Source organism: Marmota flaviventris, chromosome 10 (assembly GCF_047511675.1).
Source record: "Marmota flaviventris isolate mMarFla1 chromosome 10, mMarFla1.hap1, whole genome shotgun sequence".
Classification (NCBI taxonomy): Eukaryota; Metazoa; Chordata; class Mammalia; order Rodentia; family Sciuridae; genus Marmota; species Marmota flaviventris.
Window position 1 is genome coordinate 55,529,610 of NC_092507.1, and position 288,358 is coordinate 55,817,967.

Below are 288,358 nucleotides of genomic sequence, written 5' to 3' on the forward strand. Positions count from 1 at the left end.
GAAGAGACCAGCCGTTTCCTCTGGGGCAGGCAGGCTGGGAGCACGTGTGCACCACGCAGCCCAGCTCTGACTGCCAGTGGGAAGGGGGTGTATGTGTGCTCTGGGTCCTCCTGTTGGGAACACAAGTGTTCATTGGACCCCAGGAGAGAAGTTTTCCATGAGGCTGTCTCAGGATCTCTCCCAACTGCCCTGGGCCAGTACCATTTATTCATTATTTATTCACCCAAACAAGCTGGGATAATGCTTTTTAAATATTAACTTATTTTCCCCCCTTTCCTGGTATCTTTTCCTGAGGCGACAGACTGGTCTGGTCCCAGGCCTCAGGGGAAGAAGAGGTCAGGAAAAGGTGCGGAGAGCCTGCAGCTGCCTTCTGGGCTTTGCTTTCCAAAACCAAAACGACTGAATCCACAAGGGAACTGAGAGGATTGGGGTATCCCCCAAATGTCTAGGGAAATACAGTAAAGACAGAGAAACATCCCTGCAATCCAGCTGGGTTTGAGGTAGCAGGGAAAGTTAATAAAAGCAGGGGCAAGATGGTCTTAGAACAAGAGCCCAAGGGCTGCAGCTCCTCAGAAAGACTTTGGGGAGTCCAGGGGCAGGGGTGCTGTACCTCCTTCCCACACAGACTTTGAAGGAAGCAGGAGACTGCAGGAGGAGGTGACTGCAGGCATAAAGCTGAGAGAGAGAGCGAGGTGGAGAGGGAGAGAGGCGCCCATGTTCCAGCCTGGTACAGAGTGTGCAGAGGATCTTGTGTCCTGGTGAGACAGGGAGGTGGTAGAGAGTCCTCTGGGCCTCAGGGGCATTGGGGCTGGAATGAAGCCTGTGGAGGTCTTACTAGAAGCCTGGGCAGATCCATGAAATAAGAACCCCCCCACCTCCTCCCCAAAAGAACTAGCTCCCATGCTCTTGAGTCTGGTCCAGCATGGTTCTCTGAAATTTACCACAATCCTAGGAAAAGGAAGAAAGAAACCCCAAATTGACAGTCCTTAGTTTCTGTCACCCTGGGAGTATAGTGGCCCAAAGTAAATATTAAGTCCAGTTATAGAGTCATAAACTGCAGAAAATATTTAATGAGCCCAGAAGATTCTATGCATCATGCTAGGTACTGGGGTAGGCCTGGTAGTAAAAAAAAAAAAATTAGTAAAATTTCTGCCTATTTCTGAATTAGCAGTGAAGGCAGCCTCGACTTCTATCCTCTGTGCACACAGTGGTAAGCACTGGTGTTTATTAGGCACTTACTTTGTGCTAATCCTTGCATCAAGAGGATCCTTTGTCCCATTTTAGGCAGGTTACTGGGGTTAGGAGACATTAAGCAGTTTGTGCAAGACCACACAGCCAGTAATTTCCCCAGGACCACACAGCCAGTAAATGGCAGAGTTGGGACTCAAACCTACAAGGCTGTTATAGGCTGAATTGTGTCTCCCTCACCACCACCTCCCAAATATACTCAAGTCCTAACCCTGATATCTTCTGAATGTGACCTTATTTGGAAAAAGGATCTCTGCAGACAATAAAGTAAGATGAGGTCATTAGGGTGGGCCCTAATGCAATATAACTGTGTCCTTATGAAAAGGGGAAATTTGAACGTGGAGACAGACATGCACGCAGGGAGAACACCACATGAAGATGAAAGCAGAGATCCGGGTGATGCACCTACAAGCCAAGGAATGCCAAAGATGCCAACAAACCACAGAAGCTGGGAGAGCGGCAGGCAACAGATTCTCCCTCCCAGACTTCAGAGGGGGCCAAATCCTGCCAACACTTTGATTTCTGACTTCAAGCCTCCGGAACTGTGAGACAATGAATTTCTGATGTTTGAGCCACCCAATTTGTGGTACTTTGTTAGGGCCCTCTAGGACACCAACACTGTGGCTGGCTCAAGAGCTTGTGACTTTAGCCACCAAGTTACACAGCCCTTCTGCTAAAACCTGATTCCACAGAACAGAAGCTGTCTCTCTTCTTTGCTATATTAACTCTTCTTATTCCCTCCCCATTCCTTTGCAGTATTTTCTCCATATTATCAGTTGAAGCCATATCTACTCTTTCTTATCAAATACCTAACTCAAGTGTCCTGTGATTCTTCCTCCCCAGGGCACTGGGAATTCCAGCAACATCACTTAACGCTCAGATCTCCAGAGTGGGACTCCTGTCATTCCCTGACTGAAACAATCTCTCCTGTTCACCAATGAACAGCTGGTAAATCTCAACAATTCTTCAGGTCAGCTTTTCTGTGTCTCTCCCCTAGCATCTGCTGCATTAAAATATTATAGTTTTTTCAGAGTGGGAATCATTGTTGGAAACAGACACACCTGTACTCTTTAGTACCAAACACTTTGTGGATGCACAGACACAGGTGCTTCAAAATGTCCCCACCTTCCAAGATAACTGCACCTGTAGACTTCAACCTGGAGTTCCTCACCACTTCTTTCCCTTTGGTTTTTATTTTGAACTTGCTTTCCCTTAGGGGGTAAAAAAATCTTCAAACAACTCTACACTTGGCATAGATCTATCATCTTAGCAGTTTTTTCAATCCAGGCAAGAAAACCTTATCCCACTTCCTTCCTTTCCCCTTCCTGTATTTAAACAAGGCTTGGTCATCTCCCCAAGCCAGCTCAGCAGAGACGAGTGGGCTGGGTGAGCATTTTATTTTGGCATTGGAGGATGGTGTTGGTTGGAGCCTTCTTCTATCCCTATGCTGTAAAAGAACACGAATGGAATAAAAACATCCAGCTTTAGGCCATGGATCCCTTCCAGTTCCAGATTAAGGCAAAAGGCCAGAATCAGAGCACTGGCCGGCTCCCTGAGAGCAGAGAGCCGGGAACAAGGACGTTGATGTCTGCTGTGGCCCAGTGGGACACCGGCCCTTGATGGTCACAGGGATTTAGAGGAGCTGCTGGCCTATTCCTGTGTAAGAGCTATGCTGAGAACTCTTCATTTGGGGGAAAAATAAAAATGCATGTGCAGGCTGGCGATATAGCTCAGTTGGTAGAGTGCTTGCCTCACATGCACAAGGCCCTGAGTTCGATCCCCAGCGCTGGGGGTGGGGGGGGAAAACGCATGAGAAAACCTCAATCTGGACAGATTTCCTTCAACAGTCCACTGACATACGCCTCTCCTTAATGACTTTCTGCCTCCAACTTAGAAAGTGAAGGCCTCTCTGTGCTGCTGTGGGCTGCTTCCCTAGGGAGCCTCAGAGACTCTGGATTTTACAGGAGTTGACTGTCCAAGGAGAAAGGTGACTTAAATTATCCCTTCTCATCCACCAACAAAGTCCAAGGGGCCCACAGGCACAATTGAATCTAGCAAATATTTTTGTAGCTCCTATAGCATGTTTAAAGCATGGGTTAGCTCTGGGCTAGTGGGAGGAGGGGTAGAGACTGTCTTTCATGTTTGTTTTATAATTCTTTATCAAACAGGAAACACTCGATGCTGATGTAACAATAAGACTCTAAAGCACAGGGCTTTTCATAAGACAGAAATTTAGCTGGCTTCATGCACTAGTACAAAGGCAGGTAGTCTGATGGGGTGGTCTTGCCACATGCATATACCTTCCTATGCAGGGTCTTCACCAACCTCTGCATTCCAGTCCAGGGTAAAGGAGAAAACAAATGTTTGCCCAAAATTCCACTTGCATCCCATTACCAAAAAAATGGTAATATGGCTGCCTCTAATTGCAAGAGATTGGAAAGTGTCATCTCTAGTGAAGTGTCTGTGCCCAGCTAGAAATAAACAATTCTATTATTGAAGAAGAAATATTTTTAAGACTTTTTCTATTGGCGCATTATAATTATACATAATAGTGAGATTCTGTTTTTTAATATCTTTATTTTTATTTTTATGTGGTGCTGAGAATCGAACCCAGTGCCTCACACATGCTAGGCGAGAGCGCTACCACTTGAGCACATCCCCAGCCCATAAACATTCTTTGAACCCAGGGCTGAGATTCTTTTTTTACATAGGCATACATGCACAAAATATAGCAATATAATTTCATTCCCTACTATCTCTTATTTCCCTCTCCTTCCCCATCCTCTTGACCCCCATCCTCTACTGTATGGGTCTCCCTTCTATTTTCATGAGATTCACCCCATATTTTTCCCCTTTTTCTGTCTAGCTTTCACATATAAGAGAAAACATACAAAATCAACGGATGTGTAACCGATGTGATTCTGCAATCTGTGTATGGGGTGAAGGTGGGAGTTCATAACCCACTTGAATCAAAGTGTGGAATATGATATGTCAAGAAATTTGTAATGTTTTGAACAACCAACAATAAAAAATTAAAAAAAAAAAGAAAACACACAACCTTTAACTTTCTGAGTTTGACTTATTTTGTTTAATATAATGTTCTCAAGTTCCATTCATTTTCCTGCAAATGACATAATCTCTTTCTTTTAACAACAGAATAAAATTCCATTGTGTATATATGCCACATTTTCTTCATCTGCTCATCCATCGATGGTCACCTAGGGTGGGTATGTATGTACCACTATATTATGCTGGCTTTAATTTTTTAGGATAAATACCAAGGAGTGGTATAACTGGATTTGTTTGATGCTTCCATTCCTAGTCTTTCAAGGAAACTCCATACTGATTTGCATAGTGGTTGTATGATTTACAGTCCTATCACAGTGTCAAAGTGTTCCTTTCCCCCTACATCCTCTCCAGCATTTACTATTCTTTGTATTCTCCATGACTGCCATTCTAATTAGAGAAAAATGATATCTTGTGTATTTTTATTTTCATTTTCCTAGTTGCTAAAGATGTTGGTGTTTTCATATATTTGTTGGTCATTTGTCATATATATTGGGTTATTTGGTAGGAAGTTTTTTGAGTTCTTCATAATTCCGGATATTAACCTTCTGTTGGAAGAATAGTTAGCAAAGATTTTCTCCCATTATAGGTTCTCCCTTCATGTTCTTATTTCCTTTGCTGCGTAGAAGTTTTTCAGTTTGATGCCCACCCCATTTGTTAATCCTTGACATTATTTCCTGAGCTTTAGGAATCCTACTGAGGAAGGCATTGCCTGTGCCTAGATGTCTCAGTGTTGACCCTACATCGCTGAAGAAGAGATATTAATGGACATGTGCTGCTCTCTGACACCTTTTCTTTCACCCATTTACTATTATTTACTATGTGCCAGTTATTTACTGGCACAGTTATTTACTGTGTGCCAGCCGTGTGTGCCAGCCATGTGTTTGGCACTGGATTTTACTCGATTGCTTAAAGTCATCCTATTTTTGTTCACATACACCTAGTTAAAGCCACATTGTGCTGTATTCTTCAACAGCAGCTTAGATATTATAGCATTTGGGGAAGGAAAGACTCATCCTGATTAGAAGGATCCATCCATTTGTTCACACATTTAATGGGCACTGTGGTAGGCAGCCTCTGAGATGCCCCTAGTGATCCCACCTCATGGTAGTCACAGCTTGGAGCAACCCTCATCCCTTGTGTGTGTGCTGGATCTGGTGACTCACCTTTAATAACAGAATACAACAAAAGTGTTGGAATGTCACTTCTGAGGTTAGGTTACAAAATGACTGTGACTTCTACCCCTCTCTCTCCCTCTCCCTCCCACTCCTCTCCCTTCCTCCCCATCACTCTGGGGGAAATCCAGCTGCCATGTTTTGAGTACCAGTATGGAGAAGCTCATGTCACATGTAAATAATGTCTTCATTCAACAGCCAGCAGGGGCCTAAGGCCTGCCCGCACCCATGTGATTGAGACTGGAAGTAGATTTTCTGAGGCCAGCCCACAGCCACAGGAGCTCCTCCCACAGTTGACTCTTGAGATGACTGCAGCCTGACAGACACTTTGGTCAGCAGCCTTATGAGAGACCCTGAGTCATGATCACCCACCCAAGCTGCACTTGTACCTGCTTTTGGACCCACAGAAACTATGAGATTACAGCTAGTGCTGTCATGAGCTCTAGGGGGTTTTTGTTTTGTTTTTTCCCTTAGTTGTAGGTGGACACAATACCTTTATTTTATTTATTTATATTTATATGTGGTGCTGAGGATGGAACCCAGTGCCTCACACATGCCAGGCGAGAGCTCTACCGCTGAGCCACAACCCCAGCCCTGAGCCCTAGGTTTTGATGTAATCTGTTATACAGCAATAGATGTTTGGTACAAGTACCTGATGTTTTAGGTAGTAGGTGAGGCCATAAGAATGTGGAAGATGAGTGATGTGTCAGTGAGGGGAGATGGGAAGAAAGATGCATAGGCAAAGACTGTACTTCCAAGGGAAGGTGGTAAGAGTAGAGGTGGGTGTACAGAATGGGAAAAAGGAAGGGCTCTGTGTCCAGACAAGGACCAGAGATGAAGAGACCACACTGGAGACCACACTCCCAAGGAAAATTGAGGGAAAAGTCATTCCATGGAGAGGGGACAGCATGAGGAATGCCTGGCTTGGGTATGGGGGTGTGTGCTTGGGAACAGAGCTCTGTATTTTGTGTGTAAAGCAAGAGGTGAAGGAAGAGGCTGAGAAGTGACCAGAAACCAGTCTCATGCCAGTAATATTTTTAAAAAATAATATTATGACATCCTGCTTTGAGTGAAAGGAGGTACAAACAAAAGAGCTAGTAAAGGAACCAGCATGTTCTCAACAGTCCACTGCCTGAATTTGAAGAAGCCAAATTCAATTACCTGTACAAGTGTAATTTGCTTCATTGTTTTTGCTCATAAAATTTGAACTGGGAAGAGTTGACACATTTCCATGAATAATTGTGGTTCCAACTGAGAAACCACTCAGGTGATGTTTGATGCATTTACAAGTGGGAAATTGGCTCTTCTTGCTTTAGGATTTTACAAATCTGTATTTTGAACCTCTAAGGAGAGGTTTAAACAGAATTCTTTCTTTCTTTTCTTCCTCTCTCCTCCTCCCTCCTCCCTTCCTGTTTTTCAGAATGTCCCATAATATTTCTAGGTGCTAAGCTTTATCTTTGCCAGGGATGGAAAGAAAACAAAAGCCCCCCTCCTCACCCCCCAGGAGGATTAGCCCTCAAGATTTGTAAACTGGTTCGGGAAGGATCTCTGGGCCATTACTGCTCACGAGCAAGTCTAGTGACTCAGCCGACTGCAATATTATTTGAAACAAGATGACTATGAAACTATGCTTGTGGATAGGGTTGGTCCAGAAAAGGAAGAAACAAAAACAATGAAATTAACTTTTAAAATTAAAATGTTTTATGATACCACTTCAAAATTATTTTCTGCATCTGGAACCCATAATTATTAACATGAAGTAACCACCAGGTGCCCCTCGTCTCTGGACCACACAATTACTTGATCTGGGGTGTATGCATGTGTTCATGGTGGAGGGGGCAGGGGCTGTGAGGAGACTGTGTCGACCCTACTGGGGGCTTCCCACTCCCCTTTCAAATTTAACCATGCACCTTCTCAGATCCTGAAGAAGCTATTCCCTCCTCTGTCCCCCATACAAGAATGGCTGTGCCTCCATCACTACCTGCACAAATGATACTAAGACATTATCAGCTGAAAAGGCAAAAGCATTGACCAATCAGAATGGGCATAATGCTGGAGGAGTATTCTGGAACCTCTCTTCCATGCCAGCTGTTATCCCTTGAGGAGGGAGATATGGGGGTTCCAAGGGAGGGACTGATTGGTAAGAAGTTCCTTAGGAGCTCAGGGACTCTCTGGGGGCTCCGATTTATACAGGCAGAGCAGTGTTTTAACCTCTGTCTTCCCCACCAGACAGTGGGCAGTTTGAGGGTAGGACGCTGTCTGCCTCTCCTTCTTTACTAACCTATCAATCCATGGTAGCTTACTGAATATTTGCTGTGCAAAACTGAAATATACCAGTGTATTTAGACATTCAGTATTCTTGTCTCCACCTCGACTTAGACACTGTGCTAAACAATTTAAAGCAAGTTAAGAGTTGGCTTTTACCCTGGATGAGTTTTCAGACAGTTACTAAACCTTGGTGGAAACTGTCTTCTTCCTCTTGGTATCCCAGCGTCTGGTACAGGGCTTGGCTCCGAGCAGACAGTAAACTCTTGTTGATTAACTGTAACTTCACGTGTCTGGGCTAGAGGAGTTGCTTCAGACTGGTCACTCATCGTCTTGCCCTCCAAATCTGCCAGCCCAGCAAACCCAGTCCTGCAGAATCACTCCCTGAGATCCAACACACTGTTACGGTTAGCCAAGGAACAAAAGCCACTGGGAAAATAACGCATCACTTTTCATTTGGCTGTTTCAAAAGGAACTGGAGTATATTAAAATAAGGTCACCGTTGTCCCAATCAGATCATCTTTTCAAAGGAATTACAGGGTTGTGAGCCAACAGCGACCACATACACCTTTGCAGTCATCAGAACCAGTGTTCTCGACACTGAAAGCAAAATCAAGTAAACAAGGTCGTGCTGTGGACTTCCTTGACCCAGACTTTCAGGAAGGAGCTGACACAGTGCCCAGACCAGCGCTCACCCACATTGCTCTGAAGCCAAACAGACTCCTGTTTTCCCAGCTGTGTGATGCACAACTGCACAAGCCACTTGCCAGAAAACAAGGGCGAGAAAGAAAATAGCCTGTGCAGACCAGGCAAGGAAAGAATTGCTTCAGCTGGCCTTTGTTTTCTTTTCTTTCTTTCTTTTTTTTTTGTATTTTCATCATGTATCAAGATGTATGAAAATGGAGAAAGTTAGATCTGTGACTCTTAGTTGATGAAAAGGAAACAAAAGTTTTTGTTTTTGTTTTCTTTTAGAAATCTGGACATGTTATTCCTCCTTCTGTGACTTCCTACTACATAATCTTCAAAACCCTTGGTGTCATTTCCAGGTCCTTTAAAACCTGTATGTGAGGTTTGGCCACGTCCGTTCCATCTCCTCTTACTTGAAGCTGTTCTTGCCGGGCTGCTGTACTTCATGTGCTTTCTTGGCTACATACTTTTGTTCATGCTGTTCTTTCAGCATGGAATGCCCTTTCTTGCCTTGATCTCTAGTGGGATTCCAACCCACTTTTTTTTTTTTTAGGGCTGGGGATCAAACCCAGGGCCTTGCACATACATGCTAAGCCCTTGGTCTACCACCTGCAGCCCTCCAACTCTGCTTTCAAGAACAGTTCAAAAGGAATTTTCTCACTGTCACTCACCTCGTAGCAGAATCTGCTGCTCCTTCGTCTGGCTCCACAGCACAGGTGTGTTTGCACTGGTTCCCCGTATCATTCATTCATTTATCAGCAGCAAGCACTGTCTTTGCACTTTGCACCAGATACTCTGTTAGTCCTGGGGATCTGGGTGTAAAATCTGAGTGGGGGATCCAGACAAGTAAATCAGTTGCTACAGGGAAAAGTTGGAAGTTTTCTGATCAAGTTAGGCAGAGGGTGCTTTAGAAGGTTGCGTGCCCCAGCCTGGTTGGTGGGAGAGGATCTGAAAGGCTTCTTGGAGGAGACAGCACCTGAACAATCTAAAGGATAAGGAGATTTTCTGTCTATCTCCTTTCTTGGCAGAGCACTCTTTGGAGAAAAAGGTCGACCACAGACCATACCAAATCAGGTTATTTATTCTACACGTGTTTATTGAGCTCTTGACTAGGAGACAAACACTGGTATGCCTAAAGACAGTTTGGGAACTGAGGAGTAGCCATCGGGAGGGAGAGTAATGGATAAAGGAAATATTAGAGGAAATCAAGGATGAGTTCCAGGTTTCCGGCTGTGGATAGTGGATCAAAGCCCCATGTGCAGATGTTCAGGTTGTGGACTCCACAAGGCAAGGCCACTCAGGGGGAAGGGCAAATAAAACAGGGATGCATCTTCCTCCTGACACTACGTATGACACTTTGTTTATGCTGCTGGGATACACTAGAGTGGAGAGAATTGTTTGGTTGTTTTGTCTTTTTTAAAAGCAGTTCTTCTGTTCTGTCTTGATTGATTCAAGAAGTCCACTTTCCTGCTATCTACATCCGGTTCCTTGTTTTCAGACATCAAAAAACCACTGTGAATCATTCATGTCTTCCCCATGTCTCTTCTAGGTTTGGGCCATTTGGACACTTCTACCAGAGATTCTAGGATTTCTGGCTTAAGTGAAGCTTGAACATGAGTCGGGAAACTGAATAATTTATTCAGTCATTAATATCGATTATTAATCAACAATGGGGCTACTGATAAAATGGCATTAATAAAATTAAGAGTGTATCAGTATTAAGTTAATAACCAAAGGTTGTTTTTGTTAGTAGGGATTATTTCAAGTTATAATTTAATCATCTCATAATCGTGGTAATGCCATTTTAACCTGGAATTTTATCTTCCCTACTTTTATCACAGCTTTCCTTTTATATAGTGAACGATTTCACGTAAGCAGAAATTTTGATCACCAAATATTCTTTGTTAAAACAAATAATCCTTTCAAAATCTTTACTATATCCTTAATATACCCTAAATAATTCCCTCCTTAAAATTTAGCTCTCTCCAAAACATTCTGTAGGTTACCATTTGACTTTCTGGTTCATTAGAAAGATACATAAATTTTAAAAATAAATGAACTCCTTTAAACTGTTTCTGAGTTTTTAAAATAAAATCAGCTTTTTTTTTAAATTTTTTATTGTTGGCTGTTCAAAACATTACATAGTTCTTGATATATCATATTTCACACTTTGATTCAAGTGGGTTATGAGCTCCCATTTTTACCCCATATACAGATTGCAGAATCACATCAGTTACACATCCATTGATTTATATATTGCCATACTAGTGTCTGTTGTGTTCTGCTGCCTTTCCTATCCTCTACTATCCCCCCTCCCCTCCCCTCCCCTCCCCTCTTCTCTCTCTGCCCCCTCTACTGACATTCATTTGTCCCCCTTGTATTATTTTTCCCTTTCCCCTCACTTCCTCTTGTATGTACTTTTGTATAACTCTGAGGGTCTCCTTCCATTTCCATGCAATTTCCCTTCTCTCTCCCTTTCCCTCCCACTAAAATCAGCTTTTCAAGGGGGCTGGGGTTGTGGCTCTGTGGTAGAGCACTTGCCTAGCGTGCATGAGGCACTGGGTTTGATTCTCAGCACTACATATAAACAACAAAAAAGTAAAGATCCATCAATAACTAATAAAACATATTTTTAAAAATCAGTTTTCATTATTCTTGACTTCTATCCTTTGAGTTTCCCATTTCTTTCTGGAACGGCTGGGCCCCAGTGGTTATATCTCACAATGGTAGAACTTAGAGTCTGTAAAAGTCAGCTGAGACCAAAAGCTAACCTGTCACCCCTTCCACTGCAAGATTTAATTTGCTTTTAGTGGTGAGTTGTCTGTTTGTTCTCCCCACCCCACCCCCTCTCTTATTTTGTCCTCCAAATATATCTCTTTGAAGCTATTTGATTGTGGAGTGTAGTATCATCTTATTGACATAGTTTGATGAAATCTTCTTAACAGATCAACAACTTGGGATTATTCTAAACCTCCATCTTGTGACTAGAGAGACATGAGGTAAAGCTTACTTTTGCGTTATCTGTGGGTAAAGTTATGTATGTACATGTAGAATATGCAACGGTCCGTAGTGAGGGTATCTGGCTGTTTAAAAAAGAACAGCGATTATTGATAAAAGCACCATTTCCATAACATCATTTTTAATTACTTATCATTTTTATCTATTCATGGAAACAAATTGTCTTAAGGCAGTCATGTCCAATTTTTTGCTATACTCCTCAAAAAAAATCTGAAAACTATATACCCCTCATCTTTTTTTATTCTAATTTGTTATATATGACAGCAGAATGCATTGCAATTCATATTACACAGATAAAGCACAATTTTTCATATCTCTGGTTGTATACAAAGTGTCTTCATACACGTACTTAGGGTAACGATGTCCATATTATCCACCCTCATTTCTATCCCCACACCCCCTCCCTTCCCCTCCCAACCATTTGCCCTATCTAGAGTTCATCTAATCCTCATGTATTTTTAAAGTAAACATCTAAAAAGTTTCATGGTAAGTTTAAATAGTTGCAAAGGATATAATTTCTGACTTAATTGACATTAAAGCTTTTCTTTTCTCAGAACACCTATTAATACCTGAAACAGAATCACTATTCTTGGAATACTTCCTGGGAAAGCTACCTAAGAGGTTCATTTAATAAGTTTTAATTAGCCCCCCTCCCCAATTAGATAATAAAATGTAAAGCTGTGAGCTGGAGGTTGTGGGAGAATGGATATGATTGTGGGGGTGCAGGGGTGGGGGTGGGGTGGGGATATGGTAGCTATTGCTATTGATGGTTCTTGTTCACACAGCAGAGATCCCAACAAATACTGCTACAGTAAAGAGATGCTGCCTGTCTCTCACAGCAAAAAAATACTGGGCAGATAGTCCCAGACCAAACAGTAGCTCAACCACATCAACAGGTGCCCAGCTCTTTCTGTGCTGCCGTATCATCATCCTGAGTCCCTGATGCCAGGTGGCTACTCGGCCTTCGGTTCCAGGCAGGAAGAGAAAGAGGCAGGGAGAGAGCAGAAGCTCTGGCTATTTGGAAAAATCAGGCTTCTAGTTACATCTCACTGGCCAGCCCTGGGTTTTGTGAGCACCCCCAGCTGCAGAGGATCTGGGAGTTTGAATATTTCCTTTTTCACCCCTCTAGTCAAGGAAAACAAAGCAAAAGATGTTTGGAAATAGATTTTGGATGAACCCATTTACAGAATCTGTCACATCCTCCTGCCCTGAGCCAGGCATCTTATCTATTATAACAGTCCCGTGGGATTGGTTTATTATCCCTATTTTCAGACAAAGAAACGAAAGCTCACTGAGCTTTAAGGCGACGGATGAGACACGATCACTACCTTGTGATGAGAGTGGGACTGGAACCAGTTCTTCTGACACTGAAGCCTGTCCTTCATCTCTAACCACAACAGAGATGGGGACTTTTTGCTTTACTTCCTGGTTCATTCCTCCCTTCCTGGAGCCAGACAGACCTAAGCACTTCTGCTGGGTGTGAGACTCCCAAATGTGCACCAAGATTAGAGGAGTGGGCTGGGGGGTGAGGGACTGAACAGGAGGGACTCCCTTGGCCCATCCTATCGCCAAGCTCTCTGGATGTGGCAAGAATAGGCCACAGGATGGAAGGCAAGGAAGGACGCAGCAACCTTGGGCTGGAAGGTGGGAGGGACACTGGGCTCAACCTCTGACTCTGAGCCTGGGTTTTTGGTCATCTTAACTCCACAGGCTTTAGTTTCCCCACCCCGTTCTTCCATGTGCTGTTGCGTGATAGGAGATGGTGCTGAGACCTGAGACAGCAGGACTGTGACCTGGTGGGAAGGGGGTGTGGTCACTTCTCTGGCAGCTTCCCAGTGCTCTGGAGGCTGTCTGTCAGCCGTCTCTGTGTGCAGAACCCAGCTTGGACTCTCACCCCTGGCACTGGACACTTTTCCTGCCCCTTCCCTCCACCTACCACTGACTTAAATACACCTTTACTCCCCAGGGACTCTGAGCTGATGTGGCCTGCTCAGTCAGGAACCAAGGAGCAAGGGCAGCCCAAACACTCCACCCATGGCACAGACTTCTAGAAACTTCCAGAATTCAACTGCTTCTCACCCCTGTAACCATCCTGGTCCAAACCACCATCATTTCCCACTTAGATGGCTGTAGCAGCCTTCTGACTGTTCTGCCTGTGCCCCTACACTCTTCCCCATAGAGCATCCAGCGTGATCACATTAATGCCTCAAACAGGACTGATCCTCTGGAGCTCCCTTTTCCCCTCAGAGTTTTACAAAGGGCTTTTAAGACCCTACACAAATCTTCCTTTCCTTTCCCTGCCCCTCTTCCACTACCTGTCTATCTTTATTTTCTTTATTTCTGCCTCCTCAAAACATCTTTCTGCCTCAGGGTCTTTGCATGAATTGTTTACTCTGCTGAGACCACTCTTTAAAATATCCAAATGGCTCCCACCTCTCCTTTAAGACTTTGGCCTACTATGATTGCCTTGTTTAAAAACGCCACCTTCTCTGTTCCCTCCCAACATTGCCAGCAGATCTTACCTAGATCTGCTTTTTTCCATGGCATTGATCACATTTGAAGAGTGTATATAACTTCTTTATTTGTCATTTATTATGCCTATAAACTGACTCCTACCATCTGGCAGATACAATAATACTTAACATATAGTCCATATGCCCCCTCAGATTTCTTAGTCCCTTTGTCATGAGGTGAGGCCCTAATGTGATGAGTTCTGGGAGAAAGTGTTGTGGGTCATTTCCTAGCTGGGGCACTGACAACTTTATGGGAAGTTCTTCAGTGTCTCTTTCCATTCACCCACCAGTGGAGGAGCAGAAACCAAGGAACTTCAGATTGAGATGGCGAAGCCTCCTGGGCCTTTGAGTTACCAGATGGGGGACCATTGCCCCAAGAAACTTAATGGACTTTGTGCAAAGAATTAACGGACTTTGTGCAATCAACCAATAAATAAAGCATTGTTTTGATAAGCCACTGATATTTTGCAGTCATTTATTAACACAACATAAATTAGTCTCTCTTGACTAATATGCCCCATGCAGACATAAAGTCTAAAACAGGAGGGTCTTCATCCATTTTGTTCTTTGATATTTTCTGAGCAGCTGGATCAGTGCCTGGCACATAATAGTCCCTCAGTAAATCTGTTGAAAAAAATGCATAGACATCTGGGCACAGGTCAGCATCCTGACCCAGTCTGGGTTTTCACTTCCTCTGCAGTGTAACCATCCCTGTATCATTCTCAGTTACTTGCATAAGACCTTGCACATTGTTGATGCTCAGTAAATACCAAAGAGCAACAACCAAGTGCTAGACCAAATGCTGTCTTGTAGGTAGTGCCTGGTTTGCAAGCTCCAAGAAGAGGGAAATTCCAATTCAGGCCCTCCTATGACCACAGCATGTTTCATCAAGCAAATTAAATCCCTTTTGCCTGATTTTCCTCAGCTCTTGACTCTCTGACCTAAAACCTGACCCATTCCATACCTCTCTCTCCTTCTGACTACCCATGTCCTGCCCAAAGCAATCCTCATGTCTACACAGCTGCATTATTTCCAATTTCCTACCTGCTGTCCACACCACAGGCTAATATTTACTGGTCCCCATCACCACAGTTCTACTGATCATCATCTTGCTGATGGTACCCAAGACTTCCTGATTGCCAAACCCAGAGGGATTTCTCATGGAATGTAATGTATTTGTAAGCACTCTCCTTGTCACTTGCTACCACTGATCCCACGGTCCCACACTTTCCAGGATCTTCCCCCATCTCCCTGGCCATTCCTGTGCTTCATTGGGCCCCTCTTCCTCTGCCTACTCCTTATACATCCCCCAGGGTACTGTCAGCCCACTGCTCTGTGTACCCAACACATTTCCCTACAGTTTTTCAACCACCTCCTGGATACTGAGGTTTCCCAGAACCTTTCCAAGCCCCAACCTCTCTCCAGAACTCTAGGTGACTTACACATCTACCGATGAGGCAGGCTCACCTGGATGTCCTAGGGCTAAGATGCTTCTCGTGTGCCATCCCACATACTCGTGGCCTTGCCTCTGAGTCCCATAGCAGCTCTAACAAGCAGCTCTTCTCTGGCTTTGACTCAGTTTGCACCAATAGCAATCTTCTTCAGCAAGTGGCTTATGCTTCACCCTGAGCTTTGATGTCCCTGGACATCTAGTCATTTCTTCTAGATACCCCAGAAAGTACCCAGCACCTGTGCATAAGCAACCTATGTATAAGGCAGGAAGTTGGGGGACTGCTACTCCATGGTGTGTAAGAACCAGTAGACAGTCATTTATCCCTCTATCTCTTCAGTGGACAGTCCCAAGTGCAATAGAAATACCCCTCAGGATGCCCCAGGGGATCCAGTGCCAGTGTCCATTGGCAGAGGTCAACTCCATACTCATCTTTTATTAGCTTTCCATCCTTCCTTATTTACCTCCTTGATCCCTCTCTTCTGTTTCTTGGGGTCACCTTCCACATAAAGGACCCATAGGTAAACCTCTGCCCGGGTCTTGTTAATGTTTGGGAGAAATGCGGTTAAAACATTTTCTATTTCAACATGTCTAAAACACAACTCATGGTCTTTCCTCCAGGTCAACACTTCTTCCTCGCTCTTAGCCTACTCAGTCATCAAAGCTAGAAACCGGAGACTCTTCCTTGACTCCTCTCTCTTCCTCCTCTTGACCTTATCAATCCTGAATCTGCCCCTCCACACCCTCCTGGAACTGTAGTTTAAACCCTTATCATCTCGCCTAAGCCTCTGCCTTCTCTCAGCATTGGCCTCTCCTCCAACCCTCTCAAATCCATCCTATATCCAACCACCAGCATGAAATACCTGAAGCACAAATCTTGCCATAGCATGTCTTTACTTAATCCCCACCAAAGGCTCCATAGGAAAGATAAAACCAAGCGCTTCATTAAACCCCAGGGCCTTACCAGAAAAGAAATGCTTATCTTGAAGGAATTTTTTATTTGTTCCCCTAAAGAGCATCCCAAACAGCTGCTATGCAGACCAAGTTGGCAGGGCTGCTCTCCAAGGTCTTCCAATCAGTCTTTCTGGGCTGATAGCTTCATAATACACAGATTACAGGATAGACAGCACAAGGACTGGAAAGATCTCTGGAGGCAGAGTCAGAATCCTGGGTACCAGGCCTGCTCCAACATGTTAGCTGTGAGTGCCTGGCTAAATTCCCTAGTTTCTGCATTCAAAAGTGGGAAATACCATCTAACTGCCACAGGGTGTGTGAAGTGCATATAATGGTAAGAGTGAGGATGGAAAAGATAGCTAACATTAATTGAGCACTTACCACTGGAGACATGGACGTAGAGGAAGGTACTTTGTAAGCAGGTCATGGGTCAGCTACTACCTGGGTAATGCTCTCTGAGAAAGTCATTTCCCGTGCCTTGACCTCAGTCTCACCCTGAAAGCAATGGGGTTGAACTAGTTCAGAGCTTTTGGACTGGATGGTCAATGATATCCTTCCCTGCAATAAAACTCTGGGTTTATGGAGCTAGCACACCAGGGCAATTGCACATCCCAAAGTGGGCTGAGCCTCCATCTCTTTCCGCTCTGACATGTTCATTAGGATTAACAGGGCATCTTGAAGATGACCTCACTGGTCCTTGCACCAGCCTACTTCCCCTGTGTACTGGAGAGAAAAGAACTGATTGTGTCCTGAGCCAGAAAGTAAGAAATGCTCTGTCTCTTGCACTTTATTATTATTATTATTATTATTATTATTATTATTATTATTATTATTTTGGTCTGCCACACAGTAACAACAGGGCAATTCTGTCCAAAAAAGCAATCAAGCTTTTTGGCAAGAGCTGAGCTTTTCAAATCCATGGAATCTATTGTCACATCATTGCCAAATTGGACAGATTCTTATCAGAACCAGGTCAAATCTAGGTCAAGCCCAAGGCCCATTGTCTCCCTGCAGGATGTCTGACCCTCTAGCATGGCTCTTCACACCTACCTGGGCACCTGGTCACAGGGATGTGGGCACTGGTACTCAGATTCCTCACTTCCTGCCTCTAACTTGGCACCTGTGCTGAAATTGAAGGATTGTGTTTTATTTGTTAATTTGCTTCTTCCCATCCTTCAATACCTTATTATTATTCCCAGTTTGAGTGAAAATGTGATGGAATAAATATATTCTGGATATCTTCTCCTGTCACTACTGAAACTTGCACTTTCCATTGGTTACTAGTCTCTTTTCCTAGCTGATCCTGTTTACATGATTTTTAATACCCTCCTACTTTCCATATAATGGAGGTAGTCAAAATAAAAAGTCCCAAAGTGGATCTGAACTGAAAGACAACTTATTTGATCATAGTGACAGTAGTCGAAATGCATTCATGCCAAAAAATCCATGAATCTGGACAGTGATTGTCCCTGTATTTCTTCCTGTTGTGGTTTGAATATATCAAACCATAAGTTTGACATATTGGAAACAATCCTGGGTGTTGGGAAGTGAAGCCTAATAAGAGGTGACTGGTAAAGACGGCTCTGCATCATGAGTGGACTGGTGTTGGGATCAAGGGATTAGGTTAGTTACTGTGAGTGGGCTTGTTCCCCAGGTGAGTTCAGCCCTTTCTTGCCCCCTTGCTTGCCTTTGCACCCTCTTGCCCTGCTTCTTACCATGGAATATGCACCACCAAGGCCCTCACCAGACACCTGCACCTTGATATTGAACTTCCCAGCTTCCAGAACTGTGAGAATTAAATTAATTTTTAAGATAAATTACCCAGTCTGCAACATTCTGTTACAGTGACATGAAACAGACTAAGACTCTTGTAAGGCTGGGGGCTTGTGAAGGGGGTACCCAGGTAGGTTTTCTGAGAGGGGAGAGCTAAGGGCAGAGAATCCAGGGCACTTGGCCTTCATCCATTCCTTGGCATCTTATACCTCTTGCTGCCCTTTGGTAGGGTGGGAGAACGATGGGACAGAAGAAAAGATTTGCCGCCTCCAATTTTTTTTTTTTAATCACTCCCATGGCCTGTGTGCACTAACAGATTACATTTCAAAGTATTATATATTCCACAGACAATTGCTGAGTGCACACTAAGTATGTGTCAGATTCTGTGCTAGACACCGGAGATATATAATTCTAGGCAGGCCTAGTCCTTGCCGTTCAGGATATTCATAACCAAGTACATTTGCTGTATCAATCAGATGTGGAACATGTCAAATGAGTTCTGTAGAATATGGTCCACTTGGATCTCATTTATAGCATCATTCCTGGTATGATTAAACAATTGTTTGGACAATTAGTGTTAGTCTTCCCTCTTAGACTAAAAGTCTCATAAGGACAAGGATGTCATTAAGGCTCCAACCCCTAGCACAATACCTAGCCTGTGAGTAGGGGCTCCTTAAACAGTCCTGAAGATGGAAAGAAGGGATGAGAAAGGGAGGAAGAGGGAAGGAGAAGATAGCATAAAATAGAAAGGAGAGAGAGGGTTGGGGTTGTGGCTCAGCGGTAGAGCGCTCGCCTAGCACATGTGAGGCACTGGGTTCGATCCTCAGCACCACATAAATAAATAAATAAATAAAGGTATTGTGACCATCTACAACTAAAAAAAAAAAAAAAGGAAAGAAAAAGAGAGAATGAGAGGGAGGGGAGGGGAGGGGAGGGGAGGGGGAGGCAGGGGAGGGGAGGAGAAAGGTAGATTAGCACCCTGGAAGAAGGGTGAAGGGATGCTGTGAATGAGCTCAGGGCTTGTGGAGGGAAGTGGTTAAAAGTAAGAGGAGGCCCACCTCTGGCCCTGGGCTGTACCGGAAGGGAGCTGTTTCATCTGGGAATTTCTGTGGCAGAATGTCTGGAAGCTGCCCTGCAGCCTGGTGTCCTGTGTCCTCTGACCCAGGCTGGGAGGCATCCTGACTCCTCAGAAAGCCACACCTCTGGCTGGAACCGGCTGCGACTGGGGAAGCCTAGACCTGTGACTGGAACTGAGCCAAGTCGAGCTGAGGACTAGAGTGAAACTTCTAGTGTGTTACTCTAAAGAGCTGCAGGGAGAGGCCTGGTGCCAAGGACAAGCCCCACCAATGCCTGTTTAGGAGGCAGCCCTGGAGCCCTCACAAAGATGTGTTTTACCTTGGCTAACTGACCTCCGTGAACTGTCACTCTCCTTCACGTTTTCTTGTCCTTAGCAATAATAGCAGCAAAATTCCACCTTTCTCACTGTTTCTTAGATCTCTTCTATTTCAAATTGAACTTTGATCTTACTTATTAAAACCACCTTTTTTCAAACAAAGATTGCGATGGATCATCTGAAAATCACAAGTGCATTTATAGGGGAAATTCTGGATAAAATAGCACCTATGGAGGGGATGCTGCGTCCCTGGCCTCACGCTATGTGCGATATTTCATCCGGTCTTTGCAACACCCCTGTGAGGCAGGTTCTGTAATCCCCCATTGACAGGGAAGGAAAGGAGACACCTCTCTATAGTCTCTAGCCACACTTGGTGGAAACAGGACCCAGGGGCTGACACTGGGTCAGGCCCAACTCTCCAGCCCCCACCAGGCCAGAGTGAGGCAGGCAGGCCCAATGGCAGTGAGCTTTGGATTCAGATGAAACATGGACAAATGATTTCCACCACAATAGTGAAATCTAGTGTTAAAGCTACCTTCTTTATTTTTGACAAGTGATTCTCATTTTTCCACCTCCTATAAAATTTCATTTACATTAAAAGTGAATTTTTTAAAGAAAACTGTTCAGTAAGTAACAATGCAGTGGATAGAAAAGAAAGAAGAGTGAAGACAGACACAGGTGACCATCTGTGAACCCTGTGGCCAACCCCAAGGCCGTCTTTGATCTCTGTGGTTGGACTCAGTGATGCTGTCACAGAGTGCCAATCCTCATGGGACATGCAAATGGAGGGGGCTCATTGCATTCCACTGGGCCTCTCACCAATGTGCGCGTCTGCCTGGTCTCTAGGTCACAGCTGTGCTTGTCTTGATAGGATAAACACCAAGAATTAGGTTCAAGGTGATTTGGCAAAGGTCAGGAAAGAAATGCCTTCAGCTGCATCTAGCATAGGACACCCCAGGGCTTCTTGGGAAGGGATCCCAAAGATAAGGACCCCTCTGTCCTCAGCACAGGACCAGGGACGTGCCAGGAGCCATAATAGGATCTGTGCACACGCAGCAAGAGACAGGTCTCGGGGAGGGAAGGTTTTGTTGTGCCGAACAGGAGGCTGCAGGCTGGGAGATTTTCTGCTGTGTCACTGTGAAGGTCACCTCCTTCAGGCCCATGTGCCTCTAATTCTGACCTTTATTCCTTCTGTGGGCACGAGGCCTCACACCTGCCAGGCACTCATTGAACCTGTTTTGCATTCATTCCCCTGTCTTGCACCTGGCAGAGGACATGGTATACAGAGGACCGTGGTCAGGGTTGATCAGGCGCCCAGCTCTGCTCCACCACTACCCAACACTGGATTGGCAGCAATCTACTTCCCAGTGATTGCTGGAACTTTCTTTTACATCACCCACTTTTCCCAGGGCCATTCCCTGAGTGAATGAATAATCAGGTTCCAGGTCAGTAAGGCTCTAACCAGTTCTTGGAGGAGAAATTATAAATCCACCTTTTGAGGTATCCCTGCTGTCTCTCTGCCTCTCCCCATCAATAGCTGACTAGGTGGGAACACTTTGCATGCAGTCTACTCACAGGCAACCATCCTCTGATGTTAAATATTGTTAGGTAACAATATTTAACAACAGGTCAATAATGCTGAGTTATCAGGTTTACTAATTTGAAAGTTGTAGGCTCCTTGCGTTTGTGTTCTAAGCAAGGAAAAGTTAAAGGTCAGAACAAAAGTTTAAATAAATCTTTCCTGCTACTGTAATAAAGAGCATTATGCTTGAGGATGGGGTTTTGAAGACTCAATTTCTACTCCACCAATTAGCCAGTGACAATCTGTGCAAATTGCCTCTCTGAGTCCCCTTCATTTGCAGCTGTGAGTGCCAGGTCTCTTAACTCTCATAGAACAGAGATTTTTCACAGCTCATGCTGATAATGGGGTTCTAATAAGGCCTGGGAGGGAGGAAGGCATCTCACGCAAAACTGACAGGAGGAGCCATTCTGAGCGAAACTTCAGAAGCTGGAACCAGATCCCAGGGCTGCACATTTAGATCTTTTCTCTAGTGCCCACTCCCCATGGACTCACCTGCTCTTCAAGTGCTGACCTGCTCTTGGTTTGTCTGTCTCCTTGTGAAATAGTTGGTCTCCCTCATCCAGGAACTTTTTTCTACCTCTGTTACTACTTTCTTGTGCCTTGGTCTTGCTCACGCTTTCAACACTCAGACCAAACAGTCCTCTCTGGCTTCTCGATTTTTCAGCTTCAGTTTCTATAATAAACTGATTTCCTTTATAGATTCCAACTTGAAATTTCTAAAACTAAGAATCTATTTGGACCAAACTTTTTGTCTTATGATACCATGCAAACCGCTGACTGGTCTGTGGATAAGTTGCTGTTAGGCCCAAAGCCAGAGAGGGGTGTGTATGTGTGTGTGTGTGTGTGTGTGTGTGTGTTTGTGTGTGTACAACCACAATGGGAAAATCAAAGTCACAGGGGCCAACTACATTCCATTGAGTGGTGGCAATCCTTCTCTTAGAAGGGATGTCAGCGATGGCAATTGATACATGTGAATTAACAAACATTTTATAAGCTTCTTGTGAAAACTAAATGAGATAAAACTTGCAAAAGACTTAACAGAGAACTGGAACACATAGTAAGCATTCAAAAAACACGATAGCTATCCCTTGTCTTCTTATTAAGTGATTGTTATTGTTGTCATTATTTCAATCTACCACCAGAGCAGATGTGTTTCCATAGGTACAGAGCGATGTGTAGACCACTATAGAAGATTCACTGGGAGATTATTTTCTTAACATTTAGCATTTACAGTTCGCTAAAGGGAGGGAGCAGGAGTGGGAGGCAGAGCTCTGCATGTACAACATCAAGGAATAAAAAACTCCCAGAAGAAAATTCTAAGAGTTCCTCTAAAAGTTATCTTTTAAAACCACAAACAGGATCCTGTAAGCCTATCTAAACCCTTAATGACTTCCCATTTTTCTTAAATAAAACCAAAAATTCTTCATAAGGCCTTTGTGGTTTGCTCCCCAGTTTTGGGTGATAGAGCTACATGGGATGGCTTCCAGGACCCCAGAGCACTTGTTTGCCCTTTACAGAGGGGCCCACAACAAGCTATTCTGCTGGACACCCTTCACTCTTTTCTTAGTGAACTTCTACTCATCCTTAGGCTCCCCTAGCACAGAATCAAATGTGTGTTCTTCAGCCCATTGTTCCACTAGTGGGACTGACTGATTCATGTCCCCATCTCTGAATTCACACGGACGGTACCATGTCTATTGTTGCTCACCTTTGTGTCCCTGAAGCCTATAGTTCCTAAAAGGTGAAGGTACTTGAAAAAATACCTGTTGAATAAATAAACCCGTGATAATTTGGCTATCAAATGCCAGTAAGTTATTGCCTCAGAGGCTGTGACAATGGAAGGTAAAAATATTGCTTTATACTTTTTTTAAATTAAAAAAGGCACATGCAAAGTTCACCCAGTTTGACTCTCTTCTATGCCCAAAGGAAATAACAACACATTTTAGAATAACTGCTATTATATAGGCCACACTCATTGACCGTAATGCAATAAATTTAGAAATTAACAAATGGGGAGCCAAGAAAAATCTATACTCCTGAAATATAAAACACACTTCTGAAGTTCTTTTGGTTTAAAGAGGAAGTAAAGTACTAGGAACTGGACCACAATAAAGCAGCACACATCAAAGCCAATGGGGCATGGCCAAAGCAATTTTCAGAAGAAAACTCTAGTCTTACATTTATCTATTAAAATATAAAAAGGATTGAGAAGGAAAACAAAATAGGGACAAGTACATAGTAAGAAATGAATTAATTACTATAGAAGCAGAAATAAATGAAATGGGGGAAACTCAGCAAAATAGACCAAAAGAACCACAAGATTTTTTTTTAATAAGGTAAAAACACTTTCAGATTAAAAAAATTAGTTTAAAAAAAGAACATGCTTCATACACAATGTGAGTGAAAACAAATATATGCAATTAAAGGATAACTTTTGCAGAGGGTGGGTACTGGGAATTGAAGCCAGGGGCACTTAACTGCTGAGCCACATCCCCAGCTCTTTTTTATATTTTATTTAGAGACAGGGTCTTGCTGATTTGCTTAGGGTCTAGCTAAGTTGCTGAGGCTGGCTTTGAACTCACGATCCTCCTGTCTTAGCCTCCCAAGCTGCTGGGATTACAGGTGTGCGCCATCATGCCCAGCTAAAGGATAACTTTTAAAAGTGACATTATATGCTAAGTGAAGTTAGCCAATCCCCACCCCCCCCCAAAAAAATGCCGAATGTTTTCTCTGATAAAAGGAGGCAGATTCATAGTGGGATAGGGAGGAGGAGCATAGGAGGATTAGATGAACTCTAGATAGGGCAGAGGGGTGGGAGGAGAAGGGACGGGGTATGGGGTTAGAAATGATGGTGGAACATGATGTTCATCATTATCCAAAGTACATGTATGAAGACATGAATTGGTGTGAATATACTTTGTATACAACCAGATATATGAAAAATTGTGCTTTATATGTGTAATATGAATTGTAATGCATTCTGCTGTCATATATAATTTTTTTAAAATTAACAAAAAAATAAAAGTGACATTATATAACTTTATACTGGTAAATTTGAGACCCAGATAAAAGGGATGATATCTTAAGAAAATAGAATAAACCAAAATTAATAAAGTAATTAATAAAGAAGCATAAAACATTAATAAAGTAATAACAACAAAAGAAATTGAACTAATTGGCTAAAAATGTACCTCCGTCCAGCCTGTGCCAAGGACAATAGGCTCAAAGGCTTATAAGCAATTTCTCCAAAATCAGAAGAATCAATAATAGGTTTATGACCTTCGTTGCAGAGAAGGCTTTCTTAAACAAGTCATAAAAACAAAAAGCCATAAAGAATAAGCGGAATAAAATTAAATTTACCTATGACAAATATATCGTTAACACAATGAAAAGCCATGTCTAGGTTAAAACATCTGCATTTGTATATATATATGCATACATGTGTACACATGCATACACACACACACACATGCAAAAGAATAGTACTCTGGTGCTGTGGACTGGATTGTGTCCTCCCCACCATGTGCATATCTTGAAGCCCAAACCTCCAGTGTTTGGAGATGAGGCTTCAAGGAGGTAATTAAGGTTAAAAGAGATCAGAAGGAAGAGATTAATCCCACAGGATTAGTAGCCTTATAAGAAGAGGTAGTTTTCATTCTCTTTGTCTTTCTCTTCTTGCACACATCAAGGAAAGGCCATGAGAGGGCACAACAAGAAGACAGCATTGGACCCCCAGGGAAGAGCCCACACCAGACGCTGAGCTACAAGAACCTTTGTCTTGGACTCCTAGCTTCGGACTGTGAGAAATTAATTCTTATAGTTTAAGCCATTCAGGTTATGATATCTTGTTATGGCAGCCCAAGCTAAGACACCTGAATATATAAATCCATAAGAAAAATGAAGAAAGAAAACCAGACCCCCTCCACCCCCCATAAAAGGGGTCAAAGATATGAACAGAATATTTACAGAATAGATATGGTCAACAAACCAAAGGAAAAAAAATATTGCCAAACAAACTAAAAGACCCTTCTAACAGCTATCAGATTGACAAACCTTAAGTTTGATGATCTTTAGAATTATCAGGGGTGAGGGGAAATGGTGTCAATTGGTAACAGTGACTTTGAGGTAAATATGGGACTCTTCAAAAATGAAGAATGTGTATAATCTAAAATTCCACAATTCCTTTCCTCTATAGCTATTCCTAGAAAACATCAGGCATATGCAACATGTTCACCGTGACATTATTTATGAAAGCAAAATCTTTGAAAAGATGATCAGAGGTGCTGGCAACAAGGTCAGTCAGAGGTCTGGGTGCTGAAGGGGCTAAGTGGCAGGCTATGGAGGATGACAAGGGGTTGCTGGATTGGGGTGAGGTAAGTTGCTCCAATGAAAGTTTCAAGTTAACTCCCTGAGAGAGGATAGCCAGGAAGCAATGTCCAGGCCACATTGTGGCCAGGTCTCCATAGGAACTAAGCTGAGGTTGAATCATGCAAGGGACTCACTAGAAATGCTGGCCAAATCCAGAGATGATCAGCCTAAGACTTCAGCTGCTAATGCCTTTAGGTTGAGTAATAAGTGGGGGAACAAGGGACATCACCCTAGAAACCAGGTGTGGGACAGGACATGGGCCCCAAGGACTCTGCCTCTTTCATTGACCCAGGAAGCAGCAATGGCTACACCATCCTCTTATACACGATACCAACCATCTCAGGAGGAAACCAAGGGCAGGAAAAGGCTGAGAGAGTGTTAGCCAAGACATATGGTCACCCTCTAAAAGGAACTGCTCGCATGACCAGATTAAATTGCTTTTCAAATCAGATTGGCTCTTGACCACATCTTTCCTCCCACTCACCAATGGACACCATTTGGTGAGGAAGACCAGATCAACATAGAAACGATATATTTGTTCAAATATCTGAATTATGAAGTAAGTACATTTCGTGATCATGCTACCTTCTGCTTTTTATTTTTCTTTCATGAAGTGCATGATGAAATCTCAACATTCAAAGAGAGAAGACATTAAGTTTTTTCAAGAAGCAAAATACTGATTTCATAAAAAATAAATTGGAGAAAACTCCTGGACTTCAAAAGTGGGCCCCAAAGATGATGATGAGCCTTTACTCGAAGAGCCACACCTCAAGAAGTGGGGCACTGGTCCACAGGCTGGAAGGCCTGCAATCCCCAGGAGGCCAGCTCTGGTGTGGACAGCAGGCCGGGGAGCACAGAAAGTCTTGCACTGATTTCAGTATTCTTTGTGGTGATGATCAGCACTGTATTGACCTCACTGACTAACGAAAGGAGAATTTCAAAATGAACATGAACAACTTCTGCTCTGAATGAAATAAAATAACAATGATAATATAATAATAAAGATACTTAAAATCATGATTAGTGCACATCTTCTATGCATTTACCGTATTTCACCTTCACTTTAATCTTATGAAGATAGGTATGATTATTTTTCCTCATTTTACAGATGGGGAAACTGAGGCTTAGGATGGTTCGTTTGCAGTTCTGGCTATGTATTTATCTCACCCCAGTATACATTTGCCCCTCCTCACACCAAGTGTTAGAGTCTACTCTCTCTCCTGTTGAGTCTTGGCTCTCCTGTGGCTGCTCTCAACAACAACAACAACAACAACAAAAAATCAACTGCAAGTGATTTGTGTCCATTTTTGCTTACTTTGAAGGACATGGGTAATTTCCATTTTCTTTCTCTTGGAAGTCAGTTGCCAAGTTAAGAAGCCTGACTAACCTGTTGAGAGAGAAAGGCCACATGGAGAGGAGGGTCCAGGTTTTATAAGATATTAGGAAGAAAGAGGGAAAGGCCCAGCTAGCCCCTAGCGATTCCAGCTACTCCCCTTGATACATGACATCTGTGTGAGGCCTTATATTCACCAGAACCCCAGCCAAGCTCACTGAAGAGTGCAGCATGGGAGTGGCCCCTGCTGACACCAGGCAGAGCACAAGAATTGACCCCGTAGATCCACAAAATTTCAGCGAATCATAACAGAGTTACTGTCTCAAGCCATTAAGTTTTGGAATGTTTTGTTATGTAGCAATAAATATCTGAAACAAGAAGTTAGAAGCTTGCCCCAGGTCATCCAACTTGTAAGTAGCAGAGCCAGGACTTGGGGCCAGGTCTTCCTTGACCACACTGACCATGCTCTGAAGAGCTACATGACCAGCCTATAAATCCTTAAACATACAGACATTATTATAAGAGATCTACTAAATCACAAAATGTGAGAACTGAGGGAGGGGTAAGGATGGACAGAAGAGGCACAGCAAGGGTGCAGACAGGCTTCTTCCAGGAACTTGAGGTGGGGGGACAACTTTTACCCATGATTTTATTGAGGATATTTGATGCAATTTTCTAGGAACTCTCAGGGACTCAGAATTGAATGCAACAGGACACTTGATCTCAGGACAACATCTTAATTAGGAGAAGAAAAGTTCATAAAAATAACACCATAATGGGCTGGGGGTGTAGCTCAGTGGTAGAGCACTTCCCTGAATGTGTGAGGCACTGGGTTCGAACCTCAGCACTACATAAAGATAAGTAAATAAAAATAACACCATAATACAAAGTGGCACAACCACTATAAAAGATGGTTGGGTGGTTCCCCAAAATGTTAAAAATAGAACTATCATGTGATCCAGCAATGCTACTTGAAGAAAACAAAATTGCTGACACAGATATTTGTAGGCCCATCTCATTGCAGCACTCTTCACAATAGAGTGACAAGCAAAATGTGTAACAGCACTCAGCCTTTAAAGGAAAGGAAGTTTCGATATTTGCTACAACTTGAGTGAACCATGAGGGCATTATGCCAAGTGGAATAAGCCAGTCACAGAAGAACAATACTGTGATGCCTCTCCTGTAACCAGGGACTGAAGAGCAGGAGGCAGAGAAGGTGATTGTGCAGAGGCACAGAGTTTGCTTGAGATGACAAAAGAGTTCTGAAAGTGGTTAGTGTTGCACATCCATGTTTGTGTGTATTTAATGCCACCAAACTAACCATAAGCTTAAAAATAGTTAAAATGGACAGGGGAGTGAAGGATCAAATGTGTAGGAGGAAACTTGCAGAGGTGATGAACATGTTATTCTGATTGTTGTGATAGTTCTGTGGGAGCATACATATGCAAAAGCATATTAAAATGTGCACTTTCAAAAAAATATTTAAAATGATAAATTTTATGGGATGCATTTTGGTGCATTATAATTATGCATAATAGTGGGATTCATTATGCCATATTCATACATACACATAACATTTGACCAATGTTATTCCCCAGCACCTTCTCTTTCCCTCTTCTCCTCCCTCTCCCTGATCCACTTACTCTACAGATCTCCCTTTTATTATTATCATTATCATTATTATTTAGTTAGTGCATTATAATTTTGTATATATTTATATATATATGCAAGATTCATTGTAGTATGTTCATACATAGACATAGCATATTTAGTAGATTTCATATGTGGTATATATGTTTTACTACAATAAAAAAGAAATGAACTAACATTAAGAAGAAAAAAAAAAACATCAAAACCAACACTACACAAAGTAGAGATATGAAGGGAATGAAGCCTGGCAGGGAGCAGTATTGAGGGTGCACTGCGGCCTAGGCTCTGATGGGGCTCCTTCTGGCCCCCACATCATGCAGTCTTCCTGACAGCCCAGGAAGGGGAGCAGTATTACCCAGGGGATACAGGGAGGTAAGTTTATGGATTTAATTGCCCACACACTAATCATATTCAATTACAAATTGCTTTAAAATTTTCAGATAAAGTCAACTGTGACAAATCCAGAATGAGTATTTAAAGAAATCTAGAGGTATTAAGGAGTGGCAGGGAGGGGGTTGGTGCTGGGTTAACAATATTTGAAAATTAACTCCATAGAGGAAAAAAATGTTCCTGAACAAAATTTCTTTTAAACCTTGGTCATTTTAGAAATGATAAACATTTTAAAACTATGAACTTAAAGAAAAAAATAAAGCTATGCATAATTTCACCCCCATTATCTCATTCTTAATATTTTAGTTCATATTTTTCTAGCCTTTCTTCTCTGTATACATAAATCCGTATTTTTCCCACTGGAAAACATATACCATGTATATTTTATATCCTTTTTTTTCGTAAATCTTAATATATAAAGAAAATATTTTCTTATATCATTAAATATCCTTTAAAACTTGATTTGTAGTGATTTGCCTTATATGGATGGGCCCAGATTTTACCAAACATTTCTTATTTAACATTTAGAGATTTCTTTTTCTCTGTCTTTTAAATAACATTGCAATGACTGCCAATGTACACAAACCTTTGACCATATCTCTGATTATTTCCTTGGAATAGATTCCTAGAATTATATGAAATGTTTTAATGCCACTGTCAGAGACATTAAAAAAAAAAAAAAGGTCTATAGAGGCCTTGATTCTGAACCAGAGTGGCAAGTATATTATTGTATGTGGACATGTACCTTTGGGTTGTGCTCTTAAAAATTATCTCTGCCTCTTGTGGCCTCCAATACTTCAGATAAAGAAACACATAACTTATTTATAGTTCAGCCAAGTAAATAATTTATGTATATTTCAGACCAATAAATCATCATGCACTGTTTTATCTCAGCACCTTGCATTGCCTGGCTCTTAGCATGGATGTCTATGCAATGAAATCCTTCATAAATAAAGTGACTTTCAACTTAGTGACCTAAGGCTGAAAATTTGAGATTCTGATGAATTCCCACCACTGGGCACTACACAAGCCCAGATGGCTGCATGCACTTCTTCTGCACAGCAGTGGCAAGCACCACTCCATAATGATTGCAAGCTGGGGAACAATCTCAGGGGTCAGAGCAAAGCTTGTTTGGTGTCTAACACAACTGCTCTGAGCCAGGGGAGTGCTGAGCCTGTTAGGCAGCAGTGTGGGTGGCTGTCCTTTCTAGGCCTTCCTCCAGTTGTGCTCACACGGCCTAATTTGCTATTGTCTGTTTTGTGTCAGTAGAGCCCTGGGGAGAGCAAGAATCTGCCCAGAAGTGTAAAACCACCCATTCTATGAAAGGAGCATCTTCAAAATGAGCACATTCAATGAGCTGACTGGAGACCTCAAAGAGAATACCCAGATAGGGCAAAATATGAAAATAAAATAAAATAAAAGGCGGGGGGCATCTGATTGGGCATCCTAAATCATTCACTTTCTTCCATCAAAAGAGCTCCTTTTCTGTAATTTGCTGCCTTCGCAGACCCTGGCCCAGGTGCTCTTCTTTCCTCAGAGTTTGCAAAGCTCACTTCTGGGGAAAAGGTCCTGTCCTTTTGAACATGAATGTGATGGGTGAATGTGATCAGGAAACAAAGTATGTCACGAGGAATGATGGAAAGAGAGGGCATGGAGATCAAGGGACCCTGAGACCCAGTCTTAAGTCTTTCTGAGTGACCTTGGTCAAGTCACTGAGCTCATGTATTCATCCAACTAACATTTGAGTGTTAAATGATATACTAGAGCAGTGCCATTCAAGAGAAGTAAAAGGCAAGCCTCACCTGCAATTTAGAATTCTCTGATAGCCAACTTTAAAAAGATGGTAAAAGAAACTGTTGTTAGGGACAGACAAGGCAAGGCACCGAAGATAGCAAGAAATAGTTTTATTTGGCTGCAGCCAGATTCAGAGGACACAACTTTTGCTGTAATCAATTAATCCCCTGAACCCTGAGTTCAGGTAGTTTCAGAACTTTATACCCAGCATGTAAGGGGGAAGGGCTCAGAAGTTCACAGTCTGCAGAAGTTCACATAAAAGCAGCTTTTTCTTTCACTGTTTTGGGCAAGTTAACCCTTCAAGAACAACACTTGAGAAGAGGAGAGCTTCTTCTCCCCTTTCTTTCCTCCCCCTGCCAGCTGTTACCATGAAGCCCAGTTGGTAACTTCTCTTATCTTAAAAATGTAGACATCTCTGTGAAGCCCAGCTCAAGGCCAGAGGACTTGTTTGCACATTTCTACAAACTACTATACTGGATACGTTTGTGAAAAACTAGTAAGGGGGTGTCTAGCACCTAGAGTGCTGATCTCTTCCCGGCCAGTGGCCAAGTAAGATAGGGCAACATGAAAATAGTCAGTTTATCTACATTGAACTCTTTTGCATAGACTCTTTTGCTGAGTCTATGCAAAATCAGCCACGTTGAAGATTTCTGGAGAAGCCCAGTTAAGACTTTTCTGTGGAGAAAGGGAGTGCCACTACAAAACAGGTAAGATTATTTTTTAATAATATATTTTATTAACCCAATATGTTCAAAATCTTACCATTTCAACAGGTATTTAATATACAAATTCCGTAGGTCATTTTTTTAACATTCTCCTTTTCATACTAAGTCTTGAGAATTCAATATATATTTTATACTTTGAACATATCTGAATTCAAGATAATACATTTTCACCAGAAATAGTGGAATTATATTTAGGCTTTGTAAAATTAATGGCTGAAAATAGATTCAAATACCTGAATTATTACAAGCATATTTAAAAGTTTTCCAATGACTGAATAAGATTTTAAAAATTCAGTTCCTCCATCTCATTAGCCACATTTCACGTGCTCAATAGCCACATGTGGCTCATGACCACTATACCAGACTGCTCCTTTCTAGAGTTCAGGACAAAAAACCCAGTTACACATTGAACCCTGTCCTTTAGTATTTTAATCCAGTAGGAAACTTGGGCAAAGAAACCAACAACTGCAACATAAGAAGTCTTCTTATTGAATGCAGCGAGGACTATAGGAGGTTTGTGAGTTAATTTTTAGCCAGTTCAGTGCATGAGAGGAGTTGTAAAAATGGTATCTACATAAACATTTTAAAATAAAGGTACATTCATTCACCAACTTATGGGGTATGACCAATGGGTTCTCTCTAAATAAGGGTGTACTGATTGGAATTTTGATTTGCCTTCCTTGCATAAGTCAGATTCACTATGCAGGAATAATAATTTTCAAGAAATAGAGAATGAACTCAGAGTTGTACCTGCAGGCCTCAATCAGGGGCAGGCTAGAGTCAGTAGAGGAGCCACACAGGAGGGGCCAATAGTGATGACAAAATGACAGATACCATTCACTGCTGCTCAGCCACCATCCCCTTCCCTTCTCTGCCAAAGAGAACTCTGGTTTTATTCAAATAGAAATAGGATCCTTGACCACAAGGAAGCCGGTTGTGGTCTACTCAAGCCAGGGAAGAATTACAGTTGACTTAAATCTCAGGAATTGGCTAGGAGTTGGCATATGACTCCGTTCTGGCCAGTGAGATATCAGGGTAAATCTGTTGGTGTGCTCTGGCAAAGACTTCCTTCCTAGAGCTAACAAGTAGAACATCTTTGACCTTTGTCCCTCTCTTTATGCGTGGAATACAATTCTGTGGGATGCTGTAGCTGCCATCTTGTGATCATGAGGAAATTAGCCCATGATACACAAATTATCCCACTGCAGATGGTGGAGTCAATTGAGTATTAGCCTGGGCTCCTGTTGACATATGTGGGCAGCTATAACGACTGTGGACTCCTTATGTGAGAAGAGTAAACATCATTAACAACTACTGCTAATAATCACAATAGCTTGGTTAAGTTACTGCTAACCAAGCACCCCATTACTGGATGCTGAATGCATCCTAATCCTATATTCTTACTCAACAGGGCACAGAATGCACCAATCAGGTCTGTACCATGGTGAGTGAAACATCTGAAACGCATCCTAATAACCCTACAACCAAAGCTAGGTGTTTACCATTGCCTTCTTTTTCTTTTTGTACTGGGAATTGAATCCAGGGAATCTTAACCACTGAGCCACACCCCCAGCCCCTTTTTAAATATTTATTTAGAAACAGAGTCTTGCTGAGTTGCTTAGGGCCTCACTAAATGGCTGAGGCTGGCTTTGAACTTATGAACCTCCTGCCTCAGCCTCCTTAGCCACTGGGATTACAGGTGTGCGCCACTGTACCCCACTGCTAATGCTTTCTTATCTGCCTATCACTGGAGGTCATGAGAGATAGCAAAGAAGCCCCTTGTTGATTTTAATTTGAGACAACTATTCTACAGTTTGTCATTATAAGAACCCAGTAAATCACTAAGTGCAAGAATTGTCTTTTCATTTACAATTTTACCTACTTATCAGGGTCCCTTTGAGGCCTTCTTCTCCAAGGACCCTCTGTGATCCAGCCAACCTGCAGAGATGCTGGCTCCCAAGGACCCACAGTACTGACTTAATTGATACTTAAACACATACTCTCTTGCAGCACCTTTTGTTTCTTTATCCCAACTTGTTACATGGGTAGCTATCTTGCACAGGCCCTATGGGCCTCTTCTCCCCTGGCATCTAGGACAGGGCAGGCACCAGGCTAATGTTAGGTCAGTGAAAGAATGGAACTGCAAATTCAGAGATTCTTACCTTTTTGATCCTTGAGTGGTATTTACCTTAAGTAGCATGTGAGCCAGTGATGCATTGATGTCTACATTGCTATTACTGTATCACACAGACTCAAGTTCTACTGCTGTATTGGAAACAAGATGTGCTCCAATTTCCTAAGACTTCTGTCAATTTTGGCGTCATGGTATTCTTAACCACTTGACTGATGCCCTAAGTCCCCCCATCACTACCATTTCTTTTTCCAATATTGCAAATAACTTATTCTAAGTCTCTCTTCACTCCTTTCTTAAAGATTCTCCCTCCTCACATTTCTGCCACCTAGAGACAAGCATACTTCAAATATTTCCTGGGAACTCTCTTCTACTTCCCCCTCCACCTCCCCATCTGGACAGCCTCGGAAGGTCTGGGCAGAGAGGGAAGGTCTGACCACAGTGCCTATGGTTGGTCAGTCCAAAACGGGACCATCACAAGCGTGGGGTGTTCCGCCCAGGGCAGCCAAGAATCAAAACAGCCTAATTCCCCGGGGGAGTGCTGACGGTACAAACACAGGAAGCCAGGGGCCCACACCAGCTTCTAGAGGCAAACAGAAGGAATGGAAGGTCAGCAGCTCTGCAGAAGCTGGAACCAAGTGGAAGAAAACTGAACTGGAGGGTCCTGGCATTTCCAAGATAATCTTTGTATGGGCTTTGTTTCCCACACCCAGTCCCCCTGGCACACACAGAAGGGAGAGCGAAAGGACACATCCTTGCACATCTTTTTTTCTCTCCACAGTCCTGCATCTTTTTCAGTTAACTTTGTCTGGTTATTCTATTTATTAAACAGGTAATTCCCTGGCCACCCTCTGAGGACTGGGCTGCCCCAGTGACACCTGGCCATTTGCCCAGCTGCCTGCACATTTGCAAGTGAAGGACACCATCAGTTTGGATGCTTCAAGGTTCCAGAAGGATGGTGGCCTCCCTAGGTGGCCTGCCTGGTGGAGTGCCTCTAATACTCCTGCAAATGAGGGGAGGTTAAAAGAGAGAGAGAGAGAGAGAGAGAGAGAGAGAGAGAGAGAGAGAGAGAGAGAGAGAAAAGCAATAAAGTGTGGACAGCAAAATGCTAGTGTAAGAGGCTGCTTAGAAAAACAAACAGATCTATATCTAGCCCTAGAGCAGCAGCAATGTGCAGAGGGTGGTCAAAAGCCCAGTGAAGCAAGTAAAAGATAACAGACAGTAAGCAGCAGGCAGCAACTGACAGATTTCTCAGAGAAGGCGGGAGGTTGCCTAAGCAATTATCCAGGGATAAAGCTGAGACCCACTAAGAAATGAAAAGAGATGGAATGGTGCCAGCAAAGACTGAGGCTCGGGAGAGGGGGCATCAGCAGGAACAAGGAACAAAGCTTCATATTTGCCACTAGACACCAGATAAAGGAAGTTCCATATCAGTAAGACAGATTGGGTCATCTAGGAGGAAGAAAGGAGGGGGAAGGGAATGGCTGTTTCAGGACAATTGCTTTTAAAACTTCTGATTTTTTTTTTTTTAAACTCAGATGAGCTCAAAATGAGATCACTGGGGATAGCTGTTTCAGCCCACAGCTGCCATAGTAAAATAGGAAGGTCAAGAATTTCTGGAAGTGCAAAGTCACCCCACTGAGTCATTAAGGGGACTCCCAGAGGTCTTAAGCATCTGTTACTAGTGACCCCAGATTGGGCTCCGAGCAATGGTGCAGGCACAAAGAGAGGATTCTGGTTCCTGAGTGCAGCATAGAAGACTTGATCTGTAAGAGAAGTTTTGAGTGGTGAGGAAGACGGTGGGTCTGGTGCTAGAGAGGGCTCTTGGCAAGGGCGGGCCCACAGGAGCATTGTGATTGACTTGATGAGTAGATATCGGAGCCTGTGGATGCCACAGCAATCCACCTTATTTTTAGCAGGGAACCTCTGCAAGCCCTGGGGTTTGTTTAGGTATGCAGTTCTCAGCACTTTTTTTTTTTGTCATTTACCTCCCTCTCCTCCCCTGACCTTCTGCCACATCCTCTGGCCCATTTCCAAACCTGGATCATTTTCATGATCCACTTTTTTTCACCTTGCCCAGAAGACCCAAGCCCATCACATGACCCAACCCACCACCTATCTATTCTTCTGGGTCCTGGCAGACATCTGTGTAGGCTTCAAATTATTATTTTTTTTCTTTTGTCCTTTCTGACACACTTGTCACAAACTTTCTGAAGTGAAAATTCCCTGCCCCCCCTTTTTTTTAATAAAAAGAAGTTCCTTCTACTTCTACCCCCTCTCCTCCAACACACACACTGACACCCAATCCTGGGTCATTTACTTTGTGTGACCTAGGACCATCGATTCTCCCATCATCTCCCATTTACCTTCTTCTTAACAGCTGCTGTGAATCTTCCCCTTCCTTGGACATCAACCTGGTTCGCTCCTCCACTGTCCTCACACCCAGCCCCGCTCTTGTCAGCGGATCATAACGCCTCGACTTAAGGAACTAGGTCATCGGACATCTTTTCCTTTTCACAGTCCTGGGCTTTTGCCTCCCTCTCCCTCACACTGGCTCCTCCTCAGCGTCATTGCACTGTGTGCAGTACATTTCCTCCAGGTGTCCCCATTCCTGACCATCCCCTTTTCTCGCTTTCCTTTGCGTGAAAAAAGTTTTTGGCACTAACTGTGGTTCAGATCACCTGAAGAGCCTTAAACAGTTCTAGGTAGAGCCAAAATAATTGAAAACAGGATCTCAAAGAGATGTTTGTGCACTGTATTCATAGTGGCATTATCCCAGTAATAACCAAAAGGTGGAAGCAACCCATGTGGGTCCATCGACAGATAAATGGATGAACTAAATATGGTATGTCCAAATGATGGAATATTATTCAGTCTTTAAAAGGAAGGAAATTGTGATACATTCTACAACATGGATAAAATGATATGAGACTGGGTAGACCTGTGGCTTTTTCTCTGCCATGTGGAATATGCCACAGTGTTTGGCGTATCTGGGGCCCTCAGGAACAGATCTTTTCATCTCCCTTCCCATTGGGTTCTGGCAAATGAAGTGCTAAGAGAAGTGATGAAAATTACTCCTAAAAAAAAGACCCTTGAAAATTCTCCTTATCCTCTCCCTTTCTCCTCCCCTCCCTTGGCATCCACAGAAGCTCCAGCTCTGGATGGATAAGCCACAGGTAGAAGGGTCTCCTGACCAGGACTGGCCTTTCTGTGAGTGAAAAATAAACTTTTATTGGTTTAAAGCACTGAGAACTGGGGGGTTTTCTGTTGCAGAGGTTGGCTTTCTCTGTCTCTGTCCACTCACTCATTCAACACTTTTTAAAATACTGATTGTGTCCTCATCACCCTTCTTTTCTCTTTAGAACCCAACTGGGGATCATCCTCCTGGAATTTGCTGTCCCTAGGTCTTGGTTACAGGGCTTCTTGCTGGCCTGTCCACTCTCTTCATCCACCTCCTGTCCTCACTTACAAAAATAAAGGCATTTCACAGTTTTGTCCTTGGTTTCTCTTCCTAACTCTTCTGTGTCCATGAAAGGAGAAGGAGCAGGGGTGGGTGGGGAGAGCCTTGCACAGCGATGCAGATCAGGCACCTGTGGAAGGAGAGGGGGAATGAAGGAAGCTTGGATAGAAGGAGCCCCAGGCTGCCATGAACCTCTGAGAAAGTGTGGGCCAGGCTGCTGAGCTCCCAGGCAGAGTACTTGCCAGAAGACTTTGGTGTTGGACAAAATGACCTGGCTCTAGTGGCTTTGCCATGCTGACATTGGCTGGGAGCAGCCCAGAGAGAGTGTCACTTTGGTGTGCCTACAGAGACCCAGACGTCAGAGGGGCAACAGCTGCTGGCTGTCAGCCACCCTGCTCTTCCCATCCAGTTCTCTCAGAAGAGACCCAGAGTGCACTCCCATGGCTGCCACTTCTGTCTACTCATCCTCTCAATTGCACTATTTCTTCTCTTGGGACGCTCATTAGTTCTAGCGTGTCCATTGACATTCGATATCCTGGGAGAGGGAAGTGTGAGACTCAGACCATCTGCAGGAGCGCACTTTGTATGCGTGGCTCAGCTCAAGCTTTGCCATCTCTGTGAAGCTCTTCTCTCCCTTGCTCCCACTTGTGTACCTACTGCCACAGTCTTTTTTTAAATATAAAATCCCCTTTCCCGAATGGTTTGTGAGCATTGTAAACATGTTTATCTTGGCATCCCTGCAGCCTGATGCAAACGAGACATACAATAGGTGCTCAGTTGTTCACTGAATGAACTATAAAACATTATTGGGCTAAGCATGTAGAGTGTGGAAAACTCAACAGGCTGAGAGCAAAGAAGATGCATGCAAGTCCTCACTCCAAACACTTACTAGCTCATGAACTTGGGCAAGATACTGAGCATTGGTGTCCCTCACTGTTTTGTCTGTAAAAAGGAAGTGGCCTTCATGATGTACCCACTGTGAAGCAGGCACTTCATACACAGTGGCTCAATTAATAGGAGTTACCTTCCCACCCCAGTAATGAGATTATTGTGAAGATCAGCAAAAACCCTGGATGTGAAAGAAGTGGAGCTTTCACAAAGCTCTGTAAGAAATGATTTTTTACCACCTCTGTACACACAGATCCCAAATCTTCATTTTTGCCCTGACTTATGTTGCAAGTCCCAGGCTGACACACCAGATGAAAGACTCCCCTTGCTCACAACAAACTTCTCAGCAAACACCATCCTCTAGTCTCTAGTTCCTCCATGAGCAGATCTAGCCTATTTTCCTGGGCCTTGTCCTATGCTGCTTTCCCATAAGGCAGGCCCTCTGCAGGGTCAAAAAGGGCAAGCCTGCATTGGCCCAAAACAAGCCTTTTTTTCACAGTTGCCCTGTGCTTCAGGAAAGCTCCATCCCCCTCTATGTCTCAAAATTTTGCCTTACTTAAAAGCCAAGTTCAGATCCCATCCACCCAAAGTGATCTCTTTTAACTACGAGGAGTGCTACCTTATATTACTAATATTGCTACAATTACTTACATCTAGTTTTAAAACTGCCAGGGTTTGTATCTATTGATTCTACCATTTACTAGTTGTCTGACTTTGAGAAAATTAACCTCTCTACATTTCAGTTTAATCATCTGTAAAATTGGCACCTCACAGTGTTCTAACAGAAATAAGAAATAATATTTCAGATGAAATAATGAGTTAACCTACTTAACACTGCGATGGCACTGTTCCCACACAAGAAGAGAGCCTGCACTACAATGGTCTCCATTTGACAGAAAACATAACTCTCTGCACACCAAATGTAGCACAAAATTAACAAGACATTTTCACATGGTGAGTTCATTTTACTGAGTTCTGACAATGCGTGGGCACTGTTAGCCACTTTACCTATATTATTTATTTCTCATGATGGTACAACACCTACCCCATTTTCAAAACAAAGAAACAAGATCCAGGAAGTAAGCAATTTGTCTTAAGTCATACATTTTATTTCACTCTATGGACTTCAAATTCAATTCCAAATTCTGTATATTGACAATTCAACTCACATCTCCTTACTGTGTGTCTTATCGATCTAATTGCAGGTGACCTGAGGGTAGTTCCCGTCTGCATTTGCTTGCCAAAGCCTGTCTCCCAAGCACTGCAATAAATACATTGTGATTGAAAGACTAGTTCATTCCTCATTTGTTGAGTGCCTACGATGTCAGATAGAAAGGTAAAACCCACATAAAATTATAAGTTAAAAATGCTACTATAGTGCTGGTACGTAGGAGCCTAGCAAATTCAGGAACCAAGGGGAAGTTCTGAGATAATATTTGCATTGTAAACCTCTCTTGACTGTTTTTACAATAAACATTTTACAACTTCTTGTTTTCTGTGTATTATGACTTGAAGATTTTTCTCCTTTGCTAAATTAATAAATGTTAATATTTTGTCTCATTAAAAAAATGCTACCATAGTAAATCACATACTATAGTGTATATGCATACACACATGTAATCTATATTATAGTACAGAATAGCACAGAGGAGATGCACAACCAAAGGAGCCCTCAGTGGATGGATTCCACACACTGCAAACAGCACTCTGTACAAATGCTCAGAACAAAAACTGTTCAAGAAAACATTCTGTGTAGCAATGGCCTAGTTAAAAACATAAGATTAGCAAGCAAAACTTGCAGAATTAGCCCTCCCTCACCCTTCACGGGTTGCAAAATGCTGTAAACAGATCTCTAGCAATGTTTTCGAGGGCAGATCCAGGACAAGGAGTCTGCCAGGAAGACAGCTGCCTCCTCCGATGACTCTTACTCATTACCTACTGACGGAGCACTTCTCCCCAGACCGCAGCCACAGGAGTCCATGACCCTCTGCCAAAGAAGGCCCAGAGTGTAGCTGCAGTGGGCACACTAGATAGAAGGAAAACTAGGCACTAAGCACATGCTCCCCCATGGAGTCCTCTCTACACTCTCTGGATGTTCATTTCAAACACTCCTTGCTGGGCACTGTGGTGCATGACTGTAATCCCAGCAATTCTGAGGCAGAGACAGGAGGAGCACAAGTTCAAGGCCAGTCTCTGAAATTTAGCAAGACCCTCAGCAATTTGGTGAGATTCCTTCTCAAGAGAAAAATTTAAAAAGGGCTAGGGGTATGTGGCTCAGTGGTAGAGGGCCCCGGGTTAAATCCCCAGTACCACAAAACAAACATACAAACAAACAAACAAGTAATAAAGCTCCTCAAACCAACCTTCCCAGTTCCACTTCCGAAGGGCTTAACCATACTGCATTGAGAAAAGAGAATTTTTCAGAGAGAAATTACTTCATCTTCCCGCCACTAAATTCCTAACCTCACTGAATCTGTTCTTATTCCCTTGTTACGAGGGAGGAAGAGTCCTGTCCACAATCAGAGACAGAGAGATACCTCTACTGCAAACAGGTATTAAACTGGACAAAATTACTAACAAACACTTTGGAGCCCTGAAAATGATTAAAATCAGGCCTTGGGGAGCTTTACTCATGAAAACTTGACCATACCAAAAGAAGAGCAAGTCTGTGGCCTTTGTTTATGGCCCCTGGACAGGGGCAACAAGTGTTCCTATAAACATGTCACAAAAGCAAAAAGCCAACAGGTTCATCTGCTGCAGATGGTCATCTTCACTTGAGCAGGGCAGTCAAACTGTTAACATGAGGGAATTTCAGAAGTGAGATCCACCGAAGGGCTGATATAATACAATTTCCACTTAGTACTGGATGTGTGCTCACCTATGTGTGCATTCTAGTGAAAACAAAAAGTTTGTAGAGACTTGTGAACTTCTGTACCCTTGAACACATTCCTCACCCCATAGGCACCTCAGTAGAGTGAAAGTCTTACTGACTGGAGGTGTCTGAGTATAGCCTCTGGCCCGTTACCAGTGCAGGGGAGACACCAGGGAGCCAAGTACTTTTCTGCCAAGATGGGAAAAAAAAAAAAAGGTGAGCACAGACATTAGTGGCTACACCCCCTAGGAAAGGCAAATTTTGCAGTTTTGAGGGCAGACAAGTTAGTTACTGACTGAGACAAAAAAAAAAAAATCATAAGAAGAATAAAACAGAATCCCAAAATAACTAAACATTATTTAGGATATTTTCTTTTTAAACTAAAAAAAAGAAAAAATTAGAAAAGAATGACCCACAACTCAGAAAATGAAAACAAGTCAATAAAAACTGATTTTAAATGACCCCAGATGTTGGATTCAAGAAAATAAGATTTCAAATCAGCTTTAAAATATAAATTTATCTAAGTAATTTTAAAATGTGTATGATCAAAAAAATTAAGGTCAAACAAATTTGGGGACTTTGCCAAGGAAACAGACCTTATTAAAAAAAAAAAAAGATACAAATGAAAATTCTAGAGCTGAAGACTAATATACTGAAATGAAAAATTTATTAGATGAGCCCAAAGACACAAATCTCATCCAATTAATTTTTCACTTTGGATCTAGTGTGTTTTCCTCCCTAGAAGTTTCATTTGGGTCTTTTACACATTTTTAAATTCTCTATCAGAAGAAAATCGGTGAGTTTATAAAAAAAATAGATTTACACAGATTACAAACCTAAAGAAGATAAAGAAAGAAAAATATGAAGAAAAATGAACAGAATTCGGAGACCCATGCAGGATTGATTACATGAAAAAGTATATCCCGCATCTAGCCTAAACCCTAGAAGAAAAGGAACCCAGAAGGAACACAAAACGCATCTGTCAGAAAACATTGAATTGGCATATTCAGGTGCTAAAAGAAAAACCTGAAAATCAAGAATTCTATATCCAGACTGTTTTTGAGAAATCATTAAAATAAAATAAATGCAATAAAAGCAAAACAACAATTCCAAATACACTAAAACTGAAGGGATTCGTTGCTAGCATATCCATACTACAAGAAAGGCCCAGAAGAGAACCCGGATCCACAAGAAGGAATGAAAAGCACTAGTATGTTTACTAATCATAAGCACAAATATGAAATATTATACTTATGTGTATATTTTCTCTTTTATTCTCTTAATTTCTTTGAAAGCATGACTCTTTAAGGCAAATTATATAACACTATATTGTGATGTTTACAACATAGATATGACCCTAATAACACAAACTTTACTGAAGTTAAGTTCCTATATTTTATCAGAAGTATATTAGAATTTACTTGAGTTGGACTGAGATAAGTTAAAGATGCATATTGTATCATTAGAGGAACTACCAAAAGATGAGGCAAAGAATATAGTTATCAGGACAAAAGAGGAATGAATATGGTCTACAAAAATCAATTTTTTAGAATAAAAATGGTTAAGGTGGAACAGAGGAACAAGAAGAAGTAAGGATGGAAGGAAGAAAACACTCAACTCTACCCAACCAGATAGATAGATCTTATGCAAATGTGAATATGAATCCCGTCGGAGATTGTCAGACTGGTTAATAAAAGCAAGACCCAATACACAGTTTCCACCAGAGATGTACTTTAAGTTCAAAGACACAAATTTCATGCAACAAATTTTTCACTTTGAATCTGGTATTTTGGTCTCTAGAAGATCCAGTTGGATCTTTTGCATATTTTCAAATTATCTCCTCATTATAGTGATAATTTCTTTGACCCTCTGAATACATGGAACATATTTATAATAGCAATTTTGATGTTCTTATCCACTAATGTCATACTTGATACCATTTCTTGTCTGTTTCTAACGTGTGGTTTTTATCTATGTTCTGGGCCATTATTGCCCTGCTTGTTTTCATGCCTTATGGTTATTTATTTGTTTTCAATCAGATACTGGGCATTGTGAATTTAAGCTGCTGGTTGCTAGATTTCCTTGTATTCTTTTAATACTGTTATACTTTTTTTCTGGCACACAGTTGAATTATTTGGATCACAGTTGGATCCTTTCAAGCTTGCTTTTAAGCTTTATTATTTTGGGGTTCATGGCAACCTTTTGTAAGGCTTTGGGCCCACTGTTTTACTTTTAAGGTGTTTTAAGATGTTTTACTTTTAAGGTTCCTACTCGATGCTCCCTATATTGTGAGATCTTCCACTCCGACCTCTGGGGACAAGAACACCTCCCAGTCCTACATGATGTCCAGGAAGTGTTCTGCTTACTCACTTCAGATGGATCTTTCCCTGACTTTAGGTAATTCCCTCACATAAAACAAGAATAAGCTCTCAGTCAAGATATTAAGGGGATCCCTGGGCAGAGAGCCAGAATTCTCCAAGCAGCTCTCTTTCCTGTAGTCTTCTGTGCATAAATTGTGGTTGCCCTGTTCTCTCCTCACTCCCATCTCTACTCCCTCCACTCAGCAAGACCCCTAGGCTCTGCTTGGGGTCTCCTTCTCTATGCCACTGCTTGGAACTCCTTACAGAGGGTAAGCTGGTGCAAATACAGAGCTCACCTGTTCACAGTTCTACTCTGCCTGCATCCAGTTTATGAGAACCACTGTTTCATTATTTTCTAGTTGTTTCAGGTAGAAGGGTAAATCTATACTGTTTCAATATCTTGACCAGAAGCCAAAGTTTCAATTTCTTTGCTTTTAAGAAATACCTAAAAATATATAGCCAGGTGCAGTGGTACACACCTGGAATCTCAGGGACTCAGAAGACTGAGGCAGGAGAATCACAAGTTTAAGGCCAACCTGGGCAACTTAATGAGAACTTATCTCAAAATAAAAATAAATATAAAAAGAACTAGGGATGTAGCTCAGTAGCAGGGCTATATCTACCACTTTACTATGTACAGTAAAGATATTATAAGTACTTTTTCAATGATTTTATTTCTCCACTCAAAGCAATATTTATAAGATTCATTTTTGTTGGTCTGGGCAACTATATTTCATGCATTTTCACTATTATCTCATCTTGCATTATGTGAGTACACCAACACTTCCTTATTCTTTCTTCTCTCAGTGTGGGGGTTGTTTTAGCTTTGTTCTATCATGAACAAAATTAATGCTCCTAGAAGCATTCTCATACACATCTCTTAGTTGGTATGTGCAAGCATTTTTCTAGGGCATATTAACAGAAGTAATAATACTGAATTTTAGGGTAGAAAATATCCACATTATAGGTTTATGCCTTCATTTTCATTTTTCAACTTACAAGACTACTTCAAGTTCCTTCTCACCGGCTGAGGGTCTTTGCACAAACCATTTCCCTTGCCTGAAACACTTCTCCTATTTGCCAATTACAAGTTGGTCCTAGGCATTCTTTAGACGTCAGCCTGATGTCACCTTCTTAAGGCAAATTATATAACACTATATTGTGATGTTTACAACATAGATATGACACTAATAACACAAAAGGGAGGAAAGTGCTACTAAAGTTAAGTTCCTATATATCTGGGTCATGAGAGGGGATACATTATTTCACCATAAAATTTCTGACTGCCTATTTGAGAGCAGATTGCCACCTGATAGAGTTTGATTCTGGTTTGTCCCCTCAAACTCATGCAAGAGTTTAATCCCCAAAGTCTTATTTTAATAGTATTAAAACGGTAGGAACTTAATCCAACTCTGGTGTTTAGAGTTGGGTTCTTTGGGAATGATATGAGGTCATTAGGGTGGAGCCCCTACTATTGAATCCTGGTGGCTTTATAAAGAGAGGAGAGAGAACACACAGACACAGAGATATACATGTACTCCTGCCAAGATGTAATGCAGCCTAAGTGGGCCCTTACGAGAACCTTCACAATGCTCTTTGGATCGTGCACCTCCAGAACTGTAAGCTAAAATAAACCTCTTTTCTCTATGGAGTAGCCTGACTCAGGTATTTCTTCATACTAATGGAAAGCTGATTAACACGCTGCCCCACCCCCTGCCTTTTTTTTTTTCATCATAGCAACAGTTCATTTGTTGAACTTTCATAAAGTTTATGAAGGTAGGAACAGTGTCTATCTTGTTGAACATTATTTATTTAAGGCCTAGTTCAATGCCTAGGATGTAGTAAGCATTTAAAAAAATATTCTCTGAATAAATAAGCAAACTAATAAATACGTTATTATAACTATTATACAAATAAGCATAGAGAGTTTCAGAATGCATTGTGTAACACAGAAATTGACACAGATAGTGGCTCAAAAAGCCAGGATTTGAATAACAGGTTTCCAGGTTTTGGATAACACAGTTAAAGTAACATTACTTTCGAATAGTTGTGAAGGTGCTCTCTCTATTTCTGGGAGCTGTTTAACCTCTAGTGTTCCAGCACTTTGGGAAACTTCTTGAGCAGAAACTGACTAGAATCCATCCATGAGCTATTGGGTACCTCTTATTCTAGCGTGTAAAACACAGATACTTTATAGATTATTGCCATACCATAGGAGGGCTTCTGTGTAGGGTGGGGAAGGGGAACAGATGGATACATTTCACCATAAAATCTGAACTATTCCACTGACTTGTGATCAACCTTATTTATGCTTTAAATAAAAAACAGAATGAGGGGCTGGAGATATAGCTCACTTGGTAGAGTGCTTGCCCTGAATGCACAAGGCCATGGGTTCAATTCCCGGCACCACAAAAATAAAAAGAGTTGTTATGAATTCCTTGAACATGAGATCTGTGTCCTTACATCCTAGTGTCTTGGATGTTTAGCAGAGGAACTTAGAATGAATATCCAAGACTTAGTCAATAAGTGAAAAGTGGCAGAATCTGGGTCATGAGCGGGGACACATTATTTCACCATATAGGCAAAAAAAAAAAAAAAAAGCCACTGAGATCATATGCTTAAGTTTTTCATATAATATACATATATCTGAATGATGTGAAATGATAGAGTGAGGCTAATAACACTTACCTCATAAAGTTATTGTTAAGGTCATGTGATCCTAAAGACTGTTTGAAACTGCCTCTGGCACATGCTCAGTGTTCAGTAAATGAGAGTTAGTTACTATTGTCATCATCGCTTTCATCATGCTCATCACCGTCATTTTGGTAATTTGAGTAATGCACTCTAAAGGTCATGTCATGGAACTGGAGAGCTAATGTTTCTGATAGTACAGAAAGTATTTTTTCCTATGCATTTGCTATAGCCTCTCTTTTCTATTCAAACAATAGGATAATTGTAAAGTAATGACAAACTTGATTGATCTGCTATGATAGTAGTTAATGCCTTTTGCATAGTTACAAAAACAACAACATTAATCCCATTCCAAGGTCATGGAGCACAGATGGTCTTCAATGATTAAAATAAAAAAAGACTCAGAGAAAGCTTCAGGAGAGGGAGGAGTACTGTCTTGTACAATAACTGGGGAGGAAGCAGGTAGATCTGTGGTTGCGTCCTAGCTCCTTCCCCTTTCGTAGGACTCTTAAGGCTAGATATATTTGTGAGCAGCAGTTTCTTCATTAACAAAGTGGAAACATACCCTATCAAGATTCCTGTACATACCCAATAATATAATCTCTGCTAAATTGCCTAAGAAAGAGCGCAGCACAAAATACTGAAAAACAAAAGAAAGGTGGTCTTATCTTTCCTTACCAAACTTCTTGAATATTCTAGAGTCTTGGGGGAAAGAAGCTAAAATAAAAATACTTTTTGAGAATAAGGGGCAGCTAGATGGGAGTGGGAGAGTCTTTTTGGGGGCCCAGGAGGTGTTCCAGTTTTTTAAGAACATGAATTAAGTAAACAATAAATAATGGATCATGAAAGGAGGAAGAATTCCTGAATTCCCGCTCTGATTTTTTTTTTTAATTTTCTATTTCTTGTCTTTCTAATGTACCTTCTTTTTATAGTACAGATGTTTTTGAAACAAAATGTTCAGGTAACATGAACTCACAAATTAAGAATATTGAGTATTGAAAGCTATAATAAAGGCATCACGTTGGCATAAATCTTTACAGGTTATGCATGTTTGTAAGATTAATAGGTTCTATGAGGCTTCATTTCTTCTTTAACTCACATTAATTAAGGACCAACTATCCATTAAGAACTGTGCTAGTGGGCTGGGGTTGTAGCTCAGTGGTAGAGCACTTGCCCAGCATGTGAGAGGCACTGGGTTTGATTCTCAGCACCACATATAAATAAATAGATAGATAGATAGACAGATAGATAGATAGATAATAAAGTTCCATTGACAACTAAATAAATATTAAAGAAAAAGAAATAACTGTGCCAGGTTTGAGTAATGCAGACAAAGTATCAACAGTTCAAGTTGTTAGTACTTTAAAACCTTTCCTATTACCCTAGCCCTACTAACGTGACTGTGCACGAATATTTACACAAAGACAAAACCCTTTCATGCTGATCTATGACCATTGTCAGCCTTTATAATGATAGGAAGTCAGAGGGGAGGAGGGATGCCAGAGACTACAAGGACAAAGCAGATAAACCCATAAGAAAGAGGGAAATGAAGTACAAATTTTAATTTTAGTGCCAAAATCTTCATTGATTCTCCTAATTGTTTCTAGGCAGAATCTGCTTTCTGACTTTTCACTTACAACAATTAAAATGTCAATGTCAATTACTTCAGTTTTCTTTTTGGTACATAAGAGAAACTCAAGTGTTGCTTGGACTGAGTGCTTAAGGTACACAAACTGTCCTACATTCTGTGTACGAATCTCATGCACAGATCACACCAGATTTTCTTACTTTCAAATTCTCTGTGTCCCATCTTCACAGTTATTATAAATTAATTTTTACTTTGCCTTGCTCCATGCTATCTTAAAACAAACTTTGGAATTAAGGGAAAAATAATATATGTCTTTGGCTATTACACTAATGTATTGAGAAAAAAAGCCTCGCTTAGTATATTCTTTTAGAAATGGGTTCTCTCAAGATTATTTGACCATTGACAGTTAAGATAGGGACTGCAATAAGAGATACCATTTTATAGGATTTTAATTGATTTTCTTAAAAAGAATAATAACTCTGGGTATTTATTTTTAGTAATAGCTCCAATTTCTGAGTCCTTTCCACCTAGTAACAAATAAAAGACCTATTAGAAATAGTTCTCAAAATACATCTCAATATATTTATATCTACAAACATTGCAATCTTTTCCTTCCCACCATTTTCTTAACTGTTCGATTTGTAAGCAGCAGGATAGTTAAAGTTCAGAGAGCCCCTGGAAGTCTTTCTTCTGGGATACATCCAAGTCAGAGTGTGAAACGATATAGCTGCATCAATTATTAACACCACTTTAGTCCTTGGTTTGAAACTGCAGCGTGGAGCAGACTGTTCCACTGTGTAAGCCACACCAGGGGAGCATGTTAACTCCCTTGGACGCTGCTCCTAATTCTTTCAGCACTTAGCACAGTGCCTCTGAACACAATTAGCTCTGTTATACATGTTTTATTTGCTGGGTTCAGGTCATTTGGATGCTATTTGATACTCTAAATCATTAATAGGTGAAGTGGGGTTCATAGTCAGCTCAATCCAACAGGCATTTATGGAGCACCTACTATGTAATATGATCATGTCTCTCCCGTGCTTAAAATCTTTTACTTATTCCCCATAGTTTTCAGGATAAAATCCAAGCTTCCTACTACAGATATGAGGCCCTACCTAATTCATCAATAATGGCAGATAAGTTGATGTGAAGTTTCCCACTCTCCCCTTCTGCTCCCACAATAAATGGAAACTAATGGATGCCATCTTTACACCTATTGAGGCTGGACATGGCTTCAGAATCCTCAATACAATGCTTCAGACCAGAGTGAGATCCATTTGCCATTTCTTCCTGCCTCTCTCTAGCCTCCAGAATGTCACTTGCTCTAGTTGCATAGAACAACATGTAGTTCCCTAGGCAAGACTTATATGTATGCACCTTTGCATATGTACCCTCTTTATAGAGTAATCTCTCTCCTCGTCCATGTTTAGCTTACTCTTAGATACCCTGCACAATTTGCATCAAAGTTCATCTCCACAGGCTGATTTGAATGTCTTTCTTCTGTGCTCTGGAAGAAACTGGCATGTTGGCCTTTTATCACACTTGGCCATGATTGTTAATTGCTCATTCTTCTCCCTCATTCCTTGAGAACAGAGGTAGTATCTTCTTCTACTTTGTATCTCAGGCAGCAAGCACAGAGTCTGGCATATAGTAGGTATTTAATAAATTTCTGGGAATAAATGTTCTAGTCACTGTAGCAGGTTCTGGGAACACAAGAAAGAACAATGTCCCAAACCAAGTAACATTTATACAACACTTCCTGTATGCCAGGCACTATTGTTCTATGTACTTTACATGGCTATAACTTATTTAAACTTTACAGAACCAACCCTTCAAGGTAGAATCTGTGATTATTCTCCTTTGGTTAAGTAAGGAGATTAAGAAACAGAGAGGTCAAGTTACTTCTCCAGGGTCACATCAGCCAGATAATCTTGTTCCAAAATTCCTAACCAATTACACTCTACCTCCTGGACTTTGCATGAACCCTGTCCCCAAGGAGTTCAAAACCTGACGGAAGGAGAAAGGCAGGTAAGAGATTAACACCACAGAGCATGGAAGGTCTATAGTAGACACACATGTGCACCATAAAGGGGTAGAGGGCATGAATGTGGTGGGAGGTGGAGGCACCATGTTCAGGGAAACTGTAGCTGAAGAAGTGGCATTCAAATTAGGTTTGAAGGAAAGGGGCTTTGGAAGTGAAGTGAAGGGAAAGATATGCCAGTCAGAGAGAAAAGGGCAAGCAACACACAGACGAGTAAGGCAACATCAAGTTTGGGCACCAGAACTGGCTATCAAATTTGCAAGGTCCAATGCAAAATGGAGATGTTGGATACTTTGTGCACAGATTATTAAAAATTTCACAATAGTGTTAGCAAAGCAGTGAATCAACAGGGAGCCCTTCTAAGCTCAGGCTCTTGTGCAACAGCACAGGTGTCACACCCATAAAGCCAGACCTGATAGGCACCATAAATGCTTCAACATCGCTGGAACAAGAAGTACCTGGGGAAGAAAGACTTTATGAGGCAGGAAATGCCACTGGTGAGATCGGCAGAGTCCAAACCAAGCTAAATAGCCTGGACTTTGTCCCATAGCTAACAAGAAGCCCGAGAAGGGTTCTCAGCAATGATGTAACCTGATGGGATTAGTTTGCAAGAAGAAACTTCTGGCAGTGCTACTGGGAGTAGACTGGAGGGTAAGAGAGAAAAACAGGGGAAGAGCATAGCAGCAGAGGCGACTGCCTGGCCCAGAGAAGCTAAGACTTGAACTTAAGACTTGAACCTTTTCATCAAGGAAGAAAGGTAGATTTGCGAAATGAGAAGGAGGTGTGACTTGCCAAGTTAACACTCAAGGTACATGAGGAGTCCATGAGGAAAGAGGCATGGACTAAAGGTTCCATCAGGCTGTGAAGTTCAAGGGAAATCATCACCATTTTATTTAAGCCTGTCAGATGAGTTTAAAGCAGTGCTTGATATAATTAATTATTTAGCATCAGTTGCATCATTTTTATCAGAGACATACCCATCCTGGAGAAGGTTAAAACACAAAATGCAAGAAATGAAACTGTTGCATAGGTTTCCATTTCTGTAACTCCCACAAGCAAAGAAGCACATGAAGAGTCTATTTATTTATTCTTGATCTCCTTCCAAAAAACCATGGCTCTTTGGGTCACTTGAGTTTTTCCCATGAAAAAGAAAGAAATGATCCCTACACCCTTCGGATGAGATTTCTCAATTACCAAGTTGTTCCCAGGAAGCTTCCAGAGTTCTTTTTGGTTTACTAGCCTTTGGAAGTTCAAGGTAAATATGGCAGTTATCCGTTTTATTTACATGGAAACAGTAAATGTCTAGATCCAGGGAGGCTGACAATGGTTCACACAGCTAACCCTCAGAAGGTGTATTCTTTTCTGTTTGGTTTTCCAAAGGTCAATCTATTTGTGGACACTCTTACTCACGCTAACTTTCCTTTCACCTCTTTGCTAATAAAATTTAAGGAACTACCCAGGTGTGGTGGCACATGCCTATAATCTCAGCTGTTATAGAGGCTGATACAGGAGGATCTCAACTTCAAACCTGAACCCTGTCTCAAAATAAAAAATAAGGGCTGGGGATGTGGTTCAAGAGGTAACGCGCTCACCTGGCATGCGCGAGGACGCTGGGTTCGATTTTCAGCACCACATAAAAATAAAATAAAAATGTTGTGCCCACTGAAAACTAAAATAATAATAATAATAAATAATAAAAAATTCTCTCTCTCTCTCTCTCTCATAAATAAATAATAAAAAAGGTTGGGGAGGTAGCTCAATGGTAGAGTGCTTGCCCAGCACGTGCAAAAAGTTCAGCATTCAATTACCAGTACAGGAGTGGGAAAAAAGAAACAGAATATCAACATGCACAAATTTAAATAGTCAAAGTATGGATCTGCACAAGACTCATCTTCATTAAATCATGTTAAAAATCACGAGCCTTCACATCAGATAGATGAGGTTCATACCGATACGATGGTACACCAATTCAGCCTCCTTCACCTTCAATTACCTTGGGTGGAAAATGGGACTTAAGTCTGCACTGTAAGATGATTAGAGGCCTGAGTGGACTCACAGTTGTGTAAAACAGTCATCCTGAACTGGGGTCCTGAGTAACCTGGGTATACTTTGGATAAGAGAATTAAATGATACGTCACACCTTTATAACTCTCCCATTTCAACTGGTTGGTGAGTGGGTTTCTTCCTTTGGGCATAACCTTGCAGAAAAATCATTAGTGGTCCCAGCTTCAGAACACCAATAAATCAGCACACCCATGGTCAGCTCCCATGACACCACCACCAGCCCTGGGAAACTCAGAATCTCCATCCTACAGACAACTGGGGAGCTCTTCTCTTTCTTTCCTCCCAAATTGCTTTTACTTTCATATTCAGTGCTTCAGTAATTTCCTCAAAAATCTCCCCAGACTTCCCCGGTTGATTGGATCCCCTACTGTAAATTCTCATAGCAGCTTGCCCAGTTTCTTTGTAGAATGTACCACAATTATAATTGAATACATAACTTTCTAATTAATTATTTTAAGTGCATCTCCAAGGTCAACTCCATGGGATCTCTTGTCTCACTTGTCACTATAAACACAGCATCTGGTATACTCCCTTGCATACAGTAGATGCTTAACAACTACATGTGACTAAATGAACAGATAGATGCTGGGCCCTACTTAATTGATTTGGATCAATAAGTATATTATTCATAGGTATAAATGCCATGGGTTACTCTACTCGATTCATAGGTGCACTCTTCAGACTGAAGATTCATCTTCATGCACAGGACATTTGTGATTGATAATCGACATACAACATAATCAAATTGCTTTTATCAAGGTGGGAATGGATTTGTACAGATCCAGCCACACCCCTTCCTTTAATTTTTGTGTTCAATGGTATTCATTTATGACTTGGTGAGATTAATGACTATCACTCAAAGATGCCATGTCTTCTTGGAATGGACAAGTAAGAAAGGGAAGAGAGTGAGATAAACACTTTCCAGATCCAATGAAGTTGGACCATTAAGTTTGCCTCTAGAATGGAGTCTGTCTGAGAGTAACATTCCTGAGTCTAAGATTTCTAACAATGGAACCAACAAGTTGGGTGGGGGCAACTTAATCAAGAAACTACAATGTGGAAGATACTGAATCCAATGACACTGATATGATCCTCCAATGATAGTTGAAGAAACTGAGGTTCAGAGATGTTAAGCAAACGTTCCAAGGTCAGAAAGCTCAGATCCATAATAAAGAGCACTGATCAACAGAGGGTATAAAGAAAATACTGGGAAATGGCAAGGAAGAAAATATAGGGTAACTAGAGAATGATAGGATGAGTCTAGCACACTTAGGCCCAAGGACAGCCTCCTTTCTCCAAGAAATTACAATTCTAACAGTTGGCTCTGTGACTCAGCCTGCCCTCCTCATACGCATTCCATTCCACTTAAAAGGCAAAGATGCCAGGTACATGAGGGTTTGAGAAGTAGAAAAAAGGAATTGCCATTTTAGAACTACAGCGATCAGTAACCACCTTAGTAGGAATGAGCTATCAGACACTGGGAAAAAATATATGAGGGCTAGTGTTAAAAAGGAAGAAAAGGCACCTAAGAGAACAGGTGGGGGCACCAAATAAAATTCCTTCCAATTTACAGTTTTGCCCAGCACCAGCCATCCCAATCACCACCTTTGTCCCTCCAGCATGCAACAGATGTCTAATCTTCACCGCACTCAACCTTGAGCTGAGTTTGTTGGGCAAAATAATCTGAAAAAGAAAAAAAAATTAAAATGATCTACCATCCACCAAGTCAGAGTCACTTCTGAGGCTTCTATTTGTTATTCATCACTGCCAATCATTCGCTGAGGCTTCGTCCCACCTCCGCCGATGCTGTCAGGCCTAGGAAGGTCCCTTTTCTTGGCTCCCTCACAGTGCTATGCTATCTGCCTCTTAACAACGGTTGATGTCAGATACTAGCTCCATGAGGTCAGAGACCAAGTCGATTATTTCACCATTATGTCTCCAGGGTTTAGCACAATCCCATGGCACATAGTAAGAGTTCAATAAATATTTGTAGGAAGAATAAATAAATATTTGTTGACTAACTGAGTAGTGTCACTTATTCAGTCTGCAAATATTTATTGAGTCAGGGCCCTGTGCTAGGTGCTGTGTAAGGCACCTGAGATACAGTAAGCAAGACAAACAATCCCTGACCTCTTAGAGCTCATAGTCTAGTATCTGCTCCCCTTTTTCTACTGCAATGCAGTAAGAAATCTAAGATTGTATAGCACCTTACACAATTGTAACTTTCTGAGTTCTCTGGAGCTGTATGACTTGACCCTTAAACACTTGTTCCTAAGCTATCTCTGTCTTATTGTTTTTATCTCCTCACCAGCAAGACAAAAATCCTTGAAGGCAGGAAATGGTTTCGACATTTTGTGTTTGTCCTCAGTCTACACAGAAGCTTCTTTTATTTTATTTATTTATTTACTTACTTAGTCACAATTCATTTTTATTAATAGAAAATAAACACTTTTTCCAGTTTCAAAGTTGATATACTTAAAGTTCCTAATTTTTTTAAAAATGAATTTAAAATTAATCACTTAATAATCCTGCTTTGACTAAGACAATGAAACTGTGGCTTAAAAAAAAAAAAAAAAAACTATTCAGACCATTTGCTTATAGGGCTTTGGGACTTTGTTCTTAGAGTGTCTGGGAACTATCCTGTCTGCTAAGTACAGGAACTGCTGAGCTGCATGAGAAAGCCTCTCTGGGACAGCCAATGGGAAGTGAAGCAACCATCACAAGAGGAGTCAGTGTACTTCAGCAAGGTAACTCCGAGTATACAACAGTGCCCTCCCTACACTTCAGCTCAGGAGGGACATGCTTCTAAGCACTGAGGTATGAGTAGTCAGACTATTATTTGCTGTTAGAATTGATCTTTCAGCTAATGATAGTAAATCTCTGGCACAGATGCAATTGGTTCTTTTTAAAAATTTTATTTATTTATTCTAATTTTCTTATTTCTATATGACAGCAGAATGCATTACAATTCTTATTACCCCATAGAGCACAATTTTTCATATCTCTGGTTGTATACAAAGTATATTCACATCAACGCGTGTCTTCATACATGTACTTTGGATAATAATGATCATCACATTCCACCATCATTTCTAACCCCATGCCCTCTCCCTTCCCCTCCGACTCCTCTGCCCTATCTAGAGTTCGTCTATTCCTCCCATGCAATTGGTTCTTAATGTCTGTGATTTTAGGAAATTCTGTAAATAATTTAGATTTAGTTTACTCAGAAATTACACATGTTTAATAAGGGTTCACTGCTTTGGCAGAGTAAAGGTCCTGCCAGTGTAGTGTCTTTATAGACTATACACAATGTGTTGGCAAATCATACTCTTACACCATACTTTAAAATACTGCATTACTTAAACAAATATTTTAACAAAATGTCTATCATTTGAAGCAGCTGATGAAACTAATCCAAAGTATGAAAAGGGATATTCACTCTCACTTAAGCTATGTTGCTTTAAAAACTTTAAAAACCATGTACCTTTTAAGCCTTTCAAGAAGAGGTAACAGGCCCCACGCCTCATTCTTTACTACGGAATTCCAATTGGGGTTGGGCCAGAAATTAGCACTGTCAGAGACTTCAGCAAAGTCTACAGAAGTGTTAAGTCTTTTAAGCAAAAGAATGTCTAATGCCTGTCTCTATGCATCCATGAGAAGTCCTATCATCAGAATTTCCTAATAAACAAAAGACAAGTCTATATACTTAATCAGACGTCAAAAGAATGAGGTGGACTATTTTGTCAGAATTTCTACTGCCTTCTTTCTATTTTCTGTTCCATCAATGTGAGTAAAGTGGACTTTTGTGAGAGAACAGTGTTTGATTGCCAGCATTTCTTCCTAAGTGGAATATACAACAGATACCGAAGTGGGGGAGATAATATAGAAAAGATACTCTTTCCAGCTCAGAAGGAGTTGATGAAGCCCATACATGCATTCAAGAAGCCCATGGGATCCTCTAGCTGTGGGTAGTCGCTAATCTGCTCATCCAGAATCCACACTGTAGACCGCAGCAGCGTTTTCCTGTATAGCTCCAAAAGCTCTGAATAGGATTTAGGGATCCAATGGCCCAAAGATAAAATGAATGGGAATAGTTACAGAGGCAAGAGCCCCCACCCAGCATCCTCTACACTTCTGATTGATGTAAGAGACTGTCAATCACCAAGTTCCTGCCATTGTTTCCAATCCCTGCCAATATATCCCACAGCTCACTCTCGGAGGATTGAGTGTATGGTCCAAAGACTGGGGTAAAACCTCGAGAAAATACAAAGAAGTCCATCAACCTCGTGAAGATGGGTGACAACACACCTCCAACTTTAAGTAGTTTTTGGAGAAGAAGAGGCCGATGAGTCTTAGAAAAGATACCTCCATTTGACAGACAGAGACTCTTTATGGTAAGCTGGCTGGATCCATTTTGTTTGAACCTATACAGCAGCTCCTGAGCAACAATGTCTCCATAGTCGTGAGACAACAGGTTGAGTCCTATTATAGCGCCTCCATGATGCTGGCCTGCTCAAATATGGAATAGTGGTGTGGTCTCGGTTTGTTACTGAAGCCAAAGCCTAAGAATTCAAGGGCAATCATTGGATGAAACCTCAGAGTCAGACCTTCCCAAATCTTATACCAGTCATAGCTGGAAGTTGGAAAGCCATGTAAAAGCACAATTATCTCAGGACTGCCAACTACAACCACAGAGTCCTAGTAGAAGATGTGCAATCCCTTGTAGGTGAAAAACTTGTCAGAAGTCTTCCATGAGTGCAGAGTAGGAGAGAGCTGAGGGGGTGGGATGTGCAGGTATGCGGCCAGCAGAGGCACAGCCAGTAGTCCCACCTGGACTCACTCCCTCAGCCTGACTCAGGTAAGACCTGGGCTCCATGTTTGGGGGACCGGGCACACATGTGCTCCAAAAATTTCTTTTAAAAAAACGTGTTGTTTATCAAAAAGTGACCCATGCTTATCCATGCTGATAGAAATCAGAATAGAGGTTGCTTGTGGGATGTGACAATTGAGTGGACAGGGGCGAGAAGGATCTTTCTGGAGTGATGGAGATGTTATATATCTTACTGGTGGTATATCATTATTGGGTTATATCTTGATTGGGCTTTTTATTATGAATGGGTTACACAAGTACATACATTTGTCAAAACGCAGATGATAGAGCTGGCCATGTGGTGCTACCTGTGATATCAGCTACTTGGGAAGCTAAAGCAGGAGGATCTCAAGTTAGAGATAGCCTGGACAGCTTAGTGAGACTCTGTCTCAAAATAAAAAAATAAATAAAAGTTGGGGATGATGAAACTCAGTGGTAGAGTACCCCTGGGTTCAATCCCCAACACTGCAAAAACAAACTAACAAAAAATTCCACTTCAGGTCATGCATTTAAGATCTGTGTGCTTCACTGAAGATAATTTTTTTTTTTTTGGCACCAGGGATTGAACTCAGGGGCACTCAACCACTGAGTCACATCCCCAGCCCCATTCTGTATTTTATTTAGAGACAGCGTCTCACTGAGTTGCTTAGAGCCTCACTCTTGCTGAGGCTGGCTTTGAACTCGTGATTCTCCTGTCTCAGCCTCCTGAGCCACTGGGACTACAGGCGTGTGCCATCACGCCTGGCCTCATGAAGATAAATTTTTACCTCAATTAAAAATATCTTTAAGGAAAACATGTTTATTAAACAAATAGAAATGTAAGTTTAAAAAAAAATCAACGTGACCTGTGATCCCATCACTCGAGGAGAAACATTGCTTACATTTCAACATGTGTCCCCACACAGGAAGGATTCATGCAGAATATAGTGCCTTTTAATTTTTTATAAACAGTATACTAAGAGCAAACATAAAAGGCTCTTTATAATTGCCTTTTAAGGGATTAATTCGATAAACTAGATAAAAATCAGGATCCTCCATTATTTGCCAACGCTCATGGAGCCTGAGATGTCCCAGTACTGTCACTGTCAACAGCACTTCTTGAAGGTGAGACACCCTCCCTAAAGAGCTTCCTGGACCGAGAGCCATCCTCAGGCTATGGTGCTAATATTGCTAAATCTTAACTACCAAATTATCACTAACAGTAATCTTCAGGCTGATACCAAATTTACGATCAGCTTCTGTTTTTGAGAACATTCTAGTGACTAAGTACTCCAAGCATCACCTCAGAATTCATTCTTCTGTCCCCTCTGATTATTAAACTGTTAGAAGATCCAATTTATAGCATGTTACTATTATATTTATTGTTTAATTTGTACAGATTCTAATGCAATACAGGGTCCTACATAATTGTATGGCTAGACTGTTGTGATCCATATCCTCATAAACTCACCACAGCCTGAGATCATACAGGCAAATCTCACATTTATATCAGAAATTCAGACCACATCAAACTTAAGACAGAATATTTGAAGTCAACAAAGCCACAGCCCATCTCCATTGCTAAATCCAGCTCCACAAGAAGTCAACATGTAGGTGAATATTTAGTGGTTTCTTTGTTTCCTGATATTGGTACATAGCCTCAGACAGGAGAGTTATTTGAAACTACCCAGAAAATCAGAAAAGCAAGGACGAGAAGCAAAGATCTGTGAGAAAGAGAAATGTCTTTAGCTTTACACTTTTGGCAAGCGATAAAAGGCAGCTTTAGTGACAGCAGCCAGATGGAGATCAAATGACAACTGTGAGTTCATAATGGTCTCCAGCACTCTGGCAAGCACAGGGGCAGTAGGGGAAGTGGGAGGGGTCAGCTTTACTGGTACTACAAGCCAATCTGGTGCACATCAGTGTTATCTGACGTCAGCTAAAACCAGTTCTGAGGCACTGCTGCCTCGGGACCAGCTGCTAAATGCTGAAAGCACCCTGGCCTGCCTCTGTGTGTGCCCTGAGCTCCTGCCTATGACATTTACAGGACGCTACCAGTTAATTTATGCTCCCCGCAGCAGGAAGGATCCAGATGTTGAGGCTGCAGTTGCTGATTTGAAAGGAGTTCACAAATACAGGAAGCTCTCAGAGGATAAAAGAAAACATAAGGGTATTCTACAGTGAATTTGAGAAACTCATTGTTCTCTATTTAAAAATGCACACATGAGAAGTGTTTGAATAACATCAAGCCTGTTCCTTAGCACACAGAAATACATCATTCCACATTATCAAAACGGCCTAAAGATCTAAAGTGCACAAATGGGGAAGTTTGGTTCATCTGAAGAGTAGGAACATGAATATTGGGTTTATCTGGGGTTGCACTACATTCAGAGGAATTTTTCACAGTAGGTGAGGATTGGGAAGTCCGGTACTTTTGTCATCAGTAACAATGGCCCAAATGTTAAAGAAAATAATAATAAATGCAATATTTTGCTTAGATGAAGGAGTTAAGAACAAATAATTGTAGAAGGGAATTGGAAAATGGGTGTCATATAACTACATTGATGGCATCCTACTATATACTGTGTACTTTAAGTGCTGTATGAATATTCATTATCTCATTTAATATTCATAATGAACTTACAGCTTTTGTCAGGAAATAGACAAAAGAAGTTAGGTTTCTTGCCCAAATCTGACTTGAGTCACGTTCTGAACACTACACTGATGTCCTGTGAACTGAAGTTGTTCTGGAGGATGTGAGATCCTGGCGCAGCCACTTAACTGTGGGTCCTTTGAGCCAGGAGTTTGCTTAACCTCACCAAAAGGCTTCAGCCTACTTAGCAATGAAATACGACAGTAGCCTCATGGATTATTGTAAGAATCTAGTGATGCCATATAAATAAAAATTTGCTCATTGTGCCAAGCATATGATAAGTATTTAACAAATTAGTTGTTGATATTAATGGATAACAAGCATAATCAGAGAGAGTTTTTAAAGAAGCTGTCAGGCTCTGAAGCTATTACAATGGTGGTAATGGCACAACTTCTTAATCTTTCAAAACATCCTGGAAACCAATTCACTATTGCACACACTTTACAAGAAAGTCTTCTCAGTGGTGCACATGGGTTGAAGTTTTGACATCTCTGATTGTTGACAACTATGCTAATATGTGTTTTAGGTTAAGAGGATAACCTTATTGATAAAAACTTACAAAAGAATGAAGGGAAACACCCATCTCATGGATGACAAGAAGTAACCTGAGAAAAAACTAAATCACAGCATTGTAAAAGCCTTGCATTAAGGGCTCCCCACAGCTAGAATCAAAGAAATGAGGATTGCCTTCAGACTGAGGGCAAGTTTAGCTTCAGGATCACAGATGGACTTGTTTTGATAGTTTACATAAAAGATGTAAATCCAAACTTATAAAGTGGAGTAGAGGGTCCAGTTGCTAAGGATAATTAGAGACATGCCAAATTAACCAAACTTAATTCAAATAGTCATTAAACAATCACCCCACCTGGTTTTCAGTCGTTTTACCATCTGTTGTAGCTGTTTCTTCTCAGATGGGAGAGTTCCCTCTCGCTCCCAGGTGTGACCTGTTTATTAGGACTCAGTGCCAAATCATACTGTAGAGCATTTGGTAACCAGACAATATATTGAGGTTAACACGGCAAGTTCTAACAACCACAGCTGACCTGTGGGGATGGACTGAAATTTTTGAAAGCTCAAATCAGTATCAGAGACTGTATCTAAGGAATTAAAAACACAGTCGTTGAAAACGACTGTGTTTTTAATTCCTTAGATACAGTCTCTGGTGATTGAATTCTTCAGGACCAAGAAAATAACTTTTGTGGTAAGGTAAGTATTACAGGTTTTCTAGTGACTACAGAAAATCACAGAATAATTACAGAATAAAAAAATTATTAAGTCAAGAGTGTTAGAGGTAGAATTGACTGAGAGGATAACCCTTTCCATTTCCAGTCATAACCAGAGTGTGTCTCAGGGTCTACAGGTGAGTTGGGGTCAGGGGGTGAGTGGAAGTCGGCACCTGCAGACTTCTGCCCTGACCCCCACTCCCAGAAGGCTGCTTCAGCCACACCTGGCCTTCTATCCATCTACATGTGAGGAGTATGCCTTCTATGTCTTTTGGGAAAAGGGAATTTTCTTTAAAAAAAAAATGCTTACAAATATTTGACAAATGAGGAAACCAAGGAATAGAGAAGGTAAACAACCTGAGTCAAGTGACATCATTCAAGCCACATTCTTGGAAAGACATCATAGTTGGCTATGTATGCAAAGTAGCTATCTACATCTTATTTTACAGCATAATTTCAAAACTTCCTTAAATACAAACCAGATATAAGATATAAACAACCAACTAGGGATGAATAGAGTTACTCTGGATTAGACAGAGGGGAATGAAGGGAGGGAAGGGGGCATGGGGGGAGGAAGGAGAGGAGAATGAATTGGACATTACTACCCTATGTGCATATGTGACTACACGGCCAGTGGGATTCTACATCATGTACAACCAGAAGAATGAGAAGTTATACTCCATTTATGTATGCTGTGTCAAAATGCATTCTACTGTCATATATAACTAATTAGAACAAATTTTAAAAAGATCTAAACGACCAAATAAGTCTATAAACAGACCTTCGGTATTTGATAGTGATGCCTTCCCAAACAGGGAGGACAGCTTGCCAAGGCTGAAGCTCCAGCTGAGAAAGCAAAATCCCTGACACTTTTCTACTTAGTGGCCAATGATACTAATAAGATTTTCCTTTCCTATATCTTAAGGGGATGAGTTGGAACATATGGCAAAAATCTGTGCAGGTCAATGACAGAACGTTAAGCACAATCCATCACTTTGCCACAAACTGATGGGGTCTATGAAGCTCAAATGTCGAGTGTCCATAATGGACAGCCAGGAAACAGACCACTCACTGTGGTCTTTGCTTACTAAAAAGGAGGCTGCTTTGGACCTTTACAGTATAAAGTCATGGGATTGCCAGAAGAGTGCTGTCAGACAAATGTGGCTGTGGCCATCTTCTGAGACCAGTCCCCCAGAAATAAGGGCTCCAAAAGACCACGTCGAAGGCCCTCTTCAAAAGATCACAGTCTCCCAGGGCTTAATCTTAAAGTATCCTGTTTTAATATTTAATACCTTCCAGACCTTGAGCCCGACATTTCATTGCCAAAGTAAAGCAGGACCAAAGAGAAAAAGACGCATGCATATTATTCGCAGGACAAAAGAAATCTTATAAGCAATTTCAAAGTATAAGCTTTACTGATGGAAATTTCCAGTTAATAAAGATTAAATGCTTACAAGCGCTAAAGCCAGAGAGAGAGAGAGCTTAAAGTTCAAATAGCAGTAAAGAATGCTCTAATTTTCCTTTACTCCTTATTTCTTTTGTTTCAATCTCCTAAGTACTTCTCGATTTGCTTGTCTTCATCTTCATTGTGCTTCTTGCAGGTTTCCACTATAATAAAGCACCCCATTTTTGTTCTATAAAATCTCCCAATCCAAAAATCAACTTCATAAAAACTTTTAAGGTTGTTTTTCCTCATCATTATCATCTCTTTATGCTACACTGAAAGAACAAGCCTTGAACCTTGGCAATTAAGCACCATTTAATCTATTGGGTTTTATGTGTGTGTACAAAAAAAAAAAAAAAATACAGACAAGTAGAGATCACAAATTCTTAGTTTACAAAATGGACTGGTTCATAGCTCCTGGAAAAATATAAGACAAAGGTTTGGGTGGGGTGGAGGGTGTATGAAAAATAAAGTGCAGATAAGGGTCAAAATCCTCTGTGATTAAAAAATATGAGCAGCAGATAAATATATATATGCAGCAGAATAGAATTCTATCAAGATATCTTCCTTTCTAATATGTGAAAAGAGATCAGAAGGTTTATGGCCCTATGTTCTTGTTTATTCATTACATCTTTAGATATGTACATTTATTCCTTCAGCAATATCTGATTAAACAAATATTTACTAAGGGTCTATTCTATGTTAGTCACTGTTCTGGTCACTTAGAGATTGATTAATCAGTGAACAAAAAAAAAAAAAAATCCTACCCCATTGAACTTATACTTGAGGGCTTAGGGTGGGCAGGAGAGGAGAGTCAGATAACAAATACATATAACTAAAAATATATATGTGAGAGGGTGATCAGTGGCATGATTTTAAAAAGAGAGAGAATGGGATTTTGGGGCTCAGTGGTGCCACAGAGTAGAGGAGTTACAACTTAAGAGTGGACAGGATAAGCCTCAAATGAAGAGAACTGGAAGGGAGTAAGCAGTATGGGCATCAGAAGAGAGAATATTCCAGGCATGCAGTCAGTACAAAGGCCCTAAGGCTAAATGCGAGCCATGCAGCCAGAGAGGAAGGAGTGAAACCCGAATTTGAGATGAAAATCTATTTGCTGCCTCTGCTACAAGGGTGGGGATGAGAGGATCTACATAAGCTACATGCCTCTGCAGATGAGAAAACCCATTTTAGTGTTAGCAGCTAATCACAGTAGGGGATGCTTCCTGGTGTCAGCTCTGAGGGTTGCAGCCAGCGAAGCCAGATTCTTCTCCACTCCCACTACTATTCAGTGATCTATTGCAGCTTTTATGGCTGGCTATGCCCTCCAGGGTTGTAGCAGACCCCACAGCAGCTCACTGACAATTTCTTTCTGGGTTCTTGTCTTGCAAATTTGAAGAATGAAAGCCATAGATAATAACCAAAGGCAAAAGTGAAATGAATAGGATTTATTTAAGTGAGAAGAAAAGAGATAGAACTCTGGCAAGGCAAGAGGGAACCATAGCAGGTTACCACTTAAATATACTAGTCCAGGAGCTTATATAACTACTGGGTAGGGGCACTGATCAATATCTATGCTAATCAGGTCTTGGAAAAGTACCAACATTATTGGTCAAAATCTATGCTAATCAAGTCTTGAAAAGTATCAATGCTATTGGTTTGGCCCATGACCTTCTAATTGGTTGTGTCCTATTAACCCTTGAGTTTAAATTTTCCTGTAAACTTCATTCGGGTGTACCCCAACTTCCATTCCCCATCTCCCTACCCCACTACCACCCCCTGCTCTGGGACAAAGGCTTGGCTGGAATGTTTGGAATGTTTCTATAGATTTCATGGAGTGGTCTTCAAATTTGAAAAAAATCTTAATTGGAGTCCATTGTCTACCTTATCTTATTTACGAGCATAGGGCAGTACAAGATAACTCATCTGGGTAGAAATCAGATTTATATATATATATATCTACTTACAAAATACATTTCACTTTAAATATACTATTTGATGGGTTTTACTGTATTCAGAGAGTTGTACAGTTATCACCACTATCAATATTAGAACAGTTTCATCACAAGAAACAGATTTTACAGGGTGTTTTACACTACAGGAAGGACTTTGGATTTTACTGAGTGAGTGAAAAGAGTTGCTGTCACTTTAGCAGCTAGAGGTGAAGGGACAAAGGACAAAAGCAGAGAAACCAGTTGTTACATTCATCCAGGTGGAACATGATGGTGGTGAGAAAAGGTTGAGCGATTTTACATTTTGAAGTAAAGCCAATAGGATTTACTGATGGGCTGGATGTGGGTTGCAAGAGAAAACAGTCAAGAAGAACACCTAGGTTTGATTGTTGGTGGAACTGCAAGGTGGTGAAACCACTCAGGAAAGCAGTGTGGAGATTTCTCAAAAAACTAGGAATGGAACCACCATATGATCCAGCTACCCCATTCCACAGTATATATCCAAAAGCTCTAAATTCAGCATCCTATAGGGATACAGTTGCATCAATGTTTATAGCAGCACAATTCACAATAACCAAGCTATGGAACCAACCAAGGTGCCCTTCAATAGATGAATGAATAAAGAAAATATTCACTTCATGGTATATATACACCATGGAGTATTCGCCAGAAGGAAGAACGAAATTATGTCATTTGCTGGTGAATAGATGGAACTGGAGACTATCATGCTAAGTGAAACAAGCTAGACTCAGAAAGGTAAAGGTTGAATGTTTTCTCTGATATTCAGAAGCTAGTCCAAAATAATGGGGACATAGAGAGGAAAAAGAGGGGTAGATTCCATTACAATAGAAGATCAGTGGACTGACTAGATAAAGAAGACTGAGGGGAAGGGAGAAGGAATGGGATAAGGTAAGAACAGTGGAAGGAATCTAACCTAACATTCCTATGTACATATATGAACACCACAATGAATCTCACCATCATGTATATATCCACAAAACACTAACAAAACAAAAACCCTAAAAGTAAATAGCAGAACGATCAGTAGAGTAGAAGGAAGGGAATAGGAGGGGAGGGAAAGGGAAAATACTGGGGACGGAATTAAAGCAAATTATATTCCATGCTTGTATAATTATGTCAAAATGAATCCTAATGTTCTGTATAACTAAAAAAAAAAAAAACCAACTTAAAAAAGAAGAAGAATACACTGTACACTGGTTTGGGGGTCAAACAAGGGGAAGAATGAAGTTACAATTGACCTACAGTAGGATCAGATTTAGGACATTAAGGAAGACATCTTTTGTCATTTTAAGTTGGAGATGCTTATTGTACACTCACACAAAGACCATGAGTAAGCTCTGAGGTTCAGAAGAGATGACTGACCTGGTTGGAAATACATTTGGGAGTCATCAGCATATGAATATTTAAGGACATGAGATCAGAAGAAGTCACCAAGAGAGTGGGTGAGGATATAGAGAAGGAGTCCAAGGACTGAGCTGTTAAGAGGTTAGGAAGAAGAAAACTTTGCAAAAGCAGGGCACAGTGGTATGTGTCTATAATCCCAGCTACTAAGCAGGCTGAGGCAGGAGGATCACAAGTTTGAGGCCAGCCTGGGCAACTTCATGAGATCCTGTCTCAAAATAAAAAGGACTGAATGTGTAGTAGTTCAGTGGTAGAGCACCCCTGGGTTCAATCCCCAGTACCACCAAAAAAAAAAAAAAAAAAAAAAGGAAAAGAAAACTTTGCAAGGAAATTGATGAGTAAGTAGAATCACCTAGAATCACCACCTCTATTTCAAAGATCGTAAACTCAGAAACCTAGTCAAGGCAAGGTGCAGGAACAAAACCAATGGCTGAATACCAACTCAGACCACCTGCTTTTCTCACCAGTAATTAATCTATGCAGCAAAGACTTTCAGAACATTCCTCCTGTGATGGAAGCCTTCTGATGCACACTTTCCAGCCGGGAGATGGTGAGACAGGATAAAGAACTCTTAAAGAAATCCTCCTCATCTAACACCACCACTGGCTGGGCCCTGTGTGGCTGGTGAAATGCAAATGCCTGGTGGCAGCACAAGATACTGACCCAAAGTTCCAAATGACACCATGAGTCCACTACCAGTGACTCTTAATAGTCAAAGAAAATTTCCTTACGGTAAGGATTTCACACACAAAAAGATGGCACTAGGGGTATTATATTAGTTTTTAACAGTAGGTGACAACTTGCCATAACGTAGTAGCTTAAAATAACATGTATTTGTTATCTCACAATTTTTGTCCTTCAGAAGTCTGGGCATGGCTTAGCTGGATTCTCTTCTAGGGATCTCAGAAGGCTAAAAACCCATATTGGCCAGGCTGCATCACCATCTGAAGGCTTGACTAGGGAAGGATCTGTTCCTAAGTTTCTTTGAGTTGTCAGAAAAATTCATTTCCTTGCACAAGCTGTATTTGCTTCTTTCAAACCAACAGTGGAGAAATGGATCCAGTCTCTTCAGAGAAGGACTAGTTCTTTTCTGAAGGCCTCACCTGTAGAAAGTCAGGCCTGTCTAGAATAATGTCCCTTTCTTTAAATGAGAGTCAACTGATTAGGGACCCTAATCACACCTACAAAGTCCTTTCACCTTTGCAATGAAATGCAATATGATCATGGGTAGCCCAGCACCATTGCCACATTCTGTTGTGAAAGCAAGAGAAGGCAGGGTGGATTATGCAGAGTGTAGTAGCAGGCACTGGAGATCATCAAGGTCATATTAGAATTTTGCCTACCACAGTGAAGGTCCAAGAACCTAAACCTTCATGTTAAATTCAAAGGGAAGTATTGACCCTAAAAAAAAGGGCACATTTTTGGGGTGGCAATAATATTGTTTGAATAATCCTCTTTGGGTAACACTGAGAGACATTCACAAGCCTGCTTTGAGAAAATCACATCACCAGATCAATACAAACAAATAGACAAAACAACAATATCAAGAAATCAGCAACCTTACGATTTATCAATGAAATATAATTCTAGAAAGGTAGTAAATCCATCTGTCAGTCAGAGATAGTGGCACACAACTGTAATCCCAACAACTCAGGAGGCTGAGGCAGGAGGATCACAAGTTTGAGGCCAGCCTGAGCAATTTAGTGAGACCCATCTCAAAATAACATAGAAAAGGGCTGGAGATGTATCTCAGTGGTAGAATACTTCAGCATAGGTGAGGTCCTGGATTCAATCCTCAGAATTGCAAAAAAATCAAAAAACTATTCTAGTGATCTTATCTTTCTCCTCCTCTCTGCCCACCCCCCCCCCCCATGGTACTAGAGATTAAATCCAGGGCCTGTCCTATGCTGAAGCATTCTACGCTGAGTTATCTCCCCAGTCCTTTTTCTATGTTGTTCTGCTACGTGATCTCACTATGTTTCCCATGCTGGCCTGGAACTTTTAATTCTCTTGCCTCAATCTCCCTAATACTAGTAGTGTTTACAGATGTGCCATCACACTCCACTTGATCTTATCCTTTAATGTGAAAAATGATCTAATACTGATATAACAAACATTTATTTTGATGTTAAAGAATTCAGTACTCTTTGAGAAAAAGAAACATTAATTCTCTATTATAGAACCAGTAGTAGAAATGTATATATGATAAAAGTGAAGAACATACAAAAATATTTTTAATATGAAAAGTAGGTAGCAGTGCTAAAATAAGTTGTTTTGGTGTGTGTGTTGGGAGGCACTGGGGATTGAACTCAGGAGCACCCTGCCACTTAGCCACATCCCAAGCCCTTTGTATTTTATTTTGAGACAGGGTCTCACTAAGTTGCTGAGGCTGGCCTTGAACTTGTGATGCTTGTGCCTCAGACTCCTGAGAGGCCTACTGCACCACACCCACAGATTTAACAATTCCCAAGTACATATTTCCATATGAGTTCCAAATATAGCCATTTGGCATTCTTATAAGGACTAAGTACAATGTCACTATAGGTCTGTGTACTTGTAGCACCTGGAGCTACCTGGAATAGTTTTTAAAATGACTAATTGGAGTTATACTGATTATAAAACTCTATTTATCTACCTATCTAGCTATTATACTGATTTAGAGAAATTTCTGATTTATCACTAAACACCAACTCCTCCCAGGACTAATAACATTTACAAAATAAATAATCTATGACCACTCTAATATATAACTGCAATTTGTGTAGCTAAATGCAGTTCCTACTTCCAGCCATGAGGCCAACTTGGGAGAATCACAGATGAAATATTCTGGGTAAACTTAGCAGTGAGGTAAAATAATATAACATATCCGAGTCACAAGTATGACAAATGAATATTTCTGAATACTGGGAGACTAAGATTATCTCACAGAGAAAACTCCACAACACTTGAACAAATAACTTTCCCATGTAGCAAAATATAGCATGCAGAGGCTAAAATTATATTTCTGCCATTTTATCACACATTTTTACTGCATATAGTGACTTTGGGGGCACTGTTAGGACTGTATTTTCATTTGAATTGGTGTAAACAATACATGAGTTCTACTGTCCCACAGCTTCCATTCAGATGACTAAAGTCATGGGACTTTCAGCATAGCTAGCTGATGACAGTGGATCCTACTTTGTCCCAAAATTCAGTTCAAGCATGGCCATACGAATTAGATTCTAACCTCTTTATAGGCAAAAAACAGGAATTGTACAGTTCTTGGTATATAATAGGTATATAATTGGTATATAATAGGTATATAATTGTATGTATCTTGGTATATAATAGGTATATAATTGTACAGTTCTTGGTATATAATTTTGAACTAATGTTTAAGGTGGAATATTAGAATTCACTCAATTCACAGGGCTGTAGGATTCTGAGATCTCTCAACTCTCAGATTCTATTCAACCCAATAAACAAATGTGTCTTTGCTAAATGCAGGAAATGTGCTAGTTGCTAAGGACACCCAACTGATAAGTCAGTCCTTGCTGTCTAGAGACTCATATGAGCCTGCTGTGGTGTTACATGCCTATAATCCCAGTGACTTTGGAGGCTGAGAGGTGGATCATAAGTTTGAGGCCAGCCTGGGCAACTTAGTGAGAAACTATCTCAAAAAATTCGGGGCTAGGGGCTAGAGATGTAGCTTAGGGGTAAAGTTCCCCTGGGTTCAATCCCAGTACCACCAAATAAATTAATCAATTAATCATAATTTTAAAAAATAAAGTGTAATAAATTAAAAGGGCTAGGGTGTAACTCTATAGTAGAGTTGCCCCTGGGTCCAACTCCCAGTACTGGGGGGGAAAAAAAAAAGCAAGAAAAGAAACTCACTCATGTCATCTTGCAGTCATACTTCCTTCTAAAGAACCTCTAAGAAATGGGTAGTGGATAGACCCTTGGAGTTCCATAGAACACATTTCAATAATCTCCAGATGTTGACTCAGGCCAGATTGTGTAATTCCGGTTTTGTCTGCAAAACTGAAAATGCTTCAATACCTACCTAAATTTCCATGTTGAAGATTTTTTGTTGTTTTGGTTTTTGTTTTGCAATGCTGACAATTGAACCCAGGAACTCAACAAATGCTAGGAAAACATTCCATCACTAAACTATGTCCCAATGTTGAGGAGCTCTTTAACAAAGACATCTCATATAAGGATTTAAGGCATGGATACAAAATACACAGCATCCATGGGTGAATTATGCACTGATGATGACCATTCCTTTACTTAAATATTGTTCCTTTTTAGAAATTGTGCAAAGTGGCAGCTAAAATAAGTGAACCAGAAAACCAATCTATTACTTTTCATTTATACTAAATAAAATCAAAGGAGCTGGAGAATATTTTGTCTAGAATGATAAAAACATAGGGTCACAAAATTCCCATGTACCTTTGCAAAATTTACTCTGTGACCTGTAGCAGTGCAGAGACCCTTATAATGTAAGCACTGTTTTGAATGCAAGCATATCGGAGGCATTTTCACCACTTGAGTGACTCCAGTAGGTTTATGAAATGTTTTTGCATGTACTGCATAAAGTCATAAAACAAAGGAAGGGAGTTTTGAACTATTCAGTGAAATCTGTACATTAAAGTTTGTTTTTAAGAAACATGTAATTCCTGCTTGCAGTTATAAAGGTCTGCTTTCCACCTACAAGTTGCCATTATCTCAAAGGTGAAATTTTAGCATATGACTAAAATGTCCTATAGCCACAGCTTCATGATTCAGCATCTGACATCAATAATTCACAGTGAGATCACAGACTCTGTGGAAGATAGTGACATACTCACTTGTCTTATGAAAAAAAGCTCAGGGCATATCTAGAGCATTTTGAATTTAGATTGTGGCTGGTTGTGTGGGTGTCAGATATTTGTCTCTCTGCTGTTGTGCATGCAAAGGACTCTTCTGTGGGAAAGGCACTTTGAGAAAGGTGAAATTGGATTGTCAGGCTGAGATTCTCACAGGTGGTCATCAGCTCCCCACAGATACACAAGCTAGGTCAGGGATTCCCAGAGCTACACACTGCTGATGGGAAGCCTTTTTGCTTTCTGCAGAAAAGATTCCAACTTGATTCCCTGCCATCACTAAACACAAACGTGTTGGTTTTTCTTTTCTGAGCTTCCAACCCTTGCAACTTTCCAAAAATAAACCAAACCAGCCATCAGGGCACCGAAATAATACTACTACTAATAAGCAGCTTTGCCTAGACTTATATAAACAAAATTTCTGAGGTAACTAACCTTTGCCCAGGAGGTCTGGACATACTTTTTTTTAAAATGTAACCTGCTTACTAATAATTACTAGACTTGGGTGCATTAACCCTGGGAATAGATTTTAATAACAACCTCTTAAAGCAAAAGATATGAAACAATAATTTTTAAATGTGCACCAACTAGAAAAACAATCGGCAGGCTGCTGCAGCCGAAACTGAAGTCACCTCCCGCCACCGCAACGTCCCTCACTCCAGATGGCCCCCCACCAACCGGATAAGAGAACCAGCTCCGGACCCCGCCTTCCCGGTTTCTGCACCGCCCGCGTCCCCTCGGATCGCCTCCCGCTTAGCTCCGCCTTTTTCCGCTCCTCTCAGCTGGGCTCCAAGAACAGGGGTCAAATTGCCGAAGCAGTCTAATTTGCATGGACCAATGACCACACCGTATGCAAATGAGACTGGACGTGGTTGGCTGAGGATTGGCAGGATAACTCCGGCGAGCCAGGGCCTTTGTCCTCCAGTGGCTGTGAGGCAGCTGCGGTAGTAGCGTCGTGGTACTCTTCTAGGCTAGCGCCCGCAAGCGACGGGACGAGCCAGCAAGCGGGGCGGGAAGGGAGCACGGCGCGGCAGCGGCGGGCGCTGCTGGAGGAGCCCGGGAGGGCGAGGGGCGGTCGGACTGCGTCGGATCGGAGCGCGCCACAGGAAGCCTGAGAGCGAGTGCAGAGAGCTGGCGCCCGCGCGCCCACGGTGGCAGGAGCAGCCCGCACGCCGCGCTCTCTGTGAGGGACTTGCAGTTGCAATATGACTTTGGAAGAATTCTCGGCTGGAGAGCAAAAGACCGAAAGGTAAGTCCGCCTGCTGACTTCTCCGGCCCTAGTCCTCTCGCATTCCCCGCGCGCTTCAGGGCAGCTGGGCTGTGGGAGATTTGCAGGGGAGCAAGCGGAAAAGTTTGTCTAGGGCACCTCCTGCCCTCGCTCCCTCGGGGATCCTCGAGGGTCACCCGTCAACGGAAAGCACCCCGCCAGGGCCTTGCGAAGTCAGAAGCGGCTTCCGCGGCAGACAGGCTGTGGTCATGACCCCCGGGGAGGGTGACGGGGCACTCTCGGGGATTCTCACGGGACAACCGACCTCCGGGCGTGAGAGGGGTCATGAGGGGTGACGCGGCCGGGGCAGTCCGGGTTTGCAGAAAGCCCGAGTGCCCTGGCCCTAGGAAGAGAGGGTCTTGGTGCAGGGGGAGGGGTCGGCAATGGCCCGAGGGCTCACAGGTTCCCTTACTTTGTTCACCCATAGGATGGACAAGGTGGGCGATGCCCTGGAGGAAGTGCTCAGCAAAGCCCTGAGTCAGCGTACCATCACAGTCGGGGTGTACGAGGCGGCGAAGCTGCTCAACGTGTAAGTGGGGGCGAGTCTTAGCTATCCCCTCGTGGGACCCCTTCCCACCCCAGCCTGCGGAGGTCGCCTCCGGGACGCCCCTCACCGTGCAGCACCCCTCTGTGATTTGCATCTGCTGCGCGCTGCCTGCCCCGGGCTGGTATCCCCAGGCCGGAGGTGATCCCGGGATGCGGCGGGGGTTGCGGGTGCCCACGCGGGTCGGGGGAACCTCAGCATTTACCCGCTTTGCCCATTGCCTGCAGCGACCCGGATAATGTGGTTCTGTGCCTGCTGGCGGCAGACGAGGACGACGACAGGGATGTGGCTCTGCAGATCCACTTCACTCTGATCCAGGCGTTCTGCTGTGAGAACGACATTAACATCCTGCGCGTCAGCAACCCGGGCCGGTTGGCAGAGCTCCTGCTGCTGGAGACCGACGGGAGCCCAGCTGCAAGCGAGGGCGCAGCGCAGCCCCCGGACCTGCACTGCGTGCTGGTTACGGTAAGGAAGAAGGAGACTGTGACCAAGTTGGGGCTAGAACCCTGAAAGGAAGCGAGCTAGGGCTGAGTGATAGGCTGCAGACCTGTATGGGTGGGGGTTAAGAGCGTGGCTGCCTTTGCCCCACTAAAGTGTGTTGGACTTTCAGCCGAGAGATACTAGTTTCATCATCAGGATTTTCTCGGGTACAGAACAAGTCTAAGCACGTTGGCTGGTGCCAACAGCGGAAGAGATCCCTGTGAGTCAGCAGTCAGCCGGGCTACTCCCTACCTACATCTGCACTACCTCGCGTGACTAATTCCTTTAGCAGGGCAGATTAGATAAAGCCAAATAAATTCCTGGCTCACCCCTCATTAAGAAGTCAGCTTCGTTCTCTGCCAGTCAAAGCTAAAAATAGAAATGGTGTAGGAGACTGACCTTATTAATTCCCTAGAAATACATTAAGAGGCTCAAGAGGCTCGAGTGGAATTTTTTTTCTTTGCAATCTTGCAATTTTTAAATGCAGTCCCACCTCCCCACTCTCATAAAGCCTTTGGAGGGTAGACAAGATGTTTTTAGAAGTAATTGTGCTGGCTTGACTGTCTTCTGAATTTTACTCCTTTTTGACTGGTCTAGGGAAGTGCAGCCTCAGTTATTCTGCTACTTCTGAAAAGTACTACTCATTATCTTTTGGAAGATAACAGGTGGCAATTCCAGTTAGCTGGTGTGCAACTCTCATCTCATTGTACACACAGCATGGAAATACTTTTCAAAATTGTTACACTGAAGCCTCAGCCAGGGTACAAGTATGGGAAGGCAACCCTGTGAATGATCCTCTCATGCAAAACTGAATAGATATGCAAACATATATTTGGCTCATTATGAGTTTCATGTGTTTAGACTTTGCAGAGTACAGTTTGATAGATAATATTTTTAGTCGTTTTATAGGAAACCCAACTACTTTAGAAGAATTTATATTGTTTGTGCTTATAACTTGTCTCCATGTCACAGCCAAAATATAGAATGTTCAGGTATCTTCCTTTCACCAGTAGTGTAATTATTAGCAAATGCTGATGATTTTTATGGGAAATTGATTTTTCTAAATTTGTTCCTAGAATCCACATTCATCACAATGGAAGGATCCTGCCTTAAGTCAACTTATTTGTTTCTGCCGAGAAAGTCGCTACATGGATCAGTGGGTTCCAGTGATTAATCTCCCTGAACGGTGATGGCATCTGAATGAAAATAACTAAACCAAATTGCACTGAAGTTTTGAAATACCTTTGTAGTTACTCAAGCAGTTACTCCCTACACTGATGCAAGGATTACAGAAACTGATGTCAAGGGGCTGAGTGAGTTCAACTACATGTTCTGGGGGCCCAGAGATAGATGACTTTGCAGATGGAAAGAGGTGAAAATGAAGAAACAAGCTGTGTTGAAACAAATAAAAGTCAAAAGGAACAAAAATTACAGAGAACCACGTGGGAAGGAAAACTACGTATTAATTTAGGATGGTTGAGTTACATTAAAATAAACCAAATATGCTTTGTTAAAGTTTAAATGTGCAGCAGTAGTTTGGGTATTTTGGTTTATATTCCCTCCCTCAAGTTAAAAAAAAAACTGAAAGGGTTAATCATATTTTAAAACCATATTTTATTGTATTTTGATGAGATGTTAAATTCTCAAAAGTTTTATTATAATTGTACTAAGTTATTTTATGACATGAAAGGTTATTTATGCTATAAATTTTTTGAAACAATACCTACAATAAACTGATGTGGAATAATTGCATCATTTCTCAGTGTGTTCTTCTGTCTTTTGTTAGCTTGGACTTTATTAACAGATATTTTGCTGATGCCTTGCTCTACACTAGGTCAGAAAAACATGTAATTTAAGAAGAATTGGGGTTGGGGTTAGAAAAAAGAAATGGTTACATATTCAGCTTGCCGGCTGGAGATGCAGCTCAGTGGTAGACCACTTGCTTAGCATGCACCAGACCTTGGGTTCAATCCTCTGCACTGCAAACCAAAAACCCGTGGTGAGATTCAACTTGCAGAATCTGAAAAATTATAGCTTATTAATGTTAGTGCTAAACTGTGTACAAAATGTGGAAGCAGAGAGGAATTACCAAAGCTACCTGCAAGATGAGTGAAGTTTTTATTGAGGAGAATCATTTTTATTTGGGTCTTAAAAAGTTTCATTTCTCTTAAGTAGGAGAAAGGGATATTACTAGCAGCTGCATTAGTTTATGCAAAGGTGTGGAGGCTTAAAACATCACAACCTGTTCCAGGGAACATAAAGTGACTCTGTGTGCCTCTGGTATAGACAGACAAGGGAGAGATAGTTGAAAAGGTAGGTGGAGATTAGGCCCAGACTGAAGGCATTCTACATCACCCCTCACCCGTATGCATATAGCCTTCTGTAAATGAGCAGCCTGCAGACAGCTTCATGAACTAAGTGGCACAGTCAGCATTGGAAGATAACATTGGACTATGAGAGACCGCTACTGGGTTGAATGGCTGGAGGTAAAAGGGCTGATTAGGAAGTGACTACCAGTCCAAGGCTGTGCACTTAGCAGAACCTTATTTAGGGAATGAAGTGGCCTGGTAGCATGGCAGTGCCCTTAGCCTATTCCTAGGGTTTTGTACCCTCCAGCTGAATATTCACAACAGTTTTTAAGGGGACTGGTTAAATTATGTCAATTGGGAAAGATGGCAGAGAGGAAAGAAGTGAAAGAAATGAAAGCTTTCAGCAGAACAATCATCTTTTAGTTGGCACAGTCACTTGATAATTAACTGCAACAATCTCCTATAGACAGAGCCAAAGAAAGCAAAAATGCTTACTGAGGCGAGGCCTAGCATAACTTCAGTCCTCAGGGTTTTTCTATGTTTACTTCTCAAACCATACCCTCCCAAGCTCCCCTCCATCAGTCTCCCATCATTATCATGACTCTGTATGATCAGGAAAAACAGTAGAGAAAAACCAATAGCAACAATAACAAAGAAAAAAACCACTCTTAAGTTCCTGCATATCTTAGAACAGGTTCATAAAGAGCCTTTCACCTTTCACCTGCAGAACATAGGTGTTTCTGCTTTTTTTTTCTGTCTGCTAGAATTCCAATCAGCTTGTTCAGCCAAAGCAAAATCCAAACCATAATTGGAATTTAATCTTTTCATATTAAAAGAAAATTGAGAGCAGTGAGTTTGAAACAGCATTTTTTTTTTTTTGCATTCCCATCAGAGTAAGTATTTTCAATCTTTTTTTCACTACTATGTGTGATTAAAAACCCTTCTGCAAAGATGAGTGAATTAAACTTGGTAGGCAGAGTGGAGAAAAGCAACTTTGGTGGAAGGAGCCTGGATAGCAGGCAGCCTGGGTTGGTCCTTCTCCATTCTGTTCTTCTTTGTAAAATAGAGATAAAAATGACCTGTCTTGCAGGTCATTTACTACAACTCGAGGGCAGGAACTAATATTTGGTTCGTGGTTATAGGCCAGTGGTTAACACACATGCATGGCAGCAATAGGTGCTGAATGATATTTGTTAAATAAATGACTAGAAATGAGTGCAGGGCTGGGGATGTGGCTCAGTGGTAGAGCATATGGTTTGCAAGAGTGAGCCCTGTGTTCAATTCCTAGCACCACAAAAAGAAAGAAAAAGAAAAATGAGAAAGAATAAGAATGAGTGCTAACTACTGGCATATAATAGTTGGTCAATAGAAGGTGTCATATTAAAACCCAGATGATAGTAATAGGAAAACATTTAAGACTTCAGAGACATTTGTCTGTTGCTTATAATGTACACACATATATTATTATTAAAAAGAAGTCTTGAATCTTTATCCTAAATTCTATGGCTTAGGGATATGAAATAATAGCACACATTCCTCAGATTGCCTTGTTTGTAGATAATCTCAACAATTTACACAATGCTACTGTTTTGAGTTTTGTTTCATTGTTATTCTTTCCTGAACATAATAAAAAGTTAACATAGCATTGAAAAATCCAATCATGGATTGGATTGCTTGGACAGCATCTGCCTCTAATTAATGCCAATATTTATTCTTCAGTTGTTGCTTGAAAAATCCTTAAACGTATTTATCATAAGCCAGGTGGAAATGTTACAAGAACAAAAATCCCCTCATCTACCTAAGGTGTCTTGTATGTTGAAAAGTGGAAAATACCTGTTTCCCCCCACACACACACACTGGTAACTTAACCTCAGTGTCATAAATAGCATTGCCTCCTCCTTTCCACAATTAACTAAGGGCCTCAGTAAGTCAAACTTCTATAAAAAAGGGCCTATGAAAGTAGCTAATTTCCTGTTATCTACTATTCCCAAATAAAGAAAAAAAAGATTATTTGTAGGAAGCAGCTATTAGTATGCTATCAATTAGAAACTTTTTCAAAGCATATTTTGATTTAGCTTACTATAATCCTTATGAAATAATTATCTCCTTTATTATCAATTATAAGGGTTAAATTTTTCTTTCAAATGAATAGAACCCAATGGCATGATTTAACTCATGCCAATGTCTCTAAGTTGAGAGATAAATTCCTTTAAAAAAAAAAATCCTTATTAAACATCAGAACCTCTGTGAAAATGTTGTATTCATAGAAACCACCAAGAAAGAGTGAGTGTTCACTATGGGCAAGGGACTAAGCTGGTTAAGTTGAAGTCTAGGAAAAAATCAGGTATATGCTGACTTCAGGGAGCTCACAGTCTATAGAGAAACAAGGTGTTAAGTATATTGACACACACAATATACTGAAGCAGAATATGCCCAATTAAAAAAAAAAAAAAAAAAGGAGGCCAAGAGTATCTTTAGGGAAGTTCAAAGGGTAGAACTCTCCAGGGTATAGAGGGATGGAAGGAGCAAAAGTTGTAAGTTCTTTGATTAAAAGCTAGCATTGTGCATTGAAAATTGCACAAAAAATACTTGATGGATTGTTTGAATATGATTTTACTATGTGCTACAGAGATTATTACTAAGATCCAGCCTATGGGAGCATTTGCCCTTAAGTTTATCATCTATAAGGTAATCAGGATAAGCACATTCATTCCTTTAATGCTCTTTACTAAATGCCTATCATGTACTTGGAGCTGTTAGGTCCCAGGTTATAAAAGATGAAGAAGCAGCTGCCTTCAAGGATGTGCACAATTTAGTTAGAGATGCCTGATACCTGTAAAATTGGGTGATGAGTGATAATAGGTGATAAGTGATATACTTAAGACATAAGTGTTCTCGGGTCAAGGAGTCTTTTCTAGGTCCAGTGAGATATGAAAGGTGAAGAGACTTGCCAGAGGACAGTGAAGGGCATTTATTCATGGAGGAGGAACTGCAGCTCAAGGCATGTTTAAGGCTGGCTTCTGGGGATGAGAACAATAATATAGGTTTATGCTGAGCACTGATCTAAGTACTTTACCTATTGCAACTTACCAGCACTTTCAACAATTCTATGAAGTAGATACTATGAATGTCTCCATTTTGAAGGTGAAAAGACTCATATTCAGAGAGAGTAATTTTGCCCAGAGTCATACTGGATAGCAAGTGGCAAAGCTAGATGTAGTATTGTCCTTCAATGATGAGTGACAATGTGGGAAAAATGGCAGGAGCCTAACTATGATTTTGCTGCAAGCCAAGGTTTTTTTCCCGGTAGGCAACAATACAAAGCAATTAAAAATAATTCATTGGGTTGCAGTATAATGCAGTAGTAGAGTATTTGCCTAGTGTGAGCAAAGTCCTGGATTTGGTCCCCAGTACCATGGAGGGGAGGAAAAAAATTTTTAAATCACTGGTGGCCAATTGGGCATGATGATGCATGCAACTCAGGAAGCTGAAGTAGGAGGATTACAAATCTGAGGCCAGCCTCTGCAATTTAGCAAGACCCTCAGAAACTTGGTAAAGTCCTTTCCCAAAAAGAAAATATTAAAAGGGTTGAAGATATAGCTTGGTGGTAACGTGCCCCTGGGCTCAATCCCCAGTACCAAAAAAAAAAAAAAAAAAAAAAAAAACCCTGAGAAAGGATGTTATCACCATAAAGAGAGAGCCAGAAAAAGATGACACAAAGTCCTAACGTGAGTGCGGAAATGGGTAGCCAAGAAAAATCTGGCTCACTTAATATTTAGCAATTTTCTTAAAAATATCAGATTTAACATTTAAAAATGGGAAAATTCTTTGCAAAATCTTGATTTCTAGATTTGCTAGATGCTGCAGCCACGGCTGGAGCTATGAAGAAGCTCCTCCCTTTTAGACTAGGATTTCTTATTTGCCACAGGCCTCAGCCTTCTCTAGAGTCAATTCTAGCTTACTGGACTCAAGTAGTCTTCCCTCCCTAAACTTTTGGACAACTGTGGTCTGCCTTTTGCCTCAATATTTAAAACTCTTGGGCTTGGAGTCCACCTGCGTCAAAAGACGTTTCTGCACTATCAGAACTTCTCAAACTGCTAATGCAAACAAGGCCCTGGGGTGCTGGCTAAAATACAATTTTTCAAGACCCCTTCCCAGAAGTCTCAGATTAAATGGGGCCCAGATAAGGCTTAGAATTTCTTTAAGTGCTTCGGGTAAGTCTTGCTATCAGGAAAGTCTGAGGAACACCTCACGATTTCCCTGAGTTTCTGTGCCTGCAGATGCAGCTCAGGCACTTTCCAAGTCCCAGGAGGGAGGAGGGAGGGAGCAGCATTCTCTCCTTGATGTCAGCACCCCCAGGAGCTGAGGAATGAATGTACCTTCCTCTGCAAATTGCAGAGATTCCCAGGGAAGATGTGTAGCAGAACCATATGCCACCTGGAGACAGGGTTGAAATTTACTATTTTACTAACTTGATCGAAATAGAAGTTACAGGAACCACAAAAGGCAGGAAAGTTCACAAAGTTCCACCTTGAATGGAACCGTCAAAAGACCTCTTGTGCATCAGCACAGTGCTGGGCAGTGGGAAGATGAGGAAGAAATGATTGGCATAACAAATGGTTGTACTGGTATTATTGTACAGGCATACTGCTGGGTGTCAGGAAGGTAGCAGGTACTAGGAAGTGAGAGGGTTCCCATTTTTCTTATATCCTCTAGTACAGTGTACTTTTCACAATTATTAACTCATTTGTTTTCCTGCTAAAGCAAGTGAGGCTCATAGAGGTCAAGAAACATCTCCAAGATTCTTTTTTTTTTTTTAACATTTATTTTTTAGTTTTCAGTGGACACAACATCTTTATTTTAGTTTTATATGGTGCTGAGGATCGAACCCAGGGCCCCGCACATGCCAGGTGAGCCTGCTACCGCTTGAGCCACATCCCCAGCCCCTCTCCAAGATTCTTGAGCAAGGAAGTAGAAGAACAGAATTTTCCTGTGAACTCAATCCTCTTTATACTGAAGCTGTCTCTAAAAGGCCAACCAGACAGCAGAGGTTGCCTGAGGAGGATGAAACTAATTGAATCTAATCTTTTACTTAACCCTGATAAGCAGGACCAAGCCTCAGGAAAACTAAAGGAGATGAAAAGCTGGGTGGAGAGCATTCTAAGAATTGTTCTGGTATCATAGATCAGATCACTGGGAAAAGGGATCTTCATAGTGTTTTTATGCTAAATGAAATCTTTTTTTCTAGAATTAATGCTCTGAGAAAAGAATTTATTCAGAAAAGCAGCAAATTTACATGACTCTATCACCATATTGCAATCATGTTTCAATCTTTGAAATAAGCACTCAGCGATAAGAGGCTGGCTTGAAGAGTCTTCTGATTTCACTTTGCTTTTTTGTGTGACTATGAAGGACTGGGCTGGCAAAAGAAAGAGGGAGAGCAGAAGAGGTGAGACAGTGAGGTTTTGGAGCCAGAAAGACCTGGGCTGGGATCCTGGGAAAGTTAACATAACTTCTCTAAGCTTTACTTCTATAAAGGGGGTGGGGGTGTTGTCATGATGATGAAAACAGTATATTGAAAACACTCAGCCCAGTTCCTAGGAACAATACGTGTAATCTAATAACAATTACATTTCCCATGAGTTGGTAATTTTCTATGTATGCGTGTATATTTTCTATGCAATTATTCTAAATTTGCAAATTAGAGAGTTATTTAAATAAAAAAAGAACTACCCTGCCCCCTCATCCTCCACAAGCTGCATAGCCCAACTTAACTAAATGCAACATCCAATTACATTATGTTAATTTTCCCTAATCTGGCTTCACCTTTCAGGGAACTCAACTCAGTTCTTTATCCCTTACTTGGACTCTCCATAGTTCTGTTCAGAATCTAGGGCTGAGAACATGCTGCGTGCTAAGCACTGAGCTGCAGCCTGCTCCATACAGATGACTATGCCTGGTATCTGCCCGTAGTCTTGAATGTGGGCACAGGAAGCTGACAGACAGCCAAGTTTCAAGCCAGTTTAGTGTCATGGCATGTCTGGGCATGCACCGTGGTTGTGTGTGCGCACTTGCGCATGCGGAGTGCAGGATGGTGGTCAGGGAGCCTTCCAGGAAAGGGAGATGCTTGACTTGAGTCCTGAAGCATGATTAGGAGTTCAGGGGAGAAGGGCGTGGTCCACATGGGTCTCATTCTGTGCTGTTGACTAGAGGATTAGGTGTGAAGGGAGTGGAGACTTGTCAGCTAAAAGGTGGACAGAGACAAATCACAGAGGACCTTGTGTGTTCTTCCCAGGAGTGTAGACTTTGCCCTGTTGGCAATGAGGAGGAGGTTCCGAGGATTTTTATATAGAATAAAGTGTTCAATTCTGAGTGTACTGTGGCTAGCTTTTCTCTGATGGATTCAATTGCTCAGGACACAGCGTCCTGGAAGGGATCTGAGGGTAATGTAAAGAGACATTTATTTATTGTTGCTCTCTGTCCTGTTCCTCTCCCTCTTCCTTCTGCTAACTTCTTTCTTCCCATCCTCTTACTCCAGTCTCAAGGGTAGATTTGTCGTGTCTGGCCTATCCCCCTGCCTTGGTGATTGAGATGGATATACAACTTCAGCTGGCCAATCAGAGACCTCCCTGGGACTTTTCTGCTACACAGATTCTCTTCTAGTGTTGCCCAGCTGATGGCTATGTCTATGCTGGCAGTCATCTTACCTACCAGAAATGAAACCTGTTCAAGAAAGAGGGGCAGAGGGGCTGGGGTTGTGGCTCAGCGGTGGAGCGCTCACCTAGCATGTGTAAGGCCCTAGGTTTGATCCTAAGCACCACATAAGAATAGATAGATAGATAGATAAAAGAATGGCAGAGAAGAGACTGGAAAGCATAGCTCCCAAATCCACCTCTACCTGAAGTTGGTCTAGGTTTTCAGTTATGTGCTTAAACTTCATTTGCAACCAAAAGAAGATCAGCAATCAGGGAGGAGAGCTTTCTGGAATGTGGAATTTTAGTGCTAAAACTGGGACAGTTCCAAGTAAACGGAGCCAGGGGCAAATACAGAGACTGCAGCCTAGATGGAAGGCTTTTGCAGTTGTCCAGTTAAGGAAGGACACATGTCCAACTTGTTGCATTTGTTTAAGAAATAAGGAGATGGATTTGACTTTTGGGGAAATCAAATAGGCGTGTGTTAGATCAGTATAAGAAATGAGAGGTAATTCTTGAGTGCTTCTCAGGCTTCCAGTTTGGGTAACTTAGTGACCATAATGCTATCAATGAAATTTTCGAGAGCCAGGCACAGTGGTGCAGGTTTATAATCCTAGAGACTCAGAAGACTCAGAAACCTGAAGCAGGAGGATCACAAGTTCTAGGCCAGTCTGGGCAACTTAGTCAGATCCTATCTCAAGATAAAATAAAAATGGCTGGGAATCTAGCTCAGTGGTAATGTGCCCTTGGATTCAGTCCCCAGTACTAGGGGGAAAAAAAAAAAGAGAGAGAGGAGATGGATTTAGTCTTGGACTTACTATGCTGTTTCAGGGTCTTGCATGACTGTTAAAAATGTCCACCAGGCAACAGACAAGTCTGATGATTGGACAAGAGATTGGGGCTAGATGTTTAGATGATGTCATGGAAGCTAATGGAAAAGAATGGTGAGTTTATGGAAGAGGATGATTCATATTACTGAAGGGGTCCATGAGGCAGGGACTGAAAGACTTCATTGAATTTAGAAAATAGAAGTTCACTGGTCATTCAGCTGTGAGATCAGTTTCATTACAACAGTGGAGGTAAAAGCCAGATTATAGTTCCTTGAGAGGATGGGAAAGGAGACCACATATAGAAAAAAAAAAATTAGGGCTGGGGCTATAGCTCAGTAGTAGAGCGCTTGCCTGGCACGTGTGAGGCACTGGGTTTGATCCTCAGCACCACATAAAAGTAAATAAATAAAGATGTGTGTCCATCTACAATTTAAAAAAAATTTTAATTTTTTATTTGTTCTTTTTAGTTATACATGACAGTAGAATGTACTTTGACATATCATACGTACCTGGAGTATAACTTCTCATTTTGAAGGTTGCACATGATGTGGAGTTACACTGGTCGTGTATTCATATGTGAACATAGGAAAGTTATGTCCAATTCATTCTTTCCCACCCCCACTCCCTCCTTTCCCTTCATTACCTTTTGTCTAATCCAGTGAACTTCTATTCTCCACCCCACCCCCACCCATACACACACATTGAAAAATTCTAATAAAAGGTCAGAAGATAGGGGGATAAGTGAAGAGCTGGAGGGCTTGGACTTGACTGGGAGGGACCCCTCAACCTGTGAGCCTGATGGCAGGTGGCTGTGATAGAGGTGTGGGGATGTGGAGAACCAGGAAGTTTTAAGAATTCAGGTCAGATGGCATGTGTGTGCATGGGTGTGTGTGTGTGTGTGTGTGTGTGTTCTGGTATAGAAGACAGGGGTACTTGGAGGGTGACAAAAGTTTAGATTGGAGGAGTTGAACAAACTCTAACAAAAAAAAAATTATGGAATATCTGTTAAGGACCCAGCAGGGATTAGAAATACTACCACCACTTTTCCTCAGCTATAATTTTTTCTCCTTGTTCATTCTAATTATCTTCCTGATAACAAAGGTTATCATGTTAAGACTCTGCTTAAAATCTCTACCCACACCATATAATTCAATGCAAACTACTGATTTGACTCAACCCTTCCTTTGCAACCTCATCAACATTGCATATCTCCTCTATAAAGATCTCTGTTGTCATGACACCCTGGCTTTTTGAGAATGTAGTGCTTTTTTTTTTTTGCATATACTGTTTTCAACTGCTGAGATTATTCTTCATCAACAAACTCCTATTCATCCTTCAAAGCCTGCCGCAGTCCGGCTGCAGCAAAATAACTGGGGAGTGACGAGCAACTTGTGTACATTGATACAGCAGGAGTAGGAGCCGTTTATTGTAGGACAGGAGGGGTATATATACATTCCACACAGCTTATCTTAATTAAACTAGATACAGCAGTCAACCAATAAGGAATCTCCACACTTAATGGCTCGCTGGCGTTACTTCACAAACCACTCCCTCTGCAAAATGCCAGGCGCCATCTTGACTTGTTTACAGACTCTAACAAAAGCCCAACTGATATTTTACCTCTTCTGTAAAATTCTTTCTGACTCATTCAGGCAGAGCAACATCTTATCATAGCATCTGCCACATTTCATAGTAATTTATGTTTACCTCCTACAGCCCACTCCCCTTATTCCTATCCAAACTATTCTGAGATCTCCTGTCTTCACTGGGTTTATCCTGGGACACACCTACCACAGTGCTAATAGGAGCTACTATACTCCTAGTCACAGCTCAACAAACAAAAGAATTTCTCTTTGTCCCTTCTAAAATCCAAAGGCCCTGTCATTCACATTACCAAGTGTCCTGTTTTTCTTTTGAAATTATGTTTTATAAACTTATAAGGCATGATGATACTTTAGTTTCCTGAAGAACTTTCCTCAACTAATTCTACAAGTTACAGCATGTTGATAGTCAACTTTCTACAATTCATTTTTCCTTAAAAGATCTTCTCCAGGACTGAGGGTGTAGCTCAGTGGCAGAGCGCTGGCCGAGCATGCACAAGGCCCTGGGTTCAATCTCCAGCACTGAAAAAAATAAAATTCTTTCCAGTCCTGCTGAGAAGTCAGTAGCTGAAGTATCAGGAAATGATTCTTTAAATATCTTTTAAATACCTCTAATTATACACAGCAAACCCACATACCCTTCTCTGACTTCATACCCTGGACTTTGGTTTTTCTCCTGATTTTCAATTCAATGAGGAAAATGTGAAATGGCTTTCAATAGAGATGAAAAAAAGAAAAAGAAAAAAAAAACACAAACTGAAAAATGAGTTGTTCTCCCTCCTCAGATTTATGTAAAAATTTAGAATTACAAGAAACATTAAGTATCACCTAGACTGAATCCTTGTTAATAGACGAGGAAACAAAACTAGAGGTCATGAATGTCCTCAGGTCACACAGAAAATCAGTGGCGATCGGACCAGAACATATATTTCCTATTTGTAAGGTACATTAGTGCCCCTTTGTCCAAGGTTTCAATCAAGATTAGAAAATATTAAATGGAAAATTCCAGAAATAAGCAGTTTATAATTTCATTTTTATTATAGTATTAATAGTTGCATTGTAAGCATTTTGTTTTATCATTAGTTGCTATTATGAATCTCTTACTGTGCCTAACATGAATTTATAATAGATATTTATGTATAGGAAAAACATTTTATATAGAGGGTTTTGTATTATCTGTAGTTCAGGAAACCACTGGGGTCTTGGAACATATCTGCCAGGCACAAAATGAGGATTGTATGTTTTCTTTCTCTTAAATCATACTATGATGAAAGATTCAGGTTTCTTGGAAAAGCATATGAAATATAAAATATGCTTTTGGATCTCTCCAAAAGAGATTCTCTTTCCTTGTGTGTAAAGTAGGGATAATAATAGTAGCTCCCTCCTGGATTTGTGGTGAGACTTACATGCAAAATGCTAAACACAGTACCTGGTCATAGTTAATGCCTGGAGTACATTACTGTTTATTTTTACTAGTAAACACATTACTTTTTTTTTTTTTTTTTTGGTCCTTGGAATTGAACCCAGGGGCACTTAACCACTGAGCCACATCCTTAGCCCTTTTTATTTTGAGACAGAGTTTCATTAAGTTGCTTAGGGCCATGCTAAATTGCTGACGCTGACTTTGAACTTGCAATCCTGCCTTAGCCTCTCAGTTCCTGGGATTATAGGCAAGTGCCTGGCCCAAGATATTACATTCTTGATTATGAAAAAACTTGATTATTAAAGAACTTGTTTGTTCAACTTACCTTACTGGATTGATTTTAAACTTTCCAAAGTTATTTCATTTTTTTTCTCCCCATTCAAATCATGCATGAAGACAACCAATGGGAATCTGGCCGATATATACACAGGCGTATGAATTTAGGATCTACATTTTTAGTTGTAGAATCGGGCACAACTTTATTTCTCTGAGCATGTTTCCTCATTTGTCAGATGGGATTAAATCACATCACATTGATTTTCCTTTGTTTAACAGCTGTGGGGCTTCAATGGGTGGTCACATGCAAAATGCCTGCCTGGTGTCTGGACTTCACTCCAACGCCTTGCGCAAATGTCTATGAATATCGACAGGTTGTACAGCCCATATTGAAATGTCGTCAGAAGCACATTTAGAACAAATCATTTCTAGTGCTCTGGCTATGGGGAAAGCTTTCAAAGTTAAATGTAGAAATGTGAACCTGTGCAATCTAATGGGCAATTCTTCGGTACTGTTCTCAGAAGGGATGTTGGTTTTCTGATATAATGTAAGGCTTCTATATAATTTTTGCCTCATTTAAGTACAAGCTGTACTATTTATGTTTAAAATAAAATGTTTATTAGTTTCCTTTTTATTTAAGTCCATCTTAGGTGGAAACTTATCACAACTTGTACTAGTTCTAGCTTTTTTCTTTTCCTTCTTTATTTTGGCAGTACTGACGATTGAACCCAGGGCACTCTAGCATTGGGCTAAATCCCAAGTCCTTTTTATTTTTTAATTTGAGGCAAGGTCTTGCTAAGTTGCTAAGAGTAGCCTCAAACTTATGATCCTCCTGCCTCACCCTCCTGAGTCTCTGGTACTATAGGCACGCACCATCCTACCTGGCTTCTAGTTTTTCTAATATATATATATATATATATATACACACACACACACACACACACACACACACACAACTAGTAAGCTAAAAATAATAATCTGTGGTTGGAGGTGTAGCTTAGTGGTAGAGTATGCACTTAGCATGCATATAGCCCTGGGTTAAATTCCCAACACACACATATAGACACATACTTGTGTATTACCTAAATCGTACATGCCAATTTTAAGAATGTCCTTATTTGGATCCCAGGGAACACTACTGACCCAGTCTGTCAGTGCCTGGCTCAGAGGAAGTACTATTTCTACATTTGTTCTAGGAGTGACTGTTTTATCCCTGTTCCAGACACAAATATGTGAATCCACAGGGCCCTTATTATTTTACATGGTTAATATCCTCTAGGATCAGAGATGTAAGCTCTTCTAGTGAATGAATCTCTCCCTTCTATCACTAAGCAGTATGCATATGTGTGTGTGTATAGAAGTGGGGCAGAGGGTGGGGAGTACTGAGTTGAGAGGCCAGAAGTAGCAACTTGCACATAATGTCTAGCTGCAAATTTCTCAGACTATCAAGACTGGCATCATATTATCATGTATCTCAATCATTTCAGTTTCTTGCTTCCAAAACAGTATAGACTGTTTGGAAGGAGTTAGAGGGTATAGGGATGCTTCATATATAATATTCTCAATGATGCCTGAAACTTTGCTATGAACTCCCATTCCTTTGTGCTAAGCATTGTTTGCTCCTCCATAGTTCTGTTTTATTGTGCCAATGGTCACAGATTGATATATTAAGTCACTAGTACTTTTACCATGAATTTATTTGGACTGTACTTTCCTCCAGGGGAAAAAAAAAATTTGGTTCTGAAAAAATTGACAGATGAGGTGAGGGGTCCTTGGATTATAGCTCATGTTTGCCCAGGGCTGGTTAATAGCTAAATGGCCTTAATAGATTTGAATGGCTCAGATAAGAGGACAGCCATTGGAGTAACAGAAGGTTCATCTGAAGGCAAAGGTCATTTGCTTCTTGCAGTGGGAAAGGGTGGAGTAGCAGGTAGAGCCAAGTTCTGCAAGTCAGCTACAGGAGAAGGCTATGCCAGGTTGTGCAGATGGCTGAAGCTGACAGTGGGACCAGGTCTTACAAACATGGTCAGAGCTTAAGCTAAAAGACAGCAAAGGTGGGCATGGACAAGGAGGGAAAAGGACTCAAAAGACTGTGTACTTGGTCCCCCCCAAAGGCTTATAGTGCTACCCATACACTTATTTGTCACTGACCTTGCCAATGAAAAGTTATGATGATCCATGTCCACAAGAGTTGAAAGGCTATATGACAGGAGTCACAACACTAAGCAGCCATCTCTACCTGCTGGCTTATTTCTTACTTGTAACATTAAGGCAGTGCACATTTCACCTGCCATATTTCCTTACACACCCCTGCCATCTCATCACCATCCATCCCCCTTTTTGTTTTTGGAACTGGGGATTAAACCCAGTGATGCTCTACCACTAAGCTACATGCTGCCACTATTTATTTTTTATTTTGAGACAAGGTCTTGCTAAGCTGCCCAGACTGGCCTTTTTCTTGCAATCCTCCTGTCCCAGTCTCCTGATTACACCATAGGCTCCACCCCTGGCTTCTATCTTTCTAAAAACTTTTCTATCTAATCCTATCCACCTAAAAACTTTTCTATCCAATCCTATCCACCACCCCCAATACAGTTGTCTTCTACTCATAAGAATTTGGTCAGAACTGATGAGAGTGCTTGTAAAAATTGTTGCCTAGTTCTCATAAACATAGTATATAAATTCTTCTTCAGTCCTTTACTAGAATGGGTTGAGTGACCATCTTTTGTTTATACTTTTTTTTTTTTCTTTTTTATAGTAGTGGAGATTGCACCCAGGGTACTCTACCACTAAGCTACACTCACTGTCCTTTTTATTTTGATATAGGGTCTGGCTAAATTGCCCAGGCTGGCCTTGAACTTGTGATCCTCCTGCCTCAGCTTCCTGAGTAGCTGGGATTACAGGCCTGAGTTGCTGTGCCCACCTGTTGCCACTCTTTGCATGAGTGTACTGGTTCTCAGAGATGGGCTATCTTTCTAGCTTGATCAGTTCATGATTTGGTGCTCTTTGGCTGCCTCCCTTTTCTTTCCTTTTTGGAAGATGTTGCCTTCCCTTTCTCTGTGGGAAACCCAGCCCAGGGGGAAGGTCAGAGGAGGAGGCAGGGCACCTTCTGCAAGCAGTTGGTGAATATGAGTCACCAGAAGTCTAATGACCTTTCCATTTGTTATCAGTTTCCATGGTCACAGCTGGGTCTCAGGATGGGAAACAGCCCTCCAGGCATGAGGAATCACAGCCTCACTCTTTTTTTTTTTTTTTTTTAATTTTTTATTGTTGGTTGTTCAAAACATTACAACCTCTTCTGCCTCCTTGTTGTTTACTGGATAGGCAGATTATATGGGAGACCTTCTGCACACTAGCTTGTGGCCACTTTCCCCTCTTATCTCCCAAGACTTCATGCCAATGCACACAGTGTTTCTTCTGCCTCTCTCAAGCCCCAGTTCATAATGCCCTCCCTTGGAAGCCTTCTCAGAAGGCTCGCTGGTTTGGAGCTGGTCCCTCTTTCTCTTGGGCTCTCAGCACCTTCTCAGATGGCGCTGTCATGAGTGTGTGTGTGTGTCTATCATTCCAACCCTCTTTGCTCCAGACTCATGTTCTTGGGTTGCTGTGAGTCTTGTTTGTCTTCATGTCACCAGCCTGACCCACATCCCAACAGGTGTTCAAAAAATTAACTGAATGAATGAAGAGAAAAGGTCTTTTATTAATTTATTGAGCAAACACCAGCAAAACGATGCGAGGCACTGACTCAGTAAAGAAAGCAACAGTGCTTTTTAATGAACTTTCTTTCAAATCTGTGAACATGCTCGCTGTGAAGTAAATGTTTTTATTCTTTCCACAGAACATATTTTAAACAATGATCACAGTGTTAAGGTTAATAAGATGCTGGACAGATGAGTAGCCAAAGAACGTTACAAAACAACACAATCTCACCAACAATATATCAAATGCAAATTTACTGAGACATCAAGAAAATAGCTAGAAACATCATTACAGTAACTAAGTCTGTAAAACTAGGGGAAAAAGCACTGTATAACAAAAAGGCCTTTCATAAGCTATCAAGGGAGCACACGTTATAGACAAACCAAGTTTCTATTTGAAGTAGCGTGTAGCACCAACACATTGGCAGGACCAGCAGAGGGGCAGTGGTGTTGAACCAAGGCATCTGGGACAGGAAGGGATCTCAGGGGTTGTCTGCTGCCAGCCCCTTGTTTTACAAATGGGAAAATGGAGGCCCAGAGAGATGAACTGCCTTGTCCAAAGTAAGATGATAACAGGATAGGCTAGAAAATGACTGAGGGCTAAAATACAGGCCCCGACTTTAGGTCAGTGCTCTATTTTGATATACTTATATAACTCTGATTTAAGGTATCTTTTCCTATTGATCTATTATCATGAAATAAATAGATCAGTACAATTCATACTATACTCTGGTATTATGTTCATTTCACCAAGAAACACCTGACATGTATGGTTGTTATTTACTTCTTGGGCCTGTATATATCTTAAATAAAAATTCAGAGGAATCAGAGGATACTATCTTAGTTATAAATTGGTTGAAAAGTCAGCATCTGAAGAGAAAATTGGCACTTCTTCCACTATGAAAATTAATCTATGCCTCAAAATTACCGAATTGTTGGTACAAAGTTTTTTTTTTTTTTCCTGATAGTTTAAAGATTAGTAAAATAGACACATAGTCCAAACATGGAGCCTGCAAAAAGCAGGCCTTTCCTTTAAAAAGTAAGGTACTTTTCACTTTAATAAGGTAAGGAATTTAAAAACCTGAAATTTTTCTTAGAAAAGGAAAAAAGTATTTACTCACAACCCATAAATTGTGAACCACCTCATATAGAAAGTATTTCTCTATTAAAAAAAAAAAGTGTTTTTGTAAAATACTTTGGAATCTTATGTTTGGCCTAGCCTATCTTGCCATGGTGATGAGACCTCAACTGGACAGATTTATGATGAACTAATGAAAATATAGGAATGAAAAAGGAACAAGATCACTGTTAACAGAAGCAGCATTACAGACAAAGTATATTGAGAGTATTTAAATAGTTCAATGGGAATGAAGCCAAGAAGCTGCCTGTATATATTTAAGTGTGTCATTACAGTGGTAGCAGAAAAAAATAACACACATTGGCATCTACCATTATCACAAACCAACTGCTGGAGACGGTTTAACTGTGGCTTCACAAGTAGAACAGACCAGATAAATAAAAGTGACTTCTGCATATCATATATATGTATACATATATTATATTTTCCTCACATAGTATCTAGTTATAAGTAAATCAACATGTGGTTACAATTTCCCCCCTCTTGTGTCAGCATCAAAGGACAATTTGATTCCATTTTTTTTATGAACATGCCCTACACCTGGTTAGGAAATTACATGACATTTATACTCATAGCCTTTATTCTATCTGACCAGTAAAAATAAAATGAAATCTCCTGGGACCTCAAGCCCATTTCTTACCATAACAAACAAATTAACAAATATATAGCAAAACATGCTTGTTTACCGTTAGGCAAAAGACTGTTTTAATGCTAAAGAATAAACTATGCTGGCTGCTAATAATGTGCACAAAATGGTATAATAAGAGTGATTTCATGAAAAGATTCTGTAGTAAGCTGTGTTATAAATATTTAAAGAAACATGTTAAAAATTAGAGTGAAAATAAACTCAGTGTTCTGAAACTATCCGTAGAAAAATATACTTATTAAAAAAAAGAATGTCTCATTAAGTGAAGCATAAAATGTGAAGTTGTTGTCTTAGTGTACATTTCCAATTTCACCTTTTGAAAGGCAAAAGCTTTCTCTCCTATGCAGGTGCCTGTAATTTACTTGGGACTGAGTATTTCACAGAACCAAGCAGTAGGTGACAAAAGGTTGAGGGCAGTGCCGTGACTTTCACAGGGTCAATTCACAGTGCTGAGTCGACGGGTGAGTGGGAGGAACACTGACTACGTTCAAGCCATTTAAAAACAGGACTGTATTTGCTCACCACCAATGAGCATGATGTTCAAGCCCAGAGCATTGGATTTTAAAAGGTTTTGCTTTTCAGGGCAGATTGTACATAAGTAAGGAAACCATCGCAAATAATTTTTTCTCAGGGTTGAATCCTCTGTGATTAAGTTTTTAACCCTTCATTAGTAGTTCTTTTTAATGAGCTGAAAGTGGACTAAAGTGTCATATCCTCAGTATGGTTTGGCCCCTAATTAAAAAGGAGCCTTCCTTCCTCTCTGATAAAGTCACGATGCCCCTTTGGCCAGAAGAGATGCATGCCTTTGGCTTCCCCATGGACATCTTGAGGACATAAGTCCTATCTTCTCAGAGGAAGGCTGAGAAACTCCATGTCCAGCAGCTGGGACCCTATGGTCCAAGGAGTGTACCGCTGAGTCCAAGCCCCTCCTGGGAAGCTTGCAGTTCCCCTTGGAGGGTCTGTGGACAGGCAGGGTTGAAACTGCAGACATCTGGGGAGAGCATATGAGTCCTGACACCTTAATGTTTTAAGTCTATTTCTTTCCCACCAAGTCTCATCTTCCTGGGTCTGGGGAGGGGAATGTCACCTCTGAAAATACTCTAGCAGCAGAGGGAGAATACAGGGGAGGCTAATGGAGAAGAGGGGGACAAATTGCAAAGCTGGCCTGAGAAGAGCAGTTGGTTTTTACATGTTTCTGCTCCCCTTGGTCAGGCTCACTGTTCACTGTCTTATTTTAATCACCAGGGCAGAAATTTCAGAGGTGTCTTCCCTAGGAAAGCACAGCTGCTACAGTCCTCCTCCAAGGGTCCCCTCCCCTTTTCCAGACTCAAGATGGCCGAAGCCCAAAAGGGTCCCTATGAATTAATACCTTATCAAAGAGCTTTCAGTTCAGTTTCAGTTTTTAATTGGCATGGTTCATCATCACCTAAGAGGTCCAGCAAGTTTCAAGAGAGGAGAGATGACATATCACCTGATCACAATGAATACAATCTTTAGGATGCTTTTTCTTTATTTTTTGCACAATAACTATATGAAAAGAATTTTTATTCTACCTACACAGCTCAAGATAAATACAACTTCTGGAGTTGAGGAACTGCTGTTACATGGAGAGGGGAGCTTTGATGAGGAAATAAGCTTTGATATGTGTACATGCGAAGACATACATATACAAAATACACCCCTTTCCCTTGTACACTATACAGGTTGGCACAAACCTTATTAAGAGCAGAATATGATATAAAGGTTTCAGGACTGAAGTTATTCTTGGCATTTTAATTTGACAGGTGCTTAGGCATTTTAAGTCTTAACATATCTGAATCAACTGAATACATGAAATATATAATTGTGTTTTTAAGAAGGCTCAGGCCAACTCTCCTTAAACAATAACCCAAAGTAATACCATAGTTATCAAATGGAAAACAAAGATTGTTATTCTGTATTAAATCAGTAAAGGGTATTTTAAAGAAAGGGCAACTTGGAAAATAAAGACTTTAGAGTCCATTATTCCAAGAGAAGAGCATTTTAGTTATTAGCAGTGGTTACCAAATAAGCTGGAGGCAAATCTCTTCAAGGAGCCGCTCAGGATTTGCTTTGTTGGGAAGAGGTGAGGAACGGTTCCATTCTTCCACTATAAGATGATGCAGGTTTTCTTATCCTTGAAAGGGTTTTCTGAAGTCGGTATGCCTGTCAGCAAAGGGTCACTCCTGGCGTGCTCCTCACAGTAGGACATGAGGTCTGCAGAGGCCTTTGAGACCTGAGGAGACAAACCAAAGCAACAAATAAGGACGAAAATCCTTTATTCAGAACCCTCCAGAGTGTACTGAACGCTAAGCCATGGGGTGGAGACTGATTCAAACAGGATAAGCAGCCTTAGACGTCATTCTCATACAACTAGTCAGGTGCAAAGGGATATGGTTCCTGGCAGGGATGGTTTTCCCTAGCCAAGTGATCAGACAAGCTGGCATGGTTGTCCCTACACGTGAGCACTGAGAATACCACACCAGCTAGCTAGCTGGTATTCCTGCCAAAATACTTAATGAGAGTCTGATCAGCAAAGGAGCATAACCCAAGTAGGGGTGATTTTGAAAAATGAGTGGACTGGGTTCTTAAAAAATGGACCATGTGTTAGATATTATTATTAGAAATGCAAATAAGTTTCAACTGGCTTACAGAAAAAATTATATGTGTGTATAGGGGGAATGATATAAGCAAACAGGGTGAAATGTTAAGAATTGGCAAATTCTGGTGAAGAGAATATGAATGTTTAGTGTTACAAGTCTTCTTTAGGTTTGAAATTTTCAGAATCAAAATTGCAGGATGCATCAGGAAAGGAAAAGTTTGTGAATCAAGGGAAGGTTCTATCAGTTCTTATCCAGGTAAAAACAGATTGGAAGCAGAACAGAACTGAATTATTGGCTTGAAGCCAGAACTCTGAAGCCAAGTTGTAGAGCTTCAATATTTACTGTTAGAGGGCTGGGGATGTTGCTCAGTGGTGAGTGCTGGCTTAGTATGTGTGAGGCCCTAGGTTCTGTCCCTCGAATGGGGGCAGGCAGAATAAAAGGAAAGATTTATTGTTATCTATTAGGTTTGGGGAGATACAAAGGGCAAAACCAGCATAGGAAAATGCTGTGCCCTACTCCAGCTTGAGTTAGGCTTGGAATATGTCATACCCTGTTTTCAGAAACCTGGGTGGAAGACCCAGGTAATAATCAGGTCAGGCACCCAGGCCACTGAGTGTGGCGGAGCTGGCTCTACGGAGCTCTGCACTCGGCAGCCTGCTGCTTTGAGGACAGGTGACCATCTCCAGTTCAGAGGAATTTATCAGGTGACTGCTTCTGTTCCTAGGAAACAGCCTTAGTCACCACATTCCAGGGTTCTCACTGCCGAGTCCTCTCTTGGAACCAAGCAGGGAAAGATTTCAAAGTCATGTGATCTAAGAAATGCATTCCAGCTCCTCAGTGGGACCTGCCTTCATCCTGGGGGTAGAAAATGGTCACCAAAGGGTGCACATTTAAAAAGCTATGTTTTCCTAAAAGGAAGACCCCAATTGTTGACTTTAAGGCACCCTCAGATACATTGATACCCTAGAACACTTGATAAACTCCAGATGGATGAGGAGGGTATTTTAGAAATCCCCCTGAAACCCCTCCCTGTCCCAAATTAGAACACAGCAATCATAAGACTTGACCCCTTTCATTTAGGGAAGGCAGGTCCTCTGCAAATCCTGTGCAGGATTTTGCAAACAGGGGTCAATTCAGACTCTGATTCCTCATTTTTTTTTTTTTTTTAAATGAGGCCTGGGCTAGGTAGGTAATAAAAATTAATATTGTGAGGCCCTTGACCTGCTCTAGGAAAATCCTGGAAGCAAGCTGGATTAAATGGCACCCTCTTTTCTGACTCATTTCCCAGTCTTGGAAGAGCAGCAGGGACCACAGCAGGTATGGCTCTGTCCCTTGGGCTCTTACCTTTATCCTTTCAATGGAAGCTTCTAGTCTCAGCTGCTGCACAGTTCTCCTTGCCTGGGCTATGTTGTTGGTGCTTGCTGTTTTGCTGGACATCTTCAATGATTGTTCTTCCCTGAAATCTGAAAATTTTTTTTTTTTTCAAATGGTGAATAACAGTCATCTTTAAGTTATTTAAACATTCATAGAAAATGTGTGTTACTTGAAGGAAAATGGATGCATCTGCCCATCAGCACAGCCTCTTTGAGGCAGTTACTAAAGTGCCCTGAGCAATCCCAGTGGTGGCTTAGATGTTCCAGCTTGTCATCCATTTGAGTGTCAACATAAATTTTTGGTTTGCAGAAACCTAGAACAGCAGTTTAATCAATGAAACCCAACATATAGCATAAGGGCGGCCTTTTCAAGAATTTTCTAGGAAGAAACAAATATTAATATTTGCAGTAGTAAAGGGGCCTTTGGCAACCAGAGGCCAAGTTACATGTCAATTTAATACAACTACTACATACTCTAACAGAAACTGAGTTTATTTCTTTTGGGCTCTCTTACCCAACTATTAGGCTGATGCAAGTTGTGGCAAGAGAAAACAGTGAGAAGGCCTCTCCAGAGACCTCTGCACAAAATCACATTTTCAGGTGCTATCAACATGTGCAAATGTTTCCAGAATGTTAGGCAGGTAAGCAGTCTTTATTCAAGAAAAAGTGGTAAACTTTTGGCTGAAAGACTCAATGATAGATCCACAGTAAATGTCAAATGAGACACAGCTGGAAGTCTGAAATAATCAATGAAGCTTTATCATTCCTTCTTTTGACCTCTCTCTGGCCTCATCCTGGTGGCCAAGGGTTTGCTAATCCTATTACCTTCCCCTTCCCTATATGTTTGGCCAGGATTGACTCTCCTCTTTTTGTCTAAGCCCTTGAGTACCAGGCTGCCCTGTTGTCCTCTCCCCAGACACCTGATGTCAAACAACGGAAACAGGCTGGCCTTTGAGCTTTGACCTGCCTGGTTTCTAGTGGCACATTTCATGAGGAAGGCAGGCCTGGGACAAGAGCTGCCTGGTGCCCTATATGGTTAAGTTTTCTCTTGGCATGATGGTGAATGGAGGAAAAGACAGAGCTGGCAGGCCTAGCAGCAGTGTGGTAGTTTATGACTCAGGAGCAGGTGGACAGTAGGTGTGTCTTGCCGGCACTAGGCAAGGGCTCAGCAGTCTTAGGACGCTGTGGCGCCAGCAGCAAACCCAGGCTGACTCAACCTTCAGCAGGACCTGCAGCTGCAGGAAGGCTTAGACCAGTCAGGCTGCAAAAAACACCATCAAGCCACAGGCTCCATGCTGTCCACCATGTGGGCATTATGGAACTCCAACACTGAGTTTCGCCAGATTATGATGTCCCCAAGGACTGAGTTCAAGGATCTCTGAGGTTGTACCCTCTGAGGTTGGAGGAAGCATTGGGTCAGGTGCACAAATAAAACTGCTTTTAATTGGGTGCAGAACTTTGAAATCAGCTTCATCAGCAGCTTCACATTTCTGGGACTGCACCCTGCCTCTGCCACTTCCCAGATGGGTGGAAGTGGGCAGACTGTTTCACCTTCATGAGCCCAAGATTTTTTGAGGTTGTTGTTTTGTTTTTGCATACTCAGGGCTGCTCTTCCACTGAGCTACATCTACAGCCCTTTTTTTCTGGGACAGGGTCATGCTTGTTGCCCAGGCTCTTGAACTTGTGATTCTCCTGCCTCATTACATGCAGGTGCCACCATGCTCAAGTTTTTTCAGTTGTAATATAAAAATACTATTAATCACCTCAAAATGCTTTTTGGGATTCATTCACTGATGTATATCTAAGGGTTAGCACAGGACCAAACCACTCTCATAAAATGCAACTGCTATTATTTTTATCCTGGGGCGGGGGTCATACAGACCATGAATTGGAATTCCTTTACCTGACTGTTTTGCCCACCTCTCCTCAATTCTGGTCATTGACTGTCAAGGGTTTTGACTGAGTGGGTCTAGGCAGGGCTTCAGGGATCAGCTCTTTTTTGATTCTGCCCCCAGGTACTTCTGCCACACTCTAGTATCAAGGTAAGACACAAAGGTTGGTGATAGCCAACAGAGGATTGCCACAGGGAAAAAGAAGCCCTAATAGTACAGGAAACTGGGAGGAGGAAGCATGTGGCAGGGCAGGGTGGCCTTGCCTTGTCCTGGCCTTGGGCAACCTCAGTTCAACACATTCCTGGACTAGCTGTCTCTTCCTCAGACTCCTCAGTACTGCTGCCCTGCCCAAGGAGAGGCCTCAGGTCTCCTCCTTGGGGGTGTTACCCCCACCCAGCCACCTGGCCTAGCCCCCTTCTATGCTCCCAGGCCAGCATCTGAAATGAATGTGAGGTTGTGGGCAACCTCACCCCAAACAGTGCCCAGTGCCCAGTGAGTTGGTTGCAAATTTCATTCCCCTGCAACACATTGATCTGGGCTGCCCCTCCAGTTGGTGGCTGTTCTTAGCCTCCAGAATGTGAACATGACACCTTTTCTGAGTGGCCTGTGGTTTCCAGGCTGCACCCTCAGGATTTTCTAAATGTGCTGCTTGCGTGAGAACAATGCCAAGCATTCTCCTCAACCTCCAGGGCACAAACTTTCCAAGGCCTGGGCAAGTTTTCCTGTAACTGCAAACAGGTCACACAGATGGGACCTTGACCAGTCATTGCTCCCACCCCATGTGACTATAAGCAAATAGTCCACAGTCAGGCTATATTTATAAAAAGCCTGTCTCTCAAAGTGGTGAGAAAGCTGGCACCTAGAATACTGGGGACTTTTCCCCTTCTTGACTGAATTATAATCAGGATTGAAAACAGCTAGCTAGTAAGAAGAACAAAATATAACAGAAAAAAGATAAAAACAGTTAGCAATCCCCAATTCATGCTTGCCAGCTCTGGCTTTATGCAGTGGTCTGGTTCTGACTTCACTGTGGGGCCTTCACACTCTCCCAGCTCCCTGCTGCCTTCCACTGGGGAATCTTGCAGATCCCAGGCTTTGCAAAGTCCATGCAAGACCTTTTATTTATTTATTTATCTATTCATTCATTCATTCATTTATTTTAAAAGATCACTTGAGCCCAGGAGTTCCATGTCAGACATGACAAATACAGCCAGTAACTCCTGGGTTCTAGTGATCCTCCTGCCTCAGTCTCAGTTTCAGCCTCTGAGCAGGTGGGAACTAGTATGTGACACTTTTTTTGGCGGGGGGGAGGAAGGGGTATAAGGGATTGAACCCATGGGCAATAAACCACGGAGCCACATCCCCAGTCCTTTTTAATGTTAAGACAGAGTCTTAAGTTTCTTAGGGTTTCACTAAGTTGCTGAGTCTGTCTCAAACTTGCAATCTTCCTGCCTCAGCCTCCCAAATTGCTGGGATTGATTACAGGTGTGTGTCACCACGCCCAGCTGCAAAACATTTTTAAATGAGTGCTACTGGTACTTGGTATAGCAAGCTAAGAATAAATGGGTAGGATGGACACAGCTTCTGCCCTCACAGAGACATTAGACAAGAGGATCCTTTCCTCTTGTGCTGGAAGAGCCCAATCCTGCCACTGCTCTGCTCCTCTCAGGCTCCCACTCAATCTTTTCCTGAAAGTTCCTTCCCCTGTGCTGGTAAATGAATATCTGATTAAAGTTTTGGAGATGGTAGATTTTTTTTATAGCATCACAAAGTTATTAAACACAAACAACTTTCTACTGAATATCATACAGCAATAGCTTCAAAAGTCAATTAAATGAGGGTATTTGTGTGCATCCCGAGAGAACACTGTAAACTGGGCCACTGGAAAATAATATAATCTCTGACTATCACTTTGTTCCTATAGAGAAATCAGATCAAAATTATATTGTTTCAAGTTGGGGAGCCTCTTCCAGGGACTCTTGAGTTTCTTGGCTGAGCTGCCTGGCCTCAAGGCAGGGCCCCTGTTGTTTCACTCCTAAGAGGCAAGGTGCTCTCAGTGCTTTGCTCTGCCTTAACAGCTGGGCTGCGGCAGAACAAGACCGAGGGCTGGGCGGACTACCTCCAACTGTCTTGGCACCATCAGAGGGCTTGCTCTGGTCTTTTTAATGGCAAGGATGTCTGCTGTTTGTGCTACTAGTGCTACCCAATTGGTTTCCGTACATCAAGAACAGCTTCCAAGGTAGATACCAATCTCTGTATGGAGCTGAGAGCCCACACAGGCTGCATCATTCCAGGACTAGCATTGGAATCCTGAATGGGGCATTACTAACCATCCTTGTTTTACAGATGAGGAAACTGAGGTTAGAAAAGCTGGCTGTGAGGAAACCCAGTTTGTATATCACAGTCCATCTTGTAATCCTTTTCTCTCCAGAAGCCACCCCTTCTGGAAAGGGATCAAATTCCAACTAAATCCAAGGAAAGAGAGCCAACTAAATCCAAGGAAAGAGAGCAATTCCAACAAAATCTGTTCACACTCAGGGCATCACTAAATGTTCCATAATGTGGCTCTTAGTCAGGAGTGGCTGACACTCATTGACTTGGAACAGTGGGCCTGCTGACCACCTTGTGTTTATGGGACACCCCTCTTGGACAGAAGGCACTTTGTTTGTCTACCTGGTGCCTGCAGAGCAGTCTTTCCCTCTCCTGTGCACCAGCTGGGCAAGGGCTGAAGTTAGCATCTGGGGTCCTAAGTGCTCCATCTTACCCAGAAGGGTCAAGGCCTGTGTGAACCTGTGCAGACCACCATCTGGTGAAACTCTGGCTATCTCTTTTGTAGCCTTATTTTCAGTTGCATGTAAGGGTAACAGATTTGAATAAACATATGTAGTATTTAGCTAGTCAAATCATTTGCATTGGTTTTAATGCTGTGGTTCATCTGAATTCTCCGGTTCCCAGAAATTCCCAGGAACAAGATGTCCCATTAGGGAAATATGGACATTTAAATCTTTGTGTGTGTGTGGGGGGGCTAAGCTGGGAGAGAAGGGTGGGGATGGAAAGTGTCACCAAGCACGCTTTGGGAGGAAGGCCCCAGGGAGCCCCAGGGCCATCATGGCCTGGCCAGTAACTGAACCACTGGAGTGAAGCCAACTTTCATGAGCAAACATACCCCTGTGGCTGTAATGAAAGAGCAGCTTAAAAAAAAAAAAAAAAAAAGCCACAGGCTTCCCTTTCCTTTCTGATCTTGCCTTCAACTTCTAATGCCTTCCTCCAGCTCTCTCTCTGCCCTCTTCTGTAAAAAGGGGATTAATTAAAAAGACCCATCTCACAGGGCTGTCAGAAGCAGGCAGGTGCACCCGGCATACTCATGTGTTTACCAAACGCTGCTCCCTGGGCTCCTCCCTATGGAGGGAAACAAGCAGAAGATCAAGATTACTCTCCAACTTCAAGGCTGTGTGACCAGGTAGCAATGGCTTTCTAACATGGCCTTGGTGGGAACGGGGGAGTGCAGAGCAGGCTGTTGAGAAACTTCTGTTCTCATGAGCACTTATTATTCCTATCAGAGTCTGCAAGCCAAAGCCAGACTGCAGATGTTTTTAGTTGGGCCACACACACAGAGTTAGCTCTAGTGTGTGTGTGTGTGTGTCTGAACTTTAAATTGATGTCGACATTTAAGAAATTGAGAGATTTTACTTTTAAAGGAAGATTGAAACAAACCTGGATCTGAGCAGTGGCTTCCCTCTCAACATATGCTGGTGCACCTGTGGAGCCCCCAAATTTGTTTTTTGTTTTTTTTTTTTTAAAGAGAGAGAGAGAGAGAGAGAGAGAGAGAGAGAGAGAGAGAGAGAGAATTTTTAATATTTATCTTTTAGTTTTCGGCAGACACAACATCTTTGTTTTGTAAGTGGTGCTGAGGATCGAACCCGGGCCGCACGCATGCCAGGCGAGCGCGCTACCACTTGAGCCACATCCCCAGACCGGAGCCCCCAAATTTGAACCCGTGACTCTGTCTTTACACTGCGGCTTGGATAGCTAGTTCCAGGGACAAGTCAAGGATCAGCCAGGGGATGTGGTCTCGCTCTTGCTACTTCCCAGCTCTAAGGCCCTAGGCAAGACTTGGAAACAATTTAAGCCTCAATTTTCTCATGGAAATGAACATAATAATAATACTTTCATATTTCAAAGGACTGTTAAAAGTATCAGATAAAGTAAGTGTGTGGGGTGTAATCCCAGCTTCTCAGGAAGCTGAGGCAGGAGGATCACAAGTTCGAGGACAGCCTGGGCAACTTAGTTGAGACCCTGTCTCAAAATAAAAAGCACTGGACTGTAGCTCAGTGTCAGAGTACACTGGGTTCAATCATTAGTACCAAACAAAACGAAATAAAAAACCCCAACAACAAACAAACCCCCAAAACAAAACAAACAAAAAGTCTGTGGGCTGCTAGGAATGTAGCTCAGTGACAGTGCATACCTAGCATTTGAGAGGCCCTGGGTTCAATCCTTGGCATGGCAAAAGAGAAAAAAAAGTCTATCATTACAATAAATATAAGGAATATGTTTTCCTGCCTGTTTAGCACCTGCATCTCCTTATTATATACCATGCAACGTGCAACAAGCCCTTGCAAACCCTAATGGGCTGGCCCTAGGCAGCAGCCCTATCCTATTCCTAGCATGGTCCATGGACTGTAGGGCTGGAAAGTGAAAAATGACATCTCCAGGGCCATGAGAAGAACTGTGCCCGCCTTCCCCCATTTCATATGCTGAAGTTCTAAACCCGTAGTACCTCAGAACCTGTATCTGGTGACAGGGTCTTTAAAGAGGAATTAAGATAAAAAGAGATCTTGAAGATGGGCCCTAACCTAGTATGACTGGTGTCCTTGTAAGATGGGGAAATCTGACATACAGGGGTACAGGGGGAAGATTAGGAGAAGATGGCTATCCACAAGCCAAGGAGAGAGGCTCAGGAAAAGCAAACCCTACCAGCACTTCGACCTCAGATTTCTAGACTCCAGAAACATGGGAAAATAAATTGCTGTTGCTTAAGCCCTGAGCCTGTGGTAGCTAGCTATGGTGTCCTTCGCACACGAATACATCCAGGTTCTCCTGCTGCCAGGGCGCTGGAAAATGTCAATTCTGCCAATTAACATTCTGATAGGTGGAAGTGACAGGAAGATTGATTTCTGCTGACAAGCAGGGTGGTGAGCTAGTTACTGGATGTGGATGCAGGGGCATCCTAGCCACCTGCAACCAGGTAGAGAGAGGATGAGAGTCCCCGTGGCTGTGGCAGCCTCCTGGTTCTGCACTCTCCACTGGGTCCTGGGGGCCAGTTCTATCGTGCTGGCAGTCCCTCCTAGGGACTCTGAGAACCTGCTCCTCCAGACCTCAGGTGATTAGGCAAGCACCCAACCCCTGTATTAAGCCCATTCCACTGAAACTGCCAAGAGCGCTTTCTGTTTGCTGTAACTGAACCATGAACAACGTGCAACTGCTAATCTGCTGTTTGTAAACTGCAAATAACTTGCAGATATTAGCTATGCTATTATTGTCATACCATCACTGCTGAACACCCCAAACTCTAGGACTCAAAGGAGGGAGCAGTAAGACATAAATTCTCTCTCAGCCAGACCACAGTAGCAGGCTGTGAGGCCAATAGTGGCGGAACCTGTGACCAGCTGCAGGTCCTACTCATTCTGCACAGTTCTGAGAGCAAAGGGCAGAAAGAGCAAGCTGCTGGTTATGGGGGAGGAGAAAGAGAGGGAGAGGCGTGGAAGGGCTGCATGGAGCTTTGGAAAACATGGTCTGCAAAGGGGAAAGAGATGGCTAGAGCTCAGCTAAGAGAAATTTACATAGAATCAACAGAATGGAAAATAAAACAGCTCTCACAAGGCTCCAGCAAGCTCATCCTGTAAGAGCAGCAGGCTTTGGAGTTCCTTATCTAGTACCCTACATTAGTTGCATTTTACCTGCCTTCCAGGGTGCATCTCTCTGAATAATAATGAGACAGATAAGTTAAATAATGATTAATTTTGATGAAAGCCACCATTTATTTACTGAGTACTTAGTCTTTGCCAGGTGAGTAAATTCCATGCATTTAGTTCTTACAATAACTCTGGGAGACACATTCTTTTATTGTGTCTGTTTTATAGATGAAGCAGAGAGGTTAAAAAATAAACAAATAAAATAAAGGTATTGTGTTCATCTACAACTACAAAAAATTCATGCTTAGAATCACACTGGTTTACATGGTATAGCTGGGGCTCTGGCTGACCTTACTCTCAAGATCATAGTCACCACCCATCTCTAAACAGAAAGAACACAAGGAAGGAGTGGGGAGAAAGGAGGGGCAGGTGCCCGTCAAAATCTCTTATGGGAAGATACTGTGCTCTATTTAGGGGCTGTGGCTCACTTAGAGAGGTGGTCCCCACACACTGCCAGCAGGAAGTGAGGCGCTAAGCAACCTCACAAGATGGAAGTCAAGGAGAATAGGCTGTTCTCAGTTAAAAGAACAACTGCCCCAGATTCCAGGTAAGGTTTTTGCTAAAGACACAAGATGATCCTATCATCCTCAAAGCCCCAGAGAAGCTGGCAGGGATCCATGAGAATGAGCCAAACCAAGTAATAAATCCACAAGGAGAGGTTGCTACAGAGCCTGGGCAGTGAGTTCCTAACTTCACTGTGTATCCAGAACACTTGGGGCACTTGCTTAAAAATCCTGATTCAGGGGCTGGGGCTGTAGCTCAGTGGCAGAGCACTTACCTAGCACATGTGAAGCACTGGATTCAATCCTTAAAGTACCACATAAAAAGAAATAAAACAAAGGCATGCTGTTCATCTACAAAAAAAAAAAAAAAAAAAAAAAAAAAAAAGACAAAATAAAAATAAAAATAAAAAAACAACCAAAGAAAACCTTGATTCAATAGGTCTAGGGCTCAAGAAGCTGCATTTACAAACTTCTTGGGTGACCCTGACAGCTTCTCTGGAGAAACTTGGATGATGAGCAGTTTCTGCTTCCAGAGCCTGCTGGTGTTTATTTCTATCCAGGAATTAAAACAGGTCATTGTTAAAGCTCTGAACAAACCCTGAAAAATTTGCATTTGGATTACCTTAACCTACAGGACTAAGCCTTCTTCAGCTTGAAATCACTGTTACTATTTAACATATTTCTTTGCTACAAAAGTCTAAATTTGTTTTCTTAATAGCCACTTCCTTCTGGAAAGTGTCCAGAAGCTAGACATCCCTGCTCTTGCCATGTCTGGTGGTATCTCTCTGCTACCACTCTCACTACTTCTGACCAGGTACCCATAGGGCTCACTCCTGGGGCTCTGAAGGTAGCAGAGTCAACAAGGGCTTTTACAGTCAGATAAATACAAACTGTGGCTCCTTACTTATGACTTCAAGGTGCTTTACTTCTCTGAGCCTCATCTGTAAAACAGGAAGGGATAATACTGGTAAATACCTTGGAGGGTTGCTTCCAGGAGGAACTGAGGGATGCATGTAAATTAGCACTTGCCTGACACACTCTGGTCCTCAGGGGAGGGAGAGGAAGCTCTCTCTACCCTATGACTTTAGCTGTGACCAATGCACTTCAATCCAAATAGTAGACCATTTAAATTTACACTTGACTGGTTCACAGTCACAGGTGAAATACCACTGTCTATCCCTTCTTGAGTGACAACTGTGACATCTCCATTGTCTTGGTCACTGAGGCATCCTTTGGTCTCAACCCTCCTTCTAACTTCTCATATCAAGAGCTAACTAATAGAAATACAAGCTACATGTATGATTTAAAAGTTTTCACTGGCGACATGAAAAGAAAAATAGAAAAAAAGTAAAATTAAGTTTAATACGAACAGAATTGACAGGTATTCCTTATAATAATTATTGTAGTTTACATTTTTGAATACCCAGTGTGTATTTTTCACTTACAGTGCATCCCAATCTGGATGTCCCAATTGGAGTGCTTCATAGACACGGGACCTTACTGGACACAACAGTGTCTGCTATGATAGACAGTGCAAACTTACACTCTGGAACTTTCCAAATTCTTGGGACTCTGACTCTGAAAAACTATGTTTTAATTTCCCCATTTTCCCGGCTTCTATTTTACCCAGTCGGCTCCCAGGGCCTTGAGCCAGGGATGCTGGCCTCAGCTTGCTACAGCTCTCCAGGCCCTAATCTTCTTCCAGTACATTCTCTTCTGACCCTTTGCTCAGATACAGTACCACTTTCAGCTTATTCTTTTGAAAAGTTGGCTCAAACAAGTTCCTGGGATTTCTCAGGATTCCCTAAAAGAAGTCCAAAGGGACTTCCCTAAAAGAAGTCCAAAGCTTTACCCTCAAGATCCTAATGCTTCTGCTACCATAATAAAAATCCTAATCACAAAAGGAGCTTATTTCTACTTAGAGCTTGCTAAATGCCATATACCAGCCTATATGCCAGATATTATCAGTCTAGTATCCTTCTAGATCCTCACAATGGTCCTGAGGCAGGTACTATTTTCACCCCCATTTTACAAATGAAGAAACCAAGGCACAGTGAAGTTAAGTATGCCTAGTGCCAAACAGCTGGCAAGCTGCTGGGCTGGGGTTTAAGCACTGTTAGTTTGACTGAAGAAACCAGACCTGGAGCGTCTACTTCTATCTGACTGCAGAGATAGGTTGCATAGGCAGGCCCTGGCTTCAGGGGCTGCCCTTTCAAGTCCCACCTGTGAACCCCTCCCAAGCTCTCCCCACCTGCTTCTCTTGGCTTAAATTCTTTTGCTTTAGGCTCTAGTTCATATTTTTATCTCTTGTAAGGAAGGTCTCCCTATCTACTTTTGCTTATGGTGACTAATTCCCTTTATGAATTCCTGCGGTGTATATATAGTTCAGGGGTTCAAGGACACCTGAGAACTTACCTATGCAAAAAAAGGGTAGTCATGGGGAGGTGTGCCTGAATACCCTAAAATTATATGCAAAATTTGGGGTGTGTTAACCTGAGGAGAGGATTAATAGCTGTTATCAAGCTCTCAAGAAAGGCTTATAACACTATTTATTTCAGTGCTTCCAAGTAGTCTTCCAACTAAACTTTTAGCTCTGTAATATAGCAACTACATTCATTCCTTACTATGTGCCAGCTACTGTATCAAGTACTCTATACAGATATTAGTTCATATAATAATCTCTGGAAACATAAGAGGTTGACTTTGTCATACTTCAAAACTCAGAAGGTTACACAATTTGCCCAAGATCACATAGCTATTGGTGGCAGGAACAAGATTTTAATTCAGATTTCCCCAACTTCAAAGTCATGTCCTAATCAAGCAGATGTGGTATCTAATGCCACCTTCTCTCTTATATGGACTAATTCAGAGAATGAGGCCTCAATAAATATGTGGGTTAGATTAAGACATGTGATGTGGCAACCAACACATCAGCTAGCAAGTGAACCTACCACCTAGGGGTGTTTATGAGTCCAGTGTTTGTTTTCTTAGAAATAAGATACACCTTGCTGCTCCTTGCCACAGGTATTCTGCAAAATACTGACTGTTCTGAGCCAATGGATACCCACCTGCTTGGTTCCCTGCATAGTTCTGAGAAGTCTGGGTGGAGTTCCTGGGGTTCCGTTGCTTAGGGTCAATTACTAATTCTGAATTTTTACCTCCAGCATGGATTGGCCACTTGTGTGGTACCCAGGTTCCGAGAGCCACATTGCATTTTACCTGCATACTGTACCACAAACAGGTTTCCAACTGTTGAAGGTGGGCCCACAAGGAGGTACACTCTGAGGTTGACCTACAGAGGTGTAGGACCCAGCCTCTTCCGTGCTGTGCTAGACCAGAATCCAGCCATGCATAGAGACGTATATTTACAGTCAACACTGAGAATGACAGTTACAAACAATCTTTACTCTCTACTTAGTGTTGTAAGACTGACTGAGGAAAGATTTGCTTATATCTGCATGGCTGGCTCAAGATGGCCTGATGTCTCATATGTTTACCTAATGACTGAATAAAGGAATGAATGAATGCAATCACTACTTAATATTTAAAACAAAAACAAAAGGTAACATCATCAATGGATTTTTTTTTTTTTTTTTGGCCAAAGTCTGTGTTAAGGGCTTTATGTAAAATTATTTTATTTACTTTTCAATGCCCCTAAAAAAGATATTACTCTTACTTCATTAATTAGCTTTCAAATGTTAATGAAGGAATAAGTATATAGTAAACATTTTAAATAGTCTGAAAGGGTCTTCAACACAAACTAGTTCTCCTTGAACTCTAGCCTTTCTCAGGCAATTGCTGTTACCAGTTTCTCACATTTCCTTCTGAGGATATCCCATTCATATACAGACATGTTTATGCATGTATCTGTCTTAAAAAATACAAATGGGAGCATGTTACATGCATTGCTATGTATGTGTTTTATTCTAACACTGTATTTTGGAGATTGTGTTAAAGTTAGTATGTAATAATGCCTATTTTTCAAACAGGGATGCTGAAGCTCCACAGATATCCAGATAATAAATGCCAAGGCTGAAATGAAGCCTGGTTCCCCTAACCACTGCTCACATTGCATCCCTCCAGCATCTCCCAGAAACTTCCTGAGGCTAGAGAAGAAGTGGGTATGACCAGGGATGCAAAAGACAAAAACCCTGTCCTAAAAGGACCACGCACTACTTTTGGGGGCAAAACTACAATATGAAGTGAAGAGATTTCTAAACAATATAAAAATGTGCCCAGGACATGTTTCACTATACTCCAAAGTGCCAGGCATTTGTGAAAGGAAAGAGCCACAAGACACCGCACCCCCACCCCCGCGCCCCTCACACACTAGGAAGTTCTCTGACACAGTGGCTCCTCTGCCTGTGGTCTATACCAGCAGCAGCAACCTCAGGATCACTGAGGATTCCTTCGAAATGCAATTTTTCAGAGGCCAGCCCAGATCTACAGAACCAGAAATGGGTTGGGCCCAGACTATCAGTATTCTAATAAGCCCCTGGGTGATTCTGATGCTCCCTAAAACTTCAGAACCACAGTGCCAGAGGAAGTGACTTCTGAATTTTTTTTTTTTTTTTTTTTTAAGCTGTAAAGAGGAGAAGAGTCCAGCATTCAATAAATTAACACTCACTCTAGGTAAACCAAGCTTGGTCCATATTCCCCACATTATCCTAGGACTAAGCTGAGAGTCGGGATACAAAGACACAGAGGCTATATCCTGAGGAAGTGGAAGAGATGTAAGACCAAGCTGCCTAAGCCAGGAGGTAGAACATCCACAGGCTGGGTTGAGGTCTCCTCCTCTTACCTGTGACAAAGTGCTCTGTGGCCCTTTTGATACCTAAACCCAGAAAGCCTACACCTTCCTTCCCATCTATGTGAACTGGGTTTCCTCCCCATCAGCTTTCCTGAAGGACTGCCTTCAACCCTCTATGACCCCCTTGGCTGAGCAGGGCTGGAGGTTTTCTGCACGGGGACCCCTCACCCTGGATGTTGTCCACATGTAGCAATTCTGTCCCCACATCTGGTGAAATGATAAAATAGAACAGAGATATTTAGGACTCTGGCCTCACATTAAACAGGGGGCATGCTTTATAATATGGCTAAGCAGACAGGAGGTGGTCTCCTATGTGTGCACTTAAATAAAAGCAGAAAACCCAAATGTCTAATGGGATGGATGTAAATAAGGCAACCCACAAATGAGGCTGCATCACTTTGGATTAGAGGCAACAGTTGCCCACTGCCCTGCTTTGAGTGGTGCCGCCTTCTTGAAGGGGCAGGAGAAATGATTCAGAGAGGAACAGACTGGAAAGTCCTGAGGAAAGCTCGTGTAGCTCACTGGCATTTACAGCTGCAGGCTGGGGCTGGAGCTGAGGCTGGGGCTGGAGCTGGGCATTGTCAACAATGAACGTGGAGTACTGACTGGTGGTGGAAGGGCTTATGATTAAGTCCTGAATATAAATAAGCAGTGTAAGTGGGCCAATAAAAAAATCCAAAGATAGGAATCAGGAACCCAGAGAGGGGTGGTCAGTGAGGGCTGCAGCAGGCAGAGAAGCCTGATGCTGATACAGGTCCGAACTGAATTATTCCTGGGAGGGTGGAAACTATAGGTGGGTGAAGAGAAGGAGAGAATTTCAGAATGATCACTGAGGGATTGAGGGGAGCAGTAGAGTGAGGATTTAAGTGGCTTTCTAATATAAAATGGGAGCCACCAAAAGTTTCTGGGCAGAGTGACAGGAGTAAGTGGAGGGCTGAGGGCAAAATGATTGAGCAACCTTAGGCAAGGAGGACTAGAAGTGAGAGACTGGGAAAGACAAGGCAGACTGTACCCATGGAAGGCCTGGAAGAAGGCAACTTATCACGTCTGGGTGTCAGATGGAACTGGGTGCAAATCTGAGCTCTGCCACTTAGTATAATAGGATTTAAGTCATTTATGGTCCCTGAACTCCCATGTGCCCATCTGCAAAATAAGACAGAGTTTCTTTCTCTTAGGACTGTAATGATTAAATAAAAAAATACAGAAAAGAGCTGGCAGTGGAAAAAACTCAGTACCTATCACTATCAGGAGTTACAGCATGAGACTGCACACAGAGACAACTGGAATACAAAAAAAATAAAATTGCTTGCAAGAGATATGAAAATGTAAGAATGAATAAGACTTTGTTCACAGGGCTGAATAGGGAGTGACAGCACAAAGATGGCTGCTGGTGAGCACAGGAAAGAGAGAGCAGAGTGCAGCTGTGGGCCCTGGGCCTTCCTCAGAGGAACAGGCTCAAGTGGGGCATCTTAAGAGGAGCACATCAGGGGTGAGGAAACATTCAGCCTGGGCAACACTGTCACAAAAGCTAGAGGACGGGGTGGTGGTGGGTATTAGGGAGGAAGAGGGGCTAATGTTGTATAAATATGTTTAATTAAAAATGTATTGTGCATGTTAGATGAGCACACTCCAAACTGTACTTACTGCTAGGTGATAACAAGGTTAGGGAATTTTGGTGCTGCTTTTTATGTACTCCCGTAGTTAAAAGCTTTAGGTTTCTTTTGTTTTTTGTTTTTTGGTAATAATAGATGACACTTACACAGTACTTAGGCTTGCCAAGTATTGTTATAAGGGTTTTACAGATAAACTTACTTATTCCTCAAAACAATGCTATGAGGTTGTTACTATTGTTCTTCCCAGTTTAGAACTGAGGGAGGTACCACTCAGAAGACAGCCGAGGTCAGGGAAGAGGTCAGGGAGGACTACATAGGTGGAGCACTCAGACCAGCACCCAGCTCCAGAGCCTGTGCTCTCAACTGTGTGTGACACTTTTATGATTATAACCAAACAGCAAACATCCCATGATTGTCATTTACCACACTAGGAGGAGGGGTTTATGGGAATAAAGGAAGTAGAGAACAAAAACTAGTTCACTGGACTTGGTGAGAGGGGAGTTGCCAGCTGGTGGCTGGGGACTTCTGCATGAGTAGTTTACACAGTGTGAAGGGAATGCAGGTCAAATAATAAAGAACTGAAGAAAAAAACTCTTAACTCAAGGACACACCAGCAGTAGGGATAGGAATGTATTTAAAGAAGTGTGGCAGTGCAGTGAAGACAAGGAACTGGACAGAACTGTTGTATGAGATGGTTGGCGTTAGAACATTCATATATATATATATATTTGGTATTAGGAATAGAGCCCAGGGCACTTTACCACTAAGCTACATCCCTAGTCCTTTTTATCTTTTATTTTGAGACAGGTTCTTACTAAATTGATGTGGCTAGACTCAAACTTGTGATCCTCCTGCCTCAGCCTACCATGTTGGGATCATAGGCATGTGCCACTACACCCGGCTGGCACTGGAGCAAAAGGTGTCAACTGCCAAAGAGTACGTACTGACCACCTGAACAGGAAAAACGAATAGATGGTGACAGAAACTATGAATGGAGAGAGTGTAGGTGGGGATATAGATGGTGCAAGACAAGCTATGAGTTAGTTAGTTGTTGAAACTGGGTGGCTTCAATAGTTAAGCTGCATGAGGGTCATCCTACTTTTGGATATGGTTGAAAAATTTAAGAATAAAAAGTTAAAAGAAAATTTTTATGGGCTGGGGATGTGGCTCAAGCGGTAACGCGCTCGCCTGGCATGTGTGCGGCCCGGGTTTGATCCTCAGCACCACATACAAACAAAGATGTTGTGCCCACCAAAAATAAAAAATAAAATAAAATTCTCTCTCTCTCTCTTAAAAAAAGAAAAAGAAAATTTTTATGATCCTAAATAATATATGACATGACAATCACTGACATTATCAGCTGAGAATCTGTCATTAAAGAATGACAGATATGTACATTAATGATTACCTAATTTCCTTCTCCAGATCAGCTCTAACCAGTATGCCCAGTGTCCATAGTGCAGTGAACTAACTGCCTTTTGAGGAGGCACAGATGGGACTATAAGCTGCGATCTAGGACCACTGCCCATTTTACACGGTGCTTAACTCTGGGTCACAGATACCCAAGGATACCTTGCCAGGAAGCATTACTCCCCACAGACATCTACAAAAAAGAGAGGCAACACTGTGGTCCAGATACCCACTACTTGACATGCCAAAATGCAGAATAGGAAACTTCATCTCACGTTCTCCCATGAACCTATGGTCAAGACACATCTGGATCTGAGGAGGAGCATTCCAGGTAATAGCAGGGGAGCATTCTCTGGGTTTGATAGTACCTAAATATGTATTTTCAAAGAAAAGGGACTGAATACAAGAGGTTCCCAAGTTGACTTCTTGTAGTTCTAACTAATTTTCTATTAAATTGATTAGAATTCTACCTCTGAAATCAAACTTGTTGATAACAACTTCTATTTTTTTAATGTTACTTGAGGGAAAATGGAATGGGAAACAAGGGTGAGTCGCTGAAGGTTCAAACATCATCATCATCAGCAGCAGCAGAGTGATTTAAATAATGTGACACCTAAAAGGCATGCTTCTACTTTGGTTCATTGAATTCTGTAAAATTTCTGAATGTCTCCAGTTCATCTAAAGGAATGATATAAAATTTCTCAGAAATACAAATTAATGCAAATTCATTAATATTTTTCTTTAAATGAGGTGTAGAATATTTAAGAAAGACTGTTGAGACAAACAAATCATGACAAAATATCTTCACTTAGAACAGCTGGAGAAATGACACCAATTTAAATATGTAGCATGTTACTACAAACAACTTGCTAAGTAAGTTTTGTTCACGTCACCTCAAGAATTTCACAAGGTACAGTGCAGGATTTCTACCTGCAAATTCAAAAAAAAAAAAAAAAAAAAAAAAAAAATTCTATGGCTTTTTTAAATCCTGATTTCCCAGGCCAAACCTAGTTATAAAGTATTCTACTCCAGACTGTGAGTTCCAAGAGTCTACTTTACAGCTATGGCCATCCTACTTTTTGTAATAATTGATATTTACTTCACCCCCTTTCCTTAAGCTTCATACTCTACCTGATAGTGGTTCCTAGAGGGCAGGCACCCCACATTACACAGTTCTTTGTATCTTCCATATGAACTACATATAGGAAGACTATATGCTGATTTACTCATTATGGACACAATTCTTCATAATTCAGGAAATGGACAATATAGTTCTACAATTGGGCACACAGCAGAAACTCAATAAACAATTCAATCAAATGATGGCACAGTATTTCAGGTGAGTGATGATAAAAGTCTGAACCCAGTGTATGAAAATCAGAATTTCTGAAATAAACTGAGATTATGTCACATTACAAAAGGATTCTTTCAGAGAAGAGTTTTCCAAATGCATTACCTACCAGGCAAAAAGGTTAAGTTAGATAAACTAATTATTAGCTCTGATTCTAATTAAGTATCAAGTAGGAACTATAATAACCATCTCTAAATTAAAACATAAAATTTTTGTACAGCTGCTTGTATGTCTTAAGCATAGTTCAACTTCAGCTTCCAAAGCATAATACCAGTGAGCAGGGCGTGATACTGCACACCCATAATCCCTAGTACCAGGGAGGCTGAGGCAGGAGGATTCCAAATTCAAAGCCAGTTTCAGCAACTTAGAAAGATGCTCAGGAATTTAGCAAGATCCTGTCTCAAAAAATAAAAATGGCTGGGTATGTAGTTCAGTGATAAAGTGCCTCTGGGTTCAATCCTCAGTACCAAACAAAACAAAACAAAACAAAAGTATAATTCTAGTGCACACACTTTCATCACCCTGTACACTTGAATGAGAGTGTGATATCAACTTTGACTTTAGGATACCTGGTATCTTTGGTTTCAATAGCAGCTCTTTCTTCAGTTTCTGTCCCTGGTGGCAGTTTCCTTCTTGTATTAAAGACCAATATAGGAAAGTATGTTTCTGAAGCTGCAAGCTCTGGAAGGAAAGAAGTGTTCCAAATCTCTTCTTTGCTTAAATCTGCTTGTGCAGGTCAAGCACTTAGGGTGGAGAGAAGTGGGCTGCTTCCCAGGGCTAATTCATCTCACAAGCAGCATTGGGCACATATTTTCAAGTAAATTCTAACAGTGAATACAACAATATTAAGGCTTTTAACTTATATCCTTAATTGTAAAATCAATCAAACTTTTCTAACACTGAAGAGGTCCAGGGATTAAAATCCTAAGAAAGACCACAGGAGATCAACATTTGGTTGTCTGTAACCAAACAGGAGTTTCAGAAGGTAGAAGCAGATTCTATCAAAAGTCTGTCTTCAGGATATTTTCAGAACTGCTTGAGATTTTTTTTTTTAATTATGTGAAGATTTATTCTGTAAAATATGTATGTATGTATGTATGTATGTATGTACGTACGTTTTGCAGTACTGGGGATTGAACCAAGGGTGATTTACCACTGAGCTACACTCTTAATCCTTATTTTATTTTTTTGTAATTTTGAGACAAGATCTCACTAAGTTGCTGAGACTACAGGCATGTGCTACCACCCCTGGCTATGAGATTCTTTTATGCCCAGTGAAAATCAGAATAAATGACATGTGTTTATATAATACCAGAAATTATATAAGATTGTAAGAATCTGCATGGAATTCTTACAATCAGCCATTACCTGTCAGTGTAAACATTTACAAATGAACAGACCTAGTGTTCACATGATCCCTGCATGCTTGTGCTCTTACAGACTGGAGGGACTGACAGCTGAAAACTATTGCCAGCTGAGATCTGGGTACACATACCTAGCTGTCACATGTAATTGCTGCCACGTTAGTATGCCACTTCCACCTTTACCCAATGTAGAACCCTGCTATCCTATTTGCAATGTGGCAAGCCTGATAAAATAATAATGCCATCAAAAGCATTAAAAAGTGCTTTTTCAAACACCATCTTATACAGGGTCAATTAGTTATTTTATTTATTTTTATTTCTATTTATGGATTTGTGTGAATCTCTTGAATTTAGCATGCAAATTTATGTGATTGGTACTTTTGCAGATAATTGAAAAAAAAAATCTTTCTGCCTCAAGAGACCCTCATTTCTTAGTAGCCTATCAAGTGCTTCCTCTCTTAAATATTTAGTGCATTTTCAGTTTTAATAATTTCATACAGAGATTTCCCGCCCCCTTTTCTTTTAAATGGAATCTTATTAGCTATGGTTTGGATATGGTTTGAGTGTGACACCAAAGGTTCGTGTGCTGGAAGTTTGGTCCCCAGTGTGGCAGTGTTGAGAGGCAGTGGGATCCTAGTGGAAGATGATCAGGTCACTGGGGATGCCCCCCCCACCGACCCAAGGGATTAATGGAGTTCCCACAGGATCCTAGTTAGTTCCCTTGAGAGCAGGCTGTTATCAGAGTATAGCTGGCCCCTGAATCTCTCTGGTTTCCTGTCTCACCATGGGGTCTCTTCTGCACTCATTCTTGCCACTGTGCCATCTACCATGAGTTCCACCCAATACTGGACTATCAGCCTCCAAAACTGACCTAAATAAACTTCTTTATAAGGTACATGGCCTCATGTATTTTGTTATAGAACAGAAAACAGATTAATATAGCAATTTATATTTCCCTAGAAGCAGATTATACCTGCACTCAAAAGGTATAGCAACATGAAAGACAAAAAGCACCAACAGAACGACTACCAGATGGCTTCCTAAGAGGAATGCCTTCTAGACTCACCTGGGCATCTCTTTCAATGTACCCAGGGCCTAACCTTATGCCATACCTCCAGAATCAGAGTTTCAGGGATAGAACCTGGCCAAGGTGCATTCTGGAAAATCCCCAGGTGACTCTGATGTGTACTCCTGGTTAAGAGCCTCAGGACTAGAACATGACTGGACTGCTCAGTCCCAAGGATGAGGCCTCCTGACTGTTCTGCCTGGTAGAGGAGCTAGTCCCTTCCCCTTCTAGGCCTCAGTTTCCTCTCCCTAACAGAGAAGAGTAATGGAGACACTCTGCGCCACTTCTTGGCTTCCTTCTGAAAAGCCCTTTCTTTCCTGTTCTTTGCACTACTCAAACCACTGGTGTAAGATTCCTAATGATCAAGGTGGGGACTGAGTGTCACTAAGTGAACTGCAGAGGTGATTCCAACAGCGGTGGCTATTGCCAACAGAATTATGCTGTGGGGTGATGTGCAGGGGTCAGCACTGAGCTAATGCCTTGGAAGACTTTACAACTGGGGACCGGTTTACATGGAGAGTGGGGCATTTTCCTTACCAGGGGGTTCTAAGATAGGTGAGTGTTAAGGAGAGAAAATAGTGCTAATGGATGTTTGGGTGGGAGGAACCATGCTCACAAATACAGTAAGCTCTTTTAGCTAGAGTGTTCTGGGAAGGGTATCAGAGCAAACTGAAATTTCTGGATGAGTTGCCACTGTTGCTAATTTTCAAAGATGACAGCACATGCCTATAGAACCCAGAACCCAGAACAATGACAGAGAAGACATTTCTGCTAAACTTCCTATTTCCAGATAAAACTGAAGCTTTGAACTTGTCCACTTTTTCATGCTGACACGGCTAAACCAGTCTGTCCTGGTTTCTGGTCCAGGCCTCCCTTGGGTCCATCTTCAGGTTTCAGACTGGCTCTGTACTGTCTCTTCCCTGCTCTGTCTTTAAATACAGCTGACCTTGAAGATGAAGATTTGGCCCAGTACCTGATTTTCCTGTTTCTCTCCTCTCCTCCACTCCCATTTTTTGCAGATGACTCTTGCATCTGTCTCTGGCCGCAGACCCATGCCTTCATCCAGAGAGCTTGCAAGTTCCTTGGATGCCAAGGTTTATACACTTCTTATTCCCAGTGCCCTTGAACTCAAAGGCCAGAAGTCCTCCTCTGGACTCAACTCACCTCTCTCTTCAAATAAAACTTTCATTACAGTTACTTAGACTCCGACTTTAGCTCTGTTTCTGGGACCACCACCATGCCCCGTCACATCCAAAGGGCCTCTAGCACTACCAGTTCCATTTTTCTCAGCACCTCAGTCTGCAGTCCTCCACCAGCAGCCTTTGGATCAGGTCCCTGCTCCATAAATGTTTGGAGATGATGGCAACAACTTTAGTGTTTTCAGTTCCCTGGAGCTGTCCTCTAAGGCTTTTCAGCCTGTCAGACTGATGGCCATGGCCAAGATGCCCTTGATAGGGGCAAAAGCGAACTTGAGACATGAGCAGGCCACCCTGGTGGATGTGGGGTGGGCATGAGAAGCCTGGAGCAGGATCACTAGCTCACCTTCCCTTTCTCCCTGGGGAAGGCTGCGGGACTCTGCAGACAACCAGGGCCTCTGAAACAACTGAAACCACTGCTGAAAGCCACCAAAACCACCACCGCCAGGTACATCCTCCTAAAATTCAGCTCTGATGGTATTATAACCCTCCGAAACACCAGTGTGTTGGTGGATATGCAAATTATGTGGGCAGAATGTTTATATGTTGCTTCTCTAGTCCAGGTGTGTCCCCGACAGGAAGGTGCCCCTATATGCAGCAGAAGACAGCAGCACCGTTACACTCTTACCCCAGATGGAGGCTGCCCAAATGGCCAAACAGGAGTCGCTCCACAGAGTACTACACAGAGAACAGCAAAGAATGAGCTTCCACGGCAGTGGGAATGAGTCTCATGAACTTTGGGGTGCATGAAAGGGCCAGACACCAGAGTGAAAATGGAGTACAGTCCACGTGGTTCTAGCTGCATCCAGCACTGCCACAGGTGAAACTAATTTGTGTCATCAGATGGCAAGACAGTGGACAGTGGTGCTCTTGAAGAGCAGGGTGGCAAGGGACACATCACGTGCTGGCCATGAGGGTGAGCTTCACTTGTGAATCAATCATCCCACTGATGACCATGGTCCTGTCTGTCTGCTGTCATACTTCAGCAAAAAGTTTAAAACCAACCAACCAACCAACCATCCAAGGCCCCACTAACAGCTGGGCTGAAAGCAACTGTCACCGTGGCCCAGAAGCCCTTCTTGATATGGCCGCCAGCCAGCCTCAAGGCCTTCACTGTTCTCACTCCAGGGCTTCTTTACCCTTCAAGAATCCAGGCATCTGCTGTGAAATGTGGTGCTGTGGACATTCTGGGGAGAGGCATGCCCGGCATTCCACAGCATTCACAGGATTTTCAAAGCCTCTCCACAACCCTGAGCAGGAAAAGAACAAATGCTTGACTTACTGTTCCTCAGTTGATCCCTGAAATTGAACTCTATGACTTGCTCTTGTACCTATTTTTTCCTCCAGAAAGTCTTCCCCTTTTAATCCCCTGTTGGGATTCTCCCTTGCTTCTAGGTTACATTAGGTTACTTCTACCCCAAGTCTCTGCTGGCTCTCCAAAAAAACCGATCCCCCTCCCCGACAACTACTCATCAGGGGTCTGCTCCGATTTATTGGTAGGCACTGAGGATGTACAGTGAACCCTAATCTCTGCTCACACAGAACTCTCTACCAGTAGGGGCAACAGAAGGATCGCAGATAATTTTAATCGAAAAAGCAGCATCAAGAGAGAGATAGGTAAGTCCAGGGAGATTCAGAAAAAGCAGAGATTCCTCTTGGCTGTGGAAAATCTGGGCAGACTTCAAGGAGGAGTGGTACTGCCTATGGAATTTAGAGCTAGGTGGGAAGGACACTCTAAGTGGAGGGGTGAAGACTAGCACTGTGAAAGCCCGGAAACTGTGCAGGGAAGGGGGGTTCCCCTAAGCAGAGACAATATGAAGAAGAGGAGGTAGAAGGGGCACAGGTGGGAGTGAACCAGTCAGCTGCCAGGCTCAGGAGGTTGAATTTTATGCTGTAGGCATCTGAAAGCCACAGAAAACTTTAAAGCAGGGCATGATGTGTTCAGGGATATGCCTCAATCTCTCAAATGAACTGAGATGATCCCTGCTTTGGAGGTTCCAAAACACACCGCTGTGCCTGTGGTTCCTCCCTGCCCCTTTCTGCATAACATGGCCACCTACCAGTTTGTTTGCTTGCACACTCTGCCCAACTTAAGTGAAAGACAAGAATGATTCTAATGCTAGCATACTGTCTTACAAATAGCAGCCCTCAATAAATATGTAACAAATGAATGTGCAATGGTCACTTCAAACTGTTTCTGAATGAATGAAGAAATTGGGTGAGAAAGCACAAAATAATAAAACAAAAACAAACAAAAAAAAAAACCACCGAGTCTAATACAAACAAAGCTAGATGAGTGCAAGGGTTCCTTCAACCTTCAGATCCTGTGTGGACACCAAGATGCTCACTGCTCAGAGTGACTGACATGGAGAGGAAAAGACGGCAATGGTAAAGGAGACAACTCAAGTGCCTTAAGACTATGGGGAAGTGCGTGTCATGGGTGGTGTCCAGGCCAGGAATGGTGTATCAAGAGTCCTGTTCAATGCTCAGCACCTGGAACAGGAACGCAAAAAGAGTCCAGCCTCACTGTGACCCTGTTCCCTGATGACTGGTGGTTATCTGGGAAGGAAGAAAGAGAGAGAAACTGTTCAACCTCTCAGGTTGAACTTCTGTATTTTTACCTTTTTTAAAAAGAGGGAATGAAGTGCTTTGCATGCTGCAAAGAAAGGGGCTCCACCTCTCAATCAAGAAAGAACAGAACACTCCACTGGGAGAGAGGCTCACTCTCTCCCAGGTCCACACGGGGTGTGCAGGCTCCAGAGCTTGCTGCAGCTAATAACCATGTTCGCCATGCTATTTTTTCTTTGTACATCACCACCTTTTACTTTTGAAGCTCTTTCACTTATATTATCATACCTCAAACCACCTTGTAATTAAGTTACTCTGTCCAGCTGGCACTTAAAGAGATCTGATAACTTGCCCAAGATCCCTCAAACTAGGAAAAGAACCCAGGTTCCTGACTCTCAGGCCAGGCTCCTCCACTGGATCTCACAGTTTCTGGGGAAGTAACTTTCGTGGATGTGGCAAGGACTCCCCAGAGGTGACCCAGCGATAGGTACTGCCCTTCTGGAAGTTATGCCCACTTGATTTGAGTATGGGATGGGCCCCTCCATTTGGTGCAGGCCTGGGTGATCTTGTTCTTTATCCTGGCCAAGGGCAATGTGTGGAAGCTAAAGCTTGGAGGATGTGAGCAGCTGGTGTGGCTTACCCGAAGGAGGGAGGGAGGGCGTGGGAAAGGAAAAGCAGAACTTAGCACCATTCGCAACTGCAGCTCTCCAAAACTACACCCTGCATGGCCCAGTTTAATATGTACCCTGCAGTGCTGACTGCGACTGGAATTCCCTTTTTCTAGTCTAAGTTTCCTTTTTACTGCAAAGCCTTCCAGGCGGTAGGGCAGCAACACCCATTACTAGCCATTACTATTTAGTCTAGCCCTATTTTTGGAGCCAGCTCAGGGTGTTTGTCTCTTTTTTCTTTTAAACAACAAAAGAAGTGCATTGCAAAGTTCAAACTATATGCACATGACTAGAATAAAAAGTTAAAACTTTCTTTTAATTTCACACCAAAGGGGTAATTATGGTCAACAGTCTTTTTCTTTCCTGCCACACCTACTGACCTTTACACACACACACACACACACACAAACACACACTTCATACACATGTATATGATTTTTTAAACAAATAGGATATTTGCATATAATTCTGCAAACTGCATTTTTCATTTAACAATAAACATATCGTGTAACCAACCTTGCTGGTATATTTTTCTAATTTTAATTTCTCATTTTGGGCCGTTTATAATGTATAGAAAAAGCAGTGCAGCATAGGAAATATCTAGTATCAATTTTGAAAATTAGTAAATTGTTACAATTGATCCCCTCCCCAGACTTTCTAGGAGTCCCCCAGGACCAGCTTCAGAACATGCAGGGAGGGGACCAGCAAAACCTAACCCACATGATATCTGCTTGGTACAGGACTTCTCAACAAATGGCCCAAACAGGCTTGGTACTTAGAGACCAGCACTTGGAAGCTGAGCCTGAAAAACTGTTAAGGTTCCTCCTCCAGCGTCCAATCCACTGGGGGGAGATTTCAGGAGAGTTGTAGGTGACAGGCAGAGGCAGGTTCCATGAGAGTGCAATGCTTTGACAGTTTCCCCTTTTTAAAATCCAGGAGTCAATGGTTTGCAAGGGCAGTTGCCTTGCTCAAACACAGGGAATTTAGGTTCCTTTTTTGCAGAGCATGTTCTCTGCAGATTCTGCAGGGCCACCCACATGGTGTGGCTAACCCTGATAGCTATCCTCTGTCCCAGGAGGAGTACATGCTAATCCTGGCTCAAGGGCAGAGACCTACTGCCTAGATCTGAATCCAGGTCTGGGTTGCTATCTAGAGCAACCAGATGGGGAGAGGCAGAGGGTATAGGGCAGCTAGAGAGAGCACTAGGGTAAAGGGGTAAGGGCATACTGCCTTCTCTGAAATGTTTTTTCAAGATCCATGAAACAGCATTTTGGCTATGCCCAGAGCCCATGGGTAGCAAATGTTTTGATTCCTTCTGTTGCCTTTAGAACACGGAGTACTTCTGTGTGCAAGCACCGTTCAGTCCTTTAGATGCACTGAATAATTTAGTCCTCACAATTGCCCGGTGAGTGCATGTTATAATATTTTCCCTGTTTTACAGATGGGGAAAAGAAGGCACAGGAAGTCATGTGATTTACCTAGTGAGTAGCAGACATAACATTTGAACTCAGTACTGTAGCTCCAAAGCCATGCACTTAAGGATCACACACCTTTTTAGACTGGTGTGGTGATCTCAAATGTATTATGTTTAGAAGTAAGGTTTCATGTTATTTCCATTATGGAAAGCCCTAGTTCAAACAAATATAAGCGGGCTTATTTCATACAATACTTCTGAGGGTCTCTTCTACACTGGGATACATTCATAATCTGCAAGAGACATATGGTTTACAGCATTTCCCCAAATTATTTGAGCATGGAAATGTTTTCCTAGCAATTTCTCATGAGATTAGTAGTTTTGCTGACCACACTGAGTAAATGCTGGCAAAGAGAGTTGTTAGGAATAGGGCTGATTCTTGCCATTTAATTGTGTGATTCTTGAAACTGCTTAATTGGAGCCTGTCTCCTCATCTGGGACAGGAGAGGAATGTGGTCCTGGTACCTCACCACACTGTTTAAAAATGAAATACATACCCATTAAGTTCTTAAGCTATGCAGTGCTCTGGCTGTGAGCAGTGGCACACACCAGCAATTCCAGTGGCTTGGGAGTCTGAGACAGAAGGATCCCAAGTTCAAGGTTAGCCTTAGCAACTTAGCAAGACTCTAATTTAGAAAGATCCTGTATCAAAATAAAAAATAAAAAGGGCTGCAAATGGGAAACTCTTTTGATTATAAAGAATATAATAAAATAATTTAAGAACAAAGAAATGAGACTTCAATTTAAAAAAATCAGAGAATCACTGCAAGTACTATAACCTCTGAGTGATCATTACCAACAGCAGTTTCTGTCAGAAAAACATGCAAAATCCTCACAAAGAAAACAACCCTGAAGCACTGCAGAGTACATTACCATTCTAAGGAAATGAGGAACAGGGAAACATTCTAAAAAAACTACTTCTGACAAAAACGTTTCTTTGCAAAATGTGTCCTCTAATGTGGTAACAGAGGCAGACAGAGGACAGGACCAGTTTCCTGAGTGCTGACAAGTGGGCCATCTCTCAGGATGGAAAGGGTCAGGTCGTGCCCACCACACTAGGCATGGGGAAGATCTACACTAACTTTCTCGGGGGAGAATTCTCATCACCAAACTGAAAATGGCTTGGCATCAGCAGGACACCTTCCTGCTCCCTTTTCCTGTCTTACAGTGACTCATGCATCTGTGTTCGTTTCAATTTCAGCGGCTGTGGGAGAGGAGCTGAAGGACTGTGTTGTTAGGAACTCTGACTCCACAAAGGCACCCTCCCACAACACAGTGCTCTTTCCGTCACGCCTGCCAAACATGTGAGGATGGACAAAACACAAAACAAAAACCCCATGAGTACAAGTCCGGGAGAAGGCTACAGCGGGCAGCCATGGCCGCTACTGTGTAAGCCGGGGGCCCGCCCTGCTAGGGGCGGCCTGGCACCTAAGGCCCTGTGCTCAGTGGACTGGAGCAGCTCTGCACTAGGGGCCTGTTTCCTGTTGTGCAACTATGTAAATGAACCCCGCGCTGGGGAGGGCTGGCTGCACCCTGTGGCAGGAATATGTGAATGGTAGAGCAGTAGGGCCCAGGGCAGCTCTCAAAGCCTGCAGGCTCACACGCTGGATGCCATCCCCAGGAGCATGGCCCTTGTCTCTGCCAGGAAACTATCCATATGGTAAGAACAGACAATTCCCTGGCAAGCACAATCTGGCAAAGGTGGAGCCAGCAACCTCAGGAAACAGGGTGGTGGTGGGGGGATGAGTTGGAAGATGATTGAAACCTAGGGGACTGAACTCTAGGCTGAACTCAAAATGGTTTCCCTGGGCCACTTCTGCAAATAGCCTGTTTCCTTACATGTAAAACAAAAGGGGCTCCTCTCTGTCTCAGGGCAGGAACCAAATGTGGATGATTTCCAATGTTCACACCAATACTGAAAAGGAAGGGTCTTATTCTCCATTTTGCAGATGTGTAAATTGAGGCTTGGAGGAATGAGCATGGTCAATGTCCGTAAGGGTACAAGTCACAGAGCCAAAATATGAACAAAAAACTGCAGGTACTGTGTCCCTTCTGAAATTTTACATAGATGTCTAAGCTTTAAAGTGATGTTTACAACTAAAATAAATTCTTACTTTTCAGATACTAGCATTGCTGAGTTGGTAAATTATCTACTTCAAATTAAAAATCTTACTTTCATCAATCCTTCTTGGACTACTTGTTCTTTTGCCATTACCAAATAAACATGTTCTTAGGGGATTGCAAAAGGGTTTTGAAATTAGCTAAAGCAAAGTCTAATTATAATTCTCATCTTAAATTGTTAACAAAATAAAATCACTAAAACAAGTCTGTGACCAAATATAAATTAGTTGCATTTATTGGTCTCAGGAAAGTTGTACCAAGACAGAACAGGCACAGGATGGTGGGAAGCACTTCTGGGCCCAAGGTCAAGAGACCTGGGGGTCTGTCTACCTAGGCCCTCAAATTAGGTTTCTACAAACCACCACCTGTCCCTGTTCTCTGCTCTTCCTGCATCAGTAAAACAAAGGGTTTAGATCAGATCAGTGTCTCTCACCCACTTTATTATAAAGATGCTTATTTTAGGGGGTGGAAGGACTAGAAACTGAACCCAGTGACTTCCATACTTGAGGCAAGTACCATGGAGCCACATTTTAGCCCACAAAGATGCTTTCAAAGTACAAACTCTTACTAGATTCTGCTCCTTCAAAGACAGTTGTACTTTTGAAGCCTATGGGTTATAAGAATATATAATGACAAAAAACTCACATAAATGTTCTCCTACTAATTGCAACAAATTTTTCATATACTTGAACAAGAGTAGTGCCTTTATGTTTAAGACATTATTATTCAATTTATTGTCAATGTGTAGCCTCCATAAAAATTCCCTCACCCTTTACAATATATTACCCATTCCCCTTCCCATTCTTTGCATATATACAGTGAACCTTTGCATTAAATGGCCTTAAAAGGTTCTTTTCGGTATCGGGCTTTGATTTTATCACAAGCCAAATACTTCTAAGAAATGCCATACTAACTTTCCATTTTCTGTTCAGAAATTTTTCAGTTAGTGATTTTGTTATGCAGCAAACCACACCCATTGTACAATGAAGACAGATTTATTCGTTAAATACACGTGTTTTACACAGACACACACACACAGACACACACACAGACACACACACACACAATGCCTGTGCTAGGTATACACAGATGAATAAAGTAGACCAGATTACTGGTCTACATCAAGTCTTTCACATGATTCTTGAGTCCTCCTCTGTTTTATCTCTAGCTTCAACCTCTCTTTGGAGTTCTGATTTATAATCTTCACGTGTCTGCTCAACATCTTTACTTGGATATCTAAATTTATCTCAAATTTCTTGTGTGTAAAGCAAACCTTGGGATCTTTCCCTACCATGCTTGCCAAAACCTAAAATCCTTCTTTCAATGGCATTCCCCATCTCTGAAATGGCAACATCATTCACCCAAATGCTTAGGTATAAAAGACTCTCTTTCCTGTTTGTGATATTCTTGCCCAGGTGGCATCTACAGATACTTGATTATGGGGACCAGAATTATCTTAATGCAACCTAAGTTTATTGAACACCTACTATTCTCAGGTGAGGCACTAGGGATGCAGCAGAGGGGACCAATATCACACAGGTAATGAAGAATGGTGTGGTACTGTATGGGGATGTGATCACTGTTGAGAAATCACAGAGCAAAGGGGCTCTCCCTGGTCTAGGTGGAGTTGTGGAAATGGTGTCCAAGATCTCTACCTTTAAAGGTAGGAGCCTCTTTGAAGTCTTCCATTTGGAAGGTTAATATTATTTCCTAATGATGTGCTCCCATAACTTAAATTATCTGACAGATGAACATCAGGGTAAAGGAAGTATTATGCTTCTACTCCTGCATACCAGGTAAATCAGTGCTGGGCATGAACCAGACAAGATGAATTCAGATATTCAGAGAACAAATGAACTGCTTACTCTAAGCCTAACCAAGACACAAAAGCCACTTTTCACTCCCCTTTCAAAATGCATAAAAATTGGGGGTTAGGAGGTGTAGCTTGGTGACAGAGCACCTGCCAAGCATTCTTGGGGTACTGGGTTCAGTCCCCAGCACCACAAACAAAACAACAGACCAAAAATTGTTCATATCCTTTGACTCAAAAATCCTAACTCAGGGAATTCATTCTAAGGAAATAATTCAAAGTATGTGTGGAAAGATATTCACTGAAAAAATTATTTATTAAAAATGAGCCAGGCATGGCAGCATACACTTGTAATCCCAGGGACCCAGGAGGAGCACTGGTTTGAAGCCAGTCTTAGCAATTTAGCAAGATAAAAATTTTAAAAAATTAAAAATACACATAAAAAAGAGCTGTGATATAGCTCAGTGTAGAACAACCCTGGATTCAATTCCTAGTACTTAAATATATATATAATCTCTCTCTCTCTCTCTCACACACACACACACATACACACACACATAGGGAAGAAAAACAAAAATTCATGCCAGCTGGATGGTAAAACACTGAAGGTATAATATTGAGGACTGTATTGCTATATAAAACATGCTTAGCAACACAGTGAATCCCACACCATGTACATTCATAAGAATGGGACTCTAACTAGAATAAGATATATTTCATGCTTATATATTGAAATGGATTCTTGCTAAGAGCCATAGCCAAGTAGTATGATGCATGGCATTTTTGGTTGAAAGGTGACGCCAACAAGCCATTGCGATGATATGATTATGTTAAGATCTGCATTCATATGGATATTAGACCCCTGCTGTCCACCTCAACCTGCTACAGGACTCCTGGAGAGTTCCCATTGGTTGGGGAAGTGCGGTAGGAGGGAATTCCGGAGGAGGGATTTCCTGTGGCCCGCCCCGGAGAATGCTTCGTGGGTCGGTCGGCATTTTTTCCCGGGAGCGTATGGGGCATTGGCAGGGAGTTTCAAAAATAAAGTTTGTTCCTGCTTGAGTGGCTCGTGATTTTGTGCCCAGCCAGATTGCGGCAGATTCTGCTGTCATATATAACCAAAAAAAGGGAACCAATAAAAAGTGTTATATAAAATTTACATATGAAACGAACAGAGGGCAAAACATACAAAATGAAGTTAATTTTCTAGACATGTCTATGAATCTTCTTTTACAATTGTTGTTTGAACAATAAAAACAATAAAAATATGTAACATGGATATATTTTGTCCTAACTCACATGGAGCATGGGTCTATAAATTATAGCCACTGAGCCAAAACCATTCCACTGTCAATTTTTGTAAATAAAGTTTTATTAGAACACTGACATGCCCACTGGCTTAAGTATTATTATCCATGGCTGCTTTTGCTCTCCAATGGTAGAGGCAAGTAGTTGAGAGACTAGATAGTTCACTAAGCTTACCATATTTACTAACTGGTCCTATGCAGAACAAGTTTGCAACCCCTGATCAAGAGTAAGGAAGGATCATGGTTAATTCCCTAAGCTTATCACATTAGTAACTGCTATGGAATGAGTGTTTATGCCCTTTCAAAATTCATACATTAAAATCCTAACTGCTGAAGTGATAGTATTAGGAGGTAGTGATTAAATCCCTTCATGAATGGGATTAATGCCCTTATAAAATCAGCCCAAGGGAACTCACTGGCCCCTACCACAGTATGAAGACACAGTCAGAGAACGAATTGCATAAGTGGAGACAGCCCTCAGAAGACACTGAATCTGTCAGAGCCTTAATCTTGGACATTGTAGGCTCTGGAACTGTGAGCAAGAAACTTTTGTTGCTTCTAAGATACCTAGTTATGATATTTTTGTTATAACAATCTGTACAGACTAAGACAATAACTTAGCAGATACTCCATGAAATGTATGAATGAACAGGAATTTATCTATATTTTATACCAACATTTAATGGTGGTTCTTCTTCTTTTTTTCTGGTGGTGCTAGGGATCAAACACAAGACCTCATGCATGTGAGACAAGTGCTCTACCACAGAGCTATACCTTCAATTCCTTCCTACTTGTTCTTAAACACACACACACACACACACACACACACACACACTCACACACAGAATGAAACAACTACCACTCCAAATAACTCTCTCCACAGTTTCTATTTCAATTTGGATAAGAAGGTCATACATTAATCAAAAAGCTTATTATCTAAATTGAACCCCAGTTCACTTTTATATAATATAGACCTGGAGAGGAGACAGAAATGCTTCTTATGTTAAGGACTACTGCTGAGAACTGAAAAACATTTCTTATAAGTGGTTTGTTTGTTTGCTTGCTTTTGAAAGCTTCTCTGGCCTTCAGGAAGAATAAACAGTCAGAGGTCCTGGCTCTTCCTACGTTGAACACCTGAACTTCACAGCCATCACCTTCCTATGTAAGGTCACCAACACATGCAGACAAGGTGGACTTCTCTTTCAAACCATTCCTTGTTGCACCACAAGAATGCATTGAGCTGGGTGTGGTGGTGCACACCTGTAATCCCAGCAGCTCAGGAGGCTGAGGCAGGAGGATCACAAGTTCAAAATTGGTCTTAGCAACTTAGTGAGGCCCAAAGCAACTCAGTGAGCCTTGTTTCAAAATAAAAAATAAAAAGGACTGGGGATGTGGCTTAGTGGTTGAGTGCCCCTGTATTCAATCCCTAGTATTAAAAAAAAAAAAAAAAAAAAAGAACGCATTGACCCTGAAGTTCACAGTATTCAATCCAAAGTCCTTAAGGAGTACTTGTGCCCTTAGCTGCCTGTCATCTGTTTCCTTTGCTTGTTGATAGGGGAAGACTGAAGGCTACCAAGTAGGGCTCAGAGCTCATTCCCAGATTATCATAATCACAAAGAGAAACTGACAACCAAAGTTACAAATCACTCTTGGGCTCTGGCATTGTTAGAGACTGCAACAACTGAACAAAGTGTGTGACATTAGAATTAACTAAAAATTCTATGTAACTTGGGACACTGATGAAAATTGGATCAAGGAAGTAAAGTCTAAGTCAAAAATCAGCGATTGAAAGGCTGGAGTTGGCTTGCAGACTTGTTTTATGTGGCCTGTAGAGAATTAAAAAAAAAAAAAATGTAGCCAACATTTAGGAATTGGGAGCTTTCACATAAAAATCCAGATTTCTGGCTTTCCAGAGAGCACATTCCCACGTGACTGCTGGGCTGAGGCCGAGTAGCAGTAGTGCCTTAGGAGAGGGTGGCTTCACTCCCTACATGCAATACTTGCTGGACCTTAGGCCTCTCAAGTTGTCACCCTGGGCAAGTCATCTTCAAATAGGCAATGGTGCCAAGGACAAGCTTAGGAATCAAAGTGCCAAGACTGAATTTCAGTCCTTTCTCCCTCTCTACTTGGAAGTGGCACAGATGAGGATGAGGCAGAGGACGCTAACACTCTTTCAGAAATGACTTGAATAGGGTTCGTAAAATTTACAGAAAGACACTCTGCCACAATATGCACTAAATAATACTAAGAAACATTTTATTCTCATGACCCTCGTCTCTGCTGATTCCCCCTGATCAGCTCATTAAAATTCAGTGAAGATCACTGGCAAATTATGCCATCTGATTGGTCTCTACATCAAAGAGTGCAACTTTCCACTCTTGGGAAGGCACAAGGATTTTTAGTGGTACACAGATATATCTTTATTTTAATAGAAAAAAACAGTTTTAATGTTTGTTGGTAAAAAAGATAACTACTCACCGAATCAGTGGCTTTATGACTGATAGAGAGTTAATTTAAATTAGATTGCGTGATTAGATTATGCTGCTTCATTAGAAGAGTAAAGTGTAAATTGTTTATCTATTAATGAGGAAGAATAAAGGTATCCAGCTGCTTGGTACAAAATTTATAATAAACACTGGATTTACTAACAACACTGGATTTACTAACAACTTGGGGGTGAAGTCCCCAAGTTACCTTACTGGATTTATAGCCTAATAGGGAAGAAGAACAGCTGGGTGAGAATGAAATGTTTTAAAGAATCTGAATCTTGGATTCACAGCATCAAGATTTACTATGTTCTGAACTTAGTATCTGAAGCAGAAGCAAGGTGGGTAGGCAAAACATCATCAAAACTGAAACAGAACCAATAAACACACAAAAAAACAAACAAAAAAACTTTAAAAACACTGTCATGTATTTAAAAAATAAAACAAAACAACAACAATAACAACAAAAAACTGAAACAGGACAAAACACAATACATTTTTGTTAACACATAATAAAAAAAACGACACCTGATTCAGGCACAAGTGTTTCTATGCAGCAAACTATAGAGATTTTTATCTGCTGCTGACACAAAGGCAAAAGGAAAGAGTGGCACCCAGATGAGGCTGGGTGCGATAAGAATGGTGACAACCCAGGAGGCCTCTGCAGAGAGGGATTCCTTGCCAGGTGAGGCCCTGGGGAAATAAAACCGTTTATTTAGTTTTTCCCTTGTCTGCCTAGGTTTGAACTTGCTTCCTGACTCCCTCCCCACCAAAAAAGCCCTGTCTAAATGAATGATCTATTTTTAAAATTTCAAAAAACACATCACGTACAATTTCAAGAATGGGATTCTAATTAGAATAAGTTTTACTCCATGGATGTATAATATGTCAAGATACACTCTACAAAAACAAATTTAAAAACTTCAAAAAAATTCAAAGAATGATTGATACAGGCTTATGTAATGCTTAAGATAGTTCTATATTTCTATTCATCAATAAACTGAATTCCATACATGTAGAAATAGGAGAGGCAGAACAGTCATCCAGATCTTTTCAAGTATATTTGTCCCTCAGAGACTTAGAACATCAGTCAGATGCTAAACAACTGTCTGGAAATATATCAAAGTAGAGAAAATGGTATTTAACTATCAGTAGAGTACTGAAAATGGTAAGTAGAAATAACATAGTAAGCCATTCCAAGTGTGTGTGTGTGTGTGTGTGAGAGAGAGAGAGAGAGAGAGAGCCAGAGAGAGCCAGAGAGAGAGCCAGAGTGAAAGAGAGAGAGAGAGAGAGAGAGAGAGAGAGAGAGAGAGAACGCACGCAAAAACAAGCAATAGACAGACACAAATCCCTAAAGAGCACTGCTTGAATGGTAATAAATAATACCAAAGACAATGAAGCCTTCATTGGGTGTTTCCTATGTACTAGGCACTGTGCTAAGTGCTATACCAGGACACCCCATCTCATCCCATGCATACCCTGCCAGGGTTCTACTGTTATTCCCACATGATACATGGAGAAACCAAGGCAAGAAGAAATGAAGTCAGCTGGAGCTAGCAAATCACAGAGGTAGACTAATCCTTAATCTTTGCTCTTAAATGCTGGCTCCTCAGCTACTTTCTAAGCAAGACATGCTGGGCTAAAGAGAACTTGTACTACCAGCTGCTGCAGAGGTGCCTAGAGCCTGAGTTCAAATTCTCAGGTATTCAAGGAAAGGCAGGGGCTACCCCTCCTGCTCCTCCACACTGTGCCCAGGCTCTTCTCTAAATAATTGGTTTTCAGATATGCAAAGAATGTCAGTGAGGAGTGCCAATTTGTAGTCTGCCTAGAGAGCCAACATATCTTAATCTAGCTCTATGGAAACGGACAGAGACAAGGCACCATTCCAGAATCACCAGTGTGTGGCTGCTACTCTTCGGGCAACTGCTAGGAGGACTCAGGTGTTTCTTTGAGGGACTCTGCACATGCCACCTCCCTGCAGCTCCACCTCAGCCCTACATGCGCATGTGTAAGCTCACTGTTTCAGAGGGGAGGAGGGAGCTTCAACCATCAGTGCCAAATTACACACCTATTAAGGAGTAGATCGAGAATTTGAATCTAGGCCTCTATAGCTTCAAATCTTCTGTCCCTATTAGCGTATCACCTAAGGGAGTGTGTGATCTTGTTTAAACCAACAGCCAAGGTCAGTGGCTAAGTTCATAGATTGGAGCCAGCCTGTCTGTGTTTGACTAGCTCTGCCACCTACCTGCTGTGTGACTGAGGGCAAGTCACTTATTTTCCCTGTGTCTTTCCACAACTGAAAGCTGAGAATAATAATTATATCTACCCTATTGGTACAATTACTATTCATCTAGGAATGAATGCTTTAATACTTGTGAAGTGTTTAGAATGGTGCTTGACACACAGTCAAGCATATTTATCTTAGTATGCAAAAAATATATAAAACTTTTTCTTATACACAGATGGCAAACAAAGCAGAGTAATGATATATTTATCAATGGAAAAATATGTATAAATCAGTTCCTGCAGTGTCCAATGTAGCAAGCCCATCACAAATATGGGCTGTGGGACCTGGTAACTTTCCATCTAAACTGCTGAACTAAAGAACACATTGGAAAAGGGTCACTGGCTTTAGTCTCAGAACTGATGTGAACTGGCCACACAACCTGGAGAGGTATTTCACGCCTCCAGGCCTGTTTCCTCCCATGGTAAAACTTCATGACAAGACAGTAAGGCACAGGGAAGGAAAGGGCTCAGAATAGGAGCCCAAGGCCCCTGGGGTCCAGTTTTCCCACACATGAATTTTATAACTGCTTCATGAGTTTCAATCTCCATTCTTCTAAAGTGGAGAAAAGTATGCCAGGGTTGGGAGCAAATAAGAAGGTGAGTGTAAGAGTCCCTCTACAAACAGGGCTTTCTATTGCCTGTGGCTGGGTGGCAGGATCTTAATAAACATTTGTGAAAATGATCTGCAGCACCTCCCACTATCCAAAGTAACTTCCTTCATTTGTTTATTACTAGTCTCTCTAGAATCTAAGATCCTTAAAAGCAGGGATGTCTTGATAAAAAGTCAGCACCTAATCAATACTTTTGGACTGAGTGGCAAGAAGGAATACATAGATCAGCCAGAAAATGACTCAAGTTACTGGGGGAGCTAAAGAATTGATGGAGAGGCTAATGAAAGCCCAAAGTAGTAAGAAATAGACAAGAAGATCCATAGGGCTAAAGCCATTCTTATCACCCAACTTCTAGATTCTTTACTTTAGGGAGGTGGTTTGGGTGGGGAAAAGAACAGTGAAGATACTATAAAGTGGCTAAATTAACATACTCAGCAGGTACAGACTTTCTAAAGCTGAATACCAACCGGGATAATTAAAGGCTAGAGCCTTCTCCTTTTTTAAAAAAATTGACTCCCTTATAAACTACCTGCTGACAAAGGCATAATTAAGTTGGTTCTTCTAAGAATATACCAGGGAACTTTTCTCCTTCATTCCTAATTTTTTAAAAAGCCCACATTCCCCCTCCCTAAACTCAATGAGCACTTAAATCACCAGAACTAAAAGAAAAGTTACAAGATAGTTTTAATTTTTAAAAAATTAAACCTCTTACATCCCTTTTTTCCAGTAATCAATTCTTCAGAGCCTCAGAAGTGACCGAGGCTGGGATGGGGGTGAGGGCACTGGTAGGCAAGCAGCTGCCCAGGGGAAGAGGTGGTCATATCAACTCTTCACTGAGGGATAGAGAGGTGCCTAGGAGCCTCCCCACTGTGCATCCACTGGGGGGGGGGGGATCTGCAATTTTTTGATACTTTTCTAAAAATAGGGAGTCTAGCTTAAATATGCCAGTTGATGTTTGATTTTTAAAATATGTGCAAAAATTCATGCTGAAAACCCAGTGAGTACTGCTAAGTAATTCAAAGAGGGTACAATTCTATTTTGATTCTAAGGTTCTAAAACATGTATTCTCTCAGAATCTGAAGAAAGGTTAATCAGAGATAAAAGAAAGGTGGTGGAGCTGATGTAGAAGGCTTAAATTTCAGTTTGGAAATATAGTTTCTTTTGGTGTGCTCTCATTCCTCCCAAATGAATAGAAAAAAATCGGTGCATTTCAACTAAGTTACTCCTACCTTACCTGATGTCATTTCTGGATCCAACCTTCATGCATACAACACTGCAAATAATTCCCAACAGGCAGCTTTGAAAGCCTAAAGAATCTTCTGAGCATGGGGTGTTACAGGCTGGGTCTTTGGGATAAGAATGTTCAAGTCTCCCTCCTTAGGCATCAGTCACGACCAGAATTTATTGCCAGAAAGGTGTGCTATGATGGATATTCATTGGTGAAGATTAATTTCAGATGAACTTGGGCATATGATGACACTGGGTTGGGTGGGTAGCATTATGTTATGAAGCAAGTATTAATACTCTCTGCTCTGGATAAGAAGACTGAAGGACTTCAAATGCTTGATTTTACATGCTAACTTCAGCAACACAACTTTTAGATAATCTCTAAAGATCTGAGTGTGTGTGTGTGTGTGTGTGTGTGTGTAGCATCACGTGTGGACCATGAAAGTCACCATCTCTCCCCCTCTCCCCGGAACAAACACCCACAAACTGATGGGGATGCTCTGGAGGTTGAACTGGCTATTTCAATTGTCCAGGAATGTTCGCTATGCAAACCATGTGGCTCCGGGTGCCAAGGCAGAGATATGGTGGGACTTGAGGCTGCTGGCTGTAAGGAAAAGGATGTCGGGCGCATAGTTCTGTTCTCTGGGGCAAAGTGGGAACCTGCAGAGTGGCTGAAATGTTTCATTATCCTAATCTGCAAAGGACAAATAATTACAGAACTTGCCACATCAGAACAAGAGACTGTTAGTTTGCAGGGAAGGGAGGAGGGAGAGCTGAGGGATAAAGAATCTTCCTTTTAGGGGATTTCTTTCTTTTTTAAATGAAGGGAACATGCAAAGCAGGTTACAATTCACTTTACAATTCATTTTAAAGGATTCTTCTGCTTGCAAAAAATGTTTCTTCTGAAAAGGTTATGTCCTAGGCACTTAAGTGTTTGGTTAGGATCAGTAAGAAATTCTGGGCTTTCCAGAGGCTGCTGGCAGAGAAGCCTGGGTGTCAGGAGGCAGGCTACCAAAGATCAATCAGATGGAAAAGTCAGAGGAGGCCACTGGGAAGATGCAATTAGCTTTATGGAAATCTGTGCAGTCCCCTACCCCCCTACTGCCCCTTCAGGGAGACACAAAAAGGTGTAGGATCTTCAGCAGAAATACAAAAAGGGCACAAGCAGCAGAGCTAGGGCTTGGGGCCAGCTAGGAGAGTGGTGCAGGAAGAACTGCAGTGACCCCTCCTTGGGATGGCAGCTGTTTTCTCTGCACCCTCTGAGAGTCCTGAAATAATTAACATGCATTGCCATTCTTGTTTTTCCAGTGGTGATTTCACCCAGTCCCTACAGAAACTCAGGAATAAATGTCCTGGTTTTGTTCTCTGCAAGGCAAAACACTCTCCCAAAACAAGGGAGCTGTGCATACTGCAGAGAACCTGTGAGATAGGACAGGTTTGCAGAGTGCTAATCATTAACATTTTACTTTGGAAGGCAGGATTGCCCTTTCCTGCTGACTCTCACACTTCCTTTATGTGATCCTGTCCGGTCCTGGTTTTCTCCCACTCACTTCCACACATTCTTCCCTAGCACTTGCAGAGTGCAGAAGAGCCTCTCCCTCACAGCCGGCCAATTCGACACTTCCCTCACAAACCCTCCTTTTTCAAAATAAATTCATCTCAGACTTATTTTTCCAAGGCCTCACCCTCTTCCTACTCTCCTGGGCGGGGCAGGGCAGGGAGCTCTACTTCTTCCCAAGGAGTTGAGGAAAATAAAAGCAGAAGTAAAATCTATAGAAAATAGTAAATTAAAAGGTGTCTGAGAAGAACAGTCTCATAATTCTGTTTGGGTTTATGTCCTGTTTTTGTCATTTGTGAGTGATGAAGCTATAGACAGTTTACTTAGCTTTCAAATCTGCAAAATGGAACTTTTAATTAGGGCAAAATTATTATTTTAGGATAATGTTATTGCAAGTTTTTTTTGAGTAATGTAAAATCCCTTCCAGGGCTATAAGGTAAGCTACATGAGACAAAGTATAGGGCGTGCTTCCAGGACTTGGAACACAGTAACATTCTTGGCTACTGATGATGATGATGATGAAGATATAAACCCTTTGGATAGAAATGCCATCCTTTCCCTAAGTGCATGTGAAGAGGTTTCAATACTTCTAAAAGCGAAATTACAGTATCATAAAGAAGGGTCCAGATGCAATTACTTGCTGATTGCAGCTACAGGGGAGCACTTCTCAGAAGTCAGTGTGCACAACAGAGCAAAGAACTTATTTTAGGAGCCTCCAGTCAGGCCAGACTGGTTGATCCAGATGCCTTACCTGGCTGCAGCTCAGCCACGCCCCCCTCTCCAGCAGGCTGTCAGCATTCCCAGTGGGATGCACCACAGCCCCACATTCAGGAATTTTACCCCCAATTGGTCTCTCTTGCCAATTTCCCCTCTCCTTTTTGGTGAACTCAAAGCTTGCTAGGAATGAAAGCAACAGCTCAGCCTCACAAATAAGGCAAGAGCTCTGCTCCTCTGGTACTGAGTCACCGGTTAAGGCCTGTCTCCTTTGCAGACTCTCCCAGAAAATTACACAAAAACACATCAAGTCAGGCTCCAAATCCTAGGCTCTCAGAGGCTCTGATTCATCAGGGCGTGCTTTAGAGCTAGCAATTGAGACAGGAGGGACCCATAGCCCAGCCTGCTGAGAGCTTTGGTCTTCCTTAAAAAACTATAGAAGAAAGAAAAGCCTGCACCTTTCCTAATAAGGTAATGCCACATGCCAGTTGTGGTTTTGAGTTGCTTGGCACGCTGGGATCATATGACAGTCACTGCAGCCACAGCTTCACGCTTGTGCTCGGCTCTACAGGAAGAATGAGAAAGAGTCTTTGGTGTGCCTCTGGGGATTACAAATGAATAGGGAGCATGCTCCGCGGGTGGAACCCCGCATTTTCTTGATTAACCACACTTGCCTCACATCCCTCCTTCATGCTGCTGCCCGCAGGACTCCTGCTTTGTAGGTTCAGGCATCGTAAAAGTTCTCAGGTTGCTTTGTAGGCAGGTTTTCTCTCTCCAACTAGGGGCACGCTTCTGGAGGGCAGAAACCCTCCTTTATTTCCTTTGTTTCTCCCTGCTATGCTTATCATGGTCTAATCCACCCAGCAGTTACTCAATAAACGCTTGATGACAGACTAGTGCTGAGAATTCTACAGACCAGTAGGTGATCACTTTATATCATTAGCCCCCAACTTATAAATCGGCAGGGTTTCAAAAGTGGGTTTCAAAGAAGGTCCTTACCGAGCATGTTTTCCCATAGAAACAGTGTTATAACTGGGGCTTAGGTTTCCAGGCCACTCAGTTCTCAGAGTATCCTTTGCATATTTATATACATTCTTATTGGGCTCTATCATTTGTCTCAGACTCCCGTCAGACTGGCAGTGCTAAGTTACAGAATCATCAGGAAGGGTCCAGATGCAATCAATTGCTTACTGATCACAGCCCCTGGGAAGCTCTTCTCAGAATACAGCATGCACAACAGAGCAGGGGGTTTGTTTTAGGAGTCTGCAGACTACAGAATACATTTCAGTTCTTTAAATTTACCTTAATGATCCACTGTAATTACAGCAACATTGACTTGCAGAGATTTTCCTTTATTAGTTGTATTTTCATGGTTTATGAGATTACATGTAGCGTCAGGTAATAATCTACACATTAGGCCAGGCATGGTTGTGCATACCTGTAATCTCAGGGGCTCAGGAGGCTAAGGCAGGAGGATTGCAAGTTCAAAGCCTGCCTCAGCAACTTAGTGAGGCCCTAAGTAACTTAGCAAGACACTGTATCAAAAAAAAAAAAAAAAACTATAAAGGACGGGGATATGGCTCAGTGGTTAAGGGCCCCTGGGTTTAATCCCTTGTACAAAAAGGAAAAAAAAAAAAAAATCCACACAGGGAGTTCATAACCCATTTGAATCTAATGTATGAAATATGATATGTCAAGAGCTTTGTAATGTTTTGAACAACCAATAAAAAAAAATCTACACATTAGGTACTTAAAAATAACACTGAAGAGGCAGAGTAAGGAATTATTTTTGCTCATCATATAAAAAAAAAGATGCATGTACTTTTGTTTTTCCTTTTGTAGTAAAAATTTTTTTCAACAGTTTTTAACTTCAGTTATTATTCGAGCTACTCAAGATTTTCCCAACCACTTACACACATATGTGCACATGTACATATATACCAACTCACATTCTACCTAGTTCCAAAAAAAGATTTGTAGTAAAAATCAAAACTCAGGTACTGACTATATGTGTATGAATATATTCCACTAAGTATCTAAATATCCATATGCAAATGTGTATATTCTACTAAATAAATGATTGACATCAGCTTTACAACTAAAAGCATAGTGGTTCAATAGTACGACAGAATCTTCAGGACACCTTGTCACTTTGGTGGAGGAATACTGTTTAATCATTTGTTTTTGGGAATAGCACTACCCAGTATCTATGGGGGGAAGCTTTTGGTGGCTTAGAAAGAAGGACAAATACCCTCATCTGCATGGCCCATAAATAATGAGGACAGTCTGGGGTCTTTGTGCCCAGTTTCCTCAGAGCCTGTAGAAAGGCAGCTCCAGTGGGCACTGTTCATTGTCCAGGGTGGGTGCCCAGATAAGGGCTTCTGGGTTTGTACCATGAGGACCAACTGTTGCACTTCTCCCCTATAACAACTTCCTGATGCTTAGGTAACCTGAAAAGCCACACCTTGGCCCTATTCCCATTCAATGGTATTCTGAAAAGAGAAATGTAACTTATTTACAGCATGACAAACAAGATGCTTCTTGTCATCTCTAAAATTGGTAGACACCGCAGAAGAGCCCAAATCAAAGAAGCCAACAGGATCCCCTGCCAAACCTAAGCTCCCAAACACACACTCAAAATGAAATGTGACTCCCTGCCCCCATATTTTGGAGTTCAAAGCTGCCCTTCTAACCCAAAACAGCACTGACTGGATACAACAGAGATGTCAGGTTCATGACTATGAAGCGTGACAAGTACCAGTGTTTTGTATCACATCTGCCTTTCAGCAAGTTATTATCCAGACAAGAAAGAGCAGTCTCCTCCCTCCTCCATTGCACATCTTGGTAACTCCACATGGCTCATCCTTGATTGACTGGGATGACCCTTTAATGAGAAGTTCTGGATAACAGGATATTCTTGTTAGCAACATTTTGCTTGGATCAGCTCCTTTGGAGAGTCTAATATATATCCCCTTGTTTTCCTATCACTGGAAGAAATATAACTGAATCAGCATAGCAATTAATTACCCTGCATTCATCTTTGCTTAGTGATTCAGGATGTTATTCTGCTTCTAGGGCAGAGTAAAAGGGCAACCATCTAGAGGTAGCAAGTATTCCAGACTGGTTTCAGTGTATCTGTATTCCAACAGACAGTTTGCAAATATGATTGCTAACTTTTATCTATAAAAACTGTCAGTGTATAGGGGTTTGAGGTTCTAGGTTGCATGCAGTCAAATCCCAGTTAGTTGAACTATTATTCTAATTTCAGGGTGACAGACCTGTGGTGTGTAGCTGCTTCTTCCCTTCCTGTCACCTTAGCAGACATCAGTAATAGATCACAGTGCTCTTTCCTGTTGAGCGGAGGTGAGTTAACCAACACCTCTTTTCAACTCCCAACTCTAACCAACTGTAGATGGCATATAACTTGAAAACAGTGAACTAGTCCTGTTTTTAACTGATTTCCTACTCTTCATTTTCTTACCTTAGTGCAACTGACAGTTAACTAAAGTATCGTTATTTTAGTGACATTCTTTATATTCTTCTCAGCTAATCCCTTCACTAATCTGAGTTACAAATAATATGAGCTACCATTCATTGCCAGTCACTGTCACTATGTGCCACATACTGTTAGATATTAACTGCCATCATATGTCCCTGTATCTTTAGAAAAATCCTAAAGCAGAGAGAAAGGCAGCTGGAATCTGATTTGTACTATAGCTTCCACAACTTTTCCTGAAGATTTCCAGGCTGAGCCAGAGGTCCCCCCTCTGGCTTCCTACAGCCATCACTGAACTTTGTTCGTCCACAATGGTCTGTTGATGTGACTGTATTTCCTATTCAACTTCTGAAGGCAAGACCTGTGTCTTACTCACCTGTGGATGCTCAGCATTGGAAATACTGCAGAATACAAAGTGGGTGTTGTGTAAATATGTTGAAATAATTTTGTTTTTAAAGCTCTGTTTTCAAATAGGCTCTGAGTTTCAACTCATGCTCTACAATGAACAGATGGACTCTGACAATGGCTACCACTGGAGGCTATTTACATCAAAAGCTAAGTGTGCTGGGCATGTGAGCCAGGATGCAGGCTGGGGCCAGGGCAGCCCCCAGTGACTTGAGCAAGCCTGTTCTTGGCACCCAAATGCCTCAGAGCTCGGCAAGTGTCAAGGCTGCTGGGTTCTGTTGCTGCCTTCGAGTTTTGTCTTTATATATATTTTGTGCCTTTCTCTGCCTCCCTCATAGAATTGTTCTCTAAACCCCTAGCACTTAGGAAAGTGCTTGATTAGTGGTGAATGAAAATCCTCTGCAGGGATCTGTGGTAAACAGAGCACTGGCCTGAGACGGAGAACCCACAGCTACTTTTAGAAGTGTCTCGAATGCCTTGGGCAGTTTCAGCATGGCCCTGCCGTGGCAGCACTTGTCAATGGGAGCCTGCCCCAGCAGGACAGGCAGCGGGTGTTCAGTGTGACAGTGTATGTAAGCAAGCTGCCAACTTAAAAGCAGGTGCTTATTTTCCTCTCTGTGAGGCTGCTGTACTCAGGGCAGGTGCAGTCACTCTAGCGTGTCCCCTTGACCTCTCCTCTAGTGCTCCCTGTGTGTCCCATTTTACGTATGATGACTTACTGTCCCTGCCTGGGCCAGGAAAGGTGTGACCTCTCTGCCTCTGCTTCCAGCATTTACTGTCCCTCTCTCCTCACCACCATCTCTGAACAAGTTCTCAGGGACCAAGTATGACCTCTCAGCAAGGCCTAGGGCTCTGCATGGCTCATTCCTCATCACCTCTTTAGCTGGTTTCTGACCCGCCCTCCTCCCACACACTGAGCTCGATTTTGCACCTGAACTCATCAATCCTGTCCTCACCACAGACTGCTGTGCTCAGGGAGTGGCATGCTCTACCATCCAGGCAGCTGCCCAAGTCAGACCCTTGGGTTCATTCTGGAAAGGCCTTTCTTTCATGTTGCCCCTTCTGTCATCTCCAGGTCTTGCCTACTTTACCTCCTTAGTTGCTCTCAAATTGGTATGCTTTTATCTCCACTGTCACTGCTTTGGCTGAGACTGAGCAGCCCCCACGACTCACAATAACTTCCCTACCTTCCAGTATGGCCCTCTCCAATCCCTTCTCCAAGGCCAGCGTGTCTTTCTGAAAGACAGTCTGTGTCTCTCCCTTTTAAAAACTTCTTCCATAACATGGTCATCACTTCTTCCAGGAAGCCTTGCTGGGGGCACCTGTGCTTCCCTCCCTGGAACAATGGCCATGCTTGCTGGGCTTCTCCAGCAGCAGCAAACTCTGCAAGGGCCCTGAACAATGCAAGGATTTTCATGATTCCCTCCATGGCAGGCACTCTAGCTTGCTACTTGACAGCCATCTCTCACATTTCCCCTTTGCATGACACTCTTTTGTCCTTTGATTCAGGTAAATCCAGATGAGTCTGTCCACATAAGTGGCCCCAGCCTGACTGTCAGGGATGAGCTCAGGAATGGGCATGTGTTCAAGTTTTGACGAATGAGACATGGTGTGGGGAGTCAACTGGGGGCTTTCAAAGTTTCTTCATTTTAAAAAGAGATGCCCTGCCAGTAGTTCCTTGTCTGCCTTGGCATTGGTATGAAGGCTTGGGATGCCTGCAACGCACAAGGAGGGCAGGATGATGCTTGGAGGATGGTGCAACAGATGAAAAGAACTTGTTGTCTATGAGCTACTCAGTAAACAGGAGTGAACTTCTACACATGAACTTCTTTTTATATGAGAAGATAAGTCCCCTTTTGGTTTAAGCCATTTGGAGTTGGATTTTCTGTTACTTGTATCTCAAACAGAGACACTGGGGTACAAATCTTGTTTCTTCTATGGACTGTGGGTTTAGGAGGGCAGATCTGCATTGAATACATCCTTGTTATCTTCCAGAGACTGGGGCTTATCTCACTTCTGTGCTTGAATGATGGGCCACCACTGTCTTCTGGCCTCACATTTTGGGTCCCACTGCCCTCAAAGGGAGCCTTCTTTGAGGGGCTTACTTAGTTTATTTATTATTTTTAAGTTCAATATAGGCAGAAATACAAACAATATAAAAGCCCCATGGTCCCTGCTAGGGGGAAAAACCTACCTTACACATCCTTACATGCCTTACTGTACTAAGCACATGCTTGTGCAAAGTGCATACTCAAAATGTTTGCTAAATGAATAATTTAATTTGCCTTTGATGAGTCAAGAGCACTTAAGACTTTTATAATGTCCTAGGGTCATAACGATGAACAGTAATCATCAACAAATTGTGCTAAATATAACCTGGTCCTAGGATATCCCTAGTGGTAAGTTTCTGTTTGTTTATGTTACAGCCTTGATACACCAAGATGCGAAAGCTTTAAATAGAACAAGCAGAACGGTGTATCATACAGTGGGGCAAAACTGGATGTGCACTAAAGGCCTCCCTCGTTTGTACAGGCCCTGGGGCTCTAACACTGACCCGACAGACCCACTGTCCTCAAGGGGTTGAGTCCAGGGCCTGCAGAGAAGCAAAACAACTTCAAAACAATGTGATCATGTCCTACGAGGAAGGTAAAAAGGTACACCAGGGATCACAGGGATCCCAACTCCAGACTTGGGAAAGGCCTGCCAGGGGAACATCCACACTGCATCTGTACACAAAGGGGAAACTCATCAAACTAACAGAGGAGAAGAAAGAAATAAAAAGGAGAGGGCCAAAATCAGCTTAATAAAAAGCTCATTTTGGCAGCATTTGGGGTAAGAGAGAAAAGGCTGAAGGCTGGGAAACCTAGGCACTGCCACAGAGATTCATTGTGGAGCACCAGGGTCTTCTCAGGAAAGAAACAGGCTCATGACAAATGATACCAGACATGGGTCCCCGAGAGCACATGGCTGTGGCTGCTGCCCAAAAGTCACAGATCTGGGTACCAGCCACCCATCTTCTGGGTTCAGGATTGCAGTGGATTTGAGTTGGAAGCACATGATAGAATACAGTGGTTGTCGATTTTCTTTTTGCTTGCACAATACTTTGTTGAATGAAATATGGGTCCCCAAGATGCTAGAGTGCTGAGAAGTCTGAGAACTACTAGCGATGGCTCAGGTAACAGAAAATGCCAACAGAGTGGTGGGCAGGGTGCTGTAAAAACCAGCCTCAGGGCTCAGAATCTCTTTCAAAGAGGCACAGTAGCTCTCGCTGAATCTTGTGAGAGAGAGGATGTGTGCATGTGTGCATGTGTGATGTGGAGCCCTGCCTTCTTATTCATCCCATCCCACAGCCACGTAAGCACAGGAATGGGTCTGGTCCAGGTACAGCCACCAACTGCTCTGTGACCAGCTCAAGTGGCCATGCCTCTTTGACCCTCGGTTTCTTCATGAGTCCCACCAATGACTGGGCCTCAAAACCTCTGAAGTCAAATAACTGGACTGCAGGGGTCTCTGCATTGGAGGCTTATGATTCTCTGGACCAGAGTTTCTCAGCTTGTGTGCCTTGCTGATAGAGCTCTAGGTGATTGGGCGGGGCCTGGGCAGACCAGAGTCTCTAGCCACAGGCATCTTCCTCCATCCTACAGTATGACTTCTTTAAGCATGCGATCATGAGGAAACAGGTGGCCAGAATGAGAAAGGATCATGAGGAAACAGGTGGTCAGAATGAGAAAGGAAAACATCCACAAGAGCCCAGAGTCCTCCTTAGTCTATCACCTTCCGTTACTCAAGTGTCCACTAGCTTTCTAATGACAAGGTAAACAAGCAGCTTCCAACTGCATACTTGGGGGGGGGGGGCGGAGGGTGGTGAGCAAGGAGAGGCACGGATGGCAGGTGACAAGCAGGAGGGCTGACAAGACCATGACAAACAGGAGTCTTTCCATCCAGGTGCTCAATCTCACGTCTCCTGCTTTCTTAAGGACTTTGCTTTACCAACTGAATATCACCTTCCTTCCCACAGTGCCAGACTGTCCCTCCATCTCCTTGGACAGGTGGCATTTTGGAAACAGTCTTGCTTTAGAGGGAGGAAAGTTCAGTATGAAAGACACTGCTTTCCCTGAGAATGCTGAGCCTGGGTCCCCAAGATGCTAGAGAGGGCTGAGAAGTCTGAGAACTACTAGCGATGGCTCTGGTCACAGAAAATGCCAAAAGAGTGGTGGGCAGGGTGTTGTAAAAACCAGCTTCAGGGCTCAGAATCTCAAGTCTGATGAGGAAGTTCTGGTTTAGCTTTGTTTGGGCTTCCTATTACAGCGACATATTAAAAAGAACAAGTACCCAAATCCCTGGGACTGAATTATGTACCTAAGGAATGATTAACACAGCCTGAGTCCTGCTTTCTCTCCTCAGACTGCAGTAACACTAGTCTGGTAACAGTGGCCAGCTCACCAACCTGGCAGTGGGTGGGTTCCTGCAGTCTTCATGGCCCCTCGCACTGGCCTGGTGTCAGAACCTGGAAGCCCTTCACGGGGGCACACACTAGTGGTGCCACACTATAGGGCTGCACTGAAAATCCTCAGTCCTGACTTTTAGAGGCTAGAGAGATGACACTGGACACAATGGTTGTCTAATTTGTTTGAACAAACAAACCCAAGAAATGTCTGCCAGAAAAATATGAAGCAAGTAAAGTGAGCTAAGATGCTCCCTGTAGAAGTGTTTCCTGAAAACACTGGCCATGATGACAGGCTTTTCCTGACTGCTCTGAGGGAAACGTGCCTTATTATTTAACAAAAAGTTTGGAGTAAATTCTAGTATACAGGATGGCATATGTAACCCATAATATTAAAGGAGGCAGGCAAAGGTGTGGTTTTGAGTGGGAGGAGTGTTAGGCCCACACAGTCCCTCCTCAGTGAGTCTTCTCTGTTGGCTAATTATAGTCTCTTAACTATTCCCTTTGATAAACATTTATAAAGTACCTACTGCATACAAAGAACTGTGGCAAGCAGTACAGCACAGTGATTTTAAAAATGTGCTTTAGCATTAGGTGGGTCTGGTTTTGTATTCTGATTTGTATACTCTTTCCTTAAATGTCCTCTACAAAGCTATTTAACCTCTCTAAGCTTCAGTTTTCTCATCAGTAAAATGAAGGTAGTGATAGTTCCTGCCTCTTGGTTACTATGAGAATGGTACTTAAGGCTCCTAGAATAATGTCTGACCTATAGTAAGTACTCGATACCTGTTGGCTATTATTACAATCTTTCTGTACCTCAAATTCCTCATCTACAAAATGGGTACAATAACCATACCAACTTCCTAGGACCACTGTGAGAATTAAATGGATGAATGCATGTGAGTGTTTAGCATAACACCTTGCACATACTAAGTGTGCAACAAAAACTAGTAGTTGTTATTTCTAGAGGAGTCTCCAAATTATTTTTAAAAATAAGATATCCAGATGTGAATGAAGGCTCAGGCAACAAAGAAATCCTTTCCTTGAAAACTTTCAATAAGGGACATTTTGTGACAATGTCTATTCTCTCTCTTTCTCTACCCCATGTCCTAGTGGTGTACAAAACACTGTGCCTTGTGCTGACTACAATCCACAGTGACCCTCCTCGGAGCTCTGATGTCCCTGCAATATTCTAGGTTGCCCCTTAACGTGGGACCGAGGAAGCATCCACTCTAGTATTTAAGGCACTATTAAGAACATGGTTTTGTGAAACAGGGAGTGAGGCACACAGCTTGCTAGCTCTGGCATTTGGCTTGGCAGGGAACAGAAAGCTGTCTCACAGTATCAAATACCAGAATTAGCCATGGCAGCCACCAGCTGTGTGGAGCCCTTTTTTCATTATGGCCAATTGCTGAGTGAAGTGCGCCATTTCCCGCAGCAAGGGTCCTGTGAAGTTGGTGTCTGAGGTCCTAGTGGGTGTGAGCAGAGCTATGGGCCATAATCCATGCTTGGCTCCAAAGTCCACATGTGCAACTCCTGTCCTCTGCCTCTCCAGGGGCCCAGCCAGCTCACTTAGGGCTATCACTCCCCCACATTCTCAATAGGGCAATCTGTTCAAGGATTCCCCCCTCCCTTTGTTTCCTTCTTTGATATTTGACCAACCACGACACCTAGTGGCCAGTCTGCGCAAACACAGGTCTCCTCAAAAGGCTGGCATACTTAGTGCTGGGGCCTGGAGAGACCTGAAGGAGCACAGTCAAGGTTAGGAAATTGAGGTACAGGGAAATGAAGCAATTCTCTAAAATTGAAGCCAAGAGGGAATCGTGTAGAAAACCAGGACCTTGGAGTTAGAGCACTTGTTCCAAGTCACACTTTGCCTATGTCCTAGCTGCAGGAGGACACTTACTCCATTTGTTTGACAAGCATGGACTGAGCACCTACGGTCAGGCACCATGCCAGATGGTGGGGACATAATAAGCAAGAAGGACAAGTCCTTACCCTCACAGTCAAACAAGAGGAAAAGATAAACAGGGAGTTGCTGGTAACTACGCCAGCTCATGTGTACTAAGGACTCACTCTGCCACCAGACCCAGCCTGCGGTACACTAACTCCTCTTCAAAACAATTCTACAAGGGACAGTGATTACTAGTCTTGCTTTAAAAATGAGAGGGAGAATATTTAATTATGGGTAATAAACTTGGGCTCTTATGCCTTTCAAAGTCTTAGTTTTTGAAAATGAGGTTAATGGGCTAGACACTAAAAGATTTCTTTTTTAAACTTATGTTTTCCTAATTTTTCCCCCCTTTCCTTTTTGCAGTGCTGGGGATGAAACCCAAGGCTACATAAATGCCAGGCAAATACTCTGCCACTGGGCTATATCCCCATCCTGACACTAAAAAATTCTCAAAGCCTCATTACAGCTCAGTTTCTTTTCACTTTTGGATATTTGGAGTGGAGCTAGGATTGGAAACCAGGTCTGACCACAAGTCTCCTGCTGGTCAGTGTTTGTGGACAACGACTGGCAGTTACTGAATGCTCACTACATGCTGGGCTGTGCTCTTCACTGACATCAGCTCATGTAATCTTGCTAACAATGCACAAGATAACTTTAAAATGGTTAAGGAGGTCCAAAGATAAATGGAAAGGATTCCAACCCAGTTGTGGGATTCTTTTTTTTTTTTAAATATATTTTTAGTTGACAATGAACCTTTTATATATTTATATGTGGTGCTGAGAATTGAATCCAGTGCCTCACACATGCTAGGCAAGCACTTTACCATTGAGCTACAACTCCAGTCCCCAGTTGTGGATTCTTAACAACTGTTTTGCCAAAAAAAAAACAAAACAAAAAAAAAAAGTTTTGCCTCTGTTTGATTTAGTAATATGGTAGATTAAAAAACTTATATATTGGGGTCCTTAGGCTCTCAAAACAGAAATGGATAGCAGGCCTCAGTGAATAGCTCAAAGATGAGGTTCAGTCCCAGGAAACAAGGAGCACACTGCTCAACAACATTGCTTTGGGCGTGACTCTGAATCTTCAGATACACAGAGAGACAAACATGCAAACATACAAACACACACCTGGATCCTGCAAAACCAACTGGTTTATTTATGATTCCAAATGAATAAAACACATCCCAGCAGTTCCACTGAATACATAAGAGATAGCAAACTCTCCAAATGGGGTAGTATGGACACCCCCTCATTCCATCCTTTCTATGTCACATCAGTTTCTGAGGCAGGAGTAAATCAGGTCAACTCCTACAGTGATTCTATAATCATTGAAGAGATCTATAAATTTATAGATTATAGAATTTATAATCTACAGCTTTTATAATCTATAGTTTTTATAAATGAGTCTACAATAGTATATAAATTCATAATTTATATATAAATTTATAATTTATGAAATTTATGATCTATAGATTACAGAATTAGTGATTCTATAATCACTGGGGGGGGGGTGGCACGGAGGAAGGATCTTAGGACAAGATACGCCCTTTAAGTGCATGCCCACGATGACCTACTTCCTCCCACAGGCTCCACTTCCTAAAGTCTCTGTTACCTTCCAATCTCCATTAAGCTATGAATACATAAATGGATTAATTCATTCATGAAGTCAGGACCTCATGATCTAGACACCTCCCAAGGTCCCACCTCTTGACACTGCTGGACTGGGACCAAGCCGTCAACACATGAGTCTCTGTGGATACGTAAAATCCAAACAATAACAGTGTATGTATGTGCAGACATACATACATATGTGGCTTCCTTCTGCTAGAATAGAGTGCATGGTGGTGAGACTAAGATCCTCTCAGGGCTTCTGTGAGATTTTTTTTTTTCCTCCTGTTTTTCAAGAAGTACATGCTATTAGAGAAAATGTATAAAATACATTAAAGTGGATGAAAAATAACAAAAATTGACATGTGGCTCTATTTTCTTCTAATCTTTTCTTTTTTAAAAAAATATATATATATTTTTAGTTTTAGGTGGACACAATATCTTTATTTTACATTTATGGGGTGCTGAGGATCGAACCCAGTGCCTCGTGCATGTTAGGTGAGCACTCTACCACTAAGCCACAACCCCAGCCCTCTTCTAATCTTTTCTACATGAGTTTCTAAGGTAGTTAAAATGATGCTTGGCTATACAATTTTATTCTTTGCTCCTCTTCAGCAAAAACTTACCCCTATGGATGATAAATTCTTTATGCACATTGTGCTTTAAAACTTTTCTTTCTTTTTTTTTAAATTTTGAGATAGTCTTACTATGTCTCAGGCTGGTCTTGAACTTCTAGGCTCAAGTGATTCTCCTATCACAGCCTCCCAAGGGGCTAGGGTAACACAGCATCTGGCTTAGAATGTATTTTGACCTAATTTTCAATTTAGAGGAACTGTAAAAATAATACAAAGAAGTCTCTGATACCCTTCAGCCAGATTTGGATCCCTCCAATGTCAACATTTCACTGTGTTTACTTTAACACCACCTAATCCTTGGGGCACAGGCAAGGGAAAGAGACAGGCAGGCCAGGCACGGTGGCCTGTAATCCCAGCAACCTGGGAGGCTGAGGCAGGAGGACTGCAACTTTGAAGTCAGCTTCAGCAACTTAGGTGAGACCCTGACTTAAAATAAAAAATTAAAATAAAAAGGGCTGGGGATGTGGCTCAGTGGTAAAAGCACCCCTGGGTTCATTCCCCAGAAACAAACACACACACACACACACACACACACATAGACTGACAGACATGATGTTGTTTTACTCCCAAATACTTTAGTGTACATTTCCTATGAATAAGGGGTTCTTTTATATAACCACACTACAATTAGTCTAATCAGGAAATTAACACTGATATAGTACTAATATCTAATCTAGAACCTTAAAAGATTTTGCCAATTGTCCAAATAAATGTCCTTTACAGTAAAAGAATATCCTAAATTATACATTCTGTTCAACTGTCATTTCTCTTTAGCCTTCTTTAACCTGGGGCACTCTGAATCTTTGTGTTTCAAAAATATTGATTTTTTTTTTTTTTTTTAAGAATAAGGGCTAGTTATTTGGTAGAATGCCCCTCAATCTGGGTTTGTTAATATGATTTTTCCTGATGAGTACAAGGTGCACTTTAGACAGGGGAATATGCATTAGTTTTAATTACTGTAATGAGGTTCCACTTTACATAGGCACTTTCTCATTGTAGAATCTTGGGTTGTTTTATAATTTTGCTATAATTCTAAATGAACTCCTTTTCATCTACCTATTAGCTTTTTAATAATAATTTCTATAATAATAATTTTCTTGCTTTAAAAAAATTTAAGGCTGTTGATATTTTATTAACAACTTTTTAATAAAGACAAATGAGCTGCTCCAACTGGGAGCATGGGAGCATGAGGTGGGGCCTTGGTGCCCTCTTCAGTTTCATCTTATAGCACTCTGTGCTCTGGTATGCATGAGTTCCGTATCTGTGGATTCAGCCAACCACAGATCAGAAATATTAAAAAAAAAAAAAAGGTAACAAGTCCCATCATTATGTGCAACTATAATGCACCAATAAAAAGCGTAGAAAGAAAGAAAAAATATTCAGAAAAAAATCCCCTTTGTCTGTACTGAACTGTATTATTCTAGAAATGATACAGCCTAACAACTATGTACACAGTACTTGTATTGTATAAGATATTAAAAATAATTTAGAGTAGACTTGAAATACACAGAAGGATGCACATAGATTATGTGTATATCCAATGCCATTTTATATAAGAACTCGAGCATCTGTGGATTTTGGTATCTGCATACATTGGGGTTCTGGAATCAATATACAATGGGTATTGAGGGGCAACCATACTTACCATAAAATTCCATCAAAATGTCTGCAAAACATCCCAGAATAAAAATACTAACCCGATTCAGACCTGTCCTAGGTATCCATTTCCAAAGTCTGCCCTTTCTCTCCTTCCAGTCTATCCTAGTTAGCAGAGTCAAAACTTCAGCATGTGGCAATTTGCAAATAATAATGAAAGCTTGAAAATGCTCTGAAATTAAAGGGAATTTACATACCATTCTCAGCCTTGCAATTACCTGACATCAAGGGACCATTAATGAATCAGGCTGTCTCAACATTATGATAATGGCTACTTTCAACAGAAGAAAGGGGGGACAGGTAAGGTAATGAATGGCTCTACGTGTGTGTACTTGTGCGCATGTGCATGTGTATTCTTTTCTAAATAACAGAAGTGGCAGCTGTGGCCATAGGCAAGAAGATGGGTGTTCACAAAGAAAATCAACCACCCAGTGCTTTGGACTCTGGCCCAGCAGGGATTCCAGTTCCTTGGGGCACACAATCACCTCTGGACTTTATCAGAGTGAGTCCAGGGGCAAAGGAGAAGAGACTCCTAGGAACCTGTCTTGGGAGAAACACATTCCTTCTGCCCCAAGTAAAGCCTGTTAGGAAAATTGGTTCCAAACACTTGGGGCAAAAAACAAACATATGATACTGTGAAGGAAAAAAAAAAAAGACCAAACCCTTTTTCTTTTGCAAGAGATAAAATTTTAATTTTGCATGAGATCCAAACTTTTAGTTTACATGAAGTGAATAAAATTAGATAAGAGACAAGAAACTAATAATTATTAGAAGTCTCTGTTAAATACTGAAAAAATAATTTGTAATAACCTATGAAATATGTGAAACATGATTTTTCTTTATAAGAAAAGTCAGTGTCCAATAAGCAATTAATCTGATTTATGAATAACATCACTCTCATAATGCCATGCTCGCAGATATTAAGTGCAACTTGGTGCTCTTGAGAGCACAGAAAGAAAACAAACCACTAAAATCACCACTAATATAACTGATTGCATCTTTCACTTACAGGATGAAGATCCTGAACATGAAGACAATAAACATATTCATCCAGGGATGGGAAATACAACTCGGTGAACAAAAGACAGTAGATGAGATTTTTATTATGAAGCCTCTATTTGTAGGGGACACAATAGATGCTAAATAATTGGGTCAAATCTAGCAAATAAAAGCAACTGAATAATTAACAAAGGTTTAATAAAAGTTGTCAGGATAAGATCATGGTTTAACAATGAAATATATGAGAAGGTTATTATATTTCAACTGTTATCATTCTGATTTGATTTGCATTTTTCTTTACAAAATACACACAAAAAAATGTAGGACATAAAAGTCAAATGTCTATTAACTAGTTAACCTTACTATGACTGGAAGTTACTTCCTAGCAGTTGTTGGCTGCAAATGTTAAATGAACTGACACAAACAATTTAAACTAGCAAGGTCTATATCAGAAAATTTCAATGTGGGCAACACAGTTGAAGTTTATAATTTAGAACTGCTAACAGATTCAGGTTGTGGTTGAAAATTTCTCTTTGCTGGTTGGTTTTAAGTCTCTGCTACAATGTCAAGGAGGGAAAGGAAGCTCAAGACTAGTGAGGCTGTGCTACAACTAGCATTGGTGGTAGAGGCTTTGCAAAAACATCCACTGCAGGTTTAGTGGTTATGAGCCTTAAACTTGGGGGCATTTAAACCATTTTACTCTTTTCAGGTATAAAAGAGTAAGTTTAGAGTTACTGTTTCAAGGTGGAAGGCAAAAAAGAAAGAAAAGAGCTTATCACAGTCTGACAATCTTTTCCAGATGAGAGAGGAAGCCATTTAAAATAATTCCTCTAGTTTTCCTCCAGGGGGCGAAGTTGGCCAGCATTTCACTGAAAAATTCATTTTCACACTTTGAAATTGCATAGTGCTGCAAAGATATTCCTATACAAGGGGCCTCTCCCTTGTCTTTTTAATTTCTTTTTTAGTTATAGATGGACACAATGACTTTATTTATTTTATGTGGTGCTGAGGATGGAATCCAGTGCCTCACCCATGCTAAGTGAGTGCCCTACCACTGAGCCACAACCTCAGCCCCTCCCATTTCTTCTTAATACAGTTCACTCTGACTGATCAGCAAAGCACTCCAGCTCTTTTGAGGTAAGCAACACATTAAGGGTTAAGAGTGAGGAGGACACTATCAGCACAGTTCTGTGGGCTAGCCAGCCTGTTCTCCTAAAACCCGAAGTCAGAGCTATGGTTTTGCCAAAGTTGATTCAGTTTCTAAGATTTGTTTTTTTTTAAGGAGAATTTTCCACTGGGTCTTTTTCAGCCTGCTGATGCCTCACCCGGGCTCCCTCCCTCCCTGACTCCTCTGTAAGGCCTCTCTCAGGGCAACCACAAAGCTGCTGGAGGTCTGGGCTCTCCCGACTTCCCTTCCTGCAGGAATAGTGGACCTTTCCACTCCATGGAGGTGTCTGGTGGCCAGGAAGGGGCTCAGATAGCAGTTTCACCCTGGGTCTCCTTTTCCCCTCACTTGAAGGGTTAGGAGTCCCCAGTGGAAACTCAGGTTGAGCCGCTGAACGGGCACACACAAGGCTAAAGCTGTTCTCAAGAGAAAAACACATGCTAGCTTCATTGACTAGGTGGCCACACAAGACAGCAGAGGAAAGGCCTGGAGGGTGTGCCAATCAACTCTCCCTCACCCAGGCACAGATCCAGTTTTTGTGGGTTCTGAGCTTATACAATTTTGAGAGTCCTCTTTATATCAAGAATACAAAATAGGAGTATCACATTAGCTACAGGGAATGGGAAGGAGCTGTTGCCACTGCAAGACCCTGAAAGCTCAGCTTCACAACTGCCATTAGCTCCTGGTAGGCTCTGATAGTTGAGGAATAAGTTGGCAAGGAGCTCCCACAAACCTTGTCCACAAAATAGCAAATATGGCTTCTCAAAGGCCTTGTGGCTCAGCGTCTGCCTCAGGGAGTGGGCTGAGGAGCTTGGGAATAAAGCTTGCAAGGCAGCCAGCAGCCCAACGTCTATTTCCTCCAGCCCCGAGAGCATGGCAGATGCTCATCAGACACTCACTGATCAGCCAACTGAAGCAGCCCTGCTGATTGCCACAGACCTGTCCTTCCCCTTAAGGCTGCACCATTCCTTTCTGCCTGACTAGCCATGTTTCACATAAAAAAATACTAGTCCCAGGAAGGGGTGTGAGTCATATCCAATGTAAGTGCTCACCAGGATAATTCATTCATCCCAAGTGCCTAGGCCTGGGTAACACTACTACAAAAATCAGTGGAATAAATAATGATGTAGTTCTCGCTCAGACATTTGTACCTGGCACTGTGTGGGCACAAAGTCTGAAAGACACAGTGGGACTTGAGCTCCACACTCTTGGGACTGTTCCCTGCGTGGAGACAAATCCTGGAGAGGAATTACAGAAGGGAGCACCTGCATTGCCATGTGAAGGCATGCACCTCCTCGCTCAGCACCCCAGCTCTGCCGTGGCCTGGCTCTCCACACCTGCCAGGCCCAGCCTCTCTCTCCAGTTTGGGTTATCCTGTTACTTCAGGCCCTGCCTTCTTTCTCTTTTCCACCCATGGGAGGTGATGGCACCTTCTCAGACCTCTTTGGGCTGCACAAAGGTGCCACCTACACTGGTCTTTATTAAAACAGCAAAATAAACTAATGTGAGTTTAGAGCATTTAGCTCAATGTAGCCACAATCACACATTTTCACAATTCTTGTAAAAATAATAAATTTCTCCTAATCTGGAGGCAAAAATCTTAACAGTGTAATGAAGTGAGGCCTAAAAAAATGGGAAGTTATTTAATTTGGTTAATGTAGCTTATTTTCATATGTGAACAAAACAGTGAGAACAATTCTTATATGTGAGAATGTCTTCATGGAGTCACTTACCCCTAGGGAAAAATAGTTTTCTGCAAATTCTTACTGGTAAAATGGAGATACTTCTTTGATAGGAAATTGAGGGTCACCATTACTTGGGTGCTTACTGCATGCCACATTTACACTGCCCCCTTCAAACAGACGATTTCACTTAATTCTCTCAATAACACTATGTAGTACCATCCCCATTTAATGCAGAATTAAGGCTTTAAGAGGTAGGTGACCTGTCCAAGACCTGTAGGTATTCTGTGATAGATTTGGGGCTCCGCTGTTTGAGTCTGATTCTCAGGTCCTACCATGCTGCCTCTACCACCAAAACATCAAAAATAAAGAACTAATGAGCTTTATGAGGCAGGCAAATGCACATATTTTGATTTTCTCTCAAATTACTATTTGACTTAAAGAAAAAAAAAAAAAACCTGTTGCTGGAGAACTGGGTTCTTTTTTTTAGGGCTTTAAATGTTTTAAGTATTCACCGGGCATGGTGGCGCATGACTATAATCCCAATGGCTTGGGAGGTGAGGCAGGAGGATGACGAATTCAAAGGCATCCTCAACAACTCAGCGAGATACTAAACAACTCAGTGAGACCTGTCTCTAAATAAAATACAAAAAAGGGCTGGGGATGTGGCTTAGCAGTTGAGTGCTCCCGAGTTCAGTCCCCAGTACCAAAAAATAAATTAAAAATTTTTTGAAAAATGATTTAAGAAGTTGTGAAAGGGCTGGGGATATAGCTCAGGTGGTAGAGTGCCTGGCTCGCATGCACAAGGTCCTGGGTTTAATCCCCAGCACCACACACACTAAAAGCGGGGGAGGAGGAGAAGAGAAAGAAATCATGAAAATAGCCAAATACAAATAACAATAGATACCATCTATTGAACACATCCTGAATGACAGGCCACTGTGCTGAGTTCATTATGTGCAATATTTCCTTTAATACTGCTATCTTGTGAGGAAAATGGCCTTATCTCTGTTTCTGTTTAATAGATGAGGAATCCAGGCTCAGAGAGGCTGAGCCATCTGTTTAAAGTGTCTCAGTAGCTGAGGAAAGATCTTAACCCTAGTCTATCTGCCTACTTCCCTATTGTAAAATGAAGTAAACAGAAAACATATTTTAATTCACAGCCTGTTAGCTATTTCATATTTGCATACAGACCTTTGAGTGGCCAAATGGAAACTGCTCTGTTCTTAGGCCAAGAGAAGAAAGGTGAGTCATCCAAGGGGAGTTCAGTTGTGCTTTCTGAGCCCTCTGACCCCAACATCATCTAGGCACAAGGCCCATGTGATAGGTCTATGGGAAGGGAAATGAGGGAGGGGAGAGCTATATCCTGCCATCTTTCTAAACAGCCAGTACAAAACCATCATTCTCATCTATATATTTGCTCAGTCTTGCCAAGGGAATCAGTCCATGATGGAAAGCATTTTATACATTAATCTTAGATCATTGTCCCAGAGGGACTCCAACTTTAGCTGACCCAAGTGTCTTGCTAGCATGTATCATTTACTCATCTGCGTTCTGCCTTCATTATGGGTGGGGGACCTAAACACAGAGAGTGACCTAATTGTTTCAGGATCCAACATCACAGTGGCTCAACTTGCAAATGACAAAGGAGGACATGCTGTCAGAGGCTGAGTTCACAGTACTGCAGCCAGAGAAGGCAGAAAACTGATGACTCCAAAGAACATTTGAACATTAAAGGAAAGCTTCAAAAAAGGTGAAGGGTCTTTGGATTGAGGTGGGGCACATTCTGCAAAGCTTGAGGTTTTTGCAGAGTTCAGAAACTATTCACAGAGCCCTGATCCAAATGCCCCCATGCAGCACAGCAAATCAGCCCTGAGATCAAGAAAAACTATGTCAGGGTCCTGAGCATGAGAAACGGTGACTGAGCACAGCTACCAAATACACACTAGCTTTCTGTGGAGGTCATATCAAGTACACTCTGGCATGCAGGTAGAGAAAACCTACCCAGAGACACAGATCAAAGGCTTCTCTATGGTCTCAGAGAACAGGGTATTTGAGTCTCACTTTGGAACCCTCCCACCTAGGCCCATATTCTCAGATGAGGAGCATGAGTTCAGAAACTATGCATGCATACGCGCACCCAAACACACAAACACACCCCTTCTGACTCCTCAAACTTTACTGGAAGTTAGTTTGGCTTGGAAGAAATGTCACCTTTCCAACAACTTCAAGCTATCTGAAAATCCAATGGATTTGGACTGGAGAGGGAGGAAGAGAGGGAGAGGGAGAGAAGAGAGGAGAAGGAGGGAGACTAAGCACCCCCATGCCTGGACAGGTTTCAAGCAAAGGATGAAGAACCATTCTCAGGCACTGGAGAGGAGTTTCTTGTACTGACTGGGTCAGGGGTTAAGAGTTAACAAATGCTAAAGTGGAAGTTTCCACTGCAGCATCAAGATGAGACTGATGGGAAATTCCAAAGAAAGGGCTCAGATCATTACATGGAAATTTCTAAGAAGTCAACCTCACTGGCTCTAGGACCCATAAGAAGGCTACAAACTGTCAGGACAGTGGAAAGAGAAGAGGATTCTGTGAGAAATGCTCAGATTCCTAGGACCCAGGTGGGTGAGGTAAAGAGCTTTGACCTTCCCTGTCAGGCCCAGAGGCAGGGGTCTGACCTGTGTCTCCCAGGTAGCTCCAGGGTGAAATGTGCGGGAGGCTACAAAGTCTGCATAAGACAGCAGAGGAGAAGGTTGTGTTTCCTCCCTTGCTGGGGGCTAAAGGAAGACAAACACCCTGCACACCTGGATGTAGCCCCAGGCTCCTCAGAACAGGTGCTACCTGGAGGCCTGGGCTTGAGAGTAAAAGGACACCAAAAGAGGGCCTCTTGGAAACCAGATCCTGAGAAAGGAGAAGAGGCAATTCCCTGTTCTAGGAGGCCCAGAGAGAAAGGTCCAGCAGCAGGTGGTCCTGGAGAAAGCCAGAGTGAAAGCCAGGGGAGAAAGAGGTCCAGCTTCAGAGGGATGAGGGGCAGGCGTGACAGTGCAGTCAGGAAGGACCTGCACCGTCTTTCTCCCCCACCACCTGAAGTCTGGTCCTGGATGGAAAGCAACCTTTCCTCAGAATGAATACTGTTTATAGACTAGAGCACATCAGAGATTTCCAAAACAACACACGTGCAGGTGTACTCATGGCAGGGGGTAGGGAGGAGTGACTTTAAGTGGCCTCAGGACTTTTCACTACCTAAAAGTAGCCTGGAAATGGGGAAAACACACCTGACTGAATAAAGATGGAAGGAATAGAGGCAGACAAGAATCAAACTGGGGCTTAATTATGGCCCATGAGCATGTCTTACAGTGTACTGGTTAGAGTTTACCTTGCTAAGCCTTGACTGTGTGCCAGGTATCAGGCTGAGGACTGCACAGATATCACCTCATTCAGCATCCTTAACAATGCCATATGACAGGTATTATGGTCCCTTTGACAGACATAGAAACTGTGGTTCAGAGAGGTTAGGCAACTTGCCCAGAGTCACACAGGTAGATAAGCAGAGGGATCAGAACATGTACTCAACCTTATCTGACATCTAATCCTGAATTCTAGTGTTCTTCCGGACAAGCCGAATCCCGTAGAATGTCTGTGACTGAATAAAGCCAAGGAATTGAGTCCTGCTCATTCTTTTCCTCAGAAAAATGAGCTAGAAAACCAAAGAGCAGAGTTTGAGACCCACTGATCCTAGGGGTCTCCTCTAACACTGAGCTTCTATGATTCTATCACCTATGGGTGGGAAGGTGGGGAAAGGGGATCCTTAATAGTAGGCAGGGGTGAGAAGAAAAGAGTTAAGTATCCTGTTTTCCCAGAGAAGCAGCTGGAAGGAGCTGGTTCCACCAGAGGGTAGTATAAAGGACCAGGTTCTCAGGATTAGAGCCCTGTATATAAATAAGTAGTTCAGATAATGCACATAGGATGCTTGGCAGAGTCTGGCATTAGGTAAATTGTAACTGCGACTGTGAAAAGTTTACATATAAGTCTGAACACCTCAACATATAATTTAATGTAACGTGCTCAGACACTGACATCACCGTGTCTGTTCCATCAGTCGCTGTGTTTATCGTGGACACTAAACTTCACTAGTGGAGCCAAGACCTGAGACGAACGCCTAAGACCAAGCCAGCCAAATCTAAAACAGCCAGAGAAAGTGGAGCAATAGCTCTTCAGCAGCAGGGGAGCTGAGTCCAAGGAAGAAATGATGGAAAGAAAGCCTGATTCCTTTCTGAAGTCAAAACGGCAAGCACATACATGCATAATTTTATAAATAATTATAGAAGGTTTGAAATACACCAAAACCTAATCACTGTCTCCAGGTTAAGAATGACCGCTCTAGATCCTCAGGCCACAGCCTGAGATCCTCAGGCCGAGCTGCCTACCAGACCCTGCAGTGGGGCGGGCCGTCACTCATCTTGGACACATGCTCACAATTGATATCAAACTTGAAACAGTCTTTCAATGCCACCAAGGCTGAACCTAATTTTCAACTTTTCAGGTTTAATGGATTCCAAATTAACAATTTCTGGTACATGGAAATTTTATCTGTTTGGCATTCTTTTTCTTTCCTTCTAGTAACAAAATCCCTCCTTTTTTTTTTTCACAGGGAAACCCCTCTATGTGATGCTGGTGGAATCTGCCCTCTCATGGGACACAGGAACATGCCTGAATCAAAGAGATACTGGCCACACTGATTCAGACAGGCAACCATCAATCAAGATGACTCCTTGGTATTATTGTTATGACTATGGCAAAGAGTTGCTTTTCACTGGGGTTTAAAGCTGTGAGAATGGTGGCTGCTGCTGACAGGTACCTCTGCCACTGTGATGAGGGACAGCAAGTATGAGAACACAGCTGATGAAGTTAAACAGAAGAGCAGGGGAGAACAGAATGGCCCGATTATATCTCTTGAGCCACTGAATAGTTGTGCCTAAAGCCAGGGCAGCATGAACACACCAGTCACCTAAGTCAAAAAACAAGCTTAAGCTGGAGTTTATTGATTGCAACCAAAATAATTCAAACTAATAAACCTGATCTAAAGGAAAATAAAGTCCCGAAGGAAATTCCCCTTCATAGATAGTCCTTTTAGAATTCTGGACTTCTCTCTGAAAATAAACCTGACTTAATTAAAATTCCTTCTTCCTATGACATTACTGCAAAAAGTCCAGGCTAACCACATACCACCCTCTGCACCAACGGTTCATCTTAACAGTGCTGCCTCCAAGCAGATGCCACCTTCTGCAATGTTTATGAAAGTCAGTCCTAGAGAAGAGACCTTGCAGTGGGCAATGGTAACACAGTTTATAGCTGGTTACCCTCAAAACACACTTGCCCTCAAGAGGTACTGAACACGTCAGTGTAAGAAATGGCCTAGAGTTGTGGGGTCCAAAACAAGGATATATGTGGTGCAAAGGAAGAAGGTTGTACGGGTCAAAACACACAGAGGCAGTGTCAACTCTGCATGGAGAAGCCATTCTGCAAATGGCAGCATAAGCTAGAAGAATCGGGAGTTGCGAGAAACAGAATGCCCAGAGTATTGTCAGGAAGGTTGTCTATTATTCTTTTGGAATAAAGATAGTAAGTGAAATGTCAACCCAGGTGCCAAACCTGGACCACAGCCAAGTGCCAAGACTTGGCATCAAGTGTGATGACAATCTGTGATGTCCATCAGAAGCAGGACAGAGAAAGCAGGGATATGAATATATATATACTTGTTATTCCAGTTGAAATTATTAAGTTTTGTCCTGGGGTAAAGCAAGGCCAGTGGAGAAACATACAGCTGGCCTGGAAGTTTCTCCTGCACTATACTTGGGTGTCACATCAATCGCCTCCACTGAGGGCAGGACTAATTATTCTCCCTACTGTAGGGACTCTGTGTTACCCTTTGCACTATCATGTTTATGAGCACTCTGTAGAATCTCCTGGAGTCTTAAATCACAATTAACCTTGCTTCTTGTGAGTAATGAGTGTGCTTTTTCTTTCCTCCTAGCCACTATAAATTGCTAATTGTGTGAGTTATCCTTTTGGTACTGACTGTGCAGAAGACCAGGGACAAGACTGGGACTTGCTACCAAATGAAGAGGCTCCCATCACATACTGGGACCTAATTTTATTTCTGACTTTATCCTACTTGTTTTTCCCCATACATTTCCTTCCTTATTTATTTTTCTGAATCCCATTATGTTATATGACTATTTAAAAGACACCTGAAAAATCTTTGGCAGAGGACAGGCACACAGTCTAGATCAATGGCAATCAAAATGTAAAACACACGGAGTCACAAACACCAGTGGAGGACAATTTCACAAACGCTATTATGGAGGTCATTAGAGGGAAGCTCCAACTGAGCGGTCTGAGGGTGGTGGGCCAGGTATATCCCTCAGCCAAACTGCCACGTCAGCAAACATCCTAGTCCTCCCCTCTTCTTCCCACTCTCTTGCTTTCCGCCTGCATGCTCCACCCTTCCTTGGGTAGCTGGGCTCTCTCAGGTCCATCCCCAGGCACCCATACCTACCCTCTCTTAATATTCTGGGTTGCCCTCCCTTTCTTAAGTCCTCCACCAAATCAAAGGTCTCACACCTCTATAGGACCTTGTACTTGCCTGTAAGTTGTCAATGACCGATACAAAAAAAAGCCCTTCCTTTCTCAGGAACTAGTACATTTTAACAAGGAATTTTGAAGAGTTAAAAAAACACTGGAATAATTCACTAATGGTGAATACACTGTAAAAATGGTATAGATGCAAGTGAACGGGGCAATTTGCCTGTATATCTCAAGTAATCTATGTAAAGCTGTTAGCACAGTACCTGGCATACTGTCAATGCTCAGTACACAGAAGAATAATTATTACTACTGCTGCTATGACTATTAATCCCACCATCCCCTCCATTACCACTCAACCACTCTGCCTATTCCTACACTTCCAGCATGCATGTAACTGTCTTTTTCATAACACTGGCTAGAGATCCACAATCAATTAATGCTATGTTAATTACATTTTATGGTTTATAAAGCATTTTATAAATGTTGTTCTTTTTGATCTTCCTAGTAATCATCAAGCTAAATATTATTCCCATTTTGTAGCTGGGGAAACTGTAGCTCAGGGAGGTTGATTTGTAAGGTCCCAGAACCAGGCTCAAAGCCAGGTTTTACATAAATTTCTTGTTCTCCCCATAACAAGTTGCCAACCGCACAGTATCACATCAGAATTATGTGAGGGCTTTAAGATTCCTGGGGTCCACTTAACGAATGTGGATGACCCAGTGGAAGGACTATGAGTCTATATTTCAACAGGTGCCTCATGTGATTCTGATGAGCTGCTGGTCCATGGTGCTTCTGGCTGACTGTGTACCTGCTGGAGTCTCAGTACTGTGCAAGGTACCACGAGGAAGACACACGTGACCTTCTCGAAGAACTAACAAAGCAATGAGGAAGTACGACTAGCCAAGGTAAAAGAAGAGTGAATCACTGATGATACAGCTCAGTTCTGAAAGAGGTCAGAGTGAAGGAGATCACAGTTGTCAGGAGTAAGGCCACGTTACAGAGGAGAGAAGATTCTACAGGGCCTCACAAAATGGGAAGGATTTCTAAGTGGAGAAAGAATAATCAAAATGAGATGCCCTCAAGAGAAATGATGAACAGATTAGTCTGGCAAGAATAAAGGGACCGGTAGGAGGTGAGCAAGAGAACTGAGAAGCCAGAGAGAGGAGCCTAGGTTGGTGTGATGAATGGCAAGGAGAAAGGCAGGGATGGCTTCTGAGCACAGGAACATCCTAAAATATAAACTGAAGGACAACTGGTGTGGCAGTACCATGCAGAATGAAGGGAGGCCTGAAGGGTAAACACCTGGACTGGGAGGATCACCTAGGAACCTACTAGGTGTGCCAGATGGCAAACGGTAAGATGGGTTATAGGGTACTGACCACCAGAATGGGGAGAAGGGATGGGCTGGGAGACAGGAGTCTAACCTGAGACCTCTCTCTGTCTATGGGCTTCTAAATTTTACAAAGCTGTTTTCATATGACACAGAAACATGATGGCAGGTGGCAAAAGTGACTACAGTTTTCTTCTCCTCCCTGCAACCAGGTTCCTTGCATTGTGATTCTGCAGCAACTCTCATCAAAAGGAGAGCCTATAGCTACAGCTATTGAATCCACGCTAGACACAGAGCTTGCTTCAGCAAACAGAAAGCCTCAGAAGCACTGCGGTGCCTGTTCTGAACCTCAGCCTCAAGATATATGTGCCTGTCTCTCAACACCCTGCCCAATCACCAACATGAGCAAACTAAGAGTATCGTGAAGGGCGATGAGGCAGGTGGTTTAGCCATTTTCATCACTTCAGCTGGGTTTCAATGTGAATCCCAGAAACAAAGGCTGGCTGACCTGGACCTGACACAAGAGTTGCTAGCCGAAATCAGACAAATCACAACTGAGTCCATCCCAAATCAATAACCAGCCACAGAATTAGGAGATACATAAATGACTGCTATTTTGAGTAAGTAAATTTTGGGGTCGTTTGTTACGCAACAAAAACTAACTCATACACACCATAGTAGTACAGCTGTATTATCAGGAACTGATGCCCCAAGAAGCCCAAAAAAACTTCTCCACTTAAAAAGCACATTAATAGCCGGGCATGTTGGTGCATGCCTGTAATCACAGTGGCTCAGGAGGCTGATGCAGGAGGATTGCAAGTTCAAAGTCAGCCTCAGCAAAAGTGAGGCGGCTAAGCAACCCAGTAAGACCCTGTCTCTAAATAAAATACAAAATGAGGTTGGGGATGTGATTCAGGGGTCAAGTATCTTGAGTTCAATCCCTGGTATCCCTCCTCACCATTACTTTCCTAGCTCTAAAGGATGTTTTCTACCACTGTCAAACTTTTAACACAACAATCACATTTAGGTGAGATGACAGATGATTAAAAAAAAAAAAAAAAAAAAACCAATAGGAGTACAGCCCTAATATCTATCTTGGAGCTTGTGAGCCAATTTTCATTACAACACACTGCAAGGAACTGTCTGAATTCCTTGGCTAAAGAAACACTTTATTGTTTTGGATACTGCTTGAAATAAGCAGACCATCAACAGACGCCTGGAAATAGTTTCATTACCAAAAGAAAAAAAAAAAAAGTCTTTATTTTAATGGTATTTGGCATACTCATGAATCTCTTTCCTGCCCATGTTCTTAGCAAAAGAACATGGGTTGCTGTTTAAGGCAAGAAAACATTGTAAATCATTTGGGAAAGAAAAAAAAACGTGCAAATAAATAGACATCTAGTCATAGTACTGGTTGGGATCCTTCTAACTTAGAAGTGTGAATGTCATTTCAAAAATAATGTCATATGGTCATTTTGTTTTAATAATGAAAGAGAACTTACCAGTAAGAACTTGTGTGGTCCAACGTTTTCAGGTTTTTAACGGTAGGACGAATCTGAAATAGAATTAAACAAAACATTCCATAAGTCAGTCACACTTGGAAAGAGTGAGCTTTCAATCCCAAGTGACTGCCATGATTTTGAGTATTTATTCTTTTAGTTAAAGATTAACAAAGCTTTTTCTGGCTCCAAATGGAATAGGGAGTGTTTTTTCGCCTACGTATTTCAACTTCCTGAACAGAGAGCATTCTCTCATCTACTTCAGGGAGTGCTGTAAGTCTGAGGCCGTATAACTATAAATGGTAGTGTTTTCATCCAAACCCCTCCAAGTCAGTGAAATCCTTACTGCTGCTCTTGCCTTGGTCCCTCAGCTGCCTTCGGCTAAGACCAAGACATGGCTACCTCTGTGGAACCAATCAACCAACTACTGGTCCACACCAGACTTTCCAATGGTAGCCACTGATCATGTAAAAACACACAAGGTTGTGTCTTATTGGTTACAGTGAGCTTCAGGTAGTGCTGCTCAACAGAAATAATAATGCCAGCCACATATACAATACGAAATGTTCCAGCTGCCACATTAAATAAAAGAAACAGGTGAAATTAATTTTAATAACATATTTAACACACCTTAATTTATCCAGAATATTATCATTTCAACATATAATCAGTATAAAAATTGAGATATTTTACATCTTTTTTTTCAATAAATTTTACTGTGTATATTTCAGGTTTAGAACGTTTCATGTGATATAGATAGTAAGATGGATAGTATTGTGAAGATGACTGACATATCTATTATCTCACATACTTTTTTTGTGACAAGAGTAGCAAAAAATCTTACTTAATAAAAGTCCCCAATACAATGGGATTTTGTCACCTGCAGTCCTCATGTTCTACATTACATCTCTAGACTTGCTCTTCCTGCATATCTGCTACCTTATGCATATCTGTTACATCTCCCCACATCCTCCCCTGCCTCTGTTTTGCATACCAAATCTTTAAGAACCAGTCCATCTCCACTGAGGCTGGCCACTCAGGCTAGTAGCTCCACACTAGACAGCATAGGTTTAGGGAATATGTTCTTGGCCTTCAGGTACTAGGCAAGGCTCCAAAGCAAGTCCAGCCCACATGGAGATTTTATTCACCTGTTTTCCTTCTCCTAGTAATCCATCATTACCCCATTTTATGGTGTCATTTTAATAAAAGTCATAAAGCAGTGACAGCAAATACTTATACAGCACTCCTACATGCCAGGGCCTGTTCTTGTTCCTGTTACCTCGGTTAATCCTCACAAAAACTTATGAAGTACATCATCATTCCCACTTTGTGCTAGGATACTGAGGCACACAGAGATTAAGTCCCTTACCCGAGGTTATAAGGTGGTGACAGAGTCTGCCTCTAGAGCATACTCATAGCCACTATGCACTCAATTAAATCTGAACAGCTCAAAATAAGATCATTACTTTCGGTTTTAATTATAACCATCAACTGATCCAAAGTCTGCTCTCATGATAACACGGTTAGATAATAGCATTGACAGTAGATGGAACAGGTATTGGCTGTGCTGGCAAATTAAATTAAAAACCAACCTGGAGTGGGAGCATGAAAACCACAGGTAGGCCTGGGGTCAGAAAGATTGTGATAGACGAGGGGGCCTGTTTGGATGACTAGGGTAGAAGGAGGGAGCGTAAGGTATGCTCTCTAGAAATACTTGTCTTTGTGGCCTGTCAGAGGGAAGGGCCTATACCTTTCATTAGACTCTCCAAGGGGTCTGAAAAATAGCAACCCTTGCATCAGTCTCAGCAGTTCAGACAGAAGAATCAAGTAGACAAGAATTAAGAAAACATATCCTGTGTGCTGGGCGCTGTGTCCCATGCTTATAGTTTCAGTGACTCAGAAGATTGAAACAGCAGGATTCCAAGTTCAAGGCCAGCCTGGGCAACTCAGAGAGATCTGTTTCAAAATAAAAAGGGCTGGGGTGTAGCTCAGTGTGTCCCTGGGTTCAATTCTCAGTACATAAAACAAAAAAAGCAAATATATCCTCTTTCACCTTATTAATCCACAGGCCTCCCTCAACCCCCAAAATCAAACTCAGTGAGCAAACTCAGATCCACACATGCACTCCATGCCTAAATCATACCGGCTGCAGAATCACAGGCCATGAGCTCAGCATGCTACAGAGTATTGCCACCCAGCTCATACAGTGAGCAATGAACCCGATGAAAACCCCTCCATGGCCTCTTCTGGGTTTATAGTCCAATCCAAGCTCCTCAACCTGTCTAAAAAAGTTCCCATGACCTCGTGCCTGCCCCACACTGAAGCGCTCCTCACGGGCATCTTAGCCACCTAGAATTATTAACAGGGTTCTAAATGCCCCCCACCCTCCTCTGTATCTTTGAGGATTCTGTTCTTTCTGTCAAATGTCCTTTCCCTATAGCATCAGCTTACCTTCATGCTTTGGGTCAAAAGTTACCACCCCTGGGAAGCCTTGTGAACTACCCAGCTGGCCTAGGGACAACTTTGTGGTAACAGATGCAAGTAGTATTCATTCAGTTCAGTTGACAGTTATGTGGTACTAGTGCTGATAACAATAAAAGCTGGTCTTTATGGAGCTATGTCTAAGCTTTACAAACTCCTTTAATCCTTTTAGAAATCCTATGAAGTAGATTTTATTGCTCCATTTAGCAGGTGAGCAAACTGAGGTACAAAAGTTAATTCAGTAGCCTACAGTCATAGGCTTGTAAGTGGCAGGGCCAGCTCATGAGCTCAGACAGTTTGGTTCAGAGCCTACACTCTTCATAGTTATTTTTCTTTTTTTTTTTTTACTCTTCATAGTTATATTGTACTTGCCATCACCTAGGTTCCACAGCATCTATACTAATCGCCCTCATGCTTCCTGTTATTTCAAGTAATTCTTATGTTTCAGTTTTTCATGCACTGGTTTCTGGGCACTTGTTTATAGAATCCCTGATGGTTGAGAATCATTCTTTTAACTCATCTTTGTCTCTCCAAGACCTAGCAAAATGTTTAGTGTATAGTAGATGCTCAATAAAGGTGCACACAGGGAAACACTGGAACAGCACTGGAAGGATGGGAGACAGGGCTGCAAGCTGGGCTGAATAATTACATACCAGGATAAAGAGCCTCTGAATGTGAACTTTAACAAACAAGTTTTATTTTAACCTCATCTTTTAAATGCAGCCATTGCCAAGGAGATAATCACCCAGTAATGAAGGGAAAAGAAGTAACCCAAAGCTTGTCAGACTTGATCATGTCTTCACTGAGTTCATCAGCTCATTCTACTTTGCATGGGGATCTTAAGTAACAGCATGCCAATGGTTCTGGCTGGTCAGAGTGGAAGAATGCCAGAAAAGACACATGTTGAAAAATCTCCTTTGGCTGCCTGGACATGGCTTGGACATCTCTGCCCTAGCATTCTATGGTATGTTTCTTTCCATTACTTTCTAAATTCCTCTTAGATGACTATGAAAAGTGACCTTGTAGGAGGACACTCTTCTCTTTCTCTAAATAGTGGAAAAGACAAAAGTTTCAAGATCTGGGACAGATACAGACCTCGAGAGAGAGAAGAGCACCTTCTAGCTCACATCAGAGATTGTATACCAAAGCTGTGGCCAAGTCCACCTCTCACAGATACATGAAATCAGTCATAACATTCACCATTCCATGGCCTCCAGAATATAAGATACCCATACATCCAGACTATAAGATATCCATGCGCTAGTTTCTTGCGTACATGGATATCAGCATCATCTTGTCATTAACAATCAAATTCTAAATCTATAGTTTGACTTTAGCCAGCTCATCTCCTTCCCTGATGGTAATAAATAATAACATTAATTTGCTATTATTGAGAGCTTTACTGAATGCAAATAACGTGCTGTGCACAGTGTAGATGTTGGAGATACAACAGTGAATAAGGTTAAAAAATTGGTTTTCTTTTTGCTCAAGCAACTGGGTCAATGATGACTTCACTTGCTCAAGGAGAGAAACAGGTTGAGTGAGGAAGAAAATCTAGAACTCTGATTTGACCTGGTTAACTCTGAGACATCCAAGGGGAGATGACCAGGAAGCACTAAGAAGTCTAGAACTGTATTGTCCAATAGAGACTAGTACATATGGTTATTTAAATTTAAATTGAGTACAATTAAAAACTCACTTCCTCATTTACATGAGCCACATTTCAAGTGGTCAAGTAGCCACCGAAGAGGCTTCTGTGTGGAGTGACATAGGTTTTTTCCATCATTGTAAAAAGTTCTACTAACCAGGGCTTATCTATAACATACATGACAACTTTTTGGATTCCTTTATTACTACAAAGTTTACTGAACTATAAAATTGGAGCCCTGGAAGATCTTAGTTTACATGGCAATTGGATTCTGATTTGCCTGAATATATTTGTTTCAAATCTAACTTAAATTCTCAAGGACAATAGACACTGTGGGCAGAAGTGGCATGAACACTGGATCTACAGGCCTTGCTTCTAGCTTGTCTTCTCTACCAGGACAAGTAATTTAATTTATGTGTGCTTCCATTTCCCCACCAACAAAGTCAAGAGTGACCCTGAATGGACTCTGTGGAGATGGATGCTGGAGAATGTTTCCAACTCTGGAGATACCTCCACTGTCAGGTCTATTTGTTTTCACACGTAAATTCTGATATAATGTTATTTCAAATGGCAAAACAGATGTAAAAGGGGTTTTGATGCACATAAAGAACCCTACTGTAGTAATAAACGATATATGCTCCACCAAGGTGAGGTCAAGCTGGAAAAAAAAGAAAGAAAGAAAAAAAAAAGCCAACCTTATACTTAAGTCTATCAGAGAAATCTATTATTAGCTGTTGGCAAGTATAATGACTTTATAAAGCAATGCCATATGTATCAAAGAGACAAAAATTAAGTCCTGAGCTCCAAAGCTAAAAGACAGCAGGAAGCAAAATGCTGACATTTTGCCCTGTTGTGCAAAGGCTCTGTCCCAGGGACGGCACACCCGAGAGAGGGGGAACTGGCCTACTTTCACCAAGTGGAAACCACCCCATAGCTCCTGGCTGGAAGAGCTGGTCTGGTCTGTTCCTCAGGACTCTACTACCTGGTCAGGATTCTTAAAGCACAGACTAAAATTCTGTTCTTAATTGAGGAGCTGGCAGTGTATGTTCTCAACTAATGTGTAGATGAGTTGAAGAGTAGGGAGAGAATTCTGATAATGCCAAATTCAGTGTGAAATCTTAAAAAAACACACACACACATATATTTCCATTTTTTTACACTTTAAGAGACTATATTAAAAGTCAAGAGTAAACAATATATTATTACACTCAACTTATCTTTTCCCCCATGTTTCTACTCAAAGGGCAGTAGCACTTTTAAAAGTATGGCAAGCTTCTTTGGAATTTACTCGTATTCCCACCATGTTAGTGCTGATATCTATTTTTGCCTATTACTTTTGATAGGCATATGTGTTTTTATATGACTCTGTCTGCAGATTATATGTCACTGGTAATAAACCTAGTACAGGTTTTGCAGGTGGATTGTTCTAGGGTGAATATTGAATCCTCAGCTAACAAGCTGCTCTTGGGCAATTGAACTCTAAGCCTCAATTTTCTAAAGTGTAAAATGGACTAGTAATACCTTTTATATATAGTTGCTATAAAGATTAAAAAGAAAAAAGTCAGCATGTACTGCCAAACTCCATGAATGATGGCTACTATTTTTCTTATTTCACTTTAAATTTTAAATGTTTTTGTATGTATTTCTACACCTACTCAAAGTCTTTCATGTTGAAAAGCCACAATTTACTAAATCATCCTCCTAATGCTGAATATTTAAGTTACTTCTAGTTATTATAAATACAATCACACTGGGCTTTAGCTGTTTCATTCCTTTCTCTTATTTTTCTAGCTCCCTTGAATTCTTAGAAGTAGAATTACTTTTTTTTTTTTTTTTTGCTTTTTTCAAAGGGGTTTTTACTAAAAATAATATCAACAAAATAATGAAGTTCCTAAGATCTTGATATTTTATACATAAAATGGTATTGTTAAGGTGACGTCTATCTTGCTTTTCTAAGATAATTAGTATAAATATTTTTCATGTTATTTATTCATAGTTTGTTACCTTGAAAAATAATGTTTATATTTTTTGTTCATTTATGGACTAGAGTCTTGATATTACAAATTTGAATGACTTCTTTATAGTCCATGATCATCCACAATTAATATGTGTATTTGCTACAAATGCATTCCCCAAACTTTTGCAATTTTTATATAAACATCTTTTAATTTATATGCTATTTAATAAATAATATGCAATTGCCACATTTTATTTAAACCTCATGAGCTATGGCATTGCTTACTGGCAAACCATTTGGCTTTTGATTTGCTTCTCAAAGTCCATTTACATCCACTTTGATTTTCATAGCAAGCCTTGTGAAGGAGCTGGGGAGTATGACAATGCTCAATGAACATCAGAGGAAACTGGGATACAGACAAGTCTGATGTCTTGGGCAGGGTCCCTGAATGCTGGATTTGGCCAAGACCATCTTTGCAGTCTCTTTTTCTTTGAACCATAGGATTCTTGTGAAAAGATTTTGTGCAAAATGATTATTATTTTGTGCAAAATGGATTATTATTCAGAGTACCAATTCTATAGCATTTCTTATTGGAAATGCCTTGCTTTACACAAAGCATCAGAGAACCAACACAAAGCATCAGAGAACCAACAGGTTCGCTGCCCTGAAGGCTCAAGAAAAGTTAGAATTTAGTAAATCTACAAAAATGATGGCTTACATAATGAACCACCTTTATGCACCTTTTTAAGCAAGCAAAATAATTTAAACATCTTCAGACCTAAATTAAGTTTTCCTTTATTATTTAAAAAAAAATCTGGATGAAAGCCATGTCTTCTCCCAAGGATTCCCTCATCCTTACGCTCAGTGAAACCATTCTTCTCCCGAATTTATACTTTTCTACTTTTTACCTTTTATCACAGATATTTCAGAATATGTTGTATTTCTTAAGTAGATGATAAGTACCCAAGACACCATTTTTATTTGTAGTTGTATTTCTTAAATTATCAAGCACCCTACACCAATTCAGCATTGGAGCGGGGAGGGAGGAGAGTTTTATATAGTTAAGAGCCATTTAAAGAAAAAGCAGAGTCTGGTTAAAATAAAAGCATTGAAAGCACTGTGGTATAAGTTGTCTTAACTGTGTGCTCTTTGCAATATCACTCCATTTTTTGGCAAGCACCTCATCATGACACAGTTCTGGTGCATTCTTAGGCCAGAAGTCTGCATTAGCTAAACCACGCAACCTGTATTAAAGAACATCCAAATGTTTCCAACCTTGAAAAATCTTTAAAATTCTGCAGAAATATCTGTTTATGCTTTTATTTGCAAGTTCCAATATAACTCATTCCTCAAAAATCCAGTCTTGGTCAGCATCTGGAAAAAACTCATAAAAAAATTGGAACAGCTGTTTCCTAATATTAGGAAAATTCACAGGAAGTGATTAATGTTAACTAAGGAGAAAGAAAAATAATCTGGATCAAATTATAAAACAAAAACATCTAAAATTCATAATTTAATACAGTACAGTCCGTGAGCCACCAGATCTTCAGAACTGAGGGGAAGATTACATATCTTATTGAAATATTTGTCACTATAGAATTTTGTTATTTCTGTGTATGTGGTGCTGGAGATTGAATCCTGGTCCTTGTATTTGCTAGGCAAGCATTCCACCATAGAGCTACATTTTTAGCCCTTTTATTTTACTTTATGACAATGGTTCATTAGGTTATAGAGGCTGATCTCCAATTTGTTATCCTCTTGTCTCAGCCTCCCAAGTAGTTGGTATTACAGGTTATGGAGCCTGGTTAGAAATAATTTTATTCCATGCATATACAAATATACATAACATTGATGCCCCACCTACATAATACACTCTTAGGTCCTACACTTTCCCACTGATGTTTATGTAACCCTTATCTGTTGAGCTGGCCATTTCAAGTATTTTCATAAAGTTCCCATTGCCTTACAGGACAAACTAAGACCTAACTACTCTGGATGGTGGTCCCTGAATGGAGAGGGCTGAGTCTTTTGAGAAAAATCTAGTGTGTTTTGTATCTCAAGAAGAACTGGATGAACAGTGACCAACAGCCACAAGGCAAGACCAAAGCAAACTGTAGAAGAAGGAGGTTTGTGGCTTGTTGGTTCTTCCACCACCCTGCTCCATTATCTACTATGTGCCTGGTAGAGTAGATGGTGCTGGGGGACACACGGAGAACAATATAATGCCCCTCTTCCTCAAGAAGACTACAATAAGTCATACAGATAACTAAAAAAGCAATTACAACTCTAGAGGCATATAATCTAACAGCGGTAAGCACAAGCAGTGTGAGAATACAGAGAAGAACACCTCACCTATATCTGGGATGATCATGGAAGGCTTCCACGAGGAAGCAATATCAACACTAAAATGTGAACAGGATTAACAGAGAAGAAGAAAAGAGTCTCTATGCACCCTGAGGGCTGCAAGGAGCATAGAGTGTGGGGGAAAAGTTCCAGATGGGAGACAGGCCTTACCATAGGAAGTTAACAGTCAGGCAAAGCCTAAGCAGGTAACTTTATAGCGAGAACCACGGGACCAATGGGAAGAATCCAGAATTGACAAGAGGGAAGAGTCAGAGTCTCTTTAGGTAAGAGGCCTCCCGAGGGCAAGAAAACATGCTGCTTCACAGTTATAACCTCAATGAAGACAATGCCGGTCCCAAGTCCACGGAAAAACCAATAAGCTACCCAACCCAGCAGATGGGAACAGTGAGCGCACCTCATCACAAATGCAGGAGGAGAGGGAGTTATCTCCATTTATAGGTAAGTTCCTCATTTGAGAAGACAGTACATTGATATTCCTTTCTGCTAAATGAACCTGATTCTGAACTGGGAACCAATTCATCTTAGCTTGCCTGGGATTTTTCCAGTTTTAGCACTGAAAGTCCCCCATCCCAGGAATCCCCTCCAGTGTCATATCAGCCAAAATGGCTGGTTATCTGAGTTTGTAAAGTGCAAGAAGTGGGCAATAAGATGTGTGATCTAGGTATTTGTGTAGGAACTGGCGTGTTAAGTGTGACCCCCGCAATGCTCAACCTAGGCTCACCTGGACCCTTTGAGCTATGGAATCCTCTGGAACAGCTTGGAGGCCTCTCTGGGACTTCACCATCATCTGCATAATCCATACTGAATAATACTTGCAAAGCATCAGACTAACTGAAGGCCTAGTAATTACTATCTCTCATGCTCAAGAATTACATAGTTAATGCCTTTAGAAAACATCAATTAGCCAGAGAAGTGTTGTCATTAACTGAGAGTTAACCAAATCTCTTTCAACTTTAGCTTTTGACATTGAAAAATTTTCCTAAAATAAATTAAGTCTACTTAGATATAGAAAGCAAATGTACTTTCATATATCTTGGTTAACTAGGGATCTTATAATGAATGCTTCACTCGCTGCAATGGCTTAGAGTCTTACTTTCAAAAGTTATAAAAATTTAAAAGGCAACAAGAACACATTACAGTTTCCCATCAATAGTCACAAGAGGATAACACTTTATGACAATATTGGACAGGCAGAAGGTGGCTGATAAATCTTCATCAAATAAGTGGTAGTGGAAAACTGAGACACACAGAATCACAGAAGACAATGTGAGTGGGACTGTGGATAAGACGCAGGCTGGACTGGATGGAGTGTTCCTTCAGGGCTGTGGACTAAGGCAATGGAACTCAGCTGCTGCTCACAATCCTTGTTTGAAAAAAGGAAGCAAGAGCTTCAAGAATTAATTTTCCTTTCCTACAACAGGGATAATGACTGGAGGCAACGTGGCTTTCAGTCAGCAGAAGATCCAGGAAGACTTCAAGCTGATCTGTGCCAAGGGCCTACCAGTCATCCTTGACTCCAAAAGCACCCCAGGAAGCTGAGCCAAGGTCATCCAGGCCTCATGCTGTTTGGCGAGAATCACAGGATGGATGAACACATGAGCCTTAGGATCTTTCTCTGACAAAAAGCAATCATATCCAACACATTTTGTTAGTTCTTGGTGAAAAAGTCTTTTTGAAATCCAACCACACTTGAATAGAGCTACTTAAGAAAAATCTAAAATTATAAGAAAACAGGGCTGTATTTTTATTAGCTTCAAAAATGGGGGAAAATCTGAGAAATATTTAGCAGTATTTCCCACTGGTAATATATGTCATAGTTATGTTTTCCTCTAAAACTTCCAGTTTTATTGGTGTATTCTGGGTAACAGATTTTGCTATCTGTTCAAAATAATCATTTTGCCCATGTGGCTTAGTCCTCTAATCACATCCCTTTTTTTCATGACACACTTTCCATCAGACACCAAGATAGAGAGAGTCATCACAGAAATATTCAGGTCATTTCCAGAACACAGAGTGAGGCCGCATGAGCAGGGCAGGATGCAGCAGAGGGCACTGTCCCATCCAGGCCAGGAAAACAAGCCATGGAAGGTTTTGTTTTCACTCGGCCAGATCTGTTCCTCTGACAGGGAAGAGCCGACCTCCCGGGTGAGGCAGTGAGCAAAGTCCACCAGGATCCATGTTCACATGAGAAGCAGGTGGGCTGAAAAACATCCCACCCTGGTCTGGGTTCTCTGACCTGACTGAAGGTTTAGTCTTCAACTACAGCCACCAAAACATGGTGGAACACTGACTGTTTTTGTTGTTGTTGTTGTTTGTTTGTTTTGTTTTGGTTGGTCGCTGAAAACAATCAAAGGAGTAGGTAAGATACAGCAATTCCAAGGCTTTGTTCATGTTTTCCTCCTATATCATTAAGAGATCCACAGCTTATTAACATTAACAGAGAACCCAGCTGTGTTCAATATGACCTCAAGGCCAAAATTCAACAGGAGGAGAACTGCACACCAGTACCACCCACCTGTTCCTGCACCTACCTGTGCTTCCTGGGGAAAGTGTCGATTGTAACGTTAGACGTTCTCATGGGCCTTCCCATTTTACATACATTTTGAATTACGTAGAAATCTGTGGACCATGCTTTGGGGGAGTATACAAGCATATTTTTACTGTACCAGAAAAGTACAACAAAAATCCAGAGCTAAAAACAAAACAAAAACTGTCACCCACCATATATTGGGAGGGGATTTAAAGGTGGCTGGGGCAATCAACATTCTGTGAAACTAGCCACTTCCATGCTCAACCCTTCTCTTAGGGGTCTCCTATTTCTCATTTGTTTGTGTATCAGTGTTGACAACTTGATTATAAGGGCCTCTGATTGCATGGGCTATACTTTATTCTTCTATGTATTGTTTTCCTTCCTATAAAAATTAGCTCTTTGACACACCAGAGGTTTTCAATAAATGAGTTGGGGGTAGCCCTAGATGTGCTTATTTTATTTCTAATTATCTATAACTAAAATGTGCACAGTGCTTAGGAGAAAGGTAACAGAACAGTTAGTTCTGAAATTAGGCTACATGACTGGGGATGTTGCTCAGTAGTGGAGCACTTGCCTAGCATTCATGAGGCACTACAAATAAATAATAAAATGAACAGAAATATAGCTGCTATTTATCTTCTATTGTCAGAGCTAGCTTTCATTCCTGTGAATATGTCTCTCTCAGTTCCAGGAAGAGCTGTGGATGCTGATGATATCAGACAGTCTTTCTTAACCTTTTAAGACTCATACACCCATTTTTGATAACCATAAAAACTTTATCCCTACCCAGATTCTGATACACCCTTGCCCTGCCTTCTTGGGAAACTAATCTGCATTCTCAGGCTTCTTTGCTCAACACTCTCTTCTCCCCCACATCTGATGAATCTCTAATCTCTGTCTCTAGTCCCAGTCTTCTCTTTGAACTCCAGATCCCTTATCAGGCCTCTCAAATATAACAATGGACACACCCAAATGCTCATCATCTCCCCAAGCTTCTCCTCTCCTGGGCTCCCCAGCAGAGGGATACCGCAGGCTCTGCCCTTCCAAGCCCAACTTCTCATTGCATCTTTGTTTCACTTTTCACCAATTCCACATCCAGTTAATCAATCAATCAGCAAATCCTGTCAGCTCTGTGTCCAAAACACCTCCTGAATCCAACCATGTCTCAACACGGCCTCTGCTCCCTGCTGGTCTGAGCCGCAGCACCTCTTGCCTAGATGCAACAGAAGGCCCCTAGATTCTGGGCCGCCTTCTGGCTCACTGCCTCAGGATGACTCCACGAAGCAGGGGAAGGTCAGTCATTTACTTTACTCCCCTGCTCAGAACTCCAGTTCCCTTAGCACACCACTGAAGCCTACCCCAGGGCCCACAGGGCCCCATAGGAACTGGCTCCACTCACTCTACGTAGCCATACTGACCCCCAGTTCTCTGCCTCAGGGCCTTGACACGTGTTCTTTCTCCTGCTTGAACTTCTTACCACAGATACAGAGGCCTGCCAACTCCCAGCCTCCCTGCCTACAGGCTTGGGGTCTAGTTGCCTCTCTTCAGAACAGCCCTACTCTGTCCTCCCTTGCCCTGCTTTGCTCTTCTTCACAGAACTTAGCACTTCCTGGCACTCTATTTTCTATGTATTGAGTGATGAGGCCTCCCCTTCACCGGAATGTAAACTCCATGAGAAAAGGACGTTGTTTGCTCCCTGCTATGCCCCCAGTGCCTAAGGCAAGCCTGACACAGACTAGGCATTCAATAATTTTTTTTCTATTCCTGAATGAATGCATATTCTTTACTGGCCAGAAATATTTTGTTGAACTTGATTTTCTGTTGTTTGTATTATGAAAATAAATATTTCCTCTTCTCCCAAGTGAATCGTAAAATAATGTGTGATTGTTAAAACACACACGCTTCCCCTGTAGTCTGTCATCTGCCCTCTCCAGAACACCCCACTGTGCCCTATGCCACCCCCTGCCTTGAAAATCAATGGTGTGATGGTTGAATGCATAGAAAACTGTGATTGTACTTAAATTTATGCTAAGCATCTGGCACTTTCTGTGGTTTTCTCTTACTAAAAACTTCAAGCTTTGTTACCCTCAAAAAAATACTCACAGAACCAAGTCAAGAAGGTCCTGTCTGCCTTATATATGCAATGGTGGAGTTTCTTTCAGTTATTTCTGAATATAGCTGGCTCAGAGTTCAATGCCGAGTGGTCAGGCTACACTACTTTTGTTGCATGATTCCACGCAACAAGAGCACAGAAAGTACTGTTTTAAGAAAACTCCTCAGAGAGGACACAGAAGTGTTTATAAATCCCTCCTACCAGGATTCTCCAATACATTGGGGTTTCTGGCTACTTGGCCAATATGGGTGCTTTTCAGAGGAGTAGTGTTTTCCTTCATGAATGATCCCCATTTATCATGATGCATTCAGTGGCAGTGTTAGCCTCAAGAGGCAGCCATCCTCCCAGTCTTCTGCCTTCTTTCCTGGGACACAATGAATGTCACCCCACAAGACTACCATCTCTCTCCATGAATTTCGCCTTTCCTGTGCTTGGCTTCTTAGCAAGCCTCAGCATCAGAGAGTTCAGTCAACTGGTTATTGTCTACTGTCTCCTTTCTCCTTTTCTTAAAACATAATCTTTCTGCAGCTATCTTATAAGCAAGACTTTGGAATTCTTGCAGAAAAACAAGATATTCTTAGTCATGAATCTTTGAGAAATAATTCAGACATAGTACAGTTCAAGAATCTGGTCAAATTCTAACATCAGAGAGAATACAAATAGAAAACACTGATGAGTATCAGTTCTGCCCTTTGACCTCCTCAATTAAAATAAAATGCAATAAATCATATGCAACTTGATGAACTTTTACTTACACATGTAACTATTCCTTTAGAGTTTAAAAGTTTCTATGTGACATGGAATTCTATTTACTCGTTTAGGAATTTAAGTTGTTGGGTGGTTTGTACAAAAGAGAAAAATGGTAGATATGGATTATGAAGGAAGCATTTTGTTATCCAAGTCAAAAGCTCTCACAAAAACACTTTCATTTCTTTCTTTAAATCACAAATCTGGATTCCTATAATGTGTGTGTAATTTAACTCTGGACTGCAGTCTTTGCATCCTTCTCGGCTGTGGAATGGCTTCCTTTCTTCCTCCATTTTCTGAACACCTAACATGGCAGAGCCACCAGCACTGGTGACATTCTGAACATCCCCAAATTCCTGCATTCTTCTGCAAAGCTTCCCTGCCAGCCCTCCAGCCTGCCCCCTACTCTAGCCTCCCCAAACACTGTTTTACATTTTTTTTTTTTTTTCTCTTCACTCAGCTTGGTTGAGGAAGTATTTTGTTAGCAGTCCTTTGGCTGGTTTCAGCATACAGTTTTTGGCATTAGTCAGGGTTGGAGCATTTCAGAGGCCCAGCACTAACCCAAGAAAATATTTCCCTATTTGACTTTCACTCCTCTATTCTTTTGCCATCTCCAAAAGGGGGGCGGAGCAGACAAAACTCCCATACACCACAAACAGACACATAGCCACAAAAACATTTCTACTCAGCTTAAAGCTAACAGAATCCCAAAACCGACTCCCTTATTACAGATATCAAAATCTTATCAGAAAGTTTTGACTTTTTCCTTTACTCCTGCTGATTTGTGTGAAAATGTGAGAACACTATGACTGGCCACCCAGCAGACAGTCCTCAACACTGCCCTGCTAATCGTCCAGGTTTGCTGGAGTGAGCTGAGAACTCAGGAAGGGTGGAGCCCTACCCAAGGAGGCCCAAGGGGCAATGTGTGGAGGATACTGGGAAAGGGTTTTGTTTCCTCACTGAAGACAGGGGCACAGTGACAGGAGCCTCCTGGGTTCTCCACATTGAAGCTGGGTCATGAGGCACACAACTGTGAAAGTCATCTGGTGACCACAAGAAAGCAAGTCCAAAATTTAACAACTCAACACAACCACAAGGGTGGATAGAAAGGGTAAAAAGAGCATAGGTCTTCAATGGCAAATAGCAGAAGTGTTTCCTCTTCCAGAGTTTCTGAAGATGTGGAGAAAACCCTTAGGGTTACAATTCATCTGCTTTGCTTTTCTGTTATTTATAGGCTTCATAAATAGGAGGGGACAAAAGATGGGCTTATGCCTTCTTAATTTGGTCTCCTCTGACTTAGAAGTAGAAAATTTTGCTTAGCAAACATTTAGCTAATGGAGAAAATATGACCTACTCTTTTTTAATTAAAAAATATTAGTACATGATAATTATAATTATTTACCCTTGAAGTTTTTTATATTTATCACAGGCCCTCGGTCTTCCTCAATCTAGAGTTGTCACTCTACCCATTCATATCTAACCACTCTTCCACCAATCAAGAAAAAACAATTTTTTTTTTCCTGCTAACAACCAACTGTTGGTACATTGTCCTGTGCTGGGTTCTGTACTTGGCACTGGGGATACAAACAGCCTAGAGGACAGAAAATACTATATCCAATTTAGAGATAACAAGACTGAGGATCAGAAGATTTAAACATTTTTCCCTCAAACAAAAGTCTACAACAGAGTTAGAATTCAAAACTAGAACCATCTGAATTCATGAACCTGTGCTTTTAACTACACCGTGCAACTTCAAACACTATCCATCATTTTGTCCCACCTAATTCAGAAATAATAAAAATTGTATTGCTTTCTAATAGTCTACAATTCTGACTGCCCCTAACTTCATCATCTACAGTAAGGTAGCTACCATGTGTCGTTTCTGGACATTTGATGTCCCTAGAACAAAGGGGTACTTTTACCCAGAAATCTGACCGACTATGCCTATGGGGCAGTAGAGCCACCATGACAACCTTCACGCCCACAGCTTCATCTTGCATCTACTGGCTGCTGTATGCACCCAGGGACTTTTCTACCGTGCTCACCAGAGCCTGTACACTCCCAGCATATTGCAAGTCCTCCATGCACTGCATATCTTCTTTTTTCCTCAATACTGGGAAATGAACCTAGGGGCATTCTACCACTGAGTTCCATCACCAGCCTTTTAAAATTTCCTCCCTCCCTCCCTCCCTCCCTCCCTCCCTTCCTTCTGAGATGGTCTTGCTTAGTTGCCCAGGCTGGCCTCAAACTTGCAATCCTCCTGCCTCAGGCTCCTAAGTAGCTGGGATTATAGGTGTGCACCACCATGCCCGCTCCTACATACATATCTGCTGACTAAATGTGTGAAGCAAACTAAGCCAAAGAATAAGATGCTGTCTCAGGAAATCCTGAATGCCAGCTCTTGAAACTCTTAATTAAATGAGTTGATGTCACTTCAAAGACCTTGGCAGAGAGTCCCATTCCAGAAGGTGTTTAGTAACTTGCTGACTAAGCTCTCTGTACACAATGTTTATAGCAAATATGTTCCTAACTGAGAAACCCTGGAAACAACCCAAATGTCTAGTATTTGGATGAAAAGTTAAGCCAATGACCACTTAAGAGTGCAGGGGTTTATTTTATGGCCATCACAAGAGAAGGATGTGAACTGTGAGACCCAGGAAAAGGGCCATGTAGAGACACACCAACAGAGAGGATGACAAATTGATTCCCTCTACGCAAAAAATTGCACACGGAAATCAGCATTAGAATGTGCACATGGGCTAGACTACTACTTGTCATAAGCGTTCAATAAGTGTCCAGGACTTAATAAGACATTGACAACTGGCTCTTCTTTCTACTGTTTTGTTTCTGCAGCTTCTGTATTAGTAATATTGTGAACTTTTTAAAAAACGCATGTTCACAATTTAACATGCGACCAAGTTTGAAAAAAAACACCTTCTTCGTGCATGTCATGAACACGAATGCTTCTTGACAAAAGACGTCCATTTATTTGCCAAGCTAAATATATAAATTATTCTCAGAATCTGAAGGTCACAATCAGTGAATGCTGAGGGTATGTGGAAAGCCTGGTATATGACTCTCCCACTTCAGATTCAGATGACCTGGCCTATGCTCCACAGGGTCAGCCTTCCATGCTAAAATTGGCACACTCAGGAAGCTTTCTGCCTGAAACCTGCATTTCTACATCCCCCTTTGGCTAACTCTGGTTGTTCCAGTATTTCTGAACTTGGGTGTACCTCTCTCAAGTAATAGTAACAACAATGGGTACCACTTGCTGATATTTACCACATGCTGGTCATGTCTGTAAGCACTTCCCTATGAATCCCAATTCAATCTTGTTTTGTAGAATAATTCCAAATATCGAGTATATGGCACACAGTAGGCACTCAAACAATTTATCTTTGCTAGAAGCATTATACTTCAGTTCATGTAAATGTCATGTCCACACTACAAGGGAGATGTTGATGTTATAATTACCAACATCTTATAGATGGGGTACAGAGAGGTAAGGGCAATTGCTTGCTGTAAGCTAACCTTTTATGAAGGTGGAGAGAAATGGGTTAGTTAGCCTCCTGTCTCAGCTCACTGAATTTCAAATCCTAGCTCATGCTCACCTGGAATATTATACCTTTCTAAGTTAAAAACCAGTGGATAAAATACAAAAAGTCAGGCTTACCAGAGTATGTTCTAAAAGTATTTTTCTACTCAGACCTACCCCATCCTGCCATGAAGACCCCAAGACTCTGAAAGGTAAAGACTCCACCTCTTTACTGCAGAAGAAGGAGGAAGTACTTCCCTAAAATAAATGTCCACTGGAAGGAGGAAGCACTCACCAAAAATGTCCCCAAAAGTACAGACAAGTCCTGTCACGCCTTACTAATTTCACCTCTTCCAAGAAGAACCCCTAGACACCCCTCCCCACACACACCTAGCCAACTTCCATTTACCTTTCTCTACCTTAAACTCTCATGGAAAGAAAGAGACTCCTAGGGTTGGGGTTGTGGCTCAGTGGAAAAGCACTCGTCCAGAAGATGTGAAACACTGGGTTCAACTCCCAGCACTGCATATAAATAAAGAAAATAAAGGCACTGTGTCAATCTACAACTAAAAAATACAAAAACAAGAAAAAGAAGAGAAAGAGACTCCCTTGGGTGACAAGTACTGAAGGTTTATGGTAAGGATACAGATGACAATTAGGGCCCTGCCCAGATCAAAAAGGCAGCCAAGAACTGAGGAGCCAAGGTGGCACTAGGACTGGAGTCTGCTCTCCAGCCTGCAGCAGGAGTCTGGATCTCTCACTGATGATGACCCAGCCTTCCTTTCTCTGCTTTCACTAATATCTGTCTTAGGTTTCCCTCTTCTCCGAGTTTCTCCTCCCTGGGTTCTTGCCTAGTAACCTCTTTGTGGCTGTGAGCACTTGCTCACTCTCGGCACCCTGGCTGTTTTTCACCTTCATATAAAGAGGTCATAGTTGAAATCCATATATAGAATCTGACTGAACACATGGTGCCAGGGCTTTAACCTGGGCTGAGCCAATTCAGGGCAGACCAGGCTGCTTGTCAGCTTATGGCTCCCTTGGAGTCAAGGGCTCTTCTTGACCCAATCAGCCTTGGCTAAGGAAGAAAAGTAAGGATAGAAGAAATCATACTAGTTAGGGGCAGGGCCACAGTTCTTCCTGAACAGTGCAAGGTTGCTTCCCGCAGCAGAAAACAAGCCTTTTTAGAAGCTGCTTCTAAAAAAGCCAAAACTCAGTTTCTCCTCTACTGTCACTGAACAATCAACCCAGAAGACTACTGCAGGCAAAAACGTACACGGGTTTCCCTCACACACCAAGCAAGAATTTCACAGTGGACACCAGGTGGATATCTTTTAATTCATTTTAATTCTAACACTCTGCCTGGATAGAGTCAGATCCCCCAAGATGAAGGCTCAGTCCCCAAGACTTCAGATGGCAGTCAAAAGCCCCAGGTTGTTAACCTGTGCTTCTGACCAAACAGCTAAAAATCAGATTCCCATCCCTACCCCTTGGCTTCTATTGAGTACCTTACAGAAATCAGGGAAATACAACATTTACCGGTTAATTATAAAGGACATAATAAAGGACGTTGAGGAACAGTGGATGAAGAGATGGACAGGACAGGTGTGGGAAGGGCCATAGGCTTCCATACCCTCTCTAGAGGTGTCACCCTTCAGGAACCTCCATGTGTTCAGCTACCTGGAAGTTCTCTGAACCCTGTCCTTTGGGGTTTTATGGAGACTTCATTACATAGGCATGACTGATTAAAATCACTGGCCAACTTAACCTTTACCTCCTCTCCTCTCCCAGGAGGTCTGGGAATGGGCCTGGAAGTTCCAACCCTCTAATCCTGCCTTGGAGTTTTTGGTGACCCCACCATGAAGTCACCTAAGGGCTACCATCCATAGTTCAACATATTAGCATATAAAAACGTACATCATCTGGAAGATTTCAAGGATTTTAGCCCTTTTTAAAAGCCTGGAAACAAAATAAAAGACCAAAAATAGGGCTACAAGCATAAGTGCACATTTGTTGGACTCTCTGGAGAACTTCACTGGGGTAAGGTACTTAACAATACTACGCAAACCAGGGTCGGTCACAGACCAGCAAAACACTGTGTAGTATTCTGCAATTGCTTCACACCTATTTGTCTGACTTTATACCTTTATATACTAATCAGGTGGTACCACTGATCCCAGAATACACTGATGTTCATGCACCAACTTCATTAGAAGACTTACCTTTCATTAATATATGTCAGTGACTACAAGTGCTTACACAGAGTGCTAACATAACAGTTCTCTAACCTTTGGGCTCAGGACTTTTAACATTTCCAAAAGTTGAGAATCCCAAAGGGATTTTTGTTTATTTGAATTTATCTATTGATATACAAGAAATTGAAATTGAAAAATATTGAATGCATTAAAATATAATAAACAGTAAATCCATTAATTTTAACAAAAATATTTTATGAAAAACTGTATTTCCCAAATGAAACAAATTTGTTTCCACTTTTTAAAACAAACTTCCACGAATTTGTTTTAAAAATTGTCCCACATTTAAAAAAAATTCTTTAATGTCAAGTTTCTTTGCAAATTTCCTTAATAGGAGACAACTGGAGTATTATTTCTGTTTCAAGATTCATTTGTGTGTATGATACTGGAGATTGTACCCAGGAGCATTCTACCACTGAACTACATCCCCAGACATCATCATCATCATCTTATTATTATATTTTATTTTGACACAGGGTCTCACTAAGTTACCCAGGCTAGCCTCAAACTTGTAATCCTCCTGAGTTGCTGGGATTATAGATATTGCCACTGCACCCAGCTCTAAGTCCAATTTGCTGTGCTATGTTGTTTTGGTTGAAGTATATAAGGAGAGTCTGGCCTCATACAGATAGATGTACATGGAAAGTCTTTTCAGATTACTATAGATATTATTCTTTGATACTATACCAATACTTAACAAGCAGTACTTTTTTTTAACCGCCCCTACCCTCCGTGTGTGTGTGTGTGTGTTAATGTTAAGTTGTAAGAGTGCGCTAAACATTCTAGATATGTTACTCTTTTTTTTTAGAGAGAGAGAAAGAGAGAGAGAGAGAAATTTTTAATATTTATTTTTCAATTTTCGGCGGACACAACATCTTTGTATGTGGTACTAAGGATCGAACCCGGGCCGCACGCATGCCAGGCGAGCGCGCTACCGCTTGAGCCACATGCCCAGCCCGATATGTTACTCTTAATTCCCCCAGTCTGTGGCCTGCCTATTAATTTTCCTAAAAACTATCTTTTGACAAGCATAAGTTTTTAAGTACAATGAACTAAAATACATAAAATCACAGAGTTATTGTGAGCAGTATATAAAAAAATGCATACAAAGCAATGAGTACAGTTCTTAGCTCAATAAAAGCCACAAAAAAGCAAAGGGAGAGAGGGAGGGAGAAAGAAAGAGGTGGGGGAGAAGGAGGGAGGGAGGAAGATGTGTGTCTGACCTGTTTTCTCCTATTGCTTTTCCATATTAGCCAGATGAGGGAAGAAGAGCGGAGAGGGACAGAGGAGAAAAAATGGCAATGGGAGGGACATGTTTGTGGAATGAGAGTAAAGCTGGGCAGTGTCTCAGTGAAAGTGAATCTATGAGCCCTGCTTGTGGTTTCCTAATCAGAGAATAAGAAAGAAGCCTCCTGTCACTCCAGGTTTCAAGCCTAGGTGACCATGAGAATGAGTTGATCTGAAGGTGCCCACAGAGCATCTGGCTGGAGGTGCCAAGGAGGCTGGTACTGTGGTGCCAGAGAGGTGAGTGTTTCCACAAAGATGTAGAAGTCTGCTGCAGAGAAGGGATGGACAAGTGGAAGGGTCCAGGGTGGCGGATCAATACCTGTGTGGGAGACATGTGGCACTGTAAATGAGGGCAGATGGAAAAGCAATGGGAGAAAACAGGTCAGAGATGCAAAAAGGGAGCACCTGTGGCAAGTTTCCAAACCCCTGTTGGCCAAACACATTTAGGTTCCACCCATTTCTAGCCTGCCACTCCTGTCATTCTGCCAAACCTGGGTCTGAAGCCTTCCCTCTGCATCAGCCTGTGCATGTTCTGCTTTCACTCCTCTTCCCCAGAACTAGTTTCTCAAAAAGTGGTGCATGTGGCACTTTTTAAAAAGACCATCTTTATAATATTATGGCAAAACAAAACAAAACAACAATCATTAGGAAAAGCAATGTCACAGTGGTGTCTCTGAAGCCCTGGGATGCATCAGGGACTATAGGGCCGTCTTGCCAGGCTACCTGTGTCTATGGCCCTGACTGCTGCATTTCCCTACCTACCACAACACTCCCCTCTACCCCAGTCTAGCAGCCAAAGCTCACTCACCCCCAGGGCTCACGCTGGACTTTGTTCCTTCTGCTGCCCACTCTTTGGTCTGTTTCCTGCTTACAGAACATTAAGTGTCTTTCACTCCCTAGACATCACCCTGTCCTGGACATCTCTGCACTAGGCAGGTGTTCAGCCCTATTGTGTGGTTGAGTGTTTCAGGAAAGCAGATAGGGAAGGAGCCATTGGAAAAGCAGTACACAGAAGGTGGGAACACACTAGCCAACGAGGAGGGGGCGGTTTAAGAAAATAAGCTTCACCAAGAGAAGATGTAGCGAACTACAGTGTGCATTCCCACTGGGAAGGACACTGCCTCCACTAGCAGGCAGGGAAGAGGTTTGTGGGGGAAGTGACTAAAAAAAATTCTTTGTTATTCCAATGGTTCATGAACCTCCAAAGCACTAGCCTTTTCAACAACATTTTATTCCTTAATGTTTAACTTATCTCATTAGGGAGAAAATTTTAATTTAAGTTAATTAAATTTGTCTACTCAAATTTATATTAGTTTTCTTTTCTATGTGGCAATAATGAAAAACTGGCTGAGAGGCAGATCTAGGGGAAGGTGATTCAGTGACAGGCGTGAGAGGGCCAGGAGGACTGAATGGAGACAGCAGGGGAGGCAGAGGTGCAAGGACTTCTTGGGCAAGCCTCCAGAATCACAAGGAGCTTGTGCTTCCTGTCAGGCTCTGCGTTAAGTGCTTTGCATGCATTATTTTACTTTTATTCTCACAATGACCTTAGGAAGTAATATTTCTTCTACAGATGCTTAGAGAATATAGGTAACTTCTCCAAGGACCCACAGTGGTAAAGGATGCAAGATGAGGACTTAGCCAAGTCTGACACATGGGCCGGGTGCACTGACCATAACTATGAGCGGACCTGGCAGGCCTGGACACATCTACTGAAGGAGGGGAAGAGGTGTCTGCTACACAGTGAGTATATTAGGTAAAACATTTGAATGAAAGAGCAGAGGATCAAGAGGAGACAACTGATGGGTAACGCAACAGGACAGATTGGGGGTCCAGGAGGCAGGGCTGGCCTTGGCAAGCAACAGAGAAAGGCAGAACTAGGGGATTGGGAAAGCTGGTTAAGAGCTATGAGCAGGTGAGGTGGGCAGAGCCTCAGTAGACAGGAGCAAGGAAGAAACCTCCATGGAGACTCAATCAACACAAGAGCATTGCTTTCTCCAACACCTTCCTGAATAAAAACCTATGAATTAACATTGTGCCTCCCCAACTCCCACTGCTCTCAAAAAACAAAGGAACCAGACACGGTGCTTTAGTGAAATAATTCTTTCCATACCTTGCCTGAGGCAATTCCGAAAAATTCCTCCTGCTTATGACTTCATACCTGTCAGCATGTCACAACACAATACCTTCCTCACGTGTTTGCAGTGATGCTGTTGTAAACAAACTTACTGAGCTGCCAGGCAAATAAAAGTACGGCATAGACAATTGTATGTACAAATGACTATGGCACTGGTTTAAGTATTTACTATAGTATTTTTTATTATTATTTTACTAGTTTTTTTTTTTTCCCCCACTGTTACAGTCCCAGATAGGTCTTGGGAAGTATTTCAGAAGGCCTTGTTTTCACAGGAGAGGACAGTTTGTGTCTATTACCACTCCTGCCTGTTATTGTCACACCTCCCAGTGGGACAAGATGGGGAGGAGTTGGAAGACAGTGATACTGATGGTCCTGACCCCATATAGTCCTAGTGTGTTTGTGTCATAGTTTATATTTTTGTATAGCTGTGTATGTTTGAGTTTTAAGCTAAATGTTATAAGTCAAAAGGCTAAAAAACTACCTTTTAAAAAGTTATAGAAAGCTAAAGTTAATTTATTATTGAATAAAAAAATATTTTTATATAAATTTAGAGTAGCCTGAGCATAGTGATTAACAGTCTACATAGTGTCCAGTGATGTCCTCAGCATTCACACTCACTAACTCATCCAGGGCAACTCTCATCTATAAGCTCCACTGTAACTGCTCCATGTATATGTACAGTTTTTTACCTTTGATGCCACATTTTTACTGTACTCTTTCTACATTTAGATTTACCTAAGTACACCAACAGCACTGGGTTACAACTGCCTATAGGATTCAGTATGTTAATATGCTGTGCCAGTCTATAGCCTATGAGCAACAGAGTGTACCATATATCCAAGGTATGTAGTAGGGTGTACTATTTCGGGCTTTGTTAAGCATACTCTATGATGTTCACACTACAAAACTGCCTAATGAAATATTTCTCAGAATGTATTCCTGTCATATGCATGACTGTACACTAGTAATCACCTTAAATGTCAAGGATCTAAAAATATACTAATTGTAATTAAATTAGAAATGGATGATATACCAACTAAAAGAGTTTGTCAGAGTGGATTAAAAAAAAACAATAATCAATCAAGCTTTGTTTATAATAAACCCACCTTAAATGTAAAGACATATACAGATTAAAAGTAAAGAGATGGAGAAAGATATATCATGCTAAAAATAACCAAAAGAAAGTGGGAATAACTATATTAATTTCATACAGAAGACATAAAGACAAAGAAAATTATCAGGCATAAAGAGGGGCATTACATATTAATAAAGGGGTCAATTCTCTAAGAAAACTAGCAACCCGCAGGCTGGGGTTGTGGCTCAGTGGCAGAGCTCTTGCCTAGCATGTGCAAGGCGCTGGGTTCGATCCTCAGCACCACATAAAAATAAACAAATAAAATAAAGGTATTGTGTCCAACTACAACTAAACAAAAATATTTAAAAAAAAGAAAAAAAATGTAGCAACCCTTGATGTTACCCACCTAACAACAGAGCATCAAAATACATCAGGCAAAATAGAACTGAAAGAAGAAATAGATGAATCTATATTATATTTGGAGACTTTCACACCACTCTATCAGCCATGGAGAGACACAGCAGGCAGGAAGTCAATAAGTACACAGTTGAACTCAACAGTACCATCAATTTACTGGATATAATAACATCTACAGACTACTTCATCTGACAGCAGGTTACACATTTTTTCAAGCTCACAGGGAACATGCAATGAGAGTCCACATACCAGGACATTAAAAATGCCTTAATATGCCTGATATAGCATATGCCTATAATCTCAGTGACTTGGAAGATTGAAGCAGGAAAATTGCAAGTGTGAGGCTAATCTCAGCAATTTAGTAAGATCCTGTCTTAAAAGGAAAAAAGAAAAAGGGGTGTATGTACAGCTTAGAGGCAGAGCACTCCTGAGTTTAATCCCCAGTACTAACCAACCAACAACATCAGAAACACCTTAATACCTAAGAAATAGAAATCATATACAAGACCTGATCTCAGAGCACGATGCAATTAAATTAGAAATTATTAAAGAAAGACAGCTAGAAAATTTGGAGAGTAAATAACACTATAGACAAGGGGCGAAGAAATCTCAAGAGAAATTTATATTTTGAACTAAATGAAAATGAAAATCCAACTTATGAAAATTTGTGGGATGCAGCAAAAACAATGCTTTTTAGCGGGAAACTTAAGCACTAAATGCATCTTAGAAAATAAGAAAACTCTAAAATCAATAATTTAAGTTTCTGCCCTAAGAAAGTATAAAAAGAGCAAATTAAGTTCAAATTAAGCAGAAAAAAATTAGAGCAGAAATAAGAGAAATTGAAAACAGGAAATCAATAACGAAAAAATCAAAAGTTGTTTAAAATGAAGCCTCTGGCAGAAATAACTATGGAAAAAAGAACAAATTATTATTAGAAATGAAAGGACTAGGCATGGCGGCACATGCCTGTAATCCCAGCAGCTTGGGAGGCTGAGGAAGGAGGATCACAAGTTCAAAGCCAGCCTCAGCAATTTATCAAGGCCTTAAACAACTGAGACCCTGTCTCAAAATTAAAAATTAAGGGAAAGGGCTGGGGATGTGAACCAGTGGTAAAGTGTCACTGGGTTCAGTTCTCCATACAAAAAAATAAAGAAAAGTAAAAAAGGAGAATTTTCTGCAGATCTCATGGACTTTAAAAGAATACTAAAGGAATCTTATGCACAATTCCTAGTTCATAAACTTGATAATCTACAAAAGATGGATCAATTCCTTAAAAAAGACAATCCACTAAAATTCACAGAATAAAACAATGTAAGTAGGACTGTTTCTATTAATAAAAGTGAATCAATAATTTAAAACTGTCCATAAAAGAAAATATCAGGCTCACACGGTTTCACTGGCAAAGTCTTCCAAACATTTAAGGGTTAAATTATACAAATTCTCTAGAATCTGAGAAGACAGTAGCAGAGAGAATACTTCTTAACTTTCAAAACCAGATAAATAACATGGCTAGATTCAGACTAATAACTCTCATGAACAGAAAGATGTAAGAATCCTCAACAAAATAATAGCAAGTTGAATCCAACTTTGTGTAAAAAGAATGATACAAACAGGATTTGTATAGGGTAAGCAAAGTGGGTCAACATTTCAAAATCAACTAATGAAATCCATCATATTAAAAGGCTAAAAGAGAATAATCACATGATCATATCAACAGAAAGGCACTTGGAAAAATTCAATACTCAGTCATGATAAAAGTTTCCCTCAGTAAACTAGAGGGAAACTTCCTCAACTTGATTTAAAAAAAAATCTATAAAACTTTCACAACTAAAATCCTATTTAATGATAAGTAACTTTTGGCTTTCCTGCTAAGATCAACACATTGCACTAGAAGTCCTAACTAATACAATAAGAAAAGGCATTTAAAGATATGCAGACACAGTAGGAAAAAACAAAACATGTTCATAGAGATAGAATAAGCTATACAGAAATCTGAAGGAAAAAAAAAAAAAATGACCATGGGGGGAAAAAACCCTTCTGGAACTAACAATCTAAGTCAACTGTTTTCTTATATACCAGCATTGGACAAGTGGAATTTGAAATTAAGATGTTATCATCTACATTAACAACCCCCCAAAACGAAATACTCAGGTATAAACCTAATAATATGTACAAGAACTATGAGAAAATCAGCAAAATTCTGATGAAATATACTTAATAATGAAACAAATGGAGAGATACTCCATGCTCACAGATAGGGAAACCATATTGTCAACACGGCAATGCAATTGCATTCAAATGCAACAGCAATCAAAATCCCAGCAAATTTCAAAGATATCAACAAACTGATTCTACAGTTTTATATGGTGAAGCAAAAAAACCCAAAAAGGCCAAATAACTATTGAAGAACAAAAAATCTGGAGGACAGACACTACCTGACTTGACTCAGTATAAAGCCACAGTAATCAAAACAGGGTGGTACTGGCAAAAGAACAAAGAGATCAATGGGATGGTACAGAATCAGAAATAGACCCACATAAATAGAGTTGACTGATCTTTGACAAAGGAGCAAAGGCAGTAAAATAGTGTAAAGAAAGCCTTTTCAACAAAAAGTGCCAGAACTGAACATCCACATGTAAAAAGAGAAAGAAAGAAGAGCATCTAGACACAGACTTTACAGTCTTCACAAAAATTAGCTAAAATTGATCACAGGCCTAAATGTAAAATGCAAAGCTATAAAACTCCTAGAGGATAGTAAAGGAGAACAGATGAACTTGGGCGTGGCAAAATTTTTAGATACAATCAAGGGCATAATCATGAAAGAGAAAACTGATAAGCTAAACTTCATTAAAATGAAAAACTCCTGCTCTGCCAAAGACAATGTCTAGAGAATGAGAAGATAAGCCAAAAACTGAGGGGACATAATTACAAGAGAAATTTCTGATAAAGAATTGTTATAAAAAAAAATAAAGAATTCTTAAAGCTAAACAATATGAAAACAAACTTATTTTAAAATGGGCAAAAGACCTAAGGAGACAGCTCACTAACGAACATAAAGATGGTCAAAAAAGCATGAGAAGATGTTCGATATTATATGACATCAGGGAATAATCAATTTTAAAAAGGAGATACCATTACACACCTATCAGAATGGCTCAAATCCAAACAATGACAAACAAAATGGTGGTGAGGATGTCATACAATAGGAAATCTCATTGTTGGCAGAAATGCAAAATGGTATAGTCCATACTCTAAAAGATAGTTCATTAGTTTCTTATAAAATTAAATACAGTCTTACCATAATTCAGCAATGATGCTCTTTGGTATTTATTCAAACAAACTAAAAACTTATGTCTACACAAACACTTGTACATGTCAAGATTTATCATTTACTATAGGAGTTTATTCATAACTACCCTAAAGCAACCAAGATGTTCTTTATTAGGTGAAAATACATATTATACTAGTAGAAGAAGCCACTCTGAAAAGGCTGCATGATATGATTAAAACAATTAGACTTTCTAGAAAAGGCAAAACTACTGAGACAGTAAAAATATCAGAGGTTGAAGGGAGGGAGGGAAGGATGAACAGAGCACAGAGAATTTTTAGGCAAGGGAAACTATTATTATACAGGATATTAAAATGCTGAAGAGGAGAATATATGTTCATTAATTTGTTAAAACCCAAGAATATACAACACCAAGAGTGAACTCAAATGTAAACTATAGACCTGGGGTGAGAAGGGTGTATCAGTGTTATGTTCATCAATTGTTAACAAATGTGCCACTTTGGTGCAGGTGGTTGAGGCATGCAGAAACAGCAGATATATGAACTCTTTGTACTCTTTGCTGAATTTTGCTGGAAACCTAAAAGTACACCAAAATATAAAGTTTACTAATTAAAGCTAAAAAAAGAAAGAAAGAAAAGATATTGGCTTGTGGGACATCCACGCTGCGGACAATGTCTGCTTTACACCCAGATTTGCAAACCTCTTGTAATTAATCTGACCCAATGCCCCACCTTGGAATACAGACTGGGAACCATTGGTCTACAACAGAGACAAGTGAGGTTCAAATTCCTGTTCTGTGATGACCAGCAGTGTGATGACAGGTAAGCTATTAAAACTCTGAATGGCTGTTTCCTCCTTTTTTCCCATCCGACATAACAAGTATTTAATATCATCTCTGTTCACTAGAATCAATTGTTCAGTTTGTAATCAGTGGTCCCTGGACCAGCAACCTGAGCATCATCCGGGAGCTGGCTGGAAGTACAAATTTTCAACCTGCAACTTAGACACACTATAACCACCCCGGGGGAGGATACAGAGATTTGTGCTTTTGCAGCCCACCAGAGCCTTGACGCACCTAGAACATTCTCAAGAACCACACTCTAGAGCAGCAGTTTTCAACTTTTTGTTTGTTTATTTTTAAGCAGCAGAATTGTCCCTCAACAGGGATCTTCTTCAGAAGACTGAAGTGTAAAACATTTTAATTAGATTGTACTGGGTAGGAAGAGTTTGATGTGTGCCCTCAGGATCTGACTATGTTTCCTGCAGTCACCCCAGGAGAACCTCTGGGACATAGAACAGTTTCTGTGACATTGTTGCAGATGCTACAACTCTTGGTGGCACCATTGAAAGAATTAAAAGACTTAACAGTAAACCATAATTAAAAGGCAAACCCAATAAAAGCAAAACAAACAAGAAAACACAACTTTCTGGAGCTCCCAAGGGGCATCCAGTTAAGCCACTTCACAATGGGTCACATCCCAAGGTCATTCTCCAGCATGGCATCACTGGCCCATGAAAAGTATCTTATGCACTTGGGGCAAATTTATCAAAAGCACCAATGTAGCTATCTTCCTGGGCCTGGCCCCAGATTGCTGTTACACTGCCTGCAACCCAGAGCAAGTGGTGCCCCACCTTACCTCAGGTCAGAAGACCTACTTTCTGGTGTGGTGGGCACAGGTGACTCTCTTGGTTTGGCAATAATAAAATTACCTTTTATGTCTTGTCACAATTTGGTAGCATATTCCTGAAAGGAGTTGAGGCTCATTGGTGAGCTGTGACATGCCAGCTGAAAGCCATGGTCTAGGAATAAAGTTTGAAAACGCTGGACACAGAGGTTCTAACCAAAGAAATAACTGTGAGAGGGTTTTGATTACTGAAGAACACACATTACAGATACTCAAAGAGGGATGCACACAGAATATAAAGAGAGCAAAAGGAAAAACATGAGAATGGAGTTACACTGTTCCCAGAGAGCAGGTCCACTTGGTTTCTGAGATGAGCCAGCTGGCTGTGGAGTGATGGGAGTACCTAAAGATTATTCTGAAAACCAGCACTCATGCTCAAATCAGTCACCCTCCATCAGCACCCTCCAGCTCATACTTCATGTGGACGAGTTGTGAATGTCCCGCCCTGACCATGAGCATCACCTTGACACAACAAGTCCATCTAAGCGCAACATCTCAGAGAAAGGAAAACCATCCCCAATTAGTACCACAGTCAAAAGCATTTCAAGATACTGAAGACTATTTTTTTTTAAAAAAAAGCAAGCTTGCAAAAGGAGTTCCTCTCATGATTTCCTAGTTTGTCCCCTCCCAACATCTCTGAGGGGCAGAACAGGTTTTAACTTCAGCTGACATGGGGCAACTGAGGCAGGGCAGGCTATGTACCATGCCAAAGGTCACCTTGAAGATCAGTGGAAAGCCAGGTCTAGTCACAAAGCAGCAGATAAGGCCTCAGAGAAATATCTACTCCACCTCTGGTTTTGCAGAGGAACCACCTTTCACCTAGAGGGGAAGGAAGGTGTGGTGGGCACAGGCGACTCTCCTGGTTTGGCAGGAGCCACTGGAAATGAAAACCTCTCACCTGGTGGCAATGAGGTAGGTAGGATGTTAGAACAGGCCTTGCTCTCCTCAATGTCCAACATGGTAACCACTAGCCTCATGTGGCTACATAAATGTGAATTTTAATTAATTAAAATGAAATAAAGCAAAACATTCAACTTCTCAGTTACACTATTCATATCTCACTGCTCAAGAGCCATATGTGGCTGGCTCCTAAACTGGGCAGGATGAACACTTCCATCCCTTCAGAGAGTTCTTTTGCACAGAGCTGCTAAAGCCTGCAACTTTTATGACAAGGATGTGGTTACTGGAACAGGCAACCAGACCTGGAATCCAGAAACCTGGATACCCCATGCAGCAGCTCTGTGAACTGAGGCGAATCTCTGGGCCTCTGATTCCTCATCTGTAAGAAGGAAGTTGTTGGTTGCATAATCACAATGGTCCTTTCAGCTGAACATCCCAGAATTCTGCCCCTGATCTTCACAGAGCAGACTCCAGAGTCTACCTGCCCTTCTTTAGGACTTCAGGCTGGGCCCTTGATCAAATTGCATCAAAAGAACCAATCCCCTGGACTTCACTCTTTCCTGAAGAAACACTGTCACTGGATTAAAATTAAACACTGTGCTTCTAATTACCTGAAGGGTTAAGATAAAAAATAATCCCTAAATGCTCACTACAAAGACTACAAAAAATAATCCCTAAATGCTCACTACAAAGACTACAGATCCTGAAGAAGCAGTTCCCAAATTTTATCATGTAGGTTCCTCCCATCAGAACCTACATGATAAAATTTGTTGCATTTTAGGGCCAGAAAAACGGGTGTCTTTCACCAGAAATGGTTGTTTCCTTTGGACACAGAGTGAAAACAACATGGCTTATTATGACTTGGGGCATCAATTAATGCCTAAGCATGTGGTGGACCCTTTTCCGCAACAATGGAACACTCACACCTCCAGGGTGCCTAGCTTTATCTCCACCCTACAGAAAACATATCTTCCTCAGAGGCCACATTAACACATCTTGGAAGTAGAGTTAAAATAAGAACATATTTTAAAAAATGAACAGTTCAGTGACCTTCCCACTGTAATGAACTGGAGAAACATAAACGTGGAGTACAGTGCGAACAAAAACCACAAACCTAGAATCACTGAACTGAAAAGAATTATTTACCCTGGAAGAATTCACCAAAGGCTGGATTGTGACAACTTCAGCATCCTCCCCCACCCCCGTTATCTCTAACTTCTCCAATTAAATTAATTAAGCTTCAATTAATTAAAATAACAATAGCAAGCATTTATGGAGTACCTAGTCTACTGAGTGACAGGCACCCCTGCTCTAAGCACTTTCTTAATTTACACCTCACAATAACCCCAGGAGGAAGACACTGTGATCTCTTTTTCAGGAAAGACACTGAGGCATTGAAAGATTAAGAAACTTATTCCAAGGTCACACAAGCAGCAAGTGGGAGAGCTGAAATTTAAATCCTGCCAGTCGGTTTCTGCTCTGCCACTACATGAGCCCCCTTTTTAATACTAACAACAAACATTTTCAGGAACATTGTTAAAAAAAACATGTGTATAAAAATATTTATACACACACACACACACACACACACACACACACATGCTTATTAGCAAACACCAGATTTTGCCCCTAGCACCCTTCTAGATTCTGGAGAATGCCAACCCTTCAATTCTGTCACTTTTCCAATATTTTCTCTAAAACTTCCTTAGCATTGTTTCCTGGGGAAATAACCAAAAAAACCTTCCTGCGATGTAACCATCAATTGAAGGCATATTAGGATCAGCAAAATTTTTCCTACCTTACCTACAGTATTCAGCAAGGGAAAGTCCCCCCAAATAAAAAGACAACTGAGCTGGGGACTGACGATGCCAGTCTTTGCAGCTACTATGAGGCAGTTTAAAAATGAATTTGCATGAGTGGTTGCTGGGCTCCTCATAAACACCGTACCTGCCAGGGAATAATTCCACTTTCTCTTTCCTACACTTTGCATCTTTGCTCATCTCCACTGAGCCTCTGGTTCAACAACACTTCATGTGCTTTTATATGTTTATCCAGACTATCTTCTGTGAACAATAAAAGAAAACAAGTCTTTTAAAGGTGCTGGGGGGTGGGGGAAGAAAACAACACTAAGTTTTGTGTATTTTTTTAGTCTGAGGAGGATGGATGGGGTAGTCAAATGGGCATAGATCTGAACTCTGGCTTTGCTTCCCATGAGTTGTACAGCATTGAATAAGTTACTGAACCATTTTGAGTTGTAATTTTCTCTTCTATAAGATGACCTAACTTCCTTGTTTTGGGTGGACTGTGATACATGATCAAGAGTAGGCATAAAAAATGATACTTTCCTCTCCTTCACAAAACCAAAGTTGTAAAAGGTTAGCTTCAAAACCAAGCTGCACTCTTGAGATTTCATTTTTATTTGGTTTGCGACCATAAATGTTCCTAAGGAACTGACTCTCAGGTGCTTCTGGAAGGTATTACCATACAAAAGCTTCTAGCTCTCAAGGGGGAATGCAGAAATATACATGGATCAAAAATTCAATACAAATAAAACCTTTCTTCAAAAAAACCTGTATTTGTATCTAGAAAAACAAAGCCACAAATTGTTTCTATGAGTGCAAATGTTGCAAGTTGCCCTCCCTCATAATTTTTCTTTTACTAAATCTCAGATAAAAATAAAACATACTGCTGGACATCAAAGAAAGCCACTTCTAGTCAAAACTTGAAAGTCTACATAGACCCCGCCCTCAAAAACAACAATCTGCTCCCAGGCTCCACAGCAGAACATGGCCATGAGTATGGTATGTCTTATGTCCTGGAATCCCAAAATTCCAATTTCTTAGGAAAGCAGTCCATCTAGCAAGACTGCCTCAGAGAGAGGCCTCAGCCAAGACCCCTTGTACTGTGTCCCTTGTCCGGAGAGGTACTGTGCTATTACACTGCAGGTTACTACTGTGTCAAAAAGGGAAAGGAGGTGGTCCTTCTCCCAGGACAGCTTTTTTGTTTTCACCTAACAGAACACACCAATAATTGGCTTGTAAGTAAGAAGAATCTGTGTTGCCAGGAAGCAGCTCTGTGGGTTGACAAGAATTTGTGCTCACAGATTCCTTCCAAACCCTATAAATGGATGAGGAAAACTGAGTCAGAATTGTGAGACTCCTCAGCAGCCCTGGCCTGACTTCCCTCCCAAGTGTTATCCACAGGAACAGCCTGACTAACCTCAGCAGCAAGGGTACCTCCAGGACTCTCAACCTGACCTGCCATTTTGACAGGAGCTCACTTCCCTTGGAGCACAGAGGAGAGGCTGGCTCCAAAGGCCCGGTGCCCATCATTTCAAAATTGCTCCCCAGCTGATGCTAGCATGCAAAAATGTTTGAGAAGTGCTGCTCTGGTCACTTCTGACTTCTGGGATCCTACAGGAGCACTACATCCTGCTCCTTCAGAGAACTGTGTCAACTTTTCTTCTAATGAAAGAAGAAGAGGAACAAAATCAAAACTGTTCACTTTTGTTCAAGTCAGCAAAGCTCAAGGTCAGAGTCCTTCAAGTGAATTCATCCCTTTGCCCTCCTACATAATAAAGATTACACTTTACACCTAGTCTGAGTGTTTAGCGCACAAGAACGTGCACCTGAACTGGGTAAAGGATCCTGGTTCCAAAGGAAAGGAAATGCACCACAATGCTGTGGGCAGTCGCTGGGGCAGGGTGATCAGCTTAGCAGAACCACTGCCCTGGAGACATCCTTAAGGAGCCATCAGTTCCCAACCCCCTGACTTCCCGGGCTTCTCCCCCTTGACAGGCCCCGCCCTCTAGAATTAGTTACAAATTACTCCTTCTTGGTGGCAGATCCTCCCCACAAACTTCCACTCCCTTGGCCTCCAGCTTCCAGGCCCAGCCCCACCTCCACCACCATGTTTCCAGGTAGGCCCTCAGGCTCTGGTGAATATCTGCAGGGCAGCAGGAAGTGAAAGGGTGGGGAAAGAGGGTGTGTTCTCCGGCCAGCCCCTGGCCTGGCTCCTGCACACTCAGCCCTCCAGGGTCAGCCAGCAGGTGATAAGAGGGTAAGTCCAGCAGCAACCCACAGTCCCCCAGTCACAGGTAGTCTCCACCAGGCTGTAGAAACCAGGAAAATAAGAGGTCTGGGGTGCTAGTGCCACCACTGCCATCTACTGGCTCTGTAACCTTGGGCAAGTAACAGAAGCCATCTAGAACCAGCCTGTTTCCCCATCTGTAAGATGGAAATTTAAGATTTGACCAGACTCATCACGAAGTTTTCTGAAAAGTACAAAGTTCTCAAAGTTGGATCATTTCAATTCAATACATACTCTCTAGACACGAGTCTTCAATGAGCTGGATACTGCCCATAAAGATGAAAAAATGCCACTGAATCCAAGGGGTAAAACACATTCTAGAAGGAAGACAAATATATAGTAGATAAAACTACAAAATCCAATATAATATAAGTGTGCTGGCTGAATAGCTTGTTACAGGAATGCCAGACAAGGGAAAATTTAAATATTCCCAGAGAAGGCAATAAAGGAGATAGCACAGTTATGCCAGGTGACATTATAGGGCATTTATGTAGGTGCTCACATAAGCACACTGTACATACCACCTCCCCTGAGCCTCAAGACATTCTGGGGAGGTAGGCAAGTACTGCTATTCCAATTTTTCAAATGAAGAATCCCAAGTTCAGAGAAGCAATCACTCAAAGTCACGTGGCTAGTGAGTGGCAGAGCTGGGCTTTGGCCATGACTGGGCTTGACTCCAAGGTATGGATCTTAATCTTTAGACACATGCCTTTCCCTCAGTGGTGAAACCATTCCTGATTGCTTCTCTCTGCCCCTGCCAAGGCAAAGCTAGGCTCCACCCTCCTCTGTTCACACCGCCCTTTAACCTATTGTACTGTCAATGTTTGTTACATGTCTATGTCCCCCCATTAGCTTGGTGGTCCTTAGGGCAGCAACAGGAGGCAGAAAGTGCTCAGTAAATGCTGGTATTTAATAAATGTTTTCTTAATGGACAAAAAAAAATGAAGTTATGACAGATATCGGGGATAGACAGAAGTTCACTGGATAGTTTAAGAGAAACGTTCTTGGAAGTAAAGGTAATACTTTACCCAACTTTATGCCCCCAGAATCTTGGGCTCACAGGTGCATAATAAATGTATAATGAATTCAAGGCAAAGGAACCATGTGAATCACAGAACCAATAGGCAAGGACAGAGAATTGCTCCTCAAAGTAATCATGGGAAAAGAACTGCCTTTTAATTTCCAACTCATCACGGAAGAATAGGTTTGTAAAATGCAATAAAAATGAACCACAAGCCAGGCCCAGTGGCACACACCTGTAATCCCACAGCTTGGGAGGCTGAGGTAGGAGGATCTCAAATTGGCAAGGCCCTTGTGAGAGCCTGTCTCAAAATAAAAAATAAAAAGGGCCGGGGATATGGCTCAGTGATAAAGTACCCCTTGGTTCAATTCCAGTAACAAAAAAGAAAAGATGAGCTTAAGTGCGCCATAAGAGACAGTGAGGGTTTCCGTATGCCAAGTGCTATTCTGAGTGCCTCCACCTATTAACCCTTTCGATTTTACAACCTACCTGTGGAGCAGGTGCTACTATCTACTATTGCCCTCATTTTAGGGATGGTGAAACAGACCCAGAGCAGGTAAAAATGTTTCCAAGGTTCCAAGCTAGTAAACAATGTGGCCAGGGCTGAATCTAGGCAGCAAGAACTCTGAACTACTAGACTGGCAAGCCTTTGGGTACCTGTTGACAGCTTTCAACCAGGAAGTGACGGATTCAGATCTGTTTAAGGGAAGTCAGCCAGGTAGCAGTACAGAGGGTAGAGGTCACTGAGGAAACCAGGGCAGGGGAGAGGCACAGACAGGTTAGGAAGGGCTGCAGCAGGCTTTGATGGGGTAGAGGGGTTGAGCTGAAAGGAGGTGAAGCAGAGGAGGAAGGAGATTCAGATGACTCAGTTGTTCAGAGCCTGGAATCCTGGTAGAAGGGAAAGGTCCTAAACTGAGAAGAGGAAGAAAAGCAAACAGTTGTTTTTTTAAAAAATATATACTAATAAATATATGTTTTATTTTTATTTATGTGTATATGTATGTTGTAGATAGACACAACATCTTTATTTTAATTATTTACTTTTATGTGGTGCTGAGGATGGAATCCAATGCCTCACATGTGCTAGGCAAGCGCTCTACCACTGAGCTACAATCCCAGCCCCAAAAAGTAAACAGGTTTTGAAGGAAGATGAGATCAGTTTTCAACAATGTCTACCTGAATTTGAAGAGCCTAAGAAAGATAATCTAGGATCTACAGTTGCCTTGAGAAAATTCTAGATTGTGATTCTGGAGTGGTTTATTGAGTTCAAGTAACTCCTTTTCTTTTTTTTTTTTAACCCCAGTTCTGCCAGGCCACTTTCCTCCTCTTCCCCTTTCTCCTTTGCCCTGGTTAGACTTAATTAGTTTAAAAAGTAGGAGTTCCCACCCCTAAACCTTCCCCGATTTGAAAACAGCACACAGTGCACACCCAGGACATTATATTTCCAGCCTGCTATAGCTAGCTTATTTGCAAAAATAAAGCAGATTTCTCTGCAAAGTCTTGTTTGCATTTTCATTAAACCCTAAGTCTTTACAATGGCCTACATGATGGGGCCCCTCCCACTTCTACCTCAGGGGTCTCTTTTTGTGCTCAAACATACTAAGCTCATTCCTAGCTTGGGCAGCTCAAATGTCACATCTGCAGAGAGGTCTTTGGGGTTATTTCTCCTGTCAAACTCCCATATTCAGTGCCTTCACAGGACTTACCCTACCTGAATCAGTCTCATTCATGTGGTTCCGCTCTAGGAACCTGGAGTATCTTGTTCAAAGCTGCATCCCCACAGAGTAGGCAACCTTCATTTGTTGGATGAAGAAAGTTCATTTTGGTGCTTATTAAAAATTGAAGGAAAAAAAGGCTGAAAAGACAGGGTCTTTGTCCACACGAGCTAAAATGTCTATCAGCAAAGAAACATCCAAGCACAGGAGAGAATCACAGTATCTGTGATTCCCTTTTTGTCCCCTCCCCTTCCAGCAAGCCACTTCCTCCAGCTTACCTGGAGGACACCTTTCCTGTTGCACTTTTCATATGGTATTAGCAGGAGGGGTGGGGGGGGGACAGGGACAGGGACAGACAACATGGTACCATAAATAGAGCAACAACTCAGAGTCGGACATACTTGGACTCAAAGCAGGATGCCACCTCCATTGATTACTGTGCACAATAATCAACCCCTGAACCTGCTTCCTCCCCTACAAACAGAGCTAGCACTTCCTACTCACGGCTACTATAGGGAGTGAGAAAGTGCATGTAAAGGTGTTAGCACATGCCAGTACAGAGCTGGCACTCAAGGAGTACCCATCAGCATCACTACCATCAAATTTACTGCCAGCACACTATATTCTCTCAATTAGGGTTTGACAAATGCATAACTGTGAAATAATTTCAGTTGAGATTAAAGGTGATGCGTGGTATGTACCATGCTGATCATAATGTCAATTATAATTACAATAATAGTTAACCCTGAGCACTTATTAACATGCCAAGAGCTTTATATACATCAGTAGCTCTTTTATTCCTAAAATAAAGACAGACAGTACTTAATCAATACTAAGAAGCATAGTTTGCTCACATTTTATCATCCCGGATACTGGGATAACTGTACGTGGTAGGCAGAATGCCCACCTCTCAAAAGATGTCCAAATCCTAAATCATGGAACCTGTGAATATTATATGTTAAAGGACAAAAGAATTTTTGCATTACGTAATTAAGGTTACAGACCTTATATAGGAGGAGTAACTTATAGGGGAGCCAATCCAATCAACATAATCAAATGAGCCCTCATAAACAGAGAATTTTCTCTGGCTAGGGGCACAGACATATAGCAGAAAGGACCTCAAAGAGATTGAAGCATGAGGAGAATCTGCCACTCTGTTGCTGGCTCTGAGATGAAAAGTCTAGGGGCAAGGACTAGAGAAAGAGATCTCTAAGAGATAAAGGTGCCCCCCAGATCAGACCCCAAAGAATGTGAAGCCTCTGCACCACAACTGCAAAGAATTAAAGTCTACCTACAACCTAAGGAAGCCTAGAAATAAATTCTTTCCAAGGCTTCCAATAAGGCCCAGCTGGCTGACACTTTTTCAGCATTATAAAACCCAGAGGAGACAAACAAGCCAAGTACACCCTGCATTTTGACCCAACACACTGTGAGTTAATACATTTGGATTGTCTTAAGCTACTAAGTTTGTGATAATTTGTTACAGCAGCCACAGAAAATGAATGCACTCCTATCATTGATGTTTGTTATAGTTTAATCAGCAGCATTTTTTCCTCTTGTGGCACAGAAAATAACAGCATATCTCATAATTATTGACATCTTAGATATGTTGAAATACAGTGTTATTATTTCTGTTTTTCAAATGGTCAGAAGATCTAAGTGGTCAGGTGATTCCTAGGTGATTCAAGCTCTAAACCACCATAAATGCTTCCAGAGAGCTCCCAAGGGTTAGTGTATCCTGCCAAAAGGCCAAGGAAAGGCTAACACAAACTTCCCAGGCCAATGTCTGACACAGGGTCCCTAATGCAGCCGAATCCAGTTGGGTCCAGAAGGTACTTCAGGAGCATATAAGCCACATGGATCTGGCTCCCAAAAGTGCTGGTATCCTTCTATATGCTGAGGATAGAACACTAGACCAAGGCAGTGTCCTTATGGCTGATGCTATACTGGAGAAGATCAACACCATACAACAGATCAAGATAAATGCTAGAAGAAAAACAAAGTATTGGAAGATCTTTACACCAAACTTTACAAAAGAACCCACATATTCAGGAGCTGAAAAGACATAGAGCTCTGGGCTGGGAGATCTATTCCTTTCTATGGGACCTTCCAAGGGCCACCACTGTTAGTGGTATAACTCTGAGAAAGAGTTTGTTGTTGTGGGTTTATTAGTTTGCTTTTGGTTTTTACTTTTTTGGATACAGATGTAGGCCGACTTTATACACTACTGCCTTAGGAATTTCTAAAAATAAAAAGACTACAGCTATCTTTTCACCAAATCATAATGTCCCTCTCTTTCAATGGAACTCCATCTTCAAAAAATAAAAGTTAATTTTATATTGAAATGACACCCCAAGAGCCTAACTAAAGAGCAGCTCAAAAAGCAAGACACAATTTCAGTCCTACTCCCTTCCTGGAATACTGAGCTCTGGCCTGTCTTCTTAAGCTATATTTTTACTTTCATCTTCCCTTTTACCTTGGAAATAAAATCTCTGACAGTGGAATCAAAGAAAAAACCCGAAGTCCAATTCAGGGAGTAAACAACAAAAAAAAGTCTGACATGTATAACACTTCTGGAGATACACATAAATGGAAAATTCTACACTTCTTAAAAGATTGTATGGCCTTAAACTATACTACAGAGCCATAGTAATAAAAATGGCATAGTAATGGCACCAAAACAGACTTGTAGACCAACCATACAGAATAGAGGACACAGAAACAAACCCACTTAAATATGGTTATGTCATACTAGACAAAGGTGCCAAAAAATTCACTGAAGAAAAGATTGCCTTTTTAACAAATGGTGCTGGCAAAACTGGAAATTCATATGTAGCAAATTGAAAATTAAACCTCTATCTCTCACTCTGCACAAAAATCAACTCAAAGTGGATCAAAGGCTTAGGCACTAGAACAGAGACCCCGTGCCTAACAGAGGAAAAAACAGGCTCAAATCTTCACCATGTTGGCCTAGGATCTGACTTAACAAGACTCCTAAAGCACAGGAAGTAAAATCAAGAATCAATAAATGGGATGGATTCAAATTAAAAAGCTTCTTCTCAGTAAAGGAAGCAATTAATAAAGTGAGAAGAGAGCCTACAGATTGGGAGAAAATCTTTACCACATGCACCTCTGAAATGGCATTAATCTCTAGGATATATAAAGAACTCAAAAAACTTAACACCAAATAAATGAATAAATAAATAGCCCAATCATTAAATGGGCTAAGGAACTGAACAGACACTTCGCAGAAGAAGACATACAATCCATCAACAAATATATGAAAAATGTTCAACATCTCTAGCAATTAGAGAAATGCAAATCAAAATTACTACAAGATTTCATCTCACTGCTGTCAGAATGGCAATCATCAAAAATACAGGCAACAATAAATGTTGGTGAGGATGTGGTGAAAAAGGCACACTCATACATTGCTGGTGGAACTGCAAATTGGTACAACCACTATGGAAAGCAGTATGGAGATTCCTCAGAAAATTGGATATGGAACTACCATTTGTCCCAGCTATCCCACTCCTTGGTCTATACCCAAAGGACTTAAAATCAGCACACTATAGTGACACAGCCTCATCAATGTTTATAGCAGCTTAATTCACAATAGATAGACTATGGAACCAACCTAGGTGTCCCTCAATAGATGAATGGATAAATAAAATGTGGTATATATACTCAATGGAATATTACTCAGCTTTAAAGAAGAGTAAAATTATGGCATTTGCCAGTAAATGGATGGAGTTGGAGAATATCATGCTAAGCCAAATAAGCCAATCCCACAAAACCAAAGGCCAAATGTTTTCTAATATGCGAATTCTAATTCACAATAAGGTGGGGGGCACTAGGGAAGAATAGTGTTACCTTAGATTAGGGGGTAGGAAAGATAGTAGAATGAAATAGACATTAAGTATTACTGTATGTATATATGTGACTACATGACCAATATGATTCTGCAACATGTACACTCAGAAAAATGAGAAATTATATCCCATCTATGTATATCAAAGTGCATAAATGCATTCTACTGCCATGTATGACTAATTAAAACAAATTAAAAAGAAAAGATTATGTGGGAAATGTCATTGGAATTTACATCTCCTCAATCTCTCTTTTGCTCATTTTTTAAAAGGGGAAGAAATTCTAGAATAGAAGATCATCTTCATTATGATTTTGGAGAAGCCCCAGTTTAATAATACCATTTGCCGAAAACTATTCATAATTCAGACATTAGCAACTGTCATAAAACCCTATTTTATACTTCTCTTGATTCTGCACTATTTGGCAGCCCACTCTACACTTAGGCCAAAGGAAGCATCATATTCTGAAGTCAGTATTTAAGAGATTCTGTGAGGGATACATGCAAGAGGAAAGATCAATAAAGACCTACAAGGTGGACCTACTATCCCAGACCATGATCAAGAAAAGATGTACAAATGGTCCCAAACCTCCACCTTACTTGTAATAAGAAAAACTTTAAACATTCTAAAGTGCCATTTTATATCAACCAGATTAGCAAAACCAAAAAGAGCTGACACTCTTTTTCTTGGTGGGACTATGGGAACCAGCCATCCATCACAGTGCCATGAGAGGGCATAGTGATCCAGCAGTCCCACTTCTGGGAATTAGTCCTTAAGAACACCTACACAAGAGCAAGGAGACTTAACTTCTAGCCCTCACAGCACTGTCTGTAATAGCAAAAGACTGGATATGACCGAAAAGTCCTGCGTAGGGGACTTGGTCCATGGTACACAGCACAATGAAAACAACTGCACTGTTGAAAAAGGGAGATCTCTACCTGCTGAGACATATCTCCAGGACATGCTGTTAATTTTAAAAAAAGCAAGGCACAGAACATCCATATAAATATTGCTATCTATCTTTCATGAAAGAATGGGAAATAATATAAAACATGTTCTTATTGCTTGCATTTACATGTTGTTTGTCACACACAGCATGGACAAGGTGTGGAGGGGGATGGGACAGAAACAATATTTTTCAGTATTTTCCTTTTATATATGGGTGGTGAGATTTGGGGGAGGAACCAGATAAATATATTACTTATATTTTAAAATGAAGAGGTTTTATAGCTCTTTTCCCAAGAGGAATGAATAGGCTATAAGAGTTCTGCTAGGAGAAGGGGTCTGGAAGACAGAGGGTATAGGCAGGCAAGGTCTCATGTGAAAGTCTGAGCAGAAAAAGCTCAGTCCAGAGTTCAGGAGGTGAGCACAGTGACCGTGGACAGGGTGATTTCTGCCTTGCTGGGTGTGGGTGGCCTAAAGCCCCTGATATTTATTACACCCAGAAGGAAGTCAAGAACAGCAGGTGAACTGGAGGCAAAGGTAGAAACACTCCCAGGCAGGGCGCCAGGAGCATTTATGTACTCTCAGGATGTAGATAGTAATGACTGAAGCATGCTGCTCATCAAATACAAACCTTGAAAAAGAGGGCAAAGCATGTACTGAATATTCAATTCTGGAGATATTCCTGAAAAGTTGAAACTCCTGAAATTTTATAAAATCAAATCATATTGAAAACACAATAGGTGAGTTTGCTATTTAAAGAAATTCTATAGGGAATCCTCGGAATTCACCTTCTGCTATTTTTGCTTTGGGAATCCAAGTTTGCTTGAAGAAGGGTACATTTAACCAGATTAAATGTGAAAGTGTTCACGTTTCTAATCCTGCTGGCTGTTTTCACAAGGTGTAGTCTCTCCATAAAACAGCAGAAGGCCAAGGTCCAAAGTACAGGACAGCCCCTTTATCCTCAGCACCACCGCCTTAGTGGTCACACTCTCTCAACAGGGCTCATCCCACCTGCTGTGCAAATGCCTCTCAGGAGAGAAACCAGGAAGATGAAGCTGATTCTGATAGTAGGCTTGCTAAAGGACCAGCCTGAAAGAGAAAGCAAGTATGCAGTGCCAGTTGAATTTTCTTTTTTAGTTTCTGGTGGCTTTGGAACAAGGCTCCCCACTTCTTACCTAAACTAGAAAAAAAATCTTTTTCCAAAATGTGGCATTCCAAAGGCACTTGCAGCCATTGTCACTTGCATCCCATCCCAAGGAGGAAGGCCCATAGTTGGTCAGTAAATAACAGGAATCCCTTTCCATATTCCCAGGAGTTACTACTACTCTATTCCCTGTACCAGACAAACTTCGTCAGAGGTGCAGGGTACTTTGGCATGGATCAGATGATACTGAGCATGTTTCTGTTCAATTAATAGTAAACAATGTCAACAACACCCCAAATACTGGTCTTTACCTGCCCCTTAAGGAATGAAGAACTGAAGAGAAAGAAGTCCATCAGAATAGAAAACTCTAGATAGGGCAGAGGGGTGGGAAAAGAAGGGAGGGGACATGGGGTTAGAAATGATGGTGGAATGTGATGGACATTATTATCCAAAGTACACGTATGAAGACATGAATTAGTGTGTATATACTTTGTATACAACCAGAGATATGAAAATTTGTGCTGTATAATAAGAATTGTAATGCATTCCGCTATCATATATAAAGAAAAACTTCATTAAAAAAAAAAAAAAAGTCCATCAGAGGACAGCCGATCATGACTTATATCCACATGAAGTCCTGTATTCTAATGTGCAGGCCATGGCCAATTTAATAATTCAAAAGATTTCATTAGTCTAGATATATTCAGACTCCTAGTCTATTGGTTTTGACACCTTTTCAGTTTGTCTGAGATTTTGGTTGAATCAACCTGGGTGATGGTTTTATCTCCATAAGGTCTTGGTAAGCCTCAATAAACTCCAAACATAGTTTGGATTTTTATTCCTTTTTACATCCTTAGATTTAGCTCACATTGGAATTTCATAGGCTTCACTTTGAATCTTCACTTGAGAAGAGGCCTCATACTTCTCCTCTGCAATTTCTCCTCAAGAAGCAGACAAAATTTGAGGTCACCATAAGCTTGGAATCAGAGTCAAAATGTCCCAGTGGAGGCTAAGGGTTTAGTGTCCAGTGGTCAGGGATATCTTGGCTGGCAGCATCTGCAGCTAAATAAAAGCCCGATTATTCTGCACCAGTGAAGATAAGATACCACCCCCAACGGGTTCATGTGGGTTTACACACAGCCATTTTGAATGAAGGCAATTCTCTATACAGAGAATTCAAGTGAAGACATGGCAACCAATATAGACACACTCCATTGAGTATCTGTGACCACGCCAACTTAAGTATAACCAGGGCTTACCCTTCTCTCCTCCCTCAATCAAAGGAAATTCTGTGTCAATTATACCACCTTGCCTTCAAAGGGAAAGGTAGCCTATTTCTATAAGGAAGCACACAGAATATGTGAGCCTTCTGACCCCCAGCTCCCACGTCACCTATTTACAATCAATGAATATGAAAAGTGCAAAAGATTCTTAGCAACCGATTCACTCACACCTTAAAAAAAAAATTCCTTTAGCTATTAATCCTCCAGCACAGCTGAAATATCGAAAGTCTAAATAGTCTGTAACACTCCAGCTTTTATTATAATCTTCTGAAATGCAGACCCATTAAAAGAAGACAAAAACCTTCCTTGTCCCAGGATGGCAACCAGACACTCATAACTAAGCACTTTTACGATACCCAATATAACCTGACATGATAAACCAAACATTTAAGTGACACTAGAAATGATTTTCAAAAGAGACTTGGCAGTAAATGGGAGTAATCCAGTTACAAGTCGCCTTCAGTCAAATCACCTCCACTCTCTTCTCTGGCTCCAAGCTACATACTTAAGACTGTACTGTCCTTCCTAAGAGAGAAGCGAAGAGAGAGTTCAGGACCTTTTGGCAGGTGCTGGTTCTAGAGAAGGACTTAGCAAGCCGGTTCTCTCAGGACCTTTCAAACCTCCTCTGGGAGTACAGGGATAGGAAAGGCAGACTTCACAGGTCACCAAAGCACTGGGTGTCTGTATTTATTTCAGGCCTGCTGAGTCTCACAGCCATTTTGGAGACACTGACTGTGATGGCTAAAGAGGGGTGAAGCTGATGGGAGGCCCTGATGATTCTCCTCTGATGGTTCTTTTCTCTCTTAGAAGGAGCCATCTCCTGCTTTTCTTGATCAGATTTATAACTTTTCAATGGAACTGCCTCCATAAAGCCCTCTTCACTCCCAGATCTAGCTGGATACACATCCATTGTGGCTCTTGGCAGAGCACTTAGTGAGGGAGATGTGGAGGCAGAATGACTCTGGGGCAAATTCTGTCCCTGCCCCTTGAGCAAGGTTGGGGATTTGAGGGAACCTCAGACTCCTCATCTGGGTCTTTGTGAGACCTCGGTGAGATCCTGCAGGAAAGACTGTGTTGTAATTACTTTTTATCTATGGAACGTTCCTGTTAACCTAAGTGCACGATGTCTTCCTCAGTACTGCAGTCCAGGTGTCTGATAAGACCGAAGGTGCTGTACAAATGCAGCTAGTCATTGCACATCTGGATCTGCAAAGGGCACCTTCTATAAGTCAAGGTCAGTGGACTTGGCCTGCGTGCAGATTCTTATTAACGACTGATGGACTTTTCAAATATCTCTTATGAAGACAAACCTGCAGCTTCTGAAAGGACTCCCTTATACTGCTACATAATTCTCACTGCAAAGGTTTTGACATTAAATTTGAGAACCTTAAAGTGCCATGAAATTTGATGTTCTTTTCTAAAACAATAACAAAACCCTGCTATTAATGTCAGAATTTGTTTTGAGAAACTATTATACAAATGAACTATCATTGTATGTACTTGCTGATTGTGGGCAAATAGGATAAATTGGGGTGGACATAATCCTGTCACCCATTTGTATTTTCTTCAAGGCTTTTAAAAATGCACAGTTAAGAATTTTAAGCTGGCTGTAATAATGCACTAAAACTTGCACACTGCCTTCCCCCATTTAATCTATAACAGACTTCATGCATTACTGATTTTAAAAGTTTCTGAAAAGAAAGAGAATGGAATTGAGATCTAGAAGAATTAATTTGAATAATTAAGATTGCAATCCACTTCATATTTAAAAGACACAATGATATTGTGTAATTATGTTCTCTAATTTTCAAATGATATTTGGCAGGACTTTTGATTACTGAGACTTTTTAAAAATTTTTTGGAAAATGTTATAATTTCATATAGTTTTTATAATTTCTTTTATAATTTCTTCTGTAATAAACATATTCATGCTCATTATATAATAACATTCCAAAAAACAATTTAATATTAATATTCATTGAACATTGACTAAATGCCCAGCACTGTTCTAAATGTTCTGTATAGATTAACTCATTTAATTCCTCACAACACCTCAACGAAGCATAGAGAGATTAAGTAACTCGTCCACAGCATGCACATCTACAAGTATGAGCCAGGAATCCGTCATTATATTATGATGTTCTAGGAGTACAAGCAATCAATAATTTATTCAATCAAGTCATCCACTGCTTCAGAGCATAGTGTCACAAGTAAGAAACAGTTCATATTAACACTGTACCCTTTATAGTTATGTGAAATTATTATAAACCAACATCTCTCTGTCCCTGTGGAACAATTAGTAAAATTAGAAGTCTTCTGTGGCATGAGCTAAGATTCCAATCAGACCAATTCTGTGTGCCTGATGTGCACTAAGGAAACACAAACACACACACACACACACAGAAGCTTGAAAGGGTTTGTTTTAAAGATGGAAGCATTTTTAAAATTTTGCAAATTTTAGCAAATGATTCAATGAGTAGAGTCCCTGAATTAACTGAACATCCATTCTCACAAAAATTTTAAAATAAAACAAATGCTCACAAACAATCCTAACACTTCTAGTGGCTTATCTGTTGGCCTTGCATATCAGTACATGTAAAAGCAAATAACCGGATACCCTTAGGTCACATTTTTTCATACTTAAATTAAAATAAAGACAAATACTTCTTCTGTTCCTGGTTTAATTTCCTGTCAAAGGCTAATAAACACAACTATTTGAAATTAAAAAAAACTATTTTAAATTTAAAAGATAATTAATGAAATGTTTCTGATTGGCCCTAAAAATACCATGCAACTGTAACTTCAGCTCTAAAAACATATTAAAATTATTAACCCTTCAATAATAATTATTCATACTGCTGTGGTAGAAACATGACAAACACATACACATACTTGAACACATAAAAAACAGGTACCTTCTTTAGAATTTCTATCTAGCATTTCCGGAAGGTTCGGGCTGCCATCTTATAATTTAACCATCAGCTTGCTCATTAAGCTAACTAAAACATCTAATATTTTGAACATTTATTGTAGGTTAGGTACAAAGTGTTTTCTGAAAATAGTGTCATACATTTATTAAAATCCTAGAGATAGAGGCCACTACTATCCCTGTTTTATAAATTAGACAAAAATTGCTAAATAACTAATATTCTTATCCAGGTCTGTCTAACACCAAAGCCCATACCCCAAACCTCTGTTAAACTGCTTATCTTCCCAATTAAGGTTCATAAAAATTTATTTGGCTTCTACAACTTACCTTTGTATGTTCAACTTAATCTGAAATAAGACAAAAAAACAAACAAATCCACCTAATGAAAATCTAACACAGCAAATGACATAATATAAATCTGATTTTTTTATTGCTAGACAGAAAAGGTATTTAACGTTAAAAAAAAAAAAAAAAAAAAAACCTAAATTGGTATTAGTTAACCATTTCCTCAAATTTTTTAACCATGAAGGCTTTTGCTGTCACAACTTGACAAACAACCATGTTCTCTAACAAGTGACAACACAAACCCAAGACCACAAATCTAATTGTTGGAGAGCTAGTCTTTCAAATAAGATTGGGGCTTTTCTACACAGAATTTTTTAGTCTCTTGTGAAACAGATTCACATTTCTGTATATTTCTACACAAAATCATGCCCAGAGCCCCCTACCTAGTAAATTATTTGGGCTACATACAACTGCATTGTTTATAAGGCCTAAAGACACAGTAGTTAGACTGTTCTGCATTTTTTTTCTGGACTTAAACCAGAGCTTTATGGTGCTGGTTAACTGTTAAGGAAGGTGAAGGGACAGAACGTTTGATCCAAAAGTCCTCTTGTCATTTAAGTCTTTACAATGTTTGATTACCTTTAAAAATTGTGTGTGTGAACCGCAAATTTGTTTATTGGAAAAGGGCCTTGCTAATCTACATAGTTTGGTTTAAAATAAAACAAACCAACCCAGCTCCTTATTTGAAAGTGATTGTTTTGGCAATAGTAAAATTCAATCCCGTCATCCTAACGCTGCCTGCCTTCCCGGTTCTGCTGGGGGAGGGCCGGGATCCGGTAGTAATTTACATTGAGAGCCCAGAAGCAGCAGCAATGGTGCAACGTGGTGACTAGCACTTTAAAAACAAGGCCAAACTCTCCTTTTGCCATAGAGAACACACAGACACAGACCCTGCCTCTGACAACATCCGAAAGATTCATTATAGACAATCTATTCAGGCGAAGCTTCAACTGCCCCAGGAAATATAAACAGTGTCCGCAGAGACAGCGGTGGGGAGAGGAAATCACTGATGGAAAGGAAGCTAATCATGTGGAGTTTGTCCAACTCCACCAAGTCTAATAAATTCCGGATTTGTTTCCACTCGGAGCAGCCATTAAACGTGCGCTGGCACGTGGGCGCAGGGGACCTGCCTTCTAACTCCGGGGGTTTGGCCAGTCCTTCCCGGTCCCCTTGTTTGTATACAGCCACGCCCGCACAGGATGACCACACGATGACAGGCCTCTTCAGGTCCCTCACTCCGATTTCCAGTTGTCCAAAGTTTCACTCCAACCGCGTGAGTTCAACGAGAATCACGCTTCCCTTTTCGGAAGTTATGAATGGTTTAAGTCAAGTTTACGAGATACACAAGGCAAGGGACAAGAGAGTGTCCGGAGACGCTAGTGACCGCGTTTCAAAATTAGTTTTAATGATATGCCTAATTAAAATGAAAAGTCACCCTGATCGACGAAGGAAGTGTCCGGGCAAGGCTTTTAAAAAAAAAAAAAAAACATTCTAGACTCCAGTCTGAACTTTGACCTTTCTTCTTACCACCTACAAATACAGTCTGCAAAAGGGCAGCCTCCGGGTCCCCTGCGGGGTGTGTCATCAGGGTTCCCCTCTCGGTGACCCGCTATTTACCCGCTAGACCCCCAAACGCTTAGCGGGTGCCGAGGCTGCGCTCCTACCGGCCTGTCGCAAGAAAGCGAGGAAGAAAAGTAGGGAAGAGGGCGTGGCGTGCGGGTCGCCCCCAGACCCCAGCCTCTCGCTCCGCCCGGCCCCACCACCAGCACCGCTGGGGACAGTGGGGGCCTCCGCAACCCGCGCGGGGCGCGCTGCGGGAGTCAGGAGAAAGCGAGCGAGAAGGGGGGGATCGTTCTTCCCTCTCCCCCAACCCGCCGGCCCTGGCCCCAGCCCCTGAGACCCCGCTACCCGCGCGCTCCGGCCGCCGCCCGTCGAGGGCGCGCGCCGCCGGTCTCCGGGTCTCACAGTCCCTTGCCCTCCCTCCTCCACCCCCTTCTCCGGCGCCTAATGCCCCGACCAGTCCCCGCCCTCCGGGACACTCTTCCCTCCTTCCTTCCTTCCTTCCTCCGTTCCCTCCCTCCATCTCGCTTCCCAGCACCCGAACTCGCGGGCCGCCGCCCCGAGCTGCGCCCCTGACCCCACAGGGACCGACTGGGCACCCGCGCCCGCCGCTGGGCGCTCACTCGCCTTCCTGAGCGCTGGCCCCGCCGCCACCACCGCCGCCGCCGCTGCCGGGGACTCGGTCTCTAAGGGCTCCTGGAGACGGCAGCGACCTCTCCTCCTCCCGCTCCTCTGGGCGCCGGCTCCGCCTCGCTCGGGGTGGGCGGGGCGGACGGCCCGACGGGCGGGGCGGCTGCTAGGACTCCTTCCCCCCGCTCCCCGCCCTCCCTCCGCCCGGACGCCCGCGCGGTGCCGCGCTTCGGCCGCCCTGCGCGCGTCGGGTCCCGGCCCGCGGCGGGGAGACGTCGCGAGTGGGCGAAGCTCGTTAGTGGCTGGGCGCCCTTGGCCATTCCCACTCCCCCGAATTTTACCCGAAGACCTGGACTTAGATTCCGGGGCCTCCACTTCGCCACCGGCGAACGCTGGCCTCTCTGACTCCTTGCAAGTTTCCTCCGCGTGTGAACGCCTCGCCAGCCCTTATGGCAGCGGGTGCCCTGGGCTGCGAAGACAAGCGCTGCCAAACCCCTACACAAAAGTTAGGCTCTGATCCAAAAATGTCTGAGGAAAACAGCCTCGGTAACATTTAAAGGGCCCTGGGGCCACGGAGAGATTTTGTTTCCCAGAAGCAGAGGTATGACCAGATTGTTAAATTTGAAGTACATCCGCCCATCATGAGGTTTTCCCCCTCCATCTCCCCGCAACCGCATGAAATTTGTGTTTCCGAATTCCCAGAACTTGGCAGCGTTCTGCATAATGAATTAATTGGATTTGGTTGGCCTTTTCTGGATGGATTCGGGGTTGGGTAGATTGAAGAGCCACTTTCGCTTCCAGAGACTTCATACTCATCCATACCGCCTTTTCAAAAATAGAATTGAGCACCTGCTTCATTCCAAGTATGGTGCTGAAGGTGATGTGAAGCTAACAATCTGACAGGAGGCTTGCTCTCAAAAAGCTTCAAGCCCCCAAGCAAGTGGAGCACTCATGTAATTCTAGCAGCTCAGGAGGCTGAGGCAGGAGGATCACACTTTAGACCCAGCCCAAAATAAAAGGACTGGAGATGTAGCTCAGTGGTAGAGTGCTCCTGGATTGAATTCTCAGTATTTACAAATAAAATAAAGCTTCTGAATCTAGACAGAATAAAGAAGGTGAATGTACAGAAATTTACTATTTTACTACTCAGTAGATTGCTTGAGTATCTCTAGGTATCTTCCTTCTTGTTTGACGGGGTGGATAAAAGAGAAAGTGAGGCCTAAGTAAGTCAGAACCAGTGTGGGCAGAGTCCATGCTTGGAGTCGAAAAGCATTCGTGAAGGCTGTAAGTGTTGAGTTTCACCAGCTGAAGAGAAGTGGGCCCCAGGGAAGCTGGGCTTCAAGAACTGCTCTAATGACATTATCTTCACTCCTGCTTTCCCTTTGACCCCTACTCAAGTATCAGTTTTTGTGAAATCATTTGGATAGGGTGCAGAAGGAACAACCATACATTTCCTCTCCCTGCTATAGTTGGTGCCTTTTTCCAGGAGTATGGTCTTAGCAACCTGTGAATGGCTTGGTTGTTGGGGTGGGAGTCATAGCTTGCCAGAGAAGCCCTTTATTCCCTGCTCTGTACAACATTAGGAAACACTTGACTGATTCAGATACTGATAATTTGAAGGATTCACCCTAAACAGAATAGCCTGACAACAGAATTGACTCCAATGGCCCTACCACAAATTTCCTTTTCTAGTACACTATAGTTTATTAAGTGCTTTTGCGTACTTAATTTTATCCTTCTTTCATTAGTCTCTTTAAAAATCCAGAATTGAGGTGTAAGAGCTAAGTGGCTTATTGAAGGTTTTCTAGTTCAGTGCTATTCAAAGTATGGTCACAGACTAGCAATGGTCTATAAACTGTCATGCAAAGGGAACAGATATTGAAAGCGAGCCGGTAGAAACTTCTATAGCAGTTATGCCTGATGAATCGTTTAATCATTAAAAAACATATGGGCTTTTATTTTTGTATGTTGGTTTATTTCATAAGTATCATCCTTCAACAACTTGAAAATAAAATGCATTTGACCCTCCCTATCTATGGGTTCTGCATCTGCAGATTCTAATCCTCAGATTTAGCTCACTGCAGATTAAAACTATTTGAGAAAAAAAAAAACTGAGTTAGTACTGAACAAGTACAGCCTTTTTTCTTGTCATTACTCCCTTTACAATGTAATATAACAACTATTAATGTAGCATTTACATTGTTTTAGGTATTATGAGTAATCTAGAGATGATTAAAGTATACAGAAGGATGTGCATAGGGTATATGCAAATACTACGTCATTTTATTTGAGACTTCGTTGTCCTCAGATTTTGGTATCCATAGGTTGTGGTGGTGGGAAGATGGTCCTAGAACCATTCCCAAGTGGGTATTGAGGAACAATTGCACTACAGATAGTTGGAAAATCCCTGATCGAATTAGTTGAAAGGCAAGAATAGTCAGAGCTAACGTTTAACCAGTACTTCCTGCATGGCAGATATTGCTTTAAAGTGATTTATATGTATTAAATTATTTAATCCCCCTAACAACCCTGGCAGGTAGGCACGAGAAAGTTAAATGAAACAGAAAGTGGCAGAGCTAGGATTTAGACCCAGGCACCTGGCTCTACATTTTGTACTTTTACCGATGGCCTTGGATCCAGTGTTCTTTCTCTGCTGATATTCCCCAAACTTCAGTGACTCACATTTCATCTTCATATCACTGGATCTCCAACTTTTTATTTACATTATTTATTGAATCACTTTTGTTACTTCTTATATTTATTACCTGTGCAGTTAGTAATTCTACCCATGATATCATGAGTTGATAATCAAGTACTCTAGTTCATGTTAAAGTACATGATTAACCCCAGCAATAGCTGCCAGTGATGGTCATATCCCCTGTGATCCTTTTCCAACTTCATACATACTGGTTCCATATGTGTTTCCTGCCTACCAGCACCTGCATCTGGTGGTCAGAGTACCACATTCAGCTGCAGGATTTGCTTTGCCCGCACACAGAACAACTGGAAATGGTTAGTAATTAATGTCCTCTATTCTCACACTTGGCCTTTAACCAATGACAGACTAGTGTGGGGGTAAAAATACTCCAACTCTTTTGCAACAAATTTGGACAATTCTCAGTTGAATCAACACTGACAACAGAAGTCCCTCGCTATGTGGTGGGGCTAAATTCCTCTTTCCTCTATGGGACTTTCATATCACATCCTTGCTTAGCTTCTTCCTCTTCCCAGTTCCAGTTCTTACTCCCATATCAATTTTTCCTGGTAATATGTCCTAATCAGGAACTGCAACATGAATGGGGAGGGTGCTAATACATAATGAAAAATATTCACAAATTAATTAAGAATTTCAAAATGGCAGCAACCATGTATTAAACCAAGCATAGGGCTCTATATGACTCCACAGGTATGTGTGTAACTCTGGAAGTTACACATTAGTGAAGCCAACCTGTATTCTAATAAATCGTTTTCGCTTGTGTCCTCATCTCAAGGTCTGCTTCTGGGGAATCCCAAGCTAACATAGTCACTATTGAAGTAAAAATAAGCCTCGCCAGTTACCAAAAATCATCTGTGTAACATACTGGCGACCATCATTTCATACTGTAAGAGGCCCACCTTATAGGAGGATGTGTTATGCCAAGTCGTACATAGAGACTTGGTCACAGAAAGATGTATAGTAATTGAGAATGGTCTAGGTTAATGAGATGAGACGTCAGAAAAATCTGAGTTTCAGTCCCAATTCTGACAGGGATAGAAGTGTGAATCTGGGTGGTATCTTACAACTAAGTTTCCTGGAATCATGCATTTTGTGGGAAGGTTTTCTGGTGCATGATTAAAAGACACACAGGTAAGAAAGTGAAGGTGACAAACTGTGTGGAACGATAAACTACCTCTAAATGTGGGAACAGCTGAGGCCTCAGTTGGGCCTACAGCCCAGTGGGGGACTAACGTACAGTCACTCTTCAGAGTTGGTTCAAATTGAGTTCTGCGACTTGGACCTTTATATTTCCATATCCTACCTTTGCCCGGAAAAGGTAAACCTTTGGCAAAGCAGTTCCCCAGGGCAGTACTCAGTGATGGACCCCTGGGAGTACTCAGAGGCCAGTATTCCCAACAAGTGGGGAATAGCTAGGGCAGCCCTGAGCAGGGACCTGAGATAAGCTTCTCAGCATACACTACAGTCTGGTTATCTCCTGGATCTCATTTGGTTTCTAGTCGCTCACACAGGAATACACAGCTCAATGTTGGAGGGCCTGAACTTGGTCTTCTCTGCAGCACTGGGGCAATTATTAGTTGTACTTTCCCTTCCTGATATTGAATGCTTATTTAATTTCCTATTTTTTCCTCCAGACTTCTTTTACATTATTTCCTTCCCTTTATATGTTCTTGCTCTATATTTTCCACCCTCTCCTTCACTTGAAATAAACAAATGAATAAATCAGTTGCCTTATGAAGAAGTAGCAGTAGAATGGAGGGAAATTTGGGCTTTATGAGATGAGGTTTTGGGGATTAAATCCTGGCTTTGTCATTAGCAAACTGGTGAATTTGGGACAATCACTTGACCTTACTGCAACTGTGCTTGTCTTTAAATGAAAGGATTGCAAAAGAATGGTTTCTAAAGTCCCAATTCTATGAAAATTACATTTATAAATGAAGTGGCTTTCTTCATTACACATCCCTCACAAAGCAAGCAAGAAAATGATTTAACATCTCAGGCCAGCCAAATTTTAAAATTAATTGCAATTCATGCATGAATATAATGTGAACTTTTATTCACTATTCAATAACAACATCCTAACAAAAGTATCAGAAAGAGATCATGAGGAAATATGAAAAAAAAAAAAAAAAAGGCAAACCAGTCAGTCTATGGGTGACCAGATAAGTATCCACAGACTTCAGAACAATTTGTATGGGGTAGCTGCTTTGCTTCCTGGGTATTTTACTTGTCCTGTTGCATATGGCCATGCTCTGTCTGAACCTGTCCTGGAGAGCTACCTTTTTGTGAGTAGGATACCTAGGCAAGTGTGTTCACAAACTGGTTTTTCTGCTCAGTCAGAGGCTGCCATATTCCCATGAAGAAGTCAAGTCAGGAAGAAGCACCCATAGCCTTGGAAATCCCCAGGTAACCTGTTGAAACATGTATTACCACAGGCAGGAACTTTGACCAAAACTGTGGCTATGGATCAGAAGGCAATTTAACAGTGTTCCATCCTCAGATGTGTAGAAGCCATCAGAGCCCTGGGTGGGAATGGTTCAAAAAGGAGGCATTGACTCAAGGTAGTTGATTACTAACTCAGTATGAGTTTTCTGGTTCATTACCAAGCCACATCTCCTCCATATGCAGATCAGAAGTCCCCAGATACTGTTATATAAGGTCAAATACATGGGCTCAATAGTTAGCAAATTTCCCATCATTGGAAGTATTCCACCAGTGGTAAGTTAAAAAGTAGAGATGTAGAGGGTATGGGGAACCACCCTAAATCCCCATCACAGGAGGTATGGTACCTCCATCCATAGTACTTTGTGAAAAAAATATGGATCTAAATATATTCACACGAAAACATACCCTGAATGTATTTTTAAGCATAGAAAGCAGGTTATAGAACAGCATGTAAAGAATTTCCAATTCATGCTTTAAAAAATACACATAGGCACACACAAATTTCTTTATGAATATATCTGCAATGATAATTAGCAATATATTAAAAGTGACTTTCTTGGGGTGGTGAGATTTCTGGTAACCTATATTTTATAGTGCATTATTTTTTAAAACAGTGAACGTGTAGCTTTTCTATGAATCATTTTTTAATGTTTTAAATGTATCCTTTTTAATATTATACAATGAATAAAAAAGAGATTAGTAAACCAGGAATTAGGGAACCATGACCTGAAGACCAGAGGACCACATATTTTTATAAATAAAGTTTTATTGGAACATAGCCACATCATTCATTGACCTATTGTCTATGGGTGTTTTCACTTTAGAATGGTAGGGTTGACTAGCTGTGATGGAGTTATGGCTTGCAAAACCTAACATATAATATTTATTTCTTCCTTTAGGGGAAAAGCATGGCAATCCCTGTGTGGACAATTGAGCTAAAAAACATTATTGGTATGGCAAATTGCAACTTAGTTTTCACCAGTTCTTCAGATTTCAGTGTATCTCAGTTTCAATTTTTTAAAAAATATAGTCTGTATACTTTAAAGTAGCTCCCAGTTCTGGGTAATGATTATAATAACAAAGTGATAATACCAGTATTTTGGTAGGTAACGTCTATAGTATTCTCCTTCTTCCTCCCCCTTCTTTCCAACCTATTGTTTCTCTCCTTCTTTTCTTTCTCCTGTTCTTCCTGTCTGTCTCATTCTTCTAATGAGATAGAGTTTGTCCTCAGATGCTGTTCCACGTGAAAGAGGACAGGGGTGGGGCTGGGGGATTGAGGTTCACCTCTCTTTCTGGCTTGGGTCTGTCCAAGATAGAATGATTGAAGAAGTCAGGAACAAAATTATGCTGGGGAAGTAGGATGACAGCCTAAAAAATAGACCCAGACCTGGGGGACACCAAACCAGGGGAGCGGAGGGAAGGTGTCAGGCCCCAGAGGAAAGATTATGAATTGATTGGAGCCTATCTTCTCTCTCCCCATTCCTCCAGCACACCCTTCTTATGTGATCCATCTACCTCCAGATGCACAGAGTAGGTTCAGGGATTTTTCTCCTTCACAGTCAGTGGTACCCAGCGTCAAAGTACCCTACTTGCAGAACTCACAGGAGTAAGCATAACTGATGCCAATCTGAGCAACACCAGGTCCTTGCTCATTTACAGAACTCAGCCAGAAAAGCTGGATATTGGCCCTGATTTAAAATGTACTCAGATGCTAAGTAATTAAATATATCCATTGAAACATTCTCTTCATCAACCACTCACCTCAGACCTTCCCTAAAGAAAATATAGGCCCTTGCAGTGTTAGAAAGGGAAGCAGCCTGTGAGATAATGATTAGATATTGGTTCATCTATTGCCTGTGCTATTGGATTTTGACTCATGCAGTCAACTATGTGGACTGGTTAGTAAGCAGAGATGGGAATGGAAAGTATTTATTCTGGTGCTATGATAACAGATCTGTTCTTTTATTTTGCTTTGGATTTTGGTGAGAATGGAAAGTACCAAGCCTTCAATCTCTGTGACTTCCAGTGACACAGTTCCCAAAATATCTAAAATGTTTTTTTTTTTCCTGAATATAGACGAATTTCAGAAAATGTGATTAAAGTGCTATTTTTTTTAACATTCCAATATTACACAAATACTGATACATAAGGACTATTGTTGGTATTTCTCAGTTATCTCAGGTTTTGCTTTGTTTTTTTTTTTTTTTTTTTTTTTTTTTGTGATACTGGAGATTGAATTCAGGAGCTCACACATGCTAGGCAAGTGTCCAACCACTGAGCTACATCACCAGTCACAACTCCCTGACACCCTTTTTGAGGACAGGGACTTGCTAAATTGCTGAGACTGGCTTTGAAGTTGCAACCCTCTTGTTTCAGCCTCCTGAGTAACTGAGATTGTCTGGGTATGCCACCATGCCTGTCTCAATATTTTAAAAATAAAAATTTGGGCTAGATGTGGTGGCATATGCCTGTAATCCCAGCAGCTTGAGAGGCTGAGGGAGGAGGATCACAAGTTCAAAGCCAATCTCCGCAAAAGTGAGGTGCTAAGCAACTCAGTGAGCTCCTGTCTCTGAATAAAATACAAAGTAGGGCTGGGGATGTGGCTCAGTTGTTGAGTGACTCTGAGTTCAATCTCCAGTACCCCCCTAAAATTAAAAAAAAAATTAAATAAAAATTTGGATCATTTCTGTCTCAAGACTACCCTGAAAATATATACCACATTAAAATTTTGAAGATAATAAAGGTGCCTTAGTTTAAAGAATGTTCTGACCACATTTCTCTCCCATTTAAACCCTGCTCTTATTATTTTCCCTCCTAGTTCCTGGATTGCTAGGAAGGTTGAATATCTTATGTTGAATCATCATCTATAGTCCCCATGCCAATTTGGGCATGGATCTCCTTATGGAGGTCTCTGATGGATTGTGCTGGATATTTCTATTAAAACAAACAAGCAAATAAACAAACCTTGAGCTTTATTCTGGAAGATGGTTAAAAGAAACATAAATCCTTTTGGGTCTGGCTTTTAAGATTTATTTGGCAGGATTGTAATGGTTGTCATTTTAGGCCTAATTTTCCCTTTGTAGAAATAAAACTTGTGTGCCTACCCAATGCTCCATAAATCTTGAGATTTTCCAACTGGCTGCTGAGAAAAGGCACTATTCCTGTGTGAGCGTCAGGCATTGTTACTTCTAATTCTTGCAAACAGCTTTATCTCCAGTGTTAGGTAGTTACTTTATCTGCCCGAGCTCATCTTCACTCTTCAAATGCATCCTCATATTCAAGGGGAGCTTTTAGTCTTTGGGTTCTCTTTCTGCACAACTCCCTTCTTCCTGGATCTCTGTCCTGTGAATTCTAATCATTTTGATCTCCACTTTCATCTCCATCTCCTCTTATAGTTTGGATCTGGAACGTCCCCCAAAGACTTGTGCATTGAAGACTTGGTCCCCAATGCAACAATGTTCAGAGGTGGGGCTTTTGGGAAGTGAGGACCTTGAGGGGTGTGACATTGGTCACTTTGTTCAAACTACTCTGTTTGTCCATAAATCTGACAGATATCTTGATGGATTAGGTCACATTTTGGAATCTACCTGGAATTCAGGAACCTGGCAGTAATAATCTTGCTTTTGACCCTGATTCTTAATCTGATTGGCTCAAATTTCTTTACAAATATTAATTATGTCTCATAACAGAGTTGCCATCCTGGTCTCTTTTCTTGGACTAGTAACTCTGGACTCCATGTTTAGTTCTTCTGTTCTCCAGAAGCATGTCTATTCTTCCTTCCTTAAGGAGAAATCTAGGAACAGTCTCTAGCAACACCCTTAAATATTTAGTGTCCTAAGATGGACTTAACAATTTAACAATGTAAAGTACTTTTAAAATGTAAAGTATTTTTAAAAATGTATTTATAATATAACAATTAAAGTACAATTTAAAAATTGTACTTGATAACTGCAAAAGTCTTTTTTACTTGAATCTCCAAAACGATCATCAGGGTGCAAGAAAACATGTTAGAAATCATAATTGCATTTATTTATTTTTTTCTTTTCATTTTGTTAGTACAGTAGTTCTGATATACAATTTAGAAATAAAAGCACATATATTGGGATTACATGCTTCACATCCTTACTAATGAAGTACACCATTAAAAATGTTTCTAGATGACAGATCTAGTCTCCTAATCCCCTGTAGGTAAGATGGGCTTGCTCTTTCTTTCTGATAACAAACAAAACCATCTCAGGTTTTATTATAAGAAAACAACTTTTATAGTAAGCTAAAATTGGAAAGAATGGAGTTTTTCTATGTACAGGCAGTACTCAGTCCACAGCTGTAAATGATCCCACCACTTGTGTAGCACTTTCTAATTTTCAATGCACTGAACTTATCTATAGGCTTTTGATTTCAGAAGAATACAGTGTCTACTCTCCACTAAGATATGTATATATTTAGTTATTTGTGGAGCCTGTTAGCTCTACCTAACCACTAAACTACCAATTAAACAGTGGACCTAGAATAATAAGTACAAGGCCATGCACATTCACAGGCTCCATCAGTATATACTGACAGACTGAATTACTGAAGAGATATGGATACAATGAACTGTAGATATGTTATTTACCAAAAAGTAGTTTGTCAAAGTAGTAATTGAGTAAAAACTAAGCTACAACATATTAGTGTGTGTGTGTATGTATGTGTGTGTGTTTGTGTGTATGTGTGAAGATGGGTACAAAATACACTAGGTGTCAGACATGTGAATGAAAAAAAAAAAAAAACATTTTGAAAGAGGAACCTCTGGCTCTAGCCTGCCACTAGATCAAGTAGATTGGAAATGAACTATCCAGTTGAGCCATTCCTGAATCAAGTAGATTGGAAATGAACTATCCAGTTGAGCCATTCCTGAATTTCTAAACACACATACACTAATGAAGAAAGTAATAATATCATTGTAAGATTTAAGCTTGGGGATAGCAGACGTGGGAGTTGTAGACATCATTTGAGTACCTGGATCCAACTCTCTTTTAACACTCTTTAAACATGGAAGCTTTACCTAACCATGTTTCTCCATTGGTGACTTGTACTGGTTACATCTGGATAAGGACCTTTCTTAATTAGTTGATCCATTTTTTTCTACTTAAAATCTTTATTCTTATTCTTGCTCCATACCTTTCCTGTCCACAGACAAAAATTCTAGTTCTGATGTGTATATTTTTATTTGCATCAGTTTTATGATATATATCAAGTATTAATTAACATTTTCCCATCTCTCCTTCCTTTAAGGTTGATTAACATGTACCAAGTTATGGTTAGGTAGGAGAAAGAAGTTTTGGTGTGCTATTGCACAGTAAGATGACTATAGATAGTGATATTGATTGTATATGGTTCTTTCTAGAAAGCTAGAAAATGGATTTTAAATGTTTTCAATATAAAGAAATGATAGATGTTTGAGGAGATAGATGCACTTACCTTGATTTGAATATATAATATATATGTGTCAAAATGTCACATGGGAGAACATAAATATGCACAATACATATCAGTTAAAAGTAATAAAGTAGGCTGGGTGTGGTGGCACACGCCTGTAATCCCAGAGGCTTGGGAGGCTGAGGCAGGAGGATTACAAATTCAAAGCCAGCCTCAGCAATGATGAGGCACTAAGCAACTCAGTGAGACCCTGTCTCTAAATAAAATGCAAAATAGGGCTGGGGATGTGTCTCAGTGGTTGAGTGCCCCTGAGGTCAATCCCCAGTACCAAAAAAAAAAAAAAAAAAAACAGTTTTGAATTTCCTGTCTAAATGGTATACATTCTAATAGTGCCTATTTTTATTGACAGTTGTTTTGATTTCTAGATATTTTAAAAATTGCTATTATCCTTGGAATGCTGCTTTCTTCACCCTCACAATCCCATACACACATTTTACTTTTTAATAGTAAAATCCAAGTCTTCTCATCTCCTTTAGACTAGTAATTATATTTTTAGAGTTTTTTTTCCTGTTCCTTTAATTGTATTTTTAATTTAGTTTGTTTTCTATTTTTAATTTTAAAATATTTTTTGGTACTGGAGATTGAACCCAGGGGCATTTTATCACCAAGATATATTCCAGTCTTTTATTTCTTTTTATTTTTTATTTGTAGATAGAGTCTTGCTAAGTTGCTGAGGCTGGTTTCAAGCTTGTAATTCTCTGCCTCAACCTCTGAGCCCAACCTTTTTTTCTTTCTCTCTTTTATAAATTCATTTTCATCTGTGTGTTTCATGTTAGTTGCTTTTCTCAAATGTCCATTGATGCCTGACTGATTCTGATTGGAACCTCTGTGTGTACAGGGCTCCCTGAGTGATGGCAATAGGGAAGGTAAATTTGGCTGTATTGTCTGCAGAACTCTGGTTTCTATACGTCTGTTGGGCTAGTCAGATTAGCTGACCCACTTGGGCTTGGGGAAGGATTCAACTCTGACTACTGGTATTCCAGGAACCTCGAGGTCTCCTGGTGGCTTTTTGTTTTTAATCTAGCTGTTTACTCAATCTCCTTGTTTTTTGTGTGGTACTCTGTACCTTTGACTTGTGTCCACACTGTCTAGATGCTTAATCTTCATTAATTCAACAAACATTTATCAAGTATCCCCTTAGAATATTATCCTAGGGACAATTCTAAATGCTTGGGGACCCACCAGCAAACAAAATAGATGAATCACTCTGCCCACCTGGGCCTGCATTCTAGTAGGAACAAATCTCTACTGTTTGGCCAGAGTGAGGGCTGGGGCTGACTGGCTGCAAAAGGAAGTGGCAGGATCTGGAGGTCCAACGGCTCCTTATAAAGACTTTCAATCAATCCTCCTATTTTCAGCCTTACCCTATATCCCGATCTTCAAAGGTGCTTTTGCCTTGGATTTCTGAGCCTGTCTGGATTCTGGTGCAATGAATTAGCTTGCTTTTATTTTATTCTCCTTACCCTTCAACGGACATTTGGATTCAGCTTTCTTTGTTTTGCTAAGCCAGTTCTTCTTGAATGAGCATCTATTTTCCCTCTGTTGTTTGCTCTAGTCTTGCATTTTTCTTGTTTTTAAAGGCTTACACTTTTTCTCTTTTTTCATTTAATATTGGCTTGATAGGCTTAGGAAGCAGTAGAGACACTCCTGTGATCAATCAGTTTTATTTAATCATGTAACAGCAACTTTCCACACAGGCACAAACTGCTTGCTTAACAGGTAAAAATGGTGCCAGCCTGGATGGTGGCAGTATCAAGTTCTGATTTTCAGATAGTCACGTCTTTGTAAAGCTCTATTGCTTGAATTTAGAATGAGATCACAGAAAGATACATAAGCAGCTATGTCTCCGGGCCTCATTATCATGGCTCATTTTCTTCCTTTTCTCCCTATCCCCTTCTCCCTCCTCCATCTCCCTCCTTCCCTTTCTCTCCTTAGAATATGTCTTATTTAACTTCTCCTTCTAATGACATTGTTTTCCTTTTTTTTTTACTTTCTATTATTGACTTTCACATTTTTTCTTCATTGATATCTACAAAAAAGAAAGTATTTTGGATTAAATTCTGAGTCATTGCTTACATGTAATTTATAAGAGAAGCTTTTTAAGGAGTTGGAGGAAAATAACATTAAGCCTTGTCTGTATTCAAGAAATAGTTCTAAGAATTTTTACTTATTACCTTATGAAATCTTTGCCATTGCCTTATGAGGTGAGTATTATCTCCATCTCATGGATAAGATATCAGGTCCCACTACCTTATTTATTTGTTTATTTGTTTTTGGTAACAGGGATTGAACCCAGGGGTGCTTAATCACTGAGCCACACTCCCAGCCCCTTTTTCACTAAGTCCTTAGGGCATTACTAAGTTGCTGCGGTTGGTCTTGAACTTGTGATCTTCCTGCCTCAGACTTCCAAGTCTCTGGGAGTACAGGTGTCCATCACTGTGCCCAGCCCCACTATCTTATTTGACAAATGAAATATAACAAGAGTAAAAACTTACCTAAAGTCTTACAGAAAATTAGTAAATTTAGAAGACACAGTCTTCAACCCTTAGTGTGCATGGGGATGCCAAAATCCTCAGATGGTCAAATAAAATAGTGTAGTATTTCCATAATCTAAGCATATTCTCCAGTATATATTGATTGTCTCTAGATTATTTATAATGCCTTAAACGATGTAAATGCTATGTAAATAGTTGCTATACTGTGTTGTTTCGGGAATAATGATAAGAAAAAAAGTCTCTGCATGTTCAGCACAGATGCAATTAAAAAGAAAAATTTCTGTTTTGATCAGCAAGGGGCTGAACTCCCTGATGAGGAAGCTGCAGTTCTGGAGGCTGACTGCATTCATGAAACAAATCCGGCTTATTTATTAGAAGAGTCTCACGTATTTCTTGCTAGGAGTTAGAGGTAGAGTTTGATGCCTTAAACCTCCAAAGTCCACTACCGAAGGAGCCAATCAACAGCCAATTAAAAGACAAGGAACTAGATTTATTTCATCGACTAATAGAGCTTATCTATTTTCCTGGTGTGCAAGCCTCACAGAGTTTTCTCCTCTCAATGGAGGAGTGGAGAAGGCTGAGTCGAGAATGTCCTGACCTGGACATGTTCAGGCTGTTTGATGGAGGGAACTTACTGGCCAGGTAGTGGGGAAGGGCTGGCTGGCCTCACCCACACTGTTGCAGCCCAGCACACTGGACCAAGAGCATGAGCTCCAAGAGACAGCTGGTGCCCAGGATGTGATTCCCTTGGGGGCTGGGGGTTAGGAAGGGGAGATGGCCCACTGCGCACAGGCATGTGAAGTAGAAGAGGATACAGGAAACAGACCAGCTGCCATTACAAAGCGGCCTATGTGACACACTGGGATGTTAGGTATGTACACGCAGGACCTAGGAGGTCCACCTGAACTGCTTGCGACTAGATGACTTTGTTCCTTATTTTGTGTGTTTTTCAGTTTCCTGCAATGCACACATTCACTTTTTTAAAATAAAAGCTCTTAAAAAGAAGAAGAATCTGGCTCTGGTCACTGGAATTTGCACCTGCTGGCTCCTCCCTGGGGCACTGTCATGGGGTCTTAGAGAAATATGAATAGAAATTTTTTCTCCTGGAAGCTGGATGCAAGTATCCTTTTTTCTATGAACTGATATGGAAATATAGGAAGAAAATATTGTTTATCTTCTTTTTTAGTAGATTTTATTTAGATTTTAGAGTGCTAATATTTTATTTTGAAACAGATGAAGGAAAAAAGTTAATATTTTAAACATTTTTTTGTAGCTGGTTCTGTATTTTAAATTCAAAACAATTTCTTTTACTACCACTCACAGTAATACACATATTGAATTTTAAAATACCAATCATGATGCACTGTGGTATTTTTTTCTTCTGTTTTATCTTTTAAATTGATGCTGGTGTCAACCCGCTCCAGGGGTGTCCTGACTCACTAATGGGTCGATGACCTTCAACTTGAAAAACATTGGTCTAGGAGTTTGTTGACACAATCTTGGATGAAAGGACTGTTCTTGGTTGCAAAACACTTCAGTGGCCCTCTGGTTACAAATAAGGCAAAAATTAGGGTCTAGATCAGACAGGAGTAGTTGAGACAAAAACATGCCGTTTAGTAAAATCGCAAAGGATAATACAATTTAAAAGATATTCTCCTTGGATAAAGATTATTCTGAAGTAGTTTTACTTTTATTTCCCAGGATGTGGTGGACAAGGTTGGAGGAATGACAGAGTGCCCGAGATGCAGTGTGAGGGAGAGAGGGACCGAGGGAAGAGGGAGAGGAGGGAAGACTTTAATCTGGGCAGAAGTGGCCCTGGAGCATGGGTCCAACAACAGTGCTAGCAACCATGCCTGGGGACTAGTCCATGGCTATGAAGTGCTTGTGTCTGACACTGTGCTTCATGAGGTTTCCATGTGCCCTGTCAGAATGACCTCAGACACCCTCAAGTCTTCACTGAGGTTGCTTCATCATGACGATTCAGCATGAGGGAAGGGAAGGGAAGGGAAGAAAAAGTTTTTCCCCAGTCAAGGCAAACCAATTGAGAGACTAAGCCATGGAGAGACTAGACCCCACAGTTGTAAGAAGCATCACAGAAAAATGCAGTATATTCTTTTTCTGGTTTCCCCCAAGAGTAACATTTTGCAAAACTACAGCATAGTATAAAAAACTGGCATTGAGACAGACAAGACACAGCACATCTACATCATCACAAGAATTCCCAGTCTTGTGTCCTTTTATAGCCACATGCCCTGAAGTCCTGAGCCCCTGGCAGCCATTTATCTGTTCTCCATGTCTAGAATTTTGTCATTTCAAAAGTTGTTATATAAATGGCATCATAAATTATATAAACTTTTGAGAGTAGATTTTTGTTTTTAACTCAGAATAAATGTCTGGAGATCCATCCAAGTTTTTGCATGTACTAATAGTTCATTTTTTTTTTTTTTTGCTGTGTACTATTGTTTGTTTAACCATTTACCATTTGAAGGATGCATGGACTCTTCTCATTTTGGGATTATTGTCATTAAGTGCCTATAAACATTTGTGTACACGTTTCTATATGAACATAAGTTTTCATTTCTCTGGGATAAATGCTCAAGAGTGCATTACTGGGTTTGGTAGTTGTGTGTTGGAGTTTTGAGAAACTACCCACTATTTTCCAGTCTGATTGTTCCATATTCGATAACCACCAGTAATGTGTGAGTGAGATAGTTTCTTGGCATCATCACCAGCATTTGATGTTGTCACTATTTTTTATTTTAGTTGTTCTGACAAGAGTGTAGTCATATCTCATTCTATTCTATATTTGCACTTCCCTAAAGGATAGTACATCCGAACATCTTCTCACAAGCTTATTTGCTATCTGTATATCCTCTTTGGTGAAGTGACAACCAGTATTTTTAATCAACTGTAAGCTAACAATATAAGGTATTATTAATAATAATATTAGTAATAATACTGGTCACAATTGTGAGCTAGCTTTCTTCCTTTTTTTAAAAAAAATCTTATATATAATACTCTATGCTGTGTGCTAGGGATGCAAAGGTACATTGAAGAGATATGGCTCTTTCCCTCAGGAAACTTAAAATCTTGAAATGGATGAAGAATTGGAAAACTCAAAACACATACATATACACAAATGTATTTAAAACAAATACAAAAAAAGAATATATCCTGAAATAATAAAAATATTGGAGATTTAATATACATTTGAAATTATCATATTATTTCCAGTTACCTGAAAAATGAGTGGATAATATTCAAGCACAGTGGAGTCAGGAGCAACAGCCTCCTGAGCAGCATATGGGAAGTCCTGAGGCAGGAAAAAACTTGGGGTGTTGTAGAAGCCCAAAGAAGACTGGTATACAGTGAAAATGGAAGAGCAATGTGAGCTGTGTAGATGAGTTTAGCAATATAGTCCGGGCCCAGTTCTAAAACAGAAAAATTGCATTAATCCAAGCAAGAGATGGTAGTTTGAACCACCAAACAGGTGAAGAGAGAATCAGATGGCTCTGAGGTATATTTTAGAGGTAGAATTGATAGGACATGGTGAAGGGACTGTATGGAGTTTGTGGAGGGAATGGAGATGTCAGGTATGGCTCCCAGATTTCTTAATTAAACAATGTGGTTGATAGAGCTGACATTACTAGGCTGGTGAAAACAAGAGGACTCGATTTGTATGGAGGGTGATAGGCAGTGGATAGCTGTATGTTATTTTTAGATGAATGAAAATTCTGCAGCTTGGTGTTTGTCCACAAAGAGAAGGAGTCCTATTAATTGCAGAGTACAAAGAAGTACCCTACAATGGAAGCTGAAATAGTTGAGACTAAACAAGAACAACTCAGGTTCAGGGTACATCACCCTTCCCTTGTTTTAATTTTTTTTTTTTTCCCATGGATACTTTTTTAAAAGTGTGACTGGGTATCCAGCAGATGGCAACATTTCTTTATAAAAGCCTAGATTTAGAAGCCATACCTTCTCAGCTACATCAATGTGGTTCTTGTGGGGCACACAGCCAGAGTTTAGTCAGAACTAAACTCTGGGAGCAGCCCATCTGCTGAGTTTTTCTAGTAATATGAGCAGGTGGAGGCGGCTTTATGAGCAAGGTCCTTCTTTGGCCCCTTACAAGGAGGCTAATATGGGCTAGTCCATTTGTGCATGCACAATCTGAGACTGGGTGCTTCATATTATGAAACGTCCCTCAGTCTTTCAGTGTTAGTGCCAGAAATGTACTAGGAGCCTTGGTTAACCTCTCTGAACCGCTTTCTTCATATGTAGAATGTTGTGTATATCTTACTACCAAACTCATGGGGTCAGTGTAAGTGTGAAGTTACACAATATGTGCTTATTAATGTTCCTAGCACAGTCCTGGGATAAAGTAAACACTTAATACATAGTCTTATTATTATATTATTCCCACAATGGCCCTTATTCCTTTCTCCTGGCCTCAAGATTCTACTCTTCACCAGCCTCCGTTGTGGGCAGCTTTCCAATCATGATTGCCTAAGTAGAGCTTGTGAGTCATACAAGATGGTGGCTGTCTTTCAGGTTCTCCTGAGCTTTGCTCTTGGCAGGTGCTCCTCCTGGATAATCCTTTCTCCATTTCTGCATTTACACAAGATGGAGTCCTTCTGCAATTGACTTGTCTGATTGGACAGGCAAGCCATGAAGATGGAGAGAGAGAAAGCTCCTGCATGGAATGCAAATGCCAGAAGATCAGCCTCTTCCTAACACACTGCACTGAATTCAATTACTCTGTTCCGTTGCTTTCCCTAATCTACTGAAACACGCACCGTTGCTATCTGTTATAATCATATGTTCCTAGTCTCCCAGGTGGGAGAGGGCCAAGAGCTCATTTTGTTTGGAGCTTGACACAGAATATATGATTATATGCATATAGCTCAGATTTGTCTGGGGAAGAAGTCTAATTGATGCCAGTGCCTGTGATTCAGCCTCAGGGAATATTTTTACAGCAAGGTCAGCCAGCTTCCCCCGCTGTATATATTTGCTCCCTTTCCTACTTACTCAGGCCACCAGATGCTTCATTTTCTTTAATAAAAGCCAAAAATATTTGTGTGCTTTAAAATATGCTTTCTGAAATGTTGCCAACTAATACTATTATTATCTAATAAAATTGCCTCTCGGCTTCTTCCTACATTGTTTGAGGGTTTTCTGGGGCTGGGTAATAAGAGCTTTATGAGAAGTAGATAGTTAGGAAATGTATCTTTATCATGGAAGGAAGGAAAAATTTTGTTGGGTCTTTAATCCATTTTGCAGGTAGCAAAAAAAAAATCATATTTTCAGTCCATGTGAAGGATTGCTAAAGGGCAAGGTGTGAAAAATGTGTCCAGGTAGAGAGCAGGTTCTCACTCTTCCTCACATGTGTACTGTGCAGCTTAGTGTATGGTGCAGCTTAGTGTACGGTGCAGCTCAGTGTTTGGTTCACAGTATTTCACTAGCTTCTCATGTGAATCTTGTGTTGTAGGAAGAGTGATTGCCTACATTCTCTTTGAGTAATATATTTAAGGTTAGGTAACTTAGTTCACTTAGCATATATTTATTGCAAGCACATTATGTGCTGGGTACTGTTGGAAGCAGAGAAGGACGGTCCTGTCCTAATGTAGTTTACATTCTAGTGGGGGACAAACACATACAGAAAAAATATATAGTATGCCAAATAGTGATGAGAGGCATGGAGAATTGGGAAGGGGATTGCATGTGGGTGTGTGTCTGGAGGAGTGTTGCTATTTTAAATGTGGAAGTTAGGGAGAGGCTAATTAAAATGATGACATTTTGGTTAAGACCTGAAAATGAGGAAGGAAAATGTATATAGAGAAAAGAACATTTCAGCAAGAGGCAAGAGCAATTGCAAAACATTGGTAGAGGATCAGAATAGAGTGAATGAATAAGAGAGTCAAGTGATAAGGTTTGGAAAGGTTAGAAACAAGACTGTGGGAAGTCTTAGGGGCCATCCCAACATTTTGAGGAGAGATCATGATATGATTTAGATTTTTCAAAGGGTTACTCAAGGAATTGTGTTGAAATTAGAACATGGGAAGGCAAAGGCAGAATTGGGGAGACCAACTATAAAGCTATTACAATAATCCAGTAGAGATGAGGTTGACTTGAACCAGGCTCCTGGTGGTGGAGGTGTGAGAGATGGTCAGGCCTGGAGCCAACAGGATTTGCTGACAGATCAGCTGTAGGGTATGAGAGAGAAAGGAGCCAATAATGAATGCACAGTTCCTGGCAAGATGGAACTACTGTTTCCTGAATTGAGAAGACTTTGGTAGGGTGGGCTTGGCCGAGGGAAGGCAAGGGATTAGATTTAGACAGGATAAATTTGAACCTTGAATTAGGCATCTAAATGGAGATATTGAGACTTCAGTTGGATATGTAAGTCTGAGGATTTATTCTGGCTGAATAAATATATTTGGCAGTCTTCAGTGTACAGATATTTTTTAAAACCTTGAGATTGGATAGATTCATCAAAGGTGTAAGTATAGACAGGGCAGCACTTAAGAGTGGTTGAGAGGAAAAGTCTAGCAAAGGTGAAGGACCAGCCAGTGAGGAGGAGGAGGAAAGCCATGAATATGTTATTTCCTCCAAGTTATTATGAAGACAGTATTTCATGGAGAGACTGTGACCAAGTGGGTCAAAAGCTGCTGACAGTTCATGTACAATGAAGACTGAAAATGGCCATTGGATTAGCCATTGGATTTAGCTTAGTACATGTCCCAGTTATTCTCTCCCATAGCAGTCTGTTTTCTTCATCTGCCTCCTTCACTGGTCTCTGTTTGAGAGCAGGGACCAGGACTGTTTGGGGGCACAGTGCCTGGAATTTATCTTTTTTATTTTGTGGCTACATGGCACTCATCCCCTCTTCCCTTCCTTCCTAACAGAGTCTCAGATTTCTCATAGAATTACATCTCTTCTCTTAAGCATGGCAAATTCAGTGTTATGGAAGCCAAAAGAGGCAGATGCTGCTGCCCTGGACTCCTGCACCTGGGGGCAAGCTCCATCCATCACAAAGTCCGGAGAGGAGGTGGAGTGCCAGCAAGGCTGTCCTGAGCCCTTCCTGGTGAGAGGCTGTTACCAGGCCTTGGTGCTCCTCAGGTTCATTGCTGAGTGCCCCCCCACCCCCACCCCACCCGGCCCCACGCATCCTCTTTTTACTTTTCTGAGCCCTTAATACCTTTCTAGTAAATCCCCTTTTGCTCAAGTTAATCAGGACCAGTTCTTGCTCTTTTCAACCTGAGGAAAAAAAATCGAAATCTCAACACCAAAGCACTCAATAAATATTTGTCGAAAGATTGGAAAAGTATGGTTTTCATTTCACAAATGAAAAGTTTGAAGTTCAAAGAACCTGGGCCTCTTGTTTAAGGCCACGCACCTCCCACATTCCATCAATTCCTGGATGCACAATTTTCATATACTCAGATCTTTGAAATCCATACATGTTACAATTGGTGGCATCCCACAGTTAATTGGCAGTATTTTTCTCCTTTTAGAAGCATGTTTTAACAAATGCTGTGTCTTGTGTTAGCTTTACTCCAATGAAATATGGTAGTGAGTGTCAGAGTCAGGATTCAAACAGCTCAAAAGCCTATATGTCTTTTATCCCCCCAGGGAGTTTACTATCTATTTGGAGAAAAACAGTGAGTAAAAAAGTCCACAAACCCCCTTTCTGACTTAGGAGCACTGCATAAATGCTGAATGGAGACCATTCTCAGCATGAGGATCCAGCAGTAAAGGTGGAACAACCTGCCTGCTTCAAGGGCTTACATTTTATTGAGGGGAGACAGACCATAAACAAGTTAAAAATGTTTAGATATGTGTGTACACACACTTGTGAGAAACATGTCAGAAGAAAAAGAAAAAAACATTAAAAATTTTAGAGAATCGAGTGTTGGTGTGGAGGTTGCTAACTCAAACAGAATGGCCTGGAAAGTCCTTGTGGATCTTATGAATCTCTAGGTGGAAGTGCTCCAGGGAGAGGATGCTGGGAGCCATTAGCCAAGTAGGTATGACAATTTCCTTGCCAGTGTACCCCATGTTGCTGACATTTTGCAGTGACATTGAATGTAGGTGACCTTGCTCAAGGACGAGGGCGGATTAGGGTGTTCCCGGTTTAAGATAATCGGGTTTAGGGCGTTCCCAGTTTAGGTTCCAGGTTTAAGGTTTAAGATTATTCCTGCTGGGAATAGGGCGTATCCTGCTGCCTGAGTTCCCCTTGAGTTCTCACGGGATTCAGACAGTATTTTTTGGGAGACAGAAGCCCAGTGGAGGTGAATTTGGGCAGAGAACGTGCATTTCCCCAGAACGTGATTGTAGACGGCTGGTGTGAGTTCGGGAATAAAGAGTTGCTGTTTGAATCTACAAGCTGTGTGGTGGCTCGTGATTGTGTGCCCAGCCAGACTGCGGCATTTGGCGGCTCGTACGGGGAACTTCTGAAGCTTGGAGGTAAGTGAAATTGCTTGCCCCTGAGGAAGAGCGAAAGAATGGGTGACCAATTCAAAAAACAATGTGTTATTGTTTTGATTTATCTTGTTTTTGTTTCAAGCTGCCTATCCCTAGAAATTTCTCAGGCAAACTGGAAAAAATGGTTGACTAAAGGTTTGAAGTTTGTCGGCCCTGAGGAAGAGAAAATTGATACAACGATTTTTTATTCCGTTTTTGTTTCATTCAGTTTCGGTTTTGTTTTGTGTTATCTTATTGGGTTGCATTATCTTTATAGTAGATTAGAAATTAGTAAAAAACAAACCGAAAAGATGTTAAGTAAATTGTTAGAGGTTCAGACCATGAAGAAAGACATTTTAGATCAAGCAAAAGAGAAGGTCTCTCGAGCTAGTCAGACGGAGGAAGAAAATTTAAAGGAAAAGGGGTTGTTAGGAAAAAGGCCACAACAGGAGGCTGTTACTAACTCCGTTTTATCACAAGAGGGCGTAATTCAACCAACAGCCCCACCGATGGAGACAGCTGAGTGGCCCTCAAACCCCGTAGTTGATAAATGGGATCCTGAGACAGGACCTCAAAGATTAGCATGCCCTGTACTTGAACAGGTAGGAGGACAGCGAATTCACCGTGCTTTAGATTTTAAAACAGTGAAGCAGTTAAAGGAGGCTGTAACAACCTATGGTCCCCAAGCTCCCTTCACGGTAAGCATGGTCGAGTCCATTACTAACTTGGACATGACGCCAGCAGATTGGGCTAGCATGTATAAATCTGTACTAAATGGAGGACAATATTGTTATGGAAGGTTGCCAATGAGGAATTTTGCACGGAGACAGCTAGGCGAAATGCAGCAGCCGGTTACCCTCAAAGAAATCTAGATATGTTGTTAGGAAAAGGACCTTATGAGGATCAATGGCAACAAATTGAATATGATCCTGCTATATATGCACAAATTGCTGCAGACGCAGTTAGGGCATGGAAGACTTTACAAGGACATGGAGATTTACAAGGTCAGCTATCTAAGGTAATACAGAGAGCTAATGAACCTTACGCTGACTTTGTAGATAGGCTAATTCAAACGGCTGCCAAAATTTTTGGGGATACAGAACAAGCAATGCCATTAATAAAACAACTGGCTTATGACCAAGCAAATCGTTGCTGCAGAGAGGTTATTAGACCATGGAGACATGAAGATTTAAACACATATATTAAATTATGTAGAGATATTAATAAACAAGGGCAAGTCTTGGCAGCTGCAGTACAACAGGCTTTAGATGCCAGGCCAAAAACATGCTATGATTGTGAACAAACAGGACATTTTAAAAGGAATTGCCCCATAGGAGGAGGGTTTAACAAAAGTAGGTATCAAAGGAATAGAATACCGGGTATTTGCCCACGATGCCGTAGAGGGAGACATTGGGCTAATGAATGCCGTTCTCAAACCACCATAGAGGGTACTCCCTTATCAAAATACGGACAAAGACCAGGTATTTATCCACGATATCGTGGAGAAAGGCATCAGGCTCCATTGCCAAAAAACGGACAGGGGGGCCCAATGCTCCGGGGCCCACAACCACAAATCTACGGGGCAGTGGAGGAACCCAGCAACACCATCAGGGTAGTGCCCAGGATACATTGTCCATTAAATCCCTCATCAGACAAACCCGAGGGAGCGCAGGGTTGGACATCTGCGCCTCTGCCAGAGCAGTATTAACTCCAGAGACGGGAGTTCAAATCATTCCCACAGGAGTAAAAGGACCTCTTCCCCAAGGAACAGTAGGCTTATTATTGGGACGTAGTTCATCTACATTAAAAGGACTTATGATAAGTCCTGGGGTAATTGATCCCGATTATGTAGGTGAAATAAAAATTATAGCTAGTTCTCCAAGAGGTATATCAGTAATTTCACCTGGAGATAGAATAGCACAGTGGTTAATAATACCCAGCCTACATAATAAATTTCCTAGTCATAGTGTAGAAAGAGGTTCCAGGGGATTAGGCTCCACAGGTGTAGATTGGGCTATGTTGTCTTTAAATTTAGATTCTCGCCCAATGCTAAAACTAAATATTCAAGGTCATGAGTTTAATGGGCTACTGGACACAGGAGCTGACCTTAGCATCATATCTCGTCAAGAATGGCCAAAACATTGGCCATTACAACAAGCCACTCAAACACTTCGAGGCCTAGGAGTGGCGACTAATCCCCATAGAAGTTCTATGATATTAGATTGGAAGGATCCTGAAGGATGTGAAGGAACTATACAGCCATATGTATTGGATCATCTTCCTATAAATTTATGGGGACGAGATGTCCTAGATCAATTAGGTTTGACGTTAACAAATAACATCAATCCTAATGCGCCCACTACTAGGGCTAGACAAGGCTTTAGGAAAGAAAAAAGATTAGGAAAACAAGGGCAAGGTATAGCAGCACCAATACAAATAGATCAAGGAACAGACATGGGTTGGATTTTCAGAAAGGGCCACTGAGACAATCAAAATTACTTGGAAATCAGAAAGACCAGTGTGGGTTCCTCAGTGGCCCCTGACTAAAGAAAAGACACAAGTAGCCCATGATCTGGTCAAACAACAATTAGCGGAAGGACATATACAACCTTCCATATCTCCCCATAATACTCCCATTTTTGTCATCAAAAAGAAATCTGGTAAATGGAGATTATTGCAAGATTTAAGAGCCATTAATAATGAGATGGTTATTATGGGACCTGCTGAATCAGGGATTCGTCAATTGTCTGCTTTGCCAAAAACCTGGCATGTTTTAGCTATAGATATTAAAGATTGTTTTTTTTCAATTCCAATTCATCCCGAGGATAGTCCACGTTTTGCATTTACTATCCCTGCATTAAATCATGAAGGTCCTGATCAGAGATATGAATGGAAAGTACTCCCTCAAGGGATGGCTAACAGTCCAACTATGTGTCAAATATATGTTAACAAAGCAATCCAGCCACTTAGAAATCAAAATCCTGAACTACAAATATTTCACTATATGGATGATGTATTATTGGCACATAAAGATAAAAACATATTGCTGGAATGTTATGCCACACTTACAAACTTATTAAAAATTATAATCTAGAGATAGCAATAGATAAAGTACAATTAAATTTTCCAATTAATTATGTAGGAGTTCTATTATCCTCAACCATGGTCCGTCCACCAAAAATTCAAATACGAGTAGATCAACTCAAATCACTTAACGACTTTCAAAAGTTATTGGGAGACATAAATTGGATAAGGCCTTATCTAGGTATACCAACAGGAGAGTTGGGACCTTTATTTGATATTCTAAAAGGTCCATCAGATCCAAATTCACCCCGCATGTTAACTCCTAAAGCAAGAAAGGCATTAAAAATTATTGAAACATATATGGAAAATATACATTTGGATAGAATTGATATAAGTTTGCCTTTATTATTTATTGTACTACCAACAAAAAATATTCCTACAGGAGTATTTTGGCAAGAAGGTCCATTATTGTGGATACATTTATCTTATTCTCCTAACACTATTCTTACTAGGTATCCTGAGGCTGTAGGACAATTAATACTCAAAGGAATAAAAGCAGCTAAGGGAGTGTTTGGAATTTCTCCCAATAAAATTATTACTCCATATACTATGGATCAAATTGATGAGTTAGCTAATGAGTTAAATACTTGGGCAATAATCATGTGTAAATCTAATGTTACATTTCATAATCATTTACCATCTAATCCTTTGTTGTCTTTTTGGTCTAAACATCCTGTAGTTTTTCCTAAAATGACAAGAAAAACACCTATCATGAATGCTCCAAATATATTCACTGATGGGTCAAATAATGGTACAGCAGCAGTAGTTACCCCAGATCGAACTTTTACATTTTTAGTACCCAAACAATCAGCTCAAAAGGTAGAGCTTAATGCAGTTTTACAAGCTTTTTTGATGTTTAAAGATTCTGTATTTAATTTATTTTCTGATAGTCAGTATGTAGTTAATGCTATAGTATCTCTTGAAGATGCTGGTAGGATTTCCCCTTCTTCTACTGTTTTCTCTTTGTTTTCCACTATACAAAGTCTAATCTGGGACAGAAAAGATCCATTCTTTATAGGACATATTAGGGCACATACAGGATTGCCTGGAGCCCTTAGTTTAGGCAATGATTTAGCAGATAAAACTACACATGACATACATATTTTTTCTACATTTGAAGAAGCTACAAATTTTCATAAAAGGTTTCATGTTAATGCTAATACTTTACAAAAGCGTTTTAAAATAACTAAGGAACAAGCCAGACATATAATAAAACAATGTCAAAATTGTGTGACATTTTTACCACAAGTTAATCTTGGAGTCAATCCTAGAGGACTGATACCTAACCATATTTGGCAGATGGACGTCACACACTTGCCAGAATTTGGAAAATTAAAATATTTACATGTTACAATCGATACTTCTTCCGGATTTTTGATGGGCTCCCTTCATGCCGGAGAAAAAACTAAAGAGGAGACAGTGAATGGAAAGTTCTAGAACAGGAACATGCATGGCAAGTCTAAGGTATTTATGTCCACAGCAGAGTGGTGGGGGCAAGGCAGTAGCAGATGCACCTGGGGACATCCTCAGGGCCTGGACATGCAGGTCTGGTTAGCACTACAAGGATTTTGGATTTCATTCCAAGTGGAGGACTAGTCTTTGGAGAGATCTGCATAAAGGTGAGGGAATGAGGAATAGATGGGGCCTGATCTTTGAGGAGCTGGAATGTTGCCCTAAATAGTTGGAATATAATTCTCTAATGTTCATAGAATTTTCATTTCTGAATCACATTGAGCAGGAAATCTACTCTAATGAATAAGTTGTTTTTTTTTTTTTTAAACATGTGAGCAGCACAGAGAGACCCCGACTTAGAACAGATGTAATGAAGTGATAGTTTGTTTCAACAGAAGCAGGCTATGGAAGGTCATGCTCCCTCCACTCTGCCTTTGGTTGTCAAGGAGATACCTCTGGAGACCTCTTCTTTTGTATCTAAATGTCACTGTGTAGCACTTAGATTTTTCATGTTCTCCTTTTATTATGTTATTGTAAAGTTCACCTTGTAATTTTGCTCAGGAGTTAACAATTTCATCAGGATGAGACTATTCACTGCAAACTGCATTTTCCAATATTCTGATTGTTTGTCTTTCTCCATCTTTCTGAGGCTGGTTTACAGGAGGGGGCTGAACCTGAAAAATGCATGTCTCTAGGAAGGTCCTGAGGGTCAGACAGGTTGCAAGAGGCAGGTTCATTCTGAGAAGCGGATGGCAAAGTGGTGAATTGATGGATCTAGTTATAGAAAAATATATGGTGCTGTGTTGTTTTCAGATAGTCCATTTTTTTTTCAACTGCTGACTAATAAGACATTCTTACATTCATTTTACAGAAGGGGAAATTGAGATTCAGAGGCAAAGAGAAATAACCAGGTATTTGTTAGCCCTGGAGCTATTGTCTTCTAATTTTTATTTTATATTTTGGTACCAGAGATTGGTACTGAGCTACATCCCCATTTCCTTTTTTAATTTTAATTTTTATTTTTTGTTAATTTTGAGGTAGGGTATCAGTAAGTGACTGAAGCTGGCCTTGAACTTGCCATCTTCCTACCTCAGCCTCCCAAGTTGCTGGGATTACAGATGTGTGCCACCATTCCTGGATCATGTAGCTTTTTAAAAATTTGTTTGTTTTATTTTTTTTTTTAGTTAAAATGGACAAAATATTTTTATTTATATTTATTTTTATATGGTGCCAAGGATTGATCCCAGGGCCTCACACATGCAAGGCAGGCGCTGTACCATTGAGCTACAGCCCCAGCCCCTCATGTAGTTTTTTTAGTGTGTTTTCTACAATATTACACTTTTTTAAAAATAATACATTTATTTATTTATTTTTATGTGGTGCTGAGGATCCAAACCAGGGCCTCACTCGTGCTAGGCGAGCGCTCTACCACTGAGCCACAACCCCAGCCCTACAACATTACACTTTTTCAAAGATGACAGTCAGAGGTTATAGTTTAATTAATTTGCTCACTTATTTGTTCAGCAAGTTTTTACACTGAATGCTCTCTGTGAGCTGCATGCCATTCAAGGCACTGGTAATACCAAGGTGAGTGAGAAAAATTTGTCAGCCGCTCCATCTTGCGCCCACACAGATGTTACAGTTGGTTGTTGGCTGAATGTTGATGCAGAATCCTTTATCTATCAGAGTTGGCCCTTCAGATGAAAATCTGTTCATTATCCCTGGCTTAGGTGTACACGGTTCAGAGACCAAGTGTGCTGACTCCTAATGAGTTCTCCCTTTGAGAGGAAATTGAGATTTTTCAATAAGCTCCAGACTGAAAAGCCTGGGACAACTGATCTTCAGATTAAGATGGTTACAGATATTGTTGGCCAGGGAGCAGCCTCTTCTCAAAGTGTTGTTTCGCAAACTATTTAACAATACTAGTGAGCAGAGTGTGTTTGTTCCAGCTTATTTAAATTATGTGACTTAAATCACATGCTTCTATACCATCACGCACAATTAAGAGTGAACAATGTGTCCTACCATCATTTCTTTTCAGCACAGGGGAAGAAACAGGTGATTTCTTTGGGCTCTATGCAGTGCTTGCCCACAGCATTCACACTTCGCTCTTACCATGGCCTGTCCTTAGGACATCTATCAGCTAGCAAGTCGCTCTTGAACATTTTTAACTGAGAACAGAATGGAGCTTTTGTATCACAATATCTTTCTGAAAGCTCTGTCAGTAACCAACATATTCAAAGAACAGTTACACTATTTGTGCTCCTGTCTATACATCTTAATTATTCGAGTCTTCTAGGGCTCACCCAAATCAGACAGAGGAAATTAATGAGATGTAGTTTGATGTTTAGACAGATCAAATAAAAATGTCAGACACAGACAGATCACACTGCATTATCTGATTTTTGTCTTCAGCTTCTGCTTTTTAATATGCACAGTGCGGATATATGTGTTATCAAGAGAGGCCTGTCTCTTCTGTGCTGTGCAGCTTTTTGAGTGGTCCATTTAGAAGTTTCATATGTGACAAACAGGCACCCATTATTTTGGGTTTGGGGCATAACAATTTTATCAACGGGGTAAGGCTGCTTCATGGGGGAAATTGATTTTGAGGGAAGATGACTGTTGAACTCTTGGAACTTTGGAAGACAAGGGGTTATGATTACAAACTCTGCCCTGAAGTCTGGTTAGATAGAGACACTGAAGAAGGGCAGAGAGTTTGCCTTAGATTCAGGGCAGGGGAGGGCTATCAGGTTCCTAAAATAAAATCAACTCAATGAATAAGGGACATCTGGGCTGATGACCTAGGATCAAGACTCTAAGTTGTGAGATATGACTAGTTTCTATACAACCCATCATTCATACCATAAGCTTTTCTAAACCAGCTACTTGGTCAGAATGAAATGAATGAAGGGAAGGATTCCTGAGATTGAGGGTCTCATCTGAAAGACCTGTGACCTCAGGATCCTAGTGAGGAGGCAAGTGTCAGAAGGACCTGGCAGAACTGGTCCCACGACAATGACTGATAGAAGACTTGGCAGTCTTGGATCCTTCTAGCAATTTTTCTTTCAGTCAGGTATAGAGAGTGGGTCTAATGTTTTTGCCATTGCATTGTGTAAGCAGCAGGAAGATCATTGGATGAATGAGAGTTGAGAATAACCCAAAAGACTGCTTCTTGCTAATAGGGAATGGGAATGTTTGAGGATTCAAGTATTAATCCCAGCAACTTGGGAGGCAGGAGGATCACAGGTTAGAGGGCAGCTTGGGCAACTTAGGGAGACCCTGTTTTAAAAATAAAAAGGGTGATGGTATAGTTCAGTGGTAGAGTGCCCCTGAGCTCAATCCCTAGTACCAAAATAAAAAAAATAAAAATAAAATAAAATAAGACAAAATAAAATGAAAGCGTATTTAAATAAGAAAGGTGGTACAGGCTAGGGATATAATTATATAATTCAGGGGTAGAACACTCACTGAGCATGCATGAGGCCCTGGATTAAATCCCCAGCACTGCAAAAACAAGAAAAAAGATGTTTGGAGTTGGAGAATATCATGCTAAGTGAAATGAGCCAATCCCACAAAACAAAAGGCCGAATATTTTCTCTAATATGCAGACACCAATTCACAATAAGGCAGGGGGCACTAGGGAAGAATAGCATTACCTTAGATTAGGTAGAGTGAAGTGATGGGAGAGAAGAGGGGATGTGGGGCTAGGAAAGATACTAGAATGAAACAGACATTATCACTATATGTATATATGTGACTACATGACCAATATGATTCTGCAACTTGTATACTCAGAAAAATGAGAAATTATATTCCATCTATGTATGATATACCAAAGTGCATAAATGCATTCTACTGTCATGTATAACTAATTAAAACAAAAAAATTTTTAAAAGAGGTGATTTGCCTATATTTGTGGGAAAAGAGCCCTGAATATCTGCATCACAGACCAGTCATTTCCTGCAGTTGTGTCCCTTAGTCACTGAGTTACAGGCCACACCATCTTTATCATAAAGAAGTAACTGTTCATTGGGAGAACACCAGGAACTCTGCTGAGAGCCTGCTAGAAAAAGCCCAGGGGAGACGTTTATAGTCCTGAGAAAATGCAGAGTGGTCAGCAGGGTGTTTAGAGGAAGAAAAGAAGAGAAGAGCACCCTTCAGGTGGTAGAAGATGTTACTTTATTTTGAATCTCCAAGGCATTACATGGAAAGTGACTATTAAAGATTGTGATTAAAATTTGGAATTCCTGAATACACCAGAATCTTCTCTTATAGGAGGGACATGCAGGACCTGACACTGCAGAGTTCTGGGATACAGGAGGACCCTGTTACTTCTGGATATCTCCATGGACATGGTCTAAGGTTCTAACTTAGGCAGGGAGAAGGCTCTTCAGGGCTACGTGAAAGCCATGAAGTACTGGAGCACCCCAAGATGGTTTGAGTAATGAAATTATAACTCTGGGGAGGAGGGACCATTTGAACTTTGTTCAAGGGGGCATACTCCCAGATTAATAGTTTTGGGGTGTTATTTTAAATTCACATCATGCTAAATCCTTGCTCTAAGGGGTTAGGTCACAGCCATTCAATTAACTAATCAGATGTAATCAACTTAACCCTCACCACTATCCTATGAAGTGCGTTCTATCACTGTCCTCCATTCCATGTTCACTTGTGCTCCCTGGGGTTCCCAGGCCAGACCTGACCTGCTCCCCACTCAGGGTCTTTGCCTCATTGCTTTTCTCAGGATGCCCACGTGTCTCACTCCCTCTCCTTCTTGAGGTCTTTCTTCCAAAGCTTTCTTCTCAGCGAGCCTTCTCTGCCCACCCTATTTAAAGTGGTTACACTCTATTCTCCTGCTCTGCTTGATTCCTCTTCATGACTCTTATTACCTTATTTATTGTTCTTTCTTTGTTTAACTATCCAGGTTCAAAATGGATTTTGTTTCCTTTCATTGCTGTTTCCAGGGATCATACTAAATACACTGAGCACTTGCTCTTGTGCAGCCCACAGATGCCAACCGAGGCACTGTGGCAAGCTGCTGGAGAGCCTCTGTTCTACTGGGCACCACCCATTCCATTGCTGGGTCATGGAAAATCCAGAGAATCATGGGGCTGAGGTTGGGGCAGATGTGAAGTTAAGGTTGAGGGTAGAAAGTTTCTTAACAACAGAGCACATATGCTCCCTGACTTACTGTGGGGTTATGTCCCCAAACCCATTGTAAGGTGAAACTATCCTTAGTTGAAAATGCATTTAATACACCTAACGTACCAACATTGTAGTTCAGCCATACAGTGCGCTGTAGTGTCAGTTGTTTCCCCCTCATGATGGCCATGACTGACTGGGAGCTGTGACTCACTGCCACTGCCCAGCAACACAAGAGAGTGTCACATTGGACATTGCTGGCTTGGAAAAAGAAAAAAAAAAATAAAACTAACCATCAAGTCCATTTTCTACTGAATGCATATCACTTTCACACCATTGTAAAGTCAAAATATGGCTAAATTGAAATATAATAAGTCAGGGACCTTCTGTACTTGTCTTTTCTGGCTGAATCCCGAGTGCCTAGAATTATGCTCTCACATAATAAATGCTCAATAAGTATTGGTTGAATAAATGAACTCCCATTTTATAGATAAGGAAGCTAAGTCCCAGAGAATTAGGTAAAGTGTTCAAAGACACAGCTAGTAGATGACAGAGCCAGGCACGAGTCCAGTTCTTGCCCCAGTCTGGCCCTAGAACATTTGCTCTGAACTGTGGGGCTCTGCTGTTGCAGGATGTCCATATGGAAGGATAGAAACAGAGGAGGCTGCATTCCATACCTGACACATCATCCTTACCATATTTTTTTTAAGCCCTTCTAGCTTCCTTAAGTGTTGCCTAGGACAAGGTAGGGGGTTTATATAATAAACAAAATAATTTTCTAAAAAGTTGAAAATAAAATTGGCCAAATTTTTGATTTGCCTCTTGTCTTATGAATGTGAGCAGCTACTAGGAGAATCCAGATACAGAATACAGCAATGGGCACATTAAAAATATATTTCCTAAAGATAAAAATAATAGCAATATGATATCACATACAGCAGAATAATGACCTTCCAAAGATGCCCTTGCCTCAGTGACTAGGACCTGTGAATAGGTTACCTTGTGTGGCAAAAGGGAGTGAACAGGGGTGGTTAAATTGGGGATGTTGAGATAGGGAACTGTCCAGGATCCTCTGGGTGGGTTCAGTCTCATTGTAATTCTAAGGGTCCTTAGAGAGTTAGATGTGAAGCTGCTGGCTTTGAGGTTGGAGGAAGCCACGGAATATATGTAGCCTAGATACCGGAAAAGACCAGGAAATTGACTCTCGTCTCCAGGCTCCATCAAAGAAAGTGGCCCTGCCCACATCTTGGCTCCATCCCAGTAAGACCTGGGCCAGGCTTCTCACCTGCAGAACTGTGTTTAAGCTGCCAAGTTTGTGATAATTTACTACAGCATCAATAAAAAACTAATGTACCACATCAAGTAATATTCAAAGTGTTAAATTATCAAAATGTTAAAAAGACCCAACTCTTACTTTCAATTGAAACTATTCAAAATGATTGTATATAGAACACCACTGTAATTACTGAAACATTTTTAATTGATGTACTTATTGGTATTGAATAAATCTTTCTAGGCTTTTTGCAAACAGCATTATTTTCATAATTATCATGGAAGATAAATCAAAAAAGGGAAATTTTGCTGTATCAATTTGTGAATCCATTTTTATTAAATCAAGCAGCTTATCATATATGTTAGACTTCATGTGAGAGGGAGAAGATCATTGCAAGATTTGGAGTTTCAGGGTTCCATCACAAAGCTACTCAGTCTCAACAATGTTGTTTCTTCCACCATAAAGATCCTTACGTCTCTTCCTTCCTTTCCCTGAACAACTTCAGGCTCCATCACTTCACAGCTGGATAGATAAAATGGAAATCCAGCTGGCCAAACTGGCTCCTGCCTGTCCAGATCCACCTTTCCATAAAATACCTTCTCCATAAGTCTCCTTCCTTTGCAAAAACACCTAATCTCTTTTCATTTGCCACAGTAGAGGTGCTTAGTCCCTGGCAGGACCTGAGTAATGGGGAGGGGTTGCAAGTGACTTGTATGTATACAATAATGATGTTTGAGGTCTGTAGATTGTTCTTTTATTAAAAATAAAATCTGAGGCTGGGTTTGTGGCTCAGTGGTAGAGCGCTTGCCTAGCATGGGTGAGGCACTGGGTTCAATCCTCAGCACCGCATTAAAATCAATAAATAAAAATAAAGGCATTGTGTCTAACTACAACTAAAAAATAAAATAAAATAAAATAATATAAAAAATTTTAAAAACCCTGAGGGACAGGCTTTTTCCTTGATATTCATGTGTAGTAACCATTTATTAGGCACCTAACCCTATATTGGGAACAGAGAATACTGGGGATTCAAGGGAGCATGAGAAAGACCAGATCACATTTCAGCATGGGGACCCAACACATACATTGAAATAAACAAGAAATATCTGGTAATGTTAAATGTCATGTAAAAAAAAAAAAAAGACAGGGTGAAGTAATAGAATGACCAGTGAAGAGATGTCTGCACTCCTATGTTCATGGAAGCACTATTCACAACAGACTTGCAAAAGAAACAGCCTAAGTGTCCATCAACAGGAATATGGATAAAGAAAGTGTGGCATATATACACATAATGGAATATCATTCAGCCATAAAAAGAATGAATTCTGTCATTTGTGGCAATATGGATGAACTTGGAAGTCATTATGTCAAGTGAAATAAGTTAGAAATGGAAAGACAAATTTGATGTGTTCTCACTCATGTGTGGAAGCCAAGTAAACTGATTTCATATAAATAGAAAATAGAATAGTGGTTACCAGAATCTGGGAAGGGAAGGAAGGGTAGATAGAGAGAAGTTGGTGACTGAGTACAAAATACAGTTGGATAGGAAAAATAAGTTCTAGTGTTTGAGAGCAAAACCGGGTGACTACAGTTAATGATAATTTGTTACATACTCCAAAATGACTTGAAGAAAGAATTTTGAATGTGCCCAGCACAAAGAAATGATCCATGTTCGAGGTAATAGATATGCTGATTACCCTGATTTGATCATTGACTGTACTCTATAAATATGTCTAATTAGTCAAGGTGCAAGGGAAACTCCTTGAGTTTCCCAATGAAACAGATCACACTTGGTCTTCATCTCTTCCCTCTCCCTGCTTTTTATCTTACTTTTATCTTGCTTTTTAATTGATGATAGTGTCCAACAGCCATATACCCCATCTTTATATATCTTAAGGAACAATAATTGGATTTTTGTTAGCCAAAATATTTTTGTTCTGAATAACATTGTTATTTTGGGTCAAAACATAGGCCAGGAGCCCTGGACTATAGTATCCTGACAATGCCAGGTTGGGCATGAGGGGAAGGGGATCCTGGGTGTTGACTGACTTGAACCTGGCAAGAGCACATGCTCTGTCCTTTCTCAGAAGATCCCTGACACCCTCAGAGAGGCTCCTCTACCTCTCCTTTGTGACTTGGCCCATCCCTGGCAATGGGCCTGGGAATAGGTCCCTTACAGGAAGGGAGTTTTGCCCTCTGTGGATGGGCAGGTTTCCTAGGCTCTCTATTCTGCCTTCTTCTGGCCTTTTCTGTGCTTCAGGGAAACAAGCATCTTTACCCTTATGGGGGCCAGTTAGGAAGGTTCAGCATGGCAGCAGCTTCAAGGTTAGCTGAAGCTGCTGTGCTTCCACCTCCCCCACCCCAGCGGTCTCTGTGAGCCCAGGTCTGATGGAGCTGTTGCAGGATGCCCCTAGTAGGTGACTCAGAGTGGATTGGGCCAGGGTGGGATTTTCCCCTCCCCACAGTGCACTGAAATTGGAAGGGGTGAGGGAAGAGGGAGTCACCCTGTTGAATTCTGTCTGGCATTCCCCACTTGTGCAAAATGGGGCCTCTGAGGGTGAGGCAGCCTCTGCTTGGGTTTGGTTGTAAGATAAACCTGGAGGAGAAAGCTCAGTTGTCCCACTGAATTATTTGAGCCCGAAACTACTGAAGTAACTTTGTTTTTTGACTTTTTTTTTTTTGTCAAATAAACTTGTTTTGTTTATTTGTAAAATGGAAAAAAAATAATTAACTATCAGTTGAGATTCAAAAAATGACTGGTGTAACTTTGGACTGAGTGGTTGGAGAGAGGGAGGAGGTGCCATTTGAACTGGTGTCTGTATAGGCCTGGAAAGAGCGCTCCAGGAGGAGAGAAGTGCAGGGGTCTCAGGTGGGTGAGGTCCTGACATATTTAAGGAACAGAGCAAAGGAAGAAGCATGTGGTTGGAAGGTAGAGCACAGGGGTGACAAAAGCAAAGATGAAATCTCAGAGAATACTGAGTTTTAATCCTCCTTTTGAGATGATAAAAGGCTAAAAGCTTAGGACTGGAGTGCTCCTCAGTGATGGAGCACTTGCCCCAATAAATAAATAAAATAAAGGTCTATCAACAACTAAAAAAAAAGAAGGCTCGAAGTTTAAATCAGGGAGCTGACATATAACCATGTTTGTATTGAAAAGCTCACTTTGGCTTCTGTGAGATGAAGGATGACTGTGGGATCCAGTTAGAGGCCATTGCTATGACCCAGGCAAAAGACTGTGGTGGCTGGACTAGGGTGGTAATGATGGAGGTAAGGAAGAGTATACAGATGAATCCAGAGCATATTTTGCATTTGTGACTGACAAGACTTGCCAGTGGATTGGAGATGGAGGAGGAGGCACAGACAATGACTTCCGGTTTTCGGGGCCTGATACATTGGTGTGGTCAGTGATAGTTTTACTAAGATGAGGAGACTCAAAATTATCATTATGAATATCTGGTATTATAATGTCCTTTCTTGATTTATGAGGCTTCCAGGGCAATTTTCGCTTGCATAATATTGTACAACACTGCTAGGCTTTGAAAGACTTGTTCTATTTTTTAATAATTTTGTAATGTCTCCCTTTTTGACAGGATTCCCACCACCAATTTCCTCTTTCATCCAAAATCTGTCATAGGCTAGGAAACCAAACACAAATGTTAGTTAAAAATTGTTTGTAAAACAAGGGTAAAGAGGATCTGAATGGAGGGATGACAAACTCCCCATCAGTAAGAGAGATGCCTGCATTCTATTTTGTGGACTTTGTGACAAATATTGCTTCAAAGCATTTTTTTTTGTTTAGTTTGTAGAAGATGCTGCTGAGTACACGCTCTCTGGACACATGGAGAGTTACTGAGCTTCAGGTTGTGTGCTGGAGAGTCGACCATCTGCTTTCCCAGAGTTCTCTGACATCAGCTCAGCCGGCCTGCTACAGTCACTATGTTTGGCCCAATATCATTGCCGTGTACCTGCTGCTAGGTAAAAGCTGATTATTTGTCTCAATTCTTGTTACTGTCTTTTTACCCTGTTGTTGGTCTTGCACACATACCTCGTTTTTGTGCCTGTATCTTTGCCTTTTGCTGCTCTGCCTGTCTTCCCTGATAACTCCATCCATATAGAACTGTGACTCTTAATTTTTTTTTCCAATTCTTAATCCTGCTGGGAGATGCATTTCATTCCTGGACCAACCTGGAAACAGAGACTGTACTATTCATACTAAAACTGCTTTTACTCCTAAGAGTAAGCTGAACACTCATGTGCCAAGCCTTGTGATAAAAATACCACCCAGACCACACTTAATTCTGATGGCTATCCAATAAGATGGGCATTGTTATGCAGTTTTTTGAAAAATGATGTAACTGAAGCACAGAGAAGACAGGTTATTTTCCATAGGTCACAAAGCTAGCTAGTGAGGATAGAGTGAGGATTAGAATCCAGGGTGACTGAAAAGTCCCTGCTCTTCATTATCATAACATAACTGCCTCCTGCAGACTGACACATAAACCTGAGGGCCCTGCCTTGATTGAACTGGGGGTAATTTCCCATCTGTACCCCTTTGCCCCTTTGTTGATGTCCCTCCATGGTGAACCCAGAGTCAGTCCCTGTCTTCAGATTTGCTAGAGAGCCAGATGCCTATTCTAGGGGGACAATTCATATTTTCAATTAAGTCCAAACTTTATAGATGGTAAAATAGCATCTTAAAGAGCGCACTGGTTAACTAAGATTTCATGGCAGGTGTCCTGGTTCCTGAATAAAGGTACAGAGCTTGTAATTTGATAAAGATCATGTAGCTATTTTATGCTAAGCCCTGGATTTCGACCCACGTCTGGTTGATTTCGGTGTGGCCTCTTAATTAATTTCTGGGAACTGTCTCCCAAATGGCTCTAGCTTTGGGGCTGGCAGGCTTCCTATTTGACATGCGGCCTTCTGCTTCTACTTCATTTCCCTGTAAATAAATGTCCCCAGATGAGTTTTCATGGTAATGTAATTTTTAAAATACATTTCCATCCTCTGGTCCACTCCCTTGAAACAATATAACTGATCAACTGTTTTTGTTCATCTCACTTTAGAACACAGTCAATCTTTCTCTGATTTTGGATTTGTACTCTGAAATGCTTATTTTGTTCAATTTGTGTCTTGAAATATATTTTTTTTTGATCAAAATATATGACTGTCTGAGGAAAAGGGGTCTTTTTCTTAATAAAATCAAGTCATGCAGTTTCTATGATTAAAATTTCTCGATTATTCTGAACTAGCATCATAAATCATGTGTAATGTGTCATCGAACAACTTAACCACACAAATGCTCAAAACTAAGACAAAAAGTTGTAAAGGCCAATTTAGTGGAAAACATGAAAGACGGTGTTTGAAAGTTTAAAAAAACAAAAACCATTGGTCCACACTCTGAGCTGACTTGTACCTGTGAGAGCCACCTTCAGAGGAATTAGTAGCTTATGGGCAGCTTTAGATTCAGAATTTAATCGTAAGCATGCTCACCAGACACCTGCTGTGTAACTGGCGCTGTCTTGGGCTGGGCTTGCAGAACTTAATAGGACACAATCCTCATCCTCAAGGACTTTAGAGTCCAGCAGGAGAGACGACCGTGGAAGGTAAATACGTAGCTACCTGGCACAATAAGTGTACCAGCAGAGACATCCACAATCTGAACCTTGCTCCCTACTACCTCAATCTTTCATGGATATATTTTCCAGGATCCTTTGAACTTGATTATTTTTTCAGTAAAATAGAAATCAAAGTTTTGTTGTTATACAGATAAATTAGATTAACTAAAAAGGATCATTTTTTATTACGACTTTGTTTGGATTGGCGAGAAATAGTATTTGTATCTTGTTACATAACTCATTTCATTTATAAAATATATAACACACTTACCTGGAATCACCTCTGCAGTGGTACCCAAATTTTATTCTGTGTAAGAATCTCCTCAGGGCCTTTTAAAAATTTATCCTCCTGAGACCCCAACTTAATCTGTAAGGTACAGATTCACTGGGTCAAGAATAGGGCCCAGAAATCTGTATTTTAAACAAAGTGTCCCAGGAATCCTGATGCTTTGAGATTGGGGAGAACAGAGCCCTCTATGTCATGGTAGGCTGTTGGCTGTGCCAGTCTCCATTCCTCTGATCTACTCCGCTCTCTATGTCTGGAGGGTGTCTGGTTTTCCAGACTGTTGTCAAGTGGTTCACAGTTGGTTTTGGATAATAGGAGACACTGATGGAAGACTGGGGGGGGGGGGAGGAAAATGGAAGGGGTTGTGTCTGCTGGGAGTGGCTAGGTCAGCTAAACAAGTCCACCGTGATGCTTCTACTCCCACCTTGTGTGCCTGTCTCCTGGGACCAGTAGCTCCAGCCCTTCCCCATTATGTTAAATGTTATTGTTAACTTTGGGGTTGCCTCACTATGAGGCTGTCAATGCTCCTCTCAAATCTCTGAGAATCCCTTATTTCATTTCTTCCCAGGTCAGCCTGACTTACAAAGGTTAGCCTTTGCCTGTGTCTTTAGTAGGAGGCTACCCCATGCATCCGCAGCCCATCTCATATGGTCTTAGAATGAACATTCCCTCTGAGAATAAACCTTAATCACTGACTGACTAATATAAATACCCCAATCCCCTCACTCCTTGGCCAGGATAATTCCTCATCCACAATATTCTTTGCTGTCCCCAATAAACTGCTTGCACTTGAGACTTGGTTTCAGAGCCTGCTTCTTGGGAAGCCAAGCTGAAATGCTCACTGCACCTGCACCAGCATCTAGGATGTACCTTCACTTTGGAGACCTTTAATTGTTGGGGCCTGCTCATGACAACCTGGTCTTGTCTCTATGCAGCTGAGTTTTCCCAAATCGTGTGCTCCAGTATCCAGTATGCAGAATAGCATTGCCTTCTGGAGACCTTACAAACTTCCTCTGAAAGAGCCTGGAAAACATAGGATATGTTTCTAAGCAGAAAGCTTTAGTTTACTTTATTCTGAGTATAACACATATACTTGGGCCACACATTTTTAAAGTAAGTTTAATTTATGGAATTGAAACTAGCATTCTCTTGTCCTTCCTGTTCCCATTCGATCCTTTCTCCTCCCCTTCTTTTATCGATGAGGTACCCACCTTCCTGGTCTCTATTTTTCTCAGGTGGCCTGTGTGGTGTTTAGTTTTACAATAATATACTGATTGAATATTTTTTGTTTGAGGCAAAAGCATCTTTTAAAATTTATATTGGAGGCAAGACCATCTTTTAAAATTTGTACTAGTGGCTTTCTTGTCTCTGAGTTGTCCCCAATTCTTCCAAAATGCTCCAGCTAGTCATAGTCAAGCGAGGTTGCTCATATACAAGCCTTAAGTGATATATCTTTGTCATCTTTTAATATGCCTCTAGTTCCTCATAAACCTTTGGAAGCCTTGGATCAATGGAAATAGCATAGAACTAAAAAGAAAGAGACCTAATTTTACTCATGAGAAACCCAAACCTCATTAAAGTGAATTGGAGGTAGGACTTCCAATAATGCAGAGTGAAGAAGTAGACAAATATCTCCCCAAAACAATTGGAAAAAAATTGTTCAAAACAACCATTTCAGAGTTCTGGAACAAACAACAAATTGAGAAACATTTATCATGAAATACTGCTGAACTATGGGCAAGGACAATGGGAGTCTGTGGCATTCTTGTTTAGGGCTAGTTCGTACCCCTGCCCCAGATCTGTTGCCACAATAGTGTTACCAGGGTGGGGGTGCTTGTGGAAACAAGTAGTTTGGCTGCCAGGGAGGTTTGACTTGATTTGGAGTGGAGGGCACTGTCACTAAAATTAGAAAACTCAGGAATACATAGGAAGAGCTCTCAGCCTTCGTCATCTGGGGTTAGGGCCCGAAATCCAACAGAGAGACCTTGGGTATTAGATAAGCTCCCTACTTATCACCGTATGACTGAGAGGACGTGCATGCACAGGAAGTCCCAGTGGCACCTAGTGGAAAGAAAAATCCAGAGCACCCATGAAATGTACCTGAACTTTGTATGCACAATAGTCAGTCCACACTCAGGTCCATCAGAATTGGTGGAAGTCTTGCTGGCTGAAGGTTTGAGCATCTTCTGGCCAATCACAGGCTGACTTCCAAGATCAGCCAGTGATCAGTCAAAAGATATAGATAGGGGGCACTCCCTTAAAAAACTAAAGTAAAAACAAAATAGAAATAAGAATTAAAAATTACTAAACAGAGACAACAGTGGCTATATACTGCATAAGAGAGAAATTCTACAGATTAAGTACAGGCAAGTTCAAAGCAGAGTTAAATAATATTTCAGAGAAATAAACCAGAATGCAGAGTTACTGTGATATATAATATATTTTAGTGGGGTTTTTTTCTGTTTGTTTTTATTTTATGTTTTTTGGTGCTGTAGATTGAACCCAGGAGTGCTTAACCTCTGAGCTACATCCACAGCTCTTTTTATTTTTTATTTTTGAGACAGGGTCTCACTAAGTTACCTAGGGCCTTGATAAGTTGCTGAGGCTGGCTTTGTCCTTGTGATTCTCCTACCTCAGCCTCCCAAGCTGCTGGGATTACAAGTGTATGTCATTGCACCCAGTACTGCAATATATTTTGATAATTTTTGATAAATGTTCAATTCAAAAAGTAATTATGAGACATGTAGAAACCAGAAAATATAACAGTTACTCAGGGAAAGCACCATCAATATAAACCATCTCTAAGTAGATTCCGATGTTGAATTCAGCAAAGAAGACTTCAAAGCAGCTATTATAAATATGTTCAAACAAGTAAAAAAAAAAGACTTATATATAAAAGATTAAAGAAAATATGATAAAATGATTTGGAAAATAGGGGATCTCAATTAGTAAATAGAAATGATTTTAAAAAAAAACAGAGAAATCTAGAGTTTAAAAGTACAATAACTGATACAAAAAAATTCACTAAGTGGGATTAAAAGCAGATTTAGTATTACAGAATAAAGAGTCAGGTAACTTGAAGATAGATAAAAATTATCCAATCTGGAAAAATGGAGAAGAAAGACTGAAGAAAGCCAGGCGCTGTGGTGTGTTGCCAGAGGGCTTGTGATGGAAGGACTTGGCAGTACATTTGAAGAATCCAAGATCAGATCATCCAACAATGTAAACAATACTTTCAAAAATACAAACAAAATGGGATTTTATTTTCTGCACAATGAACTTTTCCTATTTTCTTCTGCCTATTTTCATAACAGATAATTTTGAGATTTTTAAACAATTCTGAAGCGCAGCTTTGCTTTAGAAAGATGTCTTTTTTTTCTTTAGTGCTTACAAAAATAAGGAGAATTGGCAGAAGTGTCATTTTTTTTTCTAAAAAACAAACAAAAAACCCCCCCTATTTATAACATATGTTTGTCACCAAGGGATCATAAAGTAGCCACAAAATGTAGGCCCAGTTTTGTTCACAACAAGATCTTGTAGAAACACATTTTTCATCTTCTCTGTGGTTTGTAATATCCTACTTATGAAAATTTAAAGCAGTTAAACAACTTTTGAAACTAAATCGGTTAAAAGAAAGGTAATTTAATTCAGATTTCAGAACCCTGCGAAATGAAAGGCCGTGATGGAGAAATGTTAAGAAAGTTACAGAATACCAAACTGTCACAGTATTATTATTTAAAAGTATCTCAACAAAATAAAATAAAAAAAACTATGGAAAATACAAAAGTCAAATCAGAGACATTGGTTTAGTACTTTTCCTGAGTCTCTTGTTTTTAAGAATTAAATTTAACTAAGGGCATTTCAAAATGGACCCAAAGGCCTTACCCTTTCATGCTGCCCAGGGGATACATTTAAGACAAAAGGCTACATACACTCACTGAAAAGTCCCAGGGCTTTGCAAGGCTGGATTGCCCATGTCACTGCGGGGGGGTGGGGCGGGTCACTGTCATTGCCCATGTCACTGTATATTGAACCCAGGTGTGCTTAACCTCTGAGCTACATCCATAACCCTTTTTATTATTTATTTTTGAGACAGGGTCTCACTAAGTTACCTAGGGCCTTGAGTCTGGCTTTGTTCTTGTGATTCTCCTACCTCAGTCTCCTAAACTGCTGGGATTACAAGTGTAAGAGAGTGTGTGCGGGGGCAGGTATCTGAGCCACTGTAGCACTGGATTGTGCTTTGTTTTGGTTTTGGTGCTAGGGGTGGCACCCAGGGCCTCATCATGCTAGGTGAGTGCTGTTCCACTGGGCTACACTCCCCGGTCCAGTGGAAGTTCTTCTGGAACTACCAGCTTTATCTTGACTTGCCACAATACAACATACAGCACTGTACACCCAATGAAGATGAACAGTTTCAGTCATTAATAAACAGCATACTTCTAAGTGGCTCTGGACACTGCGTACATTAAATTGTGGTAACTTAATACAGAAACAAACACTAATGTTGTAAAAATCTTACATAATCAGGGGTGGGTAGGCAGGTCATTTTAATCTTTTAAATCTCACAGTTCTACGAAAAAGCTTCAACATATGAACTCATTAGATTCTAATAAAATGAAGTAGAAAAGCGTGATTATGAGTTAGTATTCGGATATGAGCATTCTTATTTCAAAAAAGTGGTTGTTTCCTTGATCCTAAAATAAGATTGGCCCCTGGGATGTTTCTACTTTTCCACTAATTTCAACCCTATGTATGTGTAAGTGCAATACACATATGCATGCTTGTAGGCAATTAAGCACTTCATTTGAAAATTAAATAAGTTAAGGATAAAGAGTGTTGGAATTTGAAATTTTGGTTTTTATTTCTAATGTACTAGTTTACTTGCTGAGCTTACACTGTTAGGGCACTAAATATTATGGGTCACATTTTTTGTGAAAAATATAGGAAAAACTTTTTCCACTGATTTTTATAACCATTCTTGCATCATCTCAAAGAGAGATGGCAAAGATCTGCCGAACTGTATGTCCCCCTTGATCATGATGAAATCTCAGTTGCACTCTAATTTCAAAAAAATTTTCCAAAGCTGATAATCATGTATTTTCTTAAAGTTCAGAGATGAAATTATGGCTCTAAACACCAAAATTGCAACATTAACATCCCTATTAATTATTTAATAGTATAAGTGTCCCATTACACAGGTAGGGAAACTGAGACACAGATACTTTTTTTTAAAAAAAAAGTTGTCTAAGGTTAGACAGGGAAGCCAAGATCATACAGTTAGGACTGTAGAGGGAGCATGAGTTTGAACTTTGCTTGGGATGTTACATTTAACTCACCTGTCCTGTTTACATCACACCCATCTTGTCCAACCTCTGGCAAACCCTTTAAAGAATCCACTTGAAAGATGCCATTTGCCATCCAGCTTCTCTGATCATGTGGGAAAAAAAAAAAAAAAAACTAGCCAGTTTATATATCGACAACAAAACGAATCCTGCTAGGTGTGGTGTTTCTTGAGTACCTATAACCCTAGCTACTTGGAAGGAAGCAGAAGGATCAAGTTCAAGGTCAGTCTTAGCAACTTAGTGAGACAAGACCTTGTCTCAAAATAAAAAGGACCGGGGATTTAGCTCAGTGGTAGAGAGCTCCTGGCTTCAATCCCCAGTACTGCAGGAAGAAACAAACACAAAAGAGAATGCCACATATCATATTGTATACAATTAGCAAGTTTCAATTATAGTACTTTGGTGCTCTTTTCAGGAAAAAAAACCTCAAAACTTATAAAGGTAACTATTAGCACTTAAAATTTTATATTGTAGCAGGAAAGTTAGAATCATCAGATCAGGTGTAATCACTTAACTTCTTGACTGACTTCATGCCTTAGGAATACATTTGTCCCTCCAAGCTTATGCTCCAATTCTGCAGGGTGTTTTCCAGTGAGACAGCTGCACAGTGACTGTTCTTTTTAAAACATCCCAGACCAGGTCCATTTCTCAAGTTATAATATTGTGCTTTTTCACTTTCCATTTTTTAAAGTTTATTTCTTGTTGTACAGAGGAAACCAATACTTCTACTACTGACAGTTACACAGCATTGCTTTGCTCCTTGGCACTCTGAAAGATGATTGGATTCTTGTTTATTGGTACTAAAATCTTCTCTTGTGGTTACCTTCATTCCCATGAAGCTTGGCTATCCAACTGGTGGTGAAGCTTCTCTAAAGTGTATCTCTTCTGCCTTGAGCAGTTTTATTTTGGGTGGGATGGTATTGCCTCTCACAATTGAATCCTCCATAGGAGCTATTATTTGGTCTTTAGAGTTATCTGACAATATCCCCCATTTTTTTTTTTTTGCAACACTAAGTTGTCTTAACCTCATGTTTGACTTGAAGTTTCTTTCTACATCAGTTTTTATGCAGTATCTCCACCTGTGGAAGTCCATGGTTCCCTACGTAACAAAGACCAGCAGGTGTAGAAGATTCTGGAACAGTGTCAACCAAATCTGAATCCACAGATGCTTCCATGGCCAACTGTTTACTGTATAAATCATTTGGTTTGCAAAATAGACGTACTCAAAGATACAGAAAGCCACTGGGTTTCCTTCAGGCCTTGAAATCAAGAGTTCAGACATCATGTCTGGATATTTCCACAATTTCTCCAGACGAGACTGCATAGTAATATCTTATAATCATTGATTAAAAGCTGCAAGACTCTGGGGACACCACCTGTCCTTCTGTTTCTGATGTTTTTGTTCTTCCCTCTTTGTCATTTATATCAGAAACTGGAATAAGATGAGCAATGCACAGAGGACAGCTTCCATAATGATCTCACATTGCGAAAATAACATCTCTGTGCATTATTACAAGCAGGCAGCATGCTTGGGTGCTTCCTTCATTAAATTTTTATCTCGCTACCCAGTCTGGGCTGTCATCTTGTTCCTGAAGAGTGTCTACACCATCATATAAGTTCTGTCACCATCAGAATGTGTTGACAGATCAACGCGGTGACGCAGGGGCTTCATCCTTAATGGTACAGTGCTTACCAATTCGCTTTTATGGGCCAGGAGCTGGTAAGTTTCAACAACAAAGGGCTGGCAATTCTCGAATTTGCAGTTTCCTGCAATGGTGCACCTCATGCGTTCATTTCCAAGATTTGAGCCATGGAATTTCTTTAAATTGTTTTCAGCAAAAATGTGGTTTACAAGACCCATTCCTTTGCAAAGTAAAAGTAAGAGTATATCTTGGATGAAAACAGAGGCTGGTTCTACTAGTAACAAAAGCATCTCTGCTCCGGTCTTCCAAATTTGATAGCACAGCTCATTTTGTTTCTCCATGTTTCCGATGGCTTGAATATTGTGCGGTTTGTATGTTGGCACTGAAGTCACATCACTGGTCATGATGCCAGCACTTTCCTGACCTAGTTCTGAAGCTGAAAGTCCAAGGTTGGGTGGCTCCATGGAGCCTCATGGCGGAAGGAGTCCTGCTGGGGCTATATGGGAGGAGGAGAGAGACCATGGTGAGGGGGGATGGCAGAGCGGCAGAGGTGGCTTCAGGAGGCTGGTGTTTGTTGATTTCTTTGAGTTAAGAAATCCTAGAGGCTACAGAAATTTTGATTTGCTTCCAGAGCACAGAGTGGAGTCACAGAACTTTAAAGTTCTTTGAACTTCCAGAGCGGTTAGGTCAAGCAGCCTCATAGAGATGCATTCAGGATTTCTGCTCTCAGTCTCTTCCTCTCAGAAAATGAGTGTATTCTGTCAGTGTCTGTATTAGTCTTTTCCTTAGGTCAACTAATCTTAAAAATCCACACACATGGGGCTGGGGTTGTGGCTCAGTGGTAGAGCACTTGCCTTGCATGTGTGAGGCACTGGGTTCGATCCTCAGCACCACATAAAAATAAATAAAGATATTGCATACATCTACAACCTAAAAAAAAAATTGAAAAAAATTTCACACACATTTAGGAATAATGATCAACACCTCCTACCTGTATCACCACTGGCCCACACAGGCCAGCTGCCCATCACCATTCCATCCTTTTCTTTCACATACACTCTCCTACCTACTACATATCTGTGCAGATTGGAAGGTCTCAGATCTTCATGTGACCCCAGAGGGATAGAAAAGAATGTAACTATGTATCCTAGCTCTCACACTGTGTCAGAAGAGGGACTGTGACATTCACTGAGGGGTATTCAATAGTTCCGTCCCTCTTCTCTGCTCAGCCAGCCCCTTCTTTTGTATCCTGTGGCCTCTTCCCATGGTCACCCATTTCTCTCAACTGTTTCCTTAGTTCCCTCCATGGGGAGAGGAGTCAGTTGGAGTGGTCAGAGTCCAGCATAGCTGGCTGGGCTCTGCTGACTAGTGGGCTGGTTTACTGTGTCTTCATATGCATGAGTCTCTCACCTTCCTCTTCCCTTCCTCGCAGCAGGATGCAATGGCAGGTTCTAGATGACTCTGTTGGCTTACTCTCTCAACTTTCTTCCTGCTTATGCTCAGTCCCTTAGAGTGTTAAGATGGACATTAAGGGCCCTAGGCTTCATTGTAGTCTTTACCGGAGCACTGCAGTCAAGTGTTAAGCTTGTGCACACTAGGAATACATGGTAGTTTAAATTTTACTTATTCCTCCTTTTGTGGACAGCTCCTTCAGAACAGAAGATAAGCTGAGCAGGATTTGGGCATTGCTGGGTGCTTGGCTATAATATCAGCAATTTCACACCCTAACCTTGTGGGTGCTGGGGATGGAATAGTGTATCAGTTAGTGGTCCATGCAGGAAAGAGAGACACTGTAGGTATCTTATGTAAAAACTATTCTCATGCGGAAAATGAGATGTTAGTAAAAATAATGGAAGGGTGGGGGAGAAAAAGCCTCACTCCCAGAATAACAACTTCTCGTCCCTGTGGAAGTTACCACTTCTCAGGCCACTCCTGGAAATATTGAGAAGGAACATGTGAGAAATAGACAATCCTGGTGGTCCATTTTCAGAATACAGTATTTAGCTTTTTTTTTGGACCAGGGATTGAAGTCAGGGGCACTCAATAACTGAGCCACATCCCCAGATGTGGCTCACATCTTTATTTATTTTATATTTTATTTAGAGACAGGGTCTCACTGAGTAGCTTAGTGCCTTGCTGTTACTGAGGCTGGCTTTGAACTTGCAATTCTCCTGTCTCAGCCTTCCAAGCTGCTGGGATTACAGGCCTGCACCACCACATACAGCCAGTATTTAGCTTTAAAAGTAAAATGATTTGGGATGTAAGAAAGGCAGCTGGAGGGGAGAACAGAATGAAAAGTTCCAAGCAGTTAGCACCAGAGTGTAAAAATTCACAGTCCCTTGATGAACAGGAGGTGAGAAGGAAGCCCTCCCCCCACCTGACCAACAGAGATAATAAACTGTGTATGTGCCAAAAGGCACTCAATCCCAGGGGACTTTCCTGCCACCAGAGAACAAAGGGAGGTGGGACAACTAAAGATATATTTCTTTAAACAACCCTGTAGGAGACAGTAAAATCTAGGTGATGTTCAGGAAGATTGTACACTCCATAGTATTCAGCCATGAAGAACTGGGGAAGGATCTTGGGCTCTAGGGGATAAAACACTAGTTGTATCCAGACTGTGGGTCTGTGACCACCAGCCACCTGATCTTGCAAGACCAATATTAAAGTAAAGCCCCTCTTTTTTGCTGTTCCTAGTGTCTCTTGGTCCATTCTTTGGGCTTGGACAGGTGAGCATGTTTCTTACAGAACAGAACTCAACACCCTACAGTCAAGGACCCTGCACTGAACCATATGAATCTTTTTTTTTTAAATAAATATATATATTTTAGTTGTAGATGGACACAATACCTTTATTTTGTTTATTTATTTTTATGTGGTGCTGGGGCTGGAACCCAGTGCCTCGCACATGCAAGGCAAGCGTTCCACTGCTGACCCACAAACCCAGCCCCCCCAAATTATCTGAATCTTGACTCCGAGGATCAAGAGGTCATTGCAAGAGGCCCACATCCCCACTGTCTCTATTACAAATGGCTTTCTAGCTTAGTAAGGTGGAGGATACACGGCAATCCTGCTGTAGAAAACCTCTAACTTTGGTTAGGAGAAAACAAAGGGGATGGCCATAGGCCTGTGCTCCATTTCTACCATTTACATCTTGCACACGTGCATCTATTTGGTGGGACATAATTTGCATCTGCACCTTATCTGCGAAGGAGTCTAGAAATGCAGGTTTCTAAGCTTTCCAACTTCTGAAGTATGGACAGGTCAGAGGAGGAAGGGAGGTGAGGAAGCAGAGGACGGACTTAATCCATCAATCACCACGAGGAGCCAATGAAGGGACTGTGTGTATGTTATTTTGTACTTAAAAATTTGTACTTTCATTAATTGTTACACGCTCAGGAACAACCTGGAAAATAGTGGAAAGTGTAAGGAATGTAAAGAATATCAGATATTGTTTACTAGGAGTTGAAAACGCAGCACAGCACTGTGTGAAGGGCCTGGGAGCAGACCTGGGATGGTGAGAGGGTCTAAAGGGACAAGAAACTATCTTCTTCAGGAGAGGCTCCATTCCTGTCTTTCTTCTGCCATTTATATTCTCCTTTTCCTGAAATTTGGCAGGTACTGGCCCCATTTTCCAAGACAAGAATGTGGAGAAAATGACTTGAAAGATCTTCCTATCCCTGAGATTCCTCCATTTTGTAATCTTCATTGAGTATGTCATTTTCTGATACTTAATAATTTTGAGCCTCAATATCTTGAGTCATATGCTTTGTAACTTCAAAATCATGCTTACATAAAGTTCGAGATTTAAAAACAAACTAACCAAATAAAAATAATATAGGAGGAATTTGGAACGGGTGAGAAAGATAGTCAGACAGTCAGTTGAAAGAAAAATCTGGCCCAGAGAGTCTTGGGAGCAATTGGCACAAATGCAGTGGTTGAAGCCTGTTGAACTTTTTTTTTTTCTTTTTATTTTTTATTAGTTGCTCGAGACAATACAATGATCTTGACATATCATACGAGCCTGTTGAACTTTAAGGGGGCATTAGACCACATCCCTCTTCCTCTGACTTAAGAATCAACAGAGGAATGAATAAAGATTCCAATATATGCAGACCAATATATCTGTTCCATTACTATCATATCTTGCCTAGTGAATATGGCTTGGATCTGTTGCTATAACTGGGTTTCCTAAAACTCTCCTTTTTGGTTTGAAATTACTTATGTCATTCCCAAGGCCTAGGTTAAGCTTAGCATATAGGAGAGAGCTGAGTGAGTATATGATTCCCACAGGTTGATATGAAAAGAGACGAGATAAACCACATGGGAACCATGGGTTTTAACATTTTAACCTCTTCCTGTAAAGAACTGTGTAAAAATGGATGGCAATCCCGTGGGTAGTCAGTAAGATATCAACACAAGTGTTGTCGGGCACTTCCTAGAAGTCTTTCTAAGGGGAGGGTAACTCAGCTTTGATGATTACCCCTTTGCTCTTGTTTCCTTTTATCTTCCTGCTGCCTAAGAATGTGGACATGATGGATGATACACCCAGCTGCCATTTTGGATCATGAGGTGATCTTGAGGATACAAGATATCTGCTGAGGATGACAGAGCAAAAAGATACATACTTAGGTTTTAATAACTTTGTGGTATTTCTTTAGTATACTTGAAATGATAATTTCTGATTTTCTTTGACCTGGTTGAGAAATAAATTTTTAGCATTTTTTAGCCAACTGCCATTTTGGTTTCAGTTATATATATCCAATACAATCTTACCTGGACACAGGATATTGTGAAAGCTTGCGTGCAGTCTCTATGGTGAGTGAGAATTAGAACTAACCAGAGTCTGGTAGAGATCTTCATGGGCTGGGGCCTCAGCTGAGTGACTCATGAACCCACAAAGTAGGTACTTCTTCCTCCCCTGGTAACCTGGAAACAAGCAGAGATAGACATGGATTCTTCAAGGATTTGGAGCCAATCAGGCAGATGTCTCAGGATGATACAGCATAGCCCATTGTCCAGCCATCATCTGTGGAATTCAGTCTGCCTACCATTTACCCTCGTCTCCAGGTCGATATGTTATCCTGGCTGATGACATTATGTATTTCATTAAATTACATTTCTTTCTCTGGCACCAGTGAATACAAAACCACAATGTCTTTAAAAACATATCCAGCACTCATGTCCCAAGTTTGTTCTTTTCTTCTTCAGCATCACATCCCTGAAAGCTATAGAAAAATCACTTATTTTGACAGGAATGATCTTTCTTGTGCGACACTAATTGAAATGTTGTTCATGTTCAGCAGATGTCTGAACAGAAAATGTCCAATTTAATTTGTTAGCGCCTTCCCAAAAGGCACTGCTCACTTCGGGGATGTTTGGCCAGACATCATTCAGTTCCATTCACTTAATTGGAGATTCATTCACTGTATTTTTGTTGAGGCTCTGGTTCATGCATTTCTCTTAACATGGCTCTCTGGCTGCCCTGTTTTAATCAGCCATCAGGCCCTTTTGTATTTCTTTCCAGCAACTTTCACATAACCTGACTGTTTTTTGATAAGGGAGCTGAACTTGTTGTTCCTCTTGGTTTGGTTGTCTTAGCAGACTTCAAGCTGATCCCCTGGGTTCAGTTGAGTGAACAGATATCCCCACTCAGACAAGCCCCCCATTGCCTGGTCTTCCTTCATGCCAATAACTTCACTTCCATTCCACTCCATGGTCACACCTGGTCCTTAACATTGTCATTACTTGGAGACCTCTCACTGCCTGATCACAACTTCCTGAACATCTACCTGTAGACACACAAACCCATCCAAAAACCCTCTTCAAGAATCTCACACCCTCAGGCTTCACTTTCTTTCCTTTGCATCCTGTTTCCTCAAATTCGAAGACTTTGAGCCCAGTAATGACAGCATCCTCAGTCATCTCTCAATGGAGAGGTTACCTAGCTGCTTTTGCAGGTGGAGTAAAGCTTGTGACTAGGCTAGCCAAGGTGAGCTCACTCGTAGTAAAGTTGAGACCTCATCCCAGAGAAACTTGATGCTTAGCAAATGCTGAATGCTCATCACCTCAGCTTCCAGACATAGGAGAAAGCTTGGCCTCCCTAGGAAAAGAAAAATCAACTTAACCATTGGCAGTGCTTTGGCTAAGTGTCCCCCAAAAGCAATGTGTTGAAGACTTGGTCCCCAGACCAGGGTGACCTTTAGTAGGTGAGGCTAGTGGAAGGAAGTTAGGACATTGGGGGCATGCCCTTGAAGGGGATTTTGAAAGCCTGGCCCCTCCATGCCCTCTCTCTTTTGCTTCCTGGTTGCCATGAGTTGAACAGCTTTGGTCCAGCATGCACTCTTCGCCATGAGGTTTTGCCTTGCTACAGGCCCAAAAGCAATTGGGCCAACAGACACAGACTGAACCCTCCAAATCTGTGAGCCAAAATAAACATTTTCTCCTTTTAAGCAATTATTTCAGGTATTTTGTTATGGTAATGAAAAGCTGACTAACACACCATTTCCTCTATTCTCCTATACACAATAAAAAAAAAATAAGCTACTTTAAAAATCATTAGTAGTAGACTCCCAGGTGATCCACATATTAGAATGAACTGACAAGAACTTTAAAGATCTATTGGAAAAAGTAGGAAAGAATGGAAGGATATATAGGAAAAAATAGAAAATAGACACTTTTGAAATATGAAGGAAAACCAAATGAAATTTTAGAACTGAAGATACAACATCTGAAAGAAAGAATAAATTGAACTGGTCTAACAGCAGAATGTGAACTGCAGAAAAAGGGATCAGTGAATTTGAAGATGAACAACAGAAAGAATAATACATAGGAAAAAAATCTCTACTGTGTCAGTATGGGACAATGGTCAGTGTTCTAACAAAGTGAAATTAGAGTCCTCAAAATAGAAAGAAGAGTAAGAAAATGGGACAAAAATTAGTTAAAAAAATGGCCATTTTCCCTCAAATTTAATGGAAAAAAATATTCATCAAATCCATGAATTTTATCCTACGCAGGATTAAATATGGAGAAAAAACATACCTACATGCATCAGAATAAAAAAAACCTCAAAAATAGAAGAGAAAATTCTGCAGGAATCCAGAGAATATTATAGGAAATAAGAATGATAGCAGAATCGGGTGCAGTGGTGCACACCTGTAATACCAGTGGCTTGGGGGCTAAGGCAGGAGGATTTCAAGTTCAGAGCTAGCCTCAACAACTTAAAAAAATTAAGCAAGGCCCTCAGCAACTTAGCCAAACGGGGATGTGGCTCAGTGGTAAGTGCCCCTGGTTCAATTCCTGGTACTAAAAAAAGAAAAGAAAAAGAAAAAAAAAATAAAAAAGATTGATAGCAGACTTATTAAAGATAATGCCTACCCAAATGATATTTTCAAAGTGCTGAAAATTCAATTAGGCAATAAAAATGTAAAAAACAAAAACAAAAACAAAAAAACAAAATTGGAAAATTGGAGGAGAAAAAATAAAATTGTATTCACAGATGACAAGACTGTATGTATAAAATATGCAAAGGAACCTACAAAGTAGCAACAGCAATAACAAACACTTATTAACTCCATTAAGTGAATTCACCATGGTAGCAGAATACAAGATTAATGTGCAAATATTAATTGAATTTCCATGCTTAGATAATGAAAGAAACATGTCATTTGCAGTAGCATAAAACATTCAAGAATGTATTCAAAGACACATGTCTAAGACCTATACAATAAAAACCACACAACACCAAAGTCAATTAAAGAAGACCTAAATAAATGCTTGTGAAAGAGTGGGTAGGAACCAAGAGGGAGATGATGGGTGGAGATGGAATTTTTGGATTATTGCTATTGTCTGTCCTAGGGACATTAGGAAATTCTTCATACATTGTGAAGTTTTCACTTGGTGCTTTAGGGGTCTTGGGAGAGAGGGGTGAGCTCGAGGGCTTACAAGACTAAAATTCTGGCCAACTGCCAGCCTCAGTCCCATATTCTCATTTCCGAGTAAGGACTAGAACTGTTTTCTTTCAAATTGATAAGCCTTCGGGAGTGGATGATCCATCAACTTAGCCAACCAGCTGTCCAACGTATATCTTCTGTTTTCTTTGGGTTCATTCGATAGGGGAGCAGAGAAGATCTTAGTTTATGTCTACTCAAAGATCATGGCCATGACTGCTGGTAGTGTAGGAGCTAAAGACTTCCTTTATGTTATTTTTAAATTAATTTTTATTGGTGCATTATAATTATACACAATAGAGGAATTCACTGTGACACATTCATATATGCACATAGGTTGGTCAATTTCTTTCTTTTTTTCTTCTCCTTTTTTTTTGAAAAGCAGGAAAGGAACTTGAATTACTGTAGCTACACCTGGAAGACAAGGGGTCCACATTGGAGCCCCAACTTCCAGGGGCTGACAATGACTGAGGCTTTTACAGAAAGGCAGTGAGGGCAAGGGCTGGGAGCTGGCACAGCTGGAGGCTTTTCACAGCTGCCAAGGCAGGGGATCTTGATCAGGTGTGGTCTGTCCATCATTATCTCGGGATAAGAAAGTTGCTATTGCCTGAGGGACATCAACTCATCACAAGATGTTTATCAGAGCAGTCCTTGATCCTGGAATCTAAGGTGACTTGGAGTAAAGGAGAGGGATGCAAAATGGAGGCAGAGAAGCCAAGTCATTAATCCTACTTTTAGCCACCCACTGGACGTTGGCAGGCAAAGTGAAAAGACCAAATCCTTGTTCTAATTCCTCCCTGTCTTTTGTCCATTTTTCAATCTTCAGGGAATTATGGCTTTGGAGGTTGCTTGGCTTGGTGATAAACTAGTCTTTACACAAGGACTGAAACATAGAGGTGAAAAAGCATCAGATGCTTAAGCCTAGAAGTAGAAGTATCTTCATAAATTTGTGAAGCAGAAAACAAAAGGAGTCTAAGTCAGAAGATACCTAACTAAGCAAATCATGTAGTGGTTCTTTCTTGTTTTAAATAGCTCTGTGAATATAGATTACTAAAAAACATATTTAGGATCAGAAAAAAAAAATAACCTTTTACTTGTTCTGTCTAAACAGAGGCTGGACACAATGGCTCATGTTGTAATCCCAGAGGCTCGGGAGGCTGAGGCAGGAGGATGGAAAGTTCAAAGCCAGCCTCAGCAACTTAGCAAGGCCCTAAGCAACATAGTGAGACCCTGTCTCTAAATTAAAAAAAATAAATAAAAAATAAAAAGGGCTGGGGATGTGGCTCAGTGGTTAAGCACCCCTGGATTTAATCCCTGGTACCAAAAACAAAAAACAAAAAACAAAAAAAACAGAGGACACTTGTTTGAGCTATGAGTCCTGCTTTCCTTGGGGAGGTTCTTCAGGTAGAGAGCTTTCCTGGTAGAGGGCTTCAGGGTTAGGCAATCATGCATAGGAACCCCATCTTCATAAGGTTTAGGCTTTGCTTAGTTTTGGTAGGGCTGACACACGTGCACATCTTCAGTTATATTTAAAGGACTACTGTGTTTCCCCTTTAATGGTCTATGCATGACAGCTCTTTGCCTTTTCTTCCACCCTTGTATTAGTACTTTTGTCTTTGGTTATATCTCTCTGCATAGTGATAAAGACCAAATAGGTGATCCCTATCTCGGCCAAAAATTAACCTCTTTCCTTCCTACTGTGAAGGTTCACTGAAGCTCTGCAGGAGTTACTTTTAGGAACTTTTGAGGAGACTCGGATCCTTCAGAATTTGGTCAGTTTTGTTCCTTAGTACCTCCCTTTTCCCTCTACTCTCCCTCCTTCTAGTCCCCTCATCTACTGGTCTGCCTTCTATTTTCATGAGATGCACCCCCTACACACTTTTTTCCCTTTTTTTTTTCTCTCTAGCTTCCACACATGAGAGAAAGCATAAGATCCTTGACTTTTTAAGTCTGGCTTACTTAGCTTAACATAATGCTGTAAAGTTCCATCTGTTTTTCTGCAAATGACATAATTTAATTCTGTTTTATGGCTAAATAAAACTCCATTGTGTACATATACCACATTTTCTTTTCCATTCATCTACTCATGGACACCTAGGCTGGTTATATAACATGGTTACTGTGAATTACGCTACTATAAACATGGGTGTGCGTGTATCACTATGGTATGCTAACTTTAATTCTTTTGGATAAATACCAAGGAGTGGAGTATCTGGGTCATATGGTGGTTCCATTCCTAGTCAGTCTCTCTCTCTCTCTCTCTCTGTCTCTCGGTACTGGAGGTTAAACCCAAGGCATTTTACCACTGAGCTACATCCCCACTTTTTTATTGTTGTTGTTTTGAGATTTGATAAATTGCTGAGGTTGAACTTGAGCTTGAGCCAGCCTCCCGGGTCACTAGGATTACAGGCATGTACCACCACCCTGGGCCATTCCTGGTCTTTGAGGAACCTTTATACTAATTTCCATAGTGTTGTACTAATTTACAATCTTATCAGCAGTGTAAAAGTATTCCTTTTCCCCATGTCCTTGCCAGAATTTATTATTTGTATTCTTGATGATTATCATTCTAACGAGTTAGATGAAATTTCAATGCAGTTTTGATTTTCATTTCCCTGATTGCTAAAGATGTTGAACATTTTTTTTCCATAGATTTGTTGGCCATTTGTATTTAATATTTCTTAAAGAACTGTAACCAAAATTCTGTTTCTTTTGCTATCTGCCATTTCTGAAAGCTGACATTGTACCAATGACCTCTGATCCTTTTGGGTTGAGACTTTATTCCCTGTCATTCTGCAAGTTTTTCTGTCATGATGAATGTGTTGATTTCATATTAATAACTAGTATCTATTTACAAATATTTACAGAAAACTATTGAGAGCACTGGTATTCACAGAAAAGTTATTATGTTTGAAACACTTGATTTAATATTTAAAATTATTTGAATACTATGATTTCCGCCTAGTTAATCACTTCTGTGGTTCACAATTTAAACCTTCAAAATGATATACGATAAAATACCTCCCTGTTATCTTTATTAGTTATCTATACTGTAACCTTTCTCAGAAGGTAGTACTGTTTGTGTGTGTGTGTGTGTGTGTGTGTGTATCTTCAAACATATTCTGTGCACCGAACGCTACACACACACACACACACACACACACACACACACATGCATTATTTCTCTCTCTCTCTTTTTAAAGTTGGAAGCATTTTTATTTACCTTTTCTAAAAACAATTAACAATACTTTCTTGGAGATTGCCCCACAGTATTGCACAAAGAGCTTCCTCAACTCCTATTAAAACAACTCTCACATTCTTTATCTTACTGAAAATGGTGGGGAGTGGATTAGGCATGATCTACTCTTGCTTTCCTTGTGTGGCAATGAGCAAGGTTAATAAACTTATTTGCTGATGCACAGTGAGGGTGTGTCAGAGCTGAACTAGGAAACTAACCTTCAACTCCATGTCCATTGTTCACTTCTTGGACCGCCTGTCTGTGAAATCGATCCAATGCTTTCTGTATAACAAGCCATCTGGATGTTTACATTTAGTGGCACTGTTGCCCCAGCCCAGTGTCTCACTAAATATAGTTGCTCTATAAATGTTTGTTGAGTGGAAAAGGCTTGCTTAATTCATAACCCTGAGTGATGACTCACATTTTCATCATCAATCTCTTCTGTTTCCTAGGAGATGTATCTTCGGCGTATGTGGTAATGGAAATGCTAGGCATGAGTGCAAATACAGAATGTCCTGGTTCCAGCCAAGTGCAAATTGTTTAGCAAGCTGGGAAAATTTACACGGTCCTCCCAATAAGAACGCTAGTGAGTCAGATAACATCCTTTCTTCTCCCCAGGGGCCTCTGGCCTGTAAATTCTGCTTCTCAGAAATAGCATCTTTAATCTCCAGTTTTTCCCTCTTATGATTCCTGTGTTTATTGTACAGAAAAGGATAAAGGAAATAGACTGTGACTTGCTTCTAAGACTTCTTTTTCAGAAATCTACAAAATGTGTTTGCTTCCTTGGAAAGCAATTCACTTAGTTGTGTGTTTGTGCAAATGTATGTGTTAAGATGTGTGAATCTCATGTTTATTGTGAACACATTCTCCCACATGATAAAAGAGGCCCAGCTTCATAATTCTGAGTGTCCTGTATCATTCAGTTTGTTTTGCATGCGATGATTAAGGGATACTTCTCATTTAGATTGCACTCAATTAGCTTTCCTGCTTGGGAAGCTTGTTTTTTTTTTTCTCCCAGAAATTTTCACTGATAACTAAAGGATATAAATGCACAGAGAAAAATCAGGTCAACAAAGCTTGAAAACTTTATTTGATACATGAATGATCTAATCTCCAAGCAAGTAACCTTTATTAATTATTTCTAATTTAATCCTAGAGGACAAACTCTGAATAATTTGAATACTTCAAAATTAGTTGGTCTAACGGGGTAAAAATGGGAGTTCATAACCCACTTGAATCAAAGTGTGAAATATGATATGTCAAGAACTATGTAATGTTTTGAACAACCAACAATAAAAAATTAAAAAAAAAATTAGTTGGTCTATGATCCAGATTATAAACAATTCTGATTTCTTCACAACAACACTCTGAAATATATATTATAGCTCCATGTTATAGATAGGAATACGGACACTAAAGGGGTTGAAGAAGCTTGTTCAAGGTTGAGTTGAAATGTGAATGCAGGCATCCCAACTCTGAAGTCCAGCGTCTTAAACACTATGCTATAATGCCTCTACCTCCAGGAGGTGGAGAATGGCAGACTCTTCCAAAGGCACCACATCTCGGCTCTTATGATATCTGCTTTGGCTGAAGGTGTGTACTTAGGATAGGTGAGCCATGATGAGCTTATATTCAGTGTTCTAAAATGTGAGCAAGATATTAAAATATATGGATGCTTGTTTGCATAGTGGAATAGGAGGGATATGTCCATGTGGGCCTTGTCCACCAGAGCACTTAAGAGGAGAAACTTGTTTAAGGAGGCATACTTGAGTATAAACAGAGGATCATGATTGGGCAAAAAGTAGGTTTCCTACTCATGCTTCAGTTTGTTCTGTTCTTTCCTCTAGGAATTTTTGCCTAAGACCTGGAAAAGGAAGTGGAAACAAGAATATAATTGATTTTTATTTGAGAAGTGTTTCTCCACTTGACTCATTGTAGAAGGATGGAGCCGCAAGAGCCTGGTCAGAGAACCAGACTTTCCTGGTCACCTCCTAGGAGCTGCAATATAGGCACCAGTGATCCTGGAAGTCATTGATAGGTGTGCGAGAGATGCCTCAATCTGGACTTCAACTATGAATGTTGCAAGGAGAAGCACAGTGACAGAAAAGCACAGTGGCCCAGAGACCTGGGATGTGAGCAGATGGAGGTGTCTGCTCAAGCCCCTTTACAGTCTCCTAATCTCAGAAACCACAGGTACAGCCAGGGAACTACTGCTTGGTTTCCATGTTCCTACTTTCCCTCCCAGGCTGACAAAGGAGGGGAATTTGATATGCACGTATTTTTTTATGAGGTGAACAAAGCACCAAACTATGCCAAGAAGGGAGAAAAACCAGTGCAGTGTTTTTAAAGCACATGCAAAGCGTTTTTATGCTTTTCAACACAAGTTTGTGACATAGGACATTGTAATCTATTTGTAATATAAGAAAACCTGTGCTAGAAACTCACTTAGTTATCAAAATTCATTCCCACTTGCGATTGGAAGTATAAGTTGATAGTAGCACACTTAATTGTCTTTGTCCTTTTAGTTTTTACCCTGAGGACTATGGGTATTTACATGATGCAGAGGATCATAGTGTTCTTGTGATGGTATCCGAGAAAGAAATAATCTGGATGCCTCCAAACACCTTACATACAATTTACACAGTCTGTAAATCACAATTTGACTCCTTGTAATTTGTTATAGTTCATAAAGCACTTTCACATAATTACCTCATTTAATCTTCAGAGAAACCTAGGTAAGGTAGGAGGCAAGATTGTAAAAACTCTTACACATCAAACCATTTGAATGAGTTTCCTTTTGTTAAAATTGAGATGTAAGTGGTGAAATGGCACATCTCAGATCACTTGGAAGGGACAGAGCAAAACTGGATCTGCACTCTATTCTAAACCCACACTGACCAATGTGCGGCCCATGGCCATGTGTGGCTCCTATGCACTTGAGATGTTATTAGTATCAATTTTTTATTTTATTTTATTTAGATTATTTAAATTTAAATAACAATATATAGCTAGTGGGAACCACATTGGATGGCATAGGTAGATGCTATGCTTTGGGGGAAGCCCTAAAACTGAGTATGTTAGTGGGTATCTTGGCAAAAGAATGTGGGGGCAGGAGGAATGGATGGGAGATCTATTTTCAAAGCTGTCCAGAGGGTCTGTCTGAATATAGCAGTTACAAATTACAAGAAGGATGGGCCACATGGCCAGGAAGCTAGAAAATAAGGGCTAGGGAGGGAAATTGTTACAGCCCAGGTAAGGACAAGGATGATCATCACCATATTCAAGAAGGGAAATGCCCATGTCCAGAAGCCTGTGCTAAAAACAGGCTCTATCTCAGTATCTCCTTATGGTGCCCTTGCAAACGAATTCCATCAGTTGGTCAAATAGTGTAAGAGTTTTCATAATTTTGCTTTCTGCCCTTTGGGTAAACCCAATCTTTACTCCATAGGAAATGTATCTCTGGGGAGAGATGGGCAACTATCAGAGATGACAGGGAAAAGGTAAAGTACGAGAGAAATCGTCTGCATACTCGAGGAGCAACCACCAGCCCTGAGTTCTTTGCTTCCATAATATCAGGCACAAATTTTACTCCAGAAAGAGAGGAAAGCGGGCCAGAAACTCTGCTTCATTCTCCTGCTTGCAGCTGGAAGACTGGCTGCTATATTCCTGGTCACCATGGAGACAATTCCAGGGAAGGTCACCTTCCTTCCTCTGCTCAGTACCATCCAGCAAGGCAGAGGGGAAAGAGGCAAACACCATAGTCACTGGCCAAGTGGAGGAGGGGCAGCAGGAAAACCAGAGATGGGGGGGGGGGTAGGAGAAGGAGAGGGACAGCAATGGGCCCCAAGGAAGGCAGGGGTTCCAACTCAGTGGTATCTGAAATGTTTAAAAATTCTGGGGAATCAAGAGAATTTTATCCTATGAAGTTCATGCCCACTCCCGTTCCAGACTTTTCTTCCTTAAGCTTGCACAAACAATTGAGCTCAATTCAACACGTTTATGTTATTAGCCAGGCCTTGTGCTCGACCCCGAAAGGATACATATGAATTAGACAAAATCCCAGTCTGCCAGGAAGGAGACAGGTGGTGTGTGGCTATCTGCTAGAAAGCGAAGAGAACATGGTGGGAGCAAAGTGGGACCCCAATAAAGCATCAGGGAAGTCTATATAGAAGGGTGCATGCTCTGCCTGAAGGCATAATAGAAGAATTCCATTAGGCTTTTGGTTTTTTTCAGTCAAGAACATTCTTAGAAGGGAGATAAAGTGGAGAAAGGCCCAGAGATATGGAGGTGCCCTTGGTGCCCAAGGATAGTGGAGTCCAGGGTGGCTGAGATGTGGAAGAAAACAGGGTGTGAAAGGAAAAGGGAACAGTGGGCTGTGGAGCAGGGGATGCTGATTGTGGCCAAGTTTGAAGATGCTCTGGATGTCACGCTAACTTCATGAGCAAAAATTCCTGGCAAAATATGAGCAAACAGCAAACAAGCTTTGGAAGTTAGAGTCAGTTCATAACCTCAGACAGATTTAGAGGTTCCTCTGCCCTGGAGCTATGTGTTTACATTTTGAAGGGTTGTAAATATGTGGGGGAACTTCCCCACTCTTCCCAGAGAGGGCTTGTTTGTGTGAGAGAGCAAAGGTTCTCTACCTCTCTGTGGTGGGGAGGGGGCAGCCAGGCAGCAGATCCTACATAAACTCTCACGTTCAAAATTTAGGTGTCCCTTCCTATGGGACAGACTCCCTGCCTCTGTAAGCAATGTGAACATCTGTCCTTCTCACATCATCACACGGGGGTAAACGGAGCATGGGGAATCAGTAATGTTATTGCTGTAAGTAAATAATTGGTCTGATCCCTGATCCAGAAACTTTGCATTTGCTATTGAGATAAAATTAATATAGATAAATATCTATAATTTCCATTATAGTTGTTTTCCAGCCTTTAGAATAATGCTGGCCCAGGAGTAGATAAGCACCACAGGCAACATCACGCAGATGGCAGATGCAGAACCACAGCCAGACACCGGTTCTGGCTCCCTGTCATCTGAGCACTGTATTCATGGTCATCTTCTCAGCTACTATGACAAAACCAACCATATGGTGTTAAACCGATGTCTGTAGAGAGAAGGCAGCACAAACTGAACAAAGTGTTTATTACTGCAAGTTTCTTGAAGATGAATCAAGAAAACCCTAAGGGTAGTCTTGGCAGCTATTACTTATAGAGGCATGGGGGAGGCCAAGCTCTAGCTTCAGAATTGTGATTATTTAACACGCACAACCAACCCCTGTGGGTTTCTTTAGGGGTGGCTATGGGACTGAGTTCTGCCAAGCAAAGTGTGAACAGAAGTCTGATGGAGGTATCTGGTTATGTTTTTCTTGCTATTAAAAAGAGACACAGAGCCAGGTATGGTGCTGCCTGTAACCCTAGTGACTCAGGACACTGAGGCTGGAGGACAGCAAGTTCAAAGCCAGTCTGAGCAACTTGGTGAGACCCTGTCTTAAAAAAAAGAAAAAGGACTGGGAATGTAGCTCAGTGGGGGAGCTCCTCTGGATTCAATCCCCATTACCACACACATACATACACACACAAAAGAGTCACGTATCTGAAAAGTCTCCATACTATATGATTCCATCTATATAACATTGTAGAAAAGGCAACACTACGGAGAAAGTTATTAAAAAAAAAACACAGAAATTTCCAGGGGTTGAGGGAGAGAAAGACGAGCACAAAGCATTTTTAGGGCAGCAAAACTACTCCATGACACTGTAATGGTGACAAAATACATTTGTCAAAACCCGCAGAATGTATAAGAGTGAACCCGAATATAACCTAATGTGTTTGAGTGGTAATGGCATGTCAGTGTGGGTTCAATGAATATAACAAACATACCTCTCTGGTGCAGGATGAGAGCAGGGGTCTGTGCATGTGAAGGACAGGAAGTCTATAGGAACCCTCCCTTTTTTGACTCAATTTTGCTGTGAATCTATTCAGTGTTCTCCACTTTCTGCTGCTACTTCCTCCCTCAAGTCACTCTTCAATCCTGGAGTTTGATTCTTGTTTGTAACCCTCATTTTGGGTGACCAATTCATTCACTTGCTCAGAGCTTTCCCAGTTTTAGCACTGCAAGTCCCACCTCCTGGGTACCTCCTCAGTCCCAGGCAAGGGTATAGTTGATCACCACTTCACACAATCTACTGTGGCAAAGAACATCACATCCTGTTATAAAATCCCATAGGCACTTTTTAAAAAATATTTTTTTTTAGTTGTAGATGGACATGATACCTTTATTTTATTTATTTATTTTTATGTATTGCTAAGGATCAAACCCAGTGCCCCACAAGTGCTAGGCAAGCACTCTGCCGCTGAGCTACAACTCCAGCCCTCCCATAGACACTTTTAGGCAAGATCTTATTTGGTCCTTTTGAAGGCGGATACTGTCCACCACTCCTTCCTGGCTCCTAAGACTGCTCTACTCTGGTTCTCCTTCTGCATCCTGCTTATTCCTTCTCAGAAGTTCCTCTTTGTTTTTTCTCCCTTTGTTTGCCTGAGGCTTGGACCTCACTTCTTACTAATTCTATGTCCTGAGAGGATCTCATTCACTCTGTGACTTAACTTCTCATCTCCACAATTGCAATCCAGCCATCCTTATCTTAGAATAAGACCTCCATAGTCAGTGCTTCTGGATGCCTCAAATAAAAATTTGGAGTGCAGACTGATGGACTGGATGAATGAACAGTCCCTCTTTGGAGGTTGTTGAAAAAGCTTGTTCATGTCTGTATTTATGATCATGCTGGGAGATATACAAATATGAATAATACATGTTCTCTAGCCTTGAAGTATCATATTCTCTCTAATAGCAGGGAAGTCTGATTATTTTCCAACTTCCACTGCCTCAAGATAGAAAGTAACTTCAGTGAGGTGTGAGGAGGGCAACAAGGAGTTCAGAAGAGGAAAAGTTTATTTCTGGCCAGGAAAATATCAAGATCACTTCAGAGTTGGGTAGTTAAGCTGGGACATGAGGTTGAGACATGCAGTGTTGATATGAAGTCCACTCAGATGATGGCATTTATGTGCACAAATGCAGAGACAAGGCAGCTTAGGAATTTGTTCTTTGTGCTGTCTGGGGTGTATGTGTATCCACACCTGTGGATAGACCCTCACAAATTAAGTTGGTAAATTAGAAACTGCTCAAATTACTACTCAGCCCAATTAACAAGGAATACTAATAGCTTAGAGTCTTTTTTTCAAAGGGCTTGATGACCTTCATGACCACCAGGATCCCCTTAATGAGCAAACTTCAGTTGGAAGGAAGCAAATTTCCATGGGTCTGATGCCACAGTCCTAATGCTCTCTAGTTTGCCCCTCTGCTCTGAGACCAACAGGCTTGTGACATAAGGGACAAACAGTCTGAGAAAAGTAGCTGAGTTGATGACTGTTGCATAAAAGAAAAAACAAACAAACAACAACAACAACAACAAAAAACCCAACAACAACCAGGGAAGCACACCATAGGATAGAGAGAGCACTGGAAAAGGAGTCAGAACAGCCTTGGACACCTCAGCTCCAGTCTTTCTTTCTTTTTAAAAATTCTTTGGAGTTCATTTTTCTATTCTAGAACTTTTTTTTTCTTGGTGCATTATAATTATAATAATGGGGTTCATTTTGCCATAACCATTCATGCAGATAATATTCATTTGATCCATCTCATTCCCCAGTACCTTCCCTTTACCTCCCACTCTCTCTCCCCTAATCTGCTTGCTTTATTCTCCTGATCTCCCTTCTATTATTATTATTATTATTATTATTTTACTAAGTGCATTATATAGGGTTGTAGGTGTGTGTGTGTGTGTGTGTGTGTATGATTCATTCTGATTTATTTATATATGGACAAGGCATAAGTTGATAGATTTCATTCCCCAGTACTTCCATGCCCTCCCATCCACCTTCCTCTGCTCCAATGGTATGGTCTTCCTTCTATTTTCATGAGACCCCCCCCCCCCTTTTTTTTAGCCTCACCGCCCCAATGCCTTAGTTTCCGCATATGAAATAAAACATTTTACCCTTGACTTCAAGTCTCTCCTTGAAGACAATTTCTTCCTATCTTATATGGGGTAATGCTGTTTTATGGTTCCTTCTGGGATTCAAACGAGATAACAAATGTGAGCAGCTTTTACAAAACAAAAACTGATACATATTGTGAAGTATGAATATAGGAGTTGAGGGATATAAAGAGAACACTGAGTTTCAAAGAAGAAATGTCTATAAACCATTGGAATCAGAACAAACAACTCTTGAGCAACCAGCCCGTGTCCTTGCACCCACATCCTCGCCCGCAGTTTGCTGATCAACTGAGAAAGCAACAAAACCTCAAGATACTGGTAACCACGGGGCATCTGGAGGAACCACTCCTTTAGGGAGTATATACGTCAAAGACTTGTGTCCAAAAAATGACCCTAGCCTTATTATAATAGTAAGACACACGCGCCTGGGTGGAGACTTAAAACGCTAATGAGATATGCAGAAGAAGCAGGATTTGAACATATGAGGGCAATGCGCAAGTGCAAGGAAGATTGACATGCTTGCGTAACCCCACCCTGACTCCGCCTCCAGTTCTGTCTCCTCACTGCTGTCCATGAATGTTAAAATCCCCGACCAAGGAGGCGACTCAGTGTCTCTCTGAGACCACCACACCTTTGTTCTAAGTGTGTACTACTTTTCTCTTTATAATGAATCTCTTACTCTGCTACTTGATCAAGAATCTGGAAGGTCCAAGTAGAGGTCTCTGTCCTTGGAGGCTTCCTTGGACCCTTGTGGTGACATTATTTGTTATTACTATGCATTTCCCTCTCCCTTTTAATGACACCTTTGTCTATAGAGATTGTGGCCATTTGAAAGGAAAGTAAAAGTACAGCATTTATAACTTTATAACTAACCATGGGTTCAGACAAGTCCCAGACAGCTGCAGTAGCATCTGCTTGTGATTTTAACACCAGCAGCAGAATCTCCCACTGGGAGAAGAATAAGACGCTGTGTACGTTTTTCTTTCCAGATTCTGTACAGCCCACCTAGTGACTGAGGAAATGAGAGCTATAGGTGTTTCTTACACAATGGGGAGTGCTCCTCTTTGATTAAAAACAACCCTCACCGTCTGCCTTCTACCCAACTGTGATGGTGTTATTTGTGGCTGAAGTTTTCACATGGGTGAGCCATCCCACACCCCAGTCCTCCATTCCAGTGACATTTCCTCCATGCCACACCTGCTGCCCACCTCCTGGTCACTTTCTACACCTGATCAGCAACAGAAAATGAACCACTTCTAGTATACAGATCTCAGAACCCACTCTCCTACCATTCCGCAATCTTTTCAGCTCATTTTCTCTGGCACCCCCACTTAAAAAATTCTAGGACTTCTACAAGATCTCTAGTTCATTGATGCATCCATCATTTTTCCTCCTTCTGCATGTTTTTTTATTTTTTGATATGTTAAATATACATATAAATATAAAATCTAACTTCTGCAACTTAGATTTGGAGGCCATCATTGTCCCCAATCCTTTTCAACTATCCCTAATACTTTTGCCTCATTCCTTCCAAGGTATTCTACCTCAAGAAACCTCGCTATTTTTCCTACATTGCTGAGATTTAGCTGGGACATTCCAAGATAGCAGTAGCAGGGTTTACGACTGGCACAAGACCTGGCACATCTAAATGTCTTCAAAGGTGGATTTACTGTGAAGCTGATGAAGAGGAAGCTTCGTGATTCCTCACTTGCAGACCACCTTTTAAAGACCCTAGCCCCATGTTTATAAGGCTATGTCAGATATTATTTTAAAGCAGTGAGATGACATTGAAAATTTTGTTTTCTTAAATAAAGCCCCCAAGTTATGTAAGCTTTTGGGCTCCACAAAACCAGATCACCCATGCCAGGTGTTAGTTATTTTGAACATTACTGGGACCATCACCCCAAACATCTAGACATCACACCTACTTGTGGCTGGTACAATCAGCCTCCGCTTATGTTCCTCACATCTGCTTTTCTGCTGGGCTTCTCCTCAAGTCTCACCAGGCTCCCTCCAGCCATACTCATTAAAATATATGACCTCTTACCTCCACCCATCCACCTTTTCCTGCCCCTTGGTTGCTTTTTTAATGATATTGCAAAATGTGTTTCTTTTGCTCTTCCACTGACTTGTTTTTCATCTATATCGTCCATGCAACTGTGTTTTCTGCAGGTACCAGAATGGGTTCTATATGTTCGCTGTTGTGTCCCCAGCACCCAAATTAATTTACAAACTAGGCACAGTAATTATGTCATTCATAAATTAATTATGAATGACACAGACTGTCTGGGGCTGTCAGTGAGACCCTGTTGCTGAGGGAATAGTCTGTGGTGACCATTTATGCCTCTTTCAGACTTCTCTAAATTCCTTCTGTGGCTAAGCAGTGATCTGGTCTCCAGGCACAGAACTGGTTGGTTTCTCAGAGCCCTAAAGGTTTCCAAGTCTGTGCAGGAACAGTGACCATTTCATGACTGTCCAGGAGAGCCCCAGGACCCCACACTCCTTGGCTCTCAGCAGGGATGAGCCCTTGGGTTTGGGTACTGGAATTCTTCCTCCTTGGCTGCTACTTCTCTCAGCTCCTTCTATGTGTCCAGTCTCTCTGGGCTCTGACAATAGAGGTATAATAGGGGCTGTACCAGGGAAAAAGACGCCACAGTGTGACTACCGGAGGGTGCACTACTCTATTAACCTCTAGACTATTGAACACAGCATGCAAAAGTATATAAATTTTCATGCATATGCATGTAAATGTTAATTACATGAGATTTATGTTCTGAATGCCTGGAGCTGGAAATATGGTAACCGTAATCAAGGATTCCCTGAGGGAAGTGATGCTGACAGCCTGCCTGCGACGCCAGGGATTCCAGGTGTGTTTGTGAAGAAACCGTTATGTAAGAGCAGCTGCTTTTTATTCCCATCATAAGTTATTGTCAATAAACATCTCCCGAACCTCTTTTATGAACAGAGCACTGTGTTAGTCCTATTTCCTGCCTTTACCTGCCCACTCTAATTTCCATTTGCACAATGCACATTTTCCAAAACACTTCCATATGCATTAGCTCATTCAATTCTCAGAATAATTCTGAGATGAGGAAGAAGGAATATGATCAGCTCCTTTTACAGACAAGGAAACTGAAGACATTCAGAAACAACAAGCACATGATATGTAGTAGTATCCCCCTAACCAAGGTTCCAATTTCCAAGGCTTCAGTTACTACAGTCTACCATGGTCTAAACATAATAAATGGAAAATTCCAGAAATAAAAAAAAATTATAAGTGTTAAATTCTGAGCAATGTGATGAAATCTTAATCAACTCCCTTTCATGTCCCTCATATGAATCATCACTTTGTCCTGGGTATCTGCACGGTATATACCACCACTTATTAGTCACTTAGAAGCCATCTCAATTACCATATTGATTGTTGTGGTATGTAGTGCTTGTGTTCAACTTGCCTTTATATTCCTTGATGTCCCTAAAATCCAAGAGTAGTGATGCTGGCAATTCAGATTTGCCAAAGAGAAGTTGTGAAGTTCTTTCTTTAAGTGAAACTTCTTAATCAGTAGACAAAAAAAAAAAAAAAAAAAAAAAGTATGCTGAGGTCGCTGCAATGTATGGTAAATTATCCCTGTTAATCTCTTACTGTGCCTAGTTTATAAATTAAATGCTATCATTGGTAAGTATGCATAAGAAGAAACAGAATATATCCAGGGTTTGGTACTATCTGCAGCTGCAGGCATCCCCTGAGGGTCTTTGAACATATTTCCCCCATCATAAGGGTGGTCTTTCTTTGACAAAGCCAATGCCTGAAGCGCATGCTCCAGGTTGAACCCTATAACCTTGTGATGTGTTGCAGGAAGGCAGCACAGAGTGAAGGGAAAGGCCAGGCCTGGGATTCCAGACATCTGTTTGGTCCCTGTTATTCTCCAAGCTGCCTGTGATGCATCACTACCTTTTAGATGTTTGTCTCCCTGTCCAAACAAAGCTATTGAACTAATTGGTGGTCCTCCACCTGGGCTGCACATTAGGATCCCTGGGGGATATTTTTTAGAAATCCCCATGCCCAAACCACCCCTTGGAGTAATTAAATCCAATCTCTGGAGCTGAGAGACTTGAATCAATGCCTATCCCACCCCCTTTTTCCTATGCTCCCTGGACATAACAAAATGCAGCCACGTCTGAGAATCTTGGCTCTGAACTAAATCGTCCCTTGAATTTTTCAATATACTGTAAACTTCCATCTGAAGACTATTTGTCGCCTATGATCAAAGTAGACGTTCCCTAATTGAGCTGTTCCTACCCACCAAAGGCCATTAAAATTGTTTAACCATGTTTCTTCCAATTACAAGTGACTACAAAATTCATTTTGATATGTGATAATTATTAATATCCTACTAATAGCTCAGAATACTAAGGTGCACTGAAAAATATTCCTTTCAGGGTTCACCTTGAAAAAAAATTGAAAATAATTTGATCTTTCTGAGCTGTCTAGTTGCTGTACATACATAGCCAAGGAAACAGACAGCACCTCCTAGCAACATACTCTCAGATGGAAGAATGGCCATTTTCACCCGACTGTCTTGTTTTGGGGTTCAGCTCTATAATTAGTATTCTGTTCATCATACATTGTGTATAGAGGTAAGAAGAAAGGGCTTGGCACATATGTTTAATATCTTTCAGATGTTTGAAAGAGTCAAATGGAAAAAAAAAACAAGACCATGAAAGTATAAAATACAGCAGAATACAATATACAAAAGCCAGAAAGGAAAGATAAATACATTCAAATGAAATGGAAGAAGATACCCTAGACTAAAACTCAAAGAAAATTACAGAGTGGGAGGAAATATCCACAGCATACCGAACAAATCTCAAATGTGGAATATGTAAAAAAGTCTTATAAATCAACAAGCCAAGGACAAATAGCCCCAAATAAAAATAAATGAGAACTGGCGAGGTAATTCACAGAAGAAAGAAAAATAGCCAGTGTTAAAAGATTCAAAAACACGCTCAGCCTCACTAGTAATCAGGGGAAAATCAACTAAAATAATAACAGGACATCATTTTTCACATAGGAGATTGGCACAAAATGTAAGAAGATTGATAACAGCAGGTTTTCCTGAGGAGTAGCAAAAGACCTACACCTTGTACACTGTTGGTGACGATATAAATCGAAAAAAGCCTTTTTGGAGGACAATTTGGAACATCTAATAAAACTTTTTAAATTCAAATTGCCTTCCGCCCATCAATTCCAATTCTTGTTGTCTCCTCTGACGAATGACTTGTGCGTCCACAGGAAGGCAGGTGCATATATGGTCAACGCCATGCTGTGTATACCAGGGAAAAACTAGGCAAAGACTTGGAGAGAGCCATCAAATGCCTATTTATAGATGCAAAGAGAAACTTCTGAACCCCAGGAGGGCCAGTGTGGGTGGTCAGAATGGAGGGCTTTCTCTGTATTATTTAATTTCTTTTTTTTTTCTCCTTTGGATGAAATTGACTTGAGGATAGTGTCTAATTCCTAAAGTTGTATTAGATGAACATATATATATATATATATATACATACATATATATATATATATATATATATATATATATATATATATATATATATATATAATTCACTGAATGTCCTATATAGCTCAAATAAATGGCAAAGGTAGTATTTTTGTCCTCTTTAGCAATAAAGAGCAGATTATAATCAGTGCCTGTTAGCAAGGATGTCATTTGCCCCTGCTCTGCCATTGTGGTAGAAGAACTAAGACTCCTGTCCTGGCTTTTGGGTAGTCCTGTCTATCAGTCACTTCCTCCCTCGTTCAACCATGATGATCACTGAAGTTTACTTTTCTGTGTCAGAATGACAGAACCCAGGTGGTTTCTCAAGTCCCTGAGGTGGAGAGCACCCTCTTGGGAGATGTGCACACCTCAGCTATCATGCTTAGTAATAATTCTTGCTGACTACTAGGTCAATTCTCAAAGGAAACATATTTCCCTTCAAGGAAGACCCCAGGGCCTGATAGATGTGGGTGGTGCATTGAAGGGGAGAGGAGAAGGGTGAAGGAGCATCATACACTGTTTCAGATAAATTCTTGTCACCGGTCTGTAGAGTTTTCTCAGGGTCTTAAGTGAATGTACATTTAGCCCTGGAAGAATTTAACTGGCAACCACAAGAAAAATGTGTTTCAGTACATTTATTTTTCCCCATCACACTAATGAGGCAATGGCACAGGGTGGGAGAGGTGCTTATTTTAGACTTGCCCCCCAAAAGGGAATTATACTGAGGTGTCTGGTAGAGAATCAGTGCTTGGGGGAAACAGGGAGGAAGCAGAGAGATGCGGACCCAAGGGCATGTGCAGCACCTTACTGGAGCCTTGTTCACATTTTCCTTTCTACATGCTTCTTCCAATGTATTCTTTCTTCTTCTTCCTCCTCCTGCTCCTCTTCTTTTTAGTCTTCTTCAACTTCAGATTTACAAGTAAGAAAACAAAAACAAAAACAAAACCAAAAAACCCTATCTACTTTCCTCCTTGACACTCTCTTGCAGAAAACTGCTTCGTTTTTTTAATATATATTTTTTAGTTGTAAATAGATCTTTTACTTTATTTATTTATTTATTTCTATGCAGTGCTGAGGATCGAACCCAGGGCCTCACACATGTCCGGCAAGTGCTCTACCACTGAGCCATAATCCCAGCCCCCTGCTTCATTTTATGTCTTTCACTCAGAGCACTGCTCTGACTTGGATAAGGCTTTTCTCCCATCACCTTTTTCTGAATTGGACTGAACTGACTTCTCTTCTACTCTCACCCTTAAGGAGGTTTGCCCAGGGACTTGGTCCTCTTTTCCTGAATTTCTTCTCCTCCTCTCTATTAGGGAATCTCACAGGCTCGAATTCTCATTTCTGTGCAAAGGTGCAAGGCCTTCATGATACCTTGCAGACTCCACTCTTCTGCCTCTGACCTCCGAGGTTCTTGTCTCCAGCTCCGTCTCCCTGGGCTCCCACTGAAGTGGACAAAGGAGCATCCTCTGTTGCTCTCTTTCAGTGTAAACCTTACCAGATCTAATGCAGTTCCTTTGGGGACCTTCCTGGGTAGTGAGTTCCTCTACTCTGAATTCCTGTGGCATTTACTGTCTACTCCACTGAATCAGCTTCACCAGCTAGGTTGTTGGAAGGACTGTGATAACTGTTGGAGGTGCTGACAGAGGAAGCTGTCTGTGGGTTTTCAGATAAACATATTTATCTTCTGGGGAGGATCAAGAAATGGTTTGTCCCTTCACAGGCTTTTAGAGTCCAGGGAAGAAAACACAGATTTAGCCACATGTGTTTCCTGTACCCAAAGCCTTTGGTTGAATTGAATGGTTGAAAGTATTATCAATTGTTTTTTTAGGGATGATCTCACCTAACTCTTGAAATAGCATGACTCAGAACATTTGGTGGGATAATAGGTATGCAATACCTTAATCAGAACAAATTTTAATTAATTCCTTGAAGAAATTAGTTTCATGGGATAATTCCTTATTAGCATGTCCCCTATCATAATAGCAAATATTGGACAAATGGGGTAAATAACCATCATAAAATCATATTAAAATATAGATTTAACAGGAAATGCTCAATAACATGTGTGTTTCATATTAAATATACCAACCAGTTAAACACTGAGCCATATCAGTTTCTAAAACGCAGTCACTTTGCTTGCTATAACTGCCACCCTAATACTCCTAGCAGTTGGACCTACTTCCAAAAGCTCAGGTTTCCAGTTTCCTTAGTTGTTCTAACTCTACTATATGTGTTGATTTAGATTCTCTCCAAATCTATTCTGGAAGCAGCTGTATCAAGCTTTTATATTATCCTTGCCCATGAGATGGCTCCAAGCATTCAGGCTGAGCAGAAAATGTTCCCTGAATTTAGAAGTACATTTCTCTTTACCACCTAGATGTTATTGGCCACTTTTCAAGCTCTCTCCCTTTGGTTCCAAACTTAAAAATCTTTGCACACTCTTTTAAAAAGGTCATTTCACCAGTTGGGAGTCTTCCATTTCTGATCAGTCTTAGATGTAGTCACTCTCTTTTTCCCCTTCATTTCAGATTCCTCTTGGGCGATTCTTTTGTCTAATCAGTTTCAAAGCTCTACACACAGAGTTCTTATACAATGGTCTCCTTCCATGAAAATCACTCTTGTTGTCTCCCAAATGTTATTCTTCCTGCATCGGAACTCCTCAGGACATTCTGATTCTCTCCTAGTGCTTATCACTTTCTGTCTCTGTTTAGGATTTGCACAACTCCATAGCTGATAACCCCAGTGTATTATAAATTCTTTAGCAGCAGGATCTGTGAGTGACTCATAGTTCTATTTGTCACAGTACCTTGTACAATGTCTGGCTTGTAATTGGCACTCAAAAAAATTTTGTTGACTGAATTAGTGATGGAGGGATGGATGGATGGACAGACAGAAGGAAAAACTTTGGCCTAAAATTCATTACATAAAATTCTATCTGCATATACTATCACAATAAGGAACTTGTCTTTCTGGGACATGTTCCTTGAATTTTATCTGAGCAAAAAGGATTTTTTTTTTAAATTCCAACTTTTATTGTTCATCTATTAGTTTCTTTGGAGTATCATTTTCTAAATTGAGACTCAGTTTCAACAGCATGTGTACACAATTGGAGACAATGGCATAGAATATGACAATTGGAGACAATGGGTCATTACTACTCAGGGTCTATTTTGTACCAGGTACCATGCCAGGCACTTTCTATATCTTACTTCTGATCCTCACAACAACTTTGTGTGGTAGCATTGTTATTTTTATTTATAGCTACAGACAAAAAAAAACAAACTCAAATCTACTTACCTGAGTCAGAGGCTGTGGGTACCAACCCACGTCTGTCTGGTTCTAAAGTCTTTTTTAATATATATGTCAGTTCCCCTTCAGTATGAAGGATCATTTGAAATGAGGATTTATCTAAAAAGAGACACGGACTTGGAAGATTTAGTACACAATCACTGTTCTCAGAGATCTTTCAGTCTTTCTGGGAAGGAAAAAAAACCTCATTGCTTCTGCCATCATATTGCAAATATTTGTACAACACTTTATAATTCACCAAGGGTGTCCCCCTGATTTCAGTACCCCAGGAAGTGTTTTAGAGCTGGGCTTACTAAGGGACATAAAGGTATGTGCAACCGGAGGGGGGAAATGCTGAAGGAGCAGTTAACTGTGATGGATGGGGAAACACAGAGGAAGGGGCAGTGGAGCTGAGTCTTGAAGGAGGACAATTTCTATGGCAGAAGAGACAGAGGCATGATGGATGATACATGGCCATGCTGCAGCCTCATCTCCCTCTTATCCAACCTCCCCTCTGCAGCCAGAGTGAGCTTTGTAAAACACAAGACTCTTGCTTCCTGGCTTACAAGGTGATTCCCACTCTCCTGGGATAGAATCCCAGTTCCTTGGGGTGATTTGGGAAGCTGCAGTCCTCACACACCATTGTTCTCACCATTTTCACCTCCTATTGGACAGGTGCTATGCTTCCTTCAAAAACACCAAGCCCTCTCTCCCCTTGGAGCTTTTATTCAGAATGGTCTTTATTGAATGACCTTCAGTTCCTTGCCCTCCTACCTTTCTGCCAGTGTTTCTTTATTCCTTTGGGATTTGGTTAACCATCTCCTCTGTTCTTGGGGCACTGTGTGCTGGCCTCCATCATAACTGACATCTCTGGCACTGAAATAGCCTCTTTTGTGAGACTTCCTGAATCTCCCAGCTGACAAACAACTGGAGGGCAAAGAATGCCTTGTTCACTATGCACACAGCACTTAGTGTATTATAAGTGATCAATAAGTATTTGTTGAATGAATAAATGGAGCTGCTCCCATCTATTGAGGGTGCTGATCTGCGCTTAGGGATAACACTGGTTTTCATAGTGAATGCAAGAGAAAGATCTTAAAGTAACCAGTATGTCAAAAGTGCAGGACTCAAGCAATTTTGCAATAAATCTATTCCAACCCAGGTCTGTCTGGCTCCAAAGTCTTTTTCAATATATCTGTCAGTGTCCCTTCAACATGAAAGACCATTTGAAATGAGGATTTATTTAGAATATGACATAGACTTGGAAATGGAGCTGTTCCTGCCTACTGAGGTTGCTCCTCTGACCTTAGGAATAACACTCGTTTTCATAGTGAATGTATGAGGAAGATCTTAAAGTAATCCATATGTTGAAAGTGCACAACTCATGCAATTTTGCTACAAATCTATTTTATTTGTGTCTTCCATGTTTCTATGCATTTATTTAATAGAACTTTTTCTACCCTAGCCCCTGGATAAAAATGTGGACGGTCAAAAACAAAACAAAACAAAAGATGGGGGAAAATGTGGACAATCTTTTCTAGTTATCCTTGGTTTTTCTAAATCAACTCAATTTATTAGTAAGAGAATCAGCAGCCAAGAATCTTTCAGCTGGACTGCTATGATAAGCTTCTAAATGCCCCCCACCCCCATCCCCACCAGTGTGTCTTTCTGACTTGCTAGAGGACAGGTGAAGTTATTTCCACAAAAAATTGTATTGGCTCCCAACCACCTGCAGAATCTTATCCAAATTTTTTTTAGGAGGGTGGGTACTGGGGATTGAACCCAGAGGGGCACTTAACCCTGAACCATATCCCCAGCCCTTTCTATTTTTTAATTTTTATACAGGGTCTCACTCAGTTGCTTAGGGCCTCACTAAGTTACTGAGGCTGGTTTTGAATTTGCAATCCTCCCACCTCAGCCTCCTGAGCCCCTGGGCATATCCAAATTCTTAACCTGGCATCCAACAGTCTCCATGATTTGACTCAGCCAACAGTCTCCATGATCTGACTCCAGTCCATTCATTCAGATTTACCTTTCATCAATTCATATAATCTGTGCTATCAAATTTCTCAGAGTTCCCTGAACATGCTTTTATTATTCCATCAGTCTGGATGCTTGATCTCCTTATTTGTCTACTAAGTCAGATGCCACCTTCTCTGGGAGGTCTTGCATAGTTCCCCAGTTGGAATTTCTAAATAATTTCTCAGTATCCCCAAAGCTTCAGTGGGACTTTAAAGCAAGATCCCTGCTTCCCACTCCAATTAAACGTATGATTTGTGAGTGTCTAGGTGTATTAGGTGCATTTGCTGTTGGCTTCTGCCATGCAGGGGTCTTATGGGGGTGTGTTAAGCAAGAAATAAAGATCTGTGGATTGGTAAATTGTGGATACCTTCTGAAGAAATAGGAAGTAATTCCCCCTGCCATTTTGGCTGGTAGTGAAGGATATTCTGGGTGAGTAGTTAGGAGTCAAAGTCAGGACATTGAGGATGATAGCTCATTAAGGAAATTGCCATTTCCTCTCATCAAAGTCTATCCCTGGAACCCCTGGGTTTCAATAAAAGCAAGAGAGGACAGGACTCAGTTGGCAATGTATTCCCAATAATGCGATGGTCTGCTGAACCCAGAAAAGCTAAAAATGATGATCAAGTTGTGTTGGTTTACATGTAATT

The 288,358-nt window shown here is 41.3% G+C and overlaps 2 protein-coding genes, 1 long non-coding RNA gene and 2 pseudogenes across 5 annotated transcripts; 2 read left to right on the plus strand and 3 right to left on the minus strand.

Moving 5' to 3' along the window:
• Positions 1-55,384: 55,384 nt before the first annotated feature.
• LOC114103729 (mesoderm-specific transcript homolog protein pseudogene) lies at positions 55,385-56,647 on the minus strand (annotated as a pseudogene).
• A 14,131-nt stretch (positions 56,648-70,778) lies between these two features.
• Gadd45a (growth arrest and DNA damage inducible alpha) lies at positions 70,779-73,909 on the plus strand. The gene is made up of 4 exons (XM_027949504.3): positions 70,779-71,115; positions 71,561-71,662; positions 71,905-72,142; positions 73,234-73,909. The coding sequence occupies exons 1-4, from the start codon at positions 71,072-71,074 to the stop codon at positions 73,345-73,347; spliced, it is 498 nt and encodes a 165-aa protein (XP_027805305.1). The 5' UTR covers positions 70,779-71,071; the 3' UTR covers positions 73,348-73,909.
• Positions 73,910-88,965: 15,056 nt separating this feature from the next.
• Positions 88,966-212,285, minus strand: Gng12 (G protein subunit gamma 12). Of its 3 annotated transcripts, XM_027949562.3 has the most exons (5): positions 212,170-212,285; positions 162,229-162,281; positions 100,368-100,411; positions 94,733-94,851; positions 88,966-93,021 (listed from the first exon to the last, which is right to left on the minus strand). In XM_027949562.3, the coding sequence occupies exons 4-5, from the start codon at positions 94,823-94,825 to the stop codon at positions 92,896-92,898; spliced, it is 219 nt and encodes a 72-aa protein (XP_027805363.1). In that variant the 5' UTR covers positions 94,826-94,851; positions 100,368-100,411; positions 162,229-162,281; positions 212,170-212,285; the 3' UTR covers positions 88,966-92,895. The 3 variants fall into 3 exon arrangements, with proteins under 3 accessions (XP_027805363.1, XP_071474041.1, XP_027805362.1); XM_071617940.1 differs by lacking the exon at positions 100,368-100,411; XM_027949561.3 differs by lacking the exon at positions 100,368-100,411 and having other exon boundaries at positions 212,166-212,285.
• On the plus strand, positions 122,195-127,280 carry LOC114103758 (uncharacterized). Its single transcript, XR_003584724.2, has 3 exons — positions 122,195-122,311; positions 122,601-122,689; positions 126,960-127,280. It is a non-coding gene; the product is annotated as an uncharacterized lncRNA (long non-coding RNA).
• Positions 212,286-256,469: 44,184 nt separating the features above from the next.
• On the minus strand, positions 256,470-258,070 carry LOC114103730 (amidophosphoribosyltransferase-like; annotated as a pseudogene).
• Positions 258,071-288,358: the final 30,288 nt, after the last annotated feature.

Bases quoted from the DNA above. Each gene is read 5' to 3' on its own strand.
- Gng12 (XM_071617940.1), bottom strand. From the start codon at position 94,825: ATGTCCAGCAAAACAGCAAGCACCAACAACATAGCCCAGGCAAGGAGA. The intron at 93,022-94,732 runs GTAAGAGCCCAA...TTGTCTCCTCAG, and splicing joins CTTCCATTGAAAGGATAAAG to GTCTCAAAGGCCTCTGCAGA.
- Gadd45a (XM_027949504.3), top strand. From the start codon at position 71,072: ATGACTTTGGAAGAATTCTCGGCTGGAGAGCAAAAGACCGAAAG. The intron at 71,116-71,560 runs GTAAGTCCGCCT...GTTCACCCATAG, and splicing joins GGAGAGCAAAAGACCGAAAG to GATGGACAAGGTGGGCGATG. The intron at 71,663-71,904 runs GTAAGTGGGGGC...CATTGCCTGCAG, and splicing joins GCGGCGAAGCTGCTCAACGT to CGACCCGGATAATGTGGTTC.